This window comes from Musca autumnalis, unplaced genomic scaffold (genome assembly GCF_047663935.1).
Source record: "Musca autumnalis isolate F117 unplaced genomic scaffold, ASM4766393v1 scaffold_5, whole genome shotgun sequence".
Lineage (NCBI taxonomy): Eukaryota > Metazoa > Arthropoda > Insecta > Diptera > Muscidae > Musca > Musca autumnalis.
In genome coordinates this window covers 167,350,168-167,593,010 of record NW_027412088.1, presented here as the reverse complement: position 1 = coordinate 167,593,010, position 242,843 = coordinate 167,350,168, and the positions used below count along the sequence as shown (strand labels likewise).

Sequence of the window (242,843 nt, the reverse complement as noted above, 5' to 3'; positions counted from 1 at the left end):
TAAACCGATCAGCATATGTTTTTGTGGGATCATTAAGAACATAATAATCTTGTACTCAAGCGAAACGGATTAAAAAAATACATTTTAAAAAAAATGTTGAACTATAGAATTCAAATATTCGATTTTACCTAAAAAAAGTTGATAGTTTTTTCGCCATAAATCCGTCAAATTTTTTTTTAAAAAAGTCTCTTGCTTAAGTACAATCTTTTTATATAATAATCCCAAAATGCCATTTTGAGAAAACCGTGTTTCAAACTTCGATACAAATCACAATGAATTTTCTCTTTCTAACGCTTTCTAATTTTTATCCGATCGACATATTCTATTCGCTTTCGTAAAATCTGTAAGTAACAAATTAATGTAGGCCCCCCTTTTGGAACATCAATTTTACATCGCATTGCATTACAAAATGCCTTAGAGAAAAGAACAGATAAACATATAGGGTCCTAGTATAGGAAAATTGGAAAAATTTAGCATATTTTATTAATTTTTAGTGGTATAGAAAATTACCCTCGGAGTCGACTCCGGAGTCGGAGTCGAAGGAAAAATGGCTCGACTCCGAAGCCCTGATTTCAATATAATTTGACAAACTTATTTTTAGACCAAATATTTTCGTCCGAAAATATATGTATATGGGAGTTGTATCCATATCTGAACCGATTTCGATATAATTTAGCAAATTTATTTCTAGACCGATTCGAACCGATACACTATTGCTATCGGTTAGAATCGGTCTACAAATAAATTTGCTAAATTATATCGAAATAGGTTCATATATGAATACAACTCCATATACATACATACATATATTTTCGGCCTTTGGACAAAAAATAACCGTCCTCAATTTTCACTAGGAAAGGACTAAATCGACTCTATGTATATCCCTAAAAGAAACTATGGGCCTATATCGTTTTCCTATGCATGTTACATACAAATGCACAAAGACATACATATATCCTTTACCACATTGGGGTCTAGGTTACAAAAATCAAAAATAGAAGAATCTTGCAGGTTCTGTAACAGAGCGCAAATTTCCATAAAAATTCATACTATCAGTACTTCAGGCGTATTTCCATTAGTAAACAAAACCATCAATTTTGTGAATATTTATCTTACATTCCGAAGTTTTTATTTTATTCAAATAATTAAACTTATTCTATAATAATTACAAGTGTAGAATATTTGTAAAAATAATTATAGATAGCCATATAGATTATATTTGGGTTGCATTTATATATTATTTTTGAAACACTTGTGCTAATATTTGCATAAAAGAAAATGTAGTAAAGTGTTTTGTGCATTAAAATGTGCTATATAGGAGAGTGAAAAGATAAAGGTGAGATATATGTATGTCATAAAAAAGGAGATACACAAATAAAACTTAGATTAAAATTCTTTAGAATTGTTGTAGAATTTTATCAAGTTTTGAGGACTATAAATATATAGTAGACAATTTATAGTACAGACAAGTATAGTAAGTTGGAGTTTGGATGAATAAATTTAAATACAAAGACTTAGATATAATATAATGTATATAGTACTTGGACCAATAACTATTCATACGATGACATTGTTTGTGAAATGTAGAGAAATTGCTTCCAGACATACAAATTATGTTTGGTCATACTGTGTACCAAGATGTAGTTGTGTTTCTGTCTTAAAGAAATTTCTCAACATTTAAAAATGGCATCATATGAATAATTAACGATATTATAATAATCGTATATAATAATTTTATTGTAATTAGTATTTTTGACTTAAGCTACATAAATAGATATTATTAATATTTTGCCGACGATCACGATTATAACAATACCATGAAAAAGATTCTTACGCACATAAATTGTTGGTGGCAATCCGGTGTAACAACCGTATGTGACTGAATGAATAGGCTGGTTCTCATTTACATATATTAATATAAAATAATAACAAAAGTCCTATAGAAATACTTATGAAAGTTTGTACTGTTCGGTTACAAAGATATACTCATGATATATGTATGTATGTGAGGCCTCAGAAAAAAAAATGTGTCGGTTAATTGAAAACAGCGTAATACCCCGGTTACACTTAACCGGATTAACCCAGTGGGTTTGGATTTCAAATGTCAATTCCATTGCGCAAACGTAAAATAAATCCTCTCGAAGTGGGTTAACCCGGCAAAAAACTATAGTGTAACCGCACTATAATTCCCAAGACAGAATAAACGTTTTGTTTTATCTTTCGCATTTCGCGTTGCCAAAAATACAACAACCACATGATGACAGCAATAGGTCCGTGTTTAGCCACACAAATTTCTCGGGAAAGTATATTCAGTTTTTAGGCAATAGGGGATAGGAAAGAGTATTGAGGAGCTCTTTCCTCTCCGCTTTCTCCCAAAAAACCACAATTTACTTTCCCGAGAAATTTGTGTGTCTAAACACAGACTACCGCTGCCAATGTCCTTAAAGGCAACGCTAAGTGCAGTATACATTGTCAGTTTTGACTGTGGATTTTTCGCAATTATCGATAAGTGTCCAAACGTCCAACAAGCACAAAATATTTTGTGCTTGTATGATAAATGACAATGATTATTTGAGCAAAGCTGTCATTCAAAACTGACAACATGTACCTACATAGCTTTATGGTTGTTGTTTTTTTGGTAACACGAAACATCGAAATTAAAACCAAACGTTTATTCTGTTTTCAGCTTAAGCATCGCATTAAAAAATAACCACATGAAAATACGGAGAATGTGGTTGCTAACAACTACCTACGCGGCGCCCAACGGATCAATTTTAGTGAGGCATAAACACGCGAAATTATAACTGACAAATTTGTTGGAACATGATTCTCTTGGTACAAGTGTTCAATCAATTCGTTACATTTCGTTGTAGCTACCAATGGGTGGGAGGGAACCCCTTTCTTAATATAGAGGATAAAATCCATGAAGGAAATTGAACGCTGAAAACCTGCAAACACAACTTAAAGCAGAAGCCTACTCCGCTTTACTACTTTTCTACTTACTTCTACTACTTTTCTGCTCGCTGAAAAAAACACTTCTTGTCCAAATAATGTGGAGAAACAATCTGTACTTAGGTACCAAAAAGCATCACCTAAAATCCATGGTACGATCAGGAGTTTCGTAATAGGGATAGATAAGTGGACTTTCAATAAGCTGATTAGTTTTTGAATTGAAAAAAAAAAAAAATAAATAAAAGCGAATTCGATTTTTGGTTATGGATAATATTGGAAAGTCGACTTTAGGTCTGTTCGATAACTAAAAAGTTTGTACAAATTTGTACAATTTTTACAAAATTCTGTTCGATAACAAACTTATTCAGTAAAAGGGAAATGAGAAGCAGTTGCAAGAACTTGCGAAGTTGTCGAACATGCCTATTGTCAACGATTTTGAGTACAGATATATGTTGGAGAGTCGTCCTTGGTTATCAAGTATATTTTATGGAACACCCCTGAAAGCCCGACAAAATATGGATACCATTAAAGCTCAAAAATTTGCCGGGAATACCGATAAATAGGGAGGTACCGGAAGGAGTGAACCTTCGAATTCTATCTAATATTCGAAGAAAAATTACGATATCCAAAGTGTAGACGAACGCAGTATTCGAGCTCTCCAGCCACTACCTATTGTGCCATAGAGGTTTTTTACAACTTTCGGACTGTTTTCTGAAGAAGTATAGACTTGCCCCTGCAAAATCTTTTACTGTCGTAATTGAGGCAGTGAATGCAAGTTGCTTCAACAAAAGTCGAAGCGATTGGAGGGCTGGTCTTAAAGTGAATTTATCCAAAATTTTGTGTTGGATGTACCCGAAGGAGTGGACAAATATAGTCCATATTCAAACCTGATCTATATCTCGTAGATATATTAGGATGTGTAAAGTATGGACCAAACCGGTCACTCCCATCAAGAGTTATCGTGCGAACAGTTTTTCCGAACATTTTTGAACTTTTGTGGAGGAGGTACCTGAAGGAGTGGACCGATATGGCTTATCTTCGAACTTAAACTAAGTTGGCACAAAATATTGCGAAGGCGACATTTTGGTCCGAATCGGCAGAACCGTTCGAGAGTTATCTTGCGCTCCAACTTTCAGGCTATTCTCTCAGGAAGTATGGACTTGCCCCTGATGTAACTTGTACCGTCGTATGGGGAGCAGTGAATAGCACTTGCTACAACAAAAATCAAAGCGATCCGAGAGCAGGTCCTAAACTGAATTTTCCGAAATTTTGTGTGGGAGGTACCCGAAGGAGTGGAGCGATTGAGTCCACATTGGAACCTTATCTAAACCTGGTAGAAATTTCACGATGTGCAAAGTATGGACCAAATCGATTACTCCCTTCAAGAGTTTTCGTGCGCACAAATTTTCCGAGCATTTTTGAACTTTTGTGGGGGAGGTACCGATAAAACCCATCTTCGAACTTAAACTAAGTGTGGACAAAATATTACCAAAGCCAAACTTTGGACTGAATCGGTTGATCCGTTCGAGAGTTATCGTGCGCTCCAGCCAGACAGATGGACGGACATGGCTAAATCAACTCCAAATTGTATTGTCTGAAACACATTTCGTCCAAACATACTTGGGGTCTAAAACTATTATTTCGATGAGGCACATTCTCCGCGTATGAAAGTGTATATACCCTCGTTAGCATAAATGCTGAGGGTATAAAAATAGGGAATTCTAAAATGTGGCATTTGCTTTCAATTTTCTATCCCTATTTCGTAAAGCTACTAGCGACACGAAATGCCATAGATAAATATGGGAAGACAACAAGACAGGAGAAACGAATTAAAAAAGAAGAAAAAAACTCGATATGTTCAGGAGGCATGAACTCGCCTTGGTGGCGATAAAACGATTCGACCAGCTCCCATTCGGATCAATCTTAAAGAGTGGTAGCTCTCTCCAGAGATTCCAAGTCTATTCTGCAGGTACCAATTCCAAGATCCACTGTATGGGCTCCACTTCCCTCTTAGTAGGGAGTTGTGGACTACCTAACATCTACGCACTTCTTTGCAACTCGAAGCTCCACCCGTGATTTGGGTCTAAACCATCACTAACACCTTCGGTACCACAAAGTCTCCGGCTGAAACACATTTCGTCCAAACATACTTGGGGTCTAAAACTATTATTTCGATGAGGCACATTCTCCGCGTATGAAAGTGTATATACCCTCGTTAGCATAAATGCTGAGGGTATCAGAATAGGGAATTCTAAAATGTGGCATTTGCTTTCAATTTTCTATCCCTATTTCTTAAAGCTACTAGCGACACGAAATGCCATAGATAAATATGGGAAGACAACAAGACAGGAGAAACGATTTAAAAAAGAAGAAAAAAACTCGATATGTTCAGGAGGCATGAATTCGCCTTGGGTGGCGATAAAACGATTCGACCAGCTCCCATTCGGATCAATCTTAAAGAGTGGTAGCTCTCTCCAGAGATTCCAAGTCTATTCAGCAGGTACCAATTCCAAGATCCACTGTATGGGTTCCACTTCCCTCTTAGTAGGGAGTTGTGGACTACCTAACATCTACGCACTTCTTTGCAACTCGAAGCTCCACCCGTGATTTGGGTCTAAACCATCACTAACACCTTCGGTACCACAAAGTCTCCGGCCAGAGTGCGTAGTCGAAACTACTAACAGTTTTTGTTCCATGCAACACGGGGCTGCAGCACAATCAGAGAATGGGAAGAGTGCACTGATGGTGTGGCCCATACACCTCTTCTGCTAGGTTCAGCAGCCAATATAAATTCAAGGGAGTAAAACACCAAACCGATTTTATAAAATTTTAGTATGAAATATGTGCTGCGTTAAAAACGCGCCAGAATCAATTTCAAATGAACGTATTAAATGTGACCCAAAGTGAGGACATGAATTAATCTGACTTGATTTTCTTGTTGAAGGCCAAGGACTGATAAGGACTATTCATCTGGTGATCAGAAAAAATTGGCTGGGTTTAGTTCTTTAAAATTTTCTCTATAGTGGAAATATCGAACTTGCTTGCTTTAGTCTTCTTCAGGACTTGGCGTAAGATGTGGATCTGCTAAATGAGGGATTTGTCAAGTCTAAAGTTGCATTTATATGATCAAATTATAGTTCATTCGATACTATTATATATGCGATTGGAGAGAAATAATGACGGAGCATGGAAAAAGACCGGCAGACATTTATTAACTTGGCTTAAACTGACAGATTATTTATGCCGTGTCGTTCTTGTCCGTTACCATTTTGTTCAGTTATTATTCCATCTCATAACAGTTCCACCCGATTTTTGTTATTTTTAAGGGTTAAAGATTAAAATAAATGTAGGTCTCATATAACGGTCCCGCCCAATTTGTGGAATATTGATCGGCATATTCAACGGATTTTAAATTTACTTAGATTTGGTATTTCCTAAAGTCTCTCTCCCATCTTCTCAAATTTACTATAGCTTTAGTCTTCACGATAAACCCAATGGGACTCCCTAGATGACAGCTGCGCTTTTTTAACCTAACCCAAATCAGATATAGACATATAAACACCCCGGCCTGCAATAAATTTTGTCAGATTTAATCTCAATACCTAAAAGGGATAAAAGATTATTTTAAAGCCGGGTGTAACCGAACAACACAAACTTTCATATGATTTTCAACAAACGTGCAAATATGCGATTCTGTGGGCTGAAATATTATTTAATACATGATTTTAAGCTTAACGGTATGCTCATTACTAATATTTTTTATCTTCGTTGTGATCAGCTGGGGCTGTGAAGTTGAAAGATCAAGAACATTTTTTATTTAAATAAACTCATTAGAAATTAAAAATATTACATTTCAAATGGCGCCCAACGTGGGACATTTTATGTCAAAACTCCACAGCCCGCTCTACAAATAGATTTTTTTTAAATATTTTAAACTAAGCTAACTTAAAATTATTGTAAGCTAAATTGTAAGTAGTTTTTGTTGTTAATAAATTAGTAACTTAATCTAGAAAAAAAAAACTACAAAAACTAAGCTGCTTATAAACAGGCTTTGAGACAGAAATTGTGTAAATTCATTATTGCACAAAAGCTTTTTGTTTTTAGTTTTCTAAACTCTACGTACATCTATGTAAATGCTTAAAAACTTAATATAAACCCGATGGTATATCGGTAACTTTTGATCCTTGCGTGTACGAACGTGTTCGTGTCGTCACATTGCTGTTATTCAAAAGATCCGGCCTCGTTGAGTTTTGCTGTTGGGGGGCATATGGTCCAATGCGAATGGTGGGATTACTGCCAAAATAAATCTGTTGATTACTTCGTGACTTTTCACGTTGGCTGGGCATTAAATTATTGCGTTTACCATTTTGTTGATCTGCCTCATTGTAGGCCTCATTATGGCTGGCAAAGACAGCCTCCAAACGTTCTACATTTTTGGTAACACGGCGTGCCTGTAAGGCTGCGGTTAAATCGGGTTTAGGATATTTTGCTGCCGTATTCATATCGGTCATAAAGAATACCCCATTAAATTGTTGCGGTGGTACACCATTTGTCTCCGTGAAACTTTCACGCTTTGGAGCTCCACTCATAACAATTGTGGTAGCAGCATTACCATTGTCCACATCATCTGCTGGACTATCGGAACTTTCCCGCAAAGCCTTCATTGTTGGATCATCTTCACAGTGGCGGGCATTCATAATGACATCCAATAACTCTCTGGTAGTGTTGTTTGAGTGTTGTTTATTTCCAGTATTTTCTGGAATTTCGGGTGAGTCTAAAGCATTGCGGTGATATGCTTTCTCCTGATCTTGTATAACATAATCACTTTCATCGAAAAAGGTTTTCAAGGCGGCAACTTCTTGATTGGGGTTAATGGGCTTCTGCAACATTAACATGCCATATTCGGAACCATCCAAATCTGAACCTTCAGGTTGCACAAGATGGGCCAATGAGCGAGACTTCCTTGGCGGCTGGGGTACAATATTTTTCGGCACAATCTCCTTCTCCTTGGCCTCTTTACAGATTTTCTTAAATTTGCATTCGTTGGTGGAAATTTGTTTCTCTGCCTCATTTACCACATTATCCAGTTCTTCCATGGCATCCTCAATGGCTGGATCGGTGGAGAGTTTTTCATGTTTTTTGCTATTTTGTGGTAATACCAAAATTGGCACTGGTGACAGTGATGGTCCTGTGTCAGAACTGCTAATACCCTCATCTTCATGTTCGGAGGAATCTTGTTGCTTGCCGGGAGGTATATGCCGCGGCAGAGACATTGGCTGTTTGTCCAAAGGTTTGAAGGTGTTTTCATTTTGTGCTCCCTGTAAACGGAAAATTTCTCTCTGCAATTCAGCGCAACGTTCTTGCAGCCTACGTTCCATGGAGGTTAGTACAGCTTTTTCTTCGTGCAATATTTGAACTCTACGTTCGAGAATGACCATTTGACTGCGTACCCGATCAGCTTCCCGCGACTGGGTAATCATTTTGTCCACATCGACATAGATGTCGTGGAATTTCTTCAGCTCACTGCGCAACACATCCAACCATGGTGATGACGAGGAAATTGTCTGAAAAAATCAAGGCAAAATGTGAAATTTTGGGAAAATTTGAGACAGTTTTCAAGAGGCAGAATAATAGATGAGCCGAACAGGGAAAACGCTTTGTTTTGGATAATGCTTCTCGTGTTGCCAAAATAAAAATCCCACGGACGTTGCTTTCGCGTTGGTTGGCATTTCTTTCATTGTGTTCAAACGAAACGCGAAGATATCAATCGCTGCCGACCTCCTAAGAAGCAACGCTTGGTGGTTATGGTCTCTTGAGAACACAAAACTTTAATCGCAAAACCAAACTTTTATGAAGGGATACATAATGACAAGCAGAACTTAATTTTCCGACTTTTGAAACATATTTTGCAAGGGCTAGCTAAGCTCTTAGATACCAATTCGAATCGGCTCTTTGTGAGCAATCGTACCCAGCGAGAACGTGAAAATGCAATTTTTATGAACTCCTGACTTTTTCCTACTAATACTCTTACCTTTGCCAAATTATTTGGATCAAATCCAGCCTGGAACAATTCCGCTTGCAAATATAAACGTTGTTGAAGATTCTCTGAACTTTCGAGGAAGGCATTAATAAATCTATAAAATAAATGTCGAGAACAAGTTTTTATTTGAAAATAACTTTCAAATCTCAAGAGTACTTACCTCACACCCACAGCTTGTAATTCCCCCGAACCTCCGCCACTATTCAGCATACCCATAAGTAAACGAAAGCGCACAGGTTCACTGCATCGTAAACGCAACGTAGACATAGCATCTGAAATGGCTGTATGACCGGATGTTGCCAACTTTTGGTTACCATGACCAAAGGAGTTTTTATCGCAAGCATTGGCCATTAATTGCATTGCCAAGATGCGAGCTCGTATACCCTGACCTGTTGCCGATGAGGCCAAAGGCATTAAACCAACCGGCGTTGTACCCAAACGAGCTGTCGCCTCCAACGAACGTGAACAGCAAATATTGAGACATTGCCTAGAAATGGAAATAAAGTAAATAAAAGGAAATTTGTAAGTTAAAGGGTATTTAGGCCATAGACAGAACAAACGCTTCACTTTGGGCATTGCATTTTGTCGAAAGCGAATCATTTATTCTGTCTTCGGTTTTAGACTTGCATATTTTGTTTTTGTTATTATACTCACAAACAAGCCAATTCATCGAGCAGTGCACGTCGCTGATAACTTTGTGAATTCCTGGGCACAGTTCCGACATTATTAATGGTGTTTATGGGTGCATTTACCGCTTGCGACAATTGTATGGAACGTAATACCTCCAAAAGTAGACTAACACCATCCGAAGGTGTGGCCACAAATTCTTGGACAAAACTACGACATAAAAAGTTATAAAAATTAAAGATAATGTTATGTTTAAAAGTCCGTATATCAACATACCTTGGAAATGAAACCCTTAAATCGGCTCTCAGTTTTGTGAGCAGATCTGTAATACTTGAAAATTGACGCAATGACATCTCACTTTCACTTGCCACAGGCGCCATAATTGGACTTCTGTTAATTGAAAAACAGGATTGTGAATTTAATAAAAATTGCAAAAGTTAAGGAAGTTACACTTACTTATAATCTGTATGCTTGTGAGGCAAGGTGGCTGATTTGAAATTATCCTCGGTTGCCGCGGCGGCTGCTGCATCACTGGCATCATATATCGATCGTGGATTGGGACCACTTTGTCGTTTACCAAACTTTTTCAAGGCAGCAACATAATCTTCAGGATTGTAAACTGGTGGTCTTTGATTTTCCTAAAAAGAAAGTAATATTTTTCAATTAAAAAAGGAGTCACCCGCAGAAATTCTTAGCTTAGAACTCATCTTATAATGTTTGGAAGATATCCGGATTTAAAAACCCACTTGGTTTCAAATGTCAATTCCATTGCGTATACGTGAAATAAAGAAGGTTAACCCCGAAAAAAGCTCTAATATAAACAGGCTGTAATACTGGTTCTAAATTCTGGTACTGTCATAATAAGTTTTTACTAGACGTTCACACCAGACAATTTGTCTTCAGAATTGAATTAATAACACAGATGTCCATAATTTTTTCACAGACGGTCGGGTTAACAAATTTTGGATATTTTTGTAAAAATAAGTGAGATAAATATTAAAATGTGTTGAAAATAAAAAAAACATGAACAAAAACAAAATGTGTGAACAGAAAACAAAAAGAAATCGATAATTTTCATTCATAATTTTACAACTGTTTCTGCAGTTGTCGGAGTCAACTGAAGTCAACTGTCCTGTCATGTGTAAACGCAGGGTTATGAAAGTGTTGCAAAGGGACAAAGTCATTTATTCTCTTTTATACCTCCTTTATGAGAATTTATTTGTCGTATATGCAATGGAATTGATAATATAAATCCACTAAATTTACTAAATCCATTACAATGTAAACGTACTATAAAATAAATGAAAAACTGAATTAAATGTTTAACCTTATTTACACCGGCACCTAATTATTTGAAAAATATTAAAGAGAATTGTCAGCAAAAATAGCGTGTTTTATTAAATCCAAATGTAAATGCGCTATTATTGTTTTGATATTTTAACGGTTTCTCTTCAGAACAGTTGGTAACGCGAATGTTCTCGTTCACCATCTTCTTTATTCCAACGGCAACAGTCACCATGGTGGTGAATAACGAAGTTATTTTTAGATATGTCTGTTGAATTCTAGATGAGATGTATGGATGTGTGTGTGTTTTGTTTTTATTTTCAACCACCTTCCATGTGATTCATTGAAAGCGTTGCCATTATGTGTCAATTTGTAAGAAAATTGGTCGAATTTAATTTGGACTGGATAATAAATAAAGTAAATAAAGGTAGACCCATGAAATTTGGAAGTGATATTTATCAGTTAGAAAAAATTATATATAAAGAGGGCAATATCGTTATATGGGGCGATATCAAAACGTGGACCACCTATGTGTAGGAATTCATTTTTGCAGGAACTCTTCTCATTCGACGAGATCCAAAAATATTATTTTTCAGCCAATACTGTTTGAAAATGTGCCCAAAACGTCTTAAAACTTTAAGGTGTATTCAAGGTCCAAGGCCGTATTTGCTATACGCCATACTTTAGTTGGTCCATCCGACCCAGACTGTTATTTTTGCCAATGAAAGAAAATTTAACCTGTTTGGGTCAGATGCAAATTTTATTTGCCAATGAAAGCAAATTTAACCTGTTTGGGTCGGATGTACCAAGTAAGGTATGGCGTAGGGCAAATATGGCCTTGGAACTTGAACACACAATTGCCGCCGTAAAGCACGAAGGAGGATATGGTATGGGGTTGTACGCGTGCTTCCGGTGAAGAAAATATTATCTTTATCGCAGGAATTATGGATAAGATGTGTTATTTAAACATTCTGAAGGATAATTTGAAATGTAGCGCTGATGGGGTTGGGCACAACATTCCAATTTTATCAAGATAATGACCCCACGCACAAATCATACATTGTTCGAGAATGGATGCTATATAACTGTCCAAAAGTGATTCAAAGACCTCCGCAATTCCCGGATTTGAATCCTATAGAAAATTTGTGGAGTATTTTAGAGATAAATATAAGAAGTTATAACATCTAAAGTATAGGAACCCTGGAAATGCCTTGTAAGAAGAATGGCGGAAAATTCAGATTTCTTGCACAGAAAATTTAGTTAAATCTATGCCAAAAAGGCTAAAAGCTGTAAACGATAACAAAGGATATCATACCAAGTGCTAAACACCTAAGATATCCTTTTTATTTAACAAAACTTTTAGTGTGGAGAATTTTCACTAAACAAATTAAAAAATTATTTCATTATTATTTATTATGCCTGGCGTCATCATTCTATCGTATAGCAAGAAGAAATATTGAACTTACAACTGCTGTGTTCCAGTATCGACAAGAATCTAAAAATTACTACGATAAAAATTTTCCCTTTATGATATCGAAAACAATAGTAAAAATTAGTGGATTTTTGCAGTACTGGAATAGACATAATTGGTCTGTTCCAGAACTGCAAGAATCTACTAATTTTTACTATTTTTTTCCGATAACATAAGGGAAAAAATGTTATCGTAGTAAAAAATAGTAGCTTCTTGCAAGTTCTGGAACAGAGCAAATAATTGTAAAACTGTCGGAAACTGAGGACCTCCCAAATGACCTACTAGAAAAATGCACAGAAAATATTATTTTTTATGAAGGGGATTTAGAACGATAATTTTTTTTTTTAAATAACAGGCAAACAAAAATTTTTCTATCTTCAAAAATATCAATTTTTGAACATATAAAATTTTTTCATTTTATTTATTTTATAAAATTTAGTTTTTTGTGTTTTTTCTGTTTTTTAAGTCGAATGCATTTACGAAATGGCATCATCATGCAACTGGCATTGTCGTTCCCAAATGAATGTATATTCGAACAAAAACCCACTCGATTTCAAATGCTGCATTTAGGGCACTTTGTTTTGGGAATTTTTCGCTTCATTTAATTTCAGATTAAATCCGGTTTTGTTAGTAATAGAGAGTTTCTTTACACTTATTTAATCCTTTCCAACAACTTATTTATATTATTTTTATAAATGCCTTTATTTGGTATTCCTCGCATTCAATATATGATTATATATTAGGCCGGGGCGATTTGTATGGAAGGAAAAAAGTGATAGTGGGCGCCTGGAGTTTCTGATTCTTGGGATTGTACTGAGCAAAAAAGTCCACTAGACCATATGTCTACGGTGAAAATCGAGCCCCCGGATTTTGACTTGAAATTTTTTTAAGGATATTTTGGCCAAACCATATCTCAGAAACTTGACCTATCCTGAAAATTTCCTTTTGCGTTCTTAGTACACTCACGAAGGGCTTTCATCTACAAAAAGAAATTTCCACCCACTGACTTTGAGTCAAATTTTGTAGCACAGTGTAATTTATCGATATTTTCCGAAAAATGTGCACTTTCTCGGGGCCATAACTGCCTGAAGGAGCGTTCCAAAGCTTTTGCGATGTACTAGAGAGTTCTTAATTATTGTCTTGGCTACAATTTTTGTCTTTGTGTTGGATCGAAAATCTCAGTGGTTTGGCTGTTACATACATGCCAAAATATCCAAAAAACCTTGAAAAGAAACTTCAAGTCAAAATCCGGGGGCTCGATTTTCACCGTAGACATATGGTCTAGTGGTCTTTTTTGCTCAGTACAATCCCAATAATCAGAAAATCTAGGCGCCCGTGGTGGTGTCAAATCGCCCCACCCTATTATATATGCAATAAGAGATGTAAATTTTAAATAAACTGTAAATAAGTAAGTTTAAGTCAGTTTTTTTATGTGGAGATGCTTTGTTTTCAGGAGCATTGGACTATTTTTATTTGCAAAGATAGGATTTCCTGAATCTTACCAAATAAAAGAGCTGTGACGTAACTCCAAATCCGTCAGAAATCATAGAAATACAGGACGATGGATATTGCTGTATAATATTAGAATTACCATGGAAAAACGTAATTCTGTTAGTCAAAACATGCTATTTTACTACATTACTACTAAAGTCTTTAAATATCCTGATAAATTTTCCGTGTTGGCTTCACAAGATGGGCTACATTGCATGTGGCTTTTCACGTGTTTTTCTTGCCCTTACATTAGCTATTTTCAATTACATCTTTCTTTTCTAATACATCATTAGTTATTTTGGGAATTTCTTTAAGGGGTGACCCCCACTTGTAAATTTGAGAAAGTCGAAAGAAATTTTATTGGCCCATTTTAAAGTATAAATAGCATAGAATATGTGGTAAAACTTTCAAATCGATCGGAACAAAACTGTGATATGAGTATGGGAAGGGAAAATTCATTGTAATTTGTATGTAGCATAGAAACTTAAAACGTGTTTTTCTCGAAATGACATTTTGAAAACGGTACCAACTCTAATAAACTGATTGTTATATCGCTCACTTACTCAAAGAGTGACACATCTCAAAAAATCAAATTTCGAGAAAAACGCGTTTAAGTTGGAGATGGAAATTTGACTTCCCAACTTAAAAAAGGCTATTACAGAAAAAATAAAGTAACTTCTTGGACCATATTTTTCAAAGAGCTAGCCAGATATCAGTGCTAAATTTCTATGCACGATCAAGCATGATTGCAAGTGTTTTAGTGGTCCATAAACTCAAAAAAAACTTTTTTGTTGATTTATGTCACACTCGTGGTAAATGAGCTGCAACTCGTTGAGTTTTAGATATATCCGCATGAACATTTTACACAAGATAAAGCAAAGGTCGTAGAAAAAAATAGAAATTGCTAACTCAGAAAACACATTTTTTGGTTTATGCCACTCTTTGAGTAAATGAGCGATATAATTTTGTGAGCTTATCAAGGACTTCAAAAACTAGTCCTTCATCGATCGATTTTAGTTTTAACAAAAAACATTAGTTTTTTCAGCAAAAAAAATGAATTTTGGCTTTTTGGACCATAATTTCGGTAAAAACTATTTTTTTTAATTCGATCGATGAAGGGCTATATCTTTATCTTCTAAATAAGCATACAAAAATATATGACGATCGGTTTATTAGGTTTCGAGCTAGAGTTGGCACCGCAAAACGCTTTATTAAAAAACAGGGTTTGGTAAACGGCCAAATACCACAAAAAATTCAGGTAGTACATTAAGATGTGCTCTTTCAGATGAAAAAAACATCTATGTACTAAATAGTTGCATAGTTTTCTTGGAAAAAATTCATGAAAAATGTCTTTAATTGGGCTTTACAAATTGAAATTAGTTATAGAGATTTTTCTTCTTCTTAGAAGTTTTTAATAAAGAATCCTGAACTTTGACCACATGCAGTGAGGGATCTGTGCATAAGGATAACTTAAAAGCTCTCTATGATTTCAAAATTGATTGCAAAATTTAGGTAGAATAGCAGTAAATTTCAAGGCAGTTTTCCATAAATTTGTAAAATTGTCGATATTTATTTATGAACAATTATAACTATGTTCCAGAACTTGCATGAATCAACTATTGTTGCCAGTTTCGCGTTCGTAGACGGTCATATCCCAGCAAACCAATCGTACCGATATCTTAACGAAATCGAAACAAAATTCGGACGATACGTCCGATGTCTGATCCGAAATCGTAACGATATCTTAACGAAAGTTGTATGAAGTAGTTGACATAATTTCGAAGCGAAATGTCGGAGCGACATCGTATCGATTTCGATCCGACTTCGTAACGAAATCTGAAGAAAATCTTTGGAAAATTCGGAAAGGAAATTTCTTTCCGTAATTCGTTCCGAAATCGGGACAAAATCTGAACTATTTCCGCTCCGAAAAATCGTATAGAAATCGTTACAAAATCTGAAGGACGTTGCTTCCGAAATTGCTCAGACGTGTCGCACATCCGACATTTGGTTTGCTGGGATGTCTCAAAACTATGCAATATTTTTTTAACAAGAAAATACCAAAAGTAGCTCAAAATTGGTAGTTTTCTGGGAAAATTCATGATTTTTAGGCCGCGTGACTGGGATTTACCCCTTAGCTCATATTGAAATTGAACTTGAGAGTAGCTTCCAGGCATAGTTATACATTAAGCCTTTAGGCTAAAGATACGACCAAAATTGTTCCTCATCGAAATAATGGTTTTGGACCACGGGTATGTTTGGACGGAACCCGTTTCAGACAATTTGCAGTTGATTTAGCCATATCAACTCCACCTACTTTAAAAATTTCCTATTGTTTTGTCTACTCTTTCGTCAAAGATACCGTTAATTCACTCTTCTTGCCTTCAGAGTAGCTTCTATGTATCAACAAAAGAGACTTATTTATAGTTGCGGCCACGTGTTTCAGGCATTAAATCAAGATTTTTTTCAACAAAACAGTAGTATTTCGAATTGTTCGCTCCCTATGTTACCAATCGCCGCCCATTTTTTTCAGTTAAACGGGCACAAGTCGAAATAACATCTCTCCTAATACAGAAAATTGTTTCAACAAAATGGTAGTAACTCGAAAATTTGTTAAAAATGTAACCAAATACTTAACGAAATGAAAAGAAATCCTGTACTGTAGTGTTGTGAAGGAGATATCTTTACGATGCCATAGTTTTTTTTATATAATATACCTTTAACATTAGCACAAAATAGTTTTTTGTCTCTACTGAAAAATAGAAAATTTAGAGTTACTACCCTTTTGTTAAACAGGTGCGATATGGTAATATTATTTCCAGGAATAGATTACCTTTGCGATGGTTCCATTTTTTTAATTGGGAGCGTGGTGCTTTTACTTCAAAAAAGTTCTAGAGCCCATAAACGACATTATGGGCCTGTTTATGTATGTCGATAAGAAAACGAATGCGGAAGAAAAACTACCAAATTTGAGTGTGTATTTCAAATTTGTTTTTTTTTTTTTTTGAAGCAAAAGCAAATGAAATAATATTTCAAAAACTAAAGTTTGGGTGTCTTTCATGCGCACACATTTTCGTTTCGAAATACATAAACTGGGGGAAAGAGTAATAGTTATTTTTAATGTTGGTGAACAATTGGAAGCCTATCATAAATGGGGTTAGTTGACCCAAATACCTTCTATTTAGTCGGTATTCAAATTATAAGAAATTAAAAATATTTTATTTTTGGTCGCTTTTCTCTCCAATTTGTTTGGTAAAATGGCAGCATTATTGCTTATTTCATTTGTTCTTATAAGAACTTTAAATAACCATATAACAAGTCCCGTATTGTCTAGTGGTTAGGATATCCGGCTCTCACCCGGAAGGCCCGGGTTCGATTCCCGGTACGGGAATTCTTTTCTTTATAAGCTCTTTTTTATTTTGGGTTTCTTTTAATTTTTAATAGGTTATTTTCCACTTACCTTGCTAAAAACTGTTTGGGACCAACTTGTTTCCGATGTTGTTGACATTTTATACGAAGCCATGGAACCATTGATGCTACTACTGCCACAATTGCTACGTTGTGTAACCGAAGATGAACCAACAGCAGCAATTGCTGCACCGCCGCTACCAGGTCGATGATGATTGTTACTTCCAGTGCCACCGCCGCCACCGCTATGAACACCAGACTGTGTATTATTATGTGGCGGTAATTTGGGTGAATTTTGACAAACACTGGGAGCCATTTGATAACTATGGGAAATTGAGGAAACTTCACTAAAATGAGAAGAAGAAAAACATTGAGGAAAGAAATTCATTAGTTAATAATGATAACGAAAGAAAAACACAAATATGGTGTCATTTAAAACATCTTGATTAGTTGAGGAGGAAGATTATGATGAGGATGATGAGATTATCTTTGGGACAATGTCACATTATTGTTTTTCCTTATGCACAGCCAGCTGTAAGTAGCCCAGAGACTACATAACAATTAGCTATGCAAAATTTATTATAATTTCAAATTTATGGCTTGGTTGTCAGCGGGTTTTTTCTTTTTTGTTAGAGCTACAAGTGATCATCGCCACCTAGCTCTGCCATCAACTTCCAATGACTGCTTGTATTGTCTATGCATTTTTTTCTAATTGTTGTCAATTCAATTATGATTTAGGCTCTTCGCCTGTTGTTTGCTCATAACATTGAGTAATTTATTGTTGGGATGACATTCACCGACAGCAAAAACAAATTACCATTGCTAGTGTAAAGTTAACAAATGCTATTGAAAGCTATGTACAATATTACACCTTAATGATCATCCCACCGCCACTACTAAATTGAATAATTTACGTTACACTCCCGTTTTCGGTAAAAATTGTGGGAGTGTTTTGTTTTTCCCTTTTCAAAAATCTGGGAGGGGTTTCCCAATACAAAATTAATTTATGACCTTAACATTAACCTCCAAAGCTGCGAAGGGCAGCAATATCACTAATCTTTTTGGCAGAGAAATAGATGCGATACATTTAGACTGGTTGCAATCGAAATTGGACACTAAACACTTACATAAGTGCCACAGATGTCTAAAGAAGTGGCTCAAAAAATATTGTGAATCTCATGAAGTATTGGCTTTCCCTAGGAAAGCTGTAGCCATTATTACAAAGACTACTCGTTATTAAAATTTCAGGACGTGCTAGAAGTGGCTTTAAGCTGTATCTTATTCTTTGTCTTTTCCGCTTAACTCCATGAGGAACATTAGGCCTCAATAGGTTTCTGAAACACTGTCCTTACATAATTCGTAAAATAAACATAGTGTCCATAGGGTTTTTAGCCTTCAAACAAAGGACACATTGAAGGTAACAAATTTCATCAAATATTAAAAAAGTAATATATAAAAATATACACATATTTATAAAAAAGAGAAATGAAAATAGAAAAGACACTCTGAGCAAATAAGGCATGCTTAATTGAGACCCCAAACAATGGAGCTGATTGGACAAAGCTGCTGCCAGCTTTGGCATTTCATACAAAACAGCATTTACTTGGGTGAACCAGCAATTTGAAGAACTGACGCGTGAAGTTTAAAGACAAATATTCTTTTAGAAGGAGAAGTCGATGTCTTTAATGAAATTAATTAAAGATAGACCATGAAATCAATTAAGGAAAAATATTAACTACCTCCAAAAAAAGGCGCGATTTCTACAATTTCTAATGCCATCCATGGAACTTGAATGAATTCCCGGCAAAATAAGCAAAAACGGTCGGAATATGTGCAAAAACTGGATGAATATATAAGAAAATCAGGTAGTTTTTTATGGACAAAAACAATTTTAACCTTTTGGGCAAAAGGAGCCACGGATGGTACTAGGGCAGTGCAAATTGTCTCAACATCCAGAGGTCCGAATGTACATCAAATTGGAGCTATAGGTATGTGACATCATAAAAACAGACGTCGTGGAGTCTTCAGAGGAAATGATGCAAACGAGTTGAAAATAGTTTATAAATATTGAGCACAGCTGGCATCTTACAATGGTTGATGGCAATGTCTTAACTGAGACATCATCTGCAACATGCTATATTTGTACAGTGCAAATCCTACATTGATTAACAAAAGTGTTTAGAAAAATAAATTCAAACAAATTGTTATGAGTATGGTGCATCACCTAAACACGCTTATATCCGATTTTTTGAGTATTTTCTGCACTTATCAGCTTATCGGCTTGAATTAAATATGTGACAAATAAGATCTCCCGAAGGAAAAATCCGCCCACAATTTGATGGAAAATGCATTTAATTGTTGACAAACCCAAAAGTAAAGGAAGTGAAACTTTCAATGATGGCAACGTAGTGAGAGAATTTTTTAAAAGTGCAAGTTTGTCAGCCGAAATAACTGGTCTGGGCAATAGCTTAATTGAAACATGTACAATTTTATTGCGAACTTTATCGCCTACGTATAAAGTTAATGTAGATAACGAAATATACATACATGGTAATACCTTCCACCTACTGTAAATAAAATTTTAATTCAAACTCCAGACATAATACAAAATGCACTAGTATCGATTGGTGACCTGTCAGAGGAAGTTGCAAAGGCCAGAATCAAAATATCAAAAGGTTTAAGGTAGAATTAGACGTGACATAGCCATAACACCATAACCAAAGAAAACCAAAACCCAATTGGTTTCCTATGGCTATGGCATTATGTTACTACTAATCGAATACATTGACTTCCATAGGATTGGTTGAATCAGCTGATTGATAAGGCATTATGGTTATGTCCCGTCTAATTCTACCTTTAGCCTATATCATACCCAAACGAATTCGCGAATATTATCAAATACCAGAGGAACTTGAACCCATCTTGGTTACTCGATAAGAGATTTTTATAAATATTCAAGCCTGTCAGCCGAAATAACTAGCCTGGATAAAAACTTAATTGAAATATGTGCAATATTATTGCAACATATGCAATAGACACTGCTCGAGTGCTGACTGCGACCAACCTTCCTCCTATTGTACCGGTGGTGCTCAAAATATTTTGTGCATTATTCTCTCTGAGCGAGTTTTTCCTTTGCTAAACCCCGATAGATGAGAATAAAGAGAACATATGTTGTTGTTGCAGTCACGTTAACGTACATATATGGGTGATCTTGGCTGTATTGTACCAAAAACTTAATAATACAAAATTCATATGTATCGATTGGGGAGCTGTCAGAGGAAGCTGCAGAGCCCGGAAACAAAAGATATTAAAAGGTATCACATTTAAAACTTTTATATAGTTAATTCATCAAAGGAATGTACGTGGGTAGTTAAACGAAATTTCGCAATGAAGGCCACGAAAAATAATTTTTTTGGAAAAAAAAACTTGTAATAAAATCGAAGCTAAAACATGGAGGACCATGAGGTTATGACATTGTTGGAGTATTCGCAGGAGCATGAAGATGTTGAGGTAAGTAAATTACTTTAACAATTCATGCGGACATATATTTTTAAGTTATTTTACAGAAACCGACAGCTCAGATTTTCTACAGCAAATTAACCCACTTAGCGCCGAGAATTTTTTTGCGAGAAAATTATATTTTTTAAGCATTTTTTAACAAATAACTTTTTTCTCTAAAACGTATAGTTTTCCTGCAATCGGGCCTTCTTTTAAAAGTTCCAAAAACTTTGGAGGGTAATATAGGTGTATCCTTACATGCCAATCCCTTGGTTTTTGATTGAGAAAATACTCTTACTATATTCCTAACAAATCCCTGACTTTATTTGATTCTAACATTTTTGATTAAATTTTTATTGCATACATATTTAAAATGTTCATCAAAAGTCGAAAATGACAAAAAAGTCGATTTTTTTGAATAGCTTGGGTTTTTGGCCAATTGCTTGGAAATGCGTAGATCAAAAGAAGCGTTATCAGCGTGAAATTACAGATAACAGACAATACTATTACAAAATGCAAAAAACTCCACAAAAATATTTGAAAAACCAGAGTTTTACGTCAATTTTTGCAACCATTTTTTGTGGCGTTTAAACGACCGCTGGCTTTATCTGGATTAATAGAATCCACTGGGATAAAGACGTCATTGGATATCATCTGGAAAGTTAAAAATCTTAAAAGGACCAACATGAAAGCATAGCAAATCCAATGTACACTTGTGCTCCAATCCTCAAAAACTTAGTTTTGTACCCTTTTGCCATCACTATTTTTTTTTTATTTTTTTTTTTATTTTATTTATTTTTGCATCATAAGATAATCTTTAAATCTGTTCATTGCATTTTGTTTCATAAAAATTTGTAATAGAATTTTATTTATTAGTCAAAAATCTAAAATCAATTTAATAGGCGGATTTTTTTTGTGTTATGATTATAAAAAAAATTATTGGGTTGATATGTATGTATAAAAAATTTAAAATAAAAACTTACTTAATAAATCATTAATTGATGAGCAATTAATCCGTTATTAACAAATAAAAAAATAAGTTGCTTTAAGGTAAGGTCACATTAGGCAAATATTTGCTCCAGCGACCGGCATTGTGCACTTACTGAGATCAAATGAGTGTTATAATACATTGAATTTATGCTCACTTGCTCTCAGTAAGCGCACACTGCCGGTCGCTGGAGCAAATATTTGCCTAATGTAACTGTACCTTTAGGGTAACAGCCTAATTTTTTGGAGAGTTTATATCGATAAAAATCAGATTGCGACCTCGGTGTTGGACAAGGAGATATATTTATGGGTGAATATTGCAAAAAGACTTGTTTCTGTGTCCCGATGCATTTAAGGTTAAAAATATTAAAAAAAATTAATTCTTAGAAATGGAATAAGTAAAACAAATTGTCATTAAACGAGGCTCGAAAATCAAATTAAAATATTCTAAATATTTATATGAAAAAAAAAATTGTTCGCAAGGCACAAAACTCATTACGGTGCGTGTCGTTTTGTGCTCAAAAAACACAGATAATTATTAATATTTCAAAATATATTATACTAGCTAAACCCGGTGCGCTTCGCTACCCCGACTAAGATAAAATATAGTGGAATGCTATAATTGTATTAACTTTTTATATTTTAACGTATAAATATAGGAGAGCCCATTCATGGCTGTCATGGAGCTACTATGGTATTTTTGTATGTTTCAGTGGGTAGCACTCCTCCTAAAGCCTTATAATCTTACACTATTAATTTCTCTTTATTTCTACAGATTGTATTTAGATCTAATTGACTTAATTAATTTTAGAATAGAACCAGGTTTGAAAATCTCAAGTTTGAGGATAGTTTTAATTTCTTTTATATGTACAGGGGACTTATGTTTTCCAGGTCATATCCATATTAACATATTGTGATATGTTAAATTACTCTTAGGATAACTCTCACTTTTATTCATAATTTTTACACAAATAATGATTTAGATATATCATAATAAAAAAATTTTCTTAATAAGTCTCTCCAATAAATATGTACAGTCAACCAAAAAAGTCTACATACACCCTATAAATCTCGGGTTTTAAGGGTAAGGAAGCATTTTTATGAAAATCAAAGTACATAGTTCTATTTCATATCCTTAATAAACAGTATTAGATACAACAAAAATATATTCCATAATACGAATAACGGTAAATTCTATAAAAACTAAAAAAATAATAGGGAAAAAGTGTACATACACCCAATGAAATATGGATATTACCGTAAAATTTATGAAATAAGCAATACAAATTGTACATTTTCTTGCTTTAGCGAATGCCTCTGGTTGTTCATGATATCTTTTAGGCAAAATAGGAAAACATTTGTGGATTAATTGCCGTTATTTCAGGTCAGATTTCGCGTATAGCTTGTTAAAGCGGACCCTTGTAGATTTCTTTGAGTTTTTCAGTCTGGTAGTTTATGAAACCCCAGAAAATACAGTGGGACTAATCATTTTGAGATCCTAGAGCGCCTTGAAGTTGTTGTTGTGGATAATATATGCTCCTGAGCTTCGCTAAATATACGAATTCCTGAGTTTTATCATAAATTTTATAGCTTTCACAGCATTCCAAGGGGAAAATTACATGCAGAAGCCTTGGAATTACCTTGTAATAAGGTCTGGTACGATCCTCGAGCATCCACTGAATCAGCAATGTGAAAGTATCCAACATTTATAGCGCTTTAAGTGACCCTAACGATCATAATACGAGAGCGTAGTAGTTAACAGTGTAAATTTCATACAAATTTCATGCATTCTTTGGTGGTGATTTTATTTTGATGCTTTGGAAGCTTTAGGAGCGGGTTTGTAGAAAAATATTGTACATTTCTGATTGAGTTAAGGTCCAAAAATTATATCAGACCTTATTACAAGGTATTTCCAAGGCTTCTGCATGTAATTTTCCCTTGGAATGCTGTGAAAACTATAAAATGTATGAGAAATCTCAGGAATTCGTATATTTAGCGAAGCTCAGGAGCATATATTATCCACAAGAACAACTTCAAGGCGCTCTAGGATCTCAAAATTATTAGTCCCACTGTATTTTCTGGGGTTTCATAAACTACCAGACTGAAAAACTCAAAGAAATCTACAAGGGTCCGCTTTAACAAGCTATACGCGAAATCTGACCTGAAATAACGGCAATTAATCCACTATTTTGCCTAAAAGATATCATGAACAACCAGAGGCATTCGCTAAAGCAAGAAAATGTACAATTTGTATTGTTTATTTCATAAATTTTACGGTAATATCCATATTTCATTGGGTGTATGTACACTTTTTCCCTATTATTTTTTTAGTTTTTATAGAATTTACCGTTATTCGTATTATGAAATATATTTTTGTTGTATCTAATATTGTTTATTAAGGATTTGAAATAGAACTATGTACTTTGATTTTCATAAAAATGCTTCCTTACCCTTAAAACCCGAGATTTATAGGGTGTATGTAGACTTTTTTGGTTGACTGTATATGATATTTAATACCTGTAGACTTGGTTTATTCCTTCCCAACTATATGTACTTCTGTATATAATGATGACTTCTACTGACTTCTGAGTTTCTTCAAGATTTCATTGAAATTGGACATACGTATCAAAAACATGAAATCGACCGAAAATATATATGAAAGCCATTCTTCATTCTTCTTTCCTTTTCATGTTTGTTATGGTGTTTAATTATTCCTTATGTTGTGGTGGGTTCTTGTGGCTTTTTGTTTGTCTTTGTTGTCAGCCAATGCAGCAAACCATGTATTGTGTTCATCAATGATTGCAATATTATACGCGACATTTATATCCAAGTTATGCGAAAAGTGTATATGAGAAGTATATGCACTCAAATCAAAAATTTCTGGGCTGGTTTTCTGTATTGACAATACTTTTTGTAAACAAAATTAGATTATGATAGTTCCTACAATCGGTATTGTTAACGATTTTAACAATATTGCGGAAATTCGAAAGTTGTTTTTGTTTTCTATGTTTGGAACAAAAGATGGTATTTTTGGATTTGGATTACAATGTTTGAACAAAACAAATACATTTTTGGAACCAAAACATATATTTTTGTTCCAACAAAAGCGAAAAATATTTTTTCTGTGCGTGTATTCCGATATGAACCGATGTCGATATAATTTGGCACATTCCCTTTTAGACCAAATCCCGTCTCACATTCCAAATTTCATTGAAATTGAACATACATACATAGCGCGTTTGGTGCATAAAATACAGGAAATCGCCCGAAAATATATATGAGAGCTATATTAAAAACTTAACCTATATTAAAAACTTAACCTTATTTCTGGAACAAATTCCTTAACACATTCCAAATCTCAGCGAACTTAGTCATATATAGCGTGTTTGGTGCATCAAATACCTCAAATCGGTCGAAAATATATATGGGAGCTATATTCATATCTGAACCGATTTCCATATAATTTGGCACATTTATTTCTAGAACAAATTCCGTCACATATTCCAAATTTCTTTGAAATCGGACATACACAGCGTGTTTGGTGCGTAAAATACGGGAAATCGGCCTAAAATATATATGCGAGCTATATCCAAATTCGAACCGATTTCGATGTAATTTGGCACATTTATGTCTAGACCAAATTCCGTTACACATTCCAAATTTCAGTGAATTTGGACATATATAGCGTGCTTTGTGCAACAAATACGGGAAATCGGCCGTAAATATATATGGTAATATTCAAAAAAGTTTTATAATCGTTGAAGTTGAGGTTCACCATTTAATAAGTCGCGAACTGTTAATATATTTTATGAAATATGAATATATTTATATTATTTGAAGTGTTTTAGCCACGATCTTATAATATGGACCATAACAAATAATTTTGGTGGAAGCTGCGTTGGTGGTAATATAAAAAAATGGGAAAAATGTGTTGAAGTAAACAAGTTTTTTTGTGTTCTTTCTTGATTTCTGGCCAAACCACGCAAAATTCAAACCTGTGCTCAAAGAAAGAACTAAAGAATACCCCTTGGGCAACATGGTTCTAGTGTATGACTTTTCGATATATACACTGTATCCCCCTAAAATCGATGCTGACATTTTGAAGTTTTGATTTCAGTGTTTTTCGAATTTTTCTTATAATTAGATGGTGCAACTAGATAATAATCAAAACTAGTTTATAAAATTGTAGAACTCGCGATTCCACGTCGTTCGATGTATATCTCATGAGTGTGCTCTGTACAGCTTCGTAGTAATAGGAGTCCAAAGGCGAAAATTTGGTGCGTAAATTTTCTGAAAAAACCTATTCTTTGGCTTTAAAATTTACAACTGTCGTACAGGTACCCCTGAACCCCGCGTGATTTTAGTTTTTTTACGTGCCGGATCTAATAAGCCCATCCGGGTTCGAATCCATCCACTAAAACCCCGGATATAGATACCTTGAAAGTAGGAAAATCTGCAAAAACATAATTTGACAATTCCGCAAATTGAACCGCGATTTTCTTTGATTATTTTTACATAAATGTAATCCTTTATACGCGATTATTATATTTGCCAAAAAGGTGTGTCACAAATTACAAAGATTCGGGAGTAATATCCCTATTTATCCCAAAATAGAATGTGGTGGCACATCCGCAGTTCTTGACGAATCTGTCTAAAATAATTTATATTGACGTATTTTTAATAGGCGGCCATTGAAATCGGATGCACCTTATAATCATATGCGCATCGCGTAATTTTTGCCCACTTGTAGGTTTTTTGAATAGTAAGATGCAACTGATGGCACACTTTGGCCGCTGAATAAAACATGGGAAACCCCACGCATATTGATAGACACGGACTCCCTGTATCTGAAAAGCACATGCACCTCAACTGATTTAAACGGATTCGCGAATTACACGCTTTTTAATTTTTGTGTTTTTTCTTTGGTTGTAATTTCATTATTACGCTCTACTCCTTATTTCTATTGCTTATCGCAAAAAGCAAATATACTTTCACGATGACAAATTATTTTCCTTGTAATAGTTTTAGCAAAATACTTCAGGATTTGGATCGAAATTTAGCGAAACAATAGAATAACTCCCAACATTTATTTTTCAAATTTTTCGTATTTTACCAAAAATATATTTTTGAAATAATTTCCAAAAATAAGTTTCCGTTCTTTGTTGTTGCTGTAATATGCAAGTTATAAACGCGATCTTTATAATTTTGGTCTCACATTTTTCTACACGTTGTCTAGATTCTGTACGTATTTTTAAATTGTTTCTTTTAGAGATTTTTTGGACTCTGAGTTAGAATAAATAAAATTTATTCCAAGATTTCTTCAATATTTTTTGATTTTCCGCGAAAATAAAAATAAATTTAGCAACTATTTTAGCATCTACGGATAGATATTAAATGCTGGTAACGATTCATATATACATGTTCTTATTACAAGACAATAGGAATTTTTAAGTATTTTTTCTTTACAAGAGAGTAAAACCGCATATAACTTTTGAGTGCAGCATCCCATTTTGTGAACGCGAACAGATTTGAAACCACGATTTTTTTCGTAACCCATGTACCAAAAATGGCGGATGTGCTCGCCAAAAAAGTTTTTAATTTTTTTCCTATGTAATTGTAAAGGAAATTTGAAATTTACCATATGGGAGCTATATCCAAATCTCAACCGATTTCGATATAATTTGGTACATATATTTCTAGACCAAGTTTCGTCACACATTCAAAATTTTACTGAAATTGGACATTAATAGCGTGTTTCGTGCATAAAATAAGGAAATCTGATGAAAACATATGTATGTGGGAGCTATATCCAAATCTGAACCGATTTGAATATAATTCGGTAAATTTATTTCTACTTCAAATTCCGTCATACATATAATATAAAGATATTTGCATACAAAATCTAAATTCTTTGGAGGTACCTCCGGTTTTGATGCTATATCTCCAGATCAACGCGGAATTTCAAAAAATGATATAGCCTATTTTCTTTTCAGGCGATGTAAGAATGTACCCTAAAAACTGCGGGAACATCTGTTCAGCGGTTTTTGCGTCTATAAGGCACAAACAAACAGACAAACAAATTTCAATTTTATATACATATATAGATACATGAAGTGTGTTAGTGTTTTTTGAGCATGTTCCCGAAAATTTGTCATTCCCGTGCTGAGTATTTTTTCCGTTATATTATAATTTCCAAATTGATGGTATATGTATGTTCAATTTTTTAATCTGTGTTAAATTATTTTATATTTTTAAAAAAAAAGATTTGCACATTCAAATCCAAGAATAGACACGTTTTCATCATTACCGTGGGTATTTTCAAACCACGGTAATGACAAAAGGAACACAGGAATCACATTTTCAGTATAAATTTTGAGATATTCAATCTATTATAATTATTTAATAAATTTATTATAGAATTATTAAACATATCATCAATTACAACATGGCACAATCAAAAAAAAAATTTAGAAATGCAGAGGAAAAAATGTCATTTCGGTGGGACTACTGTCATTCCCGTGGTTTTTAAAAAATATATAATATACGTGGCGCACCGGTATATAATATACATGACGACCCCAAAAACAAGTCTTATTAAACAGTATAAGCCGAAAAATATTTATTTAGACCCATTTTCGCACTTTGCCGTTTTCGACACCAAAAACAAGTCTTTTCGAAATATTCACCCCTTACAATAGAATTTTCTTTTTTAGTCATAAAGCTAAAATAAATTTAAAGACGAGAACATCCTGTAAATCTTTATATTTAGATAGTTAGAATTTTTCGAAATTTATGTTGTTGAGATTATTAATAATATTTTATGGTGATATGAAAGTTTAAAAAGCTCTTAATTAATTAAATCATTTATTATTGAACAAATGAACCGTTATTAACGATTAAAAATTTAGGTTGCTTTAGGGATAACAGCTTAATTTTAAACTGCTAAATTGGCATAATTTATAACCCGAAGGATATAATTATCCGCCTTAAATATTGTTTAAATCCCAAAATAAATCTTTAATCCTTCAAACCTCCTTTACATTGCAACAACAAAAACACTTACCAAAGATTATTGCAAAATAACCCCATATTGACGATGTATGCGTATTTCTTACGATTTGCTATCCAGGCAAATCAAAATGTTAGTCTGCTCCTAGGTGACCAAGTTTATCTTGGGGTTAATAACCAACAATATGCAAATTAAAAAAACGGATTGATTTGCCGGTTGACTAGTTTGTTAGGTTAGTAACGTTTTAGGCAATTAGACTAGACACTGGGTAAGTGAGTGAGTGGCGCTTCGACATCTTTGACAGAGACACAGATACATTTTACAAGAAAATTGAAACTAAGTGGGTTTTACTCCATGAACATAGTGTAACTATGGTCTTTCTCTGCCAGGGTTTGTCACTCTGCAGCCAGTGGGATGGGATAATTACTAAACCAGCAGCATTAAACAGTCACAAACGACAACACTTCAAACAAGTTTTCACGCACAAAATTGGTTTTGGTTTTTCTTCGTATTCTTCTTCAGCTTTTTTCAAGTTTATTTTCATTAAGTTTTTCCTTTCAGGTTTTCAATTTTGTTTGCAGGCAAATTAGTGGGAAATTTATTTCCTTTGCTCTCTCTCTCTTCTTATTTTTCGGTTTTATGGGGGACTTTTTTTATTACATTTTAATTTTTGTTTGGTTATTCAAAACAATTTTGCGATAAAGAAGTTGACAGACACATTTGACCCGCGCACTAAGATTAAACGCCAATTTCGTGTAGTAGGTGCCGTTTGGCGAAAAATTTTATTTTTCAATAGTCACCTTAAACCGACATCTTACTCTAAGCCTATGATCTTGATAACTGATTGAAGCCACAGGCCGGTTGCAATCAGCCAGCAGCCTAAAACTTTTTGGCTGCTGGATTCTTCTGCCACAGCCAATAATGTTCAATACATAATTTGTTTTGACTTAAGATTGGTTTTTTGTTTTCTTCCGAAATATCACTTTCACTGAAACATTTGGAATTTTGTTTTTTTTCTTATTTTGGAACTGCTTTTCTTTTCACTTCAATCAAAAGAAATTTAAATATTATTTTTCTAAGTCGTTAAAAAGAGGTGGATGGATAGGAGGTGGTGGTAATACAAAAAGCAGAATAACAGTTAATTTCTTTTTAACACATTATTTTCTTTCATTCTCTTACTATGTTTCTTGGTTTGTTGTATTAACGGTTTTCATTGGGTTTTCTGAGGCGTTTTTTGCTTTTGTCTGAATGCAAATCATCATAAATCAGCACCAGCCACAAACAAATAACAACAACACCCAGCCCAGCAACAACTTAATGTGCTTATTAACAACAACAATACCCGCACTCAAGTCAAGATTGATGGCCAAGTTAGTCACACTTTGTCCGAAAGAATGAGGCACGCTCACACACACTGTCGGAACGTTCATTCATCCATACCTCCACCTATCCATCTGTCAATAGTAAAATACCCAGATAAATATCAAAACTTTATGCTTCGACCAGAACGGTTGGTGCTACATGTGTTGAAGTTATTTGTATTCTTGGTTTCTTTGTGTTTTATTTTCTTATTTTATTCTTTTGTGATTAAGATTTTAGTTTCTGACTTTGTTGGTGTTGTTTTTCTCAACCAAAGACAATTATAAATTTCTTTAAAAACCATTCAATTCTTTTATTTGTTGGTTCTTTCTTCACTGATTTATGGGAATTACTGGGGTAGGAAAAAGTTGTGGTCCGGTTTGAAATCTACCACTGAATATTCCACACAACTGAGCTCAGTAATTCACGAATCCAAGTATCTTTAAAGTATTTTTTTCAGCGAAAAGCAAAGCAGAAAGCGCTGATTTTTAAGTATTTTTTTCAGTGACTAGCACAGCAATAAGCTTGGATTTTTTAAATATTTTTTAGTGATCAGCACAGCAACAAGCGTGGATTTTTTAAGTAATTTTTTTCAGTGACCATCGCAGCAATAGGCCTGATTTTTTAAGTAATTTTTATCAGTGACCAGCACAGCAATTAAGCGTGGATTATTTAAGCAATTTTTATCAGTGACCAGCACAGCAATTAAGCGTGGATTATTTAAGCAATTTTTATCAGTGACCAGCACAGCATTTAAGCGTGGTTTTTTAATTAATTTTTATCAGTGACCAGCACAGCAATTAAGCGTGGATTTTTTAAGTAATTTTTATCCGGGACCAGCACAGCAATTAAGCGTGGATTTTTTAAGTAATTTTTATCAGTGACCAGCACAGCAATTAAGAGTGGATTTTTTAAGTAATTTTTATCAGTGTCCAGCACAGCAATTAAGCTTAGATTTTTTAAGCAAATTTTTCAGTGACCAGCCCAGCAATAAGCTTGGATTTTTAAGCAATTTTTTTAGTGACCAGCACAGCAATAAGCGTGCATTTTTAAGTATTTTTATCAGTGACCAGCACAACAATAAGCATGGATTTTTTAAGTAATTTTTATCAGTGACCAGCACAGCAATCAAGCGTGGATTTTTTAAGTAATTTTTATCAGTGACCAGCACAGCAATCAAGCGTGGATTTTTTAAGTAGCAGCAATAAGCTTGGATCCTTTAAGTAATTTTTATCAGTAATCAGCACAGCAATTAAGCGTGGATTTTTTAAGAAATATATTTTTCAGTGACCAGCTCAGCAATAAGCGTGAATTTGTCAAGTAATTTTTAGCAGTGACTAGCACAGCAATTAAGCGTGGATTTTTTAAGTAATATTTTTCAGTGACCAGCTCAGCAATAAGCGTGGATTTGTCAAGTAATTTTTAGCAGTGACTAGCACAGCAATTAAGCGTGGATTTGTCAAGTAATTTTTAGCAGTGACTAGCACAGCAATTAAGCGTTGATCTTTTAATTAATTTTTATCAGTGACCAGCACAGCAATTAAGCTTGGATGTTTTAAGTAATTTTTATCAGTGACCAGCGCAGCAATTAAGCGTAGATTTTTTAAGTAATTTTTATCAGTGACTAGCACAGCAATTAAGCGTGGATTTTTTAAGTAATTTTTATCAGTGACCAGCACAGCAATTAAGCGTGGATTTTTGAGTAATTTTTATCAGTGACCAGCACAGCAATTAAGCGTTGATTTTTTAAGTAATTTTTATCAGTGACCAGCGCAGCAATTAAGCGTGGATTTTTTAAGTAATTTTTATCAGTGACCAGCGCAGCAATTAAGCGTGGATTTTTTATTATTATTTTTTTTCAGTGAAATAAGCGTGGATTTTTTTAATAATTTTTTCAGGGAAAAAGACAGCAATAAGCATACATTTTGTAAGTAAATTTTTTCAGGGATAAACGTGTATTTTTTAAGTAAATTTGTTCAGGGACCAAAACAGCAATAAGCCTGGATTTTTAAGCAAATTTTTTCAGGGACCAAAAAACCGCAATATGCGTCAATTTTTTAAGTATTTTTTTCAGGGACCAAAACAGCAATAAGCGTAGATTTTTTAAGTAATTTTTTTCAGAGACCAAAACAGCAATAATCCTGCATTTTTTAAGTAAATTTTTTCAGGGACCAAAACAGCAATAAGCTTGGATTTTTAAAGTAAATTTTTCAGGGACCAAAACAGCAATAAGCCTGGAGTTTTTAAGTAATTTTTTCAGGGACCAAAACAGCAACAGCCTGGATTTTTTAACTAAATTTTTTCAGGGACCAAAACAGCACTAAGCCTGGATTTTTTTAAGTAAATTTTTTCAGGGACCAAAACAGCAATAAGCCTGGGTTGTTTTAAGTAAATTTTTTCAGGGACCAAAACAGCAATAAGCCTTGGTTGCTTAAGTAAATTTTTTCAGGGACCAAAACAGCAATAAGCCTGGATTTTTTAAGTAATTTTTTTCAGGGGCCAAAACAGCAATAACCTGGATTTTTTAACTAAATTTTTTCAGGGACCAAAACAGCACTATGCCTGGATTTTTTAAGTAAATTTTTTCAGGGACCAAAACAGCAATAAGCCTGGGTTGTTTTAAGTAAATTTTTCAGGGACCAAAACAGCAATAAGCCTTGGTTGCTTAAGTAAATTTTTTCAGGGACCAAAACAGCAATAAGCGTGGATTTTTTAAGAAATTTTTTTTCAGGGACTAAAACAACGATAAGCGTGGATTTTTTTAAGAAATTTTTTTCAGGGACCAAAACAGCAATAAGCTTGGTTTTTTTTAAGTAATTTTTTTTCAGTGACCAGCACAGCAGTAAGTTTGGATTTTTAAAGTAATTTTTTTTCAGTGACCAGCACAGCAGTAAGTTTGGATTTTTTAAGTAATTTTTTTCAGTGTCCAGCGCACCAATAAGAAAATTATTGATTGTTTCCGTCCGGCCAGAATAAAGTACATACAGACAGTTTCTAAGAGGGTGACGGTATAAAAAATAGTTTTCCTCCGTTTCGTCATACCCCTAATACATTTAGTATAACGCCAATCATGCATTCTTACACAAACTTACTGCAAAATTACTTTCAGATATTTATCACTACCGCTCGCGTCCATCATGCCATCGGCGACGATTGACGGACAGAAATTTTGTTTTCTTACCCATTTACCGGCATTTCTTCTATTTTGTTTGGATTGCATTTCTAGCATACTAATGTTGGCTGCAACCTCTTTTCTTATTTGCTAATTTTGCATTTTTTATTATTTGTTTTTGTTGATGATGCATTAAATTTATGTAGAATTCAAATTGTGTTGATAATTGACAGTTGTTGGTTGGTGTTCTTAACTTTTTTTTTTTTTTTTTTTTTTTTTTTATTATTTATATATTTCATTTCAATTTCATTACAATATTTATATGTCGCCCCAGCGCCTTAAAGCTATAGGGGCTAATGTGTTTGATTATAATTCAAGAACGGAAATTATATAAACAAAATTATTTAGTTATTTACTATTTTTTTTTTTAAAGTAGAGAAAATATATGTTTAAAAGAAAATTAAATGAAAAGTAAATGAAAATTAAATTACTTTGGTGGAGTTTTGTCAGCACTTATTTTTCAAGTGGAAATGCGCAAAGTTCTATTCAATGATTTCTTAATAATAACCCTTTCTTGGTTCTGTCTTAACTGACAGGTATCTGATGACGTTTGTGGTTTCTTGTAAAATAAGCAATTATATTTGAAATATGTGACTGGCATACTAGTGATCGATGATGAATTAATTATAAATTGTAAATTATTATGGTATATTTTATTTTCTTTTATTTATGTAAGAGAATTTTAAGTTGGAAATTCTATTTTTTGCACTGAATATCAATGGTATTTTGATGTGATTAGTTAGAAAAATTTAATGCAATTACTCATTGTATTGTGGCATTAAAAGGAAATCAATGCATGTGGCGCCGAATAGTTGAAATAATCTAATGCGTATATTACACTATAGGTTTTTTAATAGGTATTTTGTCACTTTGGGTATACTAATCGACACACTAGCTGGTGTCATACACGTCAAAAACATATAGTGTAATGTACCCATAATATCTAAAAGAGCTTATTACAATGGGTTTATATACACGCAGAGAAAAAATATCTTTTGCGTTTGCTGGAACAACAACATCCTTTTTTTGTTCCAACAATTCATTTGTTTTGTTCAACCATTGCAAATCCAAAAATACAATCGTTTGAGCCAAATATATAAAACAAAAACAACTTGCGAAATTCCTCAATATTTTAAAATTTATTGTCAATACCTATGGTAGGAACTATCATAATCTAGAATTTTTGAAAAAACTACTGTCAGCCCAGAAAACCTGTTACTGAAATTTTTGATTTGATCGTATATAACACTGTGCGACAACAAAAAAATTACAAGGAAAACTGAGTAGATTATGAAAGTAGAGCTAAAAATATGAGACACGTGTATCGGCGTTTTTAATGTTTACATCGGAAAGAAACCAAAGTAGGCAGGGCAAGTTCCGCCCATTTCTAGTTTTTTCGAAATATTCGACTTAAGATATCTTGGTATCCTTGCATTTTAGGTATATAGTGTCTTTGGCAACTTTAAAGAGGAGGATATGTCGAATATTTTGTTGTTAAAAATTTTAACCCCCATGCGGTTCATCAAAGGGGTCTTTTTGGTCCTTTCTTTGAAAATCTTTCAAAAACTCCTTTAAAATGTGATCATATCAATTCCAAATATTCTACAAAATTGTTCGCCATAAAAATTTACTATAGGTCTCAGAATACACCAAATATTTATTAATAGCCAGGAACCTCTAAAAATGAAAACACGTTTTAGGGTTAAAATCGGACTTCATCTGAGTTTATTCAAAATTATTCCACAGATCATAATTTAAGAGAGATGACGTCAAAGACAAAAAGATTCTTCATCAAATTTCACCATGGATCACCGAAGAAATGAAATGTCTATTTACATTATGTATCATGAAAATATCAGTATCAATTTTGCTGAAAAAAACATGCAAATATTTCCCATATTTTTTATGAAATTTGTTTCTTTCTTTTTTCGAGTTGATGCATGAAAGTAATATGAAACTTGGTTCTAGGTGAAATGTGTCAAAAGAAGAAAAATTCTACACAAAATTTCACTATGAGTTTCGGAATAAACTATATATCTGGGTATACTACTTTCATAAGCAAATTAGTTTACAAATTTATATATTTTAGAATGAAATTATTTGTTTTAATTTTGGATTGTTAATTTAACATAATTCCATACTGGATCAAAATCTAATAAAATCCTTCACTTTTTGGGGATATGGTAAAAGGAAGAAATGTTCCAAATCAAATTTCCTTATGAGTCTCTGAGTAAAAGAAATGTGTAATCATAACATATAACATTCTTAGCAGCCCTTGTTTTTGATATAGGGTTTAGGGCCATATTTTACAAATTTTATCCAGATTGTCGTTGTGATTGGACACTATAAATATCTAATTGATGGTTTTTATACCCTCAGCCTTTAGGCTATGAAGGGTATATACTAGGCCGGGGCGATTTGTATGGAAGGAAAAAAGTGTTATCGGGCGCCTGGAGATTCTGATTTTTGGGATTGTACTGAGCAAAAAAGTCAACTAGACCATATGTCTACGGTGAAAATCGAGCCCCCGGATTTTGACTTGAAGTGTTTTTTCAAGGATTTTTGGACATTTTGGCATATAAAAACCAAACCACTGAGATTTTCGATCCAACACAAAGACAACAATTGTAGCCAAGACAATAATAAAGAACTCTCTAGTACATCGCAAAAGCATTGGAACGCTCCTTCAGGTAGTTATGGCCTCGAGAAGGTGCACATTTTTCGGAAAATATCGATAAACGACACTGTGCTACAAAATGGAACTCAAAGTCAGTGGGTGGAAAATTTCTTTTGGAGATGAAAGCCCTTGGTGAGTGTACTGAGAACCCAAAATGAAAATTTCACCATAGGTCAAGTTTCCGAGATATTGCGTGATTAATGGTTTAATTTTGGCCCCTTAATTTGTGAACAAATAGCTTTATATCTCTCTAATGCGTTATTGTAGCTTCATTTTGACATTACATGTCTTCAGTCAAATCGAATGGTGAATCTTTTTGTAGAATATTTTATCCCTCTAACTCAATTCCTTTCATGTCCTTTTCGTACTTTATTTTTTGAACCGTAGTAAAAGTACCACAAGGCGAGATTTTACAGCATCCAAATATTCTACAAAAATGTTGTTCAGAAGATTTTAGGTATGGTTCTCATTGGTGACCAATCGATATTTCCCCGTTTTCATGGTCCCTTTTTGACATTTTACCGGTTTTTGTTCAGAAAACTATGTTTTGTTTTTATGTATATTCGTTATTGGTCTGTGGTGCTTCTGAAATACTTACCATAAATAGCTATTGTAATGACGAACACGCTAATACCAAATTTTATTGGAGGAAAGATCCGGTTATCTAAATTTTTGAACCGGATATACTGATATTAAAACCGATTTTGGAACCGGTTTTAAGTAACCGATAAACCGAATATGTATATCATTAGAAAGCTAATAAAATGGCCAATCAAATGACAGCAAGTAGCTGATTACAACTTTGCTGGTTACGAAGCTTTTCAAAATAAATATTGAACAAAACAAAAAACATTATAGTTTTGGATAAAATGTAGGAAAAATAAGAAATAGAACATTTTATAATTCTGCGCTATGGAAAAATGAAAAAATGAGTTATGGCGAAATTAATTCATTCTTGATGAACTTTAAGTGCATGATAAAAAAAAACAACATAACACAAATTCATCTCGTCATAACTCCAAAGTTTGACCTATGGCATAACTGCCTTTCCAGATTTATAATATTATCTTAATCGACTTTCATCGCCAAAAAGAACCCAGTGATATTTTACATCAAAATTGGTTTAAGAACGCGTTTTTTGTTATAGCTTCGTAACCAACAATGTTGTAATCAGCTACTTGCTGTCATTTGATTGACCATTTTATTAGCTTTGTAATGATATACATATACGGTTAATCGGATACTTAAAACCGGTTCCAAATTCGGTTTTGATATCAGAATATCCGGTTCAAAAATTTAGATAACCGGATCTTTCCTCCAATAAAATTTCTTATTAACGTGTTCGTCATTACAAGAGCTATTTATGGTAAGTATTTCAGAAGCACCACAGACCAATAACGAATATACATAAAAACAAAACATACTTTTCTGAACAAAAACCGGTAACATGTCAAAAGGGACCATGAGAACGGGGAAATGTCGATTGGTCATCAATGAGAACTGTACCTAAAATCTTCTGAACAACATTTTTGTAGAATATTTGGATGCTGTAAAATCTCGCCTTGTGGTACTTTTCCTACGGTTCAAAAAATAAAGGACGAAAAGGACATGAAAGGAATTGAGTTAGAGGGATGAAATATTCTACAAAAAGATTCACCATTCGATTTGACTGAAGACATGTAATGTCAAAATGAAGCTACAATAGCGCTTTAGAGAGATATAAAGCTATTTGTTCACAAATTAAGGAGCCAAAATTAAACCATTAATCACGCAATATCTCGGAAACTTGACCTATGGTGAAAATTTCATTTTTGGTTCTCAGTACACTCACCAAGGGCTTTCATCTCCAAAAGAAATTTTCCACCCACTGACTTTGAGTTCCATTTTGTAGCACAGTGTCGTTTATCGATATTTTCCGAAAAATGTGCACCTTCTCGAGGCCATAACTACCTGAAGGAGCGTTCCAATGCTTTTGCGATGTACAAGAGAGTTCTTTATTATTGTCTTGGCTACAATTGTTGTCTTTGTGTTGGATCGAAAATCTCAGTGGTTTGGTTGTTATATGCCAAAATGTCCAAAAATCCTTGAAAAAACACTTCAAGTCAAAATCCGGGGGCTCGATTTTCACCGTAGACATATGGTCTAGTTGACTTTTTTGCTCAGTACAATCCCAAGAATCAGAAACTCCAGGCGCCCGTGATGATGTTCAAATCGCCCCACTCTACTATATACACTTTCATACGGGCAAAATGTGCCTCATCGAAATAATGGTTTTAGACCCCAAGTATGTTTGGACGAAATGTGTTTCAGACAATTTGGAGTCGATTGAGCAATGTCCGTCCGTCTGTCTGTCTGGCTGGCTGGAGCGCACGATAACTCTCGAAGGAATGAATCGATTCGGTTCAAATTTTGGCTTTCGTAATATTTTGTCCAAACTTAGTTTAAGTTCGAAGATGAGCTATATCGGTCCACTCCTTCCGTTACCTCCCCCACAAAAGTTCGAAAATGTTCGGAAAATTTGTACGCACGATAACTCTTGAAGGGTGTAACCGATTTGGTCCATACTTTGCCCATCGTGGAGCGTGTACCAGACTTAGATCAGGTTTTAATATGGACTCAATCGGTCCACTCCGTCGGGTACCTCCCACACAAAATTTTGGAAAAGTTCAGTTTAGGAACATCTCTCGAATCGCTTTGATTTTTGCTTTAGCAACTTGTATTCACTGCCCTCCATACGACGGTATAAGTTTCATCAGGGGCAAGTCCATACTTCCTGAGAAAATAGCCTGAAAGTTGCAAAAAACCCCTATGACACCGTGTGAGGAGGTTGGAGGGCAAAATAACTCTCGAACAGGTCTGCCGATTCGGTCTAAAGTTTGGCCTTAGTAATATTTTGTCCAAACATAGTTTAAGTTCGAAGATAAGCCATATCGGTCCACTCCTTCAGGTACCTCCCCCACAAAAGTTCAAAAATGTTCGGAAAAATTGTGCGTACGATAACCCTTGAAGAGAGTGGCCGAATTGATCCATACTTTACACATCCTAATATATCTACCAGATATAGATCAGGTTCAAATATGGACTATATTTGTCCACTCCATCCGGTACCTCCCACTCAAAATTTCGGATACATGTTCACTTTAAGACCTGCTTTCGAATCACTTTGATTTTTGTTGAAGCAACTTGCATTGCTGCCTCAATTGCGATGGTAAAAGTTGTTTCAGGGGCAAGTTCATACTTCTTGAGCAAACATCCCTGAAGGTCTAAAAAACCCCTATGGTACCATATGTAGTGGATGGAGATCCATTCTTTTTAGTATCTCCTCCGCAAAACTTTTGATATTAAATCCTAATCAACATTTTTGTCAGTTCAAACGCACAAAATTTTTAAAACTCCCTAAATACATGCGTTTTTTGAAAAACAAAAAAAAATGTTTCAATATACACAGGCTGAGGGTATATCTCTGTCGGCAAAGCCGACTGACTTTTTTACTTGTTCGTTATGAATTCATACGGATGGCGTTGTTCCATTTAAACAGCTTTTGGAATATTTGTGGTGAATATATGTACATATGGATATTCGAAAAATATAGAAAACCCATATCGGAAGTTGTAAAATTGCGCAATTTTAGTACTTTTAACTTAAATTGAGTTGTTAGGATAAGCCATTGGTTGCTTATATTGTATGTGCAAATACGTGGGAGGTCTACGACTAGGGTCCAGTGAAAATATAGGTGTCATATGGGCTCTCACATACACGATAATACAATGATGGCTTTGGTGACATTTACGGAATTAACCCTAGAAATTTACATAAATGGCTATATACTAACTGGATTTGTTATGGTCATTCATGATACAGCTACTTATGTCACTTATAGTACGTTTAGATTTATAAATCCACTCGATTTCAAGTGTCAATTCCATAGTATATACGTCAAATAAATCGTAGTTCTAAATCCACTGGATTTTATTTGACGTTTATTGTATGGGATTTACAGTTTAAATCATAGTATAAGTTCATAGTCTAACAGGCGTTTTACACGGGTTAATTCCGTAAATTAATTAACCCCGACGACAAATAAAAATGTGGCATAGATTTCATTTTCAATCTCCAATAAGAATCAGAATCACAAATAGGCAACTACATATTTTTTTCGTTTCACCAACCCCATTCATATTCCAAGCATATTCAACATTCCACATTGTCATGTAATCACTTAAAGCACCTCGTTATTATATCCCATATGGTCTAGTGGCTAGGATATCTGGCTTTCACCCAGAAGGCCCGGGTTCGATTCCCGGTATGGGAAGAATTTTTTTTCAATTCTTCATAAATGTTTAAATTTTTCTTTCCAAAAAAATGAATAGAAGCACAAATATCAAATTTACCCCTGATTCGTCACAGTCCTCGATAGTATAGTGGTTAGTATCCCCGCCTGTCACGCGGGAGACCGGGGTTCAATTCCCCGTCGGGGAGAAATGATTTTTTTTCAAAATTTTTTTTTCTTTAATTGCACATTATTATTGCTATTGTTATAGTTTTTCTTCGTTTTTTGTTTTGAATGCGCACTTCCTTTGTTTTGTTAGTTATGAATATTTTTTACAAGTAGAAAAGCGAAAAACATTTCATTAAAATAGGTAGGCATTTGTCTGCACTTTTGTTTATTAAAAAATATAAAATTTATTCACATCAATTACTGGTTGTGTGTTCGTTGACTCATTCATTCAATCGCTGGGTAGGTTTGTTCACTCACTGTGAGTGCTACTGCAGGCGCTTAGTCAATGAATGTCATTATCATGGTGTGGTTAAAAAGGGGGTGAAATGTTTCAATGAATGAACTTGTTTTTTTTTTTAATAAATGATGAATGGTTGGCTGAGGTAAATGGATGAATGGATGATATGCATAAAAACTACCATCATCAGAGGTTCCCAATATGTTAATGGATAGTTTTTGTATTTTCAAAACAAAATGTATGCAGGTATTGTTGGGTACAAACATAAAAAATCTGAACATACGTACCCATCAATTCAGAAGAGGGCGCCTCTATAGACCCCTTCTGAATGAAAGGGTGCTTCTATAAACCCTTTCTCTAAGAAAGGGTGCTTGAATAGACCCTTTCTCTAAGAAAGGCTGCTTCTATAGACCCTTTCTCTAAGAAAGGGTGCTTCTATAGACCCTTTCTCTAGGAAAGAGTGCTTCTATAGACCCTTTCTTTAAGAACGGGTACTTTTATAGATCCTTTCTCTAAGAATGGGTACTTCTATAGATCCATTCTCTAAGAAAGGGTGCTTTTACAGACCCTTTCTTTAAGAGATGGTGCTTCTACAGACCCTTTCTCTAAGAAATGGTGCCTCTATAGACCCCTTCTCTAAGAAAGGGTACTTCTGTAGATCCTTTCTCTAAGAATGGGTACTTCTAAAGACCCTTTCTCTAAGAAGGGGTGCTTTTATAGACCCTTTATCTAAAAAATGGTGCTTCTATAGACCCGTTCTCTAAGAAAGGGTGCTTCTCTAGACCCTTTCTCTAAGAAAGGGTGCTTCTCTAGACCCTTTCTCTAAGAAAGGGTGCTTCTCTAGACCCTTTCTCTAAGAAAGGATGCTTCTATAGACCCTTTCTCTAAGATGGGGTGCCTCTATAGACCCGTTCTCTAAGAAAGGGTGCTTCTATAGACGCCTTCTCTAAGAGAGTGTACTTCTATAGATCCTTTCTCTAAGAATGGGTACTTCTATAGATCCTTTCTCTAAGAATGGGTACTTCTATAGATCCTTTCTCTAAGAATGGGTACTTCTATAGACCCTTTCTCTAAGAAGAGACGCTTCTGTAGACCCTTTCTCCAAGAAAGGGTGCTTCTTTAGACCCTTTCTCCAAGAAAGGGTGCTTCTTTAGACCCTTTCTCCACGAAAGGGTGCTTCTTTAGACCCTTTCTCCACGAAAGGGTGCTTCTTTAGACCCTTTCTCCAAGAAAGGGTGCTTCTTTAGACCCTTTCTCCACGAAAGGGTGCTTCTTTAGACCCTTTATCCACGAAAGGGCGCTTCTTTAGACCCTTTCTCCACGAAAGGGTGCTTCTTTAGACCCTTTCTCCACGAAAGGGTGCTTCTTTAGACCCTTTCTCCACGAAAGGGTGCTTCTTTAGACCCTTTCTTCAAGAAAGACTGTTTCTGAAGACCCTTTCTTCAAGAAAGACTGTTTCTGAAGACCCTTTGTCTAAGAATGTTGCTTCTATGGATCCTTTTTCTAAGAAAAGGTGCTTCTATAAACCCATTCTGAAATTACATTCCCCTTCTATATTTCAATCTAATTGAGTTTTACCACACACTCGCGTTTCTCGTATCTCCATCATAAACAATTTGTTGGTCTCTGCAGATAGTTCAAGCAATAACAAATGTTCCCGTGGCTTATGCAGCAAATTCATTGCCACCACCACAGCCACCATCATCAGTACCACCTTCACTCACTGACTCCAGCTGTCAGCGTCCAATTAATCATACGTTTTTAGGTGAGATCAATGGATAAAAATGTTTAAAACGATAACAATAATTTGTGCAAAAAATGAAAGAAACAACAACGACCAAAAAACAATAAGTTTTGCGAATAATGTTGGTAATTTGTATGAAAGACAAAAACAACACCAACAACACCACCTTAAAGAGAGAAAATGTGCACTGAACAAAAGGTCAAAGACAATGAACATTAAAGCAGGCACCAGCAGCCACTTTAAAAACGCTGTTCAAACTTTAAAAGGAAATATAAAGGCAGACAATACAATAAACGATTGTAATCACGAATTATTTTATGATTCAGACAAGCCGCTCATGTTATTGGTCAAACAGAGATACACACATTCATACATGTTCTTCTACTTACGTGTGATCCTCCTTAGAGTAGAAATGTATTTCCCAAAAAAACTTACTACCTATTTAGGTAGTTACGCTTGCATGCAACTCTGTGTGAGTGTGTGTGTTTGAACACGCTCTATGGTGTGAATAGCATGCAACTCTGAATAAGACAAATAAACAGAAACACTTAAAAAGTCTGCACGCTAGCAGTCTGTCAAGCGTTTGTGTGTGGAATTACTATTTGAAATATGTTTCCCCTAAAATTTTTAAAGTTTTGTCTTTATTTTCTTTATAAAATTCCTTTAGCTTTCAGTGCATACTTAGCAAGCTTCAGAGACTTCCTCAAGAATCATCCTCATGCAACATGCAACGAAGACGTTCGTCGTTTTCGTCATTTTCTTCGTTTTTACCATCAATTTGACAGGCATTTGAAAAATGTGTTCCTATCCAGTTTCTACAGACACATTCAGTCTGTTCTTTTTCATATAAGGTTCGGGGAGAACATTTCCATTTTTGATTAGGGTTGCCGTGTTTTGAAGGAAATACGTTAGGATATTGGATGCCGAAAATGACATAAGAAACATAGCGCGGTGTGTCGAAAAGAGTAGAAAGCCTAGAAGCACCCTTTCCTTTAGAAAGGGACTAATGGACTATAGAAGCACCCATTATTTCAAAAAGGGACCATAGAAGCACCCATTATTTCAAAAAGGGACTATAGAAGCACCCTTTCTTTCAGAAAGGGACTGTAGATGCAGCCTTTCTATAGAAGCACCCTTCCTTTTAGAACGGGACTATAGAAGCGCCCTTCCTTTTAGAAAGGGACTATAGAAGCACCCTTCCTTTTAGAAAGGAACTATAGAAGCATCCTTTCTTCAGAATGGGACTATAGAAGCACCCTTTCTTTCAGAATGGGACTTTTCTAACACCCTTTCTTTCAGAAAGGGACTATAGAAGCACCCTTTCTTTCCGAAAGGGACTATAGGAGCACCCTTTCTTTCAGAAAGGGACTATAGAAGCATCCTTTCTTTCAGAAAGGGACTATAAAAGCACCTTTTCTTTCAGAAAGGGGCTATAGAAGCACGCTTTCTTTCAGAAAGGGGCTATAGAAGGACCCTTTCTTTCAAAAAGGGACTATAGAAGCAGCCTTTCTTTCAGAAAGGGACTATAGAAGCATCCTTTCTTTCAGAAAGGGACTATAAAAGCACCTTTTCTTTCAGAAAGGGACTATGGAAGCACACATTCTTTCAGAGAGGGACTATAGAACCACTGTTTCTTTCAGAAAAGCTATAGAAGCACTCTTTCTTTCAGAAATAGACTACAGAAGCACCCTTTCTTTAAGAAAGGTACTATAGAAGCGCCCTTTCTTTCAGAAAAGGACTATAGAAGCACGCTTTCTTTTAGAAAGGGACTATCGAAGGATGCTTTTTTTCAGAAAGCGACTGTAGAAGCACACTTTCTTTCAGAAAGGGACTTTATAAACACCCTTTCTTTCAGAAAGGGACTATAGAAGCACCCTTTCTTTCAGAAAGGGACTATAGAAGCACGCTTTCTTTTAGAAAGGGACTAAGAAGCTCCCTTTCTTTTAGAAAGGGACTATAGAAGCTCCCTTTCTTTTAGAAAGGGACTATAGAAGCACCTTTTCCTTCAGAAAGGGACTACAGAAGCTCCCTTTCTTTTAGAAAGGGACTATAGAAGGACCCTTTTTTCAGAAAGGGACTATAGAAGTATAGTATAGTATATAGAAGTACCCTTCATTCAGGAAGCGACCATAGAAGCACCCATTCTTTCAGGAAGGGACTATAGAAGCGCCCTTTCTTTCAGAAAAGGACTATTGAAGGACCCTTTCTTTTAGAAAGGGACTATAGAAGCATCCTTTCTTTCAGAAAGGGACTATAGAAGCACCCTTTCTTTCCGAAAGGGACTATAGGAGCACTCTTTCTTTCAGAAAGGGACTATAGAAGCATCCTTTCTTTCAGAAAGGGACTATAGAAGCACCCTTTCTTTTAGAAAGGGACTATAGGAGCACAATTTCTTTCAGAAAGGGACTAGAAGCACGCTTTCTTTTAGAAAGGGACTATAGAAGGACCCTTTCTTTCCGAAAGGGACTATAGGAACACTCTTTCTTTCAGAAAGGGACTATAGAAGCATCCTTTCTTACAGAAAGGGACTATAGAAGCACTATTTCTTTCCGAAAGGGACTATAGAAGCACTATTTCTTTCCGAAAGGGACTATAGGTGCACTCTCTCTTTCAGAAATGGACTATAGAAGCACCCTTTCTTTCAGAAAGGGACTATAGAAGCATCCTTTCTTTCAGAAAGGGACTATAGAAGCATCCTTTCTTTTAGAAAGGGACTATAGAAGCACCCTTTCTTTCAGAAAGGGTCTATAGAAGCACCCTTTCTTTCTGAAAGGGATTATAGAAGCACCCTTTCTTTCAGAAAGGGACTATAGAAGAACCCTTTCTTTCAGAAAGGGACTATAGAAGCACCCTTTCTTTCCGAAAGGGACTATAGGTGCACTCTCTCTTTCAGAAATGGACTATAGAAGCACCCTTTCTTTCAGAAAGGGACTATAGAAGCATCCTTTCTTTCAGAAAGGGACTATAGAAGCATCCTTTCTTTTAGAAAGGGACTATAGAAGCACCCTTTCTTTCAGAAAGGGTCTATAGAAGCACCCTTTCTTTCTGAAAGGGATTATAGAAGCACCCTTTCTTTCAGAAGGGGACTATAGAAGAACCCTTTCTTTCAGAAAGGGACTATAGAAGCACCCTTTCTTTCAGAAAGGGACTATAGAAGCACTCTTTATTTCAGAAAGACCCATTCGGAAAGAACGGTTACTTCTATAGACCCTCTCTTAGAGAATGAGAGCTTCTGTACCATTCTCTAAGAGAGGGTCTATAGAAGTAACCGTTCTTTCCGAATGGGTCTATAGATGCACCCTTTTCTTTCAGAACAGGTCTAAAGAAGCGGTCTTTCAGAAAGGGTCTAAAGAAGCATCCTTTCTTTCAAAGAGAATGTAACTTAGCACCCTTTCTTTCATAAAGGATGTATATTAGCACTCTTTCTTTCAGAAAGGATGTATCTTAGCACCCTTTCTTTCAGAAGGAATGTATCTTATCACTCTTTCTTTCAGAACGGGTCTGTGGAAGCACGCCATCATTCAGAAAGGGTCTGTGGAAGCCCCCTTTCATTCAGAAAGGGTCCAAAGAAGCACCCTTTCTTTCAGAAAGGGACTATAGAAGCACCATTTCTTTTAGAAAGGGGGACTATAGAAGCACCCTTTCTTTTAGGTGGGGGGACTATAGAAGCGCTCTTTCTTTCAGAAAGGGGGACTATAGAAGCACCCTTTCTTTTAGGACATAATAATTTGTAACATTTTTTTTATACACATCAATAAAGAAATTGAAATTGAAAAAAAAGAAGGGGCACTATAGAAGCACCCTTTCTTTTAGGACATAATAATTTGTAACTTTTTTTATACACATCAATAAAGAAATTGAAATTGAAAAAAAAGAAGGGGGCGCTATAGAAGCACCCTTTCTTTTAGAAAGGGGGACTATAGAAGCACCCTTTCTTTCAGAAAGGGACTGTAGAAGCTCTCTTTCTTTGAGAAAGGGACTATAGAAGCACCCATTCTTTGAGAAAGGGACTATAGAAGCACCCTTTCTTTCCAAAAAGGACTATAGAAGTACCCTTTCTTTCAGAAGAAGCCTATAGAAGCACTTTTTCTTTCAGAAAGGGACTATAGAAGCACCCTTTCTTTTAGAAAGGGGGACTATAGAAACACCCTTTTTCAGAAAAGGACCATAGAAGCACCCCTACTTTCAGAAAGGTACTATAGAAGCGCCCATTCTTTCAGAAAGGGATTATAGGAGCATATCTTCCGTCAGAAAGGGTCTATAGAATCACTCTTTCTATTCGAAAGGGTCTATAGAAGTACAATTTTTTCCGAAAGGATTAGAATGGGACTACATAAGCACCTTTTGTTTCAGAATGGGACTATAGAAGCACCATTTCTTTCAGAAAAGGACTATAGATGCACCTTTCTTTTCAAAAAAGGACTAAAGAAGCACCCTTTCTTTCAGAAAAGGATAATAGGTGCACCTATCGTTTCAGAAAAGGACTATAGAAGAACTTTTCCTTTCAGAAAGGGTCTATAGTAGCACCCTTTCTTTTCCTAGAGAAGAGATTAATCTTCTTTTTGTGTACGGCACGCATTTAATTCTCAAATGGCAACCCTGCTTCTGATATTCTATTTCATGATGCCATCAAAAGGTTGATTGTACTTCACCCTCATCACTGTCTGGCTCTTTAATTTTTGTATTTTTTGCATAACAAATTTTCTTCTTTGAGGCAATTTTGTGTCATAAAAGAAAAATGGAAAGAACCTGTTGCATGGCAGTCAGGCATTTTGGTCATGACGATATTGGAAGATATCATTGGGCGATCTTTACGTTTCACTGCATTTAAGTGCAATTTCCTTTTCATGTTACAGGAAAGTAACAAAGAACAAGAAGAAGAAGACGTTTAGAAATTTTCCTGGGAAATTATCATCAACCACAACAAAAAATGACATCATAATGATCTTTATCATAATGATCCAAATAAATAACATCATCACTAACGTCATAATAAAAAAATATAACTTAGTTTTTCCATTAAAAAGCATTTTTCATTGGTTTTTCCCTTACCAACACCATAGGTGTGCTGTCTGCTGTCTACATTTATGTAAACTACTTGCAACCTGTTGCATCAAAATGCATGTGACCGTTTTCTTTTAGCTTTTTGCGTCCGTCTCCTTGGTTTGTTGTGTTTCCAGAACGACCAACCATTCATGGCTACCAACCATTTCCTTAAATAATGGTCACGCTATGTGTTCCAGAATGAAATGAAAGTTCTAATAAATTTTGCAATCCTCCCATGTCACCACCACGACCACCATCACTTGGCTTTTACCTACCTTTTGTCGTATCGAAAATGAAACAGGAAGTTCTCAAGATGATTGAAGAGGAATTAATGTAGAAAAATCTAGAAGCTTCATGTAATTAAAAAAAAAGTGTTTTTAATTTGAGGGGTGTTGTGAATTATTTAATGGTCACCGTGGGTTTTCATGGCAATGACTTTTAAAGAGAAGAATTAGTAATCAATTTGAGTTTATGGTTCTTGTTGTGGGAATGTGAAAAAGCGATTGAAGATAATAAATTTGGCTTGAAAATATTGCAATTTACTAAAAAGATCCAGAATTTATCAAGGATAGGATAACTAGAGCCAAGATTATGTGTTGGAGAACATAAAACTGTCATAAACTTGGATTAAACAATTGAAAAACGTAATTTAACTGGTTTCTTCTGTTATAATTTATTAGACACTGCGTTTCAGTTTTTGACTATAGTTGTTTTTTTTTGATCTTTCATTGGGACCACAAGCCAAGACTACCTTAAAGTTGATTTAAACGTAACTTTTCACTTAGATTTTTTATGTGACCGAAGGACCAAAATATCATGAAGGACCAAAATATTAAACGTAACTTTTCACTTAGATTTTTTATGTGACCGAAGGACCAAAATATCAACGGGTTTTCTCTATAAATTAGTTTGTGGATATATAGACTGCCCGGATTTATTGTATTTAATTGGATTCAAAGTACCGACAAGAAGGTTAAGATTTGTTGAATACTTCAATATTACAACCCATAGAAGCAATTATGGCCAAAATTAACCCATTGTGAGGGCGTTAAAAGAATTTAAAATAATGAATTGGAACGTAAATTTACATTTTAGATACTCTCTTGATAAATTTAAACAATTGTTAATTTTATATTTTTCTAGTAAGTAATCTAGTCTGTAATATCCCGGTTACACTTAACCGGATTAACCCAGTGGGTTTGGGTTTCAAGTCCTTCAATTCCATAGCGCAAACGTCAAATAAATCCTCATGAAGTGGGTTAACCCGTCAAAAAACTCAAGTGTAACCGTGCCATAAGGATTGTAATTCCATACACTAAAATAAATAAATAAAATTAAATAAAAATTTAGGTGTTTGTTTGAGAGGTATCAGATGGACTGAACCCAATTACACCACTGACTCATTACAAAAACACAATTTGTTCGGGTTTTTTAGAACATTTGGGTTAATATGTAGGGAAATATATATTTACCAAATAATTGGCTAGTGGCTGTAGGGCTTTTGGGAAATTTGGGAGGCGCCAACAAAGAAAAATAGGACAACAAATACTCAAAACTATCCGAGAAATGCCTTCATTTGTGTAATTTTGTGGGGGAGGTACCGTAGACACATGGAGAAAAATATATGTTAGAAATATGTTTCTGGATCCCAGCATTATATGTTTGGGTCCAAACAAATATATGTTTGCAACATTTTGTAACATATTTTTTATGTTAGAACATATTTTTTATAGGTGAAGAGAGGATATTTGCGGAAGAGAGTAACAACAGGGCACTCGCGGCTGCGGAATGCTGTTTTATAATAAAGAGCTGTGTGTATGGTGTTATAGGAGACACAGAAGCGAACACGGGAGGGTAAAAAAGTTTGCTTTTGTTTTAGTGGTGTGTATGCGGCCAAACACTTGTGTTTCGTGCTTTGTTGTTGTTAACCAACGTAGCAAGTGAAGCCAAAAATAAAAAACTGGTATGAATTATGTTGTTCTTTTTTCTTCAGTTTTCTAAATACAATCGTTGAGTAAAAACGGTAAAGTGATTGACTAAATCAGGGGTTTGTGTTTTCTTAAAGAAATTGTGCTTTTCAGTAAATAAAATGCCCAGTTCATTTTATGATTAGAAATTTTATAATTGAAACAAAATGGTGAATGGAAATATTTTATTGCACAAAGAATATTTAATATTGGTAATTACATCAATACATTTTTCATATACATACATATGTATATTTGAAATATGGATGTACCTATTTATTACATTATATAATCATTTGATTCCAGATTTTCCAGAACTAACGAGAAGCGTTCAACGATGTTTCAACGATGGTGTATATGCGGCCAAACACTTGTGTTTCGTGCTTTGTTGTTGTTAACCAACGTAGCAAGTGAAGCCAAAAATAAAAAAACTGGTATGAATTATGTTGTTCTTTTTTCTTCAGTTTTCTAGTGATTGACTAAATCAGGGGTTTGTGTTTTCTTAAAGAAATTATGCTTTTCAGTAAATAAAATGCCCAGTTCATTTTATGATTGGAAATTTTATAATTGAAACAAAATGGTGAATGCAAATATTTTATTGCACAAAGAATATTTAATATTGGTAATTACATCAATACATTTTTCATATACATACATATGTATATTTGAAATATGGATGTACCTATTTATTACATTATATAATCATTTGATTCCAGATTTTCCAGAACTAAGGAGAAGCGTTCAACGATGTTTCAACGATGGTGTATATGCGGCCAAACACTTGTGTTTCGTGCTTTGTTGTTGTTAACCAACGTAGCAAGTGAAGCCAAAAATAAAAAACTGGTATGAATTATGTTGTTCTTTTTTCTTCAGTTTTCTAAATACAATCGTTGAGTAAAAACGGTAAAGTGATTGACTAAATCAGGGGTTTGTGTTTTCTTAAAGAAATTGTGCTTTTCAGTAAATAAAATGCCCAGTTCATTTTATGATTGGAAATTTTATAATTGAAACAAAATGGTGAATGGAAATATTTTATTGCACAAAGAATATTTAATATTGGTAATTACATCAATACATTTTTCATATACATACATATGTATATTTGAAATATGGATGTACCTATTTATTACATTATATAATCATTTGATTCCAGATTTTCCAGAACTAAGGAGAAGCGTTCAACGATGTTTCTATATCGAAACCGCAAGTCGTATCGAAATGAGTCTAAAGAAAATGTTGTAGCTGTGAAAATTCTCTACAAAATTGACCTTTAGGTTTTTTTGTAGGTTTTACCATTTTTAAGATATAGAGGTTCAGTTCAAATTTGTAGGTTTTATCTTGTCTTCAAGATTTTGCTTGGAAACCGCAAGTCATATTAAAATGGGCCTAAAGAAAATGTTGTAGCTTTGAAAATTCTCCACAAGACTGACCTTCATGATATTCTTACCGTTAGGTGTTACCGTTTTTGAGATATAGAAGTTCAAATTGAGACAATGCACTGACTGTATCGCCTCCTTATACAACATAGGAAAAACTAAATCATCCAGTCTTGTAGAGAATTTTAACAGCTTCAACATTTTCTTTAGTCCCATTTTAATATGACTTGCGGTTTCCAAGCAAAATCTTGAAGACAAGATAAAACCTACAAATTTGAACTGAACCTCTATATCTTAAAAATGGTAAAACCTACAAAAAAAAAACGTAAAGGTCAATTTTGTAGAGACTTTTTACAGCTACAACATTTTCTTTAGACTCATTTCGATACGACTTGCGGTTTCGAAGCAAAATCGTGAAAACCTAAAAAAACCATAAAATTGTGAATTTTGATCGCGATTTATTTAAAAATCCCTCCGGCGATTTTTTCTGCTTTTTATACCCTCAGCATTTATGCTAACGAGGGTATATACACTTTCATACGGGCAAAATGTGCCTCATCGATATAATGGTTTTAGACCCCAAGTATGTTTGAACGAAATGTGTTTCAGACAATTTGGAGTCGATTTAGCCATGTCCGTCCGTCTGTCTGTCCGTCCGTCTGTCTGGCTGGCTGGAGCGCACGATAACTCTCGAACGGATCAATCGATTCGATCCAAAATTTGGCTTTCGTAATATTTTGTCTAAACTTAGTTCAAGTTCGAAGATGGGTTATATCGGCCCACTCCTTCTAGTACCTCCCCCACAAAAGTTCGAAAATGTTCGGAAAATTTGTACGTACGATAACTCTTGAATCGGTTACTCCCGATTTGGTCCATACTTTGAAAATCGTGAAATGTCTACCAGACTTAGATGAGTTTCCAATATGGACTCAATCGGTCCACTCCTTCGGGTACCTCCCACACAAAATTTGGGATAAGTTCAGTTTAGGATCTGCTCTCGAATCGCTTTGATTTTTGTTTTAGCAACTTGTATTCACTGCCCCCTTTACGACGGTACAAGCTTCATCAGGGGCAAGTCCACACTTCCTGAGAAAATAGCACCAAAATTGCAAAAAAAAAACACTATGACACCGTGTGAGGTGGTTGGAGCGAAAGATAACTCTCGAATGGATCTGCCGATTCGGTCCAAAATTTGGCTTTAGTAATATTTTGTCCAAACATAGTTTAAGTCCAAAGATAAGCTATATCGGTCCACTCCTTCAGGCGATTTTTAGGTTATGGGCGAATCGTGGGCGCTATGAACTTTATATTATATATTTGAATACAGGACTATATACTAGACACCCTGAGCATATCCGGAATGTCATATGAAGCTCCTATGACTTCCCCCGATGACGTAATTACAGCTTAAAGTACTCAAAATATGCAATTCTTACAAGATGCATCGTATGTTTTCTATATTTTTTGATATATATTCGCCACAATTATTTCAAAAAACGTTTTGTATCGAGCGTATAACATCTTCTTAATATATTAGTGTCGAAAAACCCGCAAAAAAATATTTGTTTGTATCCGAAAATAACGAAATTCTGGGTGAAACTCGCAAAAACCGATTTTGAGCTATATCACATGAACAAGAGCTGATGGAGAAAAACCGTGACCAGATTTGAAAATAGCTCGCCGATTTCATTTAGAAACAACAACAACTTCGGTTGAAACATTCAACTTCTTCAATTTTGTTGAGCAGTGTTATTGATCAGTTCACAGTGTATTTAGGTTCACCACTCCTGTTATTTTGTTGCGTGTCATCATAGGCTGAGGGTATTTAGATGTTGACAAAGCCGCATGCTTCTCTCTTACTTCTTTGGGAAGCTATGACTAAAAACGCCCCTGAGACCGCAATTTAGTTATTAAACGCCGCGATCCGACAGTGTCCAACAATTTCATGAGTTCTCGAGCTATTAACTTTAAAATTTTCAGCTACAATATTATTACCCGATTTCACGTATTTTGAGAATTTACCTACATCATTCAACCGATTATATTCAAAATTGAAATATATATTTATTAAGAGTATACAATATTTTTGGAAAAATTGTCAACATAGGTCTTCTAAGCGAATATGAATCCGCGTGCACTTATCGATATGAGAGAAGTCTCCCATGTTACTTCTGGGATATTGTGGAAACATATATAGTCCGGTCAAAATAGACATGCGTATAAGGGGGAAATAGCAAAAATTCCCACAAAGCTGAATTTTGGTGGAGAACTAGGGTTGGCCATTAGAAGCAACGTCCTAAAAGTCCCCATCGATCTCATGTGTGCAAAACAAGTTATTCGGGGTCAAATTTTTCTCAAAAACGGTAAGACTTAGCAAAAGCCGGCTAAAGTAAAAGTTGTAGATTCAATAATTGCCTATAGGCAAAAAAACATAGAACCTAAATTGAAATATTACAAAAGTTATTAGAACTAAAAGAGTGAAGAAACCAAAATTGGAAATGGATGAGCATTATAGAGTTTGAGGTGTTTATTATGGTAATATTGTTGTTAAAACCCGATTATGGTGTTACCATTATTTTAAAATAAAATTATTGCAAAACAATACACTTAACAACCCAATTATATACAAGGAACTCTTAATTGACAGTCATTACGATACATTTTCTATAAATTAAATAGTTTCTAACCTTTCCTTAAAATTCATTCATATGTAACAAACACCTTTTTTCAATTGTAGTCGCTAGCTTAATCGGTATTGTCTGTGTGCTGCATCCCATGGCTGTTACTTCCCATGGTAATGAATAATTAAAACTAACTTTTAAATTTAATATTTATATTAACTATTAAAAAAGTATATAAAATTTATAGTTTGAGAAAAGTTCTACAAATAGTTTAGTAAAATTGTGTTGCTATCGATGACGATAATGATCCGGATGGAAATGTTGAATCCTGTCATTGAACTGTTGCTATGAACAGAAGCTCTTTTGTTGATTTAAAAAGTCATGTAAGTTGTTAACTTTTGAACTACGAAATATTATTGAAAACAACGTGGATAGGCTATTGCAAATCTGATATCAACTCTCAAGTGTAGTTTATAACAAAATTAAAACTTTAATGGGAAATGGTAACCATAATTGGAGTGAAATGGATCGACATTACAGGAGAGATGAAACACATCTTAGGTTTGCTTTGAGGTACCCATAGTCCATAATAAACGTGGATTTTTTAAAGGTTGTTTGGTGGACCCAATGTCCACAATAAACGTGGATTTTTTAATGTTTTTTGTTGGACCCATAGTCCATAATAAACGTGGATTTTTTAAAGGTTTTTTTGGTGGACGCATAGTCCACCATAAACGTGGATTTTTTTAAGGTTTTTTGGTGGACCCATAGTCCACCATAAACGTGGATTTTTTAAAGGTTTTTTGGTGGACCCATAGTCCACCATAAACGTGGATTTTTTAAAGGTTTTTTGGTGGACCCACAGTCCAACATAAACGTGGATTATTAAAGGTTTTTTGGTGGACCCACAGTCCAACATAAACGTGGATTATTAAAGGTTTTAGTCTTGTATACAAGAGTGATTTTCATGATTCTTAAAAAAGACTTACCATTTTCGAGATATCCCGATCTAAAGGTCAAATAAAAAATTAGCCGCGTAAGTACATTATGAGGCGAACCGGTTAAAGTAACGACACTATGTGTTAGATACTTCCGTAAGCTTTCAAACGATATCCACTTTGCAGTAATCGTTTCAGTAGAACCGGGTCTAACCCGGTTTTTAAATTTGACCTTTCTGGTCGAATAACCGGCGAACCGGATCCGCAACCGTTGAAAATTATACATTTCCGTAATCAGCGCAACAATCCCTACCGTCGGACCAAACTTGAAAAAAATCGAAGAGTTTTCGTTGGGGCCGTTCCCGTTGGGCATTCGATTATACATGTGGGTTAAGTGGGCTATTTTTGCATAAAATGACTCTAACATTGAATAACTCTGCTAAACACACCCCGATTTTGTTGGAATTTTTTTTTAGAAGATAGCTATAATTTCACTCTTCAAGAAAATATATATTTTTTGGGGGACAGACCCGATTACTTCGCTTATTTTAGCCGGTTCGTCGGAATATGTGCATTATATATGTCCTTATAAGTGTACAAAAATCATGTGTTTTTTAGAACAGCTATATCTCAAGAATGGTTCCTTCTAGGAAAAAAATTATTATGGTCAAACTTGTAGATAATTTTTCTGTCTACAATATTTACTTTAGTCACTTTTTGATTAGATCAACCGTTTTCAAAAAATAAATCCGAAAACCTAAAAACCCTTAAAATTTGACCTTTGACCACGAATAATTTTTTTTTGCACACATGGGATCGATGGGGACTTTTAGGACATTGCTTCTAATAGCAAACCCTAGCTCTCCACCAAAATTCAGCTCTGTGGGAATTTTTGTTATTTCAATGTCTATTTTGACCGGACTAATATGGTTATTTATATCTTGGTGTAAAATTTTTGAATATCCAAATCTTTTCGAACATACAAGAGTTTAATAAAACAATTCACTCTACATCAACTATTAGAACATTAGCACATTTTTCCCATCTCCCCAAAGATCAGTTGATCACATTTTCCATAATTTCCATATAATGGCCTCCTCCTTAAACAGTTCGTTTAACTGCATTTAATGTTAATGTTAATTTATTCTAAGATAAAATTTATTCCAACTCCAAGTACGACAAAAAAAAGCTGTGAACTCATTTTGATTGTAAGCATTTTTTTCTCCAACGGATTTTCTTTGACAAAATTAGAAAGAAAGACAAAGACTAGGCGAGACCTCTACAAAAAGAAAACTATGGCACCGACACACAAAAAGAAAATAAGTTTTTAATGGCCCTCCAACTTTAGTTTCGGCCTCCAGCAAATAAATGTAGCGGAAATTGCTGGTATTTATGCGATGACATGGTTGTCGTTAAAAAACAGACAAATGACTTGTGACAGTTTGCCACATGGTAGTGGGACAGATTTGCTACATTGGTGACATTTGGCCAATGGGTTATGATTTGTTTTACAGTTCGCAGCAATAACGTTGTATTTATTTTAGGGTGCTGAGACGACATGATGGTGGGGTTATGAATTTGATTGTACAACTGTTTTATATAGTTACCATTGTTTTGGATTGTTGTATATGTTGTTGTTATTGGGTAAAAGGCTAAATGTTTGAGTATTTTTGTGGATTCCCTTGTTTGTTTTTTTTCATATTGTTAATTTCATTTGTTATTAACTATTACTTGTTTCCATTTCATTTCTTGGCTGATTTATAAAATGAGATAAAAACAATTATGAAAGTCTATTGTGTGCTAAGTTGTTGTTGTTTTTTAGTGGATCATTGTTTTCTTTCGAGTTTATAAACAATTTGAATGAAAACTATGGATGGCAGCTATGGGAAAAACAGTCAAATATTTATGACTTGATGGCTGCATTAATGATGGGGTAATTTTTTCTAGTTAATTTTTCACAGTTTCGGGAAATCTATAGAAGCAATGTTTAAAGAGTTTCAATTACAATAAAGGCCAGAACAGAATCAATCGTCGCTTGCTTTGCTTGCTTCCCCTAATGTCAAATTATAAAGGAATGCCAGAGCCTCTTTACATATCCGCCTGCGTTCTTCTTTAGGAGGCTCTGGCATTCCTTTATAATTTGACATTTGGGAAGCAAGCAAAGCAAGCGACGATTGATTCTGTTCTGGTCTTAATACGGATTTCGGATCAATTACTATAAGATAATAGTATATAATTAATAATTCTGTATATAAACCCCTTTCTGAAAGAAAGGGTGCTTCTATAGTCCCTTTCTGAAAGAACCGGTGGTTCTACAGTCCCTTTCTGAAAGAAACGCTGCTTCTATTGACCTTTTCTGAAAGAAATTGTGCTTCTATAGACCCTTTCTCGACTAAAACGATGCTTCTATAGACCCCTTCTGAAAGAAAGATTGCTTTTATAGACCATTTCGGAAAAAGGGTGCTTCTATAGACCCTTTCGGAAAGAAAGGGCGCTTCTATAGACCCTTTTGGAAAGAAAGGGTGTTTCTATAGACCATTTCGAAATGAAAGAGTGCTTTTATAGACCCTTTCGAAAAGAAAGAGAGTTTCTATAGACCCTTACGAAAAGAAAGAGAGTTTCTATAGATCCTTCCGGAAAGAAAGGGTGTTTCTCTCGGAAAGAAAGGTTGAGTTTATAGACCATTTCGGAAGGAAAGGGTGCTTTTATAGACTCTTTCGGAAAAGAGAGTGCTCTATAGACCCTTTCGAAAAAACAGGATGCCTCTATAGACCCTTTCGGAAAGAAAGGGTGCTCTTATAGACCCTTTCGGAAAAAGGGTGCTTCTATAGACCCTTTAGAAAGTAAAGGGTGTTTCTATAGACCATTTCGAAAAGAAAGAGTGCTTCCATAGACCCTTTCGAAAAGAAAGAGAGTTTCTATAGACCCTTTCGAAAAGAAAGAGAGTTTCTATAGACCCTTTCGAAAAGAAAGAGAGTTTCTATAGACCCTTCCGGAAAGAAAGGGAGTTTCTCTCGGAAAAAAAGGTTGCGTTTATAGACCATTTCGGAAGGAAAGGGTGCTTTTATAGACTCTTTCGGAAAAGAGAGTGCTCTATGAAAAAACAGGGTGTCTCTATAAACCCTTTCGAAAAGAAAGGGTGCTTCTATAGACCATTTCGGAAAAGGGTGCTTCTATAGACCCTTTCGAAAAGAAAGGGTGCTTTTAAAGACCCTTTCGGAAAAAAGGGAGCTTTTATAGACCCTTTCGGAAAAAAGGGTGCTTTTATAGACCCTTTCGGAAAAAAGGGTGCTTTTATAGACCTTTTCGGAAAAAGGGTGCTTTTATAGACCCTTTCGAAAAGAAAGAGTGTTTCTATAGACCCTTCCGGAAAGAAAGGGTGTTTCTCTCGGAAAGAAAGGTTGCGTTTATAGATCATTTCGGAAGGAAAGGGTGCTTTTATAGACTCTTTCGGAAAAGAGAGTGCTCTATAGACCCTTTCGAAAAAACAGGATGCCTCTATAAACCCTTTCGAAAAGAAAGGGTGCTTCTATAGACCCTATCGAAAAGAAAGGGTGCTTCTATAGACCATTTCGGAAAAACGGTGCTTCTATAGACCCTTTCGAAAAGAAAGGGTTCTTCTATAGACCATTTCGGAGAAAGGGTGCTTCTATAGACCCTTTCGAAAAGAAAGGGTGCTTCTATAGACCTTTTCGAAAAGAATGGTGCTTCTATAGACCCTTTCGAAAAGAAGGGTGCTTCTTTAGACCCTTTCGAAAAGAAGGGTGCTTCGTTAGACACTTTCTGAAAGAATGATTGCTTCTAGAGACCTTTTCTGAAAGAATGATTGCTTCTATAGACCCTTTCTGAAAGAATGATTGCTTCTATAGACCCTTTCTGAAAGAATGATTGCTTCTATAGACCCTTTCTGAAAGAATGATTGCTTCTATAGACCATTTCGGAAAAAACGGTGCTTTTTTAGACCCTTTCGGAAAGAAAGGGGGCTTCCATAGACACTTTCGTAAAAACAGGATGCCTCTATAAACCCTTTCTGAAAGAAAGGGTGTTTCTATGGACCCTCTCGGAAAGAAAGGTTGCGTTTATAGACCATTTCGGAAGGAAAGGGTGCTTCTATAGATTTTTTCTTAAAGAAGGGTGCTCCTATAGACCCTTTCTTAAAGGGAGGATGCTTCTATTAACCCCTTTCTGAAAGCAAGGTTGCTTCTATAGACCCTTTGCGAAAAAACGGTGCTTCTATAGACCCTTTCCGAAAAACGGTGATTCTATAGGCCCTTTCCAAAAACACAGTTCTTCTGTAGACCCCTTCTTAAAGAAAGTGTGATTTTATAATTTCTGTCTGAGAGAAAGGGTGCTTCTATAACTCCTGTCTGAAAAAGGGTCTTTCTATAGACCATTTCAGAAATAAAGAGTGCTTCTATAGACCATTTCGAAAAGGAAGGGTACTTCTATAGACCATTTAGGAAAGGAAGGGTGCTTCTATAGACCACTTCAGAAAGAATGAAAGGGTGCTTCTATAGACCACTTCAGAAAGAATGAAAGGGTGCTTCTATAGACCACTTCAGAAAGAATGAAAGGGTGCTTCTATAGACCACTTCGGAAAGAAAGTATGCTCCTATAGACCCTTTCGGAAAGAAAGGGTGCTTCTATAGACCATTTTGTAAAGAAAGGGTGCTTCTATAGACCATTTCCGAAAGGAAGGGTGCTTCTATAGACCATTTCCGAAAGGAAGGGTGCTTCTATAGACCATTTCCGAAAGGAAGGGTGCTTCTATAGACCATTTCCGAAAGGAAGGGTGCTTCTATAGACCTTTTTGGATAGAAAGGGTGCTTCTATAGACCATTTTGGAAAGAAATTGTGCTTCTATTGATCATTTCAGAAAGAAAGGGTGCTTCTATACACCATTGCGGAAAGAAAGGGACGAAACCAAAAGTACTAGTAAAGCAAAGTAGGCCAGTATAGCAAATATTTTTTTCTTTACAAACACTTTCCCACAATATAGCTCATAATTCTTTGCATTATTAGCTACTATTTACGACACTACTACTGTCTTACCATATACAAGACAGAGTATTCAAAATACCTCCACCACATTACTAGCAATTTCATTAAACATGTTGCCATGAGTTACTAACCAGGCACTTGCGTACCACAACTATTTAATGAATGAAATTGCTGAAATAGCACAGCAACAAATCTGTCCACAAATGCTGGGAGGTCTACTAACCATCCAGCATCCATGGCGCAAAATATTACAAACATTTGTATTTTGAAATTGTCCTCATCACATAATATATGTTGGCATAGTTGTTGTTGTATTACCATAGAAAAGTGAAATTTGAGAGCATATCTTGTTAATGCAAAAATAAAAACAAAAACACAACGCAGTTATCGTTAATTGAATAGCCGACTAAAAATGTAGGTTGTTGTTTTCTTTGCTTCTGCTGCAATAACATTGCAACATGTCATATTGCAAGATTGTAATACTCCAATAAATGCCAAACGCCTTAGTCTCCTTGACAACGATAATAGTGGTGGAGCGCGTAGTGGAACGAGTCCCGAATCTTGTTAACCAGCAAAATAGTCCACCAAGTCAATAACTGTTGACAACAACAAGCTTAACTTCATAAATCAAAACAACAACAGCAGCAACAACGAAAACTGGTCCCATTTGGACACTATGTTTGTAGGTGAGATAATGTCACTCGTGTCTCGTAGATCTGTCGTCGATGTTTTTGGTCTATCTTTAATTGCATCTTTTGGTTGATCGTTTTGGAATTCATTTGTCATTTAAATGTGTGTGTGTGCGGTCTTAAATTTTCTTACACTTTTTTGCCTCACCAACATGTAGTTTGAATATTTTCCTCTAACAATTTAATTTTGGTGGTGGGTTGTTGGTGTTTTTCTCCGGACGGTGTAGTTCGGGGAGAGCACAACAATTGATAGCGCTTTGATTGACTTTTCTTATAGAGAAGTTCATCGGAAACTTTTAGAGAGAAGTTCATCGGAGATGACTTTTCTTATAGAAAAGTTCATCGGAGATGTCTTTTCTTATAGAGAAGTTCATCGGAGATGACTTTTCTTATAGAAAAGTTCATCGTTCATAGCAAAGTTATAGAAAAGTTCATCGGAGATGACTTTTCTTATAGAGAAGTTCATCGGAGATTACTTTTCTTATAGAAATGTTCATCGGAGATGACTTTTCTTATAGAAAAGTTCATCGGAGATGACTTTTCTTATAGAAAAGTTCATCGGAGATGTCTTTTCTTATAGAAAAGTTCATCGGAGATGACTTTTCTTATAGAAAAGTTCATCGGAGATGACTTTTCTTATAGAAAAGTTCATCGGAGATGACTTTTCTTATAGAAAAGTTCATCGGAGATGACTTTTCTTATAGAAAAGTTCATCGGAGATGACTCTTCTTATAGAAAAGTTCATCGGAGATGACTTTTCTTATAGGAAAGTTCATCGCAAATGACTTTTCTTATAAAAAATTGCATCGGAGATGACTTTTCTTATAGTAAAATTCATCGGAGTTGACTTTTCTTATAGAAAAGTTCATCGAAGATGAATTTTCTTATGGGAAAGTTAATCTGAGATGGCTTTTCTGATAGACATACTTTCATCTTCGACAAACTCTTCTATGGCAAAAGTCAGCTCCAAGGTACTTACTTTTTATGGGAAAAGTTATCTCCGAGTTTTTTATGGAAAAATTATCTCTGATGAAATGTTCTACGGGAAGAGTCTTTCCTTTAATGAAAAGCCCATCTGTAAAAAAAAAACTCAAACCAAAAGTAACAACGTCATTCATATCCATAAAAAACACATAGAATAATAAAACACTTATATTCCACGATTTTATTGTGCAGGCAACTTTGTTGTATTCTACAATTTCATGATGGTGGTCACACCTATCATAAAACAGCTTATCCAACATTCTATTGAGCCTCTCTATGGCGTCTAAACATGTCAAAGCATCCATCCCATGAGTATCATTATTTGGTTGAAATGAAATGCTTACGTTTCTTCACACATTCCCTACTTAGCTAATTGTTCAGGGTATGGATGTTCTGTTCAGACTTTTCTTCGTCTTTCTAATTGTCCAGAGACAATAGTACGGAGAAGTACTAGAAATTGACACATGTTTTATGAATATCTACAACAGTTGCGATTACATTTCAAGTGAAATGTAAAACCTTCTCTCACAATTCATTAGTCGTCGCATGTCTCTAGGTCTTGAATCGAATATGTCGTCTTTAGACCAAGTAAGTGATAGCCATTGTTTGGCACATCATTCCGAAGCTTGTTAACTCATATTACCATTCATCTTTAACTTGGTCGATTCTCAGAATTGTTGTAATTTGTTGTCGTTAGGATTTACAATTCTTCTTGTGAATTCGAAACGTTTGCATGTTGTCTGCATTGCGTCTTACAGAATCTCACAGACATGCTGTGGGTTAAAATGAACTTGATTGTCAGTTTAATAGCGACGGAAAGGGGTATTGCAATAGGGAAATGTTAGATCTATTGTTCCCGTGAAAACCACCGAAGAATTGAAAACATGTAAAAGTCATGTAAATGCATTTTTATGGAACTAATTGTAATTTTACGCTTGTCATGAAAAAATGACGAGTGTCTTTCATTCACTTGTCATTGATATCGGTTAAAACGTCAAACAGTTAGACAAGTGGGGAGCTTCTTTTGTTATTCACTGCGATTTAATGGGTTTGAAGAAAAATTTGGGAGGAGAAGTGTTTGGTGCGGAGTGATCAGCATTTAGGATAATCTGCGATGAAATTTTCAACAGGAAATGTCATAAACGATGAACTTTTCTGCATGAAAAGTGATAAACGATGAACTTTTCTGCATGAAAAGTGATAAACGATGAACTTTTCTGCATGAAAAGTCATCTACGATGAACTTTTCTATAAAAAAAGTTATCTACCATGAATTTTTCTATAAGAAAAGCCATCTCCGATGAACTTCGCTATAGGAAAAGTCATGTCCGATGAACATTCCTATAGGAAAAGTCATCTCCGATGAACTTTTCTATAACAAAAGTCATCTCCAATGAACTTTTCTATAAGAAAAGTCATCTCCGATGAACTTTTCTATACGAAAAGTCATCTCCGATGAACTTTTCTATACGAAAAGTCATCTCCGATGAACTTTTCTATACGAAAAGTCATCTCCGATGAACTTTTCTATACGAAAAGTCATCTCCGATGAACTTTTCTATACGAAAAGTCATCTCCGATGAACTTTTCTATACGAAAAGTCATCTCCGATGAACTTTTCTATACGAAAAGTCATCTCCGATGAACTTTTCTATACGAAAAGTCATCTCCGATGAACTTTTCTACAAGAAAAGTCATCTCCGATGAACATTATAAGAAAAGTCTTCTCCGATGAACTTGTCTATAAGAAAAGTCCTCTCCGATGAACTTTTCTATAAGAAAAGTCCTCTCCGATGAACTTTTCTATAAGAAAAGTCCTCTCCGATGAACTTTTCTATAAGAAAAGTCCTCTCCGATGAACTTTTCTATAAGAAAAGTCCTCTCCGATGAACTTTTCTATAAGAAAAGTCCTCTCCGATGAACTTTTCTATAAGAAAAGTCCTCTCCGATGAACTTTTCTATAAGAAAAGTCCTCTCCGATGAACTTTTCTATAAGAAAAGTCATCTCCGATGAACTTTTCTATAAGAAAAGTCATCTCCGATGAACTTTTCTATAAGAAAAGTCATCTCCGATGAACTTTTCTATAAGAAAAGTCATCTCCGATGAACTTTTCTATAAGAAAAGTCATCTCCGATGAACTTTTCTATAAGAAAAGTCATCTCCGATGAACTTTTCTATAAGAAAAGTCATCTCCGATGAACTTTTCTATAAGAAAAGTCCTCTCCGTTGAAATTTTCTATAAGAAAAGTCCTCTCCGATGAACTTTTCTATAAGAAAAGTCATCTCCGATGAACTTTTCTATAAGATGAACTTTTCTATAAGAAAAGTCCTCTCCGTTGAAATTTTCTACAAGAAAAGTCATCTCCGATGAACTTTTCTATAAGAAAAGTCCTCTCCGATGAACTTTTCTATAAGAAAAGTCCTCTCCGATGAACTTTTCTATAAGAAAAGTCCTCTCCGATGAAGATTCCTATAGGAAAAGTCATCTCCGATGAACTTTTCTATAACAAAAGTCATCTCCAATGAACTTTTCTATAAGAAAAGTCATCTCCAATGAACTTTTCTATACGAAAAGTCATCTCCGATGAACATTATAAGAAAAGTCTTCTCCGATGAACTTGTCTATAAGAAAAGTCCTCTCCGATGAACTTTTCTATAAGAAAAGTCCTCTCCGATGAACTTTTCTATATAGGAAAAGTCATCGTCCGATGAACTTTTCAATATAGGAAAAGTCATCGTCCGATGAACTTTTCTATATAGGAAAGGTCATCGTCCGATGAACTTTTCTATATAGGAAAAGTCATCGTCCGATGAACTTTTCTATATAGGAAAAGTCATCGTCCGATAAACTTTTCTATATAGGAAAAGTCATCGTCCGATGAACTTTTCTATATAGGAAAAGTCATCGTCCGATAAACTTTTCTATATAGGAAAAGTCATCGTCCGATGAACTTTTCTATATAGGAAAAGTCATCGTCCGATGAACTTTTCTATATAGGAAAAGTCATCGTCCGATGAACTTTTCTATATAGGAAAGGTCATCGTCCGATGAACTTTTCTATATAGGAAAAGTCATCGTCCGATGAACTTTTCTATATAGGAAAAGTCATCGTCCGATGAACTTTTCTATATAGGAAAAGTCATCGTCCGATGAACTTTTCTATATAGGAAAAGTCATCGTCCGATGAACTTTTCTATATAGGAAAAGTCATCGTCCGATGAACTTTTCTATATAGGAAAAGTCATCGTCCGATGAACTTTTCTATATAGGAAAAGTCATCGTCCGATGAACTTTTCTATATAGGAAAAGTCATCGTCCGATGAACTTTTCTATATAGGAAAAGTCATCGTCCGATGAACTTTTCTATATAGGAAAAGTCATCGTCCGATGAACTTTTCTATATAGGAAAAGTCATCGTCCGATGAACTTTTCTATATAGGAAAAGTCATCGTCCGATGAACTTTTCTATATAGGAAAAGTCATCGTCCGATGAACTTTTCTATATAGGAAAAGTCATCGTCCGATGAACTTTTCTATATAGGAAAAGTCATCGTCCGATGAACTTTTCTATATAGGAAAAGTCATCGTCCGATGAACTTTTCTATATAGGAAAAGTCATCGTCCGATGAACTTTTCTATATAGGAAAAGTCATCGTCCTATGAACTTTTCTATACGAAAAACCATCTCCGATGCACTTTTCTATACCAAAAGTCGTCTCCGATGCACTCCTCTATAGAAAAAGTCATCTCCGATTAATTTTTTACGGGAAAATCATCTGCTAATCTATAAGAAAAGTCATCTACGATGATCTTTTCTATAGGAAAAGCCATCTCCAATGAATTTTCTAGAGGAAAAGTCGCATCTGATGTATTTTTTTAGGAAAAGTCATCTCCGATGAACTTTTCTGTAGCATAAGTTATCTCTGAGGTTATCTGTGAGGAAAGTCAAATCCAATGAACCTTTTAATATCAAAGGTCGACTTAGTTGAACTTTTCTATAGGAATGGAATGAATCTTTTTTTTTTTTATAGAAATATCCACTTCCTCCCATTCACATCAAAAACTTGGAACTAAAAAAATTCCTGCGCCCAACGTGGGGCTCGAACCCACGACCCTGAGATTAAGAGTCTCATGCTCTACCGACTGAGCTAGCCGGGCATGTGCGGCCCTGTTTCACAACAAAACTATTACAACAAATTTCCCAGAATGTGGAACCTCTTAGAGGATAAGTGAACACTGGCGAACATCCCCAAACAAATTAAAACAAGAAGAACACGAATTAATTATACACTACATTGCCCGCCCACGGTGGTTATGACCTCTTCAAAAGAATAAAAATACACACTCACACACGATATGACCAAGAACTATTCCCATCCCATGGGGTGCAATGTATTTGAAACACGCTCGCACACACATTCATTTGAAGCTACCTGTACGTAGGGAGGAGGAGATTTTTGCCTATTTATAAACATGAGCTGTTTTAACTCGCTACGCTTGGTGTATTTTTACAACATGGGAAATTTAAAAATAAATTTGAGAATAGCCAACGAATTTCAACAAATCTCCTAGAATATCGTGGCGATGGTGGTGGCTAAGACAATGAAAAAGAACAAAAACAAAATAAGACGACCGGTCGGTTGGTCGGTGATGTAGACATTTTTTAACTGACAGCTAACAACATGTCAAAATTCACTGAAGTTTGAAAATACATGCGGTTAGTCAGACTAAAACAATAACAACAACAAACAACCATCGTAACATGAATAATGACAACGAAAGTCTGGAGAAGAAGAATGAATTCTTCTTTTCACCAGCTAAGCAACCAAGTAACCACCCGCTGGAGTGCAAAGTTCTTGTTGTAATCAAGTTGACGGCATTGTTGTAGGGTCTTCGACCGTCATCAATAAGACGTTTGTAAAGTTTGTGGTTGTTGTTTGCGTATGACTGAATCGTATGACTGACTGATAGCGTATTTGTATGATAAGTCAGTCATGCTTTATGACTTTTACAACGTAAATAGTTGACAATTACTAAAGCAACAACAGCAATAACCACATGTATGAGGTTGATAAGACCATGAAAGTGTTTACAAATAAAATGGGTATCAATATTGGGATAGGTTAGTAATGATTACTAAGAAAGGGGGTTTCCCTTACTTTTTCAATTCAGAAGTTACGCGGAAAAGAATAGCTATTTGCTTTCGGCATAAATTTTCTAGAGAAAGTTCATCGAACTAACTTATCTATAATTCGATGAACTTTCTCTAGGAAATATATGTCAAAAGCAATCAGCTATTCTTTTCCGCGTGTAGAAAAGTTCATCAGAGATAACTTTTCCTATAGAAAAGTTCTTCGGAGATGACTTTTCCTATAGAAAAGTTCATCGGAGATGACTTTTTCTATAGAAAAGTTCATCGGAGATGACTTTTCCTATAGAAAAGTTCATCGGAGATGACTTTTCTCAAAGAAAAGTGCATCGGAGATGACTTTTCCCAAAGAAAAGTTCATCGAAGATGACTTTTCCCATAGAAAAGTTCGGAAAAGTTCATGGAAGATGACTTTTCCCATAGAAAGATCATCGAAGATGACTTTTCCCATAGAAAAGTTCATCGGAGATGACTTTTCTCATAAAATGTTCATCGGAGGTGGATTTTTCTTTAGAAAAGTTCTCCGGGGATAACTTTTAGTTTAGAAAAGTTAATCGAAGATTACTTTTTCTCTAGAAAAGTTCATCGGAGATAACATTTTCCATAGAACAGTTCATCGGAGATAACTTTTTCCATAGTACAGTTCATCGGAGAAGATTTTCCCATAAAAATGTTCATCGGAGGTGACTTTTCCCATAGAAAAGTTCATCGGAGATTACTTTTCCTATAGAAAAGTTCATCGGATATAACTTTTCCCATATAACAGTTCATTGGAGATTACTCTTTCCATAAAAATGATCATCGGAGATGACTTTTTCGATAGAAAAGTTCATTGGAGATGACTTTTTCGATAGAAAAGTTCATTGGAGATGACTTTTTCGATAGAAAAGTTCATCGGAGATGACTTTTCGTATAGAAAAATTCATCGGACGATGACTTTTCGTATAGAAAAATTCATCGGACGATGACTTTTCGTATAGAAAAATTCATCGGACGATGACTTTTCGTATAGAAAAATTCATCGGACGATGACTTTTCGTATAGAAAAATTCATCGGACGATGACTTTTCGTATAGAAAAATTCATCGGACGATGACTTTTCGTATAGAAAAATTCATCGGACGATGACTTTTCGTATAGAAAAATTCATCGGACGATGACTTTTCGTATAGAAAAATTCATCGGACGATGACTTTTCGTATAGAAAAATTCATCGGACGATGACTTTTCGTATAGAAAAATTCATCGGACGATGACTTTTCGTATAGAAAAATTCATCGGACGATGACTTTTCGTATAGAAAAATTCATCGGACGATGACTTTTCGTATAGAAAAATTCATCGGACGATGACTTTTCGTATAGAAAAATTCATCGGACGATGACTTTTCGTATAGAAAAATTCATCGGACGATGACTTTTCGTATAGAAAAATTCATCGGACGATGACTTTTCGTATAGAAAAATTCATCGGACGATGACTTTTCGTATAGAAAAATTCATCGGACGATGACTTTTCGTATAGAAAAGTTCATCGGACGATGACTTTTCGTATAGAAAAGTTCATCGGACGATGACTTTTCGTATAGAAAAGTTCATCGGACGATGACGTTTCGTATAGAAAAGTTCATCGGACGATGACTTTTCGTATAGAAAAGTTCATCGGACGATGACTTTTCTTATAGAAAAGTTCATCGGACGATGACTTTTCGTATAGAAAAGTTCATCGGACGATGACTTTTCGTATAGAAAAGTTCATCGGACGATGAATTTTCGTATAGAAAAGTTCATCGGACGATGACTTTTCGTATAGAAAAGTTCATCGGACGATGACTTTTCGTATAGAAAAGTTCATCGGACGATGACTTTTCGTATAGAAAAGTTCATCGGACGATGACTTTTCGTATAGAAAAGTTCATCGGACGATGACTTTTCGTATAGAAAAGTTCATCGGACGATGACTTTTCGTATAGAAAAGTTCATCGGACGATGACTTTTCGTATAGAAAAGTTCATCGGACGATGACTTTTCGTATAGAAAAGTTCATCGGACGATGACTTTTCGTATAGAAAAGTTCATCGGACGATGACTTTTCGTATAGAAAAGTTCATCGGACGATGACTTTTCGTATAGAAAAGTTCATCGGACGATGACTTTTCGTATAGAAAAGTTCATCGGACGATGACTTTTCGTATAGAAAAGTTCATCGGACGATGACTTTTCGTATAGAAAAGTTCATCGGACGATGACTTTTCGTATAGAAAAGTTCATCGGACGATGACTTTTCGTATAGAAAAGTTCATCGGACGATGACTTTTCGTATAGAAAGGTTCATCGGACGATGACTTTTCGTATAGAAAAGTTCATCGGAAGATGACTTTTCGTATAGAAAAGTTCATCGGACGATGACTTTTCGTATAGAAAAGTTCATCGGACGATGACTTTTCGTATAGAATAGTTCATCGGAAGATGACTTTTCGTATAGAAAAGTTCATCGGACGATGACTTTTCGTATAGAAAAGTTCATCGGACGATGACTTTTCGTATAGAAAAGTTCGTATCGAAGGTTCTTTAGAAGGTCTTCCTTGTATAAAAGACTCCTCAAGGAAGTCTTCTTTGTAGAGAAGATCACTTTATGAGGTCTTCTTTGTACAAAAGACTACATGGGACTTCATTTTGTACAGCAAACTCCTTTTAAATGTCTTTTGTATAAAATTTCGCTTTAGGAGTTTCTCTTCTAAAGGCTCCTTTAATAAGACTTCTTTTTAGAGAATTTTTTAGGAAAGTTCTTCGTATCGTAGACCCCTTTATGTAGTATTCTTTGCATAAAATAACTCTTTAGGACTTTTTTGTATAGGAAATATCTCACTATAGAAGAAGGGTCTTATATGAGTCCAGGTTAAGTTACTGTTGCTCATTTATCTGAAATTTCAGATTTTATGAAGATTATGAAAGTGTGGAGTAAATTTTATCAAGTGCAAAGTTTGAAGAATACAGCGTACACCATTTGAGGGTTATCGTGCTTACAATCAATTTTAGGTTTTTAAAATCTTTAGAGTGATTATCTCAAAAAGCACAGCTTTCAATGTCACAGCGACTACCTGCAGTTCGGATCGGAGAGAATCCATAAACTGTCCTCTTCACATGCGACTACAATAAAGTTGTCTTGATAGGTAGTAATAAAATTTCCTTAAATTTTTTACGGTCATAGAAATGTTTTTTGTTCTCAAAATCTACCACAACCCTCCGCTATCAAATCAATCTTCTCACAATTCACTGCCATGTTAAGTGGGCGTTTTTAACATTTGCAAAATTTTCACATTCGCATGCGCTTGTTCTGTGTATCACTTATCTGTGTGAAATCTTTAAAGTACAAGATTTTATTTGATTTAGAAATTTATTACAATATTTTAAATAGTAGGATATGAATATAAAATACAAATTTTTTTCTTAGTGTTTTCATATTTCAAGTGTAACAAGAATACTTCGGTACATTTACAAAACAAATTATAGACCGTTTTTATAAACTTTTCAGTAGAGTGTGGTGATCTTCATGTTCCGTTTCTTGTTCTATAGAAATTTTTGTATATGTATTTTTTTAAAATATTGTAGATGGCGTTGATGAACTTTTAGTAGAGTGCCGATCTTTATGCTCCTTACCTAGTTCTTTAGAACCATATTCTACTGTATATGCAAATTTTACTATCATATGCTAAACAGTCCCAGCAAAATGTTTGCCTCCAAAGATGCAGTTAAATTATATGTACAAGTAATCTGGAAGTGCATCCAATTATGCATTTTCACTCATGATTTTTACAAGAGCGTGACTACTGAAAGATGCACTCCATAGCATTGCATTTTAACTAACCCTTTGGCACTGCATTTTAACTGACCCTTGGCACTGCATTTTAACTGCAAATGGATGTGATTCTTTGGATTGCATCCAAAAGCGGTTAAAATGTGAGGAATGGAGTGCTTTTTTCATGACTCCGTTTGAACTGCATCAAAACATGCCGTGATAGAAGTAGTCTACATTGCACTGCTTCCAATTTATTTTGCTGGGGTATTTAACAGAATGTGAATAAGTTATTAAACTAGAGAAGGTAAAGAAAGGAAATAAGAACAGCAGGGTACTAAATCATAATTATAAATGAAGTAGGTGAGAACAAATGAACAGCGACAGACAATGAACATATTCGTAAGATCTATTGCAAAAGATAATTTTAGATTTATGACCACTCATATTAGATATGTTTATAAAGAAACGCTGTATAAAGTGCTTTAGACAATAAATATTAATTGCCCATAAATCAAAGGATTGTGGCCCTATGTTCCACCTAGGAACCTGGATATTAATAATAATAATAATAAATCAAAGGGTATTATAAATTGGTAAATGTTGGCCAGAGCTAACATGTGCCGCGCGTTCACCCATAAGAACGTTAAAAACTTGGGTTTGGGCGTCGGGTTAGTAACCCTCCCCTAGAAAAAACAGCCTACTATGAAAAAACGAAAGAAAAGAAAAACAAACCCCTCTAATGTTGACGAACCCCGCAAACGTTTTAAGGACCATGATCTGCGAATCTGCACCTGGAATGTTCGCACTCTTTATAGAGAAGGTGCAGTCTTCGCATTGGCAGACGTACTTGAAAAGTACAAGACCGATATTACTGCCATACAGGAAATACGATGGATTGGGAAAGGCGTCACAACAACACCTAAAGGTGACGCACTGTATTATAGCTGCCATGACGTAAAGCATGAGTTTGGTTGTGGATTCGTAGTTAGTCGGAGACTAAAACATCTGGTATCCAGCTTCACCCCAGTGAATGAAAGACTTGCTGCAATTCGAATAAAAGCTAAATTCTTCAACATCAGCTTTATTTGCGCTCATGCTCCCACTGAAGAAAAGGACGAACAGACCAAAGATATATTTTACGAGCGCTTAGAAGAAACATATGACCGTTGCCCTGCCCATGACATTAAAATCGTTCTAGGCGATTTTAATGCCAAAATTGGAAAGGAGAATATCTTTGGCCCAACAGTCGGGAAATTCAGTCTCCACAGTGAAACATCTGACAATGGTATGAGGCTGATAGACTTTGCAGCTGCAAAAAACATGGTAGTTAGCAGTACCAGATTTAATCATCTCGATATTCATAAGGGCACCTGGCTGTCTCCAGATCAGAAAACAAGAAACCAAATTGATCATGTTGTGATAGATGGAAGACATTCATCGAGCGTGTTGGATGTACGATCGTTCCGAGGCGCAAACATTGATTCGGAATACTACATTGTTGCAGCAAAGGTACGCACCCGCTTAAACGTAGCAAACAAAGTACGAACAGACACAACACGAAAGTTAGACATCGGTAAGCTGCAATCACAACAGATAGCCACAGCATATTCCACTCAACTAGCCCAATTGCTTAATCAAAGCACTCCTCATCCCGATAACATATCAGCGCAATGGCAAAGCATTGCCCACTCCATGCAAACAGCCGCAAAATCCATACTTGGATACCAGAGACCTCCACCAAGGAATCCATGGTATGATGAGGAGTGTCGTGCTGCCACCGAAGAGAAAAATGAGGCATATAAGGCTACTTTACAATCCGTAGCAACGCGTAGCGCACGAGAGAGATACAGGGAGAAAAGGAGAGAGGAGAAACGTCTTTTCCGCAGAAAAAAGAGAGAGAAGGAAAAGCGGGAGTGTGAAAAAATCGAGATGTACAGGAGCCAGAATGAAGTCCGAAAACACTATGCAACACTGAAAATGCAAACAACTTCTAGTATGCATTTTTTGAAAGTACATATTGAGACTACAAAAACCCTAGTAGGGGTTTGTCCTGTCAGATCCAGTTCGGATTTTATGGCCTCATCTAAACCGGGCTAAATCTACACTTTTTTGCATTTATCAGGCCTTTATCTCAGAAAAGAATAGGAATTTGGCCTTGCTGTCTTTAGCAATATTGCAGCCCTAAACTAGTAGAACTTATCTTTTGAAAAACCCACATAAGAAAAACTCCATCTAGGGCATCAAAATGTATAAAATATAGAAAATTTTACATAATTGCTGAAGTTCTGGTCAGTATCTGCTAAACTATTGGGAGTTGAACCAAGTAACATTTTGCAAAAATCTTACAAACAAAGTTCTCAACAACTTTTTAGAACCTTCTGAAACTCTAAAATGCTTACTTCATGTTGTTTCAGCGGTATTTTGCATCATATCTTTTACAACACGTATTTCAAACACAGTTCACACCAACAGTTTATTCTCGCATTTCGGATTTCACCACATTATTGACATGTTTATTAAATCGTCGTTGAAAAATGTACTGAAAACAACGGGATATAGGCATTTTACAACCGTGACATGTTCCGAAGAGTTGTGTATTACATTCCAGGGAATATTTTTCCAAAAGAAAATATTCAGAAAAAATTAACGGTTTTGGAGATACGGTGCGAAATGTATAAAAATTGTGGCATTTTTGCATATATTTTGAAATTTGAGGAAATAAATGTAGTTTTTCGAGTTCATTATTTCTCCAAATATCTTGTCCTTATCTACAAATTTGCTTCAGAGGTCAGAAGAAGATTCGCATTGGTTTCAGAGATATAGCCCCGAATTTCTTTAAAAACTCAATATTTAACCATGTTTAGATGGGGCCATAAAATCCGAGCTGGATCTGACACAACAAAACCCAACTAGGGTTTCTTGTCGTTTGGGTCTGTACTTTCAAAAAATCCTCAGTTCGAATTGTTTGCACAAGATCACCTTAAAAATGTTGCACAGTGAAATTCTACCAAAGAGTCAAGCATCAAACTGATGGCTTTGGTACAGGCTCATCCTCCTGTAGAGACCAGCAAGGTAATTTGGTAACTGATACAGATAGTGTACTCAGGATATGGAAAGAACATTTTTCAAATCTGTTGGTATCCAATAGCAGCGAAGACGACGAAGATACCACAGTCCCAATCCCAGAAGATGGTATTGAATGTATACCGCCCAGCCAATATGAGGTAAAGACAGCAATAAATCGGCTGAAGAATAACAAGGCAGCAGGGGCCGATGGCTTACCAGCCGAGCTGTTCAAAACCGGAGGCGACACGCTGTTAAGGTGTATTCATCAGCTAGTTAGCACCATCTGGCAGGAAGAACGAGTACCCGACGATTGGAACCTGAGTATCCTGTGCCCCGTCCACAAGAAGGGAGATAAGACTGTATGCTCTAACTATAGGGGCATAAGTCTACTCCCTATTGCCTACAAGATCGTGTCAGGGATATTGTGCGAACGACTAAAGCCTATGGTCAATGAGATAATTGGAATATACCAATGCGGCTTTAGACCTGGCAAGTCCACCATTGACCAGATATTTACCCTGTGGCAAATCCTGGAGAAGACCCAAGAGATGCAGATCGACACCTACCACCTTTTTGTCGATTATGAAGCAGCCTTCGACAGCCCGCTGCGTTCAACGGTATTCCAAGCCATGTCTGAATTTGGTATTCCCGCAAAGCTCATCCGGCTTTGTAAAATGACTTTAACTGACACGAGGTCCTCAGTTAAAATAGGAAAAAACCTCTCCGAAGAGTTTGGTACCAAAAGAGGTTTCAGAGAAGGAGACAGCCTTTCGTGTGCCCTCTTCAACATCCTGCTAGAAAAGGTTATACGAGAGGCAAACGTCAAAAGAAGTGGCACAATCTACACCAATAGTCACATGTTACTTGCTTATGCTGATGATATAGACATCATGGGCCGATCAGTAAAAGAAGTAACTGATACCTTTATAAAGGTCGAAGGAGAATCTGCTAAAGTGGGTGTGGCGGTAAACGGTGAGAAGACCAAGTTGATGGTGTCGACGCGCAATGCGTCCATTGAGCTCGGACCGACTGTGGAAGTTGGTTCCTATAATATTGAGGTAGTAAAAGACTTCGTCTACCTCGGCACCTCCGTAAACACAACAAACGACATCAATTGTGAAATAAAAAGAAGAATTGTATTGGCCAACAGATGCTACTTTGGTTTAAGTAAGCAGTTTAAAAACAAAGCCACATCTCGTCAAACAAAAATAACGCTCTACAAAACACTGATACTACCCGTGCTGATGTATGGCTCCGAAGCCTGGGTACTTGCGCAAGCAAACATGGCAGTGCTTGGTGTGTTTGAGAGAAAAATTCTTCGACAGATCTACGGACCAATCTGCGTTGACGGTGAATATCGACGTCGCATGAACCACGAGCTGTATCTGCTATACAACGACATCAATATAGTTAAACGTATCGAGATGCAGCGATTGCGTTGGTTAGGCCATATCATAAGAATGAGCGATGATGAACCCGCTTAAAAGGCGTATGAATACATGCCACATGGCGGTGCACGCAGAATTGGCAGGCCAAGGAATAGATGGCGCAAACAAGTGGATGATGAGATGAAAAGGCGCGGTATTCCAGAGTGCAAAGCAACAAATAGAGAGGAATGGAGATCTCTTCTTAGTTCGGCCTATAGAACAAATGTTCTGTAATGGGCCAGCTAAGTAAGTAAGTAAATGTTGGCCAGAATTCTGACTAGAGAGAGAAAAGGAGAGAGACAGCGGCTTTTCTCAAGTTCTAGAGTGAAGCAATATTTTAGTATAAAAACATATACTTAATTCCTTTGAATCCCTAAAGATTAATTTTCATGGATGAACATTGTCTTCCTATTTGCTCAGCAATATAGATTTTGTATAATACATTATAATAATATATTATTAAGCTATTCGTCATTCCTCTGTTATTGAGTAGTATTTTCTTGCATATTATAATCACAGTTCCTGATGATTTAATGTGTGTATTAATTTTTTTTTTACATTTCTGTCACCAGCTAATGCCTGATCACACCGCATATCAATTGTCAAAATAATTTTCCATTGTTTTCTGCAACTTCAATAAAAAAAAACTCCAAGTGCAAATAACAAATTTTAAAGTCAATTATACCAAAAATAGCCGAAACCAAATACCATACTTTATCACTGATGTCCAACTTAACCTTTCAATGTCTTCAACAATTTTAATTTCACTCCATCAAAACACCTTTAAGGTAACTCGAACAAATAACTATGTAACAGAGTGTTAAAGTTGACCATATATTGTAAATCTATAATTTAACAACAATAATAACAAATTTGAAAAAAAAGAAGAAAAACTATAATCCTTATGTCGACATGACTTTGAAGTGGTATTGTCCATTTGAATAATGACAGACAGACAGTGCATCAATCCACCCATTTTACAGAAATCCATACTGAAGATTGATGGTGGCGCGTTTAGGTTTTTTGTTTGTCATTTGTTTTGATTTTCAAATTCTTTGAAATTGTCTTCGTCGCTGTCGTCCGTCATAGTCGCTGCGCCATTGATTTTATGGTAAAATATGCGGTGCATGACATTAGGACAATGATTTGAATTGTTTTTAGTGTTAAATTTATTGACAGATTACCTTAAAATGGGAGTTGCAATGGAGACAGGTTTCGTTTATTGTACGAGCATAAATATGGGAGCAAAGATAGGTAGCAACGCTTCGATGGCGGTGGATTATTATGTTGTAAATATGTGAACATATTTGTAACGAGATATTTGAATGCAATTGGTTTGGCATATTATGAGATAGTAAATTCTTCAGACCCCCCACGTATGTTGATATCTCTTGTAGCAAAAAAAAAACTTTTAGTTAAATTCCTATTATTTTTCTTATTTATACATACGGTCACTAAAACATGAGTTTATACCCTACACCACACTGTGGTATGGGGTATTATGCCTTTGTGCATTTGTATGTAACCTACGAATGAGATAGACCCATAGTTCCTTCAAGGCATATATGTACATAGAATCACTTTCTGAGTCGATTTATGCATGTCCGTCCGGCCTTTCTTTGATTATTTCCTTACTGGCTTGTTTTTGGCAAATATCATATTTAGTTGTAAATATTCAATAGGATTGACAATTTTAATGACACATTTTATTAAAATCTCAAAGCCATAAACTAAAGTATTTAGTAATAAATTTCGGAGGTTTCGCAGAGATATGAAAAATATCATTCCTGTCCTTTTTTGGTCATTAACACTGATATTGTCACTACATGTCGCAAATGAATAAAAATAGATTTCGTGCCAAGATTTGTCGATGAGTTCCTCTGTACATCAGTAGGAGTGGTTTGGAAGAGTATTTTGTCACAGCAATAGAATAATTACTTTAAATACCTGAATTCGGATAATATCTGTTATATTTTTGAAGGAAATATACCTGCAATGAAAGAAGAAAAAAACAGTTTTAATAAATTTAAACATTGCTTATATACAGTCGAGCTTTTCTATAAGGAATATATCAATAACTGATAATGCTCTGTAAAATAATGTTTTACAAATATAAATCAGGTCTTTCAAAAAGGTCTCTTTATAACGAATTTTTTCCATATCGTATTTATTCTTTGTCCCCACCAACTATGTTAAAAAGATGTACGAAAAGACTTGCCAAATGGGTATTTTAAAAAATTTCTGTAGGGATTTTTAAATAAATCGCGGTCAAAGTTCCCATTTTTAGGTTTTCACGAGTTTGCTTAGAAACCGCAAGTTTTATTGGAATGAAGCTAAAAAAATGTTGTAGCTATGAAAATTTCCTAGAGGATTGACCTTTATGATTTGTTCCCAGGTTGTAGCATTTTTGAGATAAAGAAGCTCAGGTTATATTTATAAGTTTTTTGTTAGGGTTTCGCGATTTTGCATGAATACGGCAAGTCTTATCTATATGGGACTTGAGAAAATCTTATAGCCGTAAAAATTCACTACAAGACTGGCTTATGTAATTTTTCCTAGGTTGTACCATTTTTTAGATATATAAGTTTAAGTTGGGAAATTGCAGTCATGACATTGTTTTATAAGGAGACGACACAGTCAGTAAATTGTCCCAATTTAAAATCTATATCTCAAAAATGGTAAAACCTACAAAAATATCATAAAGGACAATCTTGTGGAGAATTTTCACTGTTACAACATAAAAATCGCAAAATCGTGAAAACCTAAAAAACCCTAAAAAGTGTGAACTTTGACCGCGATTTATTTAAAAAGCGCTCCGGCGATTGTTTTTGTTTTTTTGATTTTTCTCATCTATAAACATAGTAGTTTCAGAATCCGCAAAAACTTCCCAGGTGTAAGCACCTTTCATTTAAAGTTGGTTTAAGAAAACCTCTTGGAGGGCTATACATAGTAGATCTTTGAAAGAGGTCGTCCACACAAAGAAGACATGTTATAGGGACCTTCAAGACCCCTTTAAGGGTCTTCTAAACATAAAAGACCTCCTTAAAAGGTCTATTACACATAGGTCATACATAGGAGACCCCTTAAAGGGTTCTCTGAGCATAGAATACCCAGCAAAATGTTCGATGCCAAAGATGTCATTCAATCATGGGTGCATGTGAGCTGGCATGTCATCTTTTTAGCATATTCATCGATGAGTTTTATATGAGCGTGGACCCCACATAGTAGATCTTTGAAAGGGGTCGTCCACACAAAGAAGACATGTTATAGGGACCTTCAAGACCCCTTTAAGGGTCTTCTAAACATAAAAGTCCTCCTTAAAAGGTCTATTACACATAGGTCATACATAGGAGACCCCTTAAAGGGTTCTCTGAGCATAGAATACCCAGCAAAATGTTCGATGCCAAAGATGTCATTCAATCATGGGTGCATGTGAGCTGGCATGTCATCTTTTTAGCATATTCATCGATGAGTTTTATATGAGCGTGGACCCCAAAAGATGCTATTCATTTTTGGATCCAAAGCATGTCATTTTAACCAATGCTTTGGTATGTCATCTTCACCAACCCTTTGCAATGACATTATCATTACGACGAGATTTTTAACAACGTTGGTTGTGATTTCGAGTCTCCGACAACATCAAGTGTCTCCGACAATTAAAGAAAAGATCGGATCTTTTTCGTTTGAACCAATGCAAAAGATGCCATGAAATCACCTCATCGCATGGAACCCCTTCCTTCAAATTTTGCTGGGTACCTCTTGATGGGGTCTTCTATACATAGGAGTCCTCTTAATGTGATAATCTATACAAATAAGACCTCTTGAGAGGGTCCTCTATACATATAATACCTCTTAATGGGATCACCGTATGACCTCTTGACGACGTCTTATGTACATATAAACGGTTCTTCTGTACATAAAATTCATTTTAAGAGACACTTTAAGTCCTTTCAAATGGGTCTTCTACACATAGACGGCAACATAAAGAGGTCTTCTACACGTAGTAGGACTCATTAAGGGGTATTCTACAGACAGAATATCTCATGACGGAGTTTTCTACCTCTTGAATGGGTCTTCTGCACATAGGAGACCTCTTGAAAGGGTCTTCGCCACATAGGAAGTTTCTTAAAGTGTTTTTATGGGATCTCTTGATCTATGTATTCAATATATAGGAGTCCTCTAAATGTGGTCATCTATACAAAGAAGACCCCTTGAGGGTACATATAAGACCTCTTAATGAGGTCATCTATACATAGAAGACCTCTTGAGGGGGTCTTATATACATATAAGACCTCTTAATGGGGTCATCTGTAAATAGAGACCTCTAAAATCGGTCTTCTATATACAGAAGACCTCTTAAATCGGTCTTCTATATACAGAAGACCTCTTAAATCGGTATTCTATACACAGAAGACCTATTAAATGGGTTTTCTCTACATAGAAAACCTCTTCGAGGGGTCTTCTATACATAAAAGGTCTTTTAAAGGGTTGTACACACAAAGAAAACCTGTTTTAGGGGACGTTTTGAAGAACGCTCTCAGGTCCAGGCTTGTTCGGGATTATGCGGGTTGCGCTCTGAACGCCCTTTTTCATAAGAATTCTGTGTCAACCATGGGACCCAAAAACATAACTCCACATTGAACTGAACTGAGATAACAGATTCAAGTTTGGACTCAAATACAATGAATACCAACACCGCAAACGATGAACTACATAGAAGAAGAAGGAGCAAACAATCCTTTCAAACCCAGGCGAATAACAAAGTATACGCCGCGCAAGCTACAGCAAACTCAATACAAATCTCCTTTGTAATCCTTTATTTTAACAAGTTATTTTTGGCCTTTAAAATTGACAAAATAATTAGTCTTTTTTTTTGCAACTAAAGTTCGTAACTATCTCTTCACCCACTTTTAGTGGCCAAAAAATAGTTAATTATTTCTGATGTAAGGCCCTTCCAAGATAAGGGTTATTTAGGAGATTTGTAGTATGTGTTTTTATACACCCCACATGGAGTCCGCAATATTTAAGCTAGAACGATATATTTTTGCACACAAGTGCATTTTTCCATAGGCAGGTCAAGTTCGGATATGCAAGTTTCGTTTCAAATTTTGGTATAGCCCTGTTACATCGGTACCTTTGAATTTTAGTTATTTTGTCTTTTTGTCCGTCGGTTATACCAGGGGAACTTGAAAGCTTTCTGGCCTAGGCAACAAGCAGTGTCGCCAGGCGTTATTTGATATTTCTTTAGGAAAGTTTGACAGTTTTTAGTCTAAGCGTACTCAGGACAGTTTGACATATGTATGACCATGCGTTGGTTTGTTTACGTTGGCTTGATTGAGACAACTCCAAAACCGTTTTAACAGCATGTTCTGGCGACGAAAATCGTTGATCACGCCTTTTTCTCTTGATGTGCTGGAATGTACTGCGCATGACCCATCATTTTCACCTTTAGTCCGGTCAAACAGGTGGTGGTCTGAATCGATGTGTGAGAACTCGCATTGGCATGATGCAAAATGATTCGTCTTCTCTTGTTCGTTTTTCGAATATCTCAGGAGACCTCAGGCAACCAAATTGTAGTGTAATACTCAGAAATAACCGTCCTACATTTCTCAAGCCGTATAGTCGCCACACGGTCAGTTTTGCTGAAGAAACATACGACCATTTGCTTCGAAGTGTTTCTTACATGAATAACTTTGGCTAGCTTTCGAAGACCCAAATGGTCGATTTCTGTTTTGTTTCGGGCTCCTAAACATAGATCCAAGATTCGTCTGCGACGATCTTATATATGTTGTTTGAAGCGCCGCGATTGTTTTTATGCGCAATTTATTTCCACCAATCCACAAGAGCCTTTTTTGAGCGATTGAGCAATTTTGCAGTATCTAGGGAGAAAAATAAATTTTGGCGGGCTGGTGTTCATGCAATATCAAATGTTAGTTGGTGGAAGAAATGCCCAAGGGTACCTCTATCTCACAATATATACGGCTTTATTTTCTTCTGGCATAACGTCCGATTTTGGGCGACCCTCGTTGTGTTCATTACACCAGTTTTTTATAATGCTATAGGATGGTCATTTATAGACATACAAAGTAAAATCCATATTTTATGTAAAGTGTTTGTTTCAAGTCACTAGCGGTATTCACGCATGATGGTAGATTTACAACTCTTGTTAATGTACTATATGTACTAGGGTTTTTTACAACGAAGTGTGAATGTCTTTTTTGTGAATATCGTAAACAAATCAAAACAAACATCTTAACGTCGTCGTTAGTCTATCTTTTAGTTTCAGTTTTATTCTACTTTTTTTCATAAAAAATGTTTTTTTCTTGGCCTCCATTCTTTTATTATTCTTTTATTCTTTTTATGTTTCCCATTTTTCTACCAAAAAAACAAAACTCCGAAATAAAATAAAACTCACAACAAATTGATGGCACAACAATCAGCTGTTCTACACCCTTGTAAAAGTACAATGGAATGTTTACAACACTTTTAGGTCGAGTAAATTAACAACCCTGTGGTAAATTAAACTTTCATGTATTTTGTTGTTGTCGTATTGTAAACACTTGTAGATCTACAATATTAACAAGATGTACAAGATCTACAATGCCACTTTACCAACATGAGTGAATACCGCTACTGTAAACAAACCAACACGACCATGTTGTATGTCAAACTGTCCTGAGTACGTTTAGGCCAAAAAACTGTTAAACTTTCAAAAAAAATGTCAAATGACGCCTGGCGACACTGCCTAGGCCAGAAAGTTTTTTTAGTTCCCCTCGTAACAACACCATTTTCAATTGTCAAAATGTTGGTATAGTACTTATCGATGACCGACATATATACATGCATGCGTACATGGTACAATCCTCATAAAACAGTCAGATTTCCCTGAAGAATTGTTTGAATTATTGATTGAAGAAATATATCCATGTAATGAATTTTAAGTTAACTCGTTTATAGTGCTAATGATTGAAATACTCTGAGTTGCGGTATTTAGATTAATTGCAGTTTATTTATTTCTAGATTATGTATCTATAAAAGATTGTATGTTTATTGTAACGTATTATTATAATATTGCCGTTCGATGCATCCTCTTCTCCTTTTCTGATTTTCGATTGATAATATAATACGAGATTCTGAGTACTTTCCTTTACACTTATGCCCCACAATTTATTTAAAACAATCATTAATACTGGGTAATTTGCCGTTACAGAATTTCCATGTTGCCCAGGCAGGCCATCCTTGTTGTGACTTAACTTTTTGGGCACATCTTACCGATTTGGCAATATTATCGTTGAGCAAATCCTTACAATTTACACCACAGGCATTTTTCGATGCCCCATTCAATGGTTTACACCAATAACGACTGTTAAGTTGAAATAAACCATAATCATGAGAACCATCCGTATTGGCTGGACCCACTGCAGCGGTGTTAAATGCGGATTCATGTTTGGCAATGCAAGTCCATCGTGCTAGTTCTGATTTGGCTATACCCAATTTAAACATTTCTCTGGCCAAGGAACAACGATTGAATATTTTACCCCATGTGGGGATTGTAAAAACAGCAACAATTAACAAAAGAAGTATTGGCTGGCACTTCATCGAGGTAGTGTGACGGTGAGGATTTGATTGGTTATTATTTGTTGTAGTATCTGATACTAACTATTTTATTACACTTAAGTGTGATCGTATTTATATGGGGTAATTGTAACAGTAACTTGAGAGAATATCTCTGTGGTCTATCTTAATGTTAATCTTTTTATTCATCGCACGAGAAATATAATTTGCCATTTTTTATTATAATGATAAGTAAATAACATTACTAATAATTTATTTATAATCTTATGTGTCCACATAGCGGATCACTTATGAATTCATTGTGTAAACCAAGACATGGTTTGTATGGAAATATCGGTGAAACCCCTTACTTACAATGTTTGTTGTACAAACTGAGTCAGAATTGCAACTATAACCTATACTTTCTGCGGTTTGGTATTTTTTATTAGACTGTATCTTGTTTTTACCCTCAGCCATTAGGCTTTCGAGGGTATATACACTTTCATACGACAAAAATGTATCTCATCGAAATAATGGTTTTTGGGCCACACGTATATTTAGGCAAAATCTGTTACAGACAGTTTTGAGTCGATTTTACCCTTTCGGTCCATTAGTCAGTTTAGTTGGTGCCTACGATAACTCTTGAAAGTATTAACCAATTTGGTTCATACTTTTCACCTCGTAAAATTTTGTCAAAACTTGAAAAAGAAGATGGGTCATGTCCGTCCACTCCATCGGGCCTATTAGTGTAATAATTAGGCCTATAAATGACCGAAAAATTATGCTGAAACACCCAATGCTCTTTTTATCACCTACGAAAAAGCCATTTTCTTTTAAAATTAAGGATCTGTTGAGAGTACATTTAGGTCTACCACTCCTGTTATTGTTTTAATACCCTCAGCATTTATGCTAACGAGGATACATACATTTCCATACGGACAAAATGTGTCTCATGCCTCATGCATGGGGTTTTAGACCCCAAGTATGTTTGGACGATATTCGTTCCCAACAAATTGGAGTCGATATAGCAATGTCCATCCGTCTGTCTGTCTGGCTGAAACGCACGATAATTCTGGAACAGATTAACTAAATTGGTCCAAAATTCAGTTTTCTTAATATTTTGTCCAAACATAGTTTAAGTTCGAAGATGGAGCGTATCGGTCCACTCCCTCGGGTAGCTCCTCCACAAAAGTTAAAATTTTTTCGCAAAAATTATGCGCACGATAACTCTCGAAGGGTCTATCCGATTTGATCCATACTTTGCACACCTTAATATTTCTACCAAACACAGATCAAGTTCGAATATGGAATATATCGGTACCTGTGGGGTACCTCCCACACAAAATTTCGGAAAAGTGCAGTTTAAGATCTCGAATCGTTTCGATTTTTGTTGTAACAACTTGTATTTGCTGCCCCATTACAACGGTACAAGCTTTTTCAGGGGCAAGTCCATTCTTTCTTAGAAAATGCCCGAAAGCTGTAAAACCCCGCTATGGCACCATGTGTAGCGGTTGGAGCGTACGATAACTCACGAAAGGATACACCGGTTTTGTCCAAAATATGGCAGTCGTAATATTTTGCGGAAACTTAAATAAAGTCCTAAGATGGACCATATCTGTCCACTCCTTTGGGTACCTCCCCACAAAAGTTGAAATCTTTTCGCTAAAATGGTGCGCACGATAACTCTCGAAGGCAGTAACCGATTTGGTCCATACTTTGCACATCGTGATATTTCTACGAGACATAGATCAGGTTATAATATGGACCATATATGTCAACTCCATCGGGTACCTCTTACACAAAATTTCTGACAAGTGCAGTGTAGGACCCTTTTCAGCAAAAGTTTTGAGCTTTAATCCAAATCCATATTTTTGTCGGCAAGTATATACGCCCATTTTCAAATTAAAAATAGTTTCAACTGTTTTAATTAAAAAATATTTGCCATTTACTACTATTATCGGTCTTACAATACAAAGTATTTACAAACGATTGCATATCATATCAAAATAATCATGAAGTAATCATTTCTACTTAAGTAGGTTGGGATGACCATATATGAAACACAAAAAATCACACATGTCGGCAGTTTCGATCTTTTTGTATAAACAAAGAAATGCCTCAGTTTACCAATGAGTGACAATTTTTTTTATTATATTGAGAGAAGTCGTTTCACACAAATTTTTGCTTTATTGCAAGGGTCTTTTTTTAAGGGAATTTACAAATTGGAATCACAACGGATAGGCACAGAATATTCCACACAACCTGCAATATTGCGACAGTGTCGTGGTGTTACGGAGGAGAAGAATGAGACACATTAGCCTGCTGTACTCTGTAGTTACGCGTAGCGAACAAGAGAGAGGTATGGGGAGAAAACGGGAGAGAAATGGGAAAACGGAGTGTGATAAAATTGAGATGTACAGGAGCCAGAATGAAGTCCGAAAATTCTACCAAAAAGTGAAACATCAAACTGATGGTTTTGGTACGAAAATGCCAAAGGCAAAGAAGCAATGGACAAGAAGACATAGCGAAGAACAGTCAATTACTGCAATCGGTATACAAAGAAAGATATAAACACCATCAGCGTAAAGGAATTTTAGTTCAAGTTCTTGAGAAAGTTCGAAACGAACTGCCCTCATGCAGCTTGTCTGTGAAATTCCCACTTCATGAACAGGAGGAACATCTATTATTATTCCTAAAGAGCAGACGATGGGAGAAACCTTTTGTTCTAAAAAGCACACCCCTTCGTCCAAAGCGGCTAAATTGCAGCCTTCAAAAATGGCTGCGAAGAAGCCAAAAAAAGATGTCCAAATCCTCCGGTAAGGTTTCACTTGACTCCTCATCTCCAAAACCCTGCAAAACGGCGATGGGTTGTATATCTATTTCTTCAATAAGTGCACCTTTTTCGAAACCTCGTACATCTGCGAAGGCGAGCAAGGATAACGTGAAGCTCAGCTCTTTGCAGAATCCATGCTCGTCCAACCCGAAGCATGTTGACAATACTGTTCGACGACTTTTTCTCGATGACCGCCCCAGCGATTATCAACCAGGGAGTTAAGGCATTGACATCTTTGGTCGACGCAACTTCCCAAAATAATTTCCTATATTAGTTCGCATATCAGAGGAAGGGAAACCCCAGTTGATACAAGGATCCATCTGAGAGGTCTATGTCAAAAATATCGAATCTCGGGCTGTGGAAAGCTATCAAAGACCTGTCAAATCCCAGGCTCACAGACAATACGTTTCTTATATACAAGAAAGGATAAATGGCAAATTAGAGCTATTTTGGTCGAAAAATGTGGCTAAAGTCCTCAAAGTACCGGAATATGGGGGTAATACCAAAATGTGGACGTATGTTGCTCTATTTTTTGTAGAGAAAGTAACGAAAATCGGGAGGTACTAGGAGGCTATATCAAGACGTTGACATGCACCTACAAATTTCGGGAGAAAAGAAGATTAAATACCAATTTTAAGGCACTTCTGTGTGATAATGAAGCTAAAACCTTTAAACAAGTAAGAAAAGGCTATAGTCGGACGGGGCCGACCATGTGATACCCTACACCACAACCTATAGGAATTTGTTATGTGCAACCGCCTTGCACGCTGAATTTCCGGATTTGATTCCCAGGCCTGGCCACATCAAATTTTCAACGGTGGCAAAATACCCCTTAGTAATGTTGTCGATATTTCCTGAGTATTTCAGCCATGAAAAACGTCTCTACAAGTGGCAACTTAGGACACGCCTTTCGGACTCGGCGATAAAAACTAGGTCGCATATCAATAACTTTATATGAATCCGTTGATATAAGAGAAACCTCCCTTGCCCCTACTTGGATGTTTGTGGTACAATTATATAAATTATACATTTCTACAAAATATTCGAAAATTGGAAAATTCACATTGATTAGCCCCTCCTGCTACATCTTAACATTTTCTTTGAATATCAAGTTCCTTTGTGGAATACACCTAAAATAAATAAATATATATATTGTGAGTTTATTGGAGATCTATCGTCCTAAAATTGTGCACTTTTACCTCTAATATGCTTGATAATGCAGTTTTGTGCTTTTCAGGGTATTTCGAAAATAGTTCATTGTGGATATATATTTTGATATCAAAAATATATTATATATCGGTAGAAATAACTAATAATAAATGGAAATTCAAATAATTCAAACAAATTTATATATCCCAAAATTATTCATCTTCAATTACACAATAAAGAAGATAGTATAAATCAGCTGCGCTAACGATGATATACTCTCAGCCTCTGACCAAAAAAGAAGAAAACACAATAATTATGCCGTATAAAAATATATTGATTTTCTATCACGAGTTCTCTTCAAAATACTCGGATTCTTGAGGTATCGTAATGTGGGAAAAGAACCTTCTTCGAAAAATTGAAATAGACCCGATACGATTCCTCAAACTGCACTTTTCCCAAATTTTGTGTGGGAATACTCGAAGTAGGGGACCGATATAGTCCATATTCCAACCTGATACATGACTGGATGAAATAATAGAGCTATCTTGCGGATTTGCTATTTTCGGCCATAATCTCAGGAAGTATGGACTTTCCATTGCAATTGTACCATCGTAGAGGTGGCCGCAAGGACAATCTGCTGAAAAGAAATTCAAAACTGTTCGAGAGGACTCTTAAATTTCACTTTTCCGAATTCTGTGTGGGAGGTATCCGAAGGTGTAGACAGATATAGTCTTACCCGATCTACATCTGGAAGGAATAACAATAATATATGGAAAATGTGGACCAAATCGATCACTTCACTTCCCCAATTATCGTTCACACAATTTTCGAAAAAAAATTTGAACTTTTGTGGGGGAGTTGTGGACCTACATATATGGCCTATATTTGAACTAAAACTAAGTTTGGGCAAAATATTACGAAGTATAAAATTTGGTTCGAATCGGTGGATGCGTTCGAGAGTTATCATGTGTACCAGCCAGCTAGACAGTAAGAGAGACAGATGAACGGGCAGGGCTAAATCGACTCCAAATTGTCTGAAACGAATTTCGTCCAAAACCATTATTTCGATGAGACACATCTTTGGTCGTATTTTGTATGTATCCGCTTTACCCAAAATCCTGAGGTATAAAATAGGAGGCGAGGCGACCCCCTGCTGCATTATTTGTTTGAAAAATCCAATTGGACAATTGAACTGAAAATTTCTCTGTCATGATAGAGACAATTTGTATCATGGGAGGAAATTGTGGTTAACTACACAAAACCCATTATATATTAGGCAGTAGGCCCATTATCTAGCAGACACGTTATTGCAATTTGCAACATAATTGACATCAATGGAAAGGTCAAGAGATCGTCTTCCAAATATAATTCACGAGGAAGGAATGTGTCTTTCCTGTAGTGTGATTCTCTAACATATTTTTTGAGTTACCGACAAAAACCGGTAACATTAAAACGCAAAATTATGAATGAAAATATCAAATAAAAGTTGACAACACCGTTGCTGTCTATATAACTTTACGACTGCCTATTATTGGTCGCTAACTCACCGAATAATATAATTAATTACCAAAATTATCAGCATTTTAATTTTACCGATGTTTTTCGGTAACTCCAAAAATGTGTTAGAGAATCGCTCTGCTGTTCTCAATAATTTCTCGGGAAAAGTTTTGTAGCCCCAAAGAAGACTTAATGCCAATTTTAAGCCATTTCGGTTTGATAAAGAGGCTAACACCTTTCAAATACCGAAAATTGAGAGTTACCATTCTATGGGGATATATTAAAACGTGGACCTATATAGTCTATTATTAACACCAAACTTCCTAGAAGTAATTGAGACCAAATTATAGAGTTATATTTTAAATATTGCGAGCTGTATCTTGGTTTCAACAGACGGACATGGTTATGTCGACTTAGAGTTTTATGCTGATCCAGATTATATATACTTTAGAGGTTCTCTGACGAATATGGCGATATGTTACCCTGGTCTCCTATGTAGTGTACTTCCCCATATAAACTTTTAAAACGCAAATCACGTGTCTGCTAGTTTTAGCCCCTCATTCATAATATACCCGATTTTTCTTTTTATATTAGAAAATAATTTAATTTCGTGTTAGTTGGGCATATCTCTAATACGCCCCCAATGAGTTGTGATTTAATTAAGTTTCCCCATAAAAAAATATGTCACGAATACAATACACAATGAATTTGGAAATTCACCACATGTGCAAAAAATAAATTTTCAATATCTCAATCATGATTGGGGTTTTTAGTTATCGAAAAGTTAAAGAATGAAAAAGAAAGAAAATTAAAAAATAACATTAAAAGTGTGGCAGGGGAAGATAAAAAATAAGTAAACAAAAGATAGCTACTGTGTTTTTGACAACAGGCAAATAAACAAACAAATGAAAACAATTTTCATTAATTGACCAATTCATGAGCTCTTTGAAAGTCTTATCACAAAAGAAGCAAATGGAAAGAAATATAAAAAACCAGCAATAAGATAGATACAACACATAAAGCAAGCCATTCATTCAATTATCAGCTTGTAAGTCAAATAAGTACATTATTTTACTAACTGAGGGCCGGTCTTAAATTGGTAGATTAAATGCGTGTGTAAGTGTGCGTACAACACTTCCGGCTGTCAATAGATATTTTCAATTTGAAGAGAAATATAATTATGACTGCCCCAAACAAAAACAGATTGTAAATGGTCTCATCATCGCATGAACTTTGTGATTCACCTGATAATGATGTTGACGGGGTTTTTATGTAATGCAATTAAAATACAATTTGTTTAACTAACTGATAATAGACAACTGGCGAAATTTTTCGTAGACATTTGTTGTTATTTACGTTTTGTTGTTGTTGTAAATAATTATAAAGAAATTTATTTTCATTTTCGTATTTATATAATATTTTCTATTTAATGGTCATTTGCGTTCGCATATCTTGGAGATTTGTTGGTCACTTTGCTTTGTTTACCTCATAAACAGCCAATAGGGGTACTCATGAGTCATGGCAAAATTGGGAGCAGTGCAGAGAGCAAATACTTGTGTAAAATGTACAACATATTGTAGAATGGGCAGGGAGGAGGGCGATTAATAATTTTAAATAATAAAATAATAATAAAATGACCTCATGAACCACCAATAAGGGTACTCATGAGTCATGGCAAAATTGGGAGCTATGCAGATAGCAAATATTTGTGTAAAATGTACAACATATTGTAGAATGGGCAGGGAGGAGGGCGAGTAATAATTTTAAATAATAAAATAAAAATGACGAACTCTCTAAAAACTGATGAAATACGGTTTAGATGTAGCTCATAAAATGAAGCTTCGCCTGGAACATCCTGACTTTTCAACGTAAGGAATGTGGTGACACTGACGCATCTACCCGGATAGTACATCCGTGTAGACAGATAGACCAGACTAAATCGACTACAAAATGTCTGAAACGCAGTTCGCCCAAACATATTTGGGTTCCAAAATCATTATTTATATGAGGCACATGTTTATTAGGGTGACCCAAATAAACAAAATTTCTCTTTTTGGATTTCCTGCCCCTAATTTTTTTCCATTTGATCCAAAACCTTATGTATTGCACGATAACCCTTGCCAACCTAGCGATCTTTCTTTTCATAGTAATTTGTATTGGGCCAAAGGCTCATTTTCACCAAAATTCTCTAGGTGCCACAATTATGGTCCGATCGATGAAAAACCTTTACCAGTTCATTATTGTGGCTAAAAAACAATTTCTACAAAAATTTTTGAAAATCGGTCGCATAATCTTTAATTGCTACTTATAATAGTTATCATAGAGAGGCCACTTCCAGTGTTTTAAAATTTGTTTACCTTTAATTGCTGCATTATACTTAAACTGAACTGCTTAGAACTTTCTAGTTTGAGATCAAATCGAAAAGATTTGCTACGAAAAAACCCTTGAACATAATTACCCAAAGACATGATATAGATAAATAAATATTCGAATAATTTGGAAGGCATACAAAAGCAGCACAACAACAAAACCAATAGACCTTTCTAGGCGGTAAAATATGATAAGAAGTATTTCAAAAATAATAATAAAATCTTATCAACAGCAACTTTTGTTTGTAGAAAAAGAGGACAATCTTGGTATATAAACACCTTGAATTCGCCAGTTTAGGCATAGTTTGAACTTAACCATTCCTGCTTTCAAAAAAGTAAACAATCATGAAATTCTTCATTGTCTTGGTTGCTGCCTTGGCTTTGGCCGCTCCTGCCTGGGGTAAGACTTTCACCCGTTGCTCTTTGGCCAAGGAAATGTACTCCTTGGGTGTACCCAAATCTGAATTGCCCCAATGGACTTGCATTGCTGAACACGAATCCTCCTACCGCACCAATGTTGTTGGCCCCACCAACTCCAATGGCTCCAACGATTACGGTATCTTCCAAATCAACAACTACTACTGGTGCCAACCATCCAATGGCCGTTTCTCCTACAACGAATGCAAATTGTCTTGCGATGCTTTGTTGACAGATAACATCACCGATTCCGTTACCTGTGCTCGCAAGATCAAGTCCCAACAAGGCTGGACTGCCTGGTCCACCTGGAAATACTGCAGCGGTACTTTGCCCAGCATTGATGATTGCTTCTAAACGGTTTTTTTGGGAATAAAGAATTTGATATTGATTGATTGAAAAAAATGGTGTATAATTTGATTTGGATTTATGGGAAAGGGGTTGAATATTGTAAAGCTATAGAATGATAATGGGACAATTGTGTCTTTTCCATTAGTTAGAATCATTTTTACTTCCATGAATGCGAAATTATGTTTAAAATATCTTGCTTTGTTCAGAAATGAGCTTCCTTCCCTTTACAAAAAGGGACCCAAAGACCTTTTCATTTTGTCTATAAAGATGTCACCAAATATTTTAATGGAGGAGGGTTATAAAGACTCCCTTTAAATGGTAAAATAGACTTTCATTAGTTGATTTTTAAATACTTTTTCCAACTTTACTGTAATACCCCAATCACGCCCTTACAGGTTCCCTTTCAGCGCGACTATTAATACAATATTCAGCTTTTCTAAAGGGTGTTTTTTAAGCCCGATAGAACTTGAAATTGTAAAAAATAACACAAAAAATTAAATTGTAATCAAAATTTTTTTTTATTCGAAAGATCAATACGTGACATTAACATTTGAAAATGATTTCGGGCATATGGGCACCGCGGCTGTTCTTGACGAAGTGCATTCTGGACTTCCAATTTTTGGCCACTTTTTCGAGCACTGCTGGCCGTATGTCACGAATAACACGAACAATGCTGGCCTCCAAGGCATCAATTGTTGCTGGTTTATCAGCATAAACCAGTGGCTTCACGTAGCCCCACAGGAAATAATCGAGAGGTGTCAAATCGCACGACCTTGGAGGCCAATTGACAGGTCCACTTCTCGAAATCAACTTATCGCCAAGTTTTGATTTCAATAAGTCGATGGTTGCGTTCGCCGTATGGCACGTAGCGCCATCCTGTTGAAACCACATCTCCTCCGGATCAATGTCATCCATATTTTCAAACAAAAAATCATTGATCATGGTGCGGTAACGATCTCCATTGACCGTATCGCGAGCTCCGGCCTCATTTTTGAACAAATAAGGTCCGATGATGCCACCAGCGTGAAAACCGCACCATACGGTGCATTTTTCTGGATGTAATGGAGTCTGTAGGGTCTCTTGTGAATTGGTCTCACTCCATATGCGGCAATTTTGCTTATTAACAAACCCGTTAAGCCAAAAATGCGCCTCATCGCTGAACGCCATACAAATGACGAAGTCGTCTATAAGTTGCGCGAATCGACGACTGATTTTCAAAGTAAATTTGGATAATTTCGTAGCGTTGTTCAAGCGTGAGTCTATTCATGATGATTTGTCAGAGTATACTGAAACAAATAAAAAAAAGTTTCATCAAAATTTAATTTTTTGGGTTACTTTTTACAATTTAAAGTTCTATCTAGCTTAAAAAAACACCCTTTATAAATATACAGTCGTCTTGTTTGTAAAGATTCCCTTCAGCTCGCCTATAAATACTGCGTTCAGCTTGTCAATGTAGACTTCTATTAGTTCGTCTTCTATTAGCTCGTCTTTTCAGCTCGTCTGTAAGGACTCTCATAAGTGCGTCCATAAAAAGTCCTTTCAGCTCGTATATAAAGAACATGTTGATGTCGTCTCTAAAGACTCACTTTAGCTTGTCTATAAAGACTTTCTGCAACTCGCCTATAAATACTGCCAGGTCTATAAGGCCATAATAATAATTGCTATTGGTAGTCTCAGTGCGATAGTTATTGTCAAAACTTCATGGTCCCTTAATATAGTTAGGTTAGGCTGACAGAATAAATATAAAACAGTATTACTACGGAAATATTTACAGCATATAGCCGCGTATACGTAGTGTCAATACTTATACGCACAAATGTTCCTATACAACGGAAGTCCTCAAAATGCGCTTATTTCTGTAAGTATGAAATAATATAATTTCGAATAGGCCGAGTTAAAATAACTTAAATTATTTTACCGGTTATTAAAGTATCATCCAGTATCAATAAAAAGAGGATCTTTTTCTTTTTTTCTTTAAATGGGAAATTTTGTAACGAACTTTAACAGATAGAAGACATTCTAAAGGTCTTCGATAGGCAGACAATTTTTCAAATTATTCCATCTACCTTCGGGAAATCCAACCACAATACTTTCATATACAGGAGGCCTCCCATAGATGAAAATCATGGAACATGCACCCGATCCAAGGCATCAACTATACTTCAACAGAAAGAAGGTTTACTACGAATACTCTATTAATGGGGAATATTGCAAACGTTTTCAATAGATAGAATGCATATTATTCATCTTCAATGAACAGATCATATACCATAGGTTTCCATCTGTACATATGAAACCCTTCCATTGATTGTCTGTCCGTAATGGGACTTCTATGAATTGTTGGCCATTGTAAGATTAAATTTGGAAGAGTGTCTGTAAATAAGAGATATAGTTGACAGCAAATTGCAATTCATGAAAATAATTAACTAGTTGTAAAAAAACAAAATAAAGAACCCCAACCCTAAAAATAACAAAAAAAAAAAAAAAAAAAAAAAAAAAAAAAAATCGTGAAGATTTTCTTCAAATGAACAATGCTGAACAAAGTACCGCTGCAGCATTTGCAGACTTAATGTATGTTTTAGTAGCTTTTCCCAACCCTTCCTAAAATTCAAATCAAATTTACACAATTTTTTCAATCAATCAATCAATATCAACATTTTATTCCAGAAAGAAACCGTTTAGAAGCAATCATCAATGCTGGGCAAAGTACCGCTGCAGTATTTCCAGGTAGACCAGGCAGTCCAGCCTTGTTGAGACTTGATCTTGCGGGCACAGGTGACAGAGTCGGTGATGTTATCGGTCAACAAAGCATCGCAGGACAATTTGCATTCGTTGTAAGAGAAACGGCCATTGGATGGTTGACACCAGTAGTAGTTGTTGATTTGGAAGATACCGTAATCGTTCGAGCCGTTGGAGTTGGTGGGGCCAACAACATTGGTGCGGTAGGAAGATTCGTGTTCAGCAATGCAAGTCCATTGGGGCAATTCAGATTTGGGTACACCCAAGGAGTACATTTCCTTGGCCAAAGAGCAGCGAGTGAAAGTCTTACCCCAGGCAGGAGCAGCCAAAGCCAAGGCGGCAACCAAGACAATGAAGAATTTCATGATTGTTTACGTTGTTTTTGAAAGCAGGAATGGTTAAATTCAAACTATGACTTCCATCTGGAAGCTAGGGGTTTATATAGCAAATCTCTTGGGTGGGTATGAAATGGATTAGATTAGAGTTTGTTTATTATTTCTCGAATTTTTTGTTTGCGAAAAATTGTTGGTCAATTCCTGTTATCTATTTGTTTGTTTATTATTTCTCGATTTTTTTGTTTGCTAAAAATTGTTTGTCAATTAATGTTATCTAAACTTTTTATATTGAATGGTTTGCTCCCCCTGTTAGTTTCATCCTTAAGGTCGTATCTATATCATGTCTGTGGTTAATTATGTCTAGAGGGTTTGTTGAAGTATATGTTTTAATAATCTAATATTATAATCCAGAAAGTTCTAAACCTCTTCATAAAAATAAAAAAACTATTGATTATCTATTTAGCGAAGTTTCACCCATGAGTGGGGTACGTATACGTGTTGACACAATGTATACGCCCCTTATCACAACTCAGCTGAGATAATAGGGGGTTTCAATTAAATATAACTTGTTATTGGTAATAGAAACAGTTCACAGAAATTCTAGATTGTGCAAATTTTGAGTTTAAATCGAATCAGAACATCAAGCAAATGTTTATAAAATATTTAAAATTTTTTAATATATATGTCACACTTAAACTGTAGATAATGAACCAGTACATTTCATATTGGCATTAGATAATTGGTTATAAAAGAATTAATTAAACACTGAATATTGCCAAAAAAAAAAAAAATAAAAAATAATTTGATCTTATCTTATCGATTCTCCTAAGGACCCAACAAATTTGGTATATAAACCCCTAAAATGCAGGAGAAAGTTATTGTTTGAATTTAACCATTCTTGCTTTCAAAAAAAAGTAAACAGTCATGAAATTCTTCATTGTCTTGGTTGCTGCCTTGGCTTTGGCTGCTCCTGCCTTGGGTAAGACCTTCACCCGCTGCTCTTTGGCAAAGGAAATGTACTCCTTGGGTGTACCCAAATCTGAATTGCCCCAATGGACCTGCATTGCTGAACACGAATCTTCCTACCGCACCAATGTTGTTGGCCCCACCAACTCTAACGGCTCCAACGATTACGGCATCTTCCAAATCAACAACTACTACTGGTGTCAACCATCCAATGGCCGTTTCTCGTACAACGAATGCAAATTGTCCTGCGATGCTTTGTTGACCGATAACATCACCGACTCTGTTACCTGTGCCCGCAAGATCAAGTCCCAACAAGGCTGGACTGCCTGGTCTACCTGGAAATACTGCAGCGGTACCTTGCCCAGCATTGATGATTGCTTCTAAATTGTTGTTTTTCTATGACGAAATAAATACTTGAAATTTAATTGAAAAGGTAATTTATTTTATTTGGAATTTTGAATGAGATAAATGGTCAATTACTCAAATGGAATTAGTGATACAATAGGTAGGCCATGAGGGAGTGTGGTTTGACATAAAATATTTTGAATACAAATTAAATGAGATATGCAATACTTTCTACTGTTTCTGAGGGTATTAGCTTGTTATCGTGACGACCTTCACTGGGCTCTGTTATACAATACAAATTTCAGTTAGCAATACTTTCTACTATCTCCAAAAGTCAGAACTTGTTTTCGTGAGGACCCTCATTGGACTTCCACACATTATATTACATGGTTTCATATTTGGTTTAAGGTATGTATACTTTATGAAATAAGTTATAAGACATATTGGATTTTAGTACAAGCATGGTCACATTTGGCACGGCGTTGCCGATGACTTCGGCAATTTACACGCACACGACCCGAATGCACAGAAAGAGCGTACGAAAGAGAACAAATGTTTTATTTGTTATTGTTTTATAGCTTGCGTGAATACAAACTTACTAACACACTGTTATAAGTTGCCAATATTTTGAATATATTCGCATTTTTTCCGTTCTCTTTTTGGTCATGCCTGTTTTAGTTTAGTTTTCCAATATTAAATATTAAAGACTTCTGAATACAATATGCTTGAGGAAAAGCTGACTTCACAACGCACTCATAACCTTCATTACCTTAGCCGGTATAAAATTATCATTATTTTGGTACAGAGCAAACAAAAATCAAATGAACATTAAGAAATAATTTAAAAGATTTTATACAGGGTCTTTTTAATAACTTAGCTTATTAAAAAGACCCTGTATAAAATCCCTTTAAATTGAATAGGAAAAAATCCAAGATTATTTTAATGATTTCTGAATTATTATATAAAATTGTGTTTATTGTCTTCTTCTTTTTGCCTTGGGGTGTAAAAATGAATCGCCCAAAATTTAAATATTATGTTGCATTGTTCTTAATGTCGTATAAATAATGTCAATACGTATACTCTACAAGGAAACATCTCTGAGATCTATTCTACTGAATCGAGTTGAAGAGGTTTGCAAAAAGAGAATTGGTTCAGGATGAAAAAGTGATTCATAATAAATGCCCTCAGTTCATAATTTTTAAAAATATCCCATTTGAATTTAAGGAAATTCTTCCAGACCTACTTGCCTAGAGTGAAATAGATGCGAAGTAGATTGTATTTAGCCATGCTATGCCCTTGGGAAAATGTTGACTTCTTTCATGAAAAAATATATATGTTGGAGGTACTCGCACTTATGTGTCAACTACTTATTTTGCCATGAAAAATTTAGTCCGATATGCATACAAACAAATGTACGTATACTCGATGTCAATATGTATAAAATCAGGAGTTAAAGGAAGACAAAAAGAGCAAACAAAAACTGTCATTGCGAAGTTTGACAGGATGCATGCATTTTACAAAACAGAGCGCATTTCATTGCAGTCTAGTTTTGTTGAAACCTAGCGCGTATACTTAGTGTCAATATGTATACGCCACCGAGCCAATGTAAGATCTAAATTAAAAAATAATAGTATTTAACCAACCAAACGCGGAAAATCGAAATAGCCCTAATGCCCAATTGAAATTGTTTCAGTCATAAAATGAATAAAATACTCTTTCCAACTAACAGTACAGTAGTGACAAAACTCATGTAATAAGTGCAGAACACTCCTAGTTTCAGGTAAAACCTATTTTTATGGACTAGGCAGTACAAGCATAACATTTTTATAACGGTTGTTTTTTGTTAATGAAAATTTCCTTTAGACATTTTCATTCTATAAAATACCTTTGTATAACTTTTATGTATGGGAAACCTGTATAACATATTACCCTTAGGAAAGAAAAAGTACGAAATTTTTGTCGTCCAAATTTTACCCCATTCCCTCAGATAAGTCTTGGCGTTATTAAGAAGAACAAATTATTCAATTTAAGTTATTAAGAAATTTACAATTTTATTCAAGGAAAAGGTCAAGCGCTTAGAAGCAATCGTTAATGCTGGGCAAGGTACCGCTGCAGTATTTCCAGGTAGACCAAGCAGTCCAGCCTTGTTGAGACTTGATCTTGCGGGCACAGGTGACAGAGTTGGAGATGTTATCGGTCAACAAAGCATCGCAGGACAATTTGCATTCGTTGTAGGAGAAACGGCCGTTGGATGGTTGGCACCAGTAGTAGTTGTTAATTTGGAAGATACCGTAATCGTTGGAGCCATTGGAGTTGGTGGGGCCAACAACATTGGTACGGTAGGAGGATTCGTGTTCAGCAATGCAGGTCCATTGGGGCAATTCAGATTTGGGTACACCCAAGGCGTACATTTCTTGGGCCAAAGAGCAACGGGTGAAGGTCTTACCCAAGGCAGGGGCAGCCAAAGCCAAAGCGGCAACCAAAACAATGAAGAATTTCATGGTTAAGAATTAAATTCAAACTATGCCTTGCTTCGTGAAATGTTGCCTTTATATAGTAATTTCCTTGTGGAAGATTGGTAGAATTAAAAAAGATAAGGTTTCTTGTTTTGTTTTTTCTTTGGCGAATTTATTGACTTCTTATCATTTTCGATTTAGTTAAAGTATTAGAATTAATCATATTGAGAGGGTTTTGTTGTAGTCTACTTATGTGGATCATAGATATCTGTTAAGTGATTAGCTGATCTTCTAGGAGATAAACCACAAACCATTTTTCCAGGTTTCGGCAATTATTATTATTATTATTATTATTATTATTATTATTATTATTATTATTATTATTATTATTATTATTATTATTATTATTATTATTATTATTATTATTATTATTATTATTATTATTAATATCCAGGTTCCTAGGTGGAACATAGGGCCACAACAAAATTTTTCCAATTATTTCTATTTAAAGCTAAAATTTTAATTTCATTCCATGATTTATTCGCCTTCCTCAGTTCTTCTAAAACTTGCCGTCTCCACGTTAGCAAAGGTCTACCTCTACGGCGGCTACCTTGCGGGTTCCACTCAAGGGCTTCTTTGGCAATATTTCCTTCTTGTTTCCTCAGTGTATGACCGATCCATCTCCATTTTCTTAGTCTGATTTCCTTGACTATTGGATTTTGGTTGCACCTTTCATAAAGAGATTGGTTTGTAATCACATTAGGCCAATGTATTCTCAAAATTCTTCTTAAGCATCTATTGACGAATGCCTGGAGTGAGTTCGCTATTCTTGAGGACATGTTCCATGTTTCGCATCCGTACAATAGAACAGATTTTACATTTGAGTTGAATAGTCGTATTTTTGTACTCCGTCTGATTTGCGATGGTAAGGCAATAAGGTAATGAAAATTTGAAGTAGACTGCGAGCATGGTTATTCTATCTTTCGCAATTTCTAGGTATATGTAGTCTGACGGAATTGATAAAATGTGTACTGTATTTTAATTAATCCCATATAATAATTTTAGGCAGTTCTATATTTCATATTCTCATAGTTTATGTCCTTTTCATATTTAGAATTTAATAATTGAAGATTGAAAACTTAAACTTATTTAAAACCCTTCGAACATTTTTCATAAATTCTATTTAAAAAAAGAAACATTAACAGATTTTTCATTGTACCACAGGGGCGTATACTTTATGACAACAATTATACGCAGGTGAAGACACTTAAGGCCTGGATAAATAAGCTGCCTCGCCTGGTTGCTCTGCTTTCCTGCTTCATTTCTAACATAACATAAAATAAAACAATAAAGAAGGCCGAGCCAATTTCGAACTAGGTTGCTCTTTTCTTCTTTATTCTTTTATTTTTGTTATGCCAGAAATGAAGCAGGAAAGCAAGGCAACCAGGCGAGGCAGCTTATGTACCTAGGCCTTTAGTTTTTTCTAAAAGGTGATCACCTAATTATTTGTATCATTAATACTAACAAAAACTGGGAATTTAATATTTTATAAGTTTTTGGTCTATCAGATCATCGGCCAAAGCTCTTAAAGTTTAATAATTTTAACTTTAAATACGAGAACTCTTCATAAAAATTGTGCTACCAGATAGCTATCACTAACAAAAACACACAAAGAAATAGCCATTCAGTGATTACCTTAACGAAGGAATAAATGATAAAAACTTTATTAATATTTTTGCCAAAAAAGCATACTTGAAATCTAATCTACTTGACATTGGGCTTATATTCAAGAGGAAATCGCTATATAAAGGCAACATTTCTCGAACAAAGGCATAGTTTGAATTTAACCATTCTTAGCTAGGAAACACCATGAAATTCTTCATTGTCTTGGTTGCCGCTTTGGCTTTGGCTGCCCCTGCCTTGGGTAAGACCTTCACTCGTTGCTCTTTGGCCCAGGAAATGTACGCCTTGGGTGTACCCAAATCTGAATTGCCCCAATGGACCTGCATTGCTGAACACGAATCCTCCTACCGCACCAACGTTGTTGGCCCCACCAACTCCAATGGCTCCAACGATTACGGTATCTTCCAAATCAACAACTACTACTGGTGCCAACCATCCAATGGCCGTTTCTCCTACAACGAATGCAAATTGTCCTGCGATGCTTTGTTGACCGATAACATCTCCAACTCTGTCACCTGTGCCCGCAAGATCAAGTCTCAACAAGGCTGGACTGCCTGGTCTACCTGGAAATACTGCAGCGGTACTTTGCCCAGCATTAACGATTGCTTCTAATCGCTTGACCTTTTCCTTGAATACAATTTTGGATTTTTGAAAAAACGTATATTTATTGCTTTTTGTGTTGCCTAAGAAAACATTTGTAAATAAAGGGCTGTGGGAAAATTGATATAGCGAAGGGTGTTCGACAAGACAGTTTGTTATATTTTAAATCCTTTAATCTTTTTCGACAAAAATCCTAATTAGAGTGATGGATTTACAGATTTTCCGCAATGACAAATTTATGAAGAAAAAGTTTTGAACGATATTTTAAAGCTAGGAAGAAAGTATTCTAAAGGTGCAAGATATTTTATATGGATATCGTAGTTAGGCTATCTGAAGGGAGTGTCAAGGTCCATTGATGTCTGCAGCCGTTTTTAGTTATTTTTAGACAGCATTCTATTTTTATAGATCATTTTAGATAGATGACCCTTTCACCCAATAGGAGGTAACATATATGATCTCTTAGGCGTAAACGTGCTGACATTATGTACACGCACAGATAACTATAAATGTGTCGGACTGGGCTCTTAGAATTAAATTGTAATGATCCCTACCCACCGGTTGGTATAATAAAAATTTCAAAAGTTTTTAAGTTTTAAGGGGATTATTCTAAGGCAAGAAAATAATCTAATCAATGTTTTAAGCAGAATATTCTCTTAAATGCATGAAATTCGAAGTTCTGACCGGGTGTAATAGACCCAGTATCGAAAATACTGTTAACAAATTTGAACTGAAAACGTGAGTTAATAAGTATATAATAGGATCGGACACGTCAAAAAAGGTCATATAATGGGAAAGCAAAAAAATATAAATTTCTCCAAACCAATTCTCAGCAAATTTAAGAAGAGAACTAAGAAAATAAATAAAGTAGATAGTTTGATAATAGCCTCAACTAGACTGACATCAAAACTATTGCAGCCTATTGAGTGAGGCTACGAACTGTAATGCCTTTGTTGAGGTAATGAACGTTGTGTTTGGCGGTTCACATGCAAATAAAGAAGATGCCAAATCAGTCAGCTACATGCAAAACTGTTCACAGTCCATAATGACTTAAAAACTTGTGCTAAAAATTGGCACCCCCACTTTCAGATAGATATTCCTAAATTACTAATATAGCCAATAAAATTAAATTGAACAAGTACTCCCACTACTACCTTTTGCATTAGTACGTAGAAAGGGCGGAATCACAATCGTGATGATTCATCTACCTTTTTTACATAAACAAACCATAAACAGCAAAATTTAGGCAATGGAACCTTATTGCGTATACGTGTTGACAACATGTATACCCGCAAATGTACCATGAGTAATCTGATGACAGAAAGTATTCAATAATCCAAGTGAAAAATATCCTGGACAATTTCAAATTTTGTTTGATGTAGTATTTACAGTCTTCAGGGGGTATTCTCTTTACATAATATACAAACAGTCATAATCTTTCCCATATCATCTGTAGATCAATAACCTTCTGCTGGCCTCTTCAGTGAACAATTTAGAAATTTGAGACTTTAATACCCATTTGTCTTCATTATTTTAAAGGTATTAACATTTTAAAAAGAAGAGAAGGCGTTCGCATCATAATAGACTAATAAGCGGCCGTCATCAGTTTTTTGTATAAAGAAGACACCTAATTTATATTCCCCATCCCTCTCTACACTAATGAAAACTATATTTATTTTTAGCAGAAATTCACGAATTTATTCGAGATTCTTAGTTTAGCGCTTAGAAGCAATCGTTAATGCTGGGCAAGGTACCGCTGCAGTATTTCCAGGTAGACCAGGCGGTCCAGCCTTGTTGAGACTTGATCTTGCGGGCACAGGTAACAGAGTTGGAGATGTTATCGGTCAACAAAGCATCGCAGGACAATTTGCATTCGTTGTAGGAGAAACGGCCGTTGGATGGTTGGCACCAGTAGTAGTTGTTGATTTGGAAGATACCGTAATCGTTGGAGCCATTGGAGTTGGTGGGGCCAACAACATTGGTGCGGTAGGAGGATTCGTGTTCAGCAATGCAGGTCCATTGGGGCAATTCAGATTTGGGTACACCCAAAGCGTACATTTCCTGGGCCAAAGAGCAACGAGTGAAGGTCTTACCCATGGCAGGGGCAGCCAAGGCCAAAGCGGCAACCAAGACAATGAAGAATTTCATGGTGTTTTCTAGCTAAGAATGGTTAAATTCAAACTGTTTACGTCTGAACGTAAACCCCTAATTTTCCCCCCAGTTTTAGTATCGATTTGTATCTGAAATCTCCAAATTGTTTCTATGTAAAAACGCCATAATAATTAGTAATAAGTAATCTATCGAACTGAGTTACTTCTTTTCTTCTCTTTGCACTGCTTCTTTAAAGCCATATTGAAATACCTTTTTCTTAAAAACCTTGTAAATTTCCTTCCTTCTTGTTCGAGCGGTCTAAGAATACACACCAACATCTCTGGTAACATAACTTGAAAAGTGAATAAATCCATAATTATAGAGACAATCTCCAATTGTTTGTTTTCATCATACTTGTTGTTTCATATTCATATTATTCATATTCTATATTGTCTTGCAAACAACTTGGAAATCACAAAACTAAAAGTCTCCCACATTCTGGGGTTTTGTATTTTGGCTCTCAGCAACTGTCATTACTAACCTATCGGAACCAGCTCCACTTCATCGCGTAGACATCCATCATACATAAACATTTTGGTCCATTGCGAGACGGATGCATTGATATTTGCGAGAGATTTCAACTCCACTCAACGTTTACTCAGTGTTCAAGGTTTGTTCCTATTCCTGTTCGTTCGCTAGTTTAGTGTACCAAGTAAAGCAACGGAGGTCGTTTCTTGGACACATGCCGTCGGAGATTTTTTCGCAGTGAACAATTTAATACTGCAATCAGCTAAATACTATGACAAATAGAGGATTTCCTAAAAAGAAATAAAATTATTGAAGCTTCAATTTTAATTTTTGCTGCGTGTGCAAATAGTTGGATGTGCTGATACTGTTTTGGTTTTTTATTCGGCTGTGGTATCTCTGGCTCCAATATCAAAGAAATTACTGTGGCGCATAAGGAATTACAACAACAGGAGTTAAGGAATCACGTTGCAACGCAGTAAGTTTGGAATATCCAAATACATGTCGATGAAAATGCTACCTGTTGCAATTATATTGTAAATAAATGTAAAACGCATTCCTCAAAGTTAATCACAGAGCTGGTGGTCTTCTTTCCCATTAGCAATACCTCTGCAAAGTCTATCATATTGTAGAAGTTTTGTCAATTATAGAAAGCGTGCTCCGTAACATTCTGTTAAATCTCCCGCTGAAAAAAAATCCCATATGCTAGCAATCCACATGTTACGAAAGATCACACATTTGTACTAGGAATGTTATTAACAGTGCAAAAATACACTCCATGCGCTCACTTAACTCTTCAAAATCAAAAATTTATCACTCAACTCTCATATTTTCCCTAATGCGCATGTCTAGTGAGATATTTCATGTTTTTGTGGTCTTACTCACGCACATATAAAGCTTCTCTCGTAAAGTCAGACGGGCTCTTGCATTTGCCGTGCCTACCTACCAACAACATCACTCATACACAAAATAATCACTCACTAAGATTGCTAGGCATTGGGTTTGTGGCTCTGGACTGATTACAAACCTGTTTTCTGTTCAACAGAGATAACAACCGCTGTGCTAATTCTGTGTTCCTCTGCTCTTTCGTATGCCTTTCTATATTGTTGGTGCATTTGGTACCTGCGTTCTCTGAAGCACAGAAGAAGACACAGATCGAGAACGAAAATAGAAACGTAAACAAATAATCCATATATTCCAATATTCCATATACATCGAGATCAATGACCTCTTTTGTTTACGTTTTTATCTTCCATTATTATTGAAACCATGCAATTTTTTCAGTACTTTTATGCGTATCTTTCAGCTATGTATGTATGAATGTTACAGATGCTTTTTTACAGTGGCTCAAAAACTGAATGTGAATGCTAAATCCTGAACAACAAAAGGGAAAGCACGACTTGAGAGAATATTAACCTTTCTAAACCCATAACTAACGTTGACAACGAATGTAGTTTTGAAGCTATATTCATTATAATAATCCATATAATAAAAATATTTATATTATAATTTATTTTGCCTACAAAAGTTGTGTCAATAGCTTCTGAATATTAAGCGTTCTAGTGGTCCAATCTAAATATGAGGATTAGTGGGATACTAGATTGAGTGAAGATAGAATATTAATGATCGTTGAGGATTATCACTATTTATAAGTGCTAAAGTTGCCATAAATTGACATGTCGATGATTCTATCCTCTTATTTATCTGACATCGGTACATCTTCAAACTAAGTGGTCAGAGTGGTCAACACATTCCCGTAGTAATCAGAGGGACATCTGTGCCTTTCTGTTATCTCCGTTCGTTTGCTTGTTCCACTTTTCATCCCGCTTGTTGTATTATATCGATACTGTCCACATTGCTACCCATTGGAAAGGTCGGACTCCTTTAGCACCCCACATTAATACATGTACGTGTAAGATATCTAAGATATCTCTTGCTCAAACATTTCTTCCCCATTTTATGTAATCTTTGTGGGATTATCACGTTGACTTGTATTACCTTTTATTGCGAATGCCGGTTGGGGCCAAACCTCTCTCGAAACCCATTTACATGTACATACATAGCCTACTTGCTACCAAATAGTTTTCCAAACAAAAAAAATAAAGAAAGTTCCTCTTCTGGCTACACTGGTTGAGAACTCCCATAACCTCCCAATAGATTGTTCGTAGTCACGCTCATACTTCCTTCAGTCCAATCTTCTTAACCACGGAAATGTCCTTAGATAAATTCATACGTCTCTGTGATACTCTGGTGGAATTTGAAGCCTCATTAAACAGTAATGAGCTTCCTCTAACCACACGCTGTCTCCTCGAAACTCACAAAGATGAAGTTAAGTCGATATGGCACAGACTTAAGAATATCTATGAACAATGTCTTATAGATATTGGGAATAAAGAGGAAGATGAAGAGGCGGATGAGACGAATGAGGATGAAACCAGCGTAGTAGATACAGTTAAGGAAAAGTATAAAAAATCTTACGCTACGTACTGTCGGTGCATCTCAAAGTTAAACGATGCCCTCGAAAGTCTCCCCCATGCATCTCCAACATCACCTGGCCTTATCTCTAAATCCGTCACTAGTCCCTCTAATCAATTCTCGCTTCCACCAGTCGAACTTTGTACATTCCATGGGGATTACAGGTCTTGGCCCACCTTTCGGGATATTTTTACAGCAGTGGTAGTTGACAATTCTAAACTGAGTCCCGTCGAGAAGCTGTTTCATTTGTCCCAAAAGACAAAAGGTGAGGCCCATGATATCGTCGCTAAAAGTCCACTTACCAATGATGGATTTCCAAATGCGTGGTCTAACTTATGCGCTCGTTATGAAAATCGGCGTGTACTAATAAATGGCCAGTTGAGAAACTTATTCACAATGGTCGCAATTCCAACAGAGTCCGCAAACTCAATTAAGAAGTTGCAGCGGGACATTAACGCATGCATTACCAATCTGAAACTCTATAAGATTGATGTCGAAAGTTGGAATCCGATTTTTGTTTACCTATGCTCCAACTGTCTTCCAGATTCGACATTAACACTATGGGAGCAAACGTTAAAGGACAAGACACAAATTCCAAAATGGTCAGAATTAGACACTTTCCTGACCAACAGATACAGGACATTGGAATCTGTGTCTGAAATAAAAAATTCCACCGATCGAAAAACAAATCCATCCAAATCTAAACCAACTTCGACACCCAAGGTTAATGCATTCCAAGCGAATGTCAAGCCGACGAAATGTAAGCTCTGTCCAAAAGAGTTCCACATTATTCGTAAATGTCCTAAGTTCTTAAATATGAGTTATGATCAGCGGTTAGCTGAGATTAAAAACAGCAACCTGTGTCTAAACTGTTTTTCAAGTGCTCACGTGCTTAAAAGTTGCAAAAGCAAGAACTCTTGCTTCAAATGTCACAAACGGCACAACACTCTTCTCCACAAAGATAACGACAGTCCCAAGGCCTCTTCTATATCCAAGCCGTCAGTTGGTAGCGGTTACAACCAACATAGCAATCCTACTCCATATTCATTCTCTCCAAAACCAAACCCCCTCATACAGTCCACTACTTCGGAAAATGATACTGTACAGAGTTGTTTTGCTACCAATTCCAAAGGTGTCCTGTTGGGGACAGCCTGCGTTAAAATCATTCACATGGGTATTGCTTATAAGGCAAGAGCTCTAATAGACTCGGGATCCGAGGGGACTTTCATGTCCGAAAAATTGGCTAATTTCTTGAAGCTTCCAACGAAACGAACAGCAGCTAGGATATCAGGATTGAATAACACAGTTTCAGCTGACGTCCAGAAGGAGTGTCAATTCATTTTGGCTTCCAATACAGACGAGAATTTTGAACTTAGCGTATCTGCATTAATTGTTCCACATCTTTCCAACAATCTGCCCTCTAATACGATCGACTCGCACATTCTATCCGTCCTACCCCAATTAACATTCGCAGATCCACGATTCTACGAAAGTTGCAAAATTGACATTCTTTTGGGTGCCGACGTTCTTCCCTTCATCATGCTGTCCGGTTGTAAGCCTCAGGTGTACGGGTCGATAATGGCACAAGAGACAGTATTCGGTTGGATTCTGACAGGACCAGTTCCATCTTCTAGTCCCAGATCATATTCCACATTCGTTTCCTATTTCTGTGAAATCTCTCTTAGCCAAGAGATTTCACGATTTTGGGAGGTGGAGAATATTCCACAGAGACGGTCACTATCCAATTCCGATAAGTTCTGTGAAGAGCTTTATGAGAAAACTACCACCAGAAACGATGAAGGGAGATATGTGGTATCCCTCCCTTTTAAAAACGAGTTTCCGGAAATCATTAACTTAGGTCAGTCCAGGAATAGCGCAATGGCACAATTCTTCCGAAATGAAAATCGTCTTTTGCGCAATCCACAACTGAAAAAAGAATATGATGATAATATTCAGGAGTATTTAACATTGAAACATATGTCTCCTATTCAGGCCTCCACTTCATCTCATACTTTGCCATGTTATTATTTACCGCACCATGCGGTAATAAAACCTGAAAGTACAACGACAAAAGTTCGTGTTGTATTTAACGCTTCAGCGCCTTCTTCAAATGGATTGAGCCTGAACGATATACTCCATACTGGTCCTGTTTTGCAGAATGACCTAACACTCCTCATTCTAAACTGGCGTTTTTTCCGATATGTGTTTAATGGGGATATCCAGAAAATGTATCGCCAGATCCATGTGCATCCTACACACTCCCGATTCCAAAGAATTTTATACCGTAACGGTCCAGATGATCCAATCCAAGATTTCGAGCTCAATACTGTAACATTCGGGGTGAATTGTGCTCCGTATCTTGCGATAAGAACGATGCATAGACTAGCTAATGATGTTCAGGAAAAATTCCCAATAGCTTCAAAGATCTTAAGGACATCAATGTACGTTGATGACGCCTTGGTTGGTGCGCACGATATCACCTCAGCTGTCCAGGCTAGAAGTGAGTTGTTACAGGCATTGAATTCAGCAGGTTTCGTAATGAGAAAATGGACCTCAAACTCCAAAGAAATCTTAAAAGATCTTCCTCCAGAAGATCTGCTGTATACTGATTTTCTCGACTTCGATGATCATAGCTCCGCAAAGACACTTGGTGTCCGCTGGAATGCCTTAGAGGACGAATTTTATTTCCGTGTCGTGTCATTTCCACAAGATCTTGTAAACACTAAACGAGTTGTCCTTTCCCATATATCAAAATTGTTTGATCCAGCGGGTTGGTTAGCGCCAATCATCGTATTAGCCAAAATCATTATGCAGCGAATTTGGATGGATCGCACTGAATGGGATGCAGAGATCTCTGCTGAATCACTGCGTTTGTGGAAATCCTTTCAGGAGCACTATCCAGTCGTGAATGAGATTAGAATTCCAAGGTGGGTTAAGTTTGTTCCAGACGCTGAAGTTCAATTTCATGGCTTTTCTGATGCATCAGAAAAGGCCTACGGTGCGGTGATTTACATTCGCATTATACATCCAAATGAAATTTCCACATTCCTAATCTCCTCCAAATCGAAAGTTGCTCCAATAAAAACCCTTTCGATACCGCGATTAGAGCTGTGCGGCGCTACGATGCTAGCAGAGATGATAGATAACATCATCCCACAGTTCAACATCCAAAATTACTCTACATTTTGCTGGACTGACTCCACGATTGTTCTATCGTGGCTCGCCAAACCACCCTGCTCTTGGAATACTTTCGTCGCTAACAGGGTTTCCAAGATAATACAGGTCATTGACCATTCTCGGTGGTCTCACGTCGAATCCGCGCACAACCCTGCAGATTTGGTGAGCAGAGGGGTCTACCCTCAAGATTTGTTAGACAACAATCTCTGGTGGAAAGGACCTACATGGTTGTCCAGACCTACAGACGATTGGCCTAAATCCACTCCATATGTAGACGATGAACATGAGTTGGAAAAGAAGTCCATTAAAGTCCACTTTACTTATTTCAAAACTTTCGACGATCTATTGGATCAATTCTCATGTTTCTCTAAGGCTATGAGAACAATTGCATATGTTTATCGTTTTTTCTTCTCAACTCATCCAAAATATCGTTCTACCTACCAAAAGCGTAGTGGTACTGTTACGGCTCTTGAAATTAGATTTGTGCGAAACAGACTACTATCCACTATTCAGAAGGTTTTCTATCCTAAAGAGTATTGGTCACTTTCTACAAACAAGCCAATCCCATCGTCAAGTCCACTTTTAAATCTAAACATATTTATGGATTCCAATGGTATTATGCGTCTATGTGGTCGTCTAGAGGCCTCTCCATCTTTGACCTTCGCCGAAAAACATCCGATCTTAGTTCCATATAAATGCAAATACGCATGGCTTCTAATTGACTTCATACATCGTATATCTTTGCATGGCGGAAACCAGCTGGTTCTTCGACTTGTCCGCACTGAATACTGGATTCCGAAAGCTCAAAATCTGATAAAGAAATTCATCCGCACATGTAAGCCATGCATTATTTACAGACATCGGTGTCAAAGACAACTAATGGCAGCTTTACCTCCTTCACGATGCGAATACTCTAGGCCATTTACCCATACTGGACTCGATTTCGCTGGTCCTTTTGACCTGAAGAGCTATGCGGGGCGGAACTGTCGCATAATGAAGGGATATGTCTGTGTCTTCGTTTGCTTCTCCACAAAAGCAATACACCTCGAAGCTACATCGGACTTGTCCACTCCAGCATTCCTTGCAGCTTTCAGCCGTTTTGCTTCCCGACGCGGTTGTCCACTCCACCTTCATTCGGACAACGGGACTACTTTCGTCGGTGCCTCACGGATTCTGGCAAAAGAATTCATTCAAACGTCCCATCGTGCTCTCCTCTCCAGTTATTCCCATCAAAATATATCCTGGCATTTCATTCCTCCAGGTGCCCCTCACATGGGAGGTTTGTGGGAGGCAGGGGTAAAAAGCTTCAAACACCACTTCAAAAGGACTGCAGGATGTCACAAATATACCTTTGAAGAGTTCCAGACACTATTAAGCAGAATCGAGGCTTGTCTCAACTCCAGGCCGTTGTCTCCAACATCGCAATGTCCAAGCGATCTAACTGCCCTCACCCCAGGACATTTCCTTATTGGTACAGCCTTATTGACTCCATTAGATCCAGAAATCCGCGAAACTCCAATATCCATCCAAAATCGTTGGCAACGATTAAAATGTATCCACCAGCAATTTTGTTCCAGGTGGAAAAACGAATATTTGAAGGAGCTCCAAAAACGCCACAAATGGAAAAGACCAGAAAGGAATGTCGAAAAGGATATGCTCGTGGTTATCAGGGAAGAAAACCTACCTCCGAATAGCTGGCGACTTGGAAGAATACAAAGGGTATACCCCGGGTCAGACAAAAGAATACGAGTTGCTGATGTCCTCACCCAAAGGGGCGTCGTAACCCGACCAATTAGCAAATTGGTTGTCATTTCAGATAACAGCTCATAAAATATATTAGTCTCTTTCTTTAGAAAGCTGATAACATATTCGAATCCTACTTTAAATTTCTCTAGTTTTCCATAATTGTCTCATTACTAATCCATACCCTTCCTTACAGGAAATGCCTTCTAAGAAGAAACATAATACTATGTCTACATACAAATTTGCTTGTCGCTTGTGCAGAGGGAACCACGGGCTAAAACATTGTTCACGTTTCCGTAACGCCAACACAATCGAGAGACTTGGTATAGTAAAAAGGTTTGGATATTGCAACAACTGTTTGGCACACTCCCATTCCCAAGGCTCATGTTTCACCACAACCGGTTGCGGATACTGCGGGGAAAAGCACCATTCTCTGTTACATTCTCATGTCAGGCTCAAACAGGGCTTAGCTGAAGGCCGTAATAAGACGAAAGCCCCATCAGAGCCCGGAATGTCAACCAGTCAAAATGGAAAATCACCTCCGAAGTCTCGTCCTGATTTTCGTCCACAAACCACTACTACATCCCTTACCGCAATTCTAAAGCAGAACGTGGCCACACTGCTACCGACCGCCGTCGTCAAAATTAAAACAAAGGATGGCGAACAATACGTAAGATGTTTAATTGACTCTGCATCGCGCATGAGCTGCATATCCCAAAAAAGTGTAGAAAAATTGGCGCTGACGACCTTGGAATTAGAGAGCGAAACCATATGCACATCGACGCTTATTTCTGTCGCAGATCCGTCCAATAAAATTGATGTGACTCTCAGAGTTCATAGCAGAATCAACACTACAACGCCAAAGGAGTCTCTCCCAAACTCACTTATGTCGTGTTTCTCTAACTTCATCCTGGCTGACAATAATTTTCACAAAGCAGCTTCTATTGATGTAGTCCTGGGCGTAGATGTTTACTCCCGAATAATTCGTGACGGAGTTTATGTACGTAATGGGCTTCCAACAGCTCAAAGCACCCTATTCGGGATTATCGTGTATGGACTGTACTCTCACTAAAATAAGTAACACTCTTTATAACTACTAGAATCATTTCCTCTCCATATAATAACCATGAATTGTAACTTTTATCAATACAAGAATATGAATTTAAATTTATAACACACATAGTGATTCGCTAATTGAATTAAAATGCAAAATGTTGTATCGTAATCTTTAAAGCAGTATCTAAGTTTAAGTAAAAGTTTCAGTGCACACTGAAAGAGGGGCCGGAATGTTTACGTCTGAACGTAAACCCCTAATTTTCCCCCCAGTTTTAGTATCGATTTGTATCTGAAATCTCCAAATTGTTTCTATGTAAAAACGCCATAATAATTAGTAATAAGTAATCTATCGAACTGAGTTACTTCTTTTCTTCTCTTTGCACTGCTTCTTTAAAGCCATATTGAAATACCTTTTTCTTAAAAACCTTGTAAATTTCCTTCCTTCTTGTTCGAGCGGTCTAAGAATACACACCAACATCTCTGGTAACATAACTTGAAAAGTGAATAAATCCATAATTATAGAGACAATCTCCAATTGTTTGTTTTCATCATACTTGTTGTTTCATATTCATATTATTCATATTCTATATTGTCTTGCAAACAACTTGGAAATCACAAAACTAAAAGTCTCCCACATTCTGGGGTTTTGTATTTTGGCTCTCAGCAACTGTCATTACTAACCTATCGGAACCAGCTCCACTTCATCGCGTAGACATCCATCATACATAAACACAAACTATGAATTTCTTCGGGGAATGTTGTCTTTATATAGCAACGTTTCCTTTCCTTTGTGGGGAAATTGCCTGATAAGATTTTTTGTTTTTTGTTTTCATGGCATATTCACATATTGCTTATCAGATCCCTTTACTTAAGTTAGTCATAATCATATTGAATGGTTATTTGCTGTCTTCATATGTTAGTCATAGTTATCTCTTGGAAATATAATTGTTGTAGAGTATCATATCAACTGAAAATTTAAGTGGTTTCGCTGATGTTTGGTATGATATGAAATTAGTAAAATTTTGTGCTCGCAGATTTCAAAAATAATAAACAGAAATGTGGTAGATTAAAATTGGTGATAAGTACATAGGTACGAATACATGGTGTTAGCACGTATACGTCTAGGAGTTCACATTTATTAAGTCTTGCCCTATGGAATAACATTCCGGGCAAATTTAGTTAAATATAGTGAGAGCAAGAAACAGGTATTCCAGAATTTAAATTACTACTGCTGTTATTATAAAGGTAATGGTTCCCTACACGTATACATGTCTTACTCATTTTTTTAATTTACCAATAAAAATCGGTAAAATGTAAATACTTATAATTTCTTTATATAACGATATTTTTCGGAAAGTTAAGGACCACTAAAAATTAGTCTAAAGTTCTACCGATAGCAAAAGTGCTACCTATGTGTTGTAATGAGATTTATGGTTCCATACACGTATACATGTTGTCAACATGTATACGCCTGTGTGTATTTATGTTGTTTTTCCTAAACTTTATATTCTCTTGAAAGAACGTCATGTTGGATTGTGTTCCACTATACCGGATTTCACTGTTAATATTATAATTTAAAATATTTACTTACCCCCCACAGAACAATCTTAAAACTTCACTATTGATATGATACACATGAAAAGCCTCAAGTGTACGCTTATTTTTTGCCCCAATTTCAATCTTCTTCCTATGGGCTTACCTGAAATAATTAAAAAAAAACCTTTTATTGATAAGATATTAAAATTTGTTATTTTGTTTAAAAAAAAAAGATCATTTTATTAGAAAAATATATTAATATTTAATCTTAAACGTTGTTAATTTTTTGCCATAATGATACCATCAAAGTGGTCTGTTATTCTTTTCATAAAGTAAAACGCCATAACCCGTATCATTGTTTACGAGTTCCAGGAATTAATTTAGGTCAAGTGAATACTATTTTTTTTTTTTTTTTTTTTTTTGGAAATTATCTGTGAGGGTTTCAACCAGTGAATATTTTGGAATTTAGAATATTTTGAGTAAATTGTTGCCGCTTTTGGCTATCCTTGCCTTACATAAGATATTTACTTTTTGCTCTTTGGTCTAAGAAATGTATGCTTTGGGTGCAACAAAATCTGAATTGTCCCAATGGACCTGTGTTGCTGAACACGAATCTTCCTATAGCACCAATTTTGTTGGTCCCACCATCTCCAAGGGCTCCAACGATTACAGTATATTCCAAATCAACAACTACTAGTGGTATCAACCATCTAATGGCCGCTTCTCCTACAAGGAATGGCAATTGTCCTGCAATGATTTGACGACCGACAAAATCTCCAACTATGTTATCTGTATTACCCGCAATATAAAGTCTCAACGATGCTGGAGTCCCCGATTTATTCGCAAACACTGCAGCGTTACTTTCCTCCGCATTTCAAATTGTTTCTAAGCTTTACTTATGTTCTCAGTTAAGCGTGACTCTTTTACTAAATTAATTATTGCTGATAAGGGAATGGAAATTAATGTGAAGTTTGTTAAAGAAATATATTTTAATTAAACATTTGTTATTCGTAGAGAAGTTCATCATTAGAGAGATAGCCATGTTGAATTTGAAGGAATTTTAAATAGGAGGCAATTTATAGAACTTGGATAACCTTATTTAGCCCATTAGAGGTATTTAAAAATACGTAATGCTTTTTAGATAGACGACCTTTTCGATAGATGACCATTAAATCCATTTTTTAAAAATGTGATCACGTAGGCGTATACCTTGTGACACAATGTATACGATCATATGTACCCAGCAAAATATTTGTTGCCAAAGAAGAAGTATTTGAAACATAAGTTATACATGAACAGGTCAATAATTCAATCCATTATTTAAAAATGTGACCACGTACGCATATACCTTGTGACACAATGTATACGATCATATGTACCCGGCAAAATATGTGATACTTGTTGATAGTGATAGTTGAATCTAAAGTTATACATGAACAGGTCATAATTTATTGGAGAAAGTGGTACTGCTAGGATGAAGTCGATTTCGCAGGTCTATTGCATTAATCTATGGAAGTGAGGAAAGAAATAATTGTTATTCAGCTCTACCAGTTTGGGAGCACGATAACTCTCGAATGGATTAAGCGACTTGCTCCAAACTTTGCAGCTCATAATATTTTTTCGAAACTTAGATCAAGTTCCAAGGTGGGCCATAACGGTGCAATCCTTCTGGTATCTCTCCAACGGAGGTTAAACTTTTTCGATAATTTGGTGAACACGAAGTAGTGACTTTTTTCATAGTAATATTTCTTCGAGTCATAGTTCAGTTTGGAAAATGGAGTATATCGACCTTCGGGTACCTCAAATACTAAATTACTAAACTGTTGTTTTTATTTATTTTTATATTATTATTTTAATATTTATTTATTTTAATATTATAAATTATAATAAACTTAAAGCAAAAAGCACTACCGACTACGGCTGTCGACCTAAATTGCTAAATTTTTCTCAGACGTGCAATTAGGGGACAAGTCTTGGATCGTTGTGCAAACATTTTTCCAGTACGTTGCCTTTGTGGCGCTTATTACAACGGTACAATTGTTTTCTGAAGCAAGTCCATATTTCCAACTAAAATCATAGATGAGCCGATAGCTTACGAATTAAGTACCCGATTTGGTCGAAACTTTACACATTGTTAAATGTCTTCCAAACGTATCTTACGTTCCAAAAGAGTATATATCGGCCTAAGTTGTTGGCCTCGATAATAGTCCGAATTTAAAAAAAAACCGCCGCAACACTTGTTCTCCAGTGTCAGAAGGATTATGGGGTCTTCTTGGTTGATTGGGTTTTTAGGGTAATAATTAGGCCTACCATTTCCACAAACACCTTAAAATTGCCATTGGAAACTAAAAAACGTTGTTTGTCATCTACGAAAATATTTTTTATTTTCAAAATTAGGGATATAATCATAGGATGAACACTATAGATCCACCACCCCCGTATTTTTCTTGGCTGATGTTATTCGGCTGTCGTAATTTTGTGGTTATTTAAATAATGACGAAATAATTACAATCGGGTAGGATTTAAAGAATGTGGCCTCATGGGCGTATACATATTGATGGCAGGTATACATCCCTATGTACCTTTAAACGTAGCTGCGTGGTTAAAAATTGTAGTGAAGTAATATTCTGGCCCTCTTTTTGTATTGCAATAATTTTTGCCCCTGAAATATTACATACACATGTATCCCATATGGTATAGTGCCTAGGATATCTGGCTTTCACCCAGAAGGCCCGGGTTCGATTCCCGGTATGGTAAAATTTTTAAAATTCTTGGGACCAGCTGCAACTTAGCCACATCACATGTACACCATCACACTATATGTTCATCAGTCCACAATAACAGCGCCTGCTTATTATAAGCCGATAGCTTACGAATTAAGTATCGGATTTGGCCGAAACTTTACACATTGTTAAATGTCTTCCAAACGTATCACAAGTTCCAAAAGAGTCTATATCGGCCAACTACTTACTCTCGATAATAGATCGAAAGTTAAAAAAAACCGCCCCAACACTTGTTCTTCAGTGTTGGAAGGATTATGGCGTCTTCTTGGTTGATTGGGTTTTTAGGTTAATAATTAGGCCTACCATTCCCACAAACACCTTAAAATTGTCATTGGAAACTAAAAAACGTCTTTTGTCACCTACGAACAAATTATTTATTTTCAAAATTAGGGATATAATCATAGGACGAACACTATAGATCCACCAACCCCGCATTTTTCTTGGCTGATGTTATTTGGTTGTCGGCATAGCAGACTATTTAGTTTTTCAAAATTTATATGGCAATTTTAAGGTTATTTAAATAATGACAATTGAATTAACTACAATAGGGTAGGATTTAAGGAATGTGGCCTCATGGGCGTATACATATTGACGTCAGGTATACGTCCCTCTGTACCTTTAAATTTACCTGTGTGGTTAAAACATTGTAGTGAGGTAATATTCTGGTCCACTTTTTGTATTGCAATAATGTTTGCCTCTGAAATATTGCATAAACATGTATCCCATATGGTCTAGTGGCTAGGATATCTGGCTTTCACCCAGAAGGCCCGGGTTCGATTCCCGGTATGGGAAAATTTTTAAAATTTTTGGGACCAGCTGCAACTTAGCCACATCACATGTACACCAGCACACTATATGTACTATATGTTCATCAGTCCACAATAAGATCGCCTGCTTATTATAAGTTCGTCATTACCCTATAAGTCCGCCAGATCAGTACGTTAAGCACACAAATATAATATCGCTAACTTACTATTAGTTCTCCAGCACACTATATGTTCCACTATAAAATAGCCAGTTTATTATAAGTTCCCTAGCTCTATATAAGCTCGCCAGCTTACTATATATGGTATTCCACTCACATTGAGTTCGTTAGTTCACTACGAGTTTGCCAGCTCACTATAGTTTCACCAGCTAACTAAAAGTTCGCCAGCACTCTATTAGTTCGACACGTCAATACTAGTTCGTCCCTATTAGAACGCAGCACAGTGATTCAGAAATTCTGGAGATATTCTAAACATTCTTTTGTTTATGATGTAAATTTATTAATTAAAAATTGAATGAAATATGATTGGATTTAAGGCATAAGACCTCATGGGTGTATACATGTTGACAGCACTTATACGTCCATATGTACCATTAAATGTTTAAGAGCTGATCAATGGGGTTAAACAAATCTAGTGAAGTGGTATTCTGGTTTCATGTTTTCTATTGCAATTTTTACCTTTAAAATATTATATTACCGTGTATCCCATATGGTCTAGTGGCTAGGATATCTGGCTTTCACCCAGAAGGCCCGGGTTCGATTCCCGGTATGGGAAATTTTTATAATTTTTGGATAGTGTATATCTCCAATACGACTAGAGAACTAGGCTCGCCAGCTCATTACAAATTCGCCAGCTAACTACAAGGTCGCTATTTCATGATAAGTTCGCCAGAACACAAAAAGTTAGTCAGTTTTTAGGTTAGTAAAATCCCTCCTACTTACTACGTGTTATTCGGATCACAATGAGATTGTCAGCTCACTATAATCTCGCCAGGTAACTATAAGTTCCCCAGCTCGCTATAAGTTTGAAATTTCACTATTAGTACGCAGAAATGGTGGGGGGGTCGTGAATCTGGAATACTTTTAGTGAATCGTATATTAAGTTCGAGAAGTTTCAAGGAAACCTCTGGAAATTAAGAACGTTAGATGATACAATGCTTTTAGCGAAGAAGTATATATCCCATATGGTCTAGTGGCTAGGATATCTGGCTTTCACCCAGAAGGCCCGGGTTCGATTCCCGGTATGGGAATATTTTTAGTTTTGAGCTGACTATATAGCAGTTTACAGGCAAATGTGAAGGTTTTTTTTGGAGCCTAGGAAATACCTTTTGAGATTAGGAACCTTTCTACTTTTATAAATCCCTAATTACCTCATTAATTCATATTCATTGTGATTCGAAGTTCAGCTGGCCAATTCACTATAATTTCGCTAGTGGCCAGCACAATATACGTTCTCTAGATCACTATAGGTTCGTCGGCGCACTACAGGTTCTCCAGCTAACAATACTTTGACCACCTAACTATAAATTCACCATCCTACTATAAGTTTGTCAGCTCACTATGATTTCGCCAGATCACTATAAGTTCAATATCTCACTATAGTTTCGGAAATTTACTGTAAAACTAAATGTTGGTCAGCTCACTCTAATTTAGCAAGCCCACTATAACTTCAACGTCTCTTTAAAAGTTCAACAGCTAACACAGTGCCCAGGTAAATGTGAAGAATGATATATTATTTTTAAATTATATTCATATAAATAGATTTTTTAAGTTTACCGAATATCCGAAGAACCTTTCTTACTCCAATAATAACCTCATTAATTCACATTCATGCTAATTTGAAGCTAACATGTGTTGCTACTGTCCATAACCTTCCCTTCTCATACCGGGTGCATAATACAAAGGCAACTCTCCATAGTCGCCTTATTTCGGCGCACTTTGCAGTTCATTATCTTGTTAATCTGCTGCATTAACTTTTTGATAATTTGACAAATATAGCATGACATTGACTTTTCATTCATCACCTATAGGCAATGATAATGTCCTCCTGCCCAGCCAACATCCCACATATTTATGTATATCGGCGCCCATTGTGTGTTATTCATAATTAATTAAAAATAGAAGACACATAATTTAATAATAATTACATGAAAAGGCCAAAAGAAATGTCTACACGCTACAATTTTATATAACGCCAAGGCTTACCTAACACCATGGGAGGTAAAACAACAACAACAAATTGACAAGCAAGCATGAAGATGCTACCACTTTTTTCTATTTTCCCTTTAACTTTGATAACCTTAGGTGAACCATGGAACACAGTAGCAGCAGCAGCATTCGTTCAAGTGCAACCTTTCCTAGACCGCAAGGTATGTTAATGTGAAACATAATTTACGCTGGATAACACATACACACATTATTGCTCATATATTAACAAATCACAAACGAATAAAACAAACAATAATTGTAAATATGTAATAAAGAGCAAAAACAACAAAAAAATATATATATGTGAAATGTTAAGACTTCTGTGTGAGTATTTTTTTTTCTACTCACAAGCGAAGCAAATCTAATTAAAAATTGGTAGAAGAAAAAAAATCATAACTAGAGTCGCAGCTAATAAATGCCATGAACGAGCCAACATTCTCACACATTACACCACGTGTTACCCGTGGCATTGCATTAAACCACATTAGCCACTGAAGTTTGTCTAATAATCATCAGACACTAACAACAGTCTGAAAATTTCATATAAACCGCCACCATAACCGTCATGGCTTTAATCAACCTACCTATCAACTAGGCAACCAAGCTAAACAAGCTACAAACAAACCAACCAATCACTAGCAACAGCTCTAATTTGCTCGGTAACATTGTTACAGAGAAGAAGTTGCCAAGCCAGCAAATAAAAAAAAAACAAACAATAAAAAGAAAGCTTTTCAATTGTCTGTATTTCCTCTATATTTTGTTCCAATGCACCGCGGAATTGTGACCAGTTAATCATATGTTTGATATGAACATAAGGGTGGAGTGAACTAATGACAAAATCATAAAGCTTACATACAATAAATTAGAATCAGAAGTGTCCGCCTTTAAACACTCACTATTAATCTAGAAGTATGAAATCTGTAGGTTACTACAATCAATCATTTGGAAGTTTTGGGTCGATCGACCTTCTTAAAGTTTGATCATAGGGATACACAAGTCGCCTTTTTGGGTTTGAAATTCAGGATATCTGACATTCACTGGAGGTAAGCAAGAATAAATTGCATCCTATAATATAGTCTGATATCTTAATATCTTTATATAATTGGCAAGTATATATCCCATATGGTCTAGTGGCTAGGATATCTGGCTTTCACCCAGAAGGCCCGGGTTCGATTCCCGGTATGGGAAGTATTTTTAATGTTACATAAACATCAACGATATCAGTATAGATAAACGTATCGAGATGCAACGATTGCGTTGACTAGACCATATCATAAGAATGAGCGATGATGAACCCGCTAAAAAGGCGTATAAATTCGAGCCACATGGCGGTGCACGCAGAATTGGCAGGCCAAAGACTAGATGGTGCAAACAAGTGGATGAAGAGATGACAAGGCGCGGTATTCCAGAAAGCGAAGCACAAAACAGAGAGAGTTGGAGATCTTTTCTTAGTTCGGCTTATGGAACAAATGTTCTGTAATGGGCCAGCTAGGTAAGTAAGTAAACATCAAACAGATTCGGTTCAATTTTCCTTATCCGAATTGGTGAATGACGTATCGCTCACTGGGATTTTGTTAAATTGAATCCCAATAGAAAGATGAACTAGTTCCACATCGGAAACTCGGCGATCCTCAGGGTTCTGGCAGTAACTAATTTCACTTTCAGACGCCTCACAATGCAGGTAAGCTGTAAACATCAATAATTGCAGTGATATACCAGAATGTCTAAAGTCAAAAGGATCTATGGATTTTTTTTTAGAAAATCGAAAACTCTTTCCTTTTGTCTGACACTAGGATTCGCTATAAGTTCATCGGTTCTCTATAAGTTCACCAACTTTTCATTAGTTCTCTATCTGTTTGGCCAGGTCACATTTAGATAACTAGCAGACTAAAAATCGCCATCTCACTATATGTTTTTCAGCTTACTATAGCATTGTCAGTTCAATATAAGTTCGCCAGCTCAATATAAGTTTGTTAGCTCACTCTAAGTTTGTGAGACCACTAAAAGTTCGACAGTTTACTACAAGCTCGGCACTTGACAAAAAGTTTTGCCAGTTGACTATTAGTTCGACAGTTAACTACGAGTCACCCAGACCACAATAAGTTTACTATAAGTTCGTAAATTGATAACACTTCGCCAGATGTCTACAAGTTTGACAGTTGACACGCAGTTTGCCAGCTCACTATAAGTTCGCCAGCTCACTATAAGTTCGCCAGCACACTATAAGTTCGCGAGCTCACTATAAGTTCGCGAGCTCACTATAAGTTCGCCAGTTCACTATAAGTTCGCCAGCTCACTGTAAGTTCCCCAGCTCATTATAAGTTCACCAGACCACTATAAGTTCCACCGGACCACTATAAGTTCGCCAGCTTACAGTAACTGTTCGTAAGTTCACTATAAGCTCGTCAGCTTCACTATTATAAGCTTAACTTAATAGTCTTAAGTTCGCCATTTCAATATACGTTCACCAACCCACTATAAGTTCATCAGCGTTTTCTAAGTTCGGCAGCCCACTATATGTCTGCCACATCAAAATAAGTTCGTCGGGTCGGTTTAAGTTCGCCAAATCACTTCATTTTCGCCTGATCACTACAATTTCGCACGATCACTTCAAGTTCGCCAACTCACTCCAGGATCTACGGGACTGTCAAAAATCCAACCCAGACAGCATCCCATCGTTAATGACTTTTGTAAGAGGATAAGTTTATCTTGCCATCTTCTTCAAAGAGAGGAATATACATACAGATATTCTCCGCGCTGTTTACCACATTGATTGCAGATGAGATAATTTAGTTTGTAGAACATTCATGAAGTCGTTCCCCTCGTGACAGACAATAAAACTCTGCTGTCCTGTTATAACACGAGATGTCGGCTTGTGTAAGCTATTTTGGCGCCCAATTCTCGGCTCTTATGCGTTATAAATAAGCATCAACAAGGAAGAATATTGAGAACTATGAGACTGCCTTCCTAAGAACTATACCAGGGTGATTTCTCCGTATGTGGTAAGTTATTCGGCGCCAGTGTGGTTGGAGCGTACAAACGCAACAAAATGGAAGAATATTCAGATCTTTCACACTGTCTCTCTGAGAACTACAACAGGTGTTAGACATATTCTAGAGGAGAAAGTCCTTAGTCCCGGTCAAAGGCCGACCACTTGGAAAATATATCGTATTTATTAAAAATTTAGATCACGTAGTTGGTGTTGAACATGCACAGAGGAGAAAATCGTAAGCCGGGCTGAAGGCCCGTAAATTAAAAAACATGTCGAATAAAAAAAAACATTCCCTGGTATAGCCGGTGGTGGAGACACTCCAGAGTTCTAAGGTCAAATAAGGTTAACATGTAAACTATACTTTGACATATAGTTTGTGATCCCCATAATGGACTCTTTTTCGAGCGTGAATGTTATCTTCGGTGTACATTCCAGATCCATTGCAGCTTCTGTGTATAATGTCAACAGAATGGTTAACTCCATGTTTAAGAGATGTTGCAAATCATATCCCATATGGTCTAGTGGCTAGGATATCTGGCTTTCACCCAGAAGGCCCGGGTTCGATTCCCGGTATGGGAAGGCCTTTTTAACTTTAGGTTGTACGTCATATCGGTGAAGAGCACTTGTAGTGGTGTATCTGCTCAATAATTTCTTAACAATACATTATATTCAGTTAGATTGAAAGAAATTAGGATATCAATTGTGGACTGAACCTTTTATAATATAAGACTAAGAATTAAAATTATTTTATATTTTATCACACAAGATGCCGTGAGGCTTCATTTACAATACTTATGCTGGTAGTCAGGATATCTGACCTTCGCCGGAGGTAAGCAAGAATAAATTGCATCCTATATAATATAGTCTGATATCTTAATCTATATATATAAAATTCTCCTGTCACGGTGTTCGGCTTTGAACTCCTCCGAAACGGCTGGACCGAATTTGATGAAATTTTGTATGTGGAGTTTGTAGGTCTGAGAATAGGGTTTTAACTACTTTTTATAGTGGTCAGTGGAGTGACCAGGGTACCTCACCCACAAAATTTTTTAAGAAAACATGAAATGAAAGTTATTTTTGAACGTTTTGTTTAAAAAATGCTTGCAATAATATGGTATTTACTGCCTTGATCTTGAATGGTCATCTCGGAAATGGCATATCGCGGTCAACCCAATTTTTCAAAAATGTATAATTATAGATAATATCCTTAATTTTAGTAGGCGTGACTACAAAAACGCTAAAAACCCGGTCTCCAATACGTGGGAAAGCGCGATCAATCCCACATTTTAAATACAGTAGAACACGGTAATGTGCTTTGGTCACTTCTAGCGGGATCAATATTAGACTGATAAATTGTAAATGGATTACTATGGCTTACACGGAAATCCAAAACGACGGGCCAGCAACGCGGAACTGGGTCAGCTAGTATTTTTATATAATTCGCAAGTATATATCCCATATGGTCTAGTGGCTAGGATATCTGGCTTTCACCCAGAAGGCCCGGGTTCGATTCCCGGTATGGGAAGTCTTTTTAATATTACAACAACATCAAACAGATTTGGTTTAGTTTCTTATATCGGACCTCTGAGATCTTCTAGATTGTTAAACCGAGATACATTTGACCTGTGACACACAAAAATAGAATTTTCTTCTTCATATAAACAATGATCTCCCAATTTTTTTAAATTATTAGAGTATTATCTGTGGCTACATTCTTGATTTCTAAAAACGTGAGACGAAAGATTATTCTTTAGTTAATTTATTTATTTTATTTTATTTTATAAATTTTAATTAATTTAATTAATTTTAATTAAATTTTCCGGTTAGATCTTATCAGATAACTTTTCATATCCCATATGGTCTAGTGGCTAGGATATCTGGCTTTCACCCAGAAGGCCCGGGTTCGATTCCCGGTATGGGAAGCATACTTTTATACCTACCTCCAAATACCAATTAAATATTAGCTTGAAATCTCTTTTTTTTTAATTTCCTCAAACTGACATCCCTAAAAGCTAGATTATGACTCGCTACACTCTAACGGCCCACAACAGTATGTCATACACATATCATAAAATTTCCAGATGTCAATGATGACAGCTAAACATCTAAACGGTATGATTGAAATAATAAAATAAAAATAAACATTAACTCAAAGGTATTAAAAAGCGTGTACTTTTTACGCCCTTGCTTTATGTTACATTTGATCTGTAAGCCGTAGACAATAAGACAACTTGCTTTTAAACGCGTGAGTAAGCCGTGCAATATACATATGGAGATTTGTTTTTGTTTTTCTATTAAAATTTCTTAATAATTATGAAGAAATAAGTTCAAGTTTTTCACATTATTTTGCTTTCATTTTTATTACTGGGTATATGACTTTGTCTCAACTAAGCACGCGTTGATAAGGTCATTTTTATTTTGTTCATTGACTTTGTCAAATCAGCAGCAATAGCTATATACCTATGTATACACAATTGATGATTATCTTTCTGTCTGTCAGTCATTCAGTCGCTTAGTCAAATCAAGTGTGTATGTTTAATGATATGTATCTCTAGCATATTTGATTTTCAAGTAGAGTTTCAATTGAATTGTGCGAGTATTGTGAAAACAGTTGAAACAAAAAAACATAAACTGAAGAGTTCATTTCAAGTTAACTTTTAATAAACAACTTGGAGTACCCAATACTTATGAAGAAGTGACAATTGTCGTTGGGTGACTAGTAATCAAAACTGTTATAAGGTTTAGAGATTATAAGTTCTATTAAAATTTTAAACGAATAATATTTTCTTTCTTTTTTTGTCGCTTTATAGTTACAGATTCGCATTAAACGTTAAATCCTTTGAATATCCCTTCTGACATATGAACCGCTTTTGTAAGGGAATAATTATCCTATTTATGTGATCCTGTTTCATATTTTTATATCCCATATGGTCTAGTGGCTAGGATATCTGGCTTTCACCCAGAAGGCCCGGGTTCGATTCCCGGTATGGGAAGTCTTTTTATTGTTACCTGATTTATGAGAGATTTGTTGACTGGGGAGAGACGGATTCATATATGGGGATTTCTGAGTGCAATCGGACACTTTTTCAAAATTAGTTTTGGATTTCCTTTGTTTTTTGTTGTGGTGATGCTATTGACAAATTTTACAAAATTAAGAAAAATAGTAATTATTCGAATCCCACTAATACAAAATTCAAGAAAATCGAAGAGTACAATCGTTGATTTAATTAAATTATTTTAAATCTTGAAGATTGCATCCAAGCCCACTGTGCAATACTTTTTATTATATAGCTGATAAAAATACAAAAAATTATTTTTTTCTATTTGGGCCAATATTAAAGAAGTTTGAGTATTTCTTTGCATATAGTTTTTACAGAATTCGACTTTTTCAACGCGTGATATCTCTGGAGCCTTTAGTAAAAAATAAATAAATAAATCTGGAAATATACTACAATGTTTTGCATCAAAAATATTGGAAATTTTGAAAAAGTATCCAATTTCACTTAGAAATCCCCATATAGATATTTTCCGAGTCCAAATGTATTTATATCCCTATAGTCTCACCAAAATGGTCTAGCTGGCTTAGACTATGGAGTATACAATCCCACGGCAGCGGGTTCTTTCGTACCGGATTGACCCGGAACAACACAAAATCATCGTTCCGGAAAGCGGCTGCCACCTCAGTGTACATATGTTTGTATTTGTTTCGTTTTTCTGTGTTGGGAGCAGCATATCCCAGACTGCCTGCTCCGAATTCTTTTGGTCCGTGCCGGGACTGAGGAAAACCGAGGACCAATATATCTGTGCTCAGTTTGTCACATCCGCATCTTCACCCGCATTCAACCTTGGATGAGGTGCAATAGATGTCAGGAGTGGGTGCATCTAAGGGGTTGCTCTGGACTTGTCCATGTGAGGGACTACGACAGGGAATATGTTGCTGCATGCTGCGTGAACACAGTCCCCAGTGAGTCGTCGTCGGATTACGAAACTCCCCCGCAGTCCCCTCGACAACAACCGCACACGCAGCCTTTAACACCAGCCGTTGTTGCCCAATCCCAGAGAATGCATCCTTTTTGCAATTTAATTGCAATGGACTTCGAGGTCAAGGTCGCGGTGGTGCAAGAAACCAAGCTGAACTACAACCACAGCTTACAGCATTGTGATGCTAAGGAAAGATCGCACCAGAAGTGGAGGTTGGGGATAAGCTTTCCTATTGCACCAGTCCAATACAGACCTATCTCGCTCGAGCCTGTCTCTAGTGACCCGCACATGGAATGTATGGGGGTAGCAGTCAGGTCTGGAACTGCCGAGATAGAGTTGCAGAACGTATACATCCCGCCGAGAAATAGCTGTATCTCAGATTATAGGCCTGACATTAGCCTGTTCTTGGAGGTCATAATCGTCCTGGGGGACTTATATGCGCATCATGAGATGTGGCATTCGGTCCTCGGAAACGACCAGGGAGGTACAGCGCTGGCTGAGCAGATTGATAGCTCTAAGTTTTGCACGGTCAATGAGGACGCCCCTAGAGGAGAGTGTCACAGTTCACCAGACATAACCATCCTGTCACCTGGTCTGACAAATGACGTTACCTGGCAACCCATTTCCCTTGGATCAGACCATCTTCACATAATTGTCTCCATTAGCAGACCACCCTACTTCATCACCTCTGAACGCCGCACATTCGTCAATCATAAGAAAGCTGATTGGCCGAGTTTCAGAGAGTTCACCAATCATCGCTTCAGAGAATTGCCCAATCCTTCTGATGTTCGGGTAGCGGAAAGGACGTTTCGAGACATCATCACTGCTGGAGCCGCCCGCCGTATCCCTGCTGGTCGAATACCCGAAGTAAGACCAAACTTTCCAGCAGAAGCGACGGGATTAGCAAATGAGCTTCATCGTGCCAACCCCAATGACCCCAGAGTCAGGGAGCTGACACTGGAAGTTAACAGGCTGGTCGGCGAGTATAAGCGGAACAAATGGTTAAATCATCTGAAGAGCTGCAACATTGGAGCCGGTATAGGTGAATTGTGGGCAACGGTTAAGTCACTCTCGAACCCAGGAAGAAGGGAAGATAGGACCTCAGTCACGTTTGGCGACGTTACGTTGACTGGCCCGAAGAGGTGCGCAAGTAATTTCAATCGACAGTTTGTCGAGCACCCTGAGAGTGACAGGGCGAAGAGAAGAGTATTACGTCGCATCAGATCTCTTCCTGCCGATGATGAACCACCACAATTTACAATGGATGATGTTGCCAATGCCATCAGCAACGCTAAATCATCCAACGCGTTGGGCCCTGATGGAATCTCCATGGTCATGCTGACGAGCCGGGATTGGAGTATCTCACTTAAGTTCTCAACTTGTCGCTAGCAACCCTCGTTGTTCCCGAAGTCTGGAAAATGGGCAGGGTGGTCCCACTACGGATCAACAACACAAACTTTCTAATAATTAAATAATATTTTTACAAAGTTTTCATGCATTTTTGTGCTAAATTTCATTTGTTTAGTTGTTAAGCTTTGTGATGTAGCGTTGAAGACATAAGATCTGTTCGACAACTTCGCAAGTATAAAGTACTTAGGTTAGGTTAGGTTGAAAAGAGGGGTGATGCAGGATCACCACATGTCCGTGTGGACATACACTTAAGCCATAAAGTAGACCTGTTGTGCGCTCTAATTTGCGGCCAGGATGAGGTTGTAAAGTTTGTGTATGAATTGGTTAAAATTCCTGATTATTCTATTGACGTTAGTCTAAGATTTCTGTCATGTTGACATAGTCTCTTAAAGTTTTGAGCTCGATTGTCCTGATGTGATCGAGTCCTTGTATTATGTCGCTCCCTAGTAGCTGTTTTCTCGGGTTTGTGAAGGCCTGGCAGTGACAGAGGTAGTGTTTCAACGTGTCGTCGTCCTCTCTGCATGCTCTGCATTCACTGCTTCCTGCACAACCTATTTTGTGCAGGTGCGCTTGTAGACCCAGGTGTCCTGTAAGGATACCCGTCAGTCTACTAATGTCTTTTTTACTTAGCAAAAGTAGTCCCTTTGTTTTGTCCTCGTCTGGGTTCCCCCATAGGATTTTTGTGTTTTTTTCCCTTGTCTTCTCTATTCCAGAGGGATATAGTGCATCTTTTGTCCATGCCTTTAGCTCTATGCACGTCGCCTTTAAGGGCTTGGCGTTATCTATGCTGACTGTAGGTTGCTCCCTTGCCTGTTTTGCTAAGGAGTTTGCTATTTCGTTACCCCTAATCCCAATGTGCCCTGGTACCCATATAATGTTTACCGTACCATGTTGGGAGTAGTTGTTAATAGACTGTATGCATTCCAAGACAGTTCTAGATTTTACTGTCTTGGCCGTTATAGCCGTGATGGCTGCTTTGCTGTCCGTAAGGATGTTCGCAGTGGTAGGCTTTGTGTGAGTGTCAAACCAGTTCAGACACTCTGTTATCGCTCGGACTTCCGCCTGAAGAATCGTATTATGATCCGGCAGTCCGAGGGAGATTTTCGTTTCCGGTTCCATTATATATAGACCCAGTCCGGTTCTCCCCTCTAGCACAGCCCCATCCGTAAACCCGCAGCTTCCAGCGGAAATCTGTGCTAGAGTTCCATCGATCCACATGTCTCTGTCTGGTATTGAAACTTCACACAGAGCTACTTCACTATCTGGCCCAGTTGTATGCGGTCTGATACTGTTTGGTTTATAGATTCACCCGTTGTAACCTTTAGTATGTTTTGGTGGTATGTTCGGTGGTCTCTACTGATCCACTCGCTCATCGACTTTAGCCTTGTAGCTGCGATGGCTGCCTCATACCTTACCTGAATTTCTATTGGGTGTATAAACAAGATTGTTTCTAGAGCCCTCGTCGGTGTAGTCTTCATTGCCCCGCTAATGCTTAGGCAACATGTTCTTTGGACTTTTGCAGTATCTTTACGTTGCATTTTTTGTCCATAGCTGTCCACCATACAACAGACGCGTATGTTAAGATTGGTCTAATTACGCCCCTGTATAGCCAGTGTGTTATCCTAGGATTGAAACCCCATTTCGAGCCTATTGCCCTTCTACATGTTGACCAACATCGTTGTGCCTTGTCGGCCCTTTCTTGAATATAGTCTTTCCAATTTAGTTTCCTATCCAGAATTACTCCTAGGTATTTAACTGTGCGGGAAATATTTATTGTTCTATTTAGAAAAACTGGTTCCTCGAGGTTACCCACTTTCGTTTTCCTCGTAAATAGACATATTTCCGTTTTTACCGGGTTAACGTTCAGACCTCTCGGTCTGGCCCAGTTGTATGCAATTTTGAGTGTCGTATCTGCTCTTCTGCAAAGTATATTCGGATTCTTTCCCCTTAGAAGTATTATAACGTCGTCTGCGTAGCAGACTGGGTCAAATCCTTAAGAGACTGTTTATGGTAGTAACCCACAAAAGAGGTGATAGTATCCCTCCCTGTGGCGTTCCTTGTCCGACTTTGTCTCTTATTTTGACGTCATATAGCCCGCAGCTTATGCATCTATTCCTTAGCATATGGTTGATCCAGTTCCTTAAGGTCCTGTCTACCTGAAACTCGTCTAAAGAGTTGATCAGCGTTTCGGTGCATATTTCCGTTTTTTCCGGGTTAACTTTCAGACCTCTCGGTCTGGCCCAGTTGTATGCAATTTTGAGTGTCGTATCTGCTCTTCTGCAAAGTATATTCGGATTCTTTCCCCTTGGAAGTATTATAACGTCGTCTGCGTAGCAGACTGGGTCAAATCCTTAAGAGACTGTTTATGGTAGTAACCCACAAAAGAGGTGATAGTATCCCTCCCTGTGGCGTTCCTTGTCCGACTTTGTCTCTTATTTTGACGTCATATAGCCCGCAGCTTATGCATCTATTCCTTAGCATATGGTTGATCCAGTTCCTTAAGGTCCTGTCTACCTGAAACTCGTCTAAAGAGTTGATCAGCGTTTCGGTACATATTTCCGTTTTTTCCGGGTTAACGTTCAGACCTCTCGGTCTGACCCAGTTGTATGCAATTTTGAGTGTCGTATCTGCTCTTCTGCAAAGTATATTCGGATTCTTTCCCCTTAGAAGTATTATAACGTCGTCTGCGCAGCAGACTGGGTCAAATCCTAAAGAGACTGTTTATGGTAGTAACCCACAAAAGAGGTGATAGTATCCCTCCCTGTGGCGTTCCTTGTCCGACTTTGTCTCTTATTTTGACGTCATATAGCCCGCAGCTTATGCATCTATTCCTTAGCATATGGTTGATCCAGTTCCTTAAGGTCCTGTCTACCTGAAACTCGTCTAAAGAGTTGATCAGCGTTTCGGTGCATATTTCCGTTTTTTCCGGGTTAACGTTCAGACCTCTCGGTCTGGCCCAGTTGTATGCAATTTTGAGTGTCGTATCTGCTCTTCTGCAAAGTATATTCGGATTCTTTCCCCTTAGAAGTATTATAACGTCGTCTGCGTAGCAGACTGGGTCAAATCCTTAAGAGACTGTTTATGGTAGTAACCCACAAAAGAGGTGATAGTATCCCTCCCTGTGGCGTTCCTTGTCCGACTTTGTCTCTTATTTTGACGTCATATAGCCCGCAGCTTATGCATCTATTCCTTAGCATATGGTTGATCCAGTTCCTTAAGGTCCTGTCTACCTGAAACTCGTCTAAAAGTTGATCAGCGTTTCGGTGCTGACGTTGTTAAAAGCGCCTTCGATGTCAATGCATACAGCAAGTGTATACATCTACATTTCAAAGGTTCTCTCTATATGGTGTACTACCTCGTGAAACGCGGTTTCCACTGATCTGCCTTTAACGTATGCGTGTTGTTTGAATTTGAGCATATCGTTAGGGATTCTACTCTTTATCATGGTGTCGACCGTCCGTTCCATTGTCTTGAGTAAGAATGAAGTTAAACTTATCGGGCGATAAGATTTTGGTATTGCGTAGCTTGCCTTGCCAGGTTTAGGGATAAAAACTACAAAAAAACTGCAAATTTTAGACAAGCGTTGAAGATCCGGACCAGTTTGGAAGCAATAAGGTCCACTTACCGCTGTAATAGGGCCGGGAAGATCTGGTCTGGTCCCGCTGCTTTGTATGGTGAAAAGCTCGTGATGGTTTGTTTGACCATCGAGCTGTCAATTTTTGGTGCATCTCCTGATGAGTAAACAGACTCAATCGATGCCTCGGTGCTGGCCGTGGTATTCGACGGAAAGTGAGTTTTCATCAGAAGGCCTATAGCTTCTTCTGTTGTTTCCGTCCTTTTCCCATTTCCATCGACCATTTGCTCGGTCTGTGTATGGGTTTTGGACATAAACTTCTTGATTTTCGAAACGTCGTTAACGCTATCCACCTGTTCGCAGAATAGCTTCCAGGAGTTACGTTTGGCGTTCCTTGTAATTTTGTTGTATTCCTTCAATTTTGCCTGGTAGTTGTCCCAGAATACAGCTGCTTTTTACGTTTTGCCCTATTATAAAGTCTGCGGACCTCCTTGGCTTTATTCCGAATTTCCCCTGTCATCCAGGGTTTTACTTGCAAGTACTCAGCAAATTCTCAGTAACTTCTCTCAATGAATTGTACACTCTCGAAGCTAACAATTTGCAGAATGTTATCGAAAACCAATCACTTACAAGAAGTCAGCTGATTTAACAAAGAAAAATTTTGGCGGAAAAGATTTAATTTAACAAATAAAGGTTTTTAACGAAAATTATTTGACTTTCCACTATATTAGCAACAAAAAAAAAAAAATAGATCTAGTGTTTTCTCCAGGGACGTCTACATGGTGTTCCTCCTACTACACGGATGCACCGCATTTTTTGGGATTTGATACCTTTAAAATAAAAAATATAGCCTTCACAAACTACAAAATAAGTTATTTTACTTATCATCTCGTTTTCTATAATTCATTTAGTTATTTCTTCCCTTTTTATCTTGTAATTATTTTAATAACCAAACGTTTGTTTGTGTTTTTTTGCCAAGAATTGCAAAATCCGACACAAAATATTCGAATTTAAATCAGTTGATCAAACTTGCAAATTCTTACAAGAAAAATTTTGCTTGCAAAAACTTGTAAGTTCTCAGTAGCAAAGATCTCCAAAATTCTCTCTCAATTCGCTCTCTTTAACTTTAAAAGTTTGTTATCGCACAGCATTTTGTAAAAGTTTGTACAAACTTGCGTGTTATCGAACAGACCTATTTACTATTTAAACAAGTTGTGCAATTTTAATTTACCTTGTAATTTTGGGGAAACCTAAGATATTAATTAACACAACTGAAGTTTTGACTACGGATCAGAATGCAGTTATAGTTATCGTCAATATATCTGACCTAAAATAGCTTCTTTGTTTCACGCATAGGAAAATAAAGGTTGGTAACCAAAACCATATCGCAAATAATCCCATCCTGCTATATGAACAGGATCATCCAACGTACACGAGAATTACAATATAGGGGTCTTAGATAAATATTTGCATCCCATATGGTCTAGTGGCTAGGATATCTGGCTTTCACCCAGAAGGCCCGGGTTCGATTCCCGGTATGGGAAAGTATTTTAGTGAAATCTTAATCTTCATATAAAAAATATCTGTTTCCTGTGATGGATGAATGGGGTGAATAATAACGCTTCTGACCAAGTGTCAAAAAGTGTAAAAAGTTAGAATTTACGAGAATCTTCGGCGGGGTTTTTGGAAGAGTTTAAGTTTTCAATTTTTCAATCAAATTCTAAATCTAAAATGATATAAACTATGAGAATATGAAATATTGATTTAAATAATTTGTTTATTTTGTGTTAAACTACAGTAAGCATTTTATCAATTCCTTCCGACTACAGATGCCTATAAGTTGCTATAGATAGCACAACCGTGCACCGAACCTGGAAAATGGTTTATCTCCTTGAAGATCAGCACTACACTTAACACATATCTATGATCCACATAAGTAGACTACAACAAAACCCCCTCAATACGATTAATTCTACATTAACTAAAGCGAAAATTATAAGAATTCAGTAAATTCTCAAACGAAGGAAAAAACAAAACAAGAAATTTTATATTTTTTTTTTAATTCTTACAATATTAAAGAGAAAAAATTGCTATGTAAGGACAAAATTTCTTCTACACACAATGTAAATTGTCCTGCTATGCTTTGTTGACCGATAACATCTCCAACTCTGTTACCTGTGCCGGCAATATCAAACCTCAACAAGGCTGGACTTCCCGGTTTATCTGGAAATACTGCAGCGGTACCTTGTCCAGCATTAACGATTGCTTCTAAGCGTTTGACCTTTTACTTGAATAATTTTTTTTTTCAAGACTGATGCCAGAAAGAACTAAAACCCAAATTAGAATCAAGGGTTATGCAAAGTTTTGTGTTGAGCTTTGAAAACAAATCCAACAAGTACAGGGCGACGCCGACACCAAAGTCCAGCACTGATCTGTTTGCCCCGGCATATATTTTAAATGAATTTGAAATTTCGGCGTCGACACCCAACAGTTTAAAACAGCCAAAACGATTCAAAACTTTACTCAAATGTTGATTCTCTTTGCGGCTGAATAATGTGAATGCTTGAAACAGCTAAGATCACCCATATACCTTAAAGTGACTGCAACAACAACATACGTACTCTTTATTCTCATCTGTCGCGGTTTTGCAAAGGAAAGACACTCTCAGAGAGACTAATGCGCAAAATATTTTGAGCATCAATGGCTTGAAACCTTTTTCTTGTTTTTTGTGCGTTTTGTAATCATCAGGACACAAATCTGAATTGTGGCTGTGTCTCTACAGATGCTTGAATGACAGGTTGGTGGTATGAGGATATGCATGAGTGCAGCTCAATATGAATATGAAGGGATTCCAAATCTACACATTGTTTGCTGTAGAAATGGCTTGTTAAACGAATATCAGTAAATATCCTCGATAGTATAGTGGTTAGTATCCCCGCCTGTCACGCGGGAGACCGGGGTTCAATTCCCCGTCGGGGAGTTTGTATTGACGTCAAAATTGCATTTTTGGAGAAATTTTCTAATATCTATTATGTGTGGTGGTCTACGCAAAATAATGTTCTGTTTCCTGCATATTATGAACGTTGTTCCTAAAGTGAATAATAGTGGTTTCTTCCCAAAGAAATTGAACAAAAATTGTAAATTGTATCTATTCCCTGTAGGGACTGAAACTGATTTAAAGTTAACTTAAAACTAGCTTTTTTGTTAACAAAAGTGACTTTTTATCGATTATTTTCCCTTATGCCAACTGACTACTTTTTCAAGGCGATGAGCGAATATGTAGTCAGTATTGTCCATCGCTAGATTACTTTCTAACTGATTATAAACTAACTTTTTTTAGCCTATACGTAGTCAGGTTAAATGATAATGTGAAAATTTTTTTTTGTGTTTTATGACTTTGACTTTTCATATCCTCTCTCTTTCCCTCTCTCTCTTACGTTATATTAGACACAAAAAGAGGCAAAATATTTCCTTTTATATTTTTCCTATATTTTCTTCGTGTTCCTTTTTTTATACCAGAACAATAGCTTTGTTCCAGAACAAAAAAGTTTTTACAATTTTTACGACTTTTACATACTTTACCCGAAAATCCGTTCCAGTACACAAAAAAGTTGTAAAATTTTCACTTCTCTTTAAACAAAAATGGCGCTTAATTACGCTCTCTTTAAAAACTTTTTACTCGACAAATTTGAGCGTGTAAAAAATAGTAACATGGTTGCCAGCGTCTGATTGGCTGGTACGCCGACTTTGACATTTGTTCCAGTTTTTTTAAGTATTTTCCATTTTTCCGTTCCCGAACTATTTCAAAAAATTTGTGTGAGAACAGTTTTTTTTGCAGTTCTCTCTTTTACGAGTTTTAATATTAAAAAGTACGGGAACGGAGCTAATATGAATGATATGTACCATGACTTTTCAACCAATTTAAAGTTAGTTGAAAAGTAGTGCAGAAATGGACAATCGTCGAAATTTTTTTCTGTTCAAAGTGGTTGATCTCTAGATGACTTTTCAACCAGTTTATAGTCAGTTTAAAAATAATCGATTCATCATCAACCATTTTATCAACTGGTTGATAAAAGTCCGACAGGGTTATTTGTAATAAGATAAACAAAATAATGTTCTGTTTCCTGCATATTATGAACGTTGTTCTTCAGTGAAGTAACTATGGCAGAGTGAGGCAGAGAAAATTTGTGGGTCTCTCTTGTGCTCTCAATGAGCGAAAATTTGTTGTTGTTCACAACGTGTTAGCATCTACACAGGCTGTGAGCGATAACAAATTTACGCTCATTTAGAGCACATGGGCTCTCTTGTCAGTCACAATGCCTACCATTGAAGTATGGCATGTTCCCGTAATTTATTAAATCGTAAAAATTGCAAAATCATAAAAGTGGTAGACTCTCATATAAAATATGATATGTTTTGGTGTAAGGGAACAAAAAATGTGTAAAATTGCTAAAAAAATGTAAACACTTCTTAGTTCTGAGACAGAGTTTATATTTCCACAGCTACGTTCAGTCTTTGGGATATCAAAATTAGTTTTATATGTCAACGTGAATGTTAATTAATATAAGCATAGACTAATGAATTTATAGACGACGGATTACTCAATTTTTCCGCGGTCAAGTAACTCAAACCCGAAAACTCAAATAAGTTTGAAGACGATTTTTGGGGAATATTGCGTATTTTTATCTGAGAATATAGTTCCTATCAAAAACTAACCCCATGTAGTCTTTTGCCAGAACAAAATATTTATTAACTTCCCAGCAAAAATACTCATTACAAATTGGCCTACTTTCTCATTATTTTAACATGGGCATGTCATAGGGAGTAAGTACTTATTTTTTGGCACTTAAAAGTAAATAAATAAGTACTTAAATAAGTAGTTACGACTTGAAGTAACCAGGGAGTAACTACTTATTTATCTACTTTTTAGTGGCCAAAAAGTAAGTACTTACTCCCTATGACATGCCCATGTTAAAATAATGAGAAAGTAGGCCAATTTGTAATGAGTATTTTTGCTGGGTTGTATTCTTTTTTGCATTTTACATTGAGTTTCTTAGTTACCACACTCAATTCGAACATACTCGGTGAGAACATTCCGTCGTCTATAAATTCATTAGTCTATGATATAAGCCTAAAGAGGTCATAGTGTTCTCGAGAGAGCACGAGAGCAAAAGTCTTTGTCAATCTGTGGGTATTTGTCAATTTCACTAGCAATACAATTTCGCACTTCCGTAAATTCCAATGAAAGAAATGCGGATTTCCAAAGAATTTCTGGAATTAATCAATTAATAATCACCACGCTAACAATATAAGTCATAATTTATGCAAATCTTCTATGGGAACAAATGAGTTGCAATTGGGTCGTATATCTGAATAGTTTAGCACATTATTAAATAAATTTACACGAGACATTAGCAGACCAAAACTTTGTTTTTAGCTGTCAGTTGTAAAGTTGTCAGTAAACACAACAGAAATGCTAAGGTGAAAATGCAACCACTTTAAAACAGAAAGTAACATTCCAATAATAAAATGGAAACAAAATTATAGAAATTTTGTTTTTTTGTAGCCTCAAGAATATTTTCTAAATTATTGGAACACGCAAAACTACGTGACAGACAGACTACGCAAAAAAAGGTGAAAGTAACGGAATTTCAAAACAAAAAGTTTATTTTCTTAATTTATAAATAAAAACACAAAGAAACATAATATTAAGATTAGCCATAAATTATGCTTGCCATTATTATCATCAGTATGCCACAAAGCTGATAGGCATCAGTTTTGATGTCGGCAAGAACGAACCAATGCTGTGGTGGATGCTTGAAAGTAAAACCTTTTTTTCTTGTTTTTGTGCTGTTCACTAATCGTCATGATACACATCTGAAATGAGGTTGTGTCTCTGCGGATGCTTGCATGGGTAGGTTGGTGATATGGCGTTATGCATGAGTTAATCTCAATACAATATGAATATGAAAGGATTCCAAGTGTACGCAGTATTTGCTGTTGAAATACTTTATAAACCAAATACCAGTTAATATCCTCGATAGTATAGTGGTTAGTATCCCCGCCTGTCACGCGGGAGACCGGGGTTCAATTCCCCGTCGGGGAGTGTATTAAAGTCAAAATTATGTTTTGCAGAAATGTTTGTTAATATTTTAACTGTAATAAAATGAGATGGTGAAACAACACGAGTCCTAACTATGCCTACCAGGTAGGCATTTTATTTATTTCATACAAAATAGCAAAAAGCTGTAGACAGCCAAATAATTACATTACAGATAGTACTACTCAAATATAATGCAAATATAAACTTAACAATTAAAGACCAGAAATTTTGTCCCCCAAGGTGTTAAAAATCCAAATTTTTAAAGAAAAATATACAAATCAAATTAACTAAAATAACTACTACCCTTAGTGTAGTATGTTGTGAAAAATCCATCAGACCTGATTTAAAACAAAATCGGTATTCTTTTGTTTAAATATATTTATATATATTGCAAATATATTGCAAACATATATATGTTTTCTGCAAAATATGTTTGGGAAATATGTTAGAGAGGCCGTTTTTTTGCGTGTACCTGTACCGAATACGAAAATGATCGCAATAATGGAGAGTTGTAGTGGGATTCTGTAACTCATTTTTGCTGTTATCGATAATTGTCGGTAAAATGTTTATAATTTCGATAATTAACGAAATTTTTCGGTAAGTTAACGATGAATAAAAAGTAGACGCTAGCCTCTTCCGACACAAACAGTGATGCCAACTTTTCTTTATGTTTTTAGTCATAAATTTCCGATTTAATTTTACCGATTTTTGTCGGTAACAGCAAAAATGAGATACAGAATCCCACTACTGGCTCCAAATACGTGCAACTCTAACGATATACGATCCCTCAAATATTGAAAATGAAAATCGAGGTGTAATAAGCTGTGTATGACGTGTTGAATGGGAAAAATTAAACTTAGTAAAAGCAATAATTCGGCCAACGTAACTGCTAAACGGTACTCCCAAAAACTGTAGAGAGTTGCTCGTGACATGGTATCGACACCTCAATTTATAAACAAAGCCCAAAGCCATGTTGTAAAGCTTCTCAACTCTCTTCAAGTTCTCTTGGTTAGTGCCAGAAACAAGGGCAATGCTGTAACTAAGGCGAAACATAAATAAAGCAAAAGAAAGTCGCTTACGAACAGATTGTGGTATTTTTTAACTTTTCTGAAAGGTCGTTATATTTCCTCTAAACTGATTTAGGTATAATTTTTAATTCTGTATCAAAATGTTGAAAAAAAATTGGAAAGTACAAGCCATTTGTTATTTGTTAAAATTAGTTGACCACTATTCGTTCAGTGTATAAAATGCGATTAAGATAAACGGAAACTAAAAAAACAAACAAAAAAAAAAAAAAAAAACAAGTAAAAAAATATCTGTTAGGGATAGGTAATGGAAAGCAATAATCGATTTTCGACTTTTCGATTTTGGTCTAAAACTAAAAATGCGATTTTTCGGTCTTGCGATTATTTCAGTTGTCATCAAATTCGACTTTCGACTTTTTCATAACCGCAGAAAATCGATTATAATCGACTATTCGTCGATTTTCGAGTTTGTTTTTGAAACTGTAAAACCGCCAAGCCCACAATCTACGAGTATGGGCAAACTCGAAAATCGATCACAAGATAATCGATTATGCGATTTTCCCTCCAGACAAAAGTCGACTACGACTTTTAAATTTTTGACTGCAAAAAGTCGATTAATCGAATAACCGAAAGTCGATTTGCCTATCCCTAGTATCAGTCGGCTTTGAGAGACAGAGATATACTCTTAACCTATGTGAATTGAAACTTTTGTGGTATTTTCAGTATTTTGACCATTATGGAAGTGGATCTCCAGGCACTACATATGGTGCCATAGGGGGTTTTTAGAACCTTCGAGCTGTATGCTCAAGAAGTATGGACTTGACATTGAAAAAATTTCACCATCGTAATTGCGGCGGCGAATGCAAGTTGCTTCAACAAGAAACAAAGTGATTCGATATCAGGTCTTAAAGTGAACTCATCCGAAATTTTGTGTGGGACGTACCGGATGTAGTGGACAAATATAGCTTATTTTGGTAGCCATATCTTTTCTGTAGATTTCAGTGGGTCATCGTTAGACAGCGGAATTTTATGCAACCCCTATTTTTGGTCCGATTCATATCAAATTTTGGGACTAGGCATATTTTTGGCTTCTGATAGAATTGCAATCGAAATATATGACATATGCAAATTTATGCAAAATGCATAAATTTTTGCATATGCAAAATTTATGTATTTTACATATTTTCTTATTCAACGAATATTTCAATAAAAGATGCAAAAAGGTGGTACTATAGGGGCTATATGAAGACGTGGACCTATACCAACGAATTTCAGGTGGAAAGTTTTATACCCCCAAGGAAGACTTAATACCAAATTTCACTCATTTCGGAGGGATATTGAGGCCACAACATAAAGCCCTATGTTTTCTTAAAAACTTTTACCGTCGTAATTGAGACAGCGAATGGAAGCTGCTTCAACAAAAATCAAGTTCGAGAGCAGGTCTTATCCAAAATTTTGTGCGGTAGGCACCCGAAAGAGTGGAAAAATCTAGTCCATATTCAAACCTGATCTATACCTGGTAGATATATTAGAGTGTGTAAAATATGGACGAAATCGGTCACTCCCTTTAAGACTTATCGTGCGAACATTTTCGAACTTTTGTGGGGGAGGTACCTGAAGGAGTGGACCGATATAGCATATCTTCGAACATAAACTATGTTTGGACAAAATATTACGAAGGCGAACTTTGGACCAAATCGGTTGATCCGTTCGAGAGTTATCTTGCGCTCCAACCACTACATACGGTGTCATAGGTTTTTTTGCAACTTTCAGGCTATTTTTCCAGGAAGTATGGACTTGCCCCTGATGAGACTTGTACCATCGTATGTAAGGCAGGGAATACAAGTTGTTACAACAAAAATCAAAGCGATTCGAGAGCAGGTCGTAAACTGAACTTTTCCGAAACTTTGTGAACCTATATAGTCCATATTCGAACCTGATCTATGTCCCGTAGAGATATTACTGTATGAATAGTAAGGACCAAATCGGTTGCTGCCTTTGAGAGTTGTCGTGTGCACTACGTAAAGATTTGAACTTTTGTGGAGGAGGTACCCGAACGAGTGGATTGATTGAGTCCATACACAAATTGTCCGAAGATTTTCGAACATTTGTGGGGAAAGTACCGGAAGGAATGAACCGATATAACCCATCTTCGAACTTAAAATAAGTTTGGAGAAAATATTACTTATTATATTAATATTTCATCCATTCGAGAGTTATCGTGCGCACCAGCCAGCTAGACAGACAGACGTACGGACAATGCTAAATCGAATCCAAATTGTCTGAAACGGATTTCATCCAAACATATTTGGAGTCTAAAGCCATTATTTCGATGAGGTACATTTTACCCGTATGAAAGTGTATATACCCTCGTTAGCATAAATAAAAAAATAAATAAATATATAAAAAACTAAAAAAAAAATATACTGAAATGTTATGTTGATGAGAAGCATCACCACAGAAAAAAATAAAATAAATCAAAAACCACTTTTTGAAAAAGTGTCCGACTTCACTCAGAAAACCCCATTTATATTCCTGATAAGCATTATATTCGAAATTGCCTTGTCCGTCCGTCTGTTGAAATCAAGTTACAGCTCTCAATTTTTAACATAGAGCTTTATAATTTGGTATAGAAGTTTTTACTCCGAAGGTGGTTGTTATTGAAAATAGGCTATATCGGCCCACATTTTGATATAGCCCCCATAGAACGGTTCCTCCCGATTTTCGGTATTTTCAGGTTTTTAGCCTTATTATTGCACCAAAATGGCTTAGTACTTAGACTTCGTTTGGGGTATTAAACCGTCCGCTCGAAATTTGTCGTTATAGGTCCACGTCTTTATATAACCCTCATAAAACGATTAGTCCCGATTTTCGGTATTTTGAAGGTTGTGGCCTCAATATCCCACCGATATGGCTGAAATTTGGTATTTAGTCTTCGTTGGGTTCGTACAACTTTTTACCTGAAATTTGTTGGCATATGCCCACGTCTTCATATAGCCCCCATAGAGCGGTACCTCCCGATTTTCTGTATTTTGAAGGTTGTGGCGTCAATATACCACTGAAATGACTAAAATTTGGTATTTAGCCTTCGTTGGGGGTACAAAACTTTCCATCTGAAGGTTGTCGGTATATGTCCACGTCTTCATACAGCTCCCATTGATCGGTAACTCCCGATTTTCCGTGGTTTGAAGGTTGTGTTCCCAATATACCACTGAAATGTCTGAAATTTAGTAGTTAGTCTTCTTTGGGGGTATAAAACTTTTCACCTGAAATTTGTCGGTGTAGGTCAACTTCCTTATAAAGCCCCCATAGAGCGGTACTTTCTGATTTTCGGTATTTTGAAGGTTGTGGCCTCAACATCACCACGCAATGGCTGAAATGTAGTATTTAGTCTTCGTTGGGGGTGTAAAACTTTCCTTCATATAGTCCCCATAGAACGAAATTTTTAGCAAGGGTACAAAATATTCCTAGCAAAAGAAAAAAAAAAATCAGATGGCATACGCCCACATTTTGCCAAAGGCCCCATGTAAGCGTACCACCCAATTTATGATTTTTTTGAAGATTTTGGTCACATTTTTGTACCGAATTGGTTATTAATTGAAATTTTATGTTCCCAGAAGATAGAAAAAGTACTCGCAAAAAACTATCCTAATCTTATCTTACTTGTTTTAAGCATAAATGTAGTCATTAGAATAAAATGTAGTCATTATAGTTCCGAAGATATAGGTATTTTAATATCACATTGTTGAAAAGTGCTGAAAAGTGTTCTTCGTTGAAAAAAAAAAACTTTTAAAGTTTTCAAGTTCTTGTTTTTAAAGTTCGCGTGGAATTTGTTAGGAAATTGTGAGCAGCGGAACTTCTTCCAGACGAAAATATGCTACCTGTTAATGAATTCCCTTTGCTAATGATTAAATATCATGTCTCCGCCACTTAACTTTTACTTTCAATGGTGTTTTGTAAGTCATTACCTTAAGTTGTAAGCTAAACATATTTTAATCACGAATTTAGTTTTAGTTGTTTTTTATTTTGCACAACAAATTTCCAAAAACTTTACCAAATTTCTCCAAATCAACAAAAACATTATTAGTGTCATTGTTGCTCATCACAACAAACACATCAAAGCGAACTTAAAATTTCGCTTTAAACGTTTTCATGCTTCCACGAGAGATTTAAAATTTTTTTATTCATTAATTAATTTACTCGAAGGCAAACTGAAGTAAATAGTTTTAAAAGTTGTTGGTTTTTTGTCAGTCAGTTTCTTTAAGAGACATTAAAACAATGACCTAAGCGCATCATTAACGCCAATACGTGCCCAAATGTTCATAAATCTAAGTGGACGGACTGACTGAACGAACAAAAGTAGCATCAATGCGGACATGTTATCCAGAGAGAAGCTACAAATATGCTAACAAAATCCCATCATCACCATATCGCTCCACACACCGTTTGACTAAGCCAATGCAGGCAAATGATAAATTAACAAAGAGGAAACTACGTTTAGTGGGTTTAGCCGGCTCCCCCAGAAGAAGATGAAGAAAAAAAATGGTAAAACGGAGGTGGAAACATTTGACATGTGTTCACAGTCTTGTAATGAAGATGGTTGCTAACGATTTTTTCAAATCGGCATTGATCTCGTGGGGAAACACTATTTTCGAAAATTAAATTTTAAGTTCAGGGAAAAGAGTAATCAAATTATTGAGTGGAAAGATTTTTGTAATAAATATTACAGCAATAAATCCTCAACTGTATTTAATAAATCCAGTACAAATCAAATATCAATCAAAGGTATATTTTTGGAGGATTTGAATGGCAGTCAGCTGATATTTGTTCATAGCACAATTACGTTTGGATAAAATCGGTTTCTCCCTTTGAGGCTTATCTTGTTTACTACCCAGTTTTGTTGGTGCCGTCAGGCTTTTTGGAGCTTTTGGAAAGAGAATTCAGTACTTGTCCCCGAAAAAACGTGTACCGTCGTAATGGGGAAAGTGAATACAATTTGTTATAATAAAAATCAAAGGCATTGTGAACCTATATAGTCCATATTCGAACCTTATCTATGTCTTGAAGAGATATTAGGATATGAATAGTAAGGACCAAATCGGTTACTGACTTTGAGAGATGTCGTGCGCAGCATTTAACCGAAAAGTTTTGAACTTTTGTGGAGGAGGTACCTGAAGGAATGGACCGATATGTTTTATTTTCGAACGAAGTTGGAAAAATATTATGAAGGTCAAACTTTGGACCGAATCGGCAGATCCGTTCGAGAATTATCTTGCACTCTAACCACTACACACGGTGTCATGAGGGTTTTTTGCTTCTTTCAGGCTATTTTCTCAGGAAGTATGGACTTGCCCCTGATGGAATTTATACCGTCGTGTGAGGGGCGGCGAATACAAGTTGCTACAACAAAAAGCAAAGCGATTCGAGAGCAGGTCCTAAATTGAACTTTACCAAAATTTTGTGTGGGAGGTACCCGAGGGAGTGGACCGTTTAAGTCCATATTGGAACCTTATTTAAGTCTGGTAGAAATTTCACGAAGAGCAAAGTATGGACCGAATCGGTTAATCCCTTCAAGAGTTATTGTGCGCACAAACTTTAGGAACATTTTTGAACTCTTGTGGGGGAGGTACCGGAAGGAGTGGACCCATATAATCCATCTTCGAAATTAAACTAAGTTTGGACAAAATATTACGAAAGCCGAATTTTGGTTCGAATCGGCTATCCGTTCGAGAGTTAGGGCTGGAGCGCACAGCCAGCCCTAACAGACGGACGGGCAGACATACACCCGGGCGGACATGGCTAAATCACTCTAAATTGTCTGAAACGGATTTCGTCCAAACACACTTGAGGTCTAAAACCCTTATTTCGATGAGGCACATTTTGCGGTATGAAAGCATATATTCCCCTTGTTAGCATAAATGCTGAGGGTATAAAGAATTAAATTGTCCACCTCATGACATTGGACAAATGTTCCAAAAATGTTGGGCGTAACGTTTTACATCGAATTCGGAAATATTATCCTTAAACCATATTCATTCTAATGTCAAACACTTGTAAAAATGTTCCCCATTATGTAAGGTCTAAAATGTTAGGTTAGATAATTTTTAAGTCATTTCTTTGTGTTTCCCTTTGAAATGGTGTAAAATTTCGTTATAACCCGTAGGATTACAACCCGCACCAGCAACACAACAACGAACCGGTCCTCCTAGTGTGTAGCATTGACCAAAACACCATGCACAGTTAGTTAAGTCAGTAGCCAAGTGTCATCTAGGCAGATGACCAATGGCAGACGGGCAGACGACTACTCACTGGGACATTGGATAGTCAAACAATTGAACAAGACATGGATTTTTTTGATGTCTAAACTAAGAGGAGACTCAACTGCAGACGCATTGAGGCTAACTCACACACAAAAGTTGGCGTTGAAGTTCAGCACACCTTAAGGCTAAAAAATAAAAATTCGATAACAAATGATCACTCACTGAGTGACAGGTTTTCGAACAACGATTTCAAATTGATTTTTACAAAAAATTTTTAAAGAAAAGTTTCCAATTTATTTTTAAAACTTAGTTTTGAAGATTTTAGCCGAAAAAAAAACCAGTAACGAAATATATAGGTTTCTCAAATGTAGGTTATTTGGCCAAAGGCAATGGCATATTAATGATGTTTTTCGGTTTCGTATTGATTTCGACTCTGCACTGATGACCCGAAAAAATATTTGACAACTTAATAGATTTCTAATGTTTGTTTTTCTTATGGCTGTTAAGTGTTTGGTGCTTGCTTCAAGAACTAAAGAGAAGTCTTAATAATGTATGCAGTAAGAACCAATTAATGATTTGGTCTAAATATTCTCGTTGTTATTGTGGTGGTTGTGGTTGATTTTGGTTTGTTAAATGGATTAATTTTACTTGTGGTGAAATATTGAGGCCAAAAGCGAAACCGTTTTTGTTAATAGTATGTTATTAAAACTGTTAAGATTAATTACATTGAAGTAAAATTTGTTAATTCATTCGAGAGGGTGTTGAATCTATTGACATAACAGTAACAGATAAAAAGAAGTTGGATAATCAATTATTATTTCGTTGATATGAATGTGGAGTGATATAACAATTAAAAGGGTCTAACACATCAAACTCATTGATTATTACATTATGATAGTCCTATAGTAATCCTAAGTGTTGTTGTCTGTGTTGCAAAGTTAGGTTATGTTTAGACTAGTTCACAGTCTTGTTGTTTATCTCTATTTCAAAAACTATGCTGTTTTGTTGTTCTCTTTAAATTGACTTGTTCATGGTCGTTTTTTAAAATAACATTTGATCTATATTTATTTTCTCCAGGATTGTAGTTCGCTGAGTAGAGTAGAAAACACATTTTAATTGGTTTCGGAGACATATGCAACATTATTTCAATGCCCATGAAAGCGGCATCAAAATATAGTTTTTCACCCGACGTACTCTTTTGAAACAAAAAAAAAAAAAATAAAAACTTAGAAAGTAGAATTTGTTTGCTTTCAATAGGTTTCAATATATTGTAATTAAAGTTTACACACGTTGGGCGCCATTTGGGAAGCGAAATCTGACATTTGTTCAAAATGTGTAGAAGTTTTTAAGGTGTTTTATATCAATTCCTAAATAAAACACTAAAACAAATGATAAAAAATGGGATTTTTTTGTAAAATAAAAAAATTTTCACACTGATATAAGAGAGAAGTTTTATTGAAAAATTTAAAAAATAAGTAAGCAAGGCTTTGTCGACAGAGATATACCTTCCTACCTACAGAGATATACCATTTCTTCTGTTTTGAAGCATTGCAATTGCAAATCCAAAAATATCATCGTTTGCTCCAAACATACAAAACAAAAACAACTTGCGAAATTCCTCAATATTGTAAAAATAATTGACAAAAGCTATGGTAGCAACTATCATAATCTAGAATTTTTACAAAAGCTTTTGACAGCCCAGAAAACATGTTATTGAAATTTTTAGATTTTGGTGTAACTCAACTATCAAAACACAAAGAAGAGTGAGAATGAAGAAACAAATAAAAACAAGAATCTCATGGTGTACGCACAAAAACGAATTGTTCTACAAACATCCGATACGGGACAAGGGAGACTTCTCTCACAAAAACGAACGAAGATAAAAAAGATAAGGGGAACTCATACAAACAAAACTCACCAAATGGTTTTTTTTTTACCATGGCACTGTGGCTTAGCTTGTATGGGAGAGAGCGACAAAAATATTTGTAATCAACATATCGATCTGAAAATTTTACCGTAAACTCGTAATGACTAGAAGATAATTTTCCCCAAAAATCGTCAGGATTGGTCCACTTTTAGGTATAGACCCCACATAACGGTACTTTCAGTTTTTTATTAATTTCAAGATTTTGTTTTTATTTTTCAAAGTAAATTCGCTGTAATTGGACATTTTGTGTTCTTTGGTGGTATTAAACATCTTGCGTAGGTCCATGGTCGATAGAGGTCCATGTTTTGGTATATGCCCCATATAGACCTACCTCCCGTTTTTAATTATTTCACGATTTTGGCCATATTTTCCAACTGATTGTGCTGCAATTTGACATTTCGAGTTTATAATCAAATATTCTTGTCAAAATTCATCAATATATGTCCACATTTTGGTATAGTCCTATAGTCCCGATATTTGGCATATTTAAGTATTTGGCCTAAATTTTCTACAAAAAATTTTGTAAAAATCTAGACATTTGATGAATTTTCTTCTTGACAAGAAATTAACTGGTAACAAATATCAATAATATGAGGCACAGAATATTCTTACTAGGTGGGTTAACATATGGACCAAGGGCGTACCAGATTATATTAGATGTAAACAATGTCCTATGGGTCTCAAACAGGGAATATCTGGAAACTAAGATGTTTTACGCGATGTTTAGTTCGCGAGGATGGGTTGGCATCTATTACAATAAATACTAGCTACAGGATGTCTTGATTAGGAGAGTTCCCAGATCGACTTAAAATGTACCTGGATATATAAAGAGTAAACAAGACCACACAGGTGGTCCTGCCTGCAAATTTAACCATTCTACGTTATTTAGTTTTCTGTGTGGAGCTTAAATCTACGGCAGGCCTTCCGCGTTTTTACTTTCAACGTCAGATAATTCTTGAAGTGGCATGTATCCTTCAAAAATAAAAGTGTCTTTTATAGCAAGCCAATTTGCATGATGTTTATAAATTTTTTAGTTCTCTTGTTGTGTATCCAGATTTTTGAAATTCCTTTGCAGATATAGTTTATACGATCTGACAACTTAGAGAAATCATATCCCGCAACATCCAGCTGAACGTTTGCTATAATTTCTTCGAATACCGTCAGTCCCATGGTGGCAGTGACAAAGTTTTTTGAACACCATATATCAAAAACATACAAAGGTGATAACACATATTCATACTGTAATAATAAAAACATCTTTTTTTATAAAATAAGATCGAAACAAAATGCAAAACAATAACACCAATAGCTTGAAAACACCCAAAAACCCTATACTAAACATTCACAAAACTCCGAGTATACTCAGTATAATGAAAACAGAGTACCGCTCGGCAACTTTCGGCAGACGAGATAACTTTTTTTTAATTCCGGACACTTCCACGAACATTTAAATAAAAATAACTTGAGGATCCGCGAGGAGCCAAGGTACTAAAAATCTATTTCTTTTCACAATATTAAATAAAAAACACTCACAAAAATACATTTCAAAAGAGATGAATTTTACCACAAAATAAAGATACAACATTATAATATTATCAATTAAAAACAATAACAATACCATTAACTTTAACTTCTATTTCTTACTATAGTAATATTACACATTAGTTTTTTTGTGATATCACTTGTAACTTGTCACTACGCTAAGGGAAATGTCAATGTCTCAATGTTTTTAAATGGAAATGCTCACTTCTACGGCTCTGCTTTAGCAAGTACCGTTAGAAGTTGTAAAAAGAAAGCCGGAAGACTAAAATTTGATGTGTGTACGATAGATTTGAATAGTTACAATCATAATTTGTAGACATCGATTTTTGTATTTTTGTCGCGGGCTGGGACCACAGTGCACGGCGTCGAATAACGAGATAAGAGAATAACATTGTCGAAGAAAAGAGAATAATATTGTCCAGCAGACAAAAACTATTGTTGGATATGACAACAACTATTGTTGGATATGACAAAAGCAATTGCTTTAATTAACAAAAACATATTTTTGGACTCACAATACTACAAGCGGAATCTAACAATATCTTTACAATACATATTTTGCTCTTCCAATATTTTTGGATCAATCATATTGTGTTCTCTGCGTGTACCGGAAGCAGTGGACCGATATGGCTCTTCTTTGAATTTAAACTATATTTGGACAAATATATGGAAGGCCAAATTTTGGACCGTATCGGCAGATCGTTTCGAGAGTTATCGTACGCTTCATGCACTACACATGGTGCCGTAGGTCTTTTCACAGCTTTCGGTCAATTTTCTCAGGAAGTATGGACTTGTCCCTGAAAAAAATTATATCGTCGTAATGAGGACAGCGCACAGTGGATCCACCCATTGGCCAAAAATAAAAAAAATTGAATGTCAAAATTTTGGTACAACATCTCGCAATTCTGACAGCTATGACATGGACCTTTTTAAAAATATATTCATTTTTGTTACATTCGAACGTGATCTTCTTAAGAATAGTTCAAAAGTCAGAACATTTGACTAATATTTTTGTTGTGAGTACAACTTATATTTTAAGTGCAATTAAATATATTCAAAATATCGCGAAACTAATTGGTATAGCAAAATATTATAGTGGGGTTTGAAGGAGGAGATAGTAGCTTAGTTTTCATTAAAAATAGTGTTTTAGCGTGTTGTGGAATTCTAATTAGCTGCATATTTTCTTAGTGTATTTTGTAATGCCAATTCGATCATATACTTAAATTTGACCTAAGGTTTTAGTCATGATGCCCACCAGTGCCCACCTCGGGAATAATTTTCTAAAGTAGGTTATAGGTTTAAGATAATTCAGTATTAAAATCAGCTGCCATCTAGTGCCAGACTATAAATGGTGGGTCGCAGAATAAGGCTGCCCTAGAATATTGTTTCTATGGATATATTAGGGTATAGCTCTGTTATAACTATTCTTACCGCATACCCCCTTCGGAGGGGAAATGGGGGAGAATGTTACGCTCGTGGTTTCTTAAAACACTCTTCGCAGCAGCACAAAGCTGTAACCGGCGCATTGGCTTGATTTTACACTCTAAATATTTTTGGCCACTTTCTCCATACAAGTGGATCCACTGTGCAGCGATTGTATTCACTGTTTGTTTGCAAAAGTAATCAAAGCGATTCGAGAGCAGGTCCTAAACTAAACTTTTCCGAAATTTTGTGTGAGAGGTACGCGAAGGAGTGGACCGAAAGAGTCCATATTAAAACCGCATCTATTTTTGGTAGAAATTTTACGATGCGCAAGGTATGGACCAAATCGGTTACACCCTTTAAGACTTATCGTGCACACAATTTTTTCGAACATTTTCGAACTTTTGTGGGTGAGGTACCTAAAAGAGTGGACCGATACGGCTCATCTTTGGCCCTAGTCTAAGTTTGGACAAAATATTACAAAGACCAAAGTTTGGACCAAATCGGTTGATCCATTTGATAGCTATCGTGCGCTCCAGCCAGACAGACGGACGAACATTGCTAAATTGACTCCAACAGAAGTAAACAAGTTTTTTTGTGTTCTTTCTTGATTTCTGGCCAAACCATGCAAAATTCAAACCTGTGCTCAAAGAAAGAACTAAATAATACCCCTTGGGCAACATGGTTCTAGTGTATGACTTTTCGATTTATTCACTGCATCCCTCTAAAATCGATGCTGACATTTGGAAGTTTTGATTTCAGTGTTTTTCGATTTTTTCTTATAATTAGAGATAGATAATAACTACAAACTAGTTATAGGATTGTAGAACTCGCGATTCCACGTCGTTCGATGTATATCTCATGAGTGTGCTCCGTACAGCTTCCTAGTAATAGGAGTCCCAAGGCGAAAATTTGGTGCGTCCATTTTCTGAAAAAAAACCTATTTTTTGGCTTTAAAATTTACAACTGTCGTACAGGTACCCCTGAACCCCGCGTGATTTTAGTTTTTTTACGTGCCGGACTAAAACGCCGGATATAGATACCTTGAAAGTAGGAAAATCTGCAAAAATATATTTTAACAATTCCGCGAATTGAACCGCGATTATCTTTGATTATTTTTACATAAATGTAATCCTTAATACGCGATTATAATATTTGCCAAAAAGGTGTGTCACAAATTACAAAGATTCGGGAGTAATATCCCTATTTATCCCAAAATAGAATGTGGTGGCACATCCGCAGTTCTTGACGAATCTGTCTAAAATAATTTATATTGACGTATTTTTAATAGGCGGCCATTGAAATCGGATGCACCTTATAATCATATGCACATCGCGTAATTTTTGCCCACTTGAAGGTTTTTTGATGAAGATGCAACTGACGACACACTTTGGCCGCTGAATGAAACATGGGAAAATCCATGCGTATTGATAAACATGGACTCCCTGTATCCGAAAAGCACATGCACCTCAACTGGTTTAAACGGATTCGCGAATTACACGCTTTTTAACTTTTGTGTTTTTTCTTTGGTTGTGATTTCAATATTACTCTGTACTTCTTAACTCTATTGTTTATCATTCTAAGCAAATATACTTTCAGGATGACAAACTATTTTCCTCGAAGAAGTTTTAGCAAAATACTCCAGGTTTTGTATGGAAATTTAGCGAAATAGTAGAATAACTCCTAAAAATGTTTCTCCAATTTTTTTTCAACCAAAAATATATTTTTGAAATAATATTCCCACAATAACTTTTTGTCTTTTGTTGTTGCTGTAATATGCATGTTATGAACCCAATCTTTATCATTTTGGTCTCACATATTTCTATGCGTTGTCTAGATGCTGTAGAGATTTTAAATTTATTTTATTGAGATTTATATGGACTTTGAGTTAGAATAAATTAAATTTACTCTAAGTTTTTTTACTATTTCTTGATTTTCCGCGAAAATAAAAACAAATTTAGAAATATTTTAACATCAGCGGATAGATATAACATTCTGTTAACGATTTATACATATATTTTCTTATTAAAACCCAAAGGGAATTTTTAAATATTTTTTTCTTTATAAGGGAACAAAACCCCCTATAACTTTTGGGTGCAGCATCCAATTTTGTGAACGCGAACATATTTAAAACCACAATTTTTTGTTAACTTAAGTACCAAAAATCGCCGCTGCGCTCGCAAAAAGAATATTTAATTTTTTTCAATGGGTTTGAAAAGGAATTTTGAAATTTACCATATACCCTCGTCAGCATAAATGCTGAGGGTATAAAAATAGTAATTATTCCCGTTACCCAAAAGGAATTAAAATTGTTGTAATTAATCACAGTTTAATACAAAAAATCAAGAAAATCTACACGTACAATCATTGATAAAAATGGATTTTAAATATTAAGTCGCGAAAGTTGGACCCAAGTCCACTGCGCAATTTTTTTAATTTTTTATTGGACAGCTGATAGAAAAACAAAAAATAAAAAAATATTTTTTCTATTCGGACCAATATAAAAGAAGTTATGAGTAGTGCTTCGCATATAGTTTTTAAAGAATTCGAATTTTTCTGGACCATTAAAAAAAATAAATAAAAAATCATCTGAAAATAAACTGAAATGTTTGGCTGAGTAGCAACATCAACACAGCAAAAAAAAGGAAATCAAAAAAAGTGTCCGATTTCACTCAGAATTCCCCTATATGTTTCAGAGATTAAAATGCAAAATAGATTTACACATTTTTTTATTGATGACTTTCGGTTACTTTGAAAGGAATTTGAACCTTTGAGATGCATTATATTAGGTCCTAAACACTGATCCACCAATCGACACAATCAATTTTTATGGTTGGGCGCCAAGCAGAAATAACCTTTCTTGATCATATTTAGGCGTGCCCAACAACAAATCAATAAGGAATACAACGATATATCCATTAAAGAACAAAATATCATCCTATTAAAATGTTTGTAAAACAACTAACCTTACCTCCATTCATCTTCAACTCATCTCTGTTGCTATTGTCAACTTTTTCAAGAAACAAAGAAAGAAAATGCATTTAGAAAGCGAAAATCTGCACTTTAATCTTCTTATTTATTTAGTAATTTTCATTGGCCTTTTGTTGATGTGCGTGTCAACATGCCAAAATAAATTCCTGTGGTTTGTGATGTTGACCGTGATGATGTTGAGGTTTGATGATGTTAGTGGTTAGTGATGTCTAATTTTCTAAAGCCGACAGTTTTTCTAATTAGTCATGTCAAGTTAGTAGTGGCACACATAAACCGCATATCACAAGCTTACAACAAACAACTGGGTGGATTGTAATGGAATTAACGCATGCGCAGCACGTTGGCAAAAAAGGTGAAATTGCATGGGAGGAAGAAAAAAAAGTGGGTGAGCTTTAACAGATGCAAGAAACAAATAATAACAAGATATGTTATTCTTATCTTTTAAGTTGAAGACTGCTTCGTACAAATATCAGGCAGAAACATAAACTTCAAGGTTCAACAGAGCAGCAATAAATTACTAACATCCGTGTTTCATTACCCAATTGCCTCTAGTTCAATATATTTATTGATGTTCAAAATAACTGATGACTAGTTTTTGAGACTAAAGTGAAATAGTGAGTGAGTGAAATAGTGAATGTAATTTAATCTTCACAAGATTTTCTCCCAAAACAAAATTAAAACATTAAGTAAAATTTTGAGGACTTCCAAGCTTCACTCTAACCTCCACAGTGTACAATTCATTTTTTACAATTTAACAAAAAATTTTTAATAAAACAGAAGAAAAACTACTTTAACCATGGCGCAGCAACAGCAGTGTGCCACAAGTCACGTTAAATATTAACTGGAGCAAACACGTAAATACACCTGATGAACTATAATTTTCACCCAAGACCTCATGATAATGCGAAAGGCCGGCAAGATTGATGGTTGAAGAGCAAATGCAGACCGTTAAACAGATAGACAAGCAAAGTAAGGAAAACATAACCTCCGTTAAAACTAGAGAAAATACTGATGAAAATTGCACGCACCCAAAAAACCATCAGAAACTACGACTCAACAACATTTTAACCCCTGGCTGACCAAAATGAAAACAAGAGGGAAAAGTTGGAAAAAAACAAAATAACTTTCATTTGTTTAAGGCGAAATAAATAAAAAAAAACAAAAGCATGTGTCCAAAATAACAGAAAATCGTCATCATCAACATATGTAATTTTATTCTGCACTTGCACCATACAATTTTCAATTTTAGTTTTTTTTTTGGCCAGCGGTCAACGTTATGGTCACATTCCGCTGTAAGTGTTTTTTATTTCTCTCTCTCCCCATCCAACAACAATTTTCGGTATTTGTAGTGATTTTTGTGCTTAGTCAGTTAGACAGATAGATAGATAATTATATTTATTAACATTAATAAAATTAGACCATAACATTTTCATTTCTTTCATGAAACCAAACAAAATCTAAGCCGGCACATGCCGCCGTTTGTTTTGTTACTGGTGGTGCAGTAACAAACAAAACGCTTGGTTGAGTTTTAAGTATATTTTCTGTTTTATGTATTTAGGAAAGTTTGTTTAGATTCCAGAGCAAATAAATAAAGAGAAGTTGAGTTAGAATAGAAGCCAAGCCAAGTGAACATCTGGTGAGCTAGTTAACCACACATGTAAAAGTAATTGAACCCATGTGAAATTTAAATATTTTGCAAGCGCTAGTAAGTTTAAGTTTGGGAACCAAATGACTCATTACTGATCCAATGAGACTCCTTAGTTTTTTCGTTCAAATATATTTCACTTGTACAATATAAACTCCTTTCTCACCCACAAAGTATAATTTGGACCTAGTGTGAATTAGGACAAAGGTTCACTAGCTCATCAAATTTTACAACACATAAGCCAAACTTCAATATTCTCCATCTGGGTAAAGCCATATTTGACCAAATTCGCCAACATTTCAGTCTGTATAATTCAATCTTCACAAGATTTTTTTCCACCGAAGGATATCTGGTTTACATTTGCTGCGATATCTTATCTTTGTTTAGCTACCCTATGATTTCATAGTTCACATATTGTTCAACTTATGACTCATATATCTCAATTAAGTTTTATTGGTTCATCAATTGTGCACTAGTTCATCTATGGCTAACTGTTTAAAGGTGCAAAGACAGTGAGAAATTCAGGCTTATCCAAGCCTCATTTTATGTAAAAGAATAAAGAAATACAAGATCGCATTTTATCTAAGTAGAACCTCCCACTTATTCTTTTACATGAAAGTGAGCGTGAAGTAAGCGTCGAATTTCATTGTGTTTGCACCTTAATAGCTGACCAATAGATTTCTAGCTGTCCAATAAATAACTCATTGCTCATTAACGTTCTACTAACTCAATTGATCACTAGTTTGACAATGGGTTAAAAGCTTATGAATGGTTCAATAGATGATTCACTGATCGAGTGCGGTTAACTAGTAAATAATTCACTAGCTGGCGAATGGATTATTAGCTCATCAATGGTCTACTATCTGCCTAATGGTTCCACTAACCAGCCGAAATGATTGACTTAGGGGATGGAAGATACCAAGGAACGGTCCTGACCGGTTTTAACATGGCAAAGCCCAGGATTTATCTTGGTACTTCTTTCATCTCAAGTGGACACTGACCTCCCCGTGGTGTCACCTGGGGAACTGCCTTAACATCGTTTACCCATAAGAACGTTAAAAACTTGGGTTTGGGCGTCGGGTTAGTAACCCTCCCCTAGAAAAAACAGCCTACTATGAAAAAACGAAAGAAAAGAAAAACAAACTCCTCTAAAGTTGATGAACCCCGCAAACGTTTTAAGGACCATGATTTGCGAATCGGCACCTGGAATGTTCGCACTCTTTATAGAGAAGGTGCAGTGTACGCATTGGCAGATGTACTTGAAAAGTACAAGGCAGACATTACTGCCGTACAGGAAATACGATGGAACGGGAAAGGCGTAACACCATCTAAAGGTGACGCACTGTATTATAGCTGCCATGACACAAAGCAAGAGTTTGGTTGCGGATTTGTAGTTGGTCGGAGGTTAAATCATCTGGTCTCCAGCTTCACCCCAGTGAATGGAAGACTCGCTGCAATTCGATTAAAAGCAAAATTCTTCAACATCAGATTTATTTGCGCTCATGCTCCCACTGAAGACAAAGACGAGTAGACCAAAGATATATTTTACGAGAGCTTAGAAGAAACTTATGACCGTTGCCCTGCCCATGACATTGAAATTATACTAGGCGATTTTAATGCCAAAATTGTAAAGGAGAATATCTCTGGCCCAACAGTCGGGAAATTCAGTCTCCACAGTGAAACATCTGACAATGGTATGAGGCTGATAGACTTTGCAGCTGCAAGAAACATGGTAGTTAGCAGTACCAGATTTAAGCATCTCGATATTCATAAGGGCACCTGCCCGCGGGAGTTTGTTAGTTCTCCTACCGGGCGCGTCCCCACCGGCGGATAGGGGGAGGAGGATGGTCGTACCACTCTGTCCAATACCTATTGCATGGTGGGTCTGGGGCAGAGAGGTGGGATTATCCACCTCTGGAAACCTTGAGTTTCCCGCGGACAAAAAACTGACTATGGGGGTGTTCCCCTAAAACAAAAAACAAATATGGAAGGAAAAAAAGAAGAAAAAGTTACGGTGCAGGGCCTAATAAACCCAGTGCCGGCGGGGACCAGTGATCTGCCTACGAGTCACACCCCGTCGATATCATGCGATCGTGAGCAATCTCCCATAGATGTGGGTGCCTTGGCATCTGTGGTCGAAGGTAATGCTACAAGCACACAACCTAGTGTAAAACCTAGTGTAAAAACGGAGGAGGATAAAGGGCAGCACAGGGGGAGGATTAACTTGACCCAACTATCTGATGATGGTAGCGACCCTGATTCCGAATCCGATAGCTGCGGCAAAACAAACACCACCGTGGTGGAAAATCCCATGAAAGAGGAAGTCCACAAGATGGTAGAAGAAGTGAGCGAGAGCATCGCAAAGCTCACGACGAAAAGAGTGCAGTGGTCTGGGGCCCAAAGGAAGAAATTTAAGAGGAACCAGGCAAAACTAAAGAAGGAAAAACAGCTGGCTGCTTCAAAGGTTACCACAGAAAGTCCCTCCACTTCTTCGGAAGCGGCGAAGAGGACAAGGTCTCCTGAGGAGCAGAACGTGGCAAAACCCAGTAAGAAGAAAAAGGGCTTCCCACCTTCAATTGCCCAGAACAAACCTCGTCAGGACAAAAGCCAAGGAGACTGCCAAAAGGATCCTTCAAATGATACTGAAGAGGCGAGTTCTGACAAAAAGAAGGTGAGCGCGACGTCGGAATCTTCTGCGGTGGCCAAGGACTCAGTAAAGAAGCCTACTACCACCCAGAAGAGGAAGATGGACGCTGAAACCGGAACGGAGCCGCCATCGACTTACGCCAAGGTAGCCAAGAGATACTACAAGGACGAGCTGTGCTACGCAGTAATCGATACTAGTAAAGGATCTGGAAGGCTACACAAAGAGTACTTACCGGAGATCGAGAAATCGATCAACGATAAAATATTGGAACAAATCCTGCAAGGACGAGTCTCAATAAAAATAAACTGCTGTGAGCCAAGGGGGGACCTCCTATTGTACCACCTGGACTCACACGCAAACTCTGCAGCTCTCGGGGAGGTAGTCAGCAGTATAGCAACTCCATGGGAAGGTGGCAGACTAAAACTGGTGAGGAAAGACGAAATTCCTCACCTAACCAAAGCATCGGTGTACGTCAAGGGGTATGGCTGCAAGCTCGAGACGGAGCGCATGCTCGAGGTCTTTGGCGTACAAAACGAGGCCCTAAAGGTGGAAAGATGGGAGGTCTTCCACAGGGAGGAGAAGGAAGACGGCACTCTCCTTGTGATGGGGATCGACGATCTCTTGCTAGCCGGGCTCGTCAAAACCAAGGGCAAGGCATTCTTCGTCTCGAACTCGGTCTACTTCAAAGTTGGAAAGGCAAGAGTTGGTGAGGAGGAGATTGCCAAACCAAATAACCAAGAGGTCAACCTACCAAAAGGCTTTCAGGAGGGAGGAGCAGACGAAATTAGCGACTCCCAAGAAGCCAACCTTCTGGAGGACCAATGATTGAGGTCATCCAGATCAACCTCCATCGGAGCGAAACGGCAACACTAGCCCTGATGGACAAAATAACTAAAGGTAATATACATATTGGTTTAATCCAAGAACCTGGGACCATAAAAAACAAGGTTTCTGGACTTAACCATATAAATTATCAACTTTTTTACGCAAATACGGGATCCCGACCGAGGACCTGCATTATATGCCACAAAAACTTATGCTTTCTTTTTTCTCCAGAGTTGTCATCGTCGGACGTTACAGTATTGAAGCAGGGGAATGGTAACATATACCTAGCATCATTATACCTGCCGTTCGACTCCCCGACATTACCACCTTCGTCGGAATTGCAGCAACTGGTGAGAAGGATAAAGCAAACAGGTAACGAAGTACTAGTAGGTAGCGATGCTAACTCTCACCACATCTCGTGGGGTAGTACTAACATTAACAAAAGGGGACAAGCCCTTATAGATTACTTAAATACTAACGACCTAATTACACTTAACACCGGAAATACGCCAACCTTTGTTAATAGAATTAGGGAGGAAGTACTAGATATAACGATATGTTCAGAAAATTTAATAAACGAGGTACACGAGTGGAGGGTCCTGGAGGAACACTCCTTCTCAGACCATAAGTATATTAGATTTAAAATAGCTAGGCCATCGCCTAACCCGATAACCTTCCGAAACAAATCCAAAACAAATTGGACAAAGTTCGGAAAACGAGTAAAAGAAAGACTTGGGCAACCAGATGAGGAATGCCTAAGTAAGGAGGACATAGAGAGAGATGTCCTAAAGTTAACTGAGGCACTAGTAAAGTCTTTCGAGGAAAGTTGTCCCCTTCGAGAGAGGAAATCCGCCTACGAAAAACCCTGGATGACAGGGGAAATTCGGAATAAAGGCAAGGAGGTCCGCAGACTTTATAATAGGGCCAAACGTAAAAAAGCAGCTGTATTCTGGGACAACTATCAGGCAAAATTAAAGGAATACAACAAAATAACAAGAAACGCCAAACGAAACTCCTGGAAGCTTTTCTGCGAACAGGTGGATAGTGTAAATGACGTTTCAAAGATTAAAAAGTTTCTATCTAAAACCCATACACAGACCGAGCAATTGGTCGATGGAAATGGAAAAAGGATTGAAACAACAGAAGAAACTCTAGGCCTTCTGATGAAAACGCACTTCCCGCAGAATACCATGGTTAACACTGAGGCATCGACGGAATGTATTAACTCATCGGAAGAAGCACCAAAGATCGACAGCTTAATGGTCCAACAAGCCATTTTAAGCTTTTCACCATATAAAGCAGCGGGACCAGACCAGATCTTCCCGGCTTTATTACAGAGGGAAGTGGACTTTATTGCGTCCAAACTTGTCGGGATCTTCAATGCATGCTTAAAACTTGCATACACTCCTATAGCCTGGCAGGAGGCAAGGGTAGTCTTTATACCCAAACCTGGCAAGGCAAGTTATGCAACACCAAAATCTTATCGACCGATAAGTTTAACTTCATTCTTACTCAAAACAATGGAACGGACAGTCGACACCATGATAAAGAGTAAGATCCCCAACGATATGCTTAAATTCAAACAACATGCATACGTTAAAGGCAGATCAGTGGAAACCGCATTGCATGAGGTAGTACACCACATAGAAAGAACCTTCGAAATGAAAATGTACACACTTGCTGTATGCATCGACATCGAAGGCGCTTTCAATAACGTAAGCACCGAGACACTTATCCACTCCTTAGACGAGTTTCAGGTAGACAGGGCCTTAAGGAACTGGATAAACCACATGCTAAGGAATAGATGGATAAGCTGCGGGCTATACGACGTGAAAATAAGAGACAAAGTTGGACAAGGAACGCCACAGGGAGGGATACTTTCACCTCTGTTGTGGGTTACCACCATAAACAGTCTCTTGAGGACCCTAACCGAAGAAGGATTTGACCCAGTCTGCTACGCAGACGACGTTATAATACTTCTGAGGGGAAAGAATCCGAATCAACTCTGTCGTAGAGCAGAAACGGCTCTAAAAATTGCTTTTAACTGGGCCAGGCCGAGAGGTCTGAACGTCAACCCAGAAAAAACAGAATTATGTCTATTCACTAGGAAAACGAAAATGGGGCACTACGAGGAACCAGTTTTTCTAGATAAGACAATAAATATCTCTTGTACAGTTAAATATCTAGGAGTAATTCTGGATAGGAAACTTAAATGGAAAGACCATATACAAGAAAGGGCCAACAAGGCCCAAATATGTTGGTCAACCTGCAGAAGGGCGATAGGCTCAAAATGGGGGTTCAATCCTAGGATGATACACTGGCTATACAGAAGCGTAATTAGACCAATTCTAACCTACGCGTCTGTGGTATGGTGGACAGCCATGGACAAAAAATGCAATGTGGAAATATTGCAAAAGGTCCAAAGAACATGCTGCCTAAGCATTAGCGGAGCAATGAGGACCACACCGACTAGGGCTCTAGAAACAATTTTGTTTGTACACCCAATAGAGATTCAGGTAAGGTATGAGGCAGCCATCGCAGCTGTAAGGCTAAAGTCGATGAGCGAGTGGATCGAAAAGAGCCACCAAACATACCACCAAAACATATTAAAGGTCACAACGGGTGAATCTATAAATCAGGTAGTATCGGACAGTATACCTGAAACTAGTGAAGTAGCCTTGTGTGAAGTGTCAATACCTGACAGAGACATGTGGATCGAGGGAGCTCTAGCACAGATTCCCGCTGGAAGCTGTGGGTTTACGGATGGGGCTGTGCTAGGAGGGAGAACCGGACTGGGTCTTTATATAATGGAACCGGAAACGGAAATCTCCCTCCGTCTGCCGGATCATAACACGATCCTGCAGGCGGAACTCCGGGCGATAACAGAGTGTCTGCTTTGGTTTGATACACACACAAGGCCTACCACTGTAAATATCCTTACGGATAGCAAAGCAGCCATTAGAGCTATATCAACCAAGACAGTGAAATCTAGAACTGTCTTGGAATGTATTAAATCTATAAATAATTACTCCCAACACGGTAAGGTAAACATTATATGGGTACCAGGGCATACCGGGATTAGGGGTAATGAAATAGCAAACTCCTTGGCAAAACAAGCCAAGGAGCAACCAACGGTAAGTCTAGAAAACGCTAAGCCGTTTAAAGCTACGCGACTAGAACTAAAGACATGGGCAAAAAATGCACATGTATCCCTCTGGAGTAGTGGAGAGAAGGGAAAAAACACAAAAATCCTATGGGGAAACCCAGACGAGGACAAAACAAAAGAATTACTTTTTCTAAGTAAAAAAGATATTAGTAGACTGACAGGAATCCTTACAGGTCACCTAGGTCTAAAAGCGCACCTGCACAAAATAGGCTGTGCAGAAAACAGTGAATGCAGAGCATGCGGAGAGGACGACGAAACGTTGGAACATTACCTCTGCCATTGTCAAGCCTTCACAAATCTGAGAACCCAGTTACTAGGGAATGACATTATACCAGGACTCGACCAAATTAGGACAATCGAGTTCAAAAAGATCAGAGACTATGTAAATAGGACAGAGATCCTAGACTAAGTCAAAAAAAAAAGGATAATCCTTCCATAACCCAAAATTAGAGCGCACAACAGGCCTACTTATGGCTTAAGTGTATGTCCACATGGGCATGTGGTGATCTAGTATCACCCCTCTTATCAACCTAACCTAACCTAACCTAAGGGCAGCAGGAGCTGATGGCCTACCAGCCGAGCTGTTTACAACCGGTGGCGACACGCTGATAAGGTGAGCATACGACTTTATGCTCCAACTATAGGGGCATAAGTCTTCTCCCTATCGCCTACAAGATAGTGTCAGGGATATTGTGCGATCGACTAAAGCCCATGGTCAACGAAATAATTGGACCGCACCAATGCGGCTTTCGACCTGGCAAGTCCACCATTGACCAGATATTTACCCTGCGGCAAATCCTGGAGAAGACCCAAGGTATGCAGATCGACACCTAAAACCTTTTTGTCGATTATGAAGCAGCCTTCGACAGCCCACTACGTTCAAAGGTATTCCAAGCAATGTCTGAATTTGGTATCCCCGCAAAGCTCATTCGGCTTTGTAAAATTACTCTTACTGACACAAGATCTTCATTTAAAATAGAAAAGAACCTCTCCGAAGAGTTTTGTACCAAAAGAGGTTTCAGGCAAGGAGACAGCCTTTCGTGTGATCATTTCAAAATCCTACTAGAAAAGGAAGAAGTGGCACAATCTACACCAATAGTCACATGTTACTCGCTTATGCTGATGATATAGACATCATGGGACGATCAGTAAAAGAAGTAACCGATACCTTTATGAAGGTCGATGGAGAATCTGCTAAAGTGGGTCTGTCGGTAAACGGCGAGAAGACCAAGCTGATGGTGTCGACGCGCAATGCGTCCATTGAGATCGGACCAACTGTTGAAGTTGGGTTCCTATAATTTTGAGGTAGTAAAAGACTTCGTATACCTCGGCACCGCCGTAAACACAACAAACGACATCAGTAGTGAAATAAAAAAGAAGAATTGTATTGGACAACAGATGCTACTTTGGCTTAAGTAAGCACTTCAAAAACAAAGCCACAACTCGTCAAACAAAAATAACGCTTTACAAAACACTGATACTACCGGTGCTGAAGCCTGGGTACTTGCGCAAGCAGATAAGGCGATTGCGTTGGCTAGGCCACATAATAAGAATGAGCGATGATGAACCCGCTAAAAAGGCGTATAAATTCGAGCCACATGGGGGTGCACGCAGAATTGGCAGGCTAAAGAATAGATGGCACAAACAAGTAGATGAAGAGATGACAAGGCGCGGTATTCCAAAAAGCGAAGCACAAAACAGAGAGAATTAGAGATCTTTTCTTAGTTCGGTCTATGGAACAAATGTTCTGTAATGGGCCAGCTAAGTAAGTAAGTAACCCGCCGTAATTCACTAGCTTACCATTGGTTCACTAACTTACAAGCTTATCAATGGATCCCTAGCTCACCAGTGCCTTCAGTAGCTCAGCTGTTGTTCCATTTTGCGTAAAATTTCCGCCATACAGACTAGAGCTGGCAAACTACTGACTATCTGACTATCATTTAGTTAAACAAAGGTTACGTCGGCCAACAAAAAAGTTATTTGGGTTATTTTCGCAAATTACATATTTAAAACATAATTGCTTCTGAGTCCGATATAAACAAATCTTTACGACGATAGTCAGACTATCGATAGGTTGTAAGCTCTAATACAGATGCTTCCCTAGATTACCTTCTTTTAGGTAACTAATTTTCCTAGGGCTCTTTGGAACATTTGTAATAAAACTGATCGCCAATCATTTTTATTTCTATTTTAATTAAAATTTCTTTCCAACAACGTCATCTCCTAGCGAAACTGTTAACAAACAATTATTCTAACGTGTGTCGTTGTTATCTAATGGTGGCCAAATCAATTACTATTACGTGACATAAATTAGATTTAATTAAACTTTTAAATACCCCCACGAAAATGGTTAGAACAACTTCTGAAAGACGTATGCTGTCTGAACGACAAAAAACTCACACAAATGAGCTACAAATAGAGTTCTTAAGCTTAATGACAAGCTTATGAAGTTGAAAAAGTAAAACAACAAGTTAATGACGAAAACACCAGCTACGCACATAGTTCTATAGAACAATTGTCCAGCATCCACCACACCTAACACTCTCCCCCATCTCACCATAGAACTAACAACATGGCAAATATTGCCAATCATAGAACAACATAACAACGACGATGTAAGCAAAAAAACAAAAAAACTTGCTTCATTGCTTTTGGTATTGGGTACAAGAACATTGCGAACTTATTTAAGGAAGCATGTGTTCGAGGTTGTTGCTGTTGTTGTTTTGTTCTTACCAAAAACCAAGTCATGTTATTTTTTCACTGATCCCCAGAGATTTCTCATATAGCTAACCACCACACAACAAGCCAACCAACCAGCCAACCACAACCAAGATTAATGGTGCTATTACAAAATAATGAATAAACAGAAATTGTCCAAAAAAACAACAACCACAACAAAGCAGAGCTTTATAACAAGATCAAGTATCAATACCAAAAATTTGTAGCAAAAAAAACACATTCTACTCCACATTAACCGATCATAAAAACCAGTCACCGGCTTACTGGAGTTAAGTGGCAGAGTGCTTCGAACTTAAACTAAAAATTATTTTGGCCGATTTTTATAAAAAAAGCAAACAAATATTGAAACATTAAACTGGCCAGAACGCCAGGCCAGTCTGGGCACATGCGGTTAACCACAGATTCACATACCCGCTCAACAGTCAACAACGTTCAACGACGGCTTCGTTTGACATGCTCTGTGAAAAAATGTCAATGGACAAAAAGACACGTTTTGGGTGTAACTCATATTTTCAGTTTTTTTTTTCATTATTTAATGAAACAATTTTTGGAATTTTGTAAGTTATTTACTTCTACCGCCGCCGCTTGGGGTGTTTGAGGTGATGCTGATAAGAAATATTGTTATGGATCAACATGTGCAACAAATTGCTAGGAATTCTTTTGAACATTTTTTGCAAAATGTATTTGCTAGCAAGAATTTTTTTGTAATTGTAATAATTAAGTGAGAATAACAAGGAATTCCAATCAATTTGCTTGGAGGGTCAGCCAGCACATGTGATATTCTACAGCTGTGTTTCCGACAAGGCAAGCAGTTCTAACAATCAAATGAAAATGAATCAAAGTTTTCTGTTGGTGGGAAATGATAGGTAAGGATTTTTTTGTTAAAAAAAGATAATGGAATGCAATAATTACAAAACCCAAATTCAATATTCATTGATCAAATTAGTTTTTCTGGAATAGTAGACCAATAAAATACAAACCATACGCGAATTATGAGCTTACAAAAATGGTCGAGATAATAATCTATGTCTAATCCATACTTTTAGGCTAGTGAGTAAGAATTCAGTTATATTGAAATCAATGTTCACTAGGTCACATTTAGTAATTTGATGTTTGATGTTCCCTTGCTCACCCCATGTTTCACACATTGTTCAATAAATATGAATCACTTAAGTTGCACAATCTCATCGAAGCTTCACTAGTTCACTACCTGAACAATAACTCACCAATGATAGTTCACTAGCTTGATATCGTTAGGTCTTAACCCTTTCGGTGATTCTATGCCAGATGGCATAGCCAGTTTTTGAAGTCCGTTTTAAGGAAAAATATCTATGGGAACACTTTTTTTTTTTAAAAAAATTTTGTATTTTTCCCTGAAGTGTTATCTAAAAATATATCAAAAAAAATTTCAATTCGTGGACCCTATACATTGTTATGTCTCTAAGGGCGAGCGCTTCTCGTTCGATTTAAAATTTGCATATATTTTGTTAACAAAAATTACTTTTTGTTACCTTTTTGTAATTAATTTATTAGATAATCATCTACCATAAGAAGACTTCCAGATATACCATACGAAAATCTCCAGATCATGTATAACAATTCCCGCAAATTTTCTAAAATAAGTCCTCCAGATCTTCTATAAGATGGCCCCCAGTTCTTCTACAAGATGACCTCCAGCATTTCTATAGAAAGACATTCAGGTGTCTATAAGAAGTCCTCCAGTTTTTCTAAAAGAAGGCCTCAGATCTTCCATAAGAAGGTCTCAAATCTTCCATAAGAAGACCCTAATTATTCTACAAGAAGCTTTCAATGTTCTTAAAGAAGACCTCCAGATATTCTATAAGAAGACCATCTATGTGAAGACCCCCACACCTTCTAAAAGTAGACCTCCAGATATTCTATGAAAAAAAACCTTCATGTCTTCTATAAGTAGACCTTCTGGTCTTCAATGAGAAGACCTTATGTTTTTCTATAAGAAGGGCCCCTGTTCTTCTATGAGAAGACCATCTGTTTTTTTATTAGAAGGCCTCCTGCTCTTCTATGAGATGAGCTCCTGCTTTTCTATAAAAAGATCCCCCAGCTCTTCTATCAAGAGGCCACCTGTCCTTCTATGAGGGGACTCTCTTCTATGAGAAGACGTCCTAATCTTCTATGAGAAGACGTCCTGCCCTTCTATGAGAGGAATTTGTGCTTTTGTAGAAGAAGTCCTCCTTCTCTTCTATAAGAAGACCTCCTGGCCTTTTATATGCAAACGTGCTGCTCTTCTATGAGAAGACATTCTGCTTTTTTATGAGACGTCCTTCTGCTCTTCTATATGCAAACGTCCTTCTCTTCTATGAGAAGACATCTTGCCCTTCTATGAGAAGACAGCATGCCCTTCTATGAGAGGTCATTATGCTCTTCCAGGAGAAAACATCCTTCTATGAGAGGACCTTCTGCTCTTCTATGAGAAGATGTCTTGCTCTTGTATAAGAAGACCTACTTCTTTTCTATAAGAAGACCTCCTGGCCTTCTATATGCAAACGTGAGCTCTTCTATAAGAATACGTTCTGCTGCAATCGCTGCAATTTATTTATTTTTATGTCAATTTATTTATGCCAATTAATCCACCAAACCATGAAAACAAAAGGAACGGTGGAAGAGAAAGATTCGTTGAACAAAAGAACAACAAAAAGAACGATGAAAGATTCATTGAACTATATCGGTCTCGGAACTATTTGGAACGAAGGAAACAAAAGAAAGACGAAAGAGAAAGATTCATTGAACTACATCGGTCCCAAAACTATGGAACTATATTAAGGAACTAGTTCCTTTTGGGAAAAGGAACTAGAAAGATCGATCCGCTCCGGGAACTAGATTGCCCAACTCTAGAAATGACCTTCCGCTCTTCTATGAGAAGACGTCCTGCTCTTCTATAAGAAGACCTCTTCCTCTTCTATAAGGACTCCTGGTGTTCTATAAGATAAAATTGAACTAAAAACTTGAAAAATTTAGTTTTGGTTTTTTTTTCTTTTAAATACAAAAACCACTTGTCCAAACAAAATATTAAAAAATTCGTTTTCATATAGTGGGCTTAAGTATATATAAATTGGAAAAATATATTTTTCAGATCAAAAACAAAAAAGAAGCACCGAAAAGGTTAATTCTCTAGCTCACCAATTATTCTCTAGCTCACCAGCTTCAGATAATTAAATCGTAATGATTAACTAGGGGGCTAATGGGTCGCTAGCTCAGCCACGGTTCAATAACTCACCGATAGTGCAATAACTCACTGATAGTTCAATATCTCACCATTGGTTTCCTAGCTAACCAGTGGTTCACTGGCTCACCGATGGTTCAATGGGTAATCAATAGTTCTCTAGCTAACCGGGTCATCGATGCTTTTCTGTTTTTCTAGCTAACCGATAATTCAAAAGCTCACCAGTTTTTCACTAGCTTACCAATTTTTCTGTACACACCCGTGGTTCACTAGCTAGCTTTACAAGCTTATCAATCGTTCAAAAGTTCAGCAATGGCTCGCCTATGTTTTTTTAGCTCACATATAGATCAATAAATATTGATCTTGAATCACTTTCGGCTTCACCATCTCACTTAAGTTTCACTAAATGGCTCAACTATGGTTCACTTGTTCACCATTTGTTCTATAGTTCACCATTGGTTCACTTGTTCACCAGAGGTTCAATAGTTTGCTAGTGGCTCACTGGTTTTCCAAGGGATCACTAGTTCGTCAGTGGTTCACAATTTCACCAATAAATCACTGGTTCCAAAGTTGTTCACTAGTTCACCAATGTGAACTAGGGTTTTTTAGGCACACCTATGGTTAACAAACTCACCAATTAAATTTTCCTGTGAAATAGTAGAAAGAGTTAAATTTTAATTGGTGAATACGCACAGTTTAAACCGACGGCCAATATAATAATAGATGAGGAATGCATACTTTTAGGGGAGTGAGCTAGAATTAATTCAGTTATCTTGAAGCCCTTAAATTTACCAAATATACTTACAAATACCATGACAAGTTTATATGGACTTACAGTGCCATTACTGAGCTTTCTTGTCAATTGTTCTTCAAGTTCATACCTTTGTTTGTGGAGTTCTTTGCGCAATGTGTGATGCATACTTTTAGGTTAATCTCTACGATTTTCTAAATTATATGCTGGGAAGTTATTATTTGCAAGAAAATATATATCTTACTTATTGTTTCTTACATTACTGTGTGAATTACCTGAAAAAAGAAAATGAACAATATTTTAATAAATATTTAAAAGTGGTATATTCAAATCTTATTTAAAATCAATTATCTAACAATGTAAAAAATAAAATCCGGAGCATTATTCTGAGTTTATAATCTAAAGTAAAATGCTTCGACCAAAAATTTTATAGATAAAATCCAAATGTCGGTCTTGCTTTGGAACTTTCGGACACCATAACTCGGGAAGTAAAAAAGTTATATCGTTTAACTGGGACCCCAAGGTCCAATGCGGCAAAAAAAACCACTGAATTTAATGGCAAACTGTTGGGCGTTTGTTGTGAAGCTTCCAGGAAGATGGAAACTAAAAATTACAGAGACAAATCAAACACGGCCTACGTGAATATTTTAATTCTCAATGTGTTAAGCCCAAGGACCAATTCTGCAAAAAAAAAAAAACACTGCGTTTGTTGTGAAGCTTCCAGGAGGATGGAAACTAAACATTACATAGACAAATCAAACACCGCCAACGTGAATATTTTAATTCCCAATTTGTTAATCCCAAGGACCAATGCGGCAAAAAAAACACTGAATTTAATGGCAAAATGTTGGGCGTTTGTTGCAAGGCTTTCAGGAGGATGGAAACTAAACATTACAGAGACAAATCAAACACCGCCAACGTGAATATTTTAATTTCGAACTTATTAGAGAAGCTCTCTTCACGGTGCTCTTGAAGCAACTTTAAATGGAAGGCGCTTACATCTGGGAAGTTTTTGGGGATTCTGAACTACAATGTTCATAGATGAGAAAAATCAAAAAACAAAAAAAATCGCCAGAGAGCTTCTAAATAAATCGCGATTCAATTTGACATTTTTAGAGTTTTTTAGGTTTTTACGATAAATCGCGGCCAAAGTTCATTGTGGTTTCAGAATCCGTAAAAACTTCCCAGGTATAAGAACCTTCCATTTAAAGTTGCTTCAGGAGCACCGTGTAGGCACATAAAAAGCTGTCATGGATCGTGTAGATCTGTATCACAGGCTGGGCAGATTTTTAGCACACAGTCGTCAATATATTCCCTTTAGGAATTGAATTGAACAAATATATTTTGTTGAGGCAGCTGATGTTCCTCAGGTGGCATCGGCAACTGCATATTTGTTAATTCTATTCAGCCCTGATATGCTTCTTGATCTACGGGTTCTGTCTTGTAAAGTGGATTTCACACTGTCTCTCTAGATCGTGAAGATCCTTCCTCACAAGCCTGGAAGCCCATTAGTTTCCTATCCACAATGTGATGACCTCATTGAGGATCTGATTCCACATTCTCAATTTCTCGTACATAGCTGTGACATGCGCGGACGATTTAAACATTCTGTCAGATGTGACACCAAAGATCTGGGGGTATTTGGTGGTCGGGGTTGTTCTACCGTCGATCTGGACATTGAGCAAACATCTCCGCAGTTCATGTGGTAAACAATTTGAGGGTTAAAATAATCTGCCCACCCCTTCGATTTAGTCAGTGTGATGTCGCTAAACGCACAGGATTCGAGAATATCTTGACATGTTCATGCTCCAATGTTGTAACACTTTGATCGCTTGTGCTGTCCGACGAACCAGTTAAGTTTCATTGTCAGCTCCCTTACTCTGGAGTCAACACGCTTGTTTGTTAAACCCGCCTCCTCTGCTGGCAACATTGGTCTTCCTTGGGATATACGACCAGCATCAGTGATCATATCTTGGAAATACGCAAATCGAAGGAGTTTGGCAGTTTTCGAACGTTGCGGAGGTTTATGATGAAGTCGGCATGTCTGTCGGCTTTCATTGTAAGTTCCCTGACTCTGCAGTCAACACTCTAAATTGCTAGACCCGCTGCCTCTGTTGGGAAATTTGGTCTTACTTCGGGCATTCGACCAGCAGGTATGTAGTGAACGGCTGTCGCAGTGATGATTACCCGGATAATATTATAACAGCATAAAACGGGTAAAAGAGGATTAAAACGTTGCGCAGGAGGAACCTTAAAAAATCGACATAGTTCATCTTGGACCTGGATCAAATTTCCATATATATCGAGCCATCCAGAGCCCTTATCTACCATTAAAGGAACTTTTTGAAGTTTTGGATCTTGATGTACGTTTGAAAGAAAAGTAACGTAATTTGTCGTGCTCAGTAGTTGTTGTTGTTGTACTTACTTACTTAGCTGACCCATTACAGAACATTTGTTCCATACACCGAACTAAGAAAAGATCTCTAATCCTCTCTGTTTTTTCGCTTCGCTTTTTGGAATACCGCGCCTTTTCATTTATTCATCGAAGCTTAGGCCTGCCGATTCTGCGTGCCCCGCCATGTGGCATGTATTCATTCGCCTTTTTAGCGGGTTCATCATCGGTCATTCTTATTATATGGCCTAGCCAACGCAATCGTTGCATCTCGATACGTTTAACTATGTTCATGTCTTTATATAGCTGATATAGCTCGTGGTTCATACGACGTCGATATTCACCGTCAACGCAAATCGGCCCGTAGATCTTTCGAAGAATTTTCCTCTCAAACACGCCAAGCACTGCCTTATCTGCTTGCGCAAGTACCCATGCTTCGGAGCCATACATTAGCACGGGTAGTATCAGCGTTTTGTATAGTGTTATTTTTGTTTGACGAGATGTGGCTTTGTTTTTAAATTGCTTACTTAAACCATAGTAGCATCTGTTGGCCAATACAATTCTTCTTCTTATTTCACAACTGATGTTGTTTGTTGTGTTTATGGCAGTGCCGAGGTAGACGACGTCTTTAACTACCTCAAAATTATAGGTACCAACTTTCACAGTTGGTCCGAGGTCTATGGACGCTTTGCGCGTCGACACCATCAATTTGGTCTTTTCGCCGTTTACCACCAGACCCACTTTCGCAGATTCTGCTTCGACCTTCCTAAAGGTATCAGTTACTTCCTTTACTGATCGTCCCATGATGTCTATGTCATCAACATTAGCAAGTAACATGTGGCTATTGGTGTAAATTGTGCCATTTCTTTTGACATTTGCATCTCGTATTAGCTTTTCCAGCAAAATGTTGAATAGGTCACACGAAAGGCTCTCTCCTTGTCTGAAACCTCTTTTGGTACTGAACTGTTCGGAGAGGTTCTTTCCTATTTTAACTGTGGACCTAGTATCAGTAAAAGTCATCTTACAAAGCCGGATGATCTTTGCGGGGATACCAAATTCAGACATTGCATGGAATAACTTTGATCGGAGGGGACTGTCGAATGCTGCTTTACAATCGACAAAAAGGTGATATGTGTCGATATGGATTTGCCGCAGGGTAAATATCTGGTCAATGCTGAACTTGCCAGGTTTAAAGCCGCATTGGTATGGTCCAATTATTTCGTTGACCATTGGCTTTAGTCGTTCGCACAATATCCCTGACACCATCTTGTAGGCAATAGGGAGAAGACTTATGCCCCTATAGTTGGAGCATACAGTCTTATCTCCTTTCGTGTGGACGGGACACAGGATGCTCAGGTTCCAATCGTTGGGTACGCGTTCTTCCTGCCCGATGGTGCTAACTAGCTGATGCATACACCTTATCAGCGCGTCGCCTCCGGTTTTAAGCAGCTCGGCTGGTAAGCCATCAGCTCCTGCTGCTTTATTATTCTTCAACCGGTTGATTGCTGTTTTTACCTCATCTTGGCCGGGCGGTATACATTCTATACCATCTTCTGGGATTGGATCTGTGGTATCATCGTCTTCGCTACTATTGGATACCAGCAGATTGGAGAAATGTTCCTTCCATAACCTGAGCACGCTATCTGTATCTGTTACCAGATTACCTTGCTGGTCTCTGCAGGAGGATGTGCCTATACCAAAGCCATCTGTTTGATGTTTCACTCTTTGGTAGAATTTTCGGACTTCATTCTGGCTCCTGTACATCTCGATTTGTTCACACTCCCGCTTTTCCATTTCTCTCTTTTTCTTGCGGAAAAGACGTTTCTCTTCTCTCCTTTTCTCCAGATATCTTTCTCGTGCGCTACGCGTTGCTACTGATTGTGAAGTAGCTCTATATGCCGCATTTTTCTCTTCGGTATCAGCACGACACTCTTGGTCATACCATGAATTCCTTTGTGGAGGTCTCTGGAATCCAAGTATGGATTTTGCGGCTGTTTGCATGGGGTGGGCCATTGTGTTGTTATGTTATCGGGACAAGGAGTGCTCGCATTAAGCAATTGGGCTAGTTGAGTGGAATATGCTGTGGATATCTGTTGTGTTTGCAGCCTATCGATGTCCAACTTCCGCGTTGTATCTGTTCGTGCTTTATTTGCAACGTTTAGACGGGTACGTACCTTTGCTGCAAAAAGGTAGTGGTCCGAATCAATGTTTGCGCCTCGGAACGATTGTACATCCAACACGCTCGATGCATGTCTTCCATCTACCACAACATGATCAATTTGATTACTTGTTCTTTGATCTGGAGACAGCCAGTTGCCCTTATGAATATCGAGATGATTAAATCTGGTACTGCTAACTACCATGTTTTTTGCAGCTGCAAAGTCTGTCAGCCTCATACCATTGTCAGATGTTTCACTGGAGACTGAATTTCCCGGCTGTTGGGCCAAAGATATTCTCCTTTTCAATTTTGGCATTTAATTCGCCTAAAATGATTTTAATGTCATGGGCAGGGCAACGGTCATATGTTTCTTCTAAGCGCTCGTAAAATATATCTTTGGTCTGTTCGTCATTTTCTTCAGTGGGAGCATGAGCGCAAATAAAGCTGATGTTGAAAAATTTAGCTTTTATTCGAATTGCAGCAAGTCTTTCATTCACTGGGGTGAAGTTGGATACCAGATGTTTTAGTCTCCGACTAACTACGAATCCGCAACCAAATTAATGCTTTACGTCATGGCAGCTATAATACAGTGCGTCACTTTTAGGTGTTGTTGTGACGCCTTTCCCATTCCATCGTATTTCCTGTATGGCAGTAATGTCGACCTTGTACTTTTCAAGTACATTCCAGGTGCAGATTCGCAGATCATGGTCCTTAAAAACGTTTGCGGGGGTCGTCAACTTTAGAGGGATCTGTTTTTCTTTTCTTTTGTTTTTTCATAGTAGGCTGCTTTTTCTAGGGGAGGGTTACTAACCCGACGTTCTTATGGGTGAACGCGCGGCACATGTTAGCTCATTACCTTTAACGGGTGTTAAAGGCAGCTCCCCAGGTGACACCACGGGGAGGTCAGTGCCCACTTGAGATGAGAGAGAGGGACCAAGATAAATTCTGGACTTTGCAATGTTAAAGCCGGTCAGCTATCTCTCATCCCCTATGTTTTGGTATAATACCACATAACGGTACCTTCCGATTTGAGGTTCTCAGTGGTCGCAAAATTTATCCACTAAGACTTGCTAACATTGGTCCATGTTTTGGTATAGACTCCATATAACGGTACCTTCTGATTTTGACCGAACTATCTGTAATTTGACATTTGAAGTTCTCAGGGAGCATAACACTTTTCCGAACATAACACATTTGACCGAACTATCTGTAATATGACATTTGAGGTTCTCAGGGAGCATAACACTTTTCCACTAAAAATTGCCATCATAGATCCATGAGAGAAGTCTCCCTTGTCCGGTATGGGATGTTGTGGAACAATGTTTTTTAGATCCATGTTTTGGTATAGCCCCCATGTAACGACACCTCCCGATTTTACGTATTTTGAAGATTTTTCTTGCAATAAAAACCAATTTTTGCTTGCATTTTAAAAAACTTCTGCCCCGAAAATTTTCAAAGTTTTGTTTTGCTATTGCTCCCATATAACCTCTCGCTTTTCGGTATTTTGAGGATTTTAGCTAAAATTTTTCGACCGAATTACCCGTAATTTTACATTTTGGGTTCCCAGTGGTCACAAAATTTTTCCACCAAAAATTTGCAACATAAGACTATGTTTTGGCATAGCCTCCATATAACGGTACCGCATGGTTTTCGGTATTTTGAGGATTTTAGTTACAATTTTAACCGAAGTAGCCGTAATTTGCCTTTTGAGGTTTCCAGCGGTCACAAAATATATCCATTAAACATTTTCAACATTGGCTCTGTTTTGGTATAGCCCCCATATAATATCATTTTAGTTCAGAATATATTCTGTTGTGAGGGGTATAAAAACTACGAACCGTTTGATCTTAACGATGTTTTACTTGTTTAAAGTGATCCGAATCCCAAATTTATTTCTTGAATATGAAATCAAATACCAACAATTCGAAGCGTTTCTCTTTTAGACATTACCTTTAACCTCCATGAAGCCGAACTACCGTTTTTCACGAAAAAAAAACTAGGGTAATTTGAAACTTCCTTACCCTAAGCTATGCTTTAGCCAAAAAAGGAAATTTCATTAACTCAAAAAAATTAGATGGAGATAAAATAAGTTTCCCCCTCTTAAACGTCACTTAGACTTGAAGATCATTTAAACTTTGAACCTGTAGAGGCGCATGTAGATGTTATTGTCTGTTCCCAAATTTATATTAATTTTTCTTATTTGTGGCACTCCATAACGTAGGTTTGGACACCCTTGTTTATTTTACATTTTTGTTAATGTAAATTTACATTTCTCGCCAGATCGAGATTTAACAGAGGCTTGACCAATGTTGTTTTATTTTTAGAATGCAATTGCAATTTTGGTATGTTGTTGTTCCTTCTCCTCTTTGCAGTGCGGTAAGGGCTTGGTACAGCCTAGCTGTTTGCTTTGTCACCCCATTTCATACGTTGACTGTAGCCTGGAGGAAGTGTTGCGGGTTAGCGGTCTTGAGTCCTGGGTTCGAATCCCATGGTAGGCGAACAATTGTTTTTTTTTATTTTTTTTATATTTTTTTAGTTTTTCCTTCTTTTTTCTGTATGATATTGCAAAAATTTTATATTTTTGCTATTTAATAGAATTTCAAGTTATAATCATGAAGTTTGATAATTATTTCTATATTGTAAGTTTTTGTAAAAATTTAGTTTGTACCAAAGGAATTGCTAGGAATGAATTCGTTGGCAATTGGTTTCGTTTAGCTTTGGTTGAATTACTCGTTGGTTTCTAATATGCCTATGTGTATATTAACGTATTTTATTTATCGGTTCTTCTATGGTTTTCGGTGATTTCGGCTTGAGTGAAACTGGTAGCACGAAGGTAGCCATGTTTCAACCTGGAATATTGCATGTGTGTGGGTAATTCAGCAATAAGTGCCTCATTTTGACCGATGCTACAAATGGGGGTAGCAATGAATGTATCTTCCTCATTTTTGTTCCCGTTGCATAGGAGTACATTTCAAAGTCATAAAGAATTGTGGTGTATTTTTTTTTTGAAGGTTGTCTCGGTTCCCTAAACTAAAACATAAAATTGTGACTAAGTGAAATTCCACCTAAAAATTAAAATAAAGACAACTTTGTGCTGGTATTTTCTTTGCTATTGGCCACCAGTAAAATCGTCATTACCGAAAGACAATATTGCTGTTTTATTCGTGTCCTTTTGGATTCCTTTCACTTTTCTTGGCTTGGAACCCTAATATTGTCCACTGGCAATACTGTTGTCTTTTGTCTTTGATGATATGGATGGTAAGCTCATTTAAAACACAAAATTTCCCGTCTATTCGACAACTGATGGTTTCTTTGGTGTGTTGTTCCTCTATTCGCAGATTCCCCTCTTCCCCAGCTTCAAATACTTAACCTCTGCTGTCCATAACCTGTTGTGTGGGAGAGGACAAGTTTGAAAGGCTACCGTGCTCAGTTGCCCTTGTCCATTTTCAATGTGCGGTACCGTGAGTTGTCGAGGATTTTGTTTGAAAAGCCGTCGGGAAATCGTGGTTTCATCGCATAAATAACCTAATCAGTGAATATATCAGTGAATTTTTCGTGTTGTTCGGGAACAAAGTGGAAATTTATAGCCATCACAAGTTTAACATTTTGGAAGAAATCTTATTTTTTAAAAAAAAAAATAGTCTGTCTTATTTGCCCAAACATTGTTCATATCTTGATCACACAGAAATAGTGCATTTGTAAAGGAACGAATTGGTATTGCAACATTTTACAACAATAAAAAAAGAGAGAGAGAAATTATGGTGGTCAAATCATATAATCGGTCGTGAGTGTTAAATATTATAACAAAAAATTTTAAAATAAAAGGAAAAAAAAATAACTTAGTGCAAAAAGTAAAAAAAAAACACATAAAAAAATCATATTAAAATCCATAAACATTGTTTAAAAGTAACAATCGGAATTTTACATCAAGTCATCAAAAATTGAATTGCCAAAAATTGTGTTGCTGTGGTGATCCTCACCCCTCTGGAAGGCCTTTCAACGTGGGAGCTCCACCGTACACCAAGTAAGTGCCAATCTCTTTTACCTACATACGAATGAACACAAAAAGATCATTAAACTGAGAGAGAACGGACGGACATTCCGTTACATCTCTCAGAGAATCGTAGCAATTTTTTTCTTTTAAAATCATTTAAATTATTTTTTTGGTTAATTTTCCTGATTTTTCTTACTAAAAATCTAATTTTATTAAATAATATCCTTTAAAAGGATATGCCTCTTTGTATTCATTCGTCATTTTTGATTTCCTGTTGCTTTACTAGTTGTTTGAATATGGTAATGTTATGGTTTGGCTTAACAGAGTACATTCTGTTATCCAATTTGTTTCGCTGTTAACCCATTCCATAGAGTGATTACAGTTTGAAAAGCACTTGTTCATGCTATTATTGGATAATACTCTGTCGTTTCTTTTGATTTAAAGAAATTACATTTATTAATTTTTATTGCCATATACGACACAACTAGTTTTATTAAGCACTGTTTATATTGAATATGATTTATCCTGATTAAAATATTATTGCACTTCAATTGATCGACATTAAACATTCTTAACGCCGAATTTTTCTTGATTTGATTACCGAAATGTTTGTTTGTGTGTATGTCTGTGAAAAATTTAATATGCAAGTTCAATGAACTATCAGCTGTTCATTGTTAACAGAAATATGAAACAGATTGATGTTAAAGCCACACAAACAAGCACACACAAAAAAAATCAATTTGAAGTGTTTGATCGAATGTTTCAATACCAATACCTCCTCACATTTATATAAAACATTTTATACAAATAGATAAAGTACTAATTACATATCTTTTTACACTATAATTTTTATATTTGCTGCTTCATATATAGTTTTTTCCCTCTTTGGTAAGATTATATAGAAACTGATTTTCGTTCTATTGTGATGAGAAGTTAGTTTTCTTTTTCCTTTGTTGTGATCAGATTGCTTGAGTTTGTAAATCTATTATAACAGTTTGCTTACAATTTATAGTTAATTTTTTGGGCTTAATTTTTACTTGTTTCTTTTCCTTTATCAATGAGTATTACTGTAAGCTTAGTTTTTGATTATAATTGGTTACCTAGATCTTCTTATAGATGAATTTAATTTAGCATAAGATACCATACAATGAAAATGAATGCTTGTTTTAATAAAATAATGAATTTTGTGATCATGCATTAAGAAAATTCTGAGGGTTTGATTTCGAAAGGTTCAGGAGGGTAATGTAGGATGAATAAGAGTGGGTTTACCATAGATCATTCAGTTTTAGCTTCGGTTTAGTATGGTGAACAGGTTGGGTGGGCGATCGTGCAACTATCACCTAGGCACGTATGAATCAGTGGATGTTTAGACAGATTTTTCTTTTCTATCCCTCTATGACTATAGACATACTCATCTATCATTCTTTTCGGTTTTTGTTTACTATACAATTGAGCACGTTTTTATAAATTTTAAAGCTGTTAGCAAGCGGTTAAATACGATGAATTTAGGCAAGATCCCACCCCTTCTGGCGAGCGATAAGGCCGGTGTAGAAAGCGTGCCAGGCCATATGGATCATCGTAGACTAACTTGAAATTAATTCTATCATATTTCTACCAAGCTCGTTACAGTTTTTGGCGCCCAACGTGGGGCTCGAGTGAATTGAAAATAATTCTTTAAAAGTTTAAATCTTGATAGTCGAAATATCGTAATTTTTCACTCTGGTTCTGCTCTCGATGATCTTTATTCTTTGCCTATTATTTCTTGTTTCTCTCTTATATACGGATATCAAAATTTCTTTGGAATTTGTGTACTTTAAAGGCAGTGATGCTTAAGTATATTACCAGTTATTGAGTTATCCGGCCTAATTCTCCTTTGTAGAGGTTTTCTTTATGTTGAGGTGTTGGAAGAATTCAGATTCTGGACCTTGTTCTATAACTGACTTCAACTCTTACAGCTAACAAGATGCCTCTATTTTAGTTACGATTTGGAACCTTAGGACATTAGCGAAGATGTTTTAAGCCATCGTATTTGTCTATAGTTTTCCCTTCTTCAGTCTTAACTATATTCTTTATCTTTCTTTCCATCTGGTTTTCATCCTCGGGTTTGTTTTTTATTTAATTTACCCTACATTACCTACCCTGATTTCCTGAATGAATCAAACCTAACTTCCGAATTTGTTATCTGCTTTTGCCAATTTTAATTAAGGTTTTGACTTTATTTATATTATTCTTCCCAATTTCGATTTTCCTTTATTACCATGCCCCTCAATCGGAGCTCTGATGAATTACCTGCACCAGGTAGTATGGGTGATGACCTGTTATGTAAGATATGCAATTTGACTATTCAAAATCCTGCGGTGCTGTTTGAAACAGTGTGTAGGCATTCATTCCATAAGATCTGCATTACAAATTACATTAAGACACATTCAGATTGTCCTGTATGTAAAGCCAGGATAATTAAGGATAAACCAAGTTCTTCTGCTGCACAAAAAGTTAATACTAGGTCGTCTTCAAAAGCCAGAGTTTTTGATGCTAATAGGACCGATGAATCCTCTCAGCCGGAAGCTGCAGAAGGATCCGGTTCCGCAGCAGTACCTTCGACTCAGCCTCAATCAAACTTAACGATCGATGACGTTAAGGAGGTGGTGCACTCGCTGATGGTTGGTCAACAGGCTCAAATTGTTCAATCTTTATCAACTCAAATTTCGTTAATGGTTGAAAGAAGCGTGGAAGCTAGTTTAGCTCGCTTGAACTTAAACAACCCTCCTCAGGCTGATGCTTCATCTCCCGTAGGTCGTAATAATCCAGCAATGCAGAACGTAACTGATATTGAGCAAAGGGCGTTGGAGGAGTTGTTAGGGATACCTCCTGCAGGCAACAATCAGTCTAATGGTTCGTTCAACAGATCTGGGAGTAGCTACCCCACCTCTAACCCCGATTTGACTTCTCGCCCTGATAAAGTAAGCCAAATCATATCCAATTGGAGATTAAAATTTAGTGGCAATTCTTCTAGTCTGCCTGTAGATGGGTTCATATATCGTGTTGAGGCCCTGACTAAACAAACATTAAATGGGGATTTTGACATACTCTGTCGTAGCGCCAGTGTACTTTTTGATGGAAAGGCTAGCGACTGGTATTGGAGGTTCCATCGTACGGTCCGTGTTGTCCGATGGCAAGACCTCTGTAAGGCCCTAAGACAGCAATATAGGGACTCAAGAACCGACCTTGATATCCGAGAACTCATACGTGATCGGAAGCAAAAACAAAACGAGTCATTCGATAGTTTTTATGAGTCGGTGATTGATTTAGTGGATAGGCTGGATACACCCTTAGATGATAGCACCTTGGTGGAGATTCTTCGAAGGAATCTTTTACCAGAAATCCAACATGAAATTCTGAATATGTCTATATACACTGTTGGCAAATTGCGAGAAATATGCAGACGTAGGGAGTATTTTCTGCAGGATGTCAGTAGGAGACACATTCCTTCCGGTAGCAGAAGCCATAATTTTCCAAGACGTGCTGCTGAGGTAGAATTTACTGATTCGAATGAACCTGAGTTACTTGAGCATGAGGACATTTCGGAAGTGAGCACAGTTTGTTGGAACTGCAGAGGTTCTGGTCACAGGTACCATGAGTGTCTAGGGGAACGAACTGTGTTCTGCTATGGCTGTGGGACTCCACAAGTTTATAAACCAAATTGTCCAAAATGTAGCACACCGTCAAAAAACTTACAGGGCAGTGCACTGAAAAGTGCACCCAAACCCAAAACATGTCAACAATACTCCCAAACTCTTTAATAATAGCCCGTCGTTGTACTCCTTCTTCAGACAATGACCACAATAAGGATAAACTAGATGCTTTTGATAATTCTTTTAAAAATAAACCAGTTATGACTGATAATGTTACCCGAAATAATATAACCAGTTCTTCTTCCGGTAATTTGGGACCTCGCCCCATTATACCATTTCACATTAGAATGGAAAATTACAATAAAATTAGGAAAAGAATCTTTAATGAGGAGCCGAAAATTAGTAGATCTAGCGCCAGAATAAAGCAATTTTGGAAAAGCGTAAAGACTGCTAGGAAAAATTTTACAATATCCGTCTTAGAGAAACCAGGAGATGTGCGTCCGTATGCTGAGGTACGACTACTGGATAAAACTATGATAGGCCTACTTGACACCGGTGCCTCTGTGACCTGCCTTGGTGCTCAAGCTGCTTTGGATTTTTTGAGTTCTAATACTCCGTACAAAAAGCTTAATACCACTGTTAGGACCGCAGACGGTAAACCACAAAATATAGCTGGAGTGTTTACGACAGAAATAGTTTTCAGAGGTGACACCCGTGTCATCACCATTTATGTTGTTCCGAATCTTTCGCAAAATTTAATTTTGGGCGTTGACTTCTGGAAAATGTTCCATTTACTCCCATCCTCACTCTTGAATGGTGTCGATAATTTAGCATTTTCAATAAGTACTAGCACTCCTTTTGGTCAGAAGCAATTAACTGCAGAACAAAAATACCAGCTACAATGTGCCATCGAGATTTTTCCTTCATTTGCGAAAGAGGGCCTGGGAAAAACTAATGTCGTCTGCCATACCATAAATACGGGCAATGCAGCCCCTATTAAGCAGCGCCATTTCCCGGTCTCTCCGGCAATTGAAAGGCTTATTTATGATGAACTCGACAGGATGTTGGCTATGGGAGTTATTGAAGAATCTTCAAGCCCGTGGTCTTCACCAGTTGTCTTACACAGAAAACCCGGGAAAAATCGTCTGTGCCTAGACAGTAGAAAACTAAATTCTGTGACGGAGGGTGATGCATATCCCCTACCACACATTGAAGGGATTTTAAGTAGGTTGCCCAAGGCTGAATACATTTCCAGCTTGGACCTAAAAGACGCTTTTTGGCAGATACCACTAGATGAATCATCGAAGGGTAAGACTGCCTTCACAGTTCCTGGGAGACCGCTCTACCATTACAAAGTCATGCCATTTGGGCTTTGTAATGCGCCGCAAACCATGTGCAGGCTCATGGATAAGGTGGTCCCGGCGGCTCTCAGGACTGAGGTGTTGGTCTACCTGGATGATCTTCTGGTGGTATCTCCAACCTTTGAAAGGCACATTGAGGTCCTTAAAGAGGTGGCAAAGTGTCTTCGAAATGCCGGATTAACAATAAATGTCGAAAAGAGTAAGTTCTGCGTGACTGAAGTTCGTTATTTAGGCCATGTTGTGGGTAATGGTACTATTAGCACAGATCCAGATAAAGTGTCCGCCATAACGGAGTTTCCGACGCCGAGGTCTGTAAAACAGGTTAGGAGATTTCTAGGAATGTGTGGATGGTACCGAAAGTTCATTAGGAACTATGCTGCAATTTCAAGCCCTTTAACCGATCTGCTCAAAACCAATCGCAAGTTTATATGGTCAGAAGAGGCCCAAAAATCCTTTGTAGATTTGAAGTCCATACTTAGTTCAGCCCCTGTCTTGCACAGTCCCGACTTCACGCAGCCGTTTTTTATACACTGCGATGCAAGCAAGACAGGAATAGGAGGTGTTTTGGTGCAAAAGAATGCGGAGGGTGACGAGTTTCCTATTGCATTTATGTCTAGGAAACTAAACCAAGCCCAACGCAACTATAGCGTCACCGAACAGGAATGCTTGGCAGCAATGCTTTGCATTAAAAAGTTTAGAGCTTATGTCGAGGGACATGAGTTCACGGTGATCACCGATCACGCCTCTCTTAAGTGGCTCATGTCCCAAACCGACTTAAGCACGCGTCTGGCTAGATGGGCTTTGAAACTACAAGGATATCGGTTTAAGATAGAGCACAGAAAGGGATCGCAGAACATAGTTCCTGATGCGCTTTCGCGTACCAACACAGAGGACTTGTCTGCCTTAGGTGGGGTATCCGAAGTGGATAATGAAAATGGTGTTTTCGTTGATCTAAATTCTCAACATTTCTCATCAGATGAATACAAGAACTTGCTGAAAAAGGTTGAAAGCAATATATGTTCTACACCTGACTTAAAGGTTGTCGATCGTTATCTGTATCGAAGGACTGATCACGCTGTTGGTGATCCAGTAGCCGACGATCTTGCCTGGAAGCTATGGATCCCAAGTAGTATGGTGCCTGAAGTATTGCACAAACATCATGATGACCCCTTATCATCCCATTGTGGGATAAATAAATGTCTTGAGCGTATTAGGAGATACTATTTTTGGCCGAACTTAGTCACAGACGTGAAGAAGTATATAAACTCTTGTGATATTTGCAAGAGTACTAAGCATCCAAATGCAATAATGAGACCGCCCATGGGAGATACAGGTATTTCACAACGTTTCTTTCAGAGATTATACGTAGACTTTTTAGGGCCTTACCCTAGATCCAGGTCCGGGAATATTGGAATTTTTATAGTCCTGGATCATTTTTCCAAATTTGCTTTCCTTCGTCCTGTAAAGAAATTTACGGCAGATGCAATAACCAAGTATCTGGAGGAAGACCTTTTCCATACATTTGGCGTACCAGAGAATATTGTATCCGATAACGGTACTCAGTTTCGAGCAAAGAAATTTAATGACCTTTTGCAATCTTATAAAATAACACATACCTATACGGCAGTTCATTCCCCTCAGTCCAACGCGTCTGAGAGGGTGAACAGATCAGTCATTTATGCAATTAAATCGTATATCAGAAGTGACCAGAAGGATTGGGATGAGAAGTTGAGCCACATCTCATGTGCACTACGTTCAATGGTTCACTCTGCCATAGGAACAACCCCTTACTTCATGGCTTTTGGCCAGCACATGGTCACAAATGGGTCAACGTATCAATTGTTGCGTAATTTAAACATGTTGGAAGATCGTACAATGAGCTTTAATCGATCAGATACTTTTGATGTCATTCGGTCCAGAGCTGCACACTTCATGAAGAAACAGCAGGAACGCAATGTTAACCAATACAATCTACGATCACGACCAGTATCTTATGATGTGGGACAGGAGGTTTATCGTAAAAATTTTAGTCAGAGTAATTTGGAGAAAGGCTACAACGCCAAACTGGCTCCTACCTTCATTAAGTGCAAAGTAAGGCGGAAATGTGGAAATTCTTATTATGAACTCGAAGATCTCCAAGGAAAACTAATTGGTACTTATCACGCCAAAGATATGAGACCGTAGCTCTCATCTACATGCGGGATCAGCCTTAATGCTCCTTTTGACCACTAAGTCTGATTTTGGCGGGGGGCATATGTAGAGGCGCATGTAGATGTTATTGTCTGTTCCCAAATTTATATTAATTTTTCTTATTTGTGGCACTCCATAACGTAGGTTTGGACACCCTTGTTTATTTTACATTTTTGTTAATGTAAATTTACATTTCTCGCCAGATCGAGATTTAACAGAGGCTTGACCAATGTTGTTTTATTTTTAGAATGCAATTGCAATTTTGGTATGTTGTTGTTCCTTCTCCTCTTTGCAGTGCGGTAAGGGCTTGGTACAGCCTAGCTGTTTGCTTTGTCACCCCATTTCATACGTTGACTGTAGCCTGGAGGAAGTGTTGCGGGTTAGCGGTCTTGAGTCCTGGGTTCGAATCCCATGGTAGGCGAACAATTGTTTTTTTTTATTTTTTTTATATTTTTTTAGTTTTTCCTTCTTTTTTCTGTATGATATTGCAAAAATTTTATATTTTTGCTATTTAATAGAATTTCAAGTTATAATCATGAAGTTTGATAATTATTTCTATATTGTAAGTTTTTGTAAAAATTTAGTTTGTACCAAAGGAATTGCTAGGAATGAATTCGTTGGCAATTGGTTTCGTTTAGCTTTGGTTGAATTACTCGTTGGTTTCTAATATGCCTATGTGTATATTAACGTATTTTATTTATCGGTTCTTCTATGGTTTTCGGTGATTTCGGCTTGAGTGAAACTGGTAGCACGAAGGTAGCCATGTTTCAACCTGGAATATTGCATGTGTGTGGGTAATTCAGCAATAAGTGCCTCATTTTGACCGATGCTACAAATGGGGGTAGCAATGAATGTATCTTCCTCATTTTTGTTCCCGTTGCATAGGAGTACATTTCAAAGTCATAAAGAATTGTGGTGTATTTTTTTTTTGAAGGTTGTCTCGGTTCCCTAAACTAAAACATAAAATTGTGACTAAGTGAAATTCCACCTAAAAATTAAAATAAAGACAACTTTGTGCTGGTATTTTCTTTGCTATTGGCCACCAGTAAAATCGTCATTACCGAAAGACAATATTGCTGTTTTATTCGTGTCCTTTTGGATTCCTTTCACTTTTCTTGGCTTGGAACCCTAATATTGTCCACTGGCAATACTGTTGTCTTTTGTCTTTGATGATATGGATGGTAAGCTCATTTAAAACACAAAATTTCCCGTCTATTCGACAACTGATGGTTTCTTTGGTGTGTTGTTCCTCTATTCGCAGATTCCCCTCTTCCCCAGCTTCAAATACTTAACCTCTGCTGTCCATAACCTGTTGTGTGGGAGAGGACAAGTTTGAAAGGCTACCGTGCTCAGTTGCCCTTGTCCATTTTCAATGTGCGGTACCGTGAGTTGTCGAGGATTTTGTTTGAAAAGCCGTCGGGAAATCGTGGTTTCATCGCATAAATAACCTAATCAGTGAATATATCAGTGAATTTTTCGTGTTGTTCGGGAACAAAGTGGAAATTTATAGCCATCACAAGTTTAACATTTTGGAAGAAATCTTATTTTTTAAAAAAAAAATAGTCTGTCTTATTTGCCCAAACATTGTTCATATCTTGATCACACAGAAATAGTGCATTTGTAAAGGAACGAATTGGTATTGCAACATTTTACAACAATAAAAAAAGAGAGAGAGAAATTATGGTGGTCAAATCATATAATCGGTCGTGAGTGTTAAATATTATAACAAAAAATTTTAAAATAAAAGGAAAAAAAAATAACTTAGTGCAAAAAGTAAAAAAAAAACACATAAAAAAATCATATTAAAATCCATAAACATTGTTTAAAAGTAACAATCGGAATTTTACATCAAGTCATCAAAAATTGAATTGCCAAAAATTGTGTTGCTGTGGTGATCCTCACCCCTCTGGAAGGCCTTTCAACGTGGGAGCTCCACCGTACACCAAGTAAGTGCCAATCTCTTTTACCTACATACGAATGAACACAAAAAGATCATTAAACTGAGAGAGAACGGACGGACATTCCGTTACATCTCTCAGAGAATCGTAGCAATTTTTTTCTTTTAAAATCATTTAAATTATTTTTTTGGTTAATTTTCCTGATTTTTCTTACTAAAAATCTAATTTTATTAAATAATATCCTTTAAAAGGATATGCCTCTTTGTATTCATTCGTCATTTTTGATTTCCTGTTGCTTTACTAGTTGTTTGAATATGGTAATGTTATGGTTTGGCTTAACAGAGTACATTCTGTTATCCAATTTGTTTCGCTGTTAACCCATTCCATAGAGTGATTACAGTTTGAAAAGCACTTGTTCATGCTATTATTGGATAATACTCTGTCGTTTCTTTTGATTTAAAGAAATTACATTTATTAATTTTTATTGCCATATACGACACAACTAGTTTTATTAAGCACTGTTTATATTGAATATGATTTATCCTGATTAAAATATTATTGCACTTCAATTGATCGACATTAAACATTCTTAACGCCGAATTTTTCTTGATTTGATTACCGAAATGTTTGTTTGTGTGTATGTCTGTGAAAAATTTAATATGCAAGTTCAATGAACTATCAGCTGTTCATTGTTAACAGAAATATGAAACAGATTGATGTTAAAGCCACACAAACAAGCACACACAAAAAAAATCAATTTGAAGTGTTTGATCGAATGTTTCAATACCAATACCTCCTCACATTTATATAAAACATTTTATACAAATAGATAAAGTACTAATTACATATCTTTTTACACTATAATTTTTATATTTGCTGCTTCATATATAGTTTTTTCCCTCTTTGGTAAGATTATATAGAAACTGATTTTCGTTCTATTGTGATGAGAAGTTAGTTTTCTTTTTCCTTTGTTGTGATCAGATTGCTTGAGTTTGTAAATCTATTATAACAGTTTGCTTACAATTTATAGTTAATTTTTTGGGCTTAATTTTTACTTGTTTCTTTTCCTTTATCAATGAGTATTACTGTAAGCTTAGTTTTTGATTATAATTGGTTACCTAGATCTTCTTATAGATGAATTTAATTTAGCATAAGATACCATACAATGAAAATGAATGCTTGTTTTAATAAAATAATGAATTTTGTGATCATGCATTAAGAAAATTCTGAGGGTTTGATTTCGAAAGGTTCAGGAGGGTAATGTAGGATGAATAAGAGTGGGTTTACCATAGATCATTCAGTTTTAGCTTCGGTTTAGTATGGTGAACAGGTTGGGTGGGCGATCGTGCAACTATCACCTATGCACGTATGAATCAGTGGATGTTTAGACAGATTTTTCTTTTCTATCCCTCTATGACTATAGACATACTCATCTATCATTCTTTTCGGTTTTTGTTTACTATACAATTGAGCACGTTTTTATAAATTTTAAAGCTGTTAGCAAGCGGTTAAATACGATGAATTTAGGCAAGATCCCACCCCTTCTGGCGAGCGATAAGGCCGGTGTAGAAAGCGTGCCAGGCCATATGGATCATCGTAGACTAACTTGAAATTAATTCTATCATATTTCTACCAAGCTCGTTACAAACCCATGGAAAACGAAAAACAAAAAATATATTTCGTGGCCAACACTTGGGCCTTAGGGCATCACAGCACCAAAGCAGACAAAAGACGCAGAAAAAACTCTGTGGAAAAATAAAAATTAAGTTTTAAAATAAAGAAAAACAGTTGCTTGATTTTCGCAAATTTTGGCAAATAAACCAAAAATTGTTTTCAAAACGCTTTAAGCCAAATGTGACTTAACAGCGCTTAGCCTCTGGAAGTAATAATGGTTTAAAATAATTGAAGATTTCATGAAGCTGGGATTAAAATCAAACGTTGTTGATGTTTTCTGTTGTTGATGATCTACAGCCTCTGGATTATTTTTTTTACAATCTTTTCTAGAGCTATGTTCTTTTCTTTTTTGCTCTGTTACTGGCCATTTGTTTGTTTTTATGGAACAGATTTGACACTTGAATTTAGGACATTCTTTAAAGACTTATTGCGTTTTTCCTGCTGTGTTGGGGCCTATGTTATTGTAGTTGTTATTTAGCTCTTAAGCTAAAAATCTTGGCACAAATTTAAAATGGGTTACTCCAAAACTAACACACACACATATCTCTGCAAAACATTGTGGAAGAAAATGAATGTAAGCTTTGCTTGGTTGAGGCTCTGGTGGGACAAGGTGTTAAAGAGTAGGGGGAATCATAGCCTGTTTATTTGTTTTTTCTTCTACTCCTGGATTCATTGGAAACTCGGCTCGTATGGTCCGTTTTTCTTTTTACATTCTCTGGCTCTTACTTTTGCAATGTACGAAAAGAAGTTTTGTGCCATGTTTGTGGTGTTCTTTTAAGACAAGTTAAGATCACATCATCAATAGCCAAGCTATTGGACTTTTCTTTCTTTTGCTCATCTAACTAACGTATTAACGAAACTCTATGTTGTTGTGTTACACAAAAAACGAAAAGAACCATGGCCTGAAGAGGAAGAGAATGTTTATGGCTCGTAGCAAAAAATATAGGAAAAAAACAACTGCTATGTGGTGGAAAGAGGAAGAATGAGACAACAAAAACGAGGTAATATACTAGTTTTACCGTTACCAAACTCAGTTAGTGATCGAATCGAAACGACGATCCCCATGATGATGATGACTACATAACCCAATAATGATGATCATAATTTTGCCCAACAGTAATAATCTCAATGATGATGATGAACATCGTTATTATCATCAAATGTTGATGTTCTATTGTCTCAAACAGGCCTACAAACCAACCAACAAAGTGCAAAAAAAGATGCATTATAGCTTCCATTACAGTCCGGTTTTCTATTTGGAATATTAGTGCAAAATGACTTTAAAGTCGTGCAATCACCAACAGCACCACCACCACTACTTCGGCGATTTCCATTTAGCCATCCAACCATGGCTAGCAACTCATAACTCTGTGGCTATCTGTTGTAACATTGATTATGTTATGCTTGACTTTGTTTCCTGCTGCCTAACAACGCTTCTATTGTCTGTGTACTAGCTCTTATTTCCTATGATAACTTATAGAACACCATGATCATCAGCATTGGCATGATCATCATCAGATCACCAACATCATCATCATCTGCGTAATATTATTATGATTTGTTACTCTGGTTTAGCCAGCAAGTATTCCATTCCATATGTGGCAAGTTAGAGAGGTAGGTATGTGTGTTTGAAACATTGAACAACCAACCACCCCTCGGTTATATAAAGTGAAAAGTTGTCTTCGCGCTTGAATGGTCACAAAAATTTCAATTTTCTTGTCTTTTGTTGTTCAAATGATGATGGCTGACGGGTTACAAAATAGCGTAATTGATAGTAATGATGTATGATGCGGCAATTGCACAGCGTAGTCAGAATATGGCCGTACATCGAATTTCATAAGAATTTTGTTCAATTTCCTATTGTTGTTGTTATTGCAAGACATTTTATGAATAACTGAACCATCGGATGAAGTAAAAAAACGGAAATTGGAAGAGAGAAATTGCAGATAACTTCGAGGGCCAAGAAGCACCGAAAATATTAATTTAGGAATCTAAAAGACCATGCAGAAGGTGGAGGTCCAATTTCGCTTAATTATAAGAGACCTCCTACACGCAGAAAAATATATGTTAGAAATATGTTTGGATCCAAACAAATATTTGTTTGGGACTGATTGCAAACAAATATATGTTTGGATCCAAACATAATTTGTTTGTGTCTAAACAAATATATGTTTGCAACATTTTGTAACATATCTCAATTTAATATGTTTGGGTACCAACATTTTTTTTTTATTATGACGTAGGGGATGGAAGATACCAAGGAACGGTCCTGACCGGTTTTAACATGGCAAAGCCCAGGATTTATCTTGGTCCCTCTTTCATCTCAAGTGGACACCGACCTCCCCAACTAACATGTGCCGCGCGTTTTGGCCAAAGATATATTTTATGAGCGCTTAGAAGAAACACATGACCGTTGTCCTGCCCATGACATTAAAATTATTCTAGGCGATTTTAATGCCAAAATTGGAAAGGAAAATATCTTTGGCTAAACAGTCGGAAAATTCAGTCTCCACAGTGAAACATCTGACAATGGTATGAGGCTGATAGACTTCGCAGCGGAAAAAAACATGGTAGTTAGCAGCAACAGATTTCAACATCTTGACATCCATAAGGGCACCTGGGTGTCTCCAGATCAGAAAACAAGAAATCAAATTGATCACGTTGTGATAGATGGAAGACATTCATCGAGCGTATTGGGTGTGCGTTCGTTCCGAGGAGCAAACATAGACTCGGACCACTACCTTGTTGCAGCAAAGGTACGCACTCGGTTAAACGTAGCAAACAAAGTACGAACAGACACAACACGAAAGTTAGACATCGGTAAGCTGCAATCACAACAGATAGCCACAGCATATTCCACTCAACTAGCCCAATTGCTTAATCAAAGCACTCCTCATCCCGATAACATATCAGCGCAATGGCAAAGTATTGCCCACTTCATGCAAACAGCCGCAAAATCCATACTTGGATACAAGAGACCTCCACCAAGGAATCCATGGTATGATCAGGACTGTCGTGCTGCTACCGAAGAGAAAAATGCGGCATATAGGGCTAGTTTACAATCCGTAGCAACTCGTAGCGCACGAGAGAGATATCGGGAGAAAAGGAGAGAGGAGAAACGTCTTTTCCACAGGAAGAAGAGGGAGATGGAAAAGCGGGAGTGTGAAAAAAATCGAGATGTACAGGAACCAGAATGATGTCCGAAAATTCTACCAAAGAGTCAAGCATCAAACTGATGGCTTTGGTACAGGCACATTCTCCTGTAGAGACCAGCAAGGTAATTTGGTAACTGATACAGATAGTGTGCTCAGGATATGGAAAGAACATTTTTCAAAACTGTTGGCATCCAATAGCAGCGAAGACGACGAAGATATCACAGACCCTATCCCAGAAGATGGTACTGAATATATACCGCCTAGCCATGATGAGGTGAAGACAGCAATAAATCGGCTGAAGAATAATAAGGCAGCAGGATCCGATGGCTTACCAGCCGAGCTGTTCAAAACCGGAGGCGACACGTTGATAAGGTGTATTCATCAGCTAGTTAGCACCATCTGACAGGAAGAACGAGTACCCGACGATTGGAACCTGAGTATCCTCTGTGTTAAGAAAGGAGATAAGACTATGCTCCAACTATAGGGGCATAAGTCTTCTCCCTATCGCCTACAAGATAGTGTCAGGGATATTGTGCGAACGACTAAAGCCCATGGTCAACGAAATAATTGGACCACACCAATGCGGCTTTAGACCTGGCAAGTCCACCATTGACCAGATATTTACCCTGCGGCAAATCCTGGAGAAGACCCAAGAGATGCAGATCAACACCTACCACCTTTTTGTCGATTATAAAGCAGCCTTCGACAGCCCGCTGCGCTCAAAGGTATTCCAAGCCATGTCTGAATTTGGTATCCCCGCAAAGCTCATCCGGCTTTGTAAAATGACATTAACTGACACGAGATCCTCAGTTAAAATAGGAAAGAACCTCTCCGAAGAGTTTTGTACCAAAAGAGGTTTCAGACAAGGAGACAGCCTTTCGTGTGATCTCTTCAACATCCTGCTGGAAAAGGTTATACGAAAGGCATGTTACTTGCTTATGCTCATGATATAGACATCATGGGACGATCAGTAAATCAAGTAACTGATACCTTTATGAAGGTCGAAGGAGAATCTGCTAAAGTGGGTCAGGCGGTATACGGTGAAAAGACTAAGTTGATGGTGTCGACACGCAATGCGTCCATTGAGCTCGGACCAACTGTGGAAGTTGGTTGGTTTGAGGTAGTAATTGTGAAATAAAAACAAGAATTGTATTGGCCAACAGATGCTAATTTGGTTTAAGTAAGCAGTTTAAAAACAAAGTCACATCTCGTCAAACAAAAATAACGCTCTACAAAACACTGATACTACCCGTGCTGATGTATGGCTCCGAAGCCTGGGTACTTGCGCAAGCAGATAAGGCCGTGCTTGGCGTGTTTGAGAGAAAAATTCTTCGAAAGATCTACGGACCAATCTGCGTAGCAGTAAAATGATGTGCCTTTCTTTATATGTCTGGCATTATTTAGCTTTTGGAGGGCAATAACAGTGTGGCGCTAAAGGAATTCACCGCTCAACATAACCTTTTTGCATTCCGTTCCTTGCAATGACCAGAGGGATACCGCGCTGGCCGAGCAAATTTATAGCGGAGGCGTTGTAATATTCAAATATGCGTGATGAGCTTTGTTGATTGCGAGCATAAGCGAAAAAGTAACTTCACCACCTGAAGCTTTGCGACATTGGTAAAAGATTCAGTAAATTGTGAATGACGGTTAATCACTCTCAAATCCAGAAAATATAGATGATACTGTGAGATTACTGTGAGAGTGACAGATCCGAAAAGGTGCGCATGTTATTCTAATCGGCAATTTATAGAGCACACCTAGAGGTGCCACCAGAATTTACCAGGAACGCTGTTGAAGATTTTACCCGAAACACGAAATCAGCCAAAGCGTTGGGAATCTCAATTGTAATCCTTATGCAACTGAACGAACCTGTAATTAAGTATTTACCAATGGTCCTTAATTTATGGCTATCCACTCATATTGTACCAAAAGCTTTGAAAGTGTGCAGGGTAGTCCCGCTACTGAAGCTAAGTAAGGATGCCAGCAGAGGCGAATAGTACACCTCAATTTCCCTCCAGTCACCAGTAGCAAAGATTCCAGAGGCACTACTGCTCCTCGTGATAAGAAACTGTTTCCCAGTTGCCCAACATCAACATCGATTCCGGAAAATGCACAGTACCACAACAGCTTTACACGCCATATCCACACATATCAGTCGAGGACTGAACCAGAACAGGCCGTGCGAGCTAATAGTCATGGTGGCGTTTGACCTATCGAAGGCCTACGATACGGTTAACCATGCCAAGCTGTTCGATGACATAGAGAAGACTTCCTTCCCTCTACTTCTACACTATTCACCACCTAGAGGGCTGAAATTAGGTTCCTGTAGAACATATTGGTCGATGGTTTCCTGATTCCGAAATAAATACCCCAAGATGTTTGGCGTAACGTCCGAAAGCTAGTTTAAGCCGCCCGCGCAATCCACACTTATTTGCAAAAAGATCAGAAGTAGCAGTGTTCACAAGTTGCTGGGCAGCAGCACTTGTGGTGCAGATAAAGAAACGTTGTTAACCTCTTTTAAAGCAATAGATCGGTCTGTGATAAGCAGTGAGGAGGCGAAGATTTTACCGGTGCATCAACACAACAATATGTTGTCGATACAGTGCCAGCTTGGGTGTCATTGCTTGCGCATTCCTCACACAATGTTGCGGACTTTTTGTTTGGACTTTTCCCACAGAGTCATGCAGTTAGAATCTCCATGATCTCCAGAGAGATATCCTAACCCAGCAAAATTTGAAGGAAGGGGTTCTATGCGATGACGTGATTTCATGGCGTATTTTGCATTGGTTCAAAGCAAGTCGTGAAAGATCCGATCTTTTCATTAGCATTTAAACCCATGCAAAGGAAGTCGTGAAAGATCCGATCTTTTCATCAACATTTGAATCATTTGTACAGATCACTAGAAACAAACAAGTCGATTTGTACATCCCTACATGTAGCGACATCAAAACAAAAGAGTCTACATTTCCAAAACTTTTGTTATAAAATTACAAAATTACAAATTAAATGTAGGTTCACGAACTAGAAATTCTTAAAGGAGTGCTGTTGGAGTCCATGTCGAAATCTGAACTGGTGATGAGAAGATAATAGAAAAGCTTTTGTAAGATGAAACAAAATCAGTGGCTGAGAGTGGACGAAGTAAACTCTGTTGCGGTGCAGCGACGGTGATAAAATTGAAATTTTGGGTGTAAACTTTATGCTGATAAATTAGTTTTAGTTATTTCATGAATTAGTTTGAATTAATAAAGAGTTTGGTTTGTCATGAAAATCATATTTCAATACAGAATTTTCCATTTTCCAAACAAGACATGAAAATGTCATGCCAAAGGGTAGGTGAAAATGACATGTCAAAGCATTGGTCAAAATGACATGCTTAGGATCCGATAATGAATGTCATCTTAAGATCCGAAAATGAATGTCATCTTATGGTGGTCACGCTCATATAAAATTCATGAGTGAAAATGCTAAAAAGATGACATGCCAGATCACTTGCACCCATGATTCAATAGCATCCTTGGTACAAACAGGAACCTCAATATCAGCGATCCTGTCAGGCAGGCTTGTGAAGCATTCACAGAGATGCAGTTTTACAGGTAGTTCAAAGATATGAGTATAGTGCGAATGCAGTAATCGGATACCATCCCCATCCAAAGCAACAGAGGAAAGCTAACCCAAAGATAACCGTCGAACGGATCAAATAATCAACTAAACTTAGCAATATTTTATCCTAACTCAGATAACGTTGCAAGACGGGCCATGTCAATCTACCCCTTCCAGTACCTTCCCCCCTGAAGTTCATAATTATTCGCTTAAATGGAGGGAACGATAACCTTCGAAGGGAGACAATGATCTAATTTAAACATGGACTATATCGTTCGCTCCTTAAAGTACCTCCACCACACAATTGTCCGCAAAAGTGCAGTTCTAAACCTCCTGTCGAATCGTTGTGGATATTTTGCAGCAGGTAGTCCTCACGGACCTTTTTTCAACATCATATACTTTCAGGGGCAAGTCCATAATACCTGAGATACTCGTAGTACTCTATAGCGGTATCCTACGGCAACCGACCAAAATGGCTGGAAGTTCCCGATTTGGTCTAAAATTTGCACGAAACATACATCTTGCTTCCGGTCCTGATCCACAGAAATTCAAACATTTTGGTTTAAGTGCAGGTTCAGACTTATTTGTGGATGAAATAATTTCAGATAGTTTTCGTCGTTCTTATTACCACAGTACAACTTTTTATAACCTCTACCGTAGTATGGAGGGTAAGTTATGTTTGTTTGTATTTCAGGTTTGTTATTCTTGTTCAGTAGTGCGATTCTCTAACACATTTTTGTTGGAGTTGCCGACAAAAATCCGTAAAATTAAAATGCTTATTATTTCGGTAATTAACGATATTATTCTGTAAGTTAACGACCAATAGAAAGTAGTCGCAAAGTTCTGCCGATAGCAAAAATGTTGTCAACTTTTATTTGAACATTTCATTCATAATTTCTCGTTTTAATGTTACCGATTTTTGTCGGTAACCCAAAAAATGAGTTAGAGAATCGCACTACAGGATAATATTCCTCCACAAAAATTGAGATAGAACGCTACTTTTTGCACTTGATTGTACTTTTCCATAGGCAGATCAAGTTCGAAGATGGCCTATATCGGCCCACGTTTTGGTATAGCACCCCTTATAACGGTAACTCCCGATTTTCTGTATTTTGAGGATTTTAGCTACAATTTTAACCGAACTAGCTGTAATTTGACATTTGATGTTCTTAGAGGTCGCAACAATTCATCAACAAAAATTTTAAAATCTGAAATTTGTTGGCATATTGATTTTTTTGTTTTGCTTTTTTGGGACAGTCTAATATATGTTTGTTATGCTTTGAACGATAACTTTCGAAGGGAGACAGAGATCTAATTGAAACATGGACTATATCGGTCGCTCCTTAAAGTACCTCCACCACAAAATTGTCCGCAAAAGTGCAGTTTTAAACCAGGTAGTTCTCACGGACCCTATTTCAACAGAATATATTTTCGGGGACAAGTCCATAAAACCTGAGATATTACTCTTTATCTGTATCCTACGGCAACCAACCAAAATCGCTTGAAGTTGCCGATTTGGTCTAAAATTTGCACGAAACATACATCTTGCTTCCGGTCCTGACCCACAGAGGTTCAAACTTTTTGCCTTTAGTGCAGTTTCAGACTTATTTGTGGATGAAATAATTTCAGATAGTTTTCGTCGTTCTTATTACCACAGTACAACTTTCTGTACCCTCTACCATAGTATGGAGGGTATGTTATGTTTGTTTGTATCTCAGGTTTGTTATTCTTGCTCTGTAGTGCGATTCTCTAACACATTTTTGGAGTTACCGACAAAAATCCGTAAAATTAAAATACTTATAATTTCGGTAATTAACGATATTATTCTGTAATAGGAAGTAGTCGCAAAGTTCTACCGATAGCAACAATGTTTTCAACTATTACATATTTAAACATTTCATTCAAAATGTTTCGTTTTAATGTTACCGATTTTTTCGGTAGCTCAAAAAATGAGTTAGAGAATCGCACTACAGGATAATATTCCTCCACAATAATTGAGCTGGAAAGCTACTTTTGCACTTGTATTTTTCCATAGGCAGATCAAGTTCGAAGATGGTCTATATCGGCCCAAGTGTTGGAATAGCACCCCATATAACGGTAACTCCCGATTTTCGGTATTTTGAGGATTTTAGCTAAAATTTTTAACCTAACTAGCTGTAATTTGACATTTGAGGTTCTTAGCGGTCGCAACAATTCTTCAACAAAAATTTCAAAATCTGAAATTTGTTGGCATATTGATTTTTCTGTTTTTCTTTTTTGGGACAGTCTAATATATGTATTTTTGTTATGCTTTTGATATTAAAAGAAGCTATCTCGCGATCAAAGTGAGGTGTTGGCCATAAAATAAATCTGATACGCCTACAGATTTAACGACAGACACTTTTTCGAAATTCTTATTAGCATATTTTGCAAATTTAGTTTTACACCCAGCAGTTTCCTATTAAATGCTTGAAGAAGAGAACGAAATTAAGCTTAGTAAACATAAATACAATATCATTGTCATATCCGTCACCTAACAAAGTCAGCAAAATTATGGTCAACGTTAAATCATAATCGTCATTAATATGATCATCATAATAATAGATTATGATCATCTTTCGTATGCATATTCAGCCATCTATTCCACAAAGAAACCCATTCCTATTCTTTCACAACAAAGTTGGATTGGAGATCACTTCGTTAGTTTTTTCTTTGTTGTTACTGTTGTCTGTTGTTGTTTTTTTGTTTACATCCCATCCACATCTATCAAAGATTCTATGTTATTGTTATGTGTGGCTGTTCTTATTGCTGGCTGGCTGTTCCATTTCTATCCCCAAAGCAACATTGAATAGTTCTGGTTTTGGAGTCGTTTGTTCGGCTGGTGTTCGTTCTTTCGTTGCCATGTTTTGTTTTCATTGAATGGACTTTTTCCTCAAATCCAGCCATGATTATTGGGTTTGGTTCAAAAATGATGATGTTGTTGATGTTGTGTTTGTGTGTTTCTTCTCATGCTGCTGTTATTGTTTCCATTCTATTTTTCTGTTATGTTTTTGTTGTTGTCTGATCAACTAAAAAACATTTTCATACTACAATCAAACAAAATTGTATTGTTCGATTTGATTGAACCGTTATAATATCAGTATTGGAATAGCAAAAAAAAACACAATATACGACACTGAACTCTATATGGACCCATATATCATCAGAGGTGTATTGTGTGTGGCATAAGCATATGTTTGTGGATATGTTATACTTTATTATTATAGTTTTTTGTTTAGTTTGTGTGTTCTCTTAGACTAAATAAGTCAGAGTTTGTATTGATTATTCAAAGAAGTTACGATTTATTACAGTTATTTAGTTCACTTTGATAACAAAATAAATACCTACTAGACATTGAGTAAGAGTTCTAAATTAGTAACGAATAGGGGCACAAGAGATTTTATGAAAATGGTTTGGAATATTCAAATTCAAAATTCTAAAATAAAGCTCACACAATAGACATGGGTTTATTTATAGTCATGGTATTGATAATTTGAGAGGTTTAAAAATCGATATACTAACAGTCTTTGAGAGAAATTAAAAAATTCTAAACATTGGAATTGTGTAGTTTTTTGTTTGTGCAAATCTAAAGGGAACTCGGTAGTCACATGGTGAAATATTTTACACGCAGTTTTTCAGATATTCTGACAGAACGTAGAGAGAAACAGTACTCCTTTTCTACTTTGTGAAAAAAAAGAAATAAAAAAACGCGTGGAAAGTGTTGAGTGACACGGTGTGCCTTAACTAATTTTAAATGAAATGTGCTTACACGTGGGAAGTTTTCGCAAATTCTGGAACTACAATGTTCATAGATGAGAAATATGAAAAAAAACTAAAAAGAGGGAGGGATTTTCAAATAAATCGCGGTCATATTTCGCATTTTTAAGGTTTTTAGGGTTTTTCGCGATTTTGGTTGGAAACCGCAAGTCTTATGGAAATGGAACAAAAGACATTTTTGTAGCAGTGATAATTCTCTACAAGATTAACCTTTACGACATTTTCCTAGGGTTTAACATTTTTGACATATAGAAGTTCAAATTGGGACAATGAAATTACTGTATCGCCTCCTTATAAAACAATATCATGCACAGTGCGCCTTAACTAACATTGAATGAAAACCGCTTACACCAGGGAAGTTGTTGCGGTTTCTGAAACAGCAATATCCCTAGATGAGAAAAATTCAAAAACAAGAAGAAATCGCCATTAATGTCAATCTTGTAGAGAATTTTTACTGCTACAACTTTCTCTTTTGTTCCATTTCCATAAGACTTGCGGTTTCCATCAAAAATCGTAAAACCTAAAAAAACCTAAAAATGTGAATTTTGACCGGCGATTTTTTAGTTTTTAGATTTTTCTCATATATGAGCATTGTAGTTCCAGAATCCGCGAAAACTTACCAGGTGTAAAAACATTTCATTTAAAATTAGTTACGGCTCACGGTGGTGACTATTGAGAAGGCTACACTTTAGTGAAAACTGTGAAGGAAAATGCAATTTTTCAAAGTAGTAAGTAGTTTTTTATGGAACCAATGGTACATTTTCCCGAAATCGTTGTACAGTTTGCATTTATTAAACAATGGATTTGAAAATGTTACCGGTTTAGAAGAAATATTCCTGTGAAAGATCCACCATGGTTATGTATATAAGATACAGAATACATAAAATCGTATGTATGTAAAATCACAATTTTGATGTGCATATGAGTTTACATGTGAATATAGAAGCTACATAACATACGTAAACAAGTAAGGACGGCGTTAAGTTCGGCCGGGCCGTACTTGTTATACCCTCCACCATAAGTTGTATTGAAGTAAAATGAAATAATTAGTTTCCTTTCGTGTATGAAGAAGACTTAATACTAAATTTCACCAATTTCGGTAAAACAATGTGAGGCACCATTCTATGGGGGCTATTTCAAAACGTCGATCTATACCGACAACTTTCTGACGGAAAGTTTTTAGGCTCAAAGAAGACTAAATACCAAATTTCCTATATTTCGGTAAGAGAATGTGGCTAAAACTTAAAAAATACCGAAAATCAAGAAGTACGCTTCTATGGGGATATAGGAAGACGTGGACGTATACTGATAATACTCTTCTGGAATATTTTATAACTCTTGGAAGACGAAATAACAAATTTCAGCCATTTCGGTTGGATATTGACGTCACAATCTTCAGTATTACGAAAATCGGGAGGTACCGTTCTATGGGGCTATATCGAAACGTGGACCTATACCGACGAATTTTAGTCAGAAATGGGGCAATATGAAAGCGTGGACCTGTACAGACATATTTCTGGCGAACAGTTTTATATCACATTGAAGACTAAATACCAAATTTCAGCCATTTTGGCGTAATATTGAAGACATAATTTTCAAAATACGAAAAATCAGGAGGTACCTTTCCATGGGGGCTATATGAAGGCGTAGACCTATACCGAAAAATTTAAAGGGGAAGTTTGAGTACCCCCAACGAAGTCTAAATACCAAATTTCAGCCATTTCGGTGGAATATTGAGGCCACAACGTTCAAAATCGGAGGTACCGTTCTATGGGGCTATATGAAGGCATGGACCGATACCGACAATGTTCTGGGGGAAAGTTTTATACCACCAACGTAGACTAAGTACCAAATTTCAGCCATTTCGGTGTGATAATGAAGCTAAAACCTTCAAAATAAACGGAGTTACCGTTCTATGGGGGCTATATCAAAACGTGGACCGATATATCCCATTTTCAATACCAACCATCCTGCAAGTAATAAAAACTTCTGTACCAAATTTTGACTCTCTATCTTTAAAATTGTGAGCTGTATCTTGATTTCAACAGACAGACAGACGGACGGACAGACGGACGGACGGACATGGTCAAATCGACATAGAATTTTATGCTCATCAATAATATATATGGTAAATTTCAAATTTCCTTTGCAATTCCATCGAAAAAAAATTAAAAAATTTTTTTATAAGCACATTCACGATTTTTGGTACATGGGTTAAGAAAAAAATCGTGGTTTCAAATCTGTTCGCGTTCACAAAATTGGATGCTGCGCCCAAAAGTTATGGGGGGTTTTATTCCCTTATAAAGAAAAAATATTTAAAAATTCCCTTTGTGTTGTAATACCAAAATGTATATATAAATCGGTAACAGCATTTAATATCTATCCGTAGAGGCCTAATTATTTGCTAAATTTATTTTCATTTTCGCGGAAAATCAAAAAAGAATGAAGGAAACTTGGAGTAAATTTTATTTATTCTAACTCAGAGCACCATAAAAATCTCTAAAAAATAAATTAAAAATACGTACAGAATCTAGACAATGTCTAAAAAAATGTGAGACCAAAATTTTATAGATTAGGATTTTAAATTGCATATTGCAGCTACAACAAAAGACAAAAGTTTATTGTTGGAACATTATTTCAAGAATATATTTTTTGGTTTAATACGAAAATTTTGAGAACATTTTTTGGGAGTTATTCTACTATTTTGCAAAATTTTGAAACAAAACCTGAATTATTTTGCTAAAACCTCTTCAAGGAAAATAGTTTATCATCGTGAAAGTATATTTGGTTAGTGTGATAAGCAATAGAATTAGGAAATAAAGAGTGATATTGATATTACAATCAAAGAAAAAACATAAAAGTAAAAACCGTATAACGCGCGAAATAGTTAAAATCAGTTGAGGCGCATGTGCTTTTCGCATAGAGCGAGTGCATCTCTGTCAATATGTTTGCATTTTTCCATGTTTGGTTCAGCGACCAAAGTGTGCCATCAGTCGCATCTTACTACACCAAAATGCTTCATGTGGGTAAAACTAACGCGATGTTCATATGATTATAAGGCGCATCCGATTTCAGTGACCCCCTGTTAAAAATACGTCAATAAAACAAATTTTATACAGATTCGTCAAGAACCGCGGATGTGCTACCTGATTCTAGTTTTGGTTAAATACGATTACTACTCCCGAATCTCTGAAATATATGACACACCTTTTTGACAAATATTATAATCGCGTATAAAGGATTCCATCTCTGTAAAAAATTTTAAGGGAAATCGCGGTTTAGTATGCGGATTAGTCAAAATAAAATTTTGCTTATTTTCCTATTTTCAGAGTATCAATATCAGCGGTTATAGTGGATGGATTCGATCACGGTAGGGCTCATTAAATCCGGCGCGGAAAAAAACTAAAATCACGCGGGGTTCAAGGGTACCTGAGTCACAGTTGTAAATTTTGAAGCCAAAAAATATGTTTTTAAAGAAAATTTACGCACCAAAAATTCGACTTTGGACTCCTATTACTAGGGAGCTGTATGGAGCACACTCATGAGATATACATCAAACGACGTGGAATAACGAGTTCAACAATCTAATACATAGCTTAGGTCATTATCTGGTTGCGCCCTCCAATTACAAGAAAAAATCAAAAAACCCCGATTTCAAAACTTCAAAATGTCAGCATCGATTTAATGGGGGTGCACTGTATATATCGAGAAGTGATACATTAGAACCATGTTGCCCAAGGATTATTCTTCAATTCTTTCTTTGAGCTCAGGTCTGAATTTTCCCTGGTTTGACCAGAAATCACGAAAAAACACAAAAAAACTTGCTAACTTCAACACATTTTTACCCATTTTTTATATTACCACCAACACAGCTTCCACGTAATTTATTTATTATGGTCTATATTATGAGACCGCGGCTAGAACACTTCAATTAATATAAATATATTCATATTATATAAAATATATGGACAGTTCGCGACTTATTAAATGGTGAACCTCAACTTCAACGATTGTAAAACATTTTTGAATATTACCATATACTTTATAGGGTCTCCGACGAATATTTCGATGTGTTACAAACGGAATGACAAGTTTAATTATACCCTCCATATGGTGGATGGTATAAAAAGCAAATGGTCTGTTGGCAACTTAAACTGGATGAAATAGCAAATATGTTGATCTTTCGTGGAGGAAGTACGTACTTGAATGAAGAGACCGATATGGTCAATATTGGAACATGATCTAATTTTGGAGTCATTATTTTAGATAATTACAGTGTTATCCAGCCATTTTTGTAGATCACTATATAATTTTTAGAGATTTTGAGCCATCATGGCAGAAAGTATGGAATCATCCACGAGAAACCTTTTAAAATTGTAAACAGGACCACTAGGTAGAATTATGTCATTGTAATCAGGTAAAAATTGCACCATAGATTATCTGACTGCTCTTAAGGCACTCGTTCAAATATTTGTGAACTTTTGTGGGAGAGGTAGCCGAAGAAGAGGTCCCATATACTCCATCACCAAACTTTATTTAATTTTGAAAGAAATATTAAGATGTATACAAAAACTCCATTGATCCCTTCGAGAGTTATAGGGTTAACCGGATTTAGTATTAAAATATGTTATATATAAAACATTATTTGATTGAGGGTCGTTTCCGGTCGTGGCGAAGTGTTACACCACCATAATTTTGAACCTTTTTTATATTATTTCCATAGACCGAATTTTTTGTCACGTTATCCAATCGAAATGAAACTGGATGGAATTTAGCTTGTGACCTTTCCTAGGGGCACTTGGTTTTCTTTGCAGAAAATGGTCCTCATATAACGTTACAGCCCGATTTTCAGTACGTTCGTGGTTTTAGCCACATTATTTAATTGAATTAAGATTCTTTATGGGTTAAAAACTTTCTTACAACATGTAGGTCAACGTGATAGTTATTCTACAGACTTTAGCTTCTTCTTAAAGGTAATTAGTATAATACCAGATTTAATATTTTTCTATTGCTACTATGGTGGCAAAACTTATAGCTGTTCTAAATTTTTCTAAAGTAAACACTATGCAACACGAAAATTATTAACCATGTTCTGACACCGCAGTGTGATAGAAGACCTAAAATGAGAGGACACGCGTCTCACTGTTTTTTCCCATCTTATCAACTTTTGCTGTTATAGGCCTCCAAAGATTTGAGGCTTTAACGTAAAAATTCATCATTTTGTCAGGATCATATCTTTCAAACCGTCAAGAAATTTAACGACCTTGTCTTAAAGAACAAAAATTGTGAACACTTAAACTTCATATTCTAGGTCATAATCGTCAAAATGTAATTTCTTGCATTTTTCTCGGGGTTTGGTCTACAAATATCAAACCAATCAAATTTGAAGCAAACAACCAACTACAAAAATGTACCCTAGATCTCAATAAACACCTCTTTGAACATATGATCTTTGTATAAACGGTTCTTAAAGGTGAAAATAGCAAAGCAAATGGGATTTTTATCCTGTTTTGTCTGGTTCTGGTCCACAGATACTAAACCGTTCAAAATTCAAGGCAACAATCAACTACAATATGCAAAAATATCGGTAAACAATTTTCTGGAACATACGAACTGTCAGCGAAAGGTTCTTAAAGGTCAAAATATCAAAACACTTAAGAAAATATTCGATTTTTATACTTTTTTCTCCGACTCTGGTCCATACACTCTGTTTCATGTCAATAGCACATTTCAAAATAGGTTTTTGTTACTTCAGTTTAGTCGATATCCGTGGAATAACCTCGGAAAAGTTTATATATCTTGGTTTGTAATTTTATGAAGTATCTTTCAATAGAAAGTTTGGCTTCGATAACGTACCGTTACATTTTTTTTTAATTTTCTTACGATTCTTTAAAATTGGAATAAATAAAAGCTATTTCAAGTTTAAAATGCTAAAATTGGTCGAACTTTGACTTTAATACCGGGGAAATAAGACCTTATGAAAGCTGTGGACTTTAATTGTCTATAATACGTTAACAATTTGGAAAAAATTGACAGTTTCTTCTTAGTTTTATAAAAAACTAAAGAAAAACGAAGGAATGAAGAGAGATGGTGCAAAATAAACTTGAAATTCTACTGAAATTTGGGTATTTTTGATCGAGAAACTTCAAATTCTACGACTTCTATTCCATAATACGGGTCAATGATAGCATTAAGATAAGTTAATCATTAAAATATCAGGTGATTGTTATTGTTCTGGGTCTGAGCCAACATACTATGAAGAAAAAACGAGGTCCTTCCTATACACAGAAAGAAACTAGGTGGAATTTCTGTGGCAGGTATAATGAATATTATAAGGAAAAACCAGTAGACATTTCCCGAGGCAAAATAATCATTATTTGCAGGTTCTCGATGGCAGAAACTTTCACTTCTTGGATCTCCTGGAAGAGAAGAACTTAATAGACCACCTGCATCGCCGAGGTGACCGCCTCATGGAATCGGAAAGTTCAAAATATTGCGGTACAAAATTTAATGTTATCTCCAGTTTATGTCTGTGTAAGAAATCTAACCTATTTTCTTTCTGTGTGTGGGAAGGATCTGGGTTTTTCTTTATAGTATGTTGGCTCAGACTCAGAGCAATAACAATCACCTGATATTTTAATGATTAATTTATCTTAATGCTATCATTGACCCGTATTATGGAATAGAAGTCGTAGGAATTTGAAGTTTCTCGATCAAGAATACCCAAATTTCAAGTTTATTTTGCACCATCTCTCTTCATTCCTTCGTTTTTCTTTAGTTTTTTATAAAACTAAGAAGAAACTGTCCCAAATTGTTAACGTATTATAGACAATTAAAGTCCACAGCTTTCATAAGCTCTTATTTCCCCGGTATTAAAGTCATAGTTCGACCAATTTTAGCGTTTTAAACTTGAAATAGCTTTTATTTTTTTTTTTTTGAAGCCAAACTTTCTATTTAAAGATACTTCATAAAATTACAAACCAAGATATATAAACTTTCCCGAGGTTATTCCATGGATATCGACTATACTGAAGTAATAAAAAGCAATTTGAAATGTGCTATTGACATGAAACAGAGTGTATATGCCAAACCGTCCAAAATTTAAGAATAGGTTTTTTTTTAGGGTTTTTTCTGCACAAAAACCGGGTAAATGTCAAAAAAGACAATGAAAACGTGACAATATCGATTATTTGTCAATGAGAACCGTACCTAAAATTCTCTGAGCAACATTTTTGTGGAATATTTGGATGCTGTAAAATCTCATCTTGTGGTACTTTTACTACGGATCAAGAAAGAAAGGACATGAAAGGAATTGAGTTAGAAGAATGAAATGTTCTACAAAAAGATTCGCCATTCGATTTGACTGAAGACATGTAATCTCAAAACGAAGCTGCAATAACGGCAAACAGAGACATAAAGCTATTTTCTGAAGCATCATAGGCAAAAATTCAAAAAATTCATCGCGCGATATCTCAGAAACTTGACCTATTGGGAAAATTTCCTTTTGGGTTCTTAATATACTCACTAAGGGCTTTCATCTCCAAAAGGAATTATCCACCGCACAGAAATCTTGTTGCACAGTGTTATTTGCTTTTTAAAATTGATATATCTCAAGAATGGTTCCGTCTTGGAAAAAATTATGTAGACCAAACTTGGATTAGACTCGCCGTTTTCAAGAAAAAATCCAAAAACCTAAAAGTCCCTAAATTCTAATGGCAAACTCTAACTCTCCACCAAAATTCAGCTTTGAGGGAATTTTTGCTATTTTAATGTCTATTTTGACTGGACTAAATATGTAAAAGAGGCAACAAGCCAACTTTTCAAAATAAACTTAGGGGAGAAGTAATTAAAATAACCGTTGATGCCGGTTGATGGACGACTCTGCTATTAGAAATCGATGGGTATGTGAAAAGTTTTTTTCTCGGATCACAGCATGATACTTTTTCAAAATATTGGGACTCTAGACTGTGTGAAAAGAATGATCTACATACAGTGGAAGAAGTCGAAAATGTCGTAAATGATCTTACCAAAACTCTCCTGACTACCTATGAGGACTCTGTTCAATAACCTACCGATTGGGATGGTTTGCTGGACCAAATTTTTCAATGGGCGATTAACAACTTTCAGCCTTTCAAATCTTCGTGAATGGATGGCATAATATCAGATAGGCTTCAGAATTGTGTTAAAAATACTGATTGATATTTTTAATGTCTGAACTACATCCCCAAAATGGGGAAACCGAGTCAAACATTACCACATTGTAAACTAATTACTCTATCTTTATTATTATTTTTTAAGACAATGGAAAGGAAACTGTATCTTGCAATTTGGGCACAAGTAGATTCTCTAAAGATCCCAAAATCGGATGCCTTAAAAAAGGATGACAGCAACCGAGTTGCTTAGAGGACTTGAACCCAATCTCACATGACCCGTGACTACATACATATTTCGATAGTCATATCCTTGATTGCAGAAAAGAACATAGTAAAATAAGGGGAAACGAAATAGCAGATGAACTAACTCGGGGTGGCTCTAAGTCAGCCAAGATCACCCATATACGTTAACGTGACTGCAAGAACAACATAAGTTCTATTTATTCTCATCTGCCGTGGTTTAGCAAAGGAAAGATTTTCTCAGAGAGACTAATGCACAAATATTTTGAGCACCCATGCTCTAAGACGTTCGATTTACCAATTGATGACTCTGTTAAGGCATTGATGTGCTACTACATCAGTGATGCTCGCCCTCATATTTAAAAGTGTAAACAAACCACACGTATTCTCTCTTCAATTTTCATTTGCCATTGTTTAGCAATGGATAGAGAATCTTACCGCTACTAATACACCAACTCCGTGAGATCAACCTTTAGAAAGCGTACCGCGTATGGAAACTACACGCAGAGAAAAAAATATGTTTGATCCAACAATATTCCAAGAGCAAAATATGTATTGTTAACATATTGTTGGATTCCTCATGTAGTATTGTAAATCCAAAAATAGTTTGTGTCAACTGAACAATATTTCTCTCTTTTCTTCGAAAATTTGTTTCTCTTCTCTCGCTATTCGATGCCGTGTTGAAAAAACAATTTTGGTGAGTTGTGGTGTGTTTGTATGACATGCTGCCTTTACCTTTGTTTTTGTGTGTATGTACTTGTGAGACCCTTGTTTTTATTTGTTTCTGTTTTGTTTCATTCTTCTTTCCTTTTCATGTTTGTTATGGTGTTTAATTATTCCTTATGTTGTGGTGGGTTCTTGTGGCTTTTTGTTTGTCTTTGTTGTCAGCCAATGCAGCAAACCATGTATTGTGTTCATCAATGATTGCAATATTATACGCGACATTTATATCCAAGTTATGCGAAAAGTGTATATGAGAAGTATATGCACTCAAATCAAAAAATTCTGGGCTGGTTTTCTGTATTGACAATAGTTTTTGTAAACAAAATTAGATTATGATAGTTCCTACAATCGGTATTGTTAACGATTTTAACAATATTGCGGAAATTCGAAAGTTGTTTTTGTTTTCTATGTTTGGAACAAAAGATGGTATTTTTGGATTTGGATTAGAATGTTTGAACAAAACAAATACATTTTTGGAACCAAAACATATATTTTTGTTCCAACAAAAGCGAAAAATATTTTTTCTCTGCGTGTAGATGTAAGATATACAAAGCATTCTGGCCTGTTATCTCCCAGTGTAGAACCATTTCCCTTCTCTCACTAAAGATCACGGTCACTCTAGGGTTACATCTCTAAATCCAAGTTGGAATGAAAATTGCGTCGGGCACTGTATATAATGTGGATTTGCGAAGAGATAGAGACGAGCGTTTTTTACCGATATCCCTTTCTGCACATAAGAAGATATAGATCCCATTATCATATTTCAAATCTGCAGTAATAACCATCGGTCAATAATACAGCATCTGCAATAAGCAGAGCATCATCATCATCTTTACATGAATTCAGAATATCTGTACTGTCTTTTGTGGTTTCGCATCTTTAAACCCAACCTAACCTAACATGTTGCTATTAAATCGTTCTTAAAGGAACTAGAAGGAATTCACTGTCGTTCATTCCCTCGCTATTTAATTTGTACAGTACAACTGTCAACATTAGTCTCGTCCGACTTAAGACATTTTAAAATTCGTTCATGACAACAAGGGTTCACATTTTTTACATTAAATATTTTACACATTCATCGCATTTTTACAACAACCCCGATCTTTATTTTCTGAATGTTTCCATCATAAATTATAAAAAAATTTTAATTTGTCAGATACGTTTCGAAGGTAGAGAAGGATTATCTCCGTACAAAAAAAGGTTTTCCAATTTATAAAGAAAACTGGTAACAATAGCAAAGTTTTAGATTCTTGTTGGTCCTAGAATATACATATTCTTGTCGCCATGTAAGGTATTTAAAAATTTTTATGCATGTTTAATATATGTATGTTTAGTGTTAGAAGCAACATAACACTGTGCAACATTTTCAAGGTAATTTTGTGCAAACAATTTCAAATGCGGTTCTTATGAAAGTATAGACGCAATAGACAAAAACCCTCTTTGGGTTTAGTTTTGTTAGATCGGGTTCGGATTTTATGGCTCAATCTAAACATGGCTAAATATTGACTTTTTAAAGAAAATCTGGGCTATAACTTTGAAACCAATACGAATCTTTCCATGACATCCGCAGCAAACTCGTAGATAAGAACAAGAATAATGTATTTGGAAACATAATAAACACGAATAACCCCATTTATTGCCTCAAATTTTATAATATATCTAAAATTTCCGTGATTTGTATATATTTCGCAGCGTATCTCTAAAACCGTAAAATTTTTCTTAATGTTATCTTTGGGAAAAATATTCGCTGGAATGTAATGCACAACTCTTCAGATCATTTCATTGTTGTAAAATTCGTCTACCGCGTTGTTTCTATCATATTTTTCAACGACAACTTAATAAATATATCAACAATACATTGAAAGTTCAAATATGAGAATAAACAGCCTGTGTGAACGTTGTTTGAAATATGTTTTGTAGAAAGTATGATATGAAATACCGCCTAAACAACATGAAATAAGTGTTTTACAGTTTCAGAATGTTCTGAAGAATTGCTGAGGACTTGGTTCAACTCTTACTAGTTTGCCAATTACTGACCATAATTCCAGAAATTATGTAATCTTTCCTATATTTTATCAATTTTGATGCGCTATATGTGGTTTTTCGTAGTTCTTCTGTTCGACATATAAGTTCTACTACTTTAGGACTACAATATCGCTGAAGACTGCAAAGCAAAAGTCTTATTAGTTTCTGAGATAAAGCACATTTCAATTGAAAAAAGGGTCGATTTAGCCCGGTATAGATGTGGCCATAAAATCCAAACCCGATCTAAAAACACGAAACACAACTAGGGGTTTTGTAGTCTTAATATGTACTTTCAGAAAATGCCCACTAGAAGTTGTTTGCATTTTCAGTGGTGCACAGTGTAATTTTAGTTTTCACTTCAAAGATTTACCTTAGTTATCTGAAAAAATTTCGCCGGAATAATCCAAAAATATCTAAGCGATGTTGTGGTCCAATGAAATTTGACAATAAATTTATAATTGTACGTTGTAGAAAGTGGAGTTTTTTTTAACAAAAAACAATTATAACCACTTTCTATTTAAAAAACTTTTGTGGACATTAACACTTTATAACATTATAAACTTTACAATATTATAAAAAAATAATATTTCTTGAAATTTTCGAAACAAATTGGTTTATTTTTTTATATTTCACGTTTTGTATTTTTTATTTTTCTTAAGTTTTGTTTTTTTTTATTACATTTTTCTTGTACCGTTACATATTTTGCATTTCTTTCTACATAATTTTGCACTTTATTACAAAATATAACACATTCTTTTTGAAATGGGATTAGTTGCACTTAACGTTGTCGCCGCTAATATTTTTATCAACACCAACAAACACACAACCTTTCTAAATCATCCGTAATAATTTAACATAATTAGTTTGTCACGTTTTGGGGTAATTTTGTAATGCTTTTTTTCTGCCATTCATTCATAACATTTTTCTAGCAAAAAAATAGAAAACAAAAAAAAAAAATGCCAATGCCAATTCAAATCGCACTGTTATCCGTAAACACGTCTTAGTTTTTCGTTCGAACCATTTAAACTGATTGTTGTGTTTGGCTTAAACTCACGTAGCAGTTGAGAGATGATGGTTGATGGTGTTATAACACCAACAAAAAAACTATGTCTCTAAGTTTGGCTTGATGTGGAAAAGCCGCTAGTTTGTGGATTGTTTTTATCGGTCTCTGTTTGTGTTTTATTTATCTACTCTTTGAGGCTCTCTTTTTGTGAATGTGAATGCTCTTACGCAGACTCTTGGCTAGTTAGTGGTAATGTTTTCTTGTTGCTTCAACACCTGTTAACTTTTTGATCAACTAACTAACCACTTTTCTTTGTAGGGAGGAAATGGTTATTGTGTTCTTTCGTTCTCTCCGGAATTCTCTTTAAGTCTAACTGTATTATGATTTTCCGTTTGGTTCTTAAAGGCGTTTTTTGTTTTATTTCTTATTCGCTCATTAGGAAAACCAAGCAGGGATGGAAAACTATACAACGGAAATTTCCAATTCCCAGTTCTTTGCCGTACCAGATCTCAGTCAGAACATTAGTAATCAGAGAGAAATTTAGTGACCCCACGTTGGGCGCCAGTTATCATTGCTTACACTAGCTATCAACTTCATATGACTCGAAATAAAAACATTTCATATCTACCCCCGCAGACAATGTGGAGACGTAATTTCACTGCATTTTTGCCGGTATAGACGCAAAAAGAAAAAAGGGTAAGGAAAATCACCAATATTGCACACATTAGCGACTGTATTATTGATCAGCATAAAATTCTAAGTCGATCTAAACATGTCCGCCTGTCCGTCCGTCTGTCTGTGGAAATAAAGATACAGCTCGAATTTTTTAAGTTAGAGCGTCAACATTTGGTACAGAAGCTTTCATTACTTCCAGGATGGTTGGTATTGAAAATGGGATATATCGGTCCACGTTTTGATATAGCCCCCATGGAACGGTAGCTCCCGATGTTCGGTATTTTTGAGGTTTTAGCTTCATTATCCCACCAAAATGGCTGAAATTTAGTCATCGTTGGGTGTATAAAGCTTTCCATCTGAAATTTGTTGGTATAGGTCCACGACTTCACATAGCCCCCATAGAACTGTACCTCCCGATTTTCGGTATTTTGAAGGTTGTGGCCACAATAATCCACCAAAATGGCTGAAATTTAGTACTTAGTCTTCGTTGGGGGTATAGAACTTTCCCCAGAAATTTGCCGCTTAAGGTCCACGCCTTCATATAGCTCCCATAGAACGGTACCTCCAGATTTTCGGTATTTTGAAGGTTGTGGGCACAATAATCCACCAAAATGGCTGAAATTTAGTACTTAGTCTTCGTTGGGTGTATAGAACTTTCCCCCAGAAATTTGTCGGTTAAGGTCCACGCCTTCATATAGAACCCATAGAACGGTACAACCCGATTTTCGGTATTTTAAAGTTTGTGGCTACAATAAACCTCCTGAATGGCTGAAATTTGGTGCTTAGACTTCACTGGTGGTATAAAACTTTCCCCCAGAAATTTGTCTTAATATAGCCTCCATAGAGCGGTACCTCCCGAATGTGGTTATTTTACAAAATTAGCCACATTTTTACCGAAATTGCTGAAATTTGGAATTTTGTCTTCTTCATACACGAAGGGAAATTGTTCCATTTTACTTCAATACAAATCGTGGTGGAGTGTATAACAAGCTCGGCGGGGCCGAAGTTAACGCCGTTCTTGTTTTTTGTATATTTTACTTGCGAAAGTTAAATTTTTTCCGGGGGGGCCGAAATGGTTCGAAATGCATTTCTGCCTACGTCACTGTTATGGGGTATTTGCTATCTATTCCCAGTTCTTCGTCGTACAAGACTCTATCAGAAGTTATACGAGTAAGAAATTAAGTCAGAAGATGAGTCTTTAGAGAGAAATTTATTAACACCACGTTGGGCGCCATTTAGCGCACAAACTATATTCTCTCGTGAGTGGCTTCTTTTCTAAGATCTTTATATATCAAATGTTGCAAATTTTTATGAGAACAAAAATAAGAATTATTCTACAATAAATGTTTGTATATTTTTTAATTAAAAAATTGATGGTTTTTGGTAAATTTCGCCCAACTTTCCAGATTGTTTATTTTTATTTCAACTCTCGGAGGAAATTGTTATTTTTGCAGCGGTACAGTTTTTTATTATGTGTTGCCGATAGTTCAAACTTGGGGTCTAAATATGTGGCTTGCTCCACTGACTGTGGCAACAATTATTTTGGAGTTAGTTGGATAGGTTTGGGTGGGGGAACAATAAAGGTACAATGCTTTTTGTGCGTCGCATATTTGGTTGTAGAGGCTTTTAAATGCCTTGTTTCTTAAGTATTTTTTAAGCCATGACAAACTACTCTGAACGAGTATGTGATGTTGCTAGACACGCCGTCAATCTCGAGCAATCTGAGCAGGCTGAGTTGAAGTCATCCAGTAAATAGCCTCCTCGCCATAAAAGTAACTTGCTATGGTGAGGAGGCTACTTACTGGATGACATCAGTTCTTTCACAAAACATTTGTCGCAGGACAAAATAGGAAAAAACTATCAGCCGGTTTTACCGACAGAGACATGCGAAATAAACGGAGCAAGCAAGCCCAATAGTTTCCTCTGTACAATTTCATGGCAAAATATTCCCCATTAAAATTTCATGTTTCTAAATTATTCACCATTGCATTTCGTCGTAATTTGAACCACAGTTTTCCTCTGAGGCAGACCTTCGGCCAGAAATTGAGATTTTTCATCTATGAACGGATCGAATACAGGCTACACATTCGAAATCCCTTTCTTCAAAATTATTTTTTTGTTTTTGAGGGTTTTAAAACAAGTTTGCACTTTTCGGGAAATATGAACATGCCGCAACAGGAGGTTAATCCCCAGTTTAATTGAGAAGAGTGTCTCTGACTTGTATATGAAAGTGAGCATAACACTCGACAATTCACATAGGTTTCAATCAGGAAATTTTTGGCCAAAACCCTATTTTTGAAATTTCGAAATTTTAATTTGTTTTTGCACAAAATAATAAAAAACACATCAAGTCATCTGAAAATAATTAGTTTTTGTAAATAACGTTAGTATTCGTTGATTGGCGCAGTACCAAAGTTAACACTTTTTTATGTAAAAATTAAACAGACTTTGTGCTGTAAAATATACAATTTTTGTTGTATTGCGTCGCTGCATAAATATACAGAAGTGAGACCAAAGTTATTATGAATCGGGAAGCTGTTAATGAGTACTTTCATAATATTTACAAAAAGAACGATGAAATTTGTAAAATTAGCGTAATAAAATCAATGTTATTATATATATTGAAAATTATTTTTTACAAATATTTTTTAAATATATTTAAACTTTTAAAAAAATGTCCAAATTTGTCCACCTCCAAATCGAATTTGGAAGATAGCAGGGGGTCTGTACTAATAAATTCAGAAGTAAAATCGTGCTCAAATTTGCCACAGTTAAAATAAAGTGGATTTTTCTATTTTAAGATGGGAGAATTTTTTGTAAATACCTGTTGTGACTGTACGTAGTATCCAATGAAATAGCACGGTAATATGCACATCTATCAACCGAGTTCCCTTAAAATTCATATTTAAGGGTTTCAGAGTGTAGAATACAAGTATGTATAATTTTTTTGAAAATAGGTAAATTTTTTGTCGTAGCCCCCACATAAAATTACTGTCCGATTTTAGATATTTATAGATTTTAGCGACACTTTATGACCGATTCGGCTGAAATTTGGTATTTTGACCTCTTGGAAGATATGAATCCTTCGTACCAAAAATTATTAACATAGGTCAATGTTTTGGTTTAGACCCCACACAACGGGACCACCCTGTTCAACAAATTTTGACAGTTTTTGGTCATTTTGGTCGTTAAAACGTAAGAATTGCTGTTTGTACACATTTATTATAAATAATAATTAATTTCAATACAAAATGGACCTTGAAATAGTTTTGGCCAGAAAATTTGAATTTGGGACCATTGTGCAATTGCTTAAAGGAATTTCCTATGAATGAAACTCCAACATCAGGCACAGTTGCAATCACCATCTCATTGAAGACGACGAGCTAAGGACGTTGATAAGATACTCGACACCGGCATCTATTGGTCATCCTTGTGGTTACTTGGGTTTCGGATGACATTCATTGATTCTAAGATGTGCTGATACTTCTTCGGCTTGAAGAGATCTTGTGCAACAAAATACTCTTCACGCCTTCATGCTCGACATATTATCACCAAGAGTAAATAAAAAACGTATACCTTCCCAAGCGTTCTATACCCAGCAAAATTTAAAGGAAGGCGTTCCATTCGATGACGTGATTTCATGGCATCTTTTGCATTGGTTCAAACGAAGTCGTGAAAGATCCGATCTTTTCATCAGCATTTGAACCCATTCCATCGATCCAATAGCGATGAATTTTGTGTTTTAATTTATACACATTTTTCTAAACATATAATATTAATAATTTACAATATTAATCACAACCAACGTTGTCAAAACTCTCGTCGTAATGATAATGTCATTGCAAAGGGTTGGTGAAAATGACATGCCAAAGCATTGGTGAAAATGACATATCAAAGCATTGGTGTAAATGACATGCTTTGGATCCAAAAATGAATATCATCTTTTGGGGTCCACGCTCATATAAAATTCATCGATGAAGATGCTAAAAAGATGGCATGCCAGATCACTTGCACCCATGATTGAATGGCATCTTTGGCATCGAACATTTTGGTGGGATACTCTTTTACCCCTCAACTATCCACATTTCGACTTTGATTGTCGATTTCCCGACTCTTGGATCATTTGGATTGGCTCATCGCGCTTATTTGTGTGTCGCTCTTCCATCGCTGTGTAATTCAGCCTCACTTCTGGTGTCCGATCATCACTTGTGATTCCAATAAGTTGAACTAATCAATCCGACGAGGGCCGGTTCTAGATACAAGATTAATTCGGACGAAGCAGGGACCGTCAGCTCAACAATTTAGTGTTTATGTTCATTTAGTTTCTCCATATAGTGAAGCAAATCCCGGATTATCTGCTGCGAATTCTTTTAGTCTGTGCCAGGATTCGCATCCACCACTTGTCCACGTCGGTGAGATGTAATGGATGTAGGGAATGCGTACACTTCCGAATAGGGATAGGTAAGTGGTCTTTCGATTAATCGACTTTTTTATCAAAAGTCTAAAAATCGTAGTTGACTTTTGTCTGGAGGGAAATCGCTTAATCGATTATCTTGTGATCGATTTTCGAGTTTGCCCATAGACTGTTGAATTGGCGGTTTTACACTTTTGGCGGTTTTACAGTTTCAAAAGAAAACTCGAAAATCGACTAAAAGTTGATTATAATTGATTTTCTGCACTTATGCAAAAGACGATTGTCGAGTTTTAAGACAACTGAAAAAAATCGCGAGATCGAAAAATCGCATTTTTAGTTTAAGACCAAAATCGAAAAGACGAAATATCGATTGTTGCTTCCCATTACATATCCCTACTACCGAAGCTGCTCCCGAGTCTCTCCAACATCTAAAAACGAGGAATCTTATACCCCTTGTTGTTGTTCAGTGCCCGAAAATGCATCATAACTGCAATTTAATTGTAACGATCTCCGCAACAAAGTCAGAGAAATTATAAAATTTATGAGCCGGAGAAACATCGTGGATAACTTGATCCTGGAAACAAAGACCAGGGTTACAACGAAATTATACATTTTATGAGTCGGAGAAACATCGTAACCACTTGGACATGACTCTATTGACCCATATATGCCCCAGCAAAAAAAATTGGAAGTAGTGCAATGTAGACTAGTTCTTTCACGGCATGTTTTTATGCAGTTCAAAAGGAGTCGTGAAAAAGGCACTCCATTCCTCACATTTTAACCGCATTTGGATGCAATCCAAAGAATCACATCCATTTGTCACATTTTAACAACATCCGGAGGCAGTTCAATGGAGTCGTGAAAAAGGCACTCCAATTCCTCACAATTTAACAGCATCCGAATGCAGTGCAAACGGAGTCGCGAAAAAGGCACTCCGTTCACTACATTTTATTAGCAGTTGTTAGAGATCCCTACATGTACATAAATCAGTTTGTACATCTCTGCAGGCAGCGGAATACATTTCCAAAAAGATATAATCGTGTTAACATTTCCAAACATTTGTTAATACAAACTAAATAATATTTAATTTGTGAACATTTTTCCGGTAACTCACGAGAAGAAAATTTCCCAATGGAGTGGTGTTGGAGTACATGTCGAAATCTTAACTGGTAATGGGAAGACAATATCAAACCCATTTAGCAGATGAAGCAAAAGCACTTAAGCTTGGATTAAATGAAGAGCGGAGGAAACACACATGTTTGCGATTGAATTCAATAGAGAATTTTCATAATTTGTGTTAATTTAATAAAGGTATTAGTATTTTTGTTTTACACAAATAATAAATGCATTTTATTTTGTTATTCAAAACACGTGCTCTGGACTGCCTCCTATTTTACCCCAAAGGGTCAGTTAAAATGCAATGCCAATGGGTCAGTTAAAATGCGGTGCAATGGAGTGACTCTTTCCGGGGTCACTCCTTTGTAAAAATCATGAGTGAAAATGCATAATTTGATGCACTTCCAAACTTTTCGCTGGGGCAATATATGCGAGGAGCAGAAAAGTGTAGGAATGCCAAGGAAGAAGTGCTTAACGCATGCCGCCGATGAATAAGTGTGAGTTGCATTATATGCCTGACTCTAGTCCGCTTTTTGATGGCAATAACCGTCTGGTGCTAGGGAACTTTAATGCTCACCATCCGTTTTGACATGCCATTGTAGGTAATGGCCAGGTACAGCGCTGGCCGAGCAAATTGATAGTTCTACAGTAGGGATAGGTAATGAAAAGCAATAATCGATTTTTCGACTTATGTCTAAAACGATTATTTCAGTTGTCCTAAAACTCGACTATCGACTTTTTCATAATCGGAGCAAATTGATTATTCGTAGATTTTCGAGTTTTCTTTTGAAACTGTAAAACCGCCAAAACTGTAAAACCGCCAAGTCAACAATCCATTGGCAAACTAGAAAATCGATCACAAGATAATCGATTATGCGATTTTCCCTCCAGACAAAAGTCGACTACGATTTTGAGACTTTTGACTACAAAAATTCTATTAATCGAAATTCGATAATCGAAGTTCAACAGTTTACACAAAGACGCTCCTACGAGGCTATGAGACTGACAGGCATCTACTCATAAATGAGGTGTCATGTACACCCATAATTTTCGTTGGCTAAAACCACCTTCCTATTATCGTCTCCGTTAACAGTTCACCCAGCTTCATAACCTCTGAACACAGTACTTTTCTGAACCAGGACAAAGCTGAGTGGCAGGGGTTCTGAGAATTTCCCAGCGGAGGAGTCGGCCGAAGTCCCTCCTGTCGCCAACAGTGAAGATTCTAGAGACAGTTTCCCAATTGCACAACATCAGCATGGATTCCGGAAAATGCACAGTACCACAACACCATTACGAGTCATATCCACACTAATCAGTCGAGGACTGAAAAAATGTCAGTCATGGTGGCTCTTGACCTATCAAAGACTTACCAAACTGTTCGAGGGCATAGTGAAGACTTCCCTCCAGTCATGTTTGAAAAGTTGGATAATCAACTATTTGTGTGGACGCAATTTTTTTGTGGAATTTATAAATAGGAGGTCTAAGTCCCGTAGTGTGAAACAGTGAGTTCCCCAAGGCGGGGTGATATCTCCGTAACTGTTTACTTTCTTGAAATTCCACGCCGCTCGATCGCAGGTATTTTTGAGGAATTTAGCTAATTTTTTTTTTTTACCGAACTACTTGTAATTTGACATTTGAGGTTTTTAGTGGTCACGAATTTTTTCCTTTAATAATTGTAACATATGTAGGTCCATGTTTTGGGATAGCTCCCATATAAATTTTTGATCGAACTACTTGTAATTTGACATTTGAGGTTCCCAATGTTTATAAATCTTCTACACCAAAAATTTTCAATACAGGGTCATATTTTAGCATAGCCCCCCTATAGGAGTAACTCCCGATTTTCGATATTTTGAAGGTCATAAGCCCATTTTCTGGCATAGCTCTTATATAACGTTACCTTTCGGTATTTTGAGAATTTCCGCTAAATTTTTTATTCAATTTTTATTTTAGAATATTTTATGGTGGAGGGTAAAAAAAGTTCGGCCCTGCCGATTTTTTATTTGTTCGTACACGCAAAAAATATATATTAGAAATATGTTTGGATCCAAACAAATACTTGTTTGCGACATTTTGTAACATACCTCAATTTTATTTGTTTGGGTACCAACATATTTTTTATGTTAGAACATATTTATTATGGGTAGAGAGAGGATGTTTGTCAAAGAGAGTAACAACAGTGCTCTCGCGGCTGCGGAATGCTGTTTTATAATAAAGAGCTGTGTGTATGTTATAATAGAAGACGTAGAAGCGAAGAAGGGGGCTTTGGTGCTTTGATGGCGTGTATGCGTCAAACACGTGTGTTTCTTGTTTTGATGTTGTTAACCAACGTAGCAAGCGAAGAGGAAAAAATGGTATGAATTATCTTGTTCTTTTTCATCTGTTTTTTAAATACCATCGTAGAGTAAAGACGGTAAAGTGAGTGAATAAATCAGTGTTTAGTGTTTTCGTAAAATAAATTGTGCTTTTTAGTAAATTAAATGCCCAATACATTTAATAATAATTTTCTATAATTGTATATATAATTTTTTTCATTTTAAAAGTGTGACTATTTTCAAATTATTTCATTCAGTTTTTCTTTTATTAAAGTGTGTTATGTATTTCTTTGGAATTTTGTGTATACCTATGTGTCTGTTCTTGCTTTGCCTTTCAATAAACAACCACCATTTATAAATGTGTGTATATAATGGAAATAGCCTGTGAGCGCTTATTGAGTGCAAGTGAGCATGCATTTCAATATGTTTTAGACTGAACTCTACGCCATCTTGCTCCTAGTAACCGCCCACTGGAGCATGTTTTTGTTTTTTTGTGGCTTCTGGGTTTGTATTTGTTTACACCCAAACATATAATTTGTTTGCTCCCAAAAATATATTTGTTTGCAGGACCCAATCATATGTTATGTTTGGGACCGCTTGCAAACATATATATGTTTGCTGCAAAATAGGTTTGGGACATATGTTAGAGAGGCCTTTTTTCTGTGTGTAGAAGTTTGTTTTTTCTGGGGGTATTTTGATTGAATTCTATTGCTGAATTTCTTCCATAGAGGTAACCAATTTTTTCATTATTATTAGGTATAGACCCACGGTTTGATAGATGATCAATGTAATTTTAGGCATTCTAAGCACTATTTTATGTAATAGAATATTATTGTTTCTAATTAAGAATGAGAGAGTGTGCATAACTTACACTGCGTTTACAAATGCCAGTATTGGCAAGGCAATAGCAAAAATACAAACCACGGTGCTCTTGAAACAATTTTAAATGGAAGGTGCTTACACCTCGGAAGTTTTTGCGGATTCTAAAACTACAATGTTCATAGATGAGAAAAATCAAAAAACAAAAAAAATCGCCGGAGCGCTTTTTAAATAAATCGCTATTTAAGTTGACATTTTTAGGGGTTGTTTAGGTTTTCACGATTTTGCTCAGAAACCGCAAGTCCTATCAAAATGGGACTAAGGAAAATGTTGTAGCTATGAAAATTCTCTACAAGATCGTCCTTTATGATATATTCGTAGGTTTTACCACTTTTGAGATATAGTTCAAGTTCAAATTGGGACAATGCATTGAATGTATCGCCCCCTTATAAAACAATGTCATGAAGGGTGCCCCTTAACTAACTTTTGATGAAAACCGCTTACACAGGGGAAGTTTTTGTGAATTTTGAAACAGCAATGTTCATAGATGAGAAAAATCCAAAAAAAAGAAAAAATCGCTGTAGGGATTTTTAAATAAATCGCGGTCAAATTTCACTTTTTTAGGTGTTTTTTAGGTTTTCACGATTTTGCTTGGAAACCGCAAGTCCAATCGAAATGGAGCTAAAGAAAATGTTGCAGCTTTGAAAATTCTCTGGAGGTTTGACCTTTGTCATTTGTTCCTAGCCTGTGCCATTTTTGAGATAAAGAAGCTCAGTTTACATTTTTAGGTTTTTTTGTTAGGGTTTCGCGATTTTGCTTGAACACGGTAAGTCTTATCGATATGGGACCTGAGAACATCTTAAAGCTGTGAAAATTCTCTACAAGACTGGCTTAAGTAACTTGTCCTAAGTTGTACCATTTTTTTGGATATATAAGTTTAAGTTAGGAATTTGCAGTCATGACATTGTTTTATAAGGGGGCGATACAGAATTGAATTGAATTTGAATTGTCCCAATTTGAACTTCTATATCTCAAAAACGGTGAAACCGACGAGAATACCATAAGGGTTATTCTTGTAGAGAATTTTCATAGCTACAACAATTTTTTAGTCCCATTTTGATAGGACTTGCTGTTTCTAAGAAAAATCGTGAAAACCTAAACAACCCCTAAAAATGTCAACTTAAATCGCGATTTATTTAAAAAGCGCTCCGGCGATTTTTTTTGTTTTTTGATTTTTCTCATCTATGAACATTGTAGTTTCAGAATCCGCAAAAACTTCCAAGGTGTAAGCACCTTCCATTTAAAATTATTTCAAGAGCACCGTGAAACCTTTTTTCCAAATACATTTATAAATGTTTAAATATGTATAGAGAAAAGTATGAATATATTGGTGAAAATGGTGTGTAACCTTGCTATTGTCTTGGCAATACTGTCTGTGTGTAAACGCCTAGTTATTGTCATTCCTTCTTGTTGTTTTTATAGTAAAGAAATTAGAACTTTTAGAACATTCAATGTTCCCATCCCTGACAAGAATAATTTTTTCTAATGACACAAAAAGAAAACTTATCCGAAAACTCTTCTCCTAACAGGTGAGCGATTTGAGAGTAGATCTTTCACTACAAATCATCAATGGCTCACATCAGGTGTTTCCATGAGCGCATATCAGTATGTCTCTGTGTGTGTGTGTGAGTTTTTTGTTATCATTATAAAACGTGTTTAACGTTTGTTCCGGTAATCTATTGGGTGTTCGTTATTGTTAATTTTATGAGGATTATTCTGGTGGTGGCGGCGACGGTATGTGGACCATAAAAAATTTGATTAAGAATTTGTTGTGGAGACAGGCAAAATAAAGTTGCAACTTAATTTGTGTTTGTGTGGCTTAGACAACAAGTTTAAACGAAAAAATTACATAGCAATTGGCACGTACGCTTTGATAAATTTATGGAGAAAAAAGATAGGATAGGCCGGTATAAAATGAAAACCAATAAAAGTCTAATGAAGTTCAAATTGAAAATTAATTGTATGAGAATTAGAGTTAGAGCAACATGAAGTGTCTGTTAATAGTGTTGTGTGTTGTTGTTTTGCAAAGTTTGGCTCATCATTTGAATGATGATTTCGAAAATTATTCCCATAATTCTCCTTACCAAACTAATAAACTGCCGCACCATGTCCAACAACCTGATTCAGTGCAAGTGGTTGATTATCATCAAGGATGCCCCAATGATTTACAGCCAATTTGTGCAACAAATGGTGAAGATTATTTAAATTTTAAAAATAAATGTTTTTTGGATCACCACAACTATATGGCACTGATACGAGGTCAAGAGGGTAAGTTTGAGGAAATTTTATTAGAACAAATTTTAAGATTTTGCATAATTATATATTTGTTACAGAATACCATGAATGTCCATTACATTTATGTTTTCCACACTGCAAACCTTGCCCAAATGTTGTGGACCCCGTTTGTGCTCTAGATGTGAAAACACAACAATTAAAAGATTTTAAGAGCAATTGTGAAATGCATCTTGCTTCCTGTTCACTGAGGAAAGGTAAGCATATAACAGTTGTAATAATCTAAAAAAAAACTTCTAAATTTAAGAAACCCAAGAATATTTTTTATAAAAAATCTCATTTCTATATTTTTATTACAGATTTCCGTTTGCACCGTCGTGGTAAATGTCAGCCCAACTTACACTGCCCTCGTTTGTGTGAGAAATTTTATAAGCCAGTTTGTGTTGCTTTTAAAAAGGAAGTTAGGCAATTCCCAAACCCATGTGAGTTGCAGAGATCCCGATGTGAAAGTAAAATTGGTAAGACAAACTCAAAAATATTCGAAAATTTAAGCATGAAATAAATTTCATTTTTTTCCCACAGATTGGACAATTTTATACGAAGGTCTCTGCCATGCCGACAGCAATAATAGATTTGTGCCCACATTTAATCAAAATTATGCTCCTGCAACATATGAAATAATTCCAAGCATTCAAACAAATTACGTTGCATCTCCAAAAAGGCCCCAGTACCCCGTTGCAGATGTACCACGTGTTATCGAATACTATGATGTACCAAAAGAGCGGGACAATGATGTCAAACATAATCGAGGTACAAGCAGAAGTTATGTACCACCACAGAGGCATTATCCAATTTCTCATAAAGGTAGGAAGAAACAAGTAAAGCGCGTTAACTTCCGAGACAAACCTTTTATTACCCCTTCACCATGAAACATTCTGAACTTATTTGGAATAATTAATTTTATTTCTGTTACGAAAGTACCAATACCCATAATTTTACGTGGAGGAGTTTTTTTTCTAATTTGGTCAGCTAAAAACTTCAAAATACGTGAAATCGGAAGAGGTGTTTAACCACTGGGAACCATAAATGCCACAAGAAGAAAGGATCGCACAAGAAGCGGAGGAGGAGGACTTGCCTTCCTAATACACCAGTCTGTCCACTACAGACCTATCTCGCTTGAGCTTGACTCTAGTGCCCCATATAAGGAATACACTAAAGTGTTGTGCTGCCAAGGTAGAGCAGCTTAATGTGTACATGTGCTCTGCGTTATATGCCCGATATTAGTTCGCTTTTAGAGGGCAATACCCGTCTGGTTGTAGAGGACTTCAATGTCCATTATTAGCTTTGGCATTCCGTCCTGGGTAATGACTAGAAGGGTACAGCGCTGACCGAGCAAATTGATAGCTCCACGTTTGCCACGGCGAATAAATACGCTCTTACGAGGATTAGAGGAAATTGCCACAGCTCGCCAGATATCACCATTGTGGCACCAAGTATGATACATGACGTATCCTGGGAACCCGTCACTTTGCTTGGCTCAGACCACCTTCCTATCATCGTCTCCGTAAATAGACCACCCGACGTTATAACCTCTGAACGGCGTACTTTCCTGAAGTATGTGAGAGCTGATTGGCAAGGGTTCAGAAAATTTACAAATCGCCTCTTCAGAGACCTGCCCATTCTCTCAGATCCTCGGGTAGCTGAGAGAACTTTCCGGGACCTACCCGAAATAATACCAAATTTCCCAGCAGAGACGACGGTACTAGCAAATAAGCGTGATGAGCTTCGTCGCACGAAGTTTGAAAATCCAAGGGTTAGAGAGCTTACTCTTGAAGTCAACAGGCTAGTAGGCGAATATAAGCGGAAAAACTAGTAAGGCGACCGGAAGCAATGGAACATTGGTACAGGATTAAGTAAATTGTGGACAACGCTTAAATCACTCTCGAATCGCGAAAGAAGGATGAGAGGTGCGGACGCCAGTCGTTTGTGGAATTCAGAAATACGATTTCCAAAACCTATATAGAGAAACAGGGAACTGTTTAACCTCTACCTTTCTGAAATGCCACACCCTCCACACGGCGTAGAGATCGTAATGTATACAGATGATTGTACGATCTTGGCGTCGGATCCCATCGTCGATGACATTTGTGATAAGTTAAATGTCTTCATAGCTGATCTAGTGCAGTTCTTCCATCTGAGGAACATGAAAATATCCGCCGCTAAATCCACTGCCACACTGTTCACCACTTGGGCGCCTGAAATAAGGCTTCCACTGAAGATATTGGTCGAATATTCGGTGTAACGTTCGATGCGCAAGCCACAGCTATTTGCGATAAGATCAGAAGCTGGAACCAGGTCTCAAGTCGCTGGCCGGCAGACTTGGGGTGCTGACAAAGAAACCTTGTTGACCTTTTACAAAGCAATAGGCCGGTCTGTCGTACACTATGCGGCGCCAGCGTTGTATGCAAATATTAGCGCTACGCAATGGAAGAATATTCAAACATGCCAGAATGCCGCCCTGAGGACTGCAACAGGGTGCCTCCTCATGACAGCAGTGAACCATCTTGATGAGGAGACGAAGTTTTTACCGGCGCAGCAGCACAACAGGATGTTGTCGATGCAGTACCAGCTTGGGTGCTATCGTCGTGAGCATCCCTGTCACGACTTAATGGACAGGCCTTCCCCAAGCAGGCACGTGAAATCTAGAGAGAAAGCTCCAAAGGTATAAAAGAGAATCTTTAGACCAGCATCCGGCAAAAAGGGGCACAAGTACCCTTGATGAGAATAACAACAGAACAACCAATGTATGTATGTAATGTATGTGTGTGTTAATGCATTGTGGGGAGAGCGAGAGAGACGTATGCGTGAGACCGCAAACAATGCATTTGTATTAGTGCCGATACCTGCTCTAGACCAATGCCGTTCTTTGGTATTGTTGAAGTTACGAAGTTTTTCGGCAATTCACACACACACGACCCGAACGCAACAAAAGAGCACACAAAAGCGAGCAAATGTTTTGATTTGTTTTTGTTTTGCAGCATGCGTGCATACAACCTTACTAACACACTGTCAAATATTGCCAATATTCAGAATTTTGTGTGCCCTCTTATTGGTCGGCTGTGCTCTAGACCAGTGATGGCCACCAACAACAACTTTCCTATGCCCGCGGGCATACGACACACACGTACACTGTAAACACATTCGTTCGGTTAATGCATTGTTTACGTTTCCACTCACACTAGCGCAAGTTATAATCTGCAAATGTGTGTTTTTGGCCATCATGCTTGGAGAGCATTCGCACTGAGACGGTTGCGCAAGCAGTACGGAGAAATAGTGTGGACCACACCCCATCCATCGCAGCAGAAGGACGCCATGCACGAGTGGTTTTAGCCCAGTTAAGATCCGGACAATGCAGCTAGTCGCCTCAATTCCTATTGGGCCCGAATTGACGCCTCGCATGCCCGGCATGTGGATTGGAACCGCACGACACACTGCATTTGTTAAGTTGCCCAGCAAACCCAACTCACCTGTCTCCTGATTCTTTATGGACGCAATCAGTCCAGGTTACAGAATTTTTAAATTTTTGCGTTGCTTCAACAACAAAAGCAACATTAATGCCACAGGGCATCCAATCTTGCCCGAAAATGAAGATTGGAACTAAAAAAACGCAATTTTTTTGAAGAACTTTTGCGACCACTGCGAACTTCAAATGTGAAATTAAAAGTAGTTCCGTAAAAAATTAGCAACACTCCTCAAAATACCTAAAATCGGGTGGTACTGTTTTATGGGGGCTATACCAAAATATCGGCATGTATTGGCAATTTTTGGTAGAGAAGTTTTGTGACCACTGAGAACCTTAAATATCAAATAACAGATAGTTCGATCAAAAAATGTAGCAAAAATTCTTCAAAACGCCTAAAATCAGGAGGTACCGTATTGTATAAAGGCTATACCAAAACATAGGCATATGTTGACAATTTTTGATGGAGAAGTTTTATGACCAATGAGAACCTAATGTCAAATTACAGGTAGTTCGGTCAAAGAATGTTACAAAATTTGTCAAAATACGTAAAATCGGGAGGTACAGTTATATAGGGGCTATATAACTGCATAGGTCCATGTTAACAATTTTTGATAGTGGAAGTTAAGTGACCACTAGAAACCTCAAATGTCAAATTACAGCTAGTTCGGACTAAATGCAGCTAAAATTCTTAAAATACCGGAGGTACCCTTATGTGGGGTTTTCACCAAAACGTGGATCGATATACCCCATATTCGAACTTGATCTGGCTAGGGAAAAATACACTCGGGTGCAAAAGTATAACGTTCTAGCTCAATTATTACATACGTTAGAGTGATTACAACAGACGGACAAATGGTCATGGTTAAATCGTCTCAAAATTTGATCCTGATCAAGAATATATACACTTTATAGGGTTGCAAATGTTGCTTTCAATGCGTTACTAACGGAAAAACAAACTTAACATACACTTCATACTATGGTGGAGGGTATAAAAATACTTGTTATTAAAACCGAATATTTCCTGTTTTACAGAACATCACTAAATCGATATGTTTTCTTCTTTTGTTACTACCTTATTTCAGACCAATGGTCCGCTCAACCGTATCCACCAGCTGGGGTGCATACTCCTCCTGTTTATCACAATACATCTTCACATCAACCAAATAGTTTAACAAAATCTGCCTGCCGTGCAGATGTTTATCAACCCGTGTGTGGACAACTCAATTCTGGCGTTAGAAAATATCCCAGTTTATGTCATTTGCAGGAAGAAGCCAAAAGATTAGGTGAAGGTAATAAATTCGTTAAACCAAATTTGTTGAAATTTTACAAAATAAATCAATAAATTTTCATAATTTTTATTTTTTTTTTACTCTAGCTTGGTCCGTTTTACCCCTTTGGCTATGTGGAATATTGAATACAATTAATCCATTTTTATCAGATAATAACCGCATTAGCAAACCTCTACCAACTACTAATTTTGAAAAAAATCAGTATGTAGTTGGACACAATAGTGGAACTAGATTAGTTAACAGAATGGAAACTAATCATCGCTCTAATGCCGAACTGACTCCTGGTATTCAAAAGTTTGTAAAGTCTACCCGGGCCAAAGGTTTAATTTTTCCCGACTCAAATGCGTCTGACAACTCCCATTCGGCCAATAGTTTAATTGACCCACGAAAGAAGAGGAATGAAAGAATTGATCAAAATTAAGTTTTAACGAGTAGTTTTGGAGATGAAACCTATTTTAATGTAATTTTTAAGAAATAGTTCAAATTTTTATATTTTTTATACCAATAAAATAATTTTCATAATAAACAAAGTAATTTATTTCAATTCAGAAAATTAATATAATCTACAGCATTCCTAAAACTGTAAAAACCAGGGAATCCACTTTTAGCACAACTGAACAGAGAGGGTGCAGTACTTGGAAAATATAAAGCCTATATTACCGTATTGATAAAGGCGTCGCAACAGCACCTGGAGTGACACAGTATTTAGTCTACGAAACAAGACACTAGTTTTGGCTGTGGATTAGAAGGCTATAAAATATCATCTGCGAATTCACCCTTGCCTTATCTTATCCCACGACGAGCTGATACGACCAGAAGTCTCGTATTGCTAACAAAGAGAAGACTGCTACTATGCAATAAATCTTTTTCTTCCAAAATATCCAGTGGGAAGACGTTCCTCCCGCATTAAATATGGGTAAAAAAATCGGTAAGAATATAATAAAAATCAGGAGAGGCCAATTTTCCAAATATTGTCGAAATATCTCACATTGGTTCCGCGCGTGGACAAAAATACAAAAATTTATGGCGATAAATTTGATTGTGAATGAAATGAATATTCTCTAAACATATTTAATTTTAAATATCCAGTCAATTTACAGCGGTAATATGCCAAGTTAATTCGAAGATGTTGAGATTTGTATGTGATGCCGTAAAAAGGTAAAATACATCCACAAAGCGTTCGTAGCTTATGAGGGATATTATAAAAAATTGAAGATGTAAATGCACATTTTCCAAAAAGAAAATAATAGTTGCTGGTATTGACAATGCTTTTGGGAATACACATATTCATAATTCGTTTTCTAAAAAGAAATTCTTTGTAAATGACTTTTTCGGGTATTTCTAATATCATTACTATTAATTTATGTTGAGTTTTACTAATGTAGTGAGTATTTGTGAGTCTCGATATATTGCCCCTAGTTTACGATGAAAAAAGTCTAGCTGCCCCCATTCACCACGCAGCAAGTTACACTACTTTTACAACGCCTGTAAAATCGACAAAATTCAGACAACCGGGAGGTACGTTCATATGGTAGCTTTACCTAAACTTGGGCCTATATTGATTGAGCATTTTTGCAAGGAGGTATTTGGTTCGCTAAGAACTCATAATGCAAAATTACAGCCAAATCTGTTAGAAAATTTGGCAAAAATAGTTCAAAATACCTAAAATCGTCCGGTATCTTTATATGGGGACTATACGTAAAAGTAGACCTATATTGAACATTTTTTGCAAGAGCTCAAAATGCAAAGTTACCACCAAATGGGTTAGAAAATTTGGCTATAATCGGGCGATATCTTTATATGGGAGCTATACCTAAACGCGAACCTATGTATATTGAACATTTTTTGCAAGGAGATATTTTGTTCAATCAGAACTTAAAATGCAAATTTTCAACCGAATCGGTTTGAAAATTTGGTTAAATTTCTCAAAATACAAAAAATCGGGCGGTACCTGTAATGGGGGCTATACCCAACTGTGGACCTACATCCACTATAAATTTGTTTCCATCTTCTTGCCTCGTATTAACCTATGTTTAAAATTTGAAGATATTATTTCGATCTGAACTATTTTTGGCACCCCTTTCCATATTAGTGGGACCACTGTGCAGTGACTTGAAAAATCACTTTGCAAAAAAAGGAATTTACTTGTGAACATTTTCGTCCGATCATTTTTCACAACTTTCGACGTGGATAATTCCGGCTGGAGTGCATCGATCAAATTAAAAGTTTGTATGTCGATACAAAGGACCATCCTATAGCACTATGAAAAAACTGGTTTCATGATTTCAATCTAGGTCGAAACTCGCTAAAAACGAAGGTCGTGAGGGTCGTCCAAAAAATTAAGCCGTGCGTGAACGGATTATGCACGATCACCATGGCATCCTTAAACATTTATTGCACCAACTAAGATTTGATATTGCATGAACACTTAGTGGCAAAATGGGTTTTTTCTTCTTGGATCCCGTGTCGATAGGTGCAAGAAACTTCGAAAACATACGATTGCGGTGCTATATAAGATTGGTCCGGGTGAAGAATCATAGCCCGAAAAATATCAGCAATCGGCAGAAGATGCTGTAAAAGTGCTCAAAAACCATGTTTTGGAGGTGTCTCAATTGGAGTGGAAAAAGTGCTTCAATAATTGCTGGGGTTTAAGTAGACAATAAAACTATTTTTGATGGTAAATATTCGCGTTTTCATTATTAGGTCACTAACTTTTCCAGTTCCCCCCGTAGAACTGTTGCCGCAACAAAGACAACCTCCAACTGAGGTTGATATTGGTTTTCTTAATTTTGTGTTATTTAAATTACACAATAGAACACTGAAAATACAAACAACTTCTAGTATGCATTTTTTGAATGTACATATTGAGACTACAAAAACCCTAGTGGGGGTTTGTCCTGTCAGATCCAGTTCATATTTTATGGTCTAATCTAAGCCGGGCTAAAACTACAGTTTTTTGCATTTATCGGGCCTTTATCTCAGAAACGATTAGGAATTTGGACTTGCTGTCTTTGGCAATATTGTAGCCCTATACTAGTAGAATTTATCACCACATCACAATCGATAAAATATAGAAAATTTTACATAATTGCTGAAATTCTGGTCAGTATCAGATAAACTGTTGGGAGTTGATCCAAGTAACCTTTTGCAAAAATATTCCAAATAAAGTTATCAGCAATTCACCAGAACATTCTGAAACTCTACAATGCTTACTTCATTTTGTTTTAACGGTATTTTGCATCATAGCTTTTACAACACGTATTTCAAACACAGTTCACACTAACAGTTTTTTCTCGCATTTCGGATTTCACCACATTATTGACATATTTATTAAATAGACGTTGAAAAATATACTGAAAAAAAAAAACGTGATAGAGGCATGAAGAATTGTGTATTACATTCCATCGAATATTTTTCCGAAAGAAAACATTAAGAAAAAACAAGTGAGAAAAGGCTATAGTCGGTACGGGGCCGACTATGTGATACTCTACACCACTACCTCTGTGCATTATCTTTTCACTCGAAAACATTTCTTTTAGGGAGATACGAAAGTTTTCACCTATCTGGCTTATATACCAAATGACTTAAGGCGAACTGAACCAAAATAATTAATATTTAACTTTATATTTGACTACTATCGACATCACCAACATCAATATGCTCTATCTCTGTGAGAAAATTTCGTGATGATCCGATCAAAATTCCGACCTGTAATGTGATTGCAGAAAAAAGGGATGTATTACCGACTATTGCGACATCTCTATTATGTGACCACCTACGCCAACCTAATTTGTACAATTTTAAAGATGGGATTTTCTACTTTTTTAGTCAGGCTTTGCTTTTAGATGGTTTCCAACCAAAGCACAGTGGATCCACTTGTATGGAGAAAGTGGCCAAAAATATTTAGAGTGTAAAAATCAAGCCAATGCGCCGGTTACAGTTTTGTGCTGCTGCGAAGAGTGTTTTAAGAAACCACGAGCGTAACATTCTCCCCCCTTTCCCCTCTGGAGGGGGTATAAGGTAAAAATTGATTTATGCTGTTAATACAAAATTACATGAACAACGGTCCCGATTATCTTATGATGCAAAAATAGGCTTGGGGAAAGAAGACAATCTCCAAAACAACACAAAATCCAACCGATTTAGCGGATTAAAAAAATCAACTTTTTTTGTCTGAAAATTGGTAAAATTTTTAATATGGATCTTATAGCGTTTTTCCTGGAAGGCACGTACCGCCAACGTAAGACAAATTTGAAAGAAGATTTCTTCATCTTGCCACTGATACCAATTATGTTAATGAACGTGGTCAGATAACAGAATTATACGCTAATATATCTATAGAAACCCTATTCTAGGGCAGCTTTAGTCAGCAGCCCACCATTTATAGTCTGGCACTAGATGGCAGCTGATTTTAATACTGAATAATCTTAAACCCATGACCTACTTTGGAAAATTATTCCCGAGGTGGGCACTAGTGGGCATCATGACTAAAACCTTAGGTCAATTTTAAGTATATGATCGAATTGGCATTACAAAATACACTAAGAAAATATGCAGCTAACTAGATTTCCACAACCCGCTAAAACACTGTTTTTTTAATGAAAATTAACTTATTACCTTCTCCTTCAAAATCCACTATAATATTTTGCTATACGTATTAGTTTCGCGTTATTTTAAATATATTTACTTGTACTTAAAATATAGGTTGTACTCACAACAAAAAATATTAGTCAAATGTTCCGACTTTTGAAGCTATTCTTAAGAAGATCGCGTTCGAATAAAACAAAAATCAATACATGTTTAAAAAGGTCCATGTCATAGCTGTCAGAGTTGCCAAATGTTGTACCAAAATTTGAAATTCATTTTTTTATTTTTGGCCAATGGGTGGATCCACTGTGCAAAGATGTGATATCAGTTATTATTATTAAAATCGCAAAAATGAAAAGTTGGGTTTTATTTGCGACTATTGTGGTATCTTCGTTGTTTGATCACCTACGGGAACCTACTTAACATCGTTAGAAAGGTGATATTTTCTACTTTCATTGTCAGGTTTTACGTTATATTTCTTATAGAAGCTGAGATATTCGCTTTGGAACAAATCGTTGCCTTTTTATCCAAATAAGTTTTTTGCCTATTCCGACTCCTAAAAATTATCCGACCATCACCAAAATCAATAGGCTTCTTCCTTTGTGAGACCCCCATTAACCCTCAAAATTTCGTGCCGATCCGATCAAAATTGCGACCTGTAGCGTGATTTACAAAAAAAATTGGTAAATGGGATGTATTACCGACTATTGCGATATCTCCGTTATTTGGTCACCTACGCCGACCTAGTTTGCATCATTGTAAAGATGGGATCTTCTACTTTCATAGCCAGGCTCTGCTTTTGGAAAGTCCCCAACCAAAGCTGTGATATTCGTCATTATAATTAAAATCACAAAAATGAAAAGTTGGGTTTTATTTGCGACTATTGTGATATCTTCGTTGTTTGATCGCCTACGAGAACCTACTTTCCAGCATTAGAAAGGTGATATTTTCTACTTTCATTGTCATTACTTTCCGTATACCCCATACAGAAGCTGAGATATTCGGAAAAAACGTTGTCTTTTTATCCACATACGTTTTTTGCCCATTTCGACCCCTAAATATTATCCGACCATCACCAAAATCAATAGGCTCCTTCCCCTCCGGGACCCCCATCAACATCCAAAATTTCGTGACGATCATCAAAATAGCGACCTGTAGCGTGATTACAAGGTTTAGATGGACAGACGGACGGACACACATAGCCAGATCGACTCAGCTCGTCGAGACATTCATTTTGGTATATATTCATTTGGTATATAAGTATGGGTCTACGACCATTATTTCGATGCGTTACAAACTTTTTGGCCAAAACCAACTTATAATACCCTCCCCACATAGTGGTGTAGGGTATAATTTACGGTTTTGGAGATATAGTGCAAAATGTATACAAAATATGGAAATTTTTGATATTTTATAAAATTTGAGATAAATGTAGTTTTTCGAATTCATTATTTCTCCAAATATTTTATTCTTGCCCTTTTCTACAAATTTGCTTCAGAGGTCAGATGAAAATTCACATATGTTTCAGAGATATAGTCCAGAATTGCTTTAAAAAGTCAATATTTAACCAAGTTTAGATAGAGCCATAAAATCCAAGCTGGATCTGACACATCAAAACCAAACTAGGGTTTTTGTCGTTTGGGTCTGTACTTTCACAAAATGCGCAGCTCAAATTGTTTGCACAAGATTACCTTAAAAATGTTGCACAGTGTTATTAAAAACATTTTTTTGGCGTTGTGCCTTTGCCAAAATTTAAATTTCGGTTCATTTGTTTACGTCAAAAGTTACTATTTCATATGGGAAATATTCTATTCTTCCCTTCCAATATCCCTGCCAATTTTATTTCGATCGACTGCAATTGGAAAGTTACAATTAAGACGTATGATTCACCTCAACTACAAAACCAATTTAGTAGTATACGAATTTATTTAGATTTCTATTATAATTTTTATTTTATTAGAGAATTCTCAAAGTAACAATATAGTTCTTGCTACACGCAGAGAAAAAATATTGTTGGCGCAATCATATTTTAAGAAAAAAAAATAGTGTATTTTAAAAATCTGAAAATATATATTGTTGTTTCAACCATATATTTTGTGTTAGGAACCATAATGACACAAAATATATTGTTGGACCAACAACATATATTTTCAGATTTTTAAAATATTCTATTTTGTTCTTAGAATATGATTGCTCCTACAATATCTCTTCTCTGCGTGTGGTTTTAAATAGTTACATATTTGAAAATAAATCCCGACCTTTTGTCGGAAATATTTGACTTCGACCCCCGCAGAGTTACAGCGTTGTAATTCAGGCCCTAAGTACAATATGCGGTAAACATTATAATTAAACTAGGGTCAGGACGTAATCGGCATCTAATAACAATTTCTTGGCGTTTGTGTGGAAATACGAGAGCTTTTTAGTTTAAATTTCCCTGTCGTCAAGACTACAAGGACAACCGACGGTAAAACTTTCAAAATCATGGTAGAACAGCCTTTAAACTGTTCCAAAGTGGACATTTTTAACTTGAATATTACGATGTGATCACAAATGACTGGACGCGGGTTTTTAAGGGCACTGTCTGAGGAAGTACGGGTACAGGTTCCAATCGAAGCAGTTATTTGTATTGTTGTATTAGGGCCACAAAGAATATTTTCAAAACGATCTCAGAAATTCACTTTAAATATTTAAAGAAAAATTTTGAACATTTGTAGTGACCTTGCCCGAAAATGTGGACCAGTATTTACTTTTGTGGTCTTAATAATCGTGACTTTAAATGTGGGAATTTCAAAAAATTGGAAATATTTTTTTTTTCAATCTTTCTCAGAAACAGTGTTTCTAATATGCAAGAACCTCAAAATTGGCAGCACTTTTCACAATATACATATATAGGTGTAATTTGTTTTATTGTAGATTGTGATTGGGACTATTGTTAAATTAGAAATTTTTCGATTGTGTGAAATACTTACCGAACTGGAAATATCTTTAAAGAATTAGTAATTTATCTCACCTGAAAATAGAAAACAGTAAAAAATTTTTATTAGAGTGGGGCAATCTGGTTTCTAGTTCACTGATCTAGTTCCAAAAAGTATGGGTAACGTCATACAAACTAACGTGTGAAAACACGTATACGTAGTTTTTCATACACACGATGTGGATGATTGGGACTGCGTAATGAACTTGATCGTAGTAAAATTGCTAATTGCTGAAATTGCAAAGATTGGATTATAAATAAAAATAATTTAAGGTATTATATTTAAAAATTAATACTTAATTTGGCACATTTATTTTTAGACCCAATTCAGTAACACATTCCAAATTTCAATGAAATCGGACATATGGCGTGTATATAGCAGCAAATACGCTAAATCGGCGAAAATATATATGGGAGTTATATGTAAATGTGAACCGATTTCGATATAATTTGGCACATTCGTTTTTAGACCGAATTCAGTCACACATTCCAAATTTAAAATCGGACACATACATATAGCGTGTTTATTGCAGCAAATACGCTAAATCGGCAGAAAATATATGTGGGAGCTATATCCAAATCTGAACCGAGTTCCATATAATTTGGCACATATATTTCCAGACCGAATTCAGTCACAAATTTTATCGAAATCCGACATATATAGGATGTTTGGTGCAGCAAATACGTGAAATCGGCCAAAAATATATATGGGAGATATATCCAAATCCGAACCGTTTTCGATATAATTTGGCACATATATTTCTACACCAAATTCACTCACATATTTCAAATTTTATTGAAATCGTACACATATAGCGTGTTTAGTGCAGCAAATACGTGAAATCGGCCGAAAATATATATGGGAGCCATATACAAACCTTAACCGATTTCGATATAATTTGACACATTTATTTTTAGACCGAACCAATTTCGATATTATTTGGCACATTTATTTCTAGACCCAATTCAGTCACACATTCTAAATTTCATTGCAATCGGACCTATATAGCGTGTTTGGTGTAGCAAATACGCTAAATCGGCCGAAAATATATATGGGAGCTATATCTTAATCTGAACCGATTTCAATAAAATTTGGCACACATATTTCCAGACCCAATTCAGTCGCACGTTCCAAATTTGATTGAAATCGGACATACATAGGGTGTTTGGTGAAGCAAATACGTGAAATCGGCCGAAAATATATGTACAGGGTGGCCCAAAAAGGACTGAAGGATTAAAAATAACTGTAATTTTTTTGTTTTTATTTTTTATTGATTTTTTGTTATGTTTTTAAATATTTAATTCATGGAAATTTTTTACATTTAAGTGTGAAATATAACATCTCGCAAGTGGTGTCCATTTTCTTGCAAACAAAAATTGGCTCTTTTAACCGCATTTTCCATTACTGCCGTAGAGTTTCTGGTTCCAAGTTGCTTATTTCTGCTTGAATGTTGTGCTTAAGCTCTTGAATTGTTTGGGGTTTATTGATATACACAACTCCTTTCAAATAGCCTCACAAAAAAAAGTCTGGAGCGGTCAAATCTGGTGAACGTGGAGGCCAAGCAAAATCACAATTTCTGGAAATTATTCGTTCACCAAAAATGTTATGAAGAAGTTCCATTGTCGCTCTTGCTGTATGCGCAGTTGCTCCATCTTGCTGGAACCATATGTTTTGATTATTCTCAACATGTGGACGCAAAAAATTGTCTATCATAGTCCTATACAGAGCCCCGTTAACCGTTTCTGGGTGACCCTCCACATCTTCGAAAAAATATGGACAGATAATTTTATCAGCCATAACACCGCACCAAACAGTACATCTGGCGGGGTGTAAGTCACGCTGATGTAATGCCCTAGGATTGTGAGTGCCCCAAAATCTACAATTTTGTTTGTTTGCATAGCCATTTAAGTGGAAATGAGCTTCATCGCTCATTATAAGATTGTTTAAAAAGTTATCATTTTCTCTGGATATATGACTAAAACGAATAGCATATTACAGGCGTGCCTGATGGTCTTGGGGGAGCAGTTGCTGTGCCATTTGAATTTTATACGGAAACATTTTAAGATCCCGCTTCAAAGTTCTTTGCAGGGATGTTCTGGAGATTCCCAATTGAGTACAACGACGACGAGTAGAGACAGATGTATCTTCGTTTACACTCTGCCGTACAGCCTCCACAACTGCTTCATTGCGCACAGATGTTCCTTAAAACGGGTGACTAAGTTCCTAATCATGTTGTGACTGGGTGCTGTTCGGACATTAAAATGACGACGATAATTTTGTTGAGTTGTAATAATTGACCTTCCAGAAGAATAAAAAAATTCAATGATTTTGATATGGGAGCTATATCCAACTCTGAAGCGCAAATACCTCAAATCTGCCAAAAATATATATGGGGCTATATCCAAATCTGAATAGCGTTCGTCCATGGGCCAAAAAAACTATCTTCCACACATGGACCTATGTTGACGGTTTTTAGTGGAGCTATTTTGTGGCCACTGGGAACCCCAAACGTAAACTTACAGGTAGTTCGGTCAAAAATGTAGTTAAAATCCACAAAATACCAAAAATCGGGTGTTACCGTTATATGGGAACTATACCAACACATGAACCTATGTTGACAGTTTTTGGTGGAGATATGTTTTGATTACTAGGAACTCCAAACGTGAAATTACGGGTAGTTCGGTCAAAAAATGTAGTTAAAATCCACAAAATACCGAAAGTCGGGGACTATACCAAAAAGTGTTCCGATATAGCACATCTTCGAACTTGACCTGCCTATGGAAAAACAAGTGAGAAAAGGCTATAGTCGGTACGTGGCCGACTATGTGATACCCTACACCACTACCTTTGTGCATAATATTTTCACTCCAAAACATTTCGTTTAGGGAGATACGAAAGTTTTCACCTATCTGGCTTTTATACCAAATGACTTAAGGCGAACTGAACCAAAATAATTAGTATTTAATTTTATATTTGATTACTATCGACATCACCAACATCAATATGCTTCTATCTGTGTGAAAATTTCGTGATGATCCGATCAAAATTCCGACCTGTAGTGTGATTGCAGAAAAAGTGGAAGAAGGGATGTTTTACCGACTATTGCGATATTTCTAGTATTTGACCACCTACGCCAACCTACTTTGCATAATTTTAAAGATGGGATTTTCTACATTCTAAGTCAGGCTTTGCTTTTAGATGGTCCCCAACCAAAGGTGTGATATTCGTCATTATTATTAAAATCGCAAAAAATTAAAAGATGGGTTCAATTAGCGACTATTGCGATATCTTCGTTGTTTGACCACCTACGACAACCTACGTTACATCGTTGTAAAGGTGATATTTTCTACTTTCCTCGCTGCCTTTTATATACCCCTTACAGACGCTGAGATATTTGCTTTGGAATAAAATGTTGACTTTTTCTGCAAATAACTTTTTTGCTCTTTCCGACCCCTAAATATTATCCGACCATCACCAAAATCAATAGGCTTCTTCCTCTGTGAGACCCCCATTAACCCTCAACATTTCGTGACGATCCGATCAGAATTGCGACCTGTAGCGTGATTTCCAAAAAAATGGATAAGTGGGATGTATTACCGACTATTGCGATATCTCCGTTATTTGGTCACCTACGCCGACCTAGTTTGCATCATTGTAAAGATGGAATCTTCTACTTTCATAGTCAGGATTTGCTTTTGGAAAGTCCCCAACCAAAGCTGTGATATTCGTCATTATAATTAAAATCGCAAAAAATAAAATTTGGGTTTTATTTGCGACTATTGTGATATCTTCGTTGTTTGATCACCTACGAGAACCTACTTTACATCGTTAGAAAGGCGATACTTTCTACTTTCATTGCATTGGTTTTGCTTTTGATATACCCCATATAGAAGCTGAGATATTCGCTTTGGAAAAAAACGATCCACATAAGTTTTTTGCCCATTCCGAGCCCTAAATATTATCCGACCATCACCAAAATAGGCTTCTTCCCCTCCGGGACCCCCATCAACATCCAAAATTTCGTGACGATCCGATCAAAATTGCGACCTGTAGCGTGATTACAAGGTTTAGATGGACAGACGGACGGACTGACGGACGGACACACACAGCCAGATCGACTCAGCTTGTCGAGACATTCATTTTGATATATATAAGTATGGGTCTACGACCATTATTTCGATGCGTTACAAACTTTTGGCCAAAACCAACTTATAATACCCTCCCCACATAGTGGTGTAGGGTATAAAGACGATCGGGTGCAAAAATATAGCACCATAGCTCAACTATTGCGAACGCTAGAGTGATTACAAAAGACGGACATGGCTAGATGGTCTTAGAATTTTATCCTGATCAAGAATATATATACTTTATATTGTCGCAAATGATTAGTTCGATGTGTTACAAACAGAAAAACAAACTTAATATACCCTCCATACTATGGTGGAGGGAATAAAAATACGTAAAATGTTGAGCGTTTTAATGGTGGACAATGGGCCTAATTATTCGACAGACAAACAAAATCAACAGAGTTTACACAAAAACCTCATTCTTCTTATATCAACTGTAGTACGAGAGTTGCTCCAAATTTTGTTACATTCCGGGGCTCCTAGCAAGAAAATTGAATGTGTGTACCACAATAAGATATCCGGTTTAGACTATCTTCGAACTTGATTTATGTTAGAGACAAACATTACGATGGGTCAATTTTGGACAAATGTTAATTACTCATTTCGATAGTTATGGCGCCCAACATCCATTGTAGATGATCACCGTAGGTTTTATTTAGAGCGTTTGGTGTATTATGTCAGGAAGCATTGACTTGCCGACGAAAAATATTGTTGAAAAACGAAATTTGCTAACTATGTATAAAATTTATTGGAATTAATGCAATACCAACATCACTGTACTATTATTTTAAATGCTATAACTTTTGCCTACCTGTCAGCATTTAATTGTTTATGTTCACCCAAAAACCGCCTTTCATCATAAGAAAGTAGCTCATTTCACAAACAACAACAACATGTTTTATCGCTTAATTGGTCTTATGTTCTAATTGACTGTAAGCTATTAAATTATTTTCTATGTTGTTCCGTTTTTTTATTTTTTACAACTGAAGTCAGAGACAATTCCAAATGTGCTAAATTATCTTAAAAAACCTAACCTGGTCAGCTAATTGAGTTTAGTGTTATTCATGTTTTTATCGACACACATATTTTTTGTAGAATTGGCAATGACTTAAGAATTTTGAATGGACAGATGGTGATAAGCACAGTTTGCTGAACGGTAAACTTGTGGGGCGATAATAAAGAAGCTGAATGGATTGGTAGCAGAGCATTTTATTCTTACGCAATGGAAAAACTATAAAAAGCTTTAGCGTCGGCTTAAAAATATATTATTGAAATAAAATGTTCGTGGAAATGAAATGCTTAATTTGCTTAAGCTGCTTGTTACTCATGGTGGATGCTCTATCCCTTGGAAGTAAGAACTATTTATATTAATATTAAAAATTAAAATATTAACATCCCTTTTCCCGATAGATTCCATATTCGATCCCTTGCCCGAGAATGATGATTATTTTGAAACATTGGAAAGCCGGCGCTATATTCGATCCTCCCAAACCAAACCATACAGTAGTTTGGCGAATAAACATTTTCAAAGAAACTTTTATTCCAAAGCAGGTCCCTTGAGTAGTAATTATGACGAAGGACACAATTCATATTTAAGTTCATCTAAATATGGCAGTATTCAAGCTGCTCCCAAACTCAGTGAAATAACAGGAGATTCAGGAATGCCAGCGGCTTTTTATGAACAAATTGCCCAATCTTATTTTGGTTCTTCACCATTTCTGCGGAATTATCCCGATAATGAATATAATGGAGGAACAACCAGTTATTAAGAGGTCAATAATACAATTATTATGATCTTAAAAATAATTATAAATTCATAATTTCGTCATAAACAAAAATGTCATTCATTGTTGAGTGTAAAAATATAAACAAATACATATTTTTATAATATTTTTTTTTTACTAAACATATTTTTTCAGTGTATTTTATTATTGTAGAGATAAGAATTGTGGTAAGAGTAGTAAGCCATTAAGGAATCGATTTCAGACACCAAGTGTAGGAAGTAAAAGGAACTGTTTGAGTGCCTAAAAAACAGACAACATTTGGAAACTTCAATACAAATTGGGACTACATATTTCATTTCTGAAATATTTAATCAATACTGATTTTTCCCCTCTATAAGATTGTATAAGTTCCAAATTCTGATTGATGTTATGTAAACGCAGAAGTTTTAATATTGCTTGAAGTAATCATAGACACATCAGTCAAAGGTCACCTTGCTGTTATTGTTTCTTACAGCAACAAAAAGACAGAACTAAAACAATTCCAGCGCAACAAAAAGACAGAACTAAAACAATTCCAGCGCCCAACGTGGGGCTCGAACCCACGACCCTGAGATTAAGAGTCTCATGCTCTACCGACTGAGCTAGCCGGGCATGTGTGATCCCACTCTTTACAATAATTTAAAAATGATATAATATTTCGTGATAGGCGCGTGAGGGCCGCCACCCCACATGCTATGAACTAAAAATAACACAAATTCTTTGAATACTTTGAACACCACACACGTGTGTACGGTACGGTCATTCATGAACTATAAAAAACACACACACGCATGACGCGTCCAAGATCAATTTCTATTCTATGGGTAAAATACACGTGTAAAAATAGGAAATTAAAATGAAATTCTCAATTCCTAGCAAGCAGTGATTAAATGTTTATATTCAAACGATCTGCAGGAAAATTAGAAATATGTAGAAACCATTGGATACAAGTGGGGTTTTCGTATAACGCTTTGTATATACCAACTGCGGCGTTTCTTGGCCAACAATCAGTATGCTATGCATACGATGTTGTAATACTTCTGAGGGGAAGGAATACAAATTTGCTTTGTAGAAGGACAGAAACGGCTCTAAAAATGGCACTTAATGGCACTATTATGTAGAACCTACATTGGACTGCATAAACTTAATTAGTTACTACTCCTAGCACTGTTCGGTGTGCATTAAATGGGTACCACGGCATGTAGGGAATAGGGGCAGCAAGATAGCCAACGCTTTGACAAAACACACAGGAAACAATATACCGTACGACCAATGCCAATGCTATATTCCCTTTTAATTCAGCTGAGGACAAAGCAAAAAACGTACCATTAATGAGTAATGTAGACATTTATATGCTAACGAGCATCCCTACAGGACACCTCGGTCTAGCAGCACATCTGCACAAAATATGTTGTGCAGATAATAAATATCAAATGCGGAATGCTTTGAAATAGAGTCTAAAAAATTAAGAGAATTTGTTAACGGCACAGAACAGAACCTCCTCCCGAATTGCAGACTAGAGCGCCCAACAGGCCTACTCTCGCTGGAAATACACTATGTCCCTATGGACATGTAGCGATTTTTATCGCCACTCTTCTCAATGTTCAAACAAGTAAAAAAGTATCAGTCGGCTTTGCCGACAGAGATATACCCTCAGCCTGTATATATTGAGACAGTTTTTTTCCCAAAAAACGTATATATTTAGGGGGTTTTAAAAATTTTAGGCGAATATAGTCCATAGTTGAACCTGATCTAAATCAGGAAGATATATTAGGATGTGTAAAGTATGGACCAATTCGGCCACTCCCTTCAAGAGTAATCGTACGAACAATTTTTCCGAACATTTTTGAACTTTTGTGGGGGAGGTACCTGAAGGAGTGGACCAATATGTTTGGACAAAATATTACTAAGGCTAAATGTTGGACCGAATCGGCAGATCCGTTATAGAGTTATCTTGCGCTTCAACCACCTCACACGGTGACATAGGGTTTTTTTGCAACTTTCATGCTATTTTCTCAGGAAGTGTGGTCTTGCCCCTAATGAAACTTGTACCTCGTATTGGGGGCAGTGAATACAAGTTGCTAATACAAAAATCAAAGCGATTCGAGAGATGGCCCTAAACTGTACTTTTCCGAAATTTTGTGTGGGAGGTACCCGAAGGAGTGGACCGATTGAGTCTATATTGAAACCTTATCTAAGTTTGGTACACATTTCAGGATGTGCAAAGTATGGACCAAATCGGTTACTCCCTTCAAGAGTTATCGTGCGCACAAATTTTTCGAACATTTGCGAACTTTTGTGTGGGAGGTACCGGTAGGAGTGGACTGATATAGCCCATCTTTGAACTTAAACTAAGTTTGGGCAAAATATTACGAAAGTCAAAATTTGAACCGAATCGGTTCATCCGTTCGAGAGTTATCGTGCGCTCCAGCCAGCCAGACAGACAGACGAACGGACATTGCTCAATCGACTCCAAATTGTCTGAAACACATTTCGTCCAAACATACTTGGGGTCTATAACCATTATTTCGATGGGGCACATTTTGCCCGTATGAAAAGTGTATATACTCTCGTTAGCATAAATGCTGAGGGTATAATCAATATCGGTCTATTTTTACAATTTTTACAGGGCTTTTACGGTGTTTTATTTAAAATGCATTTCAAATCTGGTAACTCATTTTTGACACAGTTGCAGTTGATCAATCGGACTTAAACTATGCACAGTTTTCAGATTTAGATGACAATACATGAATAAGAAATTAAAACCAAGATTGGACCATTTCACAGTGTTTTAACGGTGTTTTACTTAATTTGAATTTCAAATCTGGTAACTCATATTTCACACAGTTGCAGTTGACGAATCGAACTGAAACTTTGCACACTTTTCAGATTTGGATGACAATATATGAATATGAAACCAAATCCAATATGGGTCCATTTTTCCTATAGCCCCCATATAGCAGTACCAGCCGATTTAGTTCAAATCCAGTAACTCATTTTTGACGCAGTTGCAGTTGACTAACACTGTGCAACATTTTTAAGGTGATCTTGTGCAAACAATTCGAACTGAGGATTTTTTGAAAGTGCAGACCCAAACGACAAAAAACCCTAGTTGGGTTTTGTTGTGTCAGATCCAGCTCGGATTTTATGGCCCCATCTAAACATGGCTAAATATTGAGTTTTTAAAGAAATTCGGGGCTATATCTCCGAAACCAATGCGAATCTTCTTCTGACATCTGAAGCAAATTTGTACATAAGGACAAGAATAAAATATTTGGAGAAATAATGAACTCGAAAAACTAAATTTATTGCCTCACATTTAAAAATATATGCAAAAATTCCACAATTTTTATACATTTTGCACCGTATCTCCAAAACCGTTAATTTTTTTTTTTTGAATATTTCCTTTTGGAAAAATATTCCCTGGAATGTAATACACAACTCTTCGGAACATGTCATTGTTGTAAAATGCCTCTATGCCGTTGTTTTCAGTACATGTTTCAACGACGATTTAATAAAAATGTCAATAATGTAGTGAAATCCGAAATGCGAGAATAAACTGTTGGTGTGAACTGTGTTTGAAATATGTGTTGTAAGAGATATGATGCAAAATACCGCAGAAACAACATGAAGTAAGCATTTTAGAGTTTCAGAATGTTCTAAAGAATTGTTGAGAACTTTATTTGGAAGATTTTTGCAAACGGTTACTTGGTTCAACTCCCAATAGTTTAGCCGATACTGACCAGAATTTCAGCAATTATGTAAAATTTTCTATATTTTATAGATTTTCATGCCATAGATGGAGTTTTTCTGATGTGTTTTTTTTCAAAAGATAAGTTCTACTAGTTTAGGGCTACAATATTGCTAAAGAGAGTAAGGCCTAATTCCTATTCGTTTCTGATAAATGCAAAAAAGTGTAGATTTAGCCCGGTTTAGATGAGGCCATAAAATCCGAACTGGATCTGACAGGACAAAACCCTACTAGGGTTTTTGTAGTCTAAATATGTACTTTCAAAAAATCCATACTAGAAGTTGTTTGCATTTTCAGTGTTGCATAGTGTAATCGAACTGAAAGTTTGCACACTTTTCATATTTGGACGACAATAAATGAGTATGGGTCCATTTTTCCTACAGCCCCCATATAGCGGTACCACCCGATTGCATGTATTTTGATGATTTTATCTTCATTTTTGCCCGAATTAGCTGTCATTTGGCATTTTGGATTTCCAATGATACAGACATTTCCCCACAAAAATTGTGAACATACTCGTAGGTTTTGGTATAGCCCCCTTATAGCGGTACAGCCCGAATTCAAGTGTTTTAAGGATTTTATCTTCATTTTTAGGCCGAATTGGCTGTAACTTGGCATTTGGAGTCGCCAATGGTACAGAAACTTCTCCACCAAAAATTTTTGACATAGGGCCAGGTTTTGGTATAGCCCCCATATAGCGGTACCACCCGATTTCGAGTGTTTTAAGGGTTTTATCTTCATTTTTAGGAAGAATTCGCTGTAACTTGGCATTTGGAGTTCTCAATAGTACTGAAACTTCCCCACCAAAAATTAGGGACATAAGTCCAGGTTTTGGTAATGC

General features: G+C 36.4%; 9 protein-coding genes and 16 non-coding genes across 25 annotated transcripts; 19 read left to right on the top strand and 6 right to left on the bottom strand.

The window, feature by feature from the left end:
- Positions 1-1,095: 1,095 nt before the first annotated feature.
- On the bottom strand, positions 1,096-208,727 carry mwh (multiple wing hairs). Its single transcript, XM_073956896.1, has 8 exons — positions 207,724-208,727; positions 17,323-17,617; positions 10,076-10,257; positions 9,896-10,009; positions 9,647-9,829; positions 9,153-9,479; positions 8,984-9,086; positions 1,096-8,516 (listed from the first exon to the last, which is right to left on the bottom strand). The coding sequence occupies exons 2-8, from the start codon at positions 17,584-17,586 to the stop codon at positions 7,098-7,100; spliced, it is 2,592 nt and encodes an 863-aa protein (XP_073812997.1). The 5' UTR covers positions 17,587-17,617; positions 207,724-208,727; the 3' UTR covers positions 1,096-7,097.
- TRNAE-CUC (transfer RNA glutamic acid (anticodon CUC)) lies at positions 17,182-17,253 on the top strand. The gene has a single exon. It is a non-coding gene; the product is annotated as a tRNA-Glu (tRNA).
- TRNAE-UUC (transfer RNA glutamic acid (anticodon UUC)) lies at positions 40,213-40,284 on the top strand. Its single transcript has one exon. It is a non-coding gene; the product is annotated as a tRNA-Glu (tRNA).
- Positions 40,380-40,451, top strand: TRNAD-GUC (transfer RNA aspartic acid (anticodon GUC)). Its single transcript has one exon. It is a non-coding gene; the product is annotated as a tRNA-Asp (tRNA).
- Positions 50,211-111,596, top strand: LOC141387338 (uncharacterized). Its single transcript, XM_073956898.1, has 2 exons — positions 50,211-50,308; positions 110,012-111,596. The coding sequence occupies exons 1-2, from the start codon at positions 50,213-50,215 to the stop codon at positions 110,885-110,887; spliced, it is 972 nt and encodes a 323-aa protein (XP_073812999.1). The 5' UTR covers positions 50,211-50,212; the 3' UTR covers positions 110,888-111,596.
- TRNAK-CUU (transfer RNA lysine (anticodon CUU)) lies at positions 65,162-65,234 on the bottom strand. Its single transcript has one exon. It is a non-coding gene; the product is annotated as a tRNA-Lys (tRNA).
- Positions 90,246-90,719, top strand: LOC141387344 (lysozyme 1-like). The gene has a single exon (XM_073956908.1). The coding sequence runs from the start codon at positions 90,264-90,266 to the stop codon at positions 90,687-90,689; it is 426 nt and encodes a 141-aa protein (XP_073813009.1). The 5' UTR covers positions 90,246-90,263; the 3' UTR covers positions 90,690-90,719.
- LOC141387342 (lysozyme 1-like) lies at positions 93,358-93,791 on the bottom strand. Its single transcript, XM_073956906.1, has one exon. The coding sequence runs from the start codon at positions 93,785-93,787 to the stop codon at positions 93,362-93,364; it is 426 nt and encodes a 141-aa protein (XP_073813007.1). The 5' UTR covers positions 93,788-93,791; the 3' UTR covers positions 93,358-93,361.
- LOC141387343 (lysozyme 1-like) lies at positions 94,672-95,107 on the top strand. Its single transcript, XM_073956907.1, has one exon. The coding sequence runs from the start codon at positions 94,682-94,684 to the stop codon at positions 95,105-95,107; it is 426 nt and encodes a 141-aa protein (XP_073813008.1). The 5' UTR covers positions 94,672-94,681.
- LOC141387345 (lysozyme 1-like) lies at positions 97,094-97,572 on the bottom strand. The gene has a single exon (XM_073956909.1). It carries the CDS (start codon positions 97,567-97,569, stop codon positions 97,144-97,146), a length of 426 nt encoding a protein of 141 aa, XP_073813010.1. The 5' UTR covers positions 97,570-97,572; the 3' UTR covers positions 97,094-97,143.
- On the top strand, positions 99,372-99,857 carry LOC141387341 (lysozyme 1-like). The gene has a single exon (XM_073956905.1). The coding sequence runs from the start codon at positions 99,394-99,396 to the stop codon at positions 99,817-99,819; it is 426 nt and encodes a 141-aa protein (XP_073813006.1). The 5' UTR covers positions 99,372-99,393; the 3' UTR covers positions 99,820-99,857.
- LOC141387340 (lysozyme 1) lies at positions 101,480-101,978 on the bottom strand. Its single transcript, XM_073956904.1, has one exon. It carries the CDS (start codon positions 101,950-101,952, stop codon positions 101,527-101,529), a length of 426 nt encoding a protein of 141 aa, XP_073813005.1. The 5' UTR covers positions 101,953-101,978; the 3' UTR covers positions 101,480-101,526.
- On the top strand, positions 115,911-115,982 carry TRNAE-UUC (transfer RNA glutamic acid (anticodon UUC)). The gene has a single exon. It is a non-coding gene; the product is annotated as a tRNA-Glu (tRNA).
- TRNAE-UUC (transfer RNA glutamic acid (anticodon UUC)) lies at positions 116,660-116,731 on the top strand. Its single transcript has one exon. It is a non-coding gene; the product is annotated as a tRNA-Glu (tRNA).
- Positions 117,135-117,206, top strand: TRNAE-UUC (transfer RNA glutamic acid (anticodon UUC)). Its single transcript has one exon. It is a non-coding gene; the product is annotated as a tRNA-Glu (tRNA).
- On the top strand, positions 119,281-119,352 carry TRNAE-UUC (transfer RNA glutamic acid (anticodon UUC)). The gene has a single exon. It is a non-coding gene; the product is annotated as a tRNA-Glu (tRNA).
- TRNAE-UUC (transfer RNA glutamic acid (anticodon UUC)) lies at positions 121,664-121,735 on the top strand. Its single transcript has one exon. It is a non-coding gene; the product is annotated as a tRNA-Glu (tRNA).
- TRNAE-UUC (transfer RNA glutamic acid (anticodon UUC)) lies at positions 122,610-122,681 on the top strand. The gene has a single exon. It is a non-coding gene; the product is annotated as a tRNA-Glu (tRNA).
- TRNAE-UUC (transfer RNA glutamic acid (anticodon UUC)) lies at positions 123,007-123,078 on the top strand. The gene has a single exon. It is a non-coding gene; the product is annotated as a tRNA-Glu (tRNA).
- TRNAE-UUC (transfer RNA glutamic acid (anticodon UUC)) lies at positions 124,078-124,149 on the top strand. Its single transcript has one exon. It is a non-coding gene; the product is annotated as a tRNA-Glu (tRNA).
- On the top strand, positions 131,594-131,665 carry TRNAE-UUC (transfer RNA glutamic acid (anticodon UUC)). The gene has a single exon. It is a non-coding gene; the product is annotated as a tRNA-Glu (tRNA).
- Positions 133,030-133,101, top strand: TRNAD-GUC (transfer RNA aspartic acid (anticodon GUC)). The gene has a single exon. It is a non-coding gene; the product is annotated as a tRNA-Asp (tRNA).
- TRNAD-GUC (transfer RNA aspartic acid (anticodon GUC)) lies at positions 136,156-136,227 on the top strand. The gene has a single exon. It is a non-coding gene; the product is annotated as a tRNA-Asp (tRNA).
- A 10,760-nt stretch (positions 208,728-219,487) lies between the features above and the next one.
- On the top strand, positions 219,488-225,317 carry LOC141387337 (uncharacterized). Its single transcript, XM_073956897.1, has 6 exons — positions 219,488-220,023; positions 220,089-220,244; positions 220,347-220,505; positions 220,570-220,851; positions 224,593-224,799; positions 224,886-225,317. Exons 1-6 carry the CDS (start codon positions 219,741-219,743, stop codon positions 225,218-225,220), a joined length of 1,422 nt encoding a protein of 473 aa, XP_073812998.1. The 5' UTR covers positions 219,488-219,740; the 3' UTR covers positions 225,221-225,317.
- Positions 225,318-238,790: 13,473 nt separating this feature from the next.
- On the bottom strand, positions 238,791-238,863 carry TRNAK-CUU (transfer RNA lysine (anticodon CUU)). The gene has a single exon. It is a non-coding gene; the product is annotated as a tRNA-Lys (tRNA).
- Between the last annotated feature and the right edge of the window lie 3,980 nt (positions 238,864-242,843).

Bases quoted from the DNA above. Each gene is read 5' to 3' on its own strand.
- LOC141387337 (XM_073956897.1), top strand. From the start codon at position 219,741: ATGAAGTGTCTGTTAATAGTGTTGTGTGTTGTTGTTTTGCAAAGTTTG. The intron at 220,245-220,346 runs GTAAGCATATAA...TTTTTATTACAG, and splicing joins TTCCTGTTCACTGAGGAAAG to ATTTCCGTTTGCACCGTCGT. The intron at 220,506-220,569 runs GTAAGACAAACT...TTTTTCCCACAG, and splicing joins CCGATGTGAAAGTAAAATTG to ATTGGACAATTTTATACGAA.
- LOC141387343 (XM_073956907.1), top strand. From the start codon at position 94,682: ATGAAATTCTTCATTGTCTTGGTTGCTGCCTTGGCTTTGGCTGCTCCT.
- LOC141387342 (XM_073956906.1), bottom strand. From the start codon at position 93,787: ATGAAATTCTTCATTGTCTTGGTTGCCGCCTTGGCTTTGGCTGCTCCT.
- LOC141387338 (XM_073956898.1), top strand. From the start codon at position 50,213: ATGTTTCAACGATGGTGTATATGCGGCCAAACACTTGTGTTTCGTGCT. The intron at 50,309-110,011 runs GTATGAATTATG...CCTTCCTTACAG, and splicing joins AAGCCAAAAATAAAAAACTG to GAAATGCCTTCTAAGAAGAA.
- LOC141387341 (XM_073956905.1), top strand. From the start codon at position 99,394: ATGAAATTCTTCATTGTCTTGGTTGCCGCTTTGGCTTTGGCTGCCCCT.
- mwh (XM_073956896.1), bottom strand. From the start codon at position 17,586: ATGGCTCCCAGTGTTTGTCAAAATTCACCCAAATTACCGCCACATAAT. The intron at 9,480-9,646 runs GTGAGTATAATA...TTCCATTTCTAG, and splicing joins CTCGATGAATTGGCTTGTTT to GCAATGTCTCAATATTTGCT. The intron at 9,087-9,152 runs GTAAGTACTCTT...TTTATTTTATAG, and splicing joins TTACAAGCTGTGGGTGTGAG to ATTTATTAATGCCTTCCTCG.
- LOC141387344 (XM_073956908.1), top strand. From the start codon at position 90,264: ATGAAATTCTTCATTGTCTTGGTTGCTGCCTTGGCTTTGGCCGCTCCT.
- LOC141387345 (XM_073956909.1), bottom strand. From the start codon at position 97,569: ATGAAATTCTTCATTGTTTTGGTTGCCGCTTTGGCTTTGGCTGCCCCT.
- LOC141387340 (XM_073956904.1), bottom strand. From the start codon at position 101,952: ATGAAATTCTTCATTGTCTTGGTTGCCGCTTTGGCCTTGGCTGCCCCT.